Raw genomic sequence first — 288,358 nt, 5'->3', positions numbered from 1 at the left:
ACAGCCCGAGAATGGTCTGTATTAAACCAAGGGGGAATGTGACGTCCTAGCAAAACCAGGTAGTCACAAATAGGCCCCCGCATAACACCTCCCTTCACTAGGAAACACACAGCCAACCAGAAACCCTAGTCACCCCCCTTAGGGAAAGATAGACACACCAGTGGACGGGACCAGGCGGTTGGGATACACCCACCAAGGGGTCCAGACAGCCCAGGGCGGAAAAACATGCAGTGAAGTTTGTAGTTCAGTTTTGAGAGGAGTGTGGGCTGGAGCTAAGTGTAGCTTCAGCAGGAAAGTTCAAGTTGAATGGTACCAGGGTAGGAGCCCTGGTGTCACTGGCTAGGAGGCAGACGGTGGTCTCCGTCAGCAGAAGACGGGAAGACGGCTCAGCAGAACCGAGGTGGACCGGGACAGGGTTGTAGCCCACCGGTACCGACATGGGAAACCGACCCGTTAACCGTAGCACAAAGGGGGGTACTCGGACCCTGAAGCCAGAACCTGAAACAAGCGGACTGGTTAATTCACTGATTGAGGCCAGGACTAAGGGGTACTTTGCATGCTGCGACATTGCAGGCCGATGCTGCGATGCCTAGCGCGATAGTACCCGCCCCCGTCGCAGCAGCGATTTCCTTGTGATAGGTGCCGTAGCGAACATTATCACTACGGCAGCTTCACATGGACTCACCTGTCCTGCGACCGTCGCTCTGGCCGGCGACCCGCCTCCTTGTTAAGGGGGCGTGTCGTGCGGCATCATAGCGACGTCACACGCCAGGCGGCCAATCGGAGCGGAGAGGCGGAGATGAGTGGGATGTAAACATCCCGCCCATCTCCTTCCTTCCGCATATCCTACGGAAGCCGCAGTGACGCCGGTAGGAGATGTTCCTCGCTCCTGCGGCTTCACACACAGCGATGTGTGCTGCCGCAGGAGCGAGGAACAACATCGGACTGTCGCGTCAGCGTAATCATGGATTACGCAGACGCTGCACCGATGATACGATTACGACGCTTTTGCGCTCGTTAATTGTATCATCGAGCCTTTACACACTATGATGTCGCATGCGATGCCGGAAGTGCGTCATTTTCAATTTGACCCCACCGACATCGCACCTGCGATGTCGTAGTGTGCAAAGCCCGCCTAAAGGTTCTGTTCCACTCAAAGTCCCTCATAGAAGACAACAGCCCACCGATACGGATAAGAGGTCACCGCCAGGGCCTATAGATCCTACGGGCCAGCATCTGCAGGCACGGCTCCTTAGGCCACACCCAGCCAGACTCCTGTGTTACATGCTAGGAAGTCCTCCTTACACAAAACAGTGCAGCGAAAAGGATAGAGACTACCAGCCGGGTGGGGGACCCGAATGCAACCGGCTGCGGCACCGGCCACCATCACCTTGATTTACCAGAGACTTGTGGGGTTTATTAACTGTGACTACACCAACAATCCCTGCAGTCGCTATCCTCTGCACGGAGACATCGGGTCCCGGGGCCACCATCCCTACCCATGGAGGAGTTAACAACTGGCTGCACAACATCTCCCCTGGGTGCCCTGTAACAGCAGCGGTGGTGCTCCAGCTCACCACGCACCGTGGGTGGCGTCACGAACTTATTACGGCCTAGCCCGTACATTTACGTCCCCCCCATTTATTCGGCAGGTCCGGAGACCCTCGAGCCACCACCCTTGCAGGCCCGGACCCGAGCAGCGCCGGCTGCTGGCACGGGGGCGGCACACATGCCTATCTGGGTACTCACTAGCATATATTGCCTTGTCTCACACTACCAGGAGCACTTCGGGGCTTGGCTCTCCAGTCACAGTTGTTTAGTTTGCACTATCATGCATGTCCACCTCATAACACAGTCTACTCCTCAGGCTGTTTGCCCCTCACTGAAGGATATCTTCAGCCTTTTGTGTGGCAGTAATTAGGTAAACTCTCTCAGCTGAGCTGGCTGAGCAGATAAGCAGTTGCACCAATATCTTACCCAGGCTAACCTTCTGGGTGAGGGTACGTTCACATGAGCGTATGAATCGAACAAGTGCAATGCGAGAAAATCTCACATTGCACTCGGACCAATGTTAGTCAATGAGGCAGAGCAGTTTGTCAGCTTTTTTCTTATCCAGATTCTGGATGAGAGAAAAGTCGCAGCAACCTGCGATTGTCTGCAAGGGCCGTGTCACCCACACCCATACAAGTCTATGGGTGTGATTGAAACATTGGACTGCACTCTGATGATATCTGAATGCAATGCGATAATCACATCAGCTGACAATGGAGGAAATAAGGAGATTAATCCCGCCCTCTCCTCCACAGCTGCAGTATCGGGTCACAGTCGCATGAAACTCGGCTCACGCTTTATATAAGGTGAAAGCTGCACACCAAATTCAGAGAAATATGAATAAGCATAACTGCTCTATCATACATAAATAATGAAAAATACAATTAGCCATATGAAAAGTTTGAAAAATTAAAAATGTGACATTGCATGACTGCTAAGGAATATTTGAAAAAAAGAGATATTTTGCTAATGTATTGATCAATTCATTACTGCCCGATAACCACTTCACGGTAACCTCTTATTTATCGGGTCACTAACCAAAAGTTACCTCTATGTGCGGTTAAAACCAGCAGCACAGCGGGAACCGAGGGTCATTAGCATATCGCATCTGATGCACTTGTATCGGATGCTATACGTTTGTGTTAATCCAGCCTGACATATATACTCCATCCAGTATTACTCCTGTCAGCCGCTTACACAACAAATCTGAAGATTATATAAACTTTGTGTACTGTATGTAGTACAGTGTTTCCTCCACTATGTACATCACCCTTTCCTATATATTACATAACATCTTTTCTAGTTCTATACAGCCTCATCCCATATTATGTTGCCTCCTCTCTCCAGTTATGTATGATGCTGTTCCTTATTATGTTCTCTATTGTTATGTAAAGCACCATACGTCACATAGCATATTCGCTTGTTATTTTTATTCACAGCGCCCTTTCTTTATTTCATAGGATCTTTTTATTTTTTTTTTAGATATAAAATAAAATGATTGCTGATGAAATATGGGAAAGGCTATTTTTTTTAAATATGAGAATGATGTATTGGTAACACAGTAACTTGGCTAAATAGTCATGGTTCATTTTCATTTATGTTAGCTACCCTGCCCTCCTCCTCATGATTAATTTATATGGTAATATAATCCATATGGTCATATGGGACTAATATTTATACAGTGCCATGCAGTGGAGTGCTATGATTAGTATCGTGAGATTTAAAATCAGCAATAATTTCTCCTTGAGCTACTACTGTATTGTTATGTTATGCTAAAATGTTAAGATTTATATGTATTAGATATGTATAAATTATACATATGTCCCACATATAGTGATACACAGGCAAATAGTGATGGATAGTATATATAATTAAAAGGAAGCATTGCATTAGTAACATTAGCGTGTTGGACAGCAGAGGTCACTACAGTATAAAAATAAGGCTGCTGCAATTTCTCATTATTTATGACACAGCATTCTGCTGCTGAGCCTTCTGCTGCTGAACTATATTGTTAGAATTAATAGATTTTATTAACATGACATAAGATTTACAGATGAACATTAGAGAAGCTGCTTGCACTATTTTTATTTTACACAGTAAAATATCTATCTATCTATCTATCTATCTATCTGTATGGGGAAAAAAGGAGAAAAAAATGGAGCAGCACAAAATGCTAAATAATATAAAAAAAACCTCACTGTGCAAGCTTCTTGGACTAACAACAATCTCATAATCTATTAGATATATAAAAATATGAAGAGCTGGCAACACTCCATAAATAGGTAAAAGGTGTGGACTTTCTAAGAACCCTAGATAGGTTGTGCACCTGTGCGCTGAGCCGGATACCTGACCCTGGCTGACCCTGAATCAATCCCTAGGTAGGGAACAGATGAAATCAACCCCACTAAGCTCTAAAGAACACACAGGGAATACAAACAGAAAGAGTGAACGAATAACTTATTTTCAGAAGACTCAGGGAGAGGAACTGCAAAATCAATAAAATTTCTCCAGATGAATCCAAGCCAACTGCTTGCACTGAAAACTTGTTAAGGGTATTAGGCTATGTGCGCACGTTGCGTAGTCACTGCAGAATTTTCTACAGCGATCTGAAGAGCACACGTGCGCTTCAAATCGCTGCAGAAAATGTCCGTAGTGAAAAAAAAAAAAGCCGATTGCATGCGCTCTGCCTGCAGCTCCTCCCATAGACAGAGCAGTGCTGCCGGCAAAGCGCACGGAAGAAATAATATGTCACTTCTTAGAATGCGCGCTTTGGGCAGCAGCCGAAGCGCTGCGCTCTAAAACGCCACGTGCGCTTGGCCCCTGCACAATCTCCATAGATTATGCAGGGGACGCAGGACGCATGCAGTTACGCTGCGCTACAAAGCGCAGCGTAACTGCATGTGTCGCGGGCGGGGAGGAGGGTGTCAGCACACTACGCTCGCCCCTTCTGCTCGGGTCCGGCGGCTGCTGCTCAGTGGTGGCTCGAGCTGTGGGCCGGATCCCGGGGGTTCTCAAACGGCACTCCTCGCCCGTGAGTGAAAGGGGGGTTGTTGGGTGTGGGGATAGTTTATTGTCCGTGACACCACCCACGGTTGTGGTGATTTTACCACCGCTGCTCAATATTGGGATCCCGGGGATGGTGATGCGGAGCAGCCAGGTGTTGCGTTGCCCCTCCGTGGGTAGGGGTTGGTGATCCCGGGGCCCGGTGATGAGATGGGAGATGCAGGGCCTGGTGGGCGCAGGGACGCAGGGGCAGCGCTGTGCCTTGCGGCACTGTGGTACTCACTCAGCCTGAGACGTTGACACAGTTTTACGGTAAACCACACGGCTGGAAAGACGGTTCCCACGGACGGCTGCACTTGCTCTCCCAGTAGGTAACGGTGATGTCCCTCTGACCTGCACCTGATGTTTCTAAGTTGGTAGCGATGGGTCCCCACCGGTAACCCGCTCCCCGGCTTCAAGCTGGACCGGAGGAGCTCTACTTTGCCCGCAGACGCTGGCCCTGAGGAACTGGTGCCTTGGCGGTGGCGGTGTTCCTCCTTAATGGTTGGACTGTTGCCTTCAATCGGGACTTGGTTGTTGGGGGATCGACGTCCCCTTCACTGACAGATTCGGCAATTTATGGCGACTCCTAGCCTTGCCGGGGTCCGAGAGGCCCCTGCCCTGGTGCTGACTGTCCTTTGCACGCTGCTCCAGACCGCCGGGTCACTACCAGTCCGTGGTCCTTCCAGGAACTCCCGAACAGTCACCCCTCTGGACAGTCACCGTCGTTGCTGACCTTGTTGACCCGGTCCTGCACACAGCTGGACCAACTTCAGGCTTTTCACTCTCTTTCTTTCCTGTCACCACTCTTGCTTTTCTCCTTTACCACTTTACTTCCTTCCACTTCTTGTTTACTCCTCCACTTAGCTCCTCACTCTAGCTCCTCCCTGAGCTTTCTGCCTGGTTCTTCCCGCCTCCAGAGCTGTGAACTCCTCGGAAGGCGGAGCCAACTGCCTGGCCCACCCCCTGGTGTGAACATCAGCCTCTGGAGGAAGGCAACAAGGATTTTAGTTTAGCTTTGGTGTTCCTAACTGGGATGTAGGGTGTGTTGGTGCATGACCTGTGACCCCTGGCTTGCCCAGGGCATCACATTCCCCCTTAGCAAAATGCAGACTGTCCGCGGGCTGCCCGTCCAACACCGGTTTTATTTTTCTGCAAAATATAACATGGTAAACGGTAACATATATACATTTTAATAACTCTTCCCATAACGGGAGGCACATTTCTTAAACGTTGCAAACGGTTTACGGTTACAGTTTCCGCTCTCTCCCACCCAAGCAACCTGGCCCTGATGCTGCCCCTAAAGCCCAGGCAGCACCCCTTGACCCACAGTCCAGCACAAATTACCCGAGCGGGATCTGTCCTTCCCCTCCAGAGGGTAGCCACCGGTTCCTTTGGTGGCTGGGCCCCAGCCTGCTCTGCTGAGGGCCCTCCCTCCAACCTGCCTCTCCGGAAGCGGCATTGCGGAAAACGGTAACGGCAAACAACTTATTTACAAGCCACTAACGTTTGTGGTTGCCCTGCAAGTTCACGGGCTTGTCCATGGATAGTTCCCATGCAAACTTTTTAAATGGTCCCCACGGGGACAACGGTGCCGGCTCCGGCCGGTTGCAAATCACTTTTTGAAATCAGGTGAAGTACTCGGTAATCATCATTTTCTTATCATCAGCAGAACTTTCAAACAAACTTTCAGACAAAATGGTGGTCCCAACGGGGACTGGACAACGGTGCTCCGCTGCCCTACTCCAGGCCTTCAGCTTCATCCGAGGGAGGGGGTGCAGGACTCACTCTGCTCTCCTGGCTGCCCCGCAGTTTCACATCCAGGGCAAACCACCCCCTCTCTCCACAGTGCCGGGTGTACTGGACGATGTCTCCCGGCATTAGGTTGCGGCCGGGATGCTCCTCAGGCAGGTGGGCATTCACATCCCGCCGGGCTACAAACACTTCGGCCTCCAGGCCCGGTTCATAGATAAACCCGTAGCCCCGGCGGACATCAAACCGCCTCACCTGCCCCACGTACAGCGGTCCCCGGACACGGAACGTGGCCTGGCGGAGATTCTCCTTCTCCTTGATAGCTCGGGCCACCAGCTCGGCCTTCTTCCTCTCCCTCTCTCCGATCTCCAGGCCCAGCGGTACCGGCTCTCTATCCCAATATGGCGCTGCTGTGAGCTCCGGCGCACGGGTCGGGCCCCGCGGGACATTCTGGACGTTGCCCACTGTCAGGAATCTGGGCGGCGTGTCCCGCGGTGTCTTGGCCTTGGGCGCTGCCTTACAGCAACAACCCGGCGCTACCTCAGCCGAGGTGTGGGGGATGGGCATAGAGGCTTTCCGCTGCTGGGCCTTTGGCTCGGAGCGGGTCATCGGCTCCGGCTCGGGGGATTTTTCAGGGGATGCCTCCGGTTCAGCCTTCGGGACCTTCCACGGCAACACCTCCGGTCTACTACGGGCTCCGGCTACAGGTTGGTCCACCTGGGCGGGGACGCTGGGTATTGCTACCGGTTGCGGTGGTAGCAGGCCTAGTGGCGGGGTCACGGCCTCCGAAACGGGTGGCGAGGGAGGCAACGGAGGGAGAGGGCTTGGACCGGGCCCCGCAGCCGCGATGACCGGCCCTTCCAGGGCATCGGGACGTGGGTCACTCACCCTCCCTTTCTCCGCTTCCTCCTCGCGTCTCCGTACGGTGGCTATAACGTCCGCCATGTCGGTCTCCCACTCCTCCATGAGGAGCTGCATCCTGACCTGCAGCCGTTGGTAGAGCTGCGCGGTCCGGATTTCCACCCACGCCGCGGATCCAGGCGCGGGGGCTACGGTGTCGCGGGACGGCATCCACATGGTGACTTCTTCTTCTAGGAACGGTATGTCTGCAGAGTCCTGGCGTCCCTGCTTTTATAGCTGCAGCTACATGCAGCCAGCTGCCATCGCGTCCCCCCTTAGCTCTTTCCGGCCCCTCCTCTCTCGGGGCGGGGTTTTGGCCTTCGCACCTCTGCTACTCGAGAAGACGCTCGAGCGGGAACTTTTCGCGCCAAAGATGGCGACTTCTGAAATTTTTCAGCCGGATACCTCCGGCGGTAACAAGGCGCACCTCTACCAAATGGCAGAGCGGTAAGATCCTGTTTGTGACGCCAAGTTGTCGCGGGCGGGGAGGAGGGTGTCAGCACACTACGCTCGCCCCTTCTGCTCGGGTCCGGCGGCTGCTGCTCAGTGGTGGCTCGAGCTGTGGGCCGGATCCCGGGGGTTCTCGAGCGGCACTCCTCGCCCGTGAGTGAAAGGGGGGTTGTTGGGTGTGGGGATAGTTTATTGTCCGTGACGCCACCCACGGAGCTCTACTTTGCCCGCAGACGCTGGCCCTGAGGAACTGGTGCCTTGGCGGTGGCGGTGTTCCTCCTTAATGGTTGGACTGTTGCCTTCAATCGGGACTTGGTTGTTGGGGGATCGACGTCCCCTTCACTGACGGATTCGGCAATTTATGGCGACTCCTAGCCTTGCCGGGGTCCGAGAGGCCCGTGCCCTGGTGCTGACTGTCCTTTGCACGCTGCTCCAGACCGCCGGGTCACTACCCGTCCGTGGTCCTTCCAGGAACTCCCGAACAGTCACCCCTCTGGACAGTCACCGTCGTTGCTGACCTTGCTGACCTGGTCCTGCACACAGCTGGACCAACTTCAGGCTTTTCACTCTCTTTCTTTCCTGTCACCACTCTTGCTTTCCTCCTTTACCACTTTACTTCCTTCCACTTCTTGTTTACTCCTCCACTTAGCTCCTCACTCTAGCTCCTCCCTGAGCTTTCTGCCTGGTTCTTCCCGCCTCCAGAGCTGTGAACTCCTCGGTGGGCGGAGCCAACCGCCTTGCCCACCCCCTGGTGTGAACATCAGCCTCTGGAGGAAAGCAACAAGGATTTTAGTTTAGCTTTGGTGTTCCTAACTGGGATGTAGGGTGTGTTGGTGCATGACCTGTGACCCCTGGCTTGCCCAGGGCGTCACACATGTATTTACGCAACGTGCGCACATAGCCTTAGACCTATCACCATCACAGACCAGAAGGGAATGAGGGCTTTTAAGGGCACAAAGGGAAGTGCTGATGAAAACAGCTGACAAGGTGAAGAACTCCAACTGGTGCTAATGAGGGGCACTGCAGCCAAAATTTGAGATGCTGCCACCTGACTGCAGGCCCCCTATGCTAATGCTAGGTGGTTTCTCCCCCTGGAAAGACTCACCAGCTACCCCCGGCTCCTGTGGTATGACCTGATCGGATATAAGTCACTGCGCTGCCCAGCTTCCGGTCTCTTTGTTCCTGAACCCGGACCTGTTTGGGCGGCCGGTGGCGTGTACCCGCTTCGGAGGGCGGTAAGAGAGCTATCAGCAGGGAGGGAGAGTTTTGCCCATGGTGCTTTAGCTGTGAGCGGCTCCCTCCCTGCTGAGGAAAAAGTGACATGTGCTGGCGAGCGGTGTTTTCAGGGAAATACCCGCCCGCCGGTCCGCCTGTGCTCGCCGTCCATCGCAAATCCCCCATCAGCAGGGAGGAAGCGTCCTACTCACAGTGCTGTTAGTTGTGAGCGGCTTCCTCCCTGGTGAGGCTCCAGCTAGGTGTGCCGGCGAGCGGCGTTCTGAGTGAACTACCCGCCCGCCGGTCAGCTGGAGCCCGCCCCTCATTTTGAAAAGAGCGCGAAAGCGCTCTTTGCTTATGGTGCCGGCCGCCCTGCCTCTGCCAGAGGTGGGGGCGAGTGCAGGCTGTGAACTGGGCGGTCCCTGATGCAGCGCAGGTTGAAGCGCTGCAGCGGAGGAACCGCCGGTTTTGTGGAAATAACAAATCCCGTTCCCCTGCTCCCTCCACTGCCCTGTCAACGCTGCCCTGTCACAGCCAGTACAGGGGAGCGGGGAGAATGCGGGGGCAGGCTGCGGATGGGCACAGCCTCTGATGCAGCTCAGATTGGAGGTGCTGCATTGGTGTCTGTGCTGTCTGCAGAAGTCAGCAGGATCCACCCATCCCCCCCCAGACAAGTTAAAATAAATAAATAAATGATAAAAAAATAAATAAATTAGAAATAAAAAAAAAATAAATACATTAAGAAATTAAATTATAAATAAAATAAATAAATAAATAAATTGAATAAATAAATTATAAAAAAAAAAAAAAAAGAAAAGCTGTTAGTCATGAAGGAGCTAGGGGTCATATGGGTATCCCGGCCAGTGGGGTGAATTACGGGGTGTGGTCAGGCCTCACTTCAACTGTGCAGGGTGGGGGGGGAGGTAAGCTGTGACATGTGCATTGTACAACCCTCACTCACTTGTATAATCCCCTACCTCCCCTTCTGTGGGTAGCGGCTTGGATCGGACTCTGTCCCCCTCCCCCCACCGGGGATATGCACGGGCGTTGGGGCCCCGGGCATCATGAGTCACATGTAGATTTAGACCCCCCCCTTTTTCTTCAGACTAACCCCTGGCGGGGTCCCGCGGCGGGATGATGAGCATCAGGGTGTACATTGGCCTGGACAGCGGATTGCTGTTGGAATTGGGCAGGAACATCCGGAGTCCGGCCGCCCCCTTTTTTATTCTGCACATTATGGCAAGTACCGTTACGTGGGATTGCGGGGTGGAATAAGCGCCCGGGGGGGGGCACGTGAGGTCACCAGGCAACAGGTTTTCCTCCCTATTCAACATTATTTAATTAAGTTATGTTTGACCGACACTATAGGTGTACTGAGGAAATCATACACCCGCCTTAATATGCGCTATAGTAGCTGTCATTACTACCTCTTGTGGTCGGCATTCCGCAGTCTGATTGCTTTTACTGTAAAGAACCCTTCACATTTAGCTGCGGTAGGAGGAAGTAATGTCCCAGTCCTTTATAGTGACCACACACGATTTATAAAAAAAAAAAAAAAAAATGGAATCTCCTCCTCCATTCCTCGCAATAATCTAGGTGTCTTCTTGAACTGACTAATCTCAGAATGTCCCCCACCCCCCTTTTTTGATATAAAAAAAAAAAAAAATAAATAAAAATTTGAGCAGAACTGGATCCCAGATTTTAGATGTGGCCTGTCAAGTGATTTATAGGAGGGTTACATTATGTGGGCTCACAGGAGATCACCTCTCCTTGGTATACACTCTAAATTAGTTAACAAGGCGTAAGCTATGTTCGTCACTGATAACTTTATGGTAATAGCAAAGCGTATTTCGGTGCATTTTCGTGTTTGTTGGAGTTTCAGTTCAACAGACGAAAATGAACATGTGAGATGCAAAATTGTCATTTTATGTAAGTGCATAATTATGCCCGCTAATATTTCCTGAGCAATTAGGTCCACATAAATAGCCTCAAAAAAAAAAAAAAAAAAATACACAATTTTAGTTTAGGTCTCAGGTGTGCACAACTGACAAGTGCTTTCCCATGTGTTAGTAGACAACAATCATTCTAATACTAGACTATAGAGGGTGTCAAGTAGCTTCATTATTTGAAGCACCTATTATGAATTTTAAAAAAAAAAAAAAAAAAAGAAATTTATGGAAAAGCTTGTTTTGGAAGGTTTTGCCGCATGAAAATAGCGTTTATCGGCTTTTACCCATCGTATGGAGGTTTATCTTTCGGCCCCTGCGGTTCCATAGGTATGAACTTCAAATTTGCGGTTAAGGTCATTTCTATTGCTGTCTTTGTTTCCAAGGCGCCTTTCCTAGGCTTCCGGTGTAGGACTAAGCGGCAGGATCACGTTACCCGGTATCGGTACATTGGTCCAACCCTAGGTGCGGTAAGATTAAACTTTATTTTCCACTACATGGAATCAGGCACCTGAAAAGGAGGAACTGATTGGGTAGCTGAATTTTTCTTTAAGCTTCAACGGCTACATTCGCTTCAAGAGCAGTAACGGCTGAACCGATAGGGGGTGTATTTAACAGCAGCAGGTCTGGCTGTTTGGGTTTGTTTTCAACACAACGTTTTTTTAAAAAAAAAAAAAAAAAAAAGGTGGTATTATCAGTTGGTTACCAAGCCCGGGGGAAAAACCCGTCTAACCACCTGTTTACGACTTTCCTTATCAGTAGTGGGCTGTTAGGCTTTTCGGTTTTAGAATGCGCATAAGTTAACGAAAGGTTAAAGTCATACCAGGTATCCAGGTGCCGTGATAGTATTGTTTACTCCCTATTGATTTTCCAATTCCAGGTATCCTCCTTAACTCCGTCCGCTGGCAGGTCCAAAGAGTTTTGTTTCCTTAAATTAGTAATGGTACTCCCATCGAAAGGAGGCCGATGACCCGGCCTCTCGTTAAACCACAGACATGATGGGCCTATAGTAAGGTATGCAGCGAGTGGGGTTTACCAGGCGGGTGAAAAGCATGATGATTTTCAAGCGATCCCTTGCTAATGTATAACCGGCAGTATTTAGTGATTCTACTTCACCAACGGGTACCATTTTTTCCTGTTGTGAGCAAACTGGTACGGGGTTTTTTGCCCTACAATTCTTTAGTTGCGAAACTGGACCTGCGCGACCAAGGCCTAGTGGGACCCACGGTATGGAATGGGTAGTGGTTTAGCGGCAGGTGGGTGGATGTCAGGAGGCCTAATACTCCTGGCTGTTTGTCGATCTTATAAGGTGCCGGGTCGGGTGGTTACGCCCATTGTGGTTTTGATCTTAAAGCTTAGTCACACAGGCTGAAGAAAGGCCTAGGTCTGTCTAGCCAAGCCTGTCTTTCCTCATAGTTTTGGGATCTTTTTCCCCACCTCTGGTTGGTATGCCTAAGGTGTTAGTGATAGCCCTCAGACGAACAGGGATGACGGTGAGCATCTTTTAACCATGAAGATTTTTTCCCATATTTGGCGGACAATTTCATGGTGATAAATTGGTGATGGTTGTTATTGTGGGTGCGCTAGTCGCAGTACCTGGGATGTAAACACCCCTCCCTTCCCCCCCAGAACTGGGGTGCTGCTGAAGCTTTGGGGCAAGTGTGTATGAGCGTGGTTTCAATGGGATGGGTTGGGCAACGCAAATGCATTTTGAGGAACGTCCGTACCGAGTTTGTTTTATAAACAGTCACTAGTAGAAGGGCAAGAGGCTACTGACTGTCATATAGGCTAGCGTAACATTACATACGTTCCAGATTTGTGTATTATTAACCCCTTAACGACCCATGACGTACTGAATACGTCATGGATCGTGTGCCGGTAAGCCCCGCCCCCTGCCGCCCTGCGGCAAGACGCGCACATATCAGCTGTTATCAACAGCTGATATGTGTGCCTGCTAGCCGCGGGTGGAATCGCTTCCACCCGCGGCCATTAACCCCTTACATTTCGCTGCCAAAGTCTTGGCAGCGATATGTATATGGGCGCCGCCATGACAGTGACTTACCCCGCCCCCGCCGGAAGTCACGTGACATGATCACGTGACTTTCGGTGGTTGCCATGGTAGCACAGGGTCATGTGATGACGCCTGTGGCTAACATGAGTCACTTCCTCTCAATGCCGGAATACAGCCGGCATTGAAAGTGAAGCAGCAAATCTGCAGTTCTCAGCTCTGTAGCTGAGATCTGCAGATAGTGCAGAGCGATCGGATTGCTGATCGCAATAGCCCCCTAGGGGGACTAGTAAAATAAAAAAAAAAAGTAAAAAAAAAAGTTTTAAAAAATTAAAAAAAAAATAAAAAAACCTAAAAGTTCAAATCACCCCCCTTTCACCCCATTGAAAATTAAAGGGTTAAAAAAATAAAAAATACACACATATTTGGTATCGCCACGTTCAGAAATGCCCGATCTATCAAAATATAAGATCAATGAATCTGATCAGTAAACGGCGTAGCGGCAAAAAAATTCCAAACGCCAAAATTACGTTTTTTGGTCGCCGCAAATTTTGCGCAAAATGCAATAACAGGCGATCAAAACGTAGCATCTGTGCAAAAATGGTACCGTTAAGAACGTCAGGTCGAGACGCAAAAAATAAGCCATCACTGAGCCTCAGATCCTGAAAAATGAGAACGCTACGGGTTTTGGAAAATGGCGCAAAACGTGCGCCACGTTTTTCGGACAAGCTTGTGAATTTTTTTTAACCCCTTAGATACAAGTAAACCTATACATGTTTGGTGTCTATAAACTCGCACCGACCTGAGGCATCATACCCACACATCAGTTTTACCATATAGTGAACACGGTGAATAAAATATCCCAAAAACTATTGTACAATCCCACTTTTTTTGCAATTTTTCCACACTTGGAATTTTTTTGCTGTTCTCCAGTACACTATATGGTAAACCTTATGGTTTCATTTAAAAGTACAATTCGTCCCGCAAAAAACAAGCCCTCATATGGCAAGATTGATGGAAAAATAAAAAAGTTACACCTCTCGGAAGAAGGAGAGCAAAAAACAAAAACGCAAAAACGGAAAGTGCCCGGGGGCTGAAGGGGTTAAAAAAAAAAAAAAAAAAAAAAGTGAGTTTTTGCCAAATCACCCCAAGGGAAAGGGGGTCTGCTGGTTAAGAGAATTTTGATGGTTTCGAGAGCTTTTCCTTTCTGACAATGTTTTCCTTTTCAGATGTAAGTCGGCCTAGGTTTCAAGCTTAGGTCATGCCCATACTTTTCGGGCAGAGGGAAAAGGTGATCCTCGCCCTGGCGGTTGGTCCGTGGTTTCCATTGGCCTGGATGTGATTGGAGAAGTTGCCGGGAGCTGGTTGAGCTGAGTGTGCTAGCTGAGGTGTTCAGGATTGGTGAGCCGCCCTCCACAGTTGACTTGGCGACACAAGTAGATGTCACAGATTTGGTCTCCTGTAGCCTAGCTGCTCTTTGCCTCGTACCCTCATCCGGTCAGAGATGGTTCAACTTTTCCTGTTATTTTCCTAATTTAAGATGGGCAAGGCAGAGGTGATTTTCAGCTCATATTGGAACATATCCAAGGAGGGATGTGTTACGGGGCTGTCCTTGGTGTACGGGCAACCAGTGCCTACCTAAGTTGATTGTGTAAAATATATATATATATAATTAAAAAAAAAAAAAAAAAAAGGAGTGGTACCGCCAGCTAGAAGGTATTAGCTTTGCTGTCCTTATGAGGGAGCGGGTGCATCTTCAATGATGCGGTTTTCGGATGGGTTGATAGTGGGAATGTGCGAGGAGATGGCTCAGGTATTGTGGTTTTCGGGGGGGTCGCAGCTTGCTAGCGATGTGCTGCTCCTTGGCGGAAGGGGTAGGAAAAGTGGTGGTGAAATACCCGCACCGGACGGCCGGTAGCGGAAAATTTCCCAAAACCCCATGGTGTTGGCTGGTAATGCCTAATTTGAAAGCTGCGACCATAATTTACGCCAAAGTAAAAGATGAGAGTGTTTTTTCCCTATGCCTCTCCATAAGTGAAAATAAAAGTAATTTAACTTATAATGAACTGTGTGGTGTCTTTCTAGGGGGGAAAAGGTGGTGTTTGGGTCCTGGCAGTCAGGGAAAGGGATAAACCCCAAGTGGGAGATACATAAGATACCATACACAAAGTAGGAATAATAGAAGGTCAGGGAACAGTTTGCAAATTCAAACGCTGTGACCTTCTATAGCCGGAAACCACAGGACTGTCTGTCATCCGTGACACATCTGTGATAGGTAGGCCTTGCACAAGGCTTTTTCCTTTATTGTGCTGTTACTTTTCTTGTTTTTATCTGTCTGTCTGTCTAGCTAACCTTTATCCAGCTCCTTGCTGAAAGTTATTGCAATATATGTTTCTGATTTTATCTGTTCAGCTGTTTTTGACCTTTTGATATTCTATAGACCTTTTCTTATGATACTTCCCTTTTTTCCATGGCTTCGTTTAATTGCTTGATGTTCATTTCTATGTCATTCTTGATTGTATCCAGCCAACATGATTTTGGTCTCCTCAATATCCTTTGACCACTGACTCTTCTGAGTTTTGGGACGATCTGCAGGGCCTTTTGTCCTCCAAATGTGTGTATTATGACATCCAAAAAGTTTAATCTTGGTCTCATCTGACCAGACTATGTTCTCTCAGTATTTCACAGGCTTGTCTAAATGTTGTTGAGCAAACTTTATATGCACTTGAATGTGCTTTTTGTTCAGCAATGAAGTCTTGCATGGTGAGCGTGCCTACAGTCCATGGAGGTTGTATGCATTACTTATTGTTTTCTTTGGAACAATTCTACCTGCTGATTACAGGTCTTTCTGAAGCTCTGCACGGGTGATCCTTCTTGGACAACTCTTCTTATAATTATTGTCACTCTCTGTCTGGAATCTTGCAGGGAGAACCTGGTCATAGCGCTGGTTAATGGTCAAATAATGTTCTTTCCACTTGTTCACTATGGCCCCAACAGTGCTGACTGGAGCCTTTAGGACTTCAGAAATTCTTCTGTAACCAATGCCATAAGTATGTTTTGCAAAAATGTCTTGAGACTCACTGGTTTTACCCATCAAGGGATGTTTCTTGTGTCGCACCTTGGTAATGATACACCTTTTTCTAAGCCATCAGTTGAACAAGCTGTTATTATTTTACACTAAGTGACACGATTGCTTTTTCATTATTGTTAGATGTCAGCTGCTTTCATGACTTCCCATGGCTTTTTGCACCTCTCTCTCTTCATGTGTTCAATACTTTTTCCCTCTGTCACTTCTTATTATTATTAAACATCACTAAATGTATGGACATCTATGGTTTGATTGCCTTGTCTTTGTGGATTGAATGTTGTTACCGACATCTAGTAAGAAATTCATGTCAATAACATCTTTAGAAATATATTTACTTATATGTATCTTACAACAGTTGTCAAGTACTCTTTAAAGTGATTTCTTTGTTAATGTTAGAAGGGTTAAAAGTTTAGCAGCAATTTATTATTTTTTCAAGAAATTTACAAACCCTGTTTCTTTAGGGACCTTTTCAGATTTAAATGGACTTTTAAGGACCTATATATTGGGAACTCCACAAAAGTTATACCTTTTTAAAATCCACACCCCTCTGATACGTCAAAACTGATGTCAGGAAATTTGTTAACCCTTCAAGTGCTACACAGGAGTTAATGCAAAGTGGAATGACAAAAAAATAATTTCTCCTCTAAAATGTTCCTGGAGCCCCAATTTTACATGGAATAAAATAAAAATGAACCCCATGATTTGTTACCCAGTTTTGTTTGAAAACGCTGGTACCCCACTGTGGTCAGAAACCTCTGGTTGGGAAAAAGGCTCCGAAGGGAAGGAACAGCATTTGAATTTTGGAACACAAATTTGGCCGAAATAGATAGCAATACTATGTAGCATTTGGAAAGACCCTAAGGTGCCTAAACAGCAGACACCCCCCACATTTGGAAACTAGAATAATCAAGGAATTCAACTGCATTTTGAACCCACAGGTGGATCACAGAAGTTTTTAAAATGTGGATTTTTTTTCCTCTAAAATGTTTTTAGCCCCAAATTTGTAATTTTCAAAATAAATAATAGGAAAAAATTGACACCATAATTTGTTAGACAATTTCTCCTAAATGGGATAAAATGTTGTCAAAAACTGCTGTTTGGACATATAGAAGTAATGATAAAACTGACGGCACTAAGGTGCCTAAACAGCAGACACCCCCCACATTTGGAAACTAGAATAATCAAGGAATTCAACTACATTTTGAACCAACAGGTGGATCACAGAAGTTTTTAAAATGTGGATTCTTTTTTTCCTCTAAAATGTTGTTTTAGCCCCAAATTTGTAATTTTCAAAATAAATAATAGGAAAAAATTGACACCATAATTTGTTAGACAATTTCTCCTAAATGGGATAAAATGTTGTCAAAAACTGCTGTTTGGACATATAGAAGTAATGATAAAACTGACGGCACTTCCTATCAGACAGTTGTGAACAGGGGCAGTGTCAAAGTGTGGCTCTTTTGCTGGGTCCCTACTTAAATGCCACTACCCGGGCTGAAAAGCCTACAATTTTATGGGCGGTCCGGAACCTGTTAATAGAAAATTAAAAACTGTCTGAAGCTGCTGGGATAGAGTGCTCAGTCAGAAGGCAAGGCCCTGCAAACTAAAATGAAAAAACTGACGGCACTTCCTAACAGACAAATGTGAAGAGGTGCAAACTGAACATGAAAAATACTTTAACATATAAAATATACAGCTGCCCTCTGAGAGGCAACATTATGTTTTTGTTTAGTTTATTTTTTTACTCTCCTTCAAGAACCATAACTTTTTTATTTTTCAGTTTTTTGTGTGACAAATTATACTTTTAAATTAAATCATTAATTTTACTATATATTGAACTATAAATCACAAATTCCAAGTGCAATGAAATTGCAAAAAAATTACAATTCCACAATGTTTTTTTGGGGTTTTTCCTTAACAATGTTGACTACATGGAAAAACTACAAATATTTAAAAAAAAACTGACCCGCACATCCTACAAGTGTGTATAGGTGCCAGCTGAAAAAACATAGCGAATACAAAATGGATACAGCTGCACACTAAATGCCATCAATGTATAAGGGAACTCTGGTACTGCATTACTGCTATATGAAAAAATGAGATTTTTAGTTTATGAATTGGTTAATGCATGTAAGCCCGGAAATCAACAGCAAGAAAAATCTCAATATTCCGGGTCCCTAACTAAAATGCCACTATCTAGGTTAAAAACATCCATGTCTGGGCAGCTAGACTAAAAAATCTAACTTGAAATGCCACTATCTGGACTAACCTCAATGTCTGGGCAGCTAGAACTCCTGGTATAAGGATCATGAACACAGCCTGGTTTATAGGGCGGAGTGCTCAGTCAGAAAGAAACTCACTGCAAATATTTAAAAAAACTGACCCGCACATCCTACAAGTGTGTATAGGTGCCAGCTGAAAAAACATAGCAAATACAAAATGGATACAGATGCACACTAAATGCCATCAATGTATAAGGGAACTCTGGTACTGCATTACTGCTGTATGAAAAAATGAGATTTTTAGTTTATGAATTGGCCAATGCATGTAAGCCCGGAAACCAACGGCAAGGTAAATCTCAATATTCCGGGTACCTAACTAAAATGCCACTCACTTTTTATTCTATTTACTAATCCATTTAGGGGATTTGAAGCTATGATTATTCAATCACTTGTACTGTATAGAGCAGTGCATCAGGACTGCTCTGTGCAGCAGAAATTATGACTTCTCACAGCTGGCATTCAATCAGCTGACCCCTGACTTTTATAACAACCTATTGGCACCCCGAGCCCCCCTGCGGGGAATTGCTCACTCTCTGCTGTCACATGTTAAGTCCCGCTGTCAGAGATTTACGAGGGAATTTAATGGGTTAACAGCCATAAGTGTATCTCCAATCCACCAGCAACTGTTAGAGGTTTATATCAGCTGATCAGATCAGCCCACATATGCAGGGAAGGTTGTGGGGTCCGCAAGCAAGCCTGCATCAAAGGCAGAGACATGACCTTAAGCGTACCAGTTTGTCAAAGATCATGAAGAAGATACTTATACGAATATACTACATATACCCAGTGGGCAGTTAATGTTTTTTCCCGTGCTTAATGGTCCACGCATCTGTGGTTATGTGAACCTTGCCACTGATGGCGTTGCTCAATGTATAGCTGATGTGGTCCGCAACTTGTATGTGCAGGGCAGGGATGACCCACCTGGAAAAGTAGTGGCGGCTTGGAGCAACATACTGCAAGACAGCTATCACCGTACATTTTTTAAAGCTGGATATCTCCACCAGCCAGAATGGCAACATTTCAAAGGCCAGAAATTTTGAAATGCTGTCATTCAGGATCAGGGTTCAGGGGATGGTAGGGGGGGTGGTACTTCCTCTTTCTCTCCAGGGTTTAGAGGATGGACAGCTGAATGCTTCAATAGGACAGTGTGGAGATGCTCGTTGACACTGCTGGTGGTAGTGATGTTGTCTTATCCTCACCTGGCCCTATTGATCATGAGCTGGAGAAAGAGGCCAAGACTGCAGCAGAAGAGGGAGCAGGAGGAGCTTCAGATCTTTCCTGCTTTTTCAGGTGTGTGCAGCACTGCAGCTCATGCTTGAAATTCCAATACCTAGTCATACAAGTGGTGCTCAAGTTCAGAACATTTATGCCTCGCTTTAGACTCTTAATGTAAAATTATGAATCCGAGCACTCTCAATGGCATGAAAACAAATACTTTATTTTTTAGTGCAGCAGATGCAGTTATGGGTGAAAACATTTCGGTCATCATACATTGACCTTCTTCAGTTAACATGCTGCCGGCTGTTAAGCTGCCTGGAATGGTGGGGTACAGGGTGACAGCGTTGTCCATGTTTGGAACCTACTGTAGCACCCCTACCATCTCAGAAGTGCTGTGCTATACTCCATTAATGCATTTCTTTAGACTCGGTGTGCAAACTGCCTGTCTATCATCATCAGCACATTGCCTAACAAAATGCCATGCCCAGGAGCTCATTAGAGCTGGCTTTGGTCTGCTCATTTCCTTGATGCGGTGGGCAGTAGCAGCTGACGTACTGGTTAGGCGCCAGCCACTGTGCTTTTGCACCCTGCTCCCTCTTTTGCTGTGATGCTGGGTCAGCATTATCCCTCCTCTTCCTCTGAACTATGCACATCACTAAAATGGCCTTCTCTCTATGTAGGGTGTAGTAGCTCATCATCCTCCGCATCTTCTTTCACCCACTCCCCACTTTTGCTATCCTTGCAGGTCTGCACACTGCTAAAAGCTACTGCAGTTAAGACCTGTGTTCCCTCATCCTCAGATACATGCTGTGGTGGTTCGCTGACCATATGAACTAGCACCCCCACATACTCATTCTCCGCCACAACAAGTGGTTGGCCATCAGTGCACTCAGTCTCTTTCACTTCTGGGGTAGTGCCAGGTGGATGGGTTACAGAACCCCAGCCATCGGAGTTATCAAAAAGCAGAAGTGACGGCTGCATAACTTCAGGCTCACACCATTTTTGTAATTTGCAATCCAGTGAGGTGGAAGAAATATGCCCATGGTCCTCAGGTGCCAACTCTGTACCTTCAGCAGGGGACCAGGTGGAAGACAATGCTAGCCATTCAATCTAACTCTGCCTATACATGTTCTGGCCTCATTATTCATCCAGCACTACATGGGCCTACACAATAATGCAGAACGTCCTGTGGCCTGCATGCATTACAGGTGTTGGTATATGTAATGGATGAGGACTTCTTTGTATGCGTGAAGGAGGACTTTATGCTGATCTAACAGTAGATGGCGATGTTGTGTAAAGTTTCCTTACTGATTGTATTGTAAAAAGTTTTTTCTTTTTTCTTCCTGGTTTCGGTTTCTCTTCCTGATGCAATGCTGTATGACTGTGCACATCATTACCTCATGTGCTCTCAGAAGTAAAGAGCTTGTTATCCCATGTAGTCTGCTCTATGAACTTTCTTTTATACCTGGGAAGTTAGAAGCTGTGCAAAAGGTTATGGGCCTAGGCACCCCAAAATATTCCAGGCACCCAAGATTCCCAAGTACCAAGATCCCAGGCAACAAAGATACCAGGCATCGAGGATCCCAGACATCCAGGATACCAGAAAGCTCAGCAAGACCCTGGTGAATGCAGAATAATTCTTCAGTACAATTCTCTCCAAACAAGTAAGACAAGTTAAAGATAATGAATAGCACAGAGCTCAAACTCACAGTAGCTAAGCTGAATAATAAGAACTATCAATTATGGAAGTTCAAAGTGGAGATGTTATTGTCTAAAGATGATTTATGGGAAATAATCACTACATATAGACCCAATGATAATAATCAGACATGGGATAACAAAAATAGACAAGCAAGAGCTACTATCAGCCTATTAGTGGAAGATTCTCAATTAATCCACATAAGGAATGAGGATACAGCACAGGGAATGTGGGAAGTATTAAGAAAGCTACATGAAAGACCCATGTTAAATCACAAATTATTTCTGCTAAGAAAGCTTTACAGTATGAGACTGAGTGCAGACAATGACATGCAGAAGCATATATTCGCTATGATGGAAGTGATATCACAGCTGAGATCAATTGGTGAAGATATTAAGGATTGCCATATAGCAGCAATATTATTGTGCAGTATACCAGATTCATACACTGCTTTAATAAATGCACTAGAGACAAGACCTGAAACAGACATCACATTAGAGTTTATATAAACCTACAACTTCCCTTATAGGGAAGGTCTAAATCCAAATAACCAAACCAAAATCCCAGTGACCAATCCACAATTAAGCAAGATGGTAAAGAGGGCCACTGGTAAAGAAAAGACCAAAACAAGTTATTGGTGAAATACAAAATACAAAATAATTATAATGATTGTGAACAAGAACAGACAGTGATGGCGACCAAGAAGACAATATCGCCGGACACAGAGTTGCACAAACACCACCTGATAATGTTACAAGACTGCTAGTCACAAAAGGGTTAATTTGGATTCTCATTAGCCAAAGGGTGAAAGGGTTATATAATAAATAATTAACTGGTTACAGTCACCCAAGTGTTTTCTCCCTGTACGGGCCAAAGACATGTCAGCAATTCAACATGTGACAGAATATTACCTTGAGACATGTTGGAGGAGTACTAGCAGGCAAAGCAGGTGGCGGTGGGTGGAGCCTCAATGCGCGTTTCACCGGGCGTGGCTTTGTCAGGAGGCATGGCCAAAGTGCATCATGTGAGGGTTTATATATAAGTGTAAGGGATCCATCAGCAAATTTGCGCGCTCCACGTCATGATGCCACACCTCCCGGGGCAGGGTCCACAGAGCACCACGGGCACGAACGAGAGGAGGACGAACATTATCCCCCCATTCATCCCAGAAGTACTCCTAGGACCCACCACAGGAGACGCGAGCAGCGCATGCGCGTGGCGCATCTGTGCCGAGATGTAAGGTACAGCCCCCCGCCAGCTGTAACGTGAAAGGCAGGGAGCGTCAAAAGAGGAGGCAGAGTAGCAGACTCACAGACAAATGCTCGCTCTACCATACACGTCACAGCAGGGAAGCCAGTGTCCACACTAAAGAAGTTAATAGTATGACACCCCCATAAGCTGTGATGCGGAGGGTAGGGGCATCAATCATAAGGAGGAGGAACAGAGAGCTCACAGGTAGACGCCCACCCTGCCGATCACATCGCAGCAGGAAAGCCAGTGTCACGAGTAATGTCCCAACCCCTGCAGTATGCTGTAGTTACATTAGATGTAAACCAGGGGATAAGGTAGATTAACAGTGGAAAATAGAATAATGATATGTTTATAAAGAAAATGGGGCAAAGATATAAAATATAAGGTCAGCCCATGATGTAGCGTAAAACTACTTAAGACAAAATGGTATACAGCATCAAAAGACTTTTCCATACACACCTGAACAAAATAGGTATATAAATAGGAGAACGGGAGTCAAAAAGTGCCAAAAAAGTGAATATAATTTTATTATTTACAATCATGAATGTGCAACCAGCAAAAAAGAGGATAAAAACACAGAGGGGTGTGAAAAAGCATAATCAGGACCGCCAAAGTGGTTGGTATTAAGAAGTGGCCAGATACATGAACAGGGTATGCAGGGGAGATATCAAAGCGAATGTTTTAAGAGCAATACATATAAAGTGCGTGTGCATAAATGCATATAAATAACCCGCTCAGACACCCCCAAAGCATAAATAATCCAATTCAATCATGTAGTAAGATAGCATATACAAAGTAAAGTGGCCAGTGCATATTAAAGTGGCCAGTGCATGATCCTGAGTATGCAAAGAGGCTCCCCCATACCCCACCAACGTACGTTTCACCTATTTGAGCGCCGTGCTCAAGTTCAGCTTCCTCAGGGAGGGAGAAGGCAGCGCCATGCTCGTTGCAGCCTAGGGGTTTATATTCCAGAACGCACAGTTACTTCCGCACACGTCACATCCTCAAGTGACGCGCAAGCACGCCAGCAGCGTCCCAATGGGGGCGGGCCAGCCGTCGGGCAGCAACGCGCACGCGCGAGAGCGGGGAAGCGTCATCCCGCTCCCGTGAGAGCGCGGCAACCATGACGACGGCAAGCGCGCCCACAGCAGGAGGAAACAGGCGCGCCACGCGTACAGAGGTGTGTGACCATGTAAACATAGGATACAGAAAGGAGAAAGGGGGGGGGCAGCAGCCAAAGAAAACAGTAGGAATAGTAATAATATAACAAGCAAATCCGGTGTCTTCATATACTTGATTGTAGTCAGATGTAATATGATCAAAAGTATTAAAAGTCCAATCACAGAAGAAAGGGAAGGCAGCAATCCAAAACCAGAGAACTAAAAAAATATATACATAAGAAACATGAGAGTTACTAGGTGCAGAAGATGTGTACGTTAGCTAACAATGCAACAAGGCTGGGCATGGCATATAAGAGAGAGAGAGGGAAAGCACAACAAGAATAAAAAGATTAAAAACAATGAGAGGTAAAAACACACAACCCTGAGAGGTAAGAAATAAAATCAATCCGGTGAGGATAAGAAATCATGCATGTCAGAGAAACGGGGCAAAACTCATTGTTTCGTTGAGTCCCTTTGGGACCAGCGTGTCCAGGTGGTGGATCCAACATGCCTCACATTGGGCAAGTGTCTTTTTAAGGTTATCACCCCTGGACCCGCTGCTCACCATGTCAATGCCCCGTACCTCCAACAGTGCAGAATTACAGTTGTGATGGATCTTAAAGTGCCGAGGCAGCGTTTTAAGCAATGTAATATCCGTGACTGATTTGGCTGCCTCAATGTCACGGACATGCTCCCTGATCCTAATGCGGAGCTCACGGGAGGTGAGCCCCACATAGATCAGGGAGCATGGGCACACAGCAAAGTACACCACGTGTGTAGAACCACACGTGATGTATTTTCTGATTTGAAATGTCTGAGCCCCATCAGACGAAAAAAACGTCATGCTGCGAACCACGTTTCTACAGGCCATACAATGGCCGCACTTGTAACAACCCACAGTTGGGCCCCTGGAGCCGAATGGATTACGGACAGGGGGGACGTAGTGACTAGCCACCAGAATGTCCTGCAAGTTTTTGGCACGGCGTGCTGCAACCAACGGAGTCCGTGGAAGGAAATCCGAGAGCACGGGATCCGATAGGAGCACCGGCCAGTGCTTACTCAGGATCCCTCTCACAGTACTCCATTCATGGTTAAAAGTGCCAATAAAGCACAATTCGGGCTCTGAAGGACCTTTTGGAGACTTGTATGAGAGCAACTGAGGTCTAGGGGTATTCCTAGCACGAAGGTAACCCTTTTTTTATGGCTCGGTTGCTGTAGCCTCGGTCCCGGAAACGGCGCTGGAGATCGGCGGACTGTTGTTCAAAGGCATTTTCTGTCGAACAGATTCGCCTCATCCTGAGGAACTGGCCAGTCGGTACGGCCCGGATGGTGGAGGGGGTATGAGCAGAGGAAGCATGCAGCAGTGCATTGACTGACATTTCCTTCCTATGGACGTCGGTCTGAACAATCCATTCAGGACCGACTGAGATTTTAATGTCCAGGAAGTCAACGCAACTGCTGCTATGCTTATGCGTCAATTTGATGTTAAAAGTATTGTTGTTGAGTCCCCCCTTAAATGTCTCGAGCTGCTCCACAGTGCCCTGCCAAAAAATCAAAATATCATCGATATACCTTAGCCAGCACTGCACATGGGCGCCAGCCCCCGCACCTCCGTCACCGAAAACCACCCTCTCCCAGAAACCTAGGAAGAGGTTGGCGTACGAAGGCGCGCAGGCCGTGCCCATCATCGTGCTGCGCCCCTGAAAGTAATACCGATCATTGAAAACTAAAAAATTATGGGTGAGGGCAAAATGGAGCAGCTCAAGAATAAAGTCCCCCATCCTGCCGCAGCGACTGTCCATCCCCAGGAAAAAGCGAACCGTCGCCAGACCGTCCACATGTCGGATGCATGTATACAGACTCTACACATCGACAGTGACGATCAAAACATCGTCCTCCACAAAGATGCCGTAAATCCTGTTAAGGACGTCCGTCGTGTCCTTGACATACGAGGGGAGTGTCTCAACCAAAGGTTTCAGGTAGAAATCAATTAACTTACAAATGGGTTCACACAACCCCTCGATGCCGGACACGATAGGACGCCCCGGTGGATTGACGGGATCTTTGTGGATTTTGGGTAGAAAATACAGAGTCGGAATTTTAGGTGTCTTATTGGAGAGTCCGTCACACATCCTCTGGTCTATAATGCCTTTCTCCAGCGCCGCCTGTAGGATACGGGTAAGCTCTTTGGAATATGTAGCAAGAGGGCTACTGGGAAGCCTCGTATAGGTCTCCCTATCCCTCAGTTGTCTCATTGCCTCTTTTTCATATTTATCCACTGCCCAGATCACGACGTTGCCCCCCTTGTCCGCCGCCTTAATGACAATATCCCTATAGGAACGAAGTTCCTCTAAAGCGGCCCGTTGCTTATGCGTGAGGTTGTCTCTAGTCCTTCTTGTTGGAATTTTTTTGAAGTCACTAGTAACCAACCTCACAAATATTTCTAATGCAGGGCAGAGGGACAAGGGGGGGAACCTGGTGGATCTGGGCAGTAGCGAATCAGGAAACACACCTGTATGTGTAGATGTCTGTTCACGTAGAAGGTCCTCAAGAGCCCGAAGCGCCTCTCTCTCCACAGGGTCCATAGGACTGTCTGCCTCCGCACCTCTCTTTTGATGGAAACGCTTGAGAAGTACTTTTCGGGTGAAGAGGTTAATATCTTTTACCGCTGTAAAGAGATGAAAGCCATTAGTCGGTGAAAAAGATAATCCTTTAGAGAGGACCTCAGACTGGGCATCTGTGAGCACACGATCAGAAAGATTAACAATTTGGAGATGGTTGTCAACGTACTGGGGTTTTTTCCATGCAGAATGTTGTTTGCGACGGTCCTTAACCCTGGCGCTGACACTCTCATCCACATCGAGTGTGCCCCCAGATGCCTCAGACGAAGATCCTTCGCCAGAAACGGCGGAGCGTGCGGAGGGAGACCAGTCCCTGGGAGAGGCCCTGGGACACGAGCCACGACGTCCCCTGGAGAAGCCAGAGTGCCACCTGTAGGCAGTGTGCGAAACGTAGTCCGTAGTATCCCTGTTGAATTTCCGGAGTTTGTAGTCTTTAGTCTCCTTTTCAATTTTGGAGAGTTCCCTCTCAATATCCTCATTAATTTTAGATAGTTGCTCAGGAGTACATTTCTCCTTAAGAGATTTTTCCAGTGTCTCCAGATCAGTTTCCATGGTTGTCGGGGACCGACTGTTATGGTCTTTAAGTAATGTTAGAAAGACCTTAGAGCAAGTCTGGGCCAGATCCTCCCATCTATCCCTGAAATCATCCTCATCGATGGGAAAAGATGGGAAGATCTGGATCCTCAGACCCCGGGGGACCATATAAAAAAAAAGGGTTACCTTCGTCTAGGAATACCCCTAGACCTCAGTTGCTCTCATACAAGTCTCCAAAAGGTCCTTCAGAGCCCGAATTGTGCTTTATTGGCACTTTTAACCATGAATGGAGTACTGTGAGAGGGATCCTGAGTAAGCACTGGCCGGTACTCCTATCGGATCCCGTGCTCTCGGATTTCCTTCCACGGACTCCGTTGGTTGCAGCACGCCGTGCCAAAAACTTGCAGGACATTCTGGTGGCTAGTCATTACGTCCCCCCTGTCCGTAATCCATTCGGCTCCAGGGGCCCAACTGTGGGTTGTTACAAGTGCGGCCATTGTATGGCCTGTAGAAACGTGGTTCGCAGCATGATGTTTTTTTCGTCTGATGGGGCTCAGACATTTCAAATCAGAAAATACATCACGTGTGGTTCTACACACGTGGTGTACTTTGCTGTGTGCCCATGCTCCCTGATCTATGTGGGGCTCACCTCCCGTGAGCTCCGCATTAGGATCAGGGAGCATGTCCGTGACATTGAGGCAGCCAAATCGGTCACGGATATTACATTGCTTAAAACGCTGCCTCGGCACTTTAAGATCCATCACAACTGTAATTCTGCACTGTTGGAGGTACGGGGCATTGACATGGTGAGCAGTGGGTCCAGGGGTGGTAAGTAACCTTAAAAAGACACTTGCCCAATGTGAGGCACGTTGGATCCACCGTCTGGACACACTGGTCCCAAAGGGACTCAACGAAACAATGAGTTTTGCCCCGTTTCTCTGACATGCATGATTTCTTATCCTCACCGGATTGATTTTATTTCTTACCTCTCAGGGTTGTGTGTTTTTACCTCTCATTGTTTTTAATCTTTTTATTCTTGTTGTGCTTTCCCTCTCTCTCTCTTATATGCCATGCCCAGCCTTGTTGCATTGTTAGCTAACGTACACATCTTCTGCACCTAGTAACTCATGTTTCTTATGTATATATTTTTTTAGTTCTCTGTTTTTGGATTGCTGCCTTCCCTTTCTTCTGTGATTGGACTTTTAATACTTTTGATCATATTACATCTGACTACAATCAAGTATATGAAGACACCGGATTTGCTTGTTATATTATTACTATTCCTACTGTTTTCTTTGGCTGCTGCCCCCCCCCCTTTCTCCTTTCTGTATCCTATGTTTACATGGTCACACACCTCTGTACGCGTGGCGCGCCTGTTTCCTCCTGCTGTGGGCGCGCTCCCCATTGGGATGCTGCTGGCGTGCGTGCGCGTCACTTGAGGATGTGACGTGTGCGGAAGTAACTGTGCGTTCTGGAATATAAACCCCTAGGCTGCAACGAGCATGGCGCTGCCTTCTCCCTCCCTGAGGAAGCCGAACTTGAGCACAGCGCTCAAATAGGCGAAACGTACGTTGGTGGGGTATGGGGAAGCCTCTTTGCATACTCAGGATCATGCACTGGCCACTTTAATATGCACTGGCCACTTTACTTTGTATATGCTATCTTACTACATGATTGAATTGGATTATTTATGCTTTGGGGGTGTCTGAGCGGGTTATTTATATGCATTTATGCACATGCACTTTATATGTATTGCTCTTAAAACATTCGCTTTGATATCTCCCCTGCATACCCTGTTCATGTATCTGGCCACTTCTTAATACCAACCACTTTGGCGGTCCTGATTATGCTTTTTCACACCCCTCTGTGTTTTTATCCTCTTTTTTGCTGGTTTCACATTCATGATTGTAAATAATAAAATTATATTCACTTTTTTGGCACTTTTTGACTCCCGTTCTCCTATTTTTATATATATATATATATATATATGTCAATTTGAGTCTGTGCAATGGTCCCATTGACCAACCTGGGCTAGAATCTGCCCAGCATGACTTTTCATACTGCTGTATGGGGGTCCCTATATTTAATCTGAACAAAATGGGGTAGCAGAAAGAAAAAACAGAACTCTGACTGAAATGATAAGATGTATGCTAACAGATTCCAAACTACCAGAGAAATATTGGGGTAAAGCAGCAATGACAGCTACTTACCTACAAAACTGACTGTTTTCTAGAAAAACTGAAAAAAACCCATATGAACTGTGGCAGGTTAAGAAACCAAATGTGAATCATTTAAGAGTTTTTGGATGTAAAGTATTTATATTTATTTCAACATAAAAATGTTCCAAACTTCAAAACAGATCCATGGAAGGAATATTTGTTTGATACAGTAAAAATTGCAAAGGATATAGAATCCTAGATCCCAAAACAGACAGAGTTACAGTGAGTAACAGTGTGACATTCATTGAGGATCTAAATGAAGACACTATGATTTCACTAGAAACAAAAAATGGGAAAAGCAGCAGTGATATAACTGAAAGAACATCTGATGAAAAAGAAGTTGAAATTGATGAAAAATAGAATACTGAAAGTGAAGAGATACAGCTACAAACAGACACAGAACCAAGGCGTTCAATAAGGGAAAACAAAGGAAAACCACCAATACGTCTTTCATACAAGGCAAGTACAAGCAAAATTTATGAGCCTACCTCTTGGGAAGACATATCTCGACTTCCTGAAGAAGAAGCTAATAAATGGATAAAGGCAACAGAAACAGAAATAAAATCCATGCATGACTCAAAGACATGGACACTGACAGAATTACCAGAAGGAAGAAAAGCTATAGGATGTAAATGGGTTTTTAAATTAAAATACCAAACAGATGGCAAAGCTGAACGTTACCGAGCAAGACTCGTAGCTAAAGGTTATTCTCAAAAATATGGAGAAATCTATGATGAAACATTTGCTCCAGTTGTCAAACATACTACAATGAGAACTTTGTTTGCAGTTGCAGCAATGAAACAAATGGAGTTGAAGCATCTGGACGTAAAGACAGCATTTTTGAATGGAGATTTAACAGAAGATATTTAAATGGAACAACCTGCAGGATTCAAAGATAAAAGTAACACAAACATGGTTTGTAAACTACAGAAAAGTATACACGGTTTAAAACAAAGCTGCTAAAGCGTGGAATGATAAAATAACAGAAGTGCTCACAAATGAAAAATTTCAAAGAAGCAAAGCTGATCCTTGCCTATACACAAAAAGACTGATGGACAGCTTAATCTATGCACTCATATATGTTGATGATATTTTAGTTTGCTTTGAAAAAAAGGGACAAAGAGGGCATACTAAGAATTCTGAATCAACATTTCCAGATCAAAGACTTGGGAAATGTGAAGTATAATTTCTTGAGGTATCACCAGGAACAAGGAATCCTTAAATTAGATTATTGTCCAACTGAAGATATGACAACAGATATTTTCATGAAGGCATTGAATGCTGAAAGACATCAGAGACTAATGAAGAAATTAGGCTTAACTGAATAAGTCCTTACTGTTGAGAAAGGGTGTTGGTATATACAACAGATGAGGACTTCTTTGTATATGTGAAGGAGGACTTTATGCTGATCTAACAGTGGATGGCGATGTTGTGTAAAGTTTCCTTACTGTATTGTAAAAAGTCTTTTGTTTTTTCTTCCTGGTTTCGGTTTCTCTCCCTGATGCAATGCTATATGACTGTGCATATCTTTACAATATTCATTGCAATATTCTCTCAGAAGTAAAGAGTTTATTATCCGATTTAATCTGCTTTGGGAACTATCTTCTATACTGGGGAAGCTAAAAGCTGTACAACAAGAGGAAGGTGTTTCGTTTGGGCACATAGCAGGCACAGATCAACCACATCCTCTCCCTGCAGCAGCTATACCACAACACAAGCAGCACCACAGCCACGTTCACTTCCCCTATTTGATACTCTACTCATATTTATGCCACCTAAAAAAAATTACAAGTACACTGTATTAGGGCTGCATGCATCCCTCTGGATTACAGCAGCCTGCACCAGGATGGACTATGGCTATATGCACCAGGCTTTATTAAAGGCAGTCTGCACCAGTCATTAATATGGCTTTTTGACAGCCCCACCATCATGATAGTTATAACCAATTATATTAACCATTCCAACCAAGGGGAGGTGTATTATATGTAAAAATTACAGACAAATCGCACCAGGTAACCACACCAAATCAATATTAATATAGCTGTATGCACAAGGATGTTTTAGGCCTGTTTGGATCAGGCTGTATTTATGCTGCATGCACAAGACTGGATTAGAGCAGCATCGACCAGGCTGTATTAGGACTGGATGCACAAGGCTGGATTAAAGCAGTATGGACCAGGTTGTATTAAGGTTGGATGCACAAGTCTGGAATAGAGCAGTTTGGACCAGGATGTATTATGGCTGGATGCACAAAGCTGTATTAGGCCTGTATAGACCAGGTTGTATTAGGGCTGGATGCACGAGTCTGGAATAGAGCAGTGTGGACCAGGCTGTATTATGGTTGGATGCACAAGGCTGTATTAGGCCTGTATAGACCAAGCTGTAATAGGGCTGGATGCAAAAGGCTGGATTACAGCAGTATGGACCAAACTGTATTAGGGCTGGATGCACAAACTGTATTAGGCCTGAACTGACCAGTCTGCATGAGGGCTGTATTCATGAGTCTGTATTTGGCCTGTATGGACCAGGCTGTATTAGGGATGGATGCACAAGGCTAAATTAGACCTTTATGGACTAGACTGTATTTGGGCTGGATGCACAAGGCTGGATTGGGCCTGTATGCGCCATGCTGGAGTAGAGCTGTCTGCACCAGACGCAGAAGTTCTAAGAATGACTACACAGTCTGTGATCCGGCCTTTGCACAGGCCAGGTCATGTGATGTGCAGACCAATCACAGCCATGCCAGTACTCGGCATGGCGGTGATGGGAGCAGAAGTGCCCACAGCTAAAGAGCTAGTTGGTTGGCTGCACTGTAGCCTTTCAACAAGCTCTATTCAGCTGCCTAGCATGATCAGTAACACGGACCTCTGATAAAAATATCCATTTACTAGGTGTCTGGGACGAACCCTGACCTACTAATTCTCTCTTTTTATGTCTTTCAGAGGCAATATTATGGAACGTCGTGTGACCTCTATGTGGAATACATGGAATTTCAAGGCTTTTTATTTTTTATAGTAATTTGTCTAATGAGGCTAGTGTCTGGGGTGTTTTTATAAATAAATTTGTTTGTGTAATTTTTACTATTTACATCTACTGGATTAGTAATGGGGGGGTGTCTTCTAGATAACCACCCACTACTAATACCAGGGCTTCATGCCAGCTGTTAATTCACAGCTGACATCAACCCTATATATCACCCATATTTGCCACCGTACCAGGGAAAAATGGAAGAGCCAAGGCAAAGCCCCAGGATTGGCACATCTAATAATTGCACCACTTGTGGGGAGGCTGAGAACTGTTTTTTTTAGGCTGGGAATGGAACAATAACAATGGCCCTTCCCACTCTGAGAATACCAGACCCCAGCTGTCAGCTTCACCTTGGCTGGTGATCCAATTTCAGGGGGACCCCAGGTTTTATTATTATTATTATTATTATTTTTCTTTTTTTTTTTTTTTTTTTAAATATGATTTTAATATTATTGCTGGCGGACAAGTGGACCAAAATCATATCAGAGCAGTGTGAGAGACTAGTGATGTCCTGTGGCTGCAGATGTGCTGAAGTCATTCATAGCAAAGGCCTGTACACGTCCTACTGATTGGTGACTGTTGTTACCTTCAGACAATTTACTTATAATCTTTCTTTGTGCTACAGACATTGTTGTTCTCTAATGATGATCATCACGTTTTGGGCAAAATAAAGCTTTTATGTTGATAAACTTTAGATATTTTTTAAAACACTGTTCTAGTGGCATGGTGTACCCCTTACAAAAAAAAACTTCAAATGTTGATTAATGTAGATTACAGTACAGTGGAACCTTGGTTTAAGAGTAACTTGGTTTGAGAGCGTTTTGCAAGACAAGCAAAGCTTTTTACAAATTTGCAACTGAAATTAAGAGCAATGCTTTGCAAGAAGAGCAAATACTCACCGTGCACACGTCTGGTTCTATCCTTTCACCACGCTCTGACCCGCTCTGGAGGTACCTTTCTGTAAATATGTACTGTATACTTTACACACGATACCATTGTACTGTAGAAGAAAGAAAAATCCAGCTTCCGGAGTAGTAGTAAAACTGATGCAATTTTATTAGAGGACGTAAAAATTAATGCGATGACAAAACTGGGGAGCCCATATGCGGCGTAAGGCTACGCGTTTCGAACGCTGCCTGCGTTCTTTGTCAAGCCTGGCCTGACAAAGAATGCAAGCAGTGTTCGAAACGCGTAGCCTTACGCCGCATATGGGCTCCCCATTTTTGTCATCGCATTAATTTTTACGTCCTCTAATAAAATTGCATCAGTTTTACTACTACTCCGGAAGCTGGATTTTTCTTTCTTCTACTGGACCCTTGCACTGCCAGAGTGTTATCCCTGCATGCCGGACTTTGCCCCAGTTGAGCTGGATCACTTGTTTTCCTTCTCACCATTGTACTGTACAGTATATACTATACAGCATGTCTATCAATTTGCATTTGTGGATATAGTATTGTACTTTCTTTATGCTAACCAGTACAGCACATTGCTTATACTGTACCTCTCGCACACCACCAATTGCCAAAATCAAGACAGGTAGAATACAACCCAAATTGGGGTGCACGGGTTCAGCCACCGACTAATTCAATGAAAAAAACAAGATAGCCAGCACTAAATGTGCACTACTGCATTAAAAATTCCAAACTGTACTTATTATTAAAATTAGAGATTTTTGGCAAAAAATTGCAAAGCACTAGGTAAGTGCTGCTATAAACAGTTCTACTTTTTTCATACGTGAGGCCGAATGGCACATTTTATAAAAAAATATTTTAGAGTAGGACTTCTCCAATGAGATTTGCCGTGACGTGGCGGGGTAGCTCAAGAAATTGCAATTTTTTTGCTAAAAATCTCTAATTTTAATAATAAGTACAGTTTGGAATTTTTAGTTCAGTAGTGCTGGCTATCTTGTTTTTTATCTTGCAAGATGTATGACTTTGTACTCTGCAAGAAAAAAAAAAAGTGAAGAGCAGAAATAAAGAGCATTTTTTATTATGTGCAAAATTTGAGCCGCATGCGCCATTTGAAAGAACTTGCAACTAATGCCATAAGACAAAAGGAAGAGTGACTTAACAAAAATGAATCGGAGTCTCCACCCAGCAGGGATCTACCTTAAGATGTCCCACTGTGACCCAGCACAGCAGGGACCCACCTTAACCAACTATACCATTGCACCACCAGGGGTAATCCGTTCCTGCACTGGGTTCCCCCCCGCTTTTTGTGCAATCCAACAACTTCAAATACCCCGATCCTTTCCGCCGACTGCTGCGACAAAGTCAATCCCAATCCTCTTCGTCTCTCCATGTCGATCTCCAGAAGTCCTGAAAATAGGGCGGGTGGGCGGGATGATTCCGGACGTCTGCCAGGTACCGAATGACCACCCCACCACACACCCTGCCCTATATATACTACCCTACAAACTGACCTCCCCCTGACCAATTAACTGGTCCCATAATCCCTATAACTCCACCTCCCACTTTTCCCACACAAAATGCACTACACCTTAACCCCTTGCTAAGCCTCGGGCCTAGTATTCCACCTTAGTCATGTTGCCTTCCCTTGAGCCCCTTTGGGGCATGCAGTCCAGGCTGTCTTTTCTGGTGAATGCTGGTAAAAATGTGTTGAAATAACTGGACAATGCTGTAAAGTCTGAATAGTGGCCATACCAAGCACTTACAATGACACTTTAATTTCTGGACCGATCATTTTATACAAGCCATGCTCAGTAACTTAGAAATTTTTCTAATTTGAATGCAAATTCGACTGTTCTTTCCGAAGGAAACTATTAGCATTACACTGGTTATAAGTGCTTGAATCTCTTCAGGGTGCCATAAATTTTATTAAAATGAACCACCACTTAAAGTAATAATTTCATCAGTCACAGAAATATAAAGGTCATTTTTAATGGTGTGAAACGAAAGTGTCTCCTATAAATTGCCAGGGGATGAAAACTTTAGAATGAGAAATCTCTGCAATTCTCTCATTTTGCTAATGGCTAAAAAGAATACACGCACCTGAAATAAATGTAGTGAGAGAACAGTGGCTTTACCTAGAAAGTGTGGATATTACTGAACGTTTACTTCAATTATACATTGTTTGATTTAGTCTTTATTCCGCCTCAGTGAAACCAATTTGTACATTGTAGATGTAAGGCTGAGTTCACATGCCCAGTAATCATCCGTTAGAATGGATTCAGCAGCGATCCGTTGTCAAAAAAGTTCTACAAACACAACTTTTTTGTCCATTTTGAAAAAATTGATTTCTGCAGAGTTTCTTGTTTTGGGAGTCTATGGAAAATGGATCTGTTAACTGATTGCTATTTAATCATTCATTTTTCTCTCATTTTTAAAGGATCAGTTTTTTACTAGATCTGTTAAGTGGATAAAAAAGTTGTGTTTGCCCAAAGTTTTTGCCAATGGATTTCTGCTGGATGCGTTCTAACAGATGATTACTGGACATGTGACCATAGACTTAGGCGGGCTTTGCACACTACGACATCGCAGGTGCGATGTCGGTGGGGTCAAATTGAAAATGACGTACTTCCGGCATCGCATGCGACATCATAGTATGTAAAGGCTCGATGATACGATTAACGAGCGTAAAAGCGTCGTAATCGTATCATCGGTGCAGCGTTGGCATAATCCATGATTACGCTGACGCGACGGTCCGATGTTGTTCCTCGTTCCTGCGGCAGCACACATCGCTGTGTTTGAAGCCGCAGGAGCGAGGAACATCTCCTACCGGCGTCACTGCGGCTTCCGTAGAATATGGGGAAGGAAGGAGGTGGGCAGCATGTTTACATCCCTCGCATCTCCACCTCTCCGCTCCTATTGGCCGCCTGCCGTGTGACGTCGCAGTGACGCCATACGACCCGCCCCCTTAATAAGGAGGCGGGTCGCCAGCCAGAGCGATGTCACAGGACAGGTGAGTGCATGTAAAGCTGCCGTAGCGATAATGTTCGCTACGGCAGCTATCACAAGGATATCGCAGTTGCGACGGGGGCGGGAACTATCGCGCTCGGCATTGCAGCATCGGCTTGCGATGTCGTAGTGTGCAAAGTGCCCCTTAGCCTAGAGGACTATAGGTTGTATTTCATGTTGATAAATGTAGAGTAATGCATCTAGGACGGAGTAATCCTATAGCTGCGTATACATTAAATGGAAGTAAACTCGGAACTACAGAACAGGAGAAGGACTTGTGGATTCTGATTACAAATAAGGTGAGCAGCAACACAATGTCAAGCAGCAGCTGCAAAAGCAAACAAGATATTAGGGTGTATAAAAAGAGAATAGATCCCGTGATCCCAACGTATTGTTACCCCTCTATAAATCACTTGTAAGGCCACATCTGGAATATGGGATCCAGTTTTGGGCTCCACATTTTAAAAAGGACATTCAGAAGTTAGAGTCAGTTCAAAGGCGGGCAACTAGACTACTACAAGGAATGGAAGGCCTCACATATGATGAGAGGTTGAAAAAGTTAGATATGTTTAGCTTAGAAAAAAAGACCTCTCAGAGGACATCTCATTTATATGTATAAATATATGTGTGGTCAATACAAAGGACTGCACATGACTTATTCCTTCCAAAGACAATACTAAGGACCAGGGGGCATACACTGTGAGTGGGGAAAAAAGCGATTCCGGCAGCTACCGTGTTTTTCCAAAAATAAGACACTGTCTTATACTTTTTTGCCCCCCAAAAAAGCACTAGGGCTTATTTTTGGAGGAGGTCTTATTCTTGGAGAAACATGGTTGGGGGGTAAGTTTACCTCCCAAAAAAGCAGACCCCACCCACTTCCCAAGAGACTCATACTTACCAGACCCGGACGTCTGCGTGGCTCCTAGGTCCTCCCTGTGATCTACAGTGGGTGCTGCACGCCGTCCTCTCCTGTTTCTGGCCAACACACTCAAACACAGCAGATCACACACACATCAGATCACAGACAGACAGACTCACTGACTCACTCACTCACTCATCACATCCAGCGTTAAAGAATACTTGCGGCCGCAGGGAATGATGGGAGGAAGTCACAAGTGTCCGCAGGTCCTGTAAGCTAGCATTGCGGCAGGTCCTTGCGCTCCACTGCGCAACCTCTCAGGATTCTGCCGGCGAGAAGAAATCGGTGTCGCTGAATGTGGTGAGTGTGTGTATGTGTGTGTGTGATCCGATGTGTGTGTGTTTCGATGTTTGTGTGTGCGATCCGATGTTTTTGTGTGTGATCTGATGTTTGTGTGTCTGAGATCGGATGTGTGTGTGTGAGATCGGATGTGTGCAATCACTGCAGGTCCACAGGTCCACTGCTCAGCGTCTGGTGAGTGTGATTGCGGGCTGCCCGCTGTCTATAATGAAGTGTCCTGCAGTATCTGTAACTTTTTTTAGCTGCATAGACACTTCATTATTGAACCGTGACTAGGGCTTATTTTCGGGGGAGGGCTTATATTTAAACCTTGCTCCGAAAATGCTGAAAATCCCTGCTAGGGCTTATTTTTTACAATTAGAGCAGTCAGACTGTGGAATGCCCTACCACAAGAGGTAGTAATGGCAGATACGATAACAGCTTTTAAAAAAGGGCTGAATGATTTCCTCAGTACAACCAAGTGACTTAGTGACAAAATGTAGAATTGGTGGAGGAAGGTTGAACTAGATGGACCTAGGTCTTTTTTCAACCTATGTAATTATGTAACTAAATAGCTTGGTGTAAACTGTTTATGAACACATTATTGACTCATGCTGGTTTTTATTATTGCAGATGACCATATTTCCAGCGGGGATCGGAAGTAAGTGACAGCAGCGGCAGAGACATCAGTGCTGGAGAAGGTGAGTATAGAAATTCCTTTTAATTCACAGACACGTGTGTTTTCTCTGGTGCGTGTCACACGGATCACATCCGTGCGGTCCGTGTGTGGTCCGTGTGACACCTGTGATGCTGGAGAAAAACGGACATGTCTACATGTGGAGCACACGGGCACATGTATGCTCCAAACGGACACACGGTCCATGGCAAAACATGCACGTGCAGACCAATTCATTTTAATGGGTCTATGTGTGCCCGTGTCTCCGGCACGTGAGGAAACGGACCAAACACGTCCCGGAGACACGGACGTGTGAAGGAGGTCTAATACTCACATATTCATTCCGAATAGTGTTTGCAATGCAAGTCAATGGGGAAAACTTGCACTGTAACGAGTAACCCGAATTCCGCACTATTCGCTTCTCACACGAATAGTACGGCATCGGGTTACTCGTTATATTGCGAGTATTCCAGATTGGCTTTCATTCCACACGCTATTTGGAATGAATACGAGAGTATAGTGAGTACGAATAGTAGGTACTCACTTAACGCCTATGTTCTCAGATTGAGCTTTCAGGGATTTTTTTTTATGTTGCGGAACTTCTGCATCATTTCTGCTCCTATAATTTAAATTTAGGTTACTTGCATTTTTTTTTCATGGCATTTTTTGGTGCATTGCTGTAATTCCATTTTTGACACTGGTTTTAGGCCCCCTTCACACGTCAGTGATTCTGGTACGTATGTGCTTTATTTTATACGTACCAGAATTACTGACATACGCAGACACATTATAATCAATAGGTCTGCTCACACATCAGTGATTTTCCACTGAACGTGTCTCCGTGCAGCGTACACGGGTGTCCGTGATTCTGCACGGAGACAAGTCAGTTTTTTTCTGGCATCACTGATGACCCATGGACCACACTATGGTGTGATCCGTGTGTGATCCGTGAAACACATACCAGAAAAACACTGACATAAAATAATAAAGATTTTCCACTCACCTTTCCAGTGATGCGCTGTGCAGCCTCCGCTTTCTGCAGCTCCTGCCCGGCTCATGAATATTCATGAAAGCAGGAACAGCCGACCCGGGAGTAGCTGCAAAGAGCGGTGGGTGAACGCTGCAGAGCCGAGGAGTTCAGCACCATGGACAGCAGGAAGGAAGGCAGGTGAGTAATGTCCATATGCAATCACGGATCACGAATCATGGATTGCACATGCACAACTCACGTGTGCCGTGAATCACGGAACATGGAGGGACATGTGCGTGTTTTATACGTCAGTGAAGAACGTCACTGACGTTTTTCACTGACGTGTGAACCGGTCCTTAGTCTGTTTTTAGTATGTCATGCTTTAAATAAAGCTGCTTTGTTTTTAATACTTCCTGGTATTTGGTTTTGACAAAACTTTATTGTTATACTTAGGTGCAGATTCCATACGTTTTTGATTTGTTTCTGCTGTGGAAATGCAATAAAAAGTCGGGCACGTTTTTTATCTGTAAATTTTCTGCGTCTTATACAAGGCAATAGGGAAAATCTGCACATAAAACTAAGGGGCACTTTGCACACTACGACATCGCAGGTGCGATGTCGGTGGGGTCAAATTGAAAGTGACGCACTTTCGGCGTCACTGGACATCGTAGTGTGTAAAGCAAAAGTAAAAGCGTCGTAATCGTATCATCGGTGTAGCCCCGGTCATTTCCATGAATTGGGAAAGACTGATGTTACGATGTTGTTCCTTGTTCCTGCGGCAGCACACATCGCTGTGTGTGAAGCCGCAGGAGTGAGGAACATCTCTAACCTGCGTCCCGGCCGGCTATGCGGAAGGAAGGAGGTGGGCGGGATGTTTACGTCCCGCTCATCTCCGCCCCTCCGCTTCTATTGGCCGCCTGTCGTGTGACGTCGCTATGACGCCGCAAGACCCACCCCCTTAGGGAGGAGGCGGTTTGCCGGCCAGAGCGACGTCGCAGGGCAGGTGAGTGCATGTGAAGCTGCCGTAGCGATACTGTTTGCTGCGGCAGCTATCACCATGATATCGCAGCTGCGACGGGGACGGGGACTATCACGCTCGGCATCGCAGCATCGGCTTGCGATGTCGTAGTATGCAAAGTGCCCCTCAGTGTATTTGCAAGAGTAATTGACACATTGCAGATTTGAAACATGCACCGCATTCAGTTTACAATGAGTAAAAAAGAAGCACAGTGGGCAGGAGTCAATAAAAAGTAGAGATGAGCGAACCAGCCGCGGTTCGGCTCAAGCTCGGTTTGCCGAACCGAGGTCCCGTTCGAGTTCGGTTCGGCGAACGTTCGACGAACCGAACTCAAACCAATAGGAAATAATGGGAGGCAATCACAAACACATAAAAACGCATTATAAATGTACACATACATATAAACATTGCCATAACACTTACCGGTGCCCGCGATGCGTCCTGCACTCTGTCTCCTGTCACTATTCCTTCCGATGATCGCTGCGTCCTCCCGATAACCAGCACTGACAGGACCTTCCGTGACGTCGTCAAAATAGCCATGTGACCAGTCACGTGGCTATTATCTCATTGGCTACAGACTTGTCACATGGCTTTGACGTCATGTCCTGTCATTGCACTCTCCGTTACACAGTGCACATTTGTGTATCGCCGTGTACCGGCGACATGCTCTAGCACACGGTCGACTCCCCGTTCCATTAGGGACCGGCTGACACAGCCGGCCATTAACGGAGATCACCGTTGCCATAGCAACGCAGTTAGCGGTGACATCACCGCTAACCGCGGCTCCGGGAATCACATGATCGGAGCACCGTTGCTATTGTAATGTGTCTGTCAGCATTACCGCTGTTACCGATAACAGCCAGCAGCACTGATCTCTCACGTAGTGAAGGCTGCATGGGAAGCAGCGTCTTCCCCTATGCAGCAGTGATGGAGCAGAGCTGCATTTGTTGAACGAGAAAGACAGAAGACCATGGATCGTGGAGGGCTGACAGGGGGTAATAAAGATGGAGTCTCTAATGTGTTTGTGTATTTATTTCTATTAAAGTATTTTTTCTCTGTGTGGAGTCTTTTTTTTAACCCTTTATTGGAGATTCTTAATGGCCGGGTCAAACGTGCCTGACATTAAGAATCTCTGGCTTAATACTAGCTAGTAAAACAAAGCTAGTATTAACTCATTATTACCCAGCAAGCCACCCGGCTTCAGGGCTGTTGGAAGAGTTGGATACAGCGCCAGATGATGGCGCTTCTATGAAAGCGCCATTTTCTGGGGTGGCTGTGGACTGCATTTCGCAGCAGAGGCACCCAGAAACCTCGGGCTAACCTGTGCTGCGGATTCCAATCCCCAGCTGCCTAGTTGTACCTGGCTGGACACAAAATGGGGCGAAGCCCACGTCATTTGTTTTTTAATTATTTCATGAAATAAGTGAAATAATTAAAAAAAACGGGCTTCCCTATATTTTTGGTTCCCAGCCGGGTACAAATAGGCAACTGGGGGTTGGAGGCAGCCCGTGGCTGCCTGCTGTACCTGGTTAGCATACAAAAATATGGCGAAGCCCACATCATTTTTTTGGTGGGCAAAAAACTTCTGCATACAGTCCTGGATGGAGTATGCTGAGCCTTGTAGTTCTGCAGCTGCTGTCTGCTCTTTTCCATACAGACAGACAACAGCTGCAGAACTACAAGGCTCAGCATACTCCATCCAGGACTGCATGCAGAAGTTTTTTGCCCCCTGAAAAAATTATGTGGGCTTCGCCATATTTTTGTATGCTAGCCAGGTACAGCAGGCAGGTACGGCTGCCCCCAACCCCCAGTTGCCTATTTGTCCCCGGCTGGGATCCAAAAATAAAGGGAAGCCCTTTTTTTATTATTTCATGAATTTCATGAAATAATTAGAAAACAAATGATGTAGGCTTCGCCCCATTTTTGTGTCCAGCCTGGTACAACTAGGCAGCTGGGGATTGGAATCCGCATCACAGGTTGGCCTGAGCTTTCTTGGCCCCACTGCTGCGAATTGCAGTCTGCAGCCGCCTCAGAAAATGGCATTTTCATAGAAGCGCCATCTTCTGGCACTGTATCCAACTCTTCCAGCACCTGCCTGCTATACCTGGCTAGCATACAAAAATATGGCGAAGCTCACGTCCTTTTTTTGTAGTTTTTTGGCAAAAAAAATAAAAAATGCTTCCCTGGATTTTCCATTGCCAGTGAAGGTAACACCAAGCAGTGGGGGTTAGCAGCCAGTAGCTGCTTGGATTACCCTTAGCTAGCAATACAAAAAATGCAGCGGGAGCCCATATATATTTTTTTTAATTATTTATTTAAATAACTAAAAACTAAATGGGCTTCCCTGTATTTTGATTGCTGGACATCACAGTGCTGTAAAAATAAATCTTTAAAAAAAATGACTTAGCGCTCCGCGGTATTTTTGATTCTCAGCGCAGATAAAGCAGACAGCTATGGGTTGCCACCCCCATCTGCCTGCCATTACCTTGGTTGGCAATCAAAATACAGGGAAGCCCATTAATTTTTTCTATTTAAAAAAATAGTTAAAAAAAAATGACGGGTCCCCCCATTTTTGATAGCCAGCTAGGGTAAAGCAGACGGCTGTAGCCTGAAAACCACAGCTGGCAGCTTTACTGTGGTTGGGGATCCAATGTGGAGGTCCCCCAGGCTCTTTTGTATAATTTTTTTATAAATATTAATAATTACACAAAAAAAGTAGGGTCCCCCCCAAATTGGATCACTAGCCAAGGTAAAGCGGACAGCTGTGGTCTGGTATTCTCAGGGTTGGAAGGTCCATAGATATTGGGCCTTCACAGCCTAAAAATAGCAGGCCGCAGGCACCCCAGATGTGGCGCATCCACTAGATGCGCCAATCCTGGTGCTTCACCCCAGCTCATCCCGTGCCCTGGTGCAGTTGCAAATGGGGTAATAAATCGGGTTGATACTAGCTGTAAAGTCACCTGAGATCAAGCCCAGCAGTTTGTGATGTCATGGCGTCTATTAGATACCCAACATCATAAACTGTCAGTACTAACAAAAGAAATTTATTTGAAAAAACAGTCCCCAAAACATTCCCTCTTTCACCAATTTATTGTAAGAAAAAAAATAAAGGGGTCCCACGACGACTCTGGACCGTCTAGAATATGGAGGGAGACACTCAAGGAACGTATCCCCCATTTTCTAGGAGTGCAGACCCTTCATGTGAGGAGTGTGGGTGCAATGAATCTGCACTCACTCTCCCCGGGTCCACAGCAGCAGAGTCCATGTCGTAATGGTTGCTACCAAAGCTGCAATGCCCTGCTCATGAGGTAAGGGCATGCCTAATCAGGAGAACTATTCTACATTTCCAAATATTGGTATTTGCTGATATTATTGCTATTCCACCTACTATATATTGGGGATAGGATCTTGGAGATGGAATACCCCTTTAAGTCCAGTTATCCAGCTGAATGAATACTTAACAACAGAGCTCGCTATTTAGATGTGTTTTTTTGTGGCGTATAACGGACTCTCATGTTTGGTAGTCGTTCAGCAGGGAAACTATAAAAGCAAATCCCTCTATTTGGAAATGTAGTATATAGCTCTCCTGATCAATTATGTTCCTTACCTCATGAGCAGGGCATTGCAGTAATAATAATAATTTATATAGCGTTATTAATTCCATAGTGCTATATCTCTTTGGAGTGTGGGAGGAAACCGGAGTACCCGGAGGAAACCCACGCAAACTCCTTGCAGATGGTGTTCTTGGTGGGAATTGAACCCAGGACCTCAGCGCTGCAAGACTGCAGTGCTAACCACTGAGCCACTGTGCTGCCCATTTAGCTTACAGATGCATAACCACCACTCACTGTGTCTGAACAATGGAAGCTGAGCTGACAGCCGCTCTGTGCATGCGGCAGCGTCTATTGTAAAGGAGAGGGTCGTGGGGGGATCAACGCTGCACAGGTACCGTGGGACACCGGGGAACACCGGTGGGGTTATAGGGGGTGACCTGGCAGGGCCTGGGGAGGAGTTTTCTGTCGCATGTGTCATGGCACATGCGACAGAAATCAGAGGAGTAGGGTGAATGCGGCCGGAGCGCTGCTGTGCGCGTGGCCATCTTGGATTTCTGGGAAGGCATCAGGGGGGGCACTTTGGCCACACCGGGGGACCGGAGGGGACCGGGGAGGAGATTTATCATGTTTGTTCATGCCAGATTGGAGATAAAAAATTTTTTAGCGACACTGTCATTTACTGTAACGTGATCATCGGTATGCGGTGTATACATGTGATCACGTGAGCGGGGACCGGAAAAACCATCCTGAATCATGATCTCCAGGGTCTCAGCTAGCCCTGAAACCCCGCAGATTTTCTGACGCTGGGGGGCGTTATTCACTTATTTCTGCTTGCTGTTTATAAACGGCAGATCAGAATAAGGCTACATTAACACGACCGATCCATTTTTGTGGTCTGCAAAAAACAGTCCGTTTTTTTTCACGGGTGCATCCGTGTGGTTTCCGTTCCGTAGACGGTCCATATGTCATCTGTTTGTCATCCGTGTGCCTTCCGTTTTTTTTGTGTACTGCAAAAAAAATGAAGGAGGGAAAATACATAAATTTACCCAGGATCCATAGCTTCAACCTACATGAGTCGGTCACATGTTCACTCCAGTGCCATTTTCTACTGCTTTTCACAGCGTAGAGGTCTCTAGTGATTTTCCTGTGCTTGTACACTTCATATCAGTCTTTTCTGTCATTATAATGGCAGAAAGACACATAATGTCCCACTCTCCTGCATTTTGTAATTTTGCACCCTTTGGTGCCTTTTATGTGGCACTAAGGGGTGCTTAGCTTTGTATTTAGCCAAAAAAAATGAAAAAAAAAATGACGTGGGGTTTCCCCTATTTTTGTAGCCAGCTAGGGTAAAGCAGACGGCTGCAGCCTGCAGACCACAGCTGGCAGCCTCACCTTGGCTGGTAATCCAAAACTGAAGGCACCCCACGCTGTTATTTTAAATTAAATAAATAATTTAAAAAAAAAAACACGTAGGGGTCTCCCCAAAATTGCATCACCAGCTAAGGTAAAGCAGACAGCTGGGGTCTGATAATCTCAGACTAGGGAGGTCCATGGTTATTGGACTCTCCCCAGCCTAAAAACAGCAGGTCGCAGCCGCCCCAGAAGTGGCGCATCCATTAGATGCGCCAATCCTGGTGCTTCGCCCCAGCTCATCCCGTGCCCTGGTGCGGTGGCAAATGGGGTAATATATGGGGTTAATACCAGATGTGTAATGTCACCTGGCATCAAGCCCTGGGGTTGGTGAGGTCAGGCGTCTATCAGATACCCGACATCACCAACCCAGTCAGTAATAAAAAAAATAGATGGCAAACACATTTTTATTTGAAAAAACATTCCCCAATACATTCCCTCTTTAACCAATTTATTAGAAAGAAAAACAAATCCAGGTCTGGTGTAATCCAAGGGGTTGCCATGACGATCCACACTGTCCCAGTCAATGAAGAGCAGAATGTTCTCCATTGGCTGGGAGAGCAATGCAGTGACTTGAGCTAACATCAATGGGTCAGCCCAGGTCACTGCAGGGGATGACAAGTGCTGCTGTCAGCGAGGTACATTACCTGCGCTGATCTCCTGCACTGCTGACAGCACCTGTCACTGAGTTCAATGACCTTCACAGCCAAGTATCGCGAGAGGCCCATGACGTCACCGCTAGTCAGTCTCGGGTCGGAAGCGAGAGAAGGTGATGTGACAAGCGGCGGCCATGGAGGACAGTGACAGCGCTGAGGTCGGGACTTCATCACCGCAGGTAAGCCGAGTGGGACTATGTGTGCAGAGTGCCAGGTGGGCGGAGCCTAGCGGGGTAATGTGTGCAGAGTGCCAGGTGTGCAGAGTGCCAGGTGGGCTCAGCCTAGCGGGGTAATGTGTGCAGAGTGCCAGGTGGGCGGAGCCTAGCGGGGTAATGTGTGCAGAGTGCCAGGTGTGCAGAGTGCCAGGTGGGCGGAGCCTAGCGGGACCATGTGTGCAGAGTGCCAGGTGGGCGGAGCCTAGCGGGACCATGTGTGCAGAGTGCCAGGTGGGCGGAGCCTAACGGGACCATGTGTGCAGAGTGCCAGGTGGGCGGAGCCTAGCGGGACCATGTGTGCAGAGTGCCAGGTGGGCGGAGCCTAGCGGGGTAATGTTTGCAGAGTGCCAGGTGGGCGGAGCCTAGCGGGACCATGTGTGCAGAGTGTCAGGTGGGCGGAGCCTAGCGGGACCATGTGTGCAGAGTGCCAGGTGGGCGGAGCCATGTGTGCTGGCGGCGGAGTGCGAAGTGGGTGGAGCCTAGCGGGGTCATGTGGCACTGAGGACGTCAGTGTCGTGGACTGCATGGCTGGGGACAGGTGAGTGTGAGTGTGTGTGTGTGTGTGTATGTATGTGTACATGCCGCGTGCAGGAGGGGGCGGAGCAAGCTGAGCGGGGAAGTGTCGGCTTCCTGCACACGTAACTAGGATAAATATCGGGTTACTAACCAAAGCGCTTTGCTTGGATACCCGATGTTTATCTTGGTTACCAGCTTCTGGCAGGCTGCCAGCGATGGCTCCTGCACACTGTAGCTGTAAAAAGCCCTGCTTTTTGCTGCTAGAACCGTTCTCGAACGTAACTAGAACTATCGAACGTTAGCAAAAAGCTCGAGTTCTAGTTCGATCTAGAACAGCCCCCAAAATCACTCGAACCGCGAACTGGAGAACCGCGAATCGCGAACCGCGCTCAACTCTAATAAAGAGTATAAAAAAAATGTGCTGCAGTTTTTAATTATATTATAACTTTGCATTGTTTAATCTCATTGCCTGTGTTGTATTTACTCCATAAGTATTATTATTCATTTTTTTTATACCTGCTCTATTGACTTACTGCCACATTACTTTTAAGATGAGGCTCTACAGGTATTGTGTGTTTAGAGAATATACTATTTATCTGTCAACAGTGTCTTGTTTATACTGTATACGTGTGCATTCTATTATCTGTGCCCCGATACTTTATTAGGGATAAAGAGAAACCAAGGAAAAAAAAAATGTGAAAACATACCCTGCTGTAACTAAATAAAAGCATAGTGCATATAAACATAGGGTACTTAGTAAACACTGTTTTTGATCAAAAAAAGCATAAAGCTATCCCACCAAACGTCAAGGTGTACCCAGTTGGGATAGTACCTACACTCTCTAATATTAAAACCTTACCATGGGTCTAAAATAGGCCTCAATGTGGCTAAGGGCTGAGAGCGACCGGGTCCCAACAGGACACACACAGTCAGGGGGATTCACAGAATGAAATGTCCAGCTCGCTGAGAAGGGGGCCACTCCCTGTTTGTACTGAATACAAAAAAACTACATAAAAACAAAAAAGTGAGCCGGAGTATGAGATGGTATACATGGAACTTGTGAGACCATGTTCACACTGGCCATGAGACAAAGAGAAACCAAGGAAAAGTACATGATTATTATATCTATCTCCTTATTTCATCTGTACCTCCCAGCTCGCAGCAGCTGAGCTGCTCGGATCCGGATCTGCTGGTGGGTGTCTCGAGTGTCTCCGGACCCAGGGGTCTTGCGGTTGCCCTGATTGAAATAAGGGGTTTTTGTTTGTAGGGATATCTATGTATGTCCGTGTTGCCACCCGTGGCATGCGGTGAGGTAACGGAGCACCGCCGCTGCCAGTTAAAAGATCCCGGGGATGGTGGTGGGCAGCAAAGTGGTGATTTCCCTCCACGGGTAGGGTGTTGGTGTCCCGGGACCCTAGTGAGGTGGTGCAGGGAGGGGATGGCGACCGTCTGAGAGCTGCGCACCTGGTTGGACCGGGGGATGTTGTTACTAGAGTTGAGCGCGGTTCGTGGTTCGTGGTTCTCCAGTTCGCGGCTCGAGTGATTTTGGGGCATGTTCTAGATCGAACTAGAACTCGAGCTTTTTGCAAAAGCTCGGTAGTTCTAGAAACGTTCGAGAACGGTTCTAGCAGCCAAAAAACAGCTAAATCATAGCTTGGTTTCTGCTGTAATAGTGTAAGTCACTCTGTGAATCAAACTATTATCACATTTCAGTGTATAGTGTGCGTGAACAGCGCCTTCAGATCACTGCTGTTTCTATAATGGCGATCGCCATTTTTTTTTTTTTTTTTTCTTGTCTTCCTTCCCTAAGTGCGCGCGTCTTGTGGGGCGGGCCAGCATGTCAGCCAATCCCAGACACACACACAGCTAAGTGGACTTTGAGCCAGAGAAGCAACGGCATGTGTGATAGGATCTGCATGTCACATGTCCCTGCATTATAAAACCGGACATTTTCTTCACGGACGCCATTATCTGCCTTCTGCGTCTTTGGTGTCAGACATCACTGTCGCAGCTCCGTCTTCCTGAGTCCTATAGCCGATACAGCTGTATGCGCTGCATACACAGCGTTAGACAGCTTAGGGAGAGCACTTTATAGCAGTCCTTTTAAGGGCTCCAACCGGCAGGGTCAGAGAGCCATAGGTGACAGGTCCTGCAAACAGCAACAGCGTCTGTGTAGCCCAGGTCAGGGATTTCCTACCTGCATTTCACCATTAGGAGGGAATAGAAAGGCAGTCTTCCATTCCTCTACCCAGAGCACCACAATCCTGCCACTGTACCCTCTTGTCCTCTGCACACTCCAACTGATAACTAAGCCATTATACTAGCAAACACTCAGTGTACCTAGTGGCATCCTATACGTGGCTATTGGACTTTGCTATAGTCCCACTAGTGCAAAGACATTTGCAGAGCGCGTCTGCCTGCGTTGCACACTACAACTCATTCTAACCAAGCCATTATACTAGCAAACACTCAGTGTACCTAGTGGCATCCTATACGTGGCTATTGGACTTTGCTATAGTCCCACTAGTGCAAAGACATTTGCAGAGCGCGTCTGCCTGCGTTGCACACTACAACTCATTCTAACCAAGCCATTATACTAGCAAACACTCAGTGTACCTAGTGGCATCCTATACGTGGCTATTGGACTTTGCTATAGTCCCACTAGTGCAAAGACATTTGCAGAGCGCGTCTGCCTGCGTTGCACACTACAACTCATTCTAACCAAGCCATTATACTAGCAAACACTCAGTGTACCTAGTGGCATCCTATACGTGGCTATTGGACTTTGCTATAGTCCCACTAGTGCAAAGACATTTGCAGAGCGCGTCTGCCTGCGTTGCACACTACAACTCATTCTAACCAAGCCATTATACTAGCAAACACTCAGTGTACCTAGTGGCATCCTATACGTGGCTATTGGACTTTGCTATAGTCCCACTAGTGCAAAGACATTTGCAGAGCGCGTCTGCCTGCGTTGCACACTACAACTCATTCTAACCAAGCCATTATACTAGCAAACACTCAGTGTACCTAGTGGCATCCTATACGTGGCTATTGGACTTTGCTATAGTCCCACTAGTGCAAAGACATTTGCAGAGCGCGTCTGCCTGCGTTGCACACTACAACTCATTCTAACCAAGCCATTATACTAGCAAACACTCAGTGTACCTAGTGGCATCCTATACGTGGCTATTGGACTTTGCTATAGTCCCACTAGTGCAAAGACATTTGCAGAGCGCGTCTGCCTGCGTTGCACACTACAACTCATTCTAACCAAGCCATTATACTAGCAAACACTCAGTGTACCTAGTGGCATCCTATACGTGGCTATTGGACTTTGCTATAGTCCCACTAGTGCAAAGACATTTGCAGAGCGCGTCTGCCTGCGTTGCACACTACAACTCATTCTAACCAAGCCATTATACTAGCAAACACTCAGTGTACCTAGTGGCATCCTATACGTGGCTATTGGACTTTGCTATAGTCCCACTAGTGCAAAGACATTTGCAGAGCGCGTCTGCCTGCGTTGCACACTACAACTCATTCTAACCAAGCCATTATACTAGCAAACACTCAGTGTACCTAGTGGCATCCTATACGTGGCTATTGGACTTTGCTATAGTCCCACTAGTGCAAAGACATTTGCAGAGCGCGTCTGCCTGCGTTGCACACTACAACTCATTCTAACCAAGCCATTATACTAGCAAACACTCAGTGTACCTAGTGGCATCCTATACGTGGCTATTGGACTTTGCTATAGTCCCACTAGTGCAAAGACATTTGCAGAGCGCGTCTGCCTGCGTTGCACACTACAACTCATTCTAACCAAGCCATTATACTAGCAAACACTCAGTGTACCTAGTGGCATCCTATACGTGGCTATTGGACTTTGCTATAGTCCCACTAGTGCAAAGACATTTGCAGAGCGCGTCTGCCTGCGTTGCACACTACAACTCATTCTAACCAAGCCATTATACTAGCAAACACTCAGTGTACCTAGTGGCATCCTATACGTGGCTATTGGACTTTGCTATAGTCCCACTAGTGCAAAGACATTTGCAGAGCGCGTCTGCCTGCGTTGCACACTACAACTCATTCTAACCAAGCCATTATACTAGCAAACACTCAGTGTACCTAGTGGCATCCTATACGTGGCTATTGGACTTTGCTATAGTCCCACTAGTGCAAAGACATTTGCAGAGCGCGTCTGCCTGCGTTGCACACTACAACTCATTCTAACCAAGCCATTATACTAGCAAACACTCAGTGTACCTAGTGGCATCCTATACGTGGCTATTGGACTTTGCTATAGTCCCACTAGTGCAAAGACATTTGCAGAGCGCGTCTGCCTGCGTTGCACACTACAACTCATTCTAACCAAGCCATTATACTAGCAAACACTCAGTGTACCTAGTGGCATCCTATACGTGGCTATTGGACTTTGCTATAGTCCCACTAGTGCAAAGACATTTGCAGAGCGCGTCTGCCTGCGTTGCACACTACAACTCATTCTAACCAAGCCATTATACTAGCAAACACTCAGTGTACCTAGTGGCATCCTATACGTGGCTATTGGACTTTGCTATAGTCCCACTAGTGCAAAGACATTTGCAGAGCGCGTCTGCCTGCGTTGCACACTACAACTCATTCTAACCAAGCCATTATACTAGCAAACACTCAGTGTACCTAGTGGCATCCTATACGTGGCTATTGGACTTTGCTATAGTCCCACTAGTGCAAAGACATTTGCAGAGCGCGTCTGCCTGCGTTGCACACTACAACTCATTCTAACCAAGCCATTATACTAGCAAACACTCAGTGTACCTAGTGGCATCCTATACGTGGCTATTGGACTTTGCTATAGTCCCACTAGTGCAAAGACATTTGCAGCACGTCTGCCTGCGTTGCACACTCCAACTAATTATAACTAAGTTGCATTGTCAGGGATATTTATTCTTTATTATTCTGCTGTTAATAAAGCTAGACCACCACTGCAATCTTCACCACCTCTCAATTTTTACTACCACATTTTCAGTCCACAATCTTGTCGCAATCAACATGAGTGGCAAAATGACAGATGCTGGTGGAAAGGGGAAGAGGCGTGGTGTAAAAGGCAAAAAAGGTTTTGTCCGTGGGGAAGGTGGCAAAGCTCCATTATCATCTGCTGAAGATAGACCATCTACCAGCAAAAGTAAGATGTCTACTACTTACCGTGGACAATCCGATGTGCTCCCTTTGTTACGGACACGAACAACAGGAACAAAGGTAGATGATGGGCAAAAAAGGAAAATGCTTGAATGGATCTCAAGTGGTCCAACAAGTGCCCTCTCTGCCACTTCAAGTACCGCATCCAAAAAACACCAGTCCTCTGAGTTGTCATCCCAATCAAACTTGCTTTCTCCCAGCTCTGAAGTCTCCATCAGCCCTGCACAGTATGGTGGAACTGAGATGGCTGAGTCTGCAGAGCTGTTCAGTCACACTATAGCCTGGGAATCAGAGGTCTGCTCCCAAGCTACAGTGAGTACAGAACAGGAAATGGTCTGCAGTGATGCCCAGAACCTTTGTGACTCAGATTCAGGCCGTGAGGACCAAGTTTCTGAGCATAATGTTGACCCTTTGTCACAAACTGTAACACCTGTGGTTATAGACAATGAGGAACATACTGATGAAGATGAGACGCAGATACCCGATTGGGATGACAACTTAAATATTCGTTCAGGGCAAGAAGAGGCTCGGTCTGAGGGGGAGGGGAGTGCAAACACAACAATTGATGATGACGTTCTAGATCCCACCTACTGTCAACCCCCAGTCAGGCACTCGAGGAGGTCAACAGAGGCGGTGGAGGAGGATGCAACCGACGACGAAGTTACCTTGCGCCTTCCTGGACAGAGTCGGAGCACTGGTAGCACGTCTACAACTGCATCCTCAGCCACCACTCTGCCTATGAGCATTATTCGGGGTGGATCAACAGGTCGCATGGCCTCTAAGCCTTGCCTAGCCTGGTCCTTTTTTCACATCGAAAAAGATCGCCCAACTCATGTGATATGTAACATTTGTCATGATTCTGTTAGTAGAGGTCAAAACCTCAGCAGTTTGACAACTTCTTCCATGAATCGTCACATGACTAAATATCATAAGTCCCGGTGGGAAGCTCACCGTGCTGCAATGCGGCCTAGTGGAGCGAACCATCCACCGCCCGCCCCTTCCACTGCATCCGCGCGCTCTTCATCTTCTAGGACTGTGGGGACAGCTGCCACACCTGTTTTTCCACGCAAAACTTCCACCACTGTAACCGCAACAGGCAGTTTGCTTGTAAGGTCGTCAGTTGGTTTGGAAGGGGAAACAAGTGAGTGTGTACAGCTCTCTCAGACATCGATAGCACCAACGTTGGATGAAGGCAACATCATGTCTCCGCCTGCACTTTCCTCACAAACCTGCATTTTTCAAGGGACACCCTACTCAACACCGTCTACACACAGCAGCCAGATCTCTGTCCCTCAGATGTGGTCAAATAAAAGGCCACTTCCTCCGACCCATGACAAAGCTAAGAGGTTGACTCTATCCCTCTGTAAGCTGTTGGCTACCGAAATGCTGCCTTTCCGCCTAGTGGACACACAGGATTTTAGAGACCTTATGTCTGTCGCTGTGCCCCAGTACCAGATGCCTAGTCGCCACTACTTCTCTAAGAAAGGTGTGCCCGCGCTACACCAGCATGTCGCACACAACATCACCGCTTCCTTGAGAAACTCTGTGTGTGAACGGGTGCATTTCACCACCGATACTTGGACCAGTAAGCATGGACAGGGACGTTACATGTCGCTGACTGGGCACTGGGTAACTATGGTGATAGATGGTGAAGGGTCTGCTGCACAAGTCTTGCCGTCCCCACGACTTGTGTGTCAATCCTCTGTCTGTCCAAGTTCCGCCACTGCTTCTGCATCCTCCACCTCATCTGGGTCCTCCACCTCCGCCCCAAGCCTGCCTGGTCAGGCCACCAGCGTTCTCACTGCGCAGAAGGAATCACGCACCCCTCATTACTATGCTGGCAGCAGAGCGCAACGGCATCAGGCGGTCTTTAGCTTGACATGTCTTGGTAATAAGAGTCACACAGCTGAGGAGTTGTGGTCAGCTTTGCGGTCCGAGTTTAATAAATGGTTGTCTCCACTCAAACTGCAGCCTGGTAAGGCCGTGTGCGACAATGCTGCAAACCTGGGTGCGGCACTTCGCCTGGGCAAGGTGACACACGTACCTTGTATGGCTCACGTGTTGAACCTTGTCGTGCAGCAATTTTTAACACACTATCCCGGCCTAGATGGCCTTCTGAACAGGGCACGAAAACTGTCAGCTCACTTCCGCCGTTCAAGCGCCGCAGCAGAGCGACTTGCATCGCTCCAGAAGTCTTTCGGCCTGCCGGTTTATCGCCTGAAATGCGATGTGGCGACACGCTGGAATTCAACTCTCCACATGTTACAGCGACTGTGGCAGCACCGCAGAGCCCTGGTGCAATACGTCATGACGTATAGCCTGGGCCAACGAGATGCAGAGGTGGGGCAGATCACCCTGATGGAGTGGTCTCAGATCAAGGACCTATGCACCCTTCTGCACAGTTTCGACATGGCGACGAATATGTTTAGCTCTGACAATGCCATTATCAGCATGACGATTCCAGTCATTTACATGCTGGAGCACACGCTAAACACTATTCGGAGTCAGGGGGTGGGACAACATGAAGGGGAGGAACTACAGGAGGATTCATATGCGCAAGGGACAACAACATCACGAAGGTCCAGACGTTCATCATCACCAACGCAGCAGGCATGGGACCATGGGGGACAGGGATCGACAAGGGCGCATAGTAGCAGGCGAAATGTTGAGCAAGGTGCAGGAGAACATGAAGAAATGGAGGACGAACTGTCCATGGACATGGAAGACTCAGCGGATGAGGGAGACCTTGGTCAAATTTCAGTTGAAAGAGGTTGGGGTCAGATGTCAGAGGAAGAAAGAACGGGTAGCACCTCTATGCCACAAACACAGCATGGACTTGGTCCGCATGGCTGCGCAAGACACATGAGTGCCTTTTTGTTGCACTACCTCCAACATGACAGTCGTATTGTCAAAATTAGAAGTGATGATGACTACTGGATTGCCACACTATTAGATCCCCGGTACAAGTCCAAATTTTGTGACATAATTCCAGCCATAGAAAGGGACGCACGTATGCAGGAGTATCAGCAGAAGCTGTTACTAGATCTTAGCTCGGCTTTTCCACCAAACAACCGTGCAGGTGCAGGGAGTGAATCTCCCAGTTGTAACTTGACAAACATGGGACGGTCTCGTCATCTTCAACAGTCTACCCGTACCAGTAGGACCTTTTCTGGTGCCGGTAACAGCAATTTTATGGAATCTTTTCATAATTTTTTTAGACCCTCTTTTGCAAGGCCACCAGAGACAACAAGTCTGACACATACTCAACGGCTGGAGAGGATGATACAGGAGTATCTCCAAATGAACATCGATGCCATGACTGTGCAACTGGAGCCTTGCTCCTTTTGGGCTTCAAACATAGAAAAATGGCCAGAGCTCTCCAGTTACGCCTTGGAGATTTTGTCGTGTCCAGCTGCCAGCGTTGTCTCTGAACGTGTATTCAGTGCTGCTGGGTGTGTGCTGACAGATAAGCGCACGCGTCTGTCCAGTGACAATGTGGACAGACTGACGTTCATCAAAATGAACAAGTCATGGATCCAGAAGGAATTTACTACCCCTGTGTCATCCTGGGGAGAGTAAATGCTTGTGGATTTGGAATGTGCTTGATGCAAATCAAAACATCCTGTTTGCAACTAGGGCCCAAGTGCTGCCACTGATGTGGTGGGTGTCTGTGTGGCCCAATTTTTGGAAAAAAGGGAGACTCCGCTTGGAGTAACCCTTGCTTGCTGTGTTTTTAAAAGAAGCCAAGATGAACAGAGCTGGGATCAGGAAAGACTTTGCTACCTACCCCGGTGTCATCCTGGGGACGGCTAAGAATAGCGTATTTTTGAATGTGCTTGATGCAAATCAAAACATCCTGTTTGCAACTAGGGCCCAAGTGCTGCCACTGATGGGGTGGGTGTCTGTGTGGCCCAATTTTTGGAAAAAAGGGAGACTCCGCTTGGAGTAACCCTTGCTTGCTGTGTTTTTAAAAGAAGCCAAGATGAACAGAGCTGGGATCAGGAAAGACTTTGCTACCTACCCCGGTGTCATCCTGGGGACGGATAAGAATGGCGTATTTTTGAATGTGCTTGATGCAAATCTAGCTGTGAAGTGTACAACTGGGGCACAACTGCTGCCACTGAATGGGTGGGTGTGTGTGGGGCCCAATTTTTGGAAAAAAGGGGAGACTCCGCTTGGAGTAACCCTTGCTTACATTGTTTTTAAAAGAAGCCAAGATGAACAAGTCATGGGTCAGCAAAGACTTTGCTACCTACCCCAGTGTCATCCTGGGGACGGCTAAGAATAGCGTATTTTTGAATGTGCTTGATGCAAATCAAAACATCCTGTTTGCAACTAGGGCCCAAGTGCTGCCACTGATGGGGTGGGTGTCTGTGTGGCCCAATTTTTGGAAAAAAGGGAGACTCCGCTTGGAGTAACCCTTGCTTGCTGTGTTTTTAAAAGAAGCCAAGATGAACAGAGCTGGGATCAGGAAAGACTTTGCTACCTACCCCGGTGTCATCCTGGGGACGGCTAAGAATAGCGTATTTTTGAATGTGCTTGATGCAAATCAAAACATCCTGTTTGCAACTAGGGCCCAAGTGCTGCCACTGATGTGGTGGGTGTCTGTGTGGCCCAATTTTTGGAAAAAAGGGAGACTCCGCTTGGAGTAACCCTTGCTTGCTGTGTTTTTAAAAGAAGCCAAGATGAACAGAGCTGGGATCAGGAAAGACTTTGCTACCTACCCCGGTGTCATCCTGGGGACGGATAAGAATGGCGTATTTTTGAATGTGCTTGATGCAAATCTAGCTGTGAAGTGTACAACTGGGGCACAACTGCTGCCACTGAATGGGTGGGTGTGTGTGGGGCCCAATTTTTGGAAAAAAGGGGAGACTCCGCTTGGAGTAACCCTTGCTTACATTGTTTTTAAAAGAAGCCAAGATGAACAAGTCATGGGTCAGCAAAGACTTTGCTACCTACCCCAGTGTCATCCTGGGGACGGCTAAGAATAGCGTATTTTTGAATGTGCTTGATGCAAATCAAAACATCCTGTTTGCAACTAGGGCCCAAGTGCTGCCACTGATGGGGTGGGTGTCTGTGTGGCCCAATTTTTGGAAAAAAGGGAGACTCCGCTTGGAGTAACCCTTGCTTGCTGTGTTTTTAAAAGAAGCCAAGATGAACAGAGCTGGGATCAGGAAAGACTTTGCTACCTACCCCGGTGTCATCCTGGGGACGGATAAGAATAGCGTATTTTTGAATGTGCTTGATGCAAATCAAAACATCCTGTTTGCAACTAGGGCCCAAGTGCTGCCACTGATGGGGTGGGTGTCTGTGTGGCCCAATTTTTGGAAAAAAGGGAGACTCCGCTTGGAGTAACCCTTGCTTGCTGTGTTTTTAAAAGAAGCCAAGATGAACAGAGCTGGGATCAGGAAAGACTTTGCTACCTACCCCGGTGTCATCCTGGGGACGGCTAAGAATAGCGTATTTTTGAATGTGCTTGATGCAAATCAAAACATCCTGTTTGCAACTAGGGCCCAAGTGCTGCCACTGATGTGGTGGGTGTCTGTGTGGCCCAATTTTTGGAAAAAAGGGAGACTCCGCTTGGAGTAACCCTTGCTTGCTGTGTTTTTAAAAGAAGCCAAGATGAACAGAGCTGGGATCAGGAAAGACTTTGCTACCTACCCCGGTGTCATCCTGGGGACGGATAAGAATGGCGTATTTTTGAATGTGCTTGATGCAAATCTAGCTGTGAAGTGTACAACTGGGGCACAACTGCTGCCACTGAATGGGTGGGTGTGTGTGGGGCCCAATTTTTGGAAAAAAGGGGAGACTCCGCTTGGAGTAACCCTTGCTTACATTGTTTTTAAAAGAAGCCAAGATGAACAAGTCATGGGTCAGCAAAGACTTTGCTACCTACCCCAGTGTCATCCTGGGGACGGCTAAGAATAGCGTATTTTTGAATGTGCTTGATGCAAATCAAAACATCCTGTTTGCAACTAGGGCCCAAGTGCTGCCACTGATGGGGTGGGTGTCTGTGTGGCCCAATTTTTGGAAAAAAGGGAGACTCCGCTTGGAGTAACCCTTGCTTGCTGTGTTTTTAAAAGAAGCCAAGATGAACAGAGCTGGGATCAGGAAAGACTTTGCTACCTACCCCGGTGTCATCCTGGGGACGGATAAGAATGGCGTATTTTTGAATGTGCTTGATGCAAATCTAGCTGTGAAGTGTACAACTGGGGCACAACTGCTGCCACTGAAGGGGTGGGTGTGTGGGGCCCAATTTTTGGAAAAAAGGGAGACTCCGCTTGGAGTCACCTTGCGGTGTTTTACATGACTTTAGAAGGGCGTGCCATGCCTATATCTGTGTGTCCTCCTCTTTTTCCTTGTCCAGCTGTTTTGTTTTCGCATGAGTACATGTCCTTGTCACTTTCCCATGTGTTTGTGTTGTGTTGTGAGTTGTTTGTCACCTTTTGGACACCTTTGAGGGTGTTTTCTAGGTGTTTTACTGTGTTTGTGATTGCCTGCCATTGTTTCCTATGGGCTCGAGTTCGGTTCGTCGAACGTTCGACGAGCCGAACTCGAGCCAGACCCCCCGTTCGGCGAACCGCCTCGAGCCGAACCGGGACCGGTTCGCTCATCTCTAGTTGTTACTCACATTTCGCTTTGCAAGAAAACTCACACAGAGTCAGGAATTAACCAGAAATTGCCGGTGTCCGTAGCCTTTGGCACGGAGGGTGTTTGGATCCCACACCCGGTACAGCAGGGCGCTCTCTCTCTCTCTCTCTCTCTCTGTGCACTACTATAGGAAGCCTCCTCAACTCCTCATCTTGGAACGGGGAGTCCACTCCCCAGCGATAATCTCGAGCCCGATTACAATGCGGGTGGGCCACTACCCTGCCCCGGTCACCTCGGCTCCTTCCCACCACTCTACTCCTTCCAGCAATCCTGGAGCTCGCTTCCACTTCTCCACAGCAGCCGGGAGCTTCCACACCCCGGTCTGCTCTGTTCTCTCTCCTCTCACACTCTGCTCCAGCCCCTCCCCTGCTGCTCAGTTTAGCTCTTACACTGGGGAGAGTCATGTGTCTGCAGAACTGTACCAGTGTGGGATCAGATTACCAAGGAGGATTAGATGTATCTGTGACTTCCTGGTTTTGCCAGGGTGTCACACATCCATTCTTTTTCTCTTGGCAATCATGTTTTTAATTTGTTTTTGTCAGCCTTCTATGTTTTGTTTCAATAAAAGCAATATTTATATATAAATAGCTGGGCCTATACATTTTTTACTATGCAGCTTTTTTTCTCTCCTGTCACAATTCCTTTTTTTTGCATAGTCTTTGTTAGCACCCCTCCCTTTATTTATATTTATTACCCTGTGCTGCCCACTACTTCTTTCTTAACAAAGTGCTGCGAGGAGCAATGTTTGAGGCAAATATAATACAGAGGGGCAGTGTGTGGGGAAATATACAGAGAGGCAGTGTGGGAGATATAGCATACAGAGGGGCAATGTGTGGAAGAGATATTATACAGTGGGGCAATGTGTTGGAGGATATTATACAGAGGAGCAGTGTGTGTGTGGGGGGGAGATATTACATAGAGGGGCAGTGTGTGGGGGATATTATACAGAGGGGAAGTGTGTGTATGGAGGGATATTATACAGAGGGGAAGTGTGTGGGATGGGATATTATACAGAGGGGCAGTGTGTGGAGGGAGATTATACAGAGGGGAAGTGTGTGGGGGCATATATAAAGGGGTAGTGTGTGGGGACATATATAGAGGGACAGTTTGTGTAGAGATTTTATACAGAGGGGAAGTGTGTGGGGGCATCTTATACAGAGGGTCAAAGTGTGTGCAGGGATATTATACATAGAGGCTGTTTGGGAGACATATTATGGAGAGGGGCAGTGTAGAGGGTGTATTGTTATATTATGTATTTTATATATAAATATATATATAATATATATATATTAGGGTGCCAAGGAAATGCACGGCAGAAATTAAGTAGCAAGTATTTGAAGGTCTTACCCCCTAATTTTGTTCCTTTTTGGTGATAGATATTTTACAAATTTCTTTGTTTTATAAATGCAGCAATGCTACTTAGATTACGTCAGTAGACTATATGCGTCATCCCCACTACTGGCCTATCATTGCTATTGAATAATGAAGGATGTATTATACCTGTATTAAAGGTATTTTGAATATTCACTATGTAATCACATCTACTATATTTTGTTTCATGTAGATGATGACTACTGGTACTGCAACGTCACAAGTAAGCAAAGGCAAAGCTCATGGTATATGGCTAATTGGAGGGACAGTAAGTTCGATTACAGGATGCAAACTGCATTCAAACAGACAAGTATTATCCAGATTCTTTCAACTGCATGCACACTGTTGAACGTCAAACTATTCAAGACAGCGCTACGACAACAGCAAGAGAAATTATACAATTTTGGGCGAAAACACGAATTCCTACACGTCAGGAATACAACATAGTTGTGAAACTTAAAGACTTAGATGGTAAATGGCAAGGATTAAAGAAAAAGTCTGGAAAAAAAAAATCGACTCACAAAAACACAAAGAAGAAGACTTTACAGATATTGTAGACGATCTGTTTGACATAGCTCATGCTGACGCCATGAGCATGATAAACATTGAGGAGGATAGAATGTTTCTGGAGGCGCAAAGGGAGAAAGGAAGAAGAGGAAGTTTGGGTCCTGTCGATACAAAGCTGGCTAAAAAAGAGGAACGGCGCAGACAGAGAAACAAGCTGCAAGAGTTGAGAAAACTGAAAGAAAAGCACAGAAAGCAGGACCTATTGGTGACTGGAAAAACACAGATGTGAGTTTCCAGATTCGAACAAGTCAACACTGGTATGCAGTCCAGCTGCTGCAAGTTCCGCGAAAAACTTAACTGACTGCTGCACTGCTACTAAGTACTGATACATGTATAATGTACATAATTGTGTAATGCATATTTTACTGCAGTTTAGGCTGCAGAAAAGGTAAGGTTTTTGTTCATAAAGTTCATGCAGTCCTTCCCCAGCAAAGTCTATGAGAAATCCAAAATTCTGTGCACACTTTACTTCTTTTCTCCTTACAGGTTTTGCTGCAGAATTTCTGCAGCAAAAAGAAGCAGCTTGTCACTTCTTTTTCGCAGGTACCTGTGGTTTGCCATGAAATTATGGTTAAAAACCACAGGACACAACCGCGGAAAATCCACAGCAAAACCACACCAAAACAGCAACAAACCACGGTAAAAATCATATGCGGATTTTGGGGGCCTTTTTTTGCTGCAGGTGCGGAATTCTGCCAGAGGGTGCGTATTTTGCTTAAGAAACACATTTTCCCAGTGCGCACAGACCCTAAAAGTTACAAACTGCCTGTGAGAATAATTATCACATATACCAAAGAATCAAAAGGTGGGAGACGGGTCTTATCCAAGCAGAGCAATGGGGTGAGGACAGATCACAGAGCCTCACCTGTGGAGGTTGTGTAAGGGCCCAGGGACAGAGGACCTCAAATGTTCTATATGTCACAGTTGCTGTTCTGGCACAAGGGTGCAGGGGACGTGTTCCCTGGGTGGTCTACAAGGCCCTGATGTTCCCTGCTATCCACCACCACACAGTATCCACAGTTGATGGACAGTCCACAGACACGGTCTTGTGGATAACAGTTGCTTTAATACAGCAGGAACAAAGGAAAACAACACGGAATATACTGTATGTTTCACAGTCTTTTGTGCGTAGGCCACGGCAAATACAGCTTGGAGTTGAATGCTGAAGTGCAATTAGGGTTCTGGAGCTTTAAGAGCATGATTTGTTTCAGATTTAATACTGGTATGCTTTTAGAAGCAGGTTCAAAGTCTCTTGAGCTTAGAGGGTAGATATAATAAGATTGTACAGACCTGGAGTCCTGGGGTTAATTTCACTGCTAGTTTAGACACGTGCAGTACTTGTAAGCAAATGAAGACAGTTGCCCAGTGTGCTACGGGGACCGGACGGCTGGTGCGTGGACAATGGCATGCAAGCAATTAATATTGCAGTGGGGCGGGAGACCCTCAAACTTCCCCAATCTGCATGCAGTAGGGTCTTGTTTATAATCAGTATGCCCTACTGTCTGAAGAGATGCACAATGTATATCTGGTCAGTGAGGATTCAGGATAGGAAACCTTCAGCATATTGGCTGTAAAAGTCAGGAAATGATGAAATTCTAGGCCTCGGCCTAATAGGAGTCTTGTGGTGAAGAGAAACCCCACATAATGTCTGCCCTCAGAGGAGACTCAGCCAAAACCTGCACATCCAAGTTCTTTCTCGACAGAGCTGGAGAATAGCTCCACCTATTGAGCCATGTGACCAAGAACTAGCCAATAGGAGAACATCCAATGCACACTTCAGATTCTTACAGTTTTCACCAGTAGATGGTGCTAGAACACAACAAATGAAAAATGCTTTACTTATAACAAATAACATAATATTACATATAAGTGAATGTACTTAAAGAAACAGACACAATCTGGACCAGGCCACTACAGTTGTAATAGTCACAACAACTGTAAGTACATGTAGCGGCTTTTGCAGTAATCCAAATATGTAGTCAAAATAGGTCAGAGCTGGGAGCAATCGGCAGTAAGGATTGTGATGGTGTTAGGCCGTCTGTTTCTATGACGGCATCCGTACTTGCGTTCCATGTCCGGTCGACGCAGGTCACGTGATGCGGGGACTGGTCACATGATCGGCGTGCCGCTGCATCCGGCTTTTCTCGGGTGGGAAATTCAAAATTCTTACGTGATGGTCCTTGATACCTTTGCATATAAAAACCTCATGTCCTGACAACCCATAGTCTCACACCTAACACCCCTGAGGAAGTCCAGATTAGACGAAACACATGTCGGGAACGGAGGTCTACAAATCTAATAGCCCTCACAGCAGGTAATTTGAACACCACATTCACATGGTTCATTATAATTTTTGATTGCACACATACATCTTTGCCTATTAATTTTGGAAGAATACAGCACTAGACATCTTAATACTTTTAGGCACATAGCACTGGGCACTTTAATTTAATTCAACTTAATTTTATACAGTACTTGAATTGTGTAAATATGTAATTTATTATATTTAATACTTGAGTGACTATTTATAGTATATCCTTTTATATTTGCACTAGAAGGTGACCTGATTCTAACGCATCGGGTATTCTAGAATTTATTGTGTAGTTAATGTATTTTTTTTGTTATATATATCGATGTGGTTGTGTGTAGTTGCCAGTGTTTGTGTAGGGCGCTGTAAATGTTCTGGGTGTTGTCTGGGTGTGGGTGTGTGTGAGAGCGGTGTTGTTTGTGTGTTGCGTTGTGTGTGTTGCGTTGTTTGTGGAGCGCTGTGTGTCTGCAGCATTGTGTGTGTGTGGTGCTGTGTGTGTTGTGCGGTTTGTGTGGGTGTGGAGTGCGTGTGTGTGTTTTGGGGGAGGTATGTTTTGTGTAGTGTGTGTGTTGCGCGGTATGTGTGTATATTTGTGTATGCCGCGGTGTTTGTGTGTTGGGTGTTGTGTGTGTGCGGCGTTGTCTGTGTGTGGGTGTCTGTGTAGGGCGGTGTTTGTGGTTCCCAGTGTGTGTGTGGTGTGTTGTGCGGTGCGCGTGTGGCGGTGTGTGTGTGTGTTTTGGGGGGAGGTGTGCACCCCCATCATGCTCCATCCCCCATGCTGCGCAACCCCCATTGTGCTCCATCCCCCATGCTGCGCACCCCCCATGGTGCTCCATCCCCATTGCTACGCACCCCCCATCGTGCTCCATCCCCCATGCTGCGCACCCCCATCGTGCAACATCCCCCATGCTGCGCACTCCCCATCATGCTCCATCCCCCATGCTGCGCACCCCCATCGTGCTCCATCCCCCATGCTGCGCACCCCCCATCGTGCTCCATCCCCCATGCTGCGCACCTCCCATCGTGCTCCATCCCCCATGCTGCGCACCCCCCATCGTGCTCCATCCCCCATGCTGCGCACTCCCCATCGTGCTCCATCCCCCATGCTGCGAACTCCCCATCGTGCTCCATCCCCCATGCTGCGCACCCCCCATCGTGCTCCATCCCACATGCTGCGCACCCCCCATCGTGCTCCATCCCCCATGCTGCGCACCCCCCACCATGATCCATCCCCCATGCTGCGCACCCCCCCATCGTGCTCCATCCCCCATGCTGCGCACCCCCCATGCTGCGCACCTCCCATTGTGCTCCATTCCCCATGCTGCGCACCCCCCATCATGCTCCATTCCCCATGCTGCGCACTCCACATCGTGCTCCATCCTCCATGCTGTGCACCCCCCATCGTGCTCCATCCCCCATGCTGCGTACCCCCATCGTGCTCCATCCCCCATGCTGCGCACTCCCCATCATGCTCCACAGTCACACATCAGACAGTATACACGCACACATCTGATCGCATACACTCACACCCCACTTCTCCCTGTGCCCTCCGGTGGGCGATCCCAGCAGCTGTGCTGCACGCCGTGCTCCTCTGCCTTCTGCCGACACTCACAGATCCGATCGCATACACTCACACATCAGAACACACGCACACATCCGATCGCATACACGCACACATCCGATCGCATACACGCACACATCCGATCGCATACACGCACACTGACGATATCGCACATACGCGCTCACACACTCACAACATCCGGAGATACCACATGCTTCCAGCCATGTGATCCTCCGGCAGGTCCTGGAAGGTCACTGCACGCACAGTATCGCTGCCGAGAAGTAAGCGATATCACTGGATGTTGTGAGTGTGTGGATGCGATCTGATGTGTGTGTGAGGTGTGTGTGAGAGTGAGTGAGTGTGATCTGATGTGTGTGTCTGTTCTTATGTGTGTGCGTGTGTGTGTGTTCCACCGCTGCAGGACCTTGATGCGCCCACCTGCTCCCGGTCGGCGTCTGGTGAGTATGACTGCGGGGTCTTCTTTCTTCTGTCTTCTCTCTTTTGGGGGTGCCCGCTGCCTATAATGAAGTGTCTTGCAGTGTCTTTAACTCTTTCACTGCTGCATGACACTTCATTATTGACCGCAGCGTATGCCGGCTCCCTGCACATGTGTACCGGGAGCCGGTGTTCGCTGGTAACCATGATACACATCGGGTAACTAAGGGAAGTGCTTCCTATAGTTACCCTATGTTTATCATGGTTACCAGCGTACACTGGCTCCGTCACGATCCCAGCATCGCAAGGTTATGTCTGGGCTGGGGGAGTCGGGGCTTCGTTTGAATTCGGGGGAAGGGGCGTGGCCGAGCGGTCGATGCGTGCGAAGGGTCGAGGCGAGCGGCCAATCCATGTGGGGGGCAGGGCCAGGCCGAGGCGAGCGGCCAATCCGTGGGGGGGGGCAGGGCCAGGCCGAGCCCAGCGGCCAATCCAACAGTTGTCACTCTAACGACACTGTCACGGTGACACAATTTTGGAGCAAGACAGACAGACAGAATAAGGCAATTATATATATACTAGAAGGTGGCCCGATTCTACGCATCGGGTATTTTAGAATTTACGTATTGTGTAGTTCATGTATGATTTTTGTTATATATTTATATAGATGTTGTTGTGTGTAGTTACCAAGTGTTTGTGTAGGGCGCTGTACATGTTCTGGGTGTTGTCTGGGTGTGACGGGGGGTGAGAGCGGTGTTGTATGTGTGTTGCGTTGTTTGTGGAGCGCTGTGTGTCTGTAGCGTTGTGTAGCCTCTGGGCCCAGACCACCGTCTGCAACCCAATCGCAGCATACAGGGAGCCACTACTCCCTCAGCCCTTCACTTCTTGAGCGCTAACACCGAACTACTAACTTCCCTCCCACCAGCCTATCTGAGCCCTAGGCGGGCGGCCCTTTTCCAGCTAGGCAGCCCACTGGTGTGTCTGACAGGGTGTGGTTTGAGCTGTGGTTGGGATTTGCATGCGAATGGAGGCAGTATCATAGGTTGGGAACCCAGAACCAAGAGGGATTGAGTCCTGCACCACGAGAGAAAAAGGGTGCAGTACCCTGTGACACCATGACTAGTTCAGGGGCATCACAATTGCATCTTTCATCCAGTCACTGACGTTTCTGGATTGTGAACTTGCAACTTGTCAACTTGAAATATTGTATCCGCCACCTTCCAACATTAGATCTACCTTGTATGTTTTCCACTTGCTTGTATGTGTTTGGGTACGGTTCCACTTGCATAGAAATAATCACTCCGATACTTGTCCTGAAAGTGGGACGAGTGTCATGAGTATGGTCTTGTGTATGTCATGCGAGTGCACGTTTTATTCCTCACCTAGCATCCGTGTGTCATGCAAGTGCTGTGCAAGTCCTATGCGAGTGGGTAGGTTTTTCTCACCTAGTATCTGTGTGACATGCGCATGCCATGCATATGCCATCCATATGACATCCGTATGACAACCGTATGACATGCATATTTAATGTTGTGTGATATTTTTCTCGCATCCATAGACTTGCATTAACAAGTCTGGTGTGATCTATGCAGCCATAAGCAGCATACTGCGATTTGATCCTCAGCATGATTAGAGCTGAGGAAAAATAGTAGAAGGACACTGATAAACACTGGTACAAGTGCAGTCCGATGTTTTATTAGATTGCACTCGTTCATGAAAATCGCAAATGAAACCGTACCGTCACACTAATTTCCAATATAATAATAATTAATAAGTAAAATCTTCTAATAGAATTGACTAGTATATACAGTTAGGTCCAGAAATATTTGGACAGTGACACAATTTTCGCGAGTTGGGCTCTGCATGCCACCACATTGGATTTGAAATGAAACCTCTACAACAGAATTCAAGTGCAGATTGTAACGTTTAATTTGAAGGTTTGAACAAAAATATCTGATAGAAATTGTAGGAATTGTACACATTTCTTTACAAACACTCCACATTTTAGGAGGTCAAAAGTAATTGGACAAATAAACCAAACCCAAAAAAAATTTTTATTTTCAATATTTTGTTGCGAATCCTTTGGAGGCAATCACTGCCTTAAGTCTGGAACCCATGTACATCACCAAACGCTGGGTTTCCTCCTTCTTAATGCTTTGCCAGGCCTTTACAGCCGCAGCCTTCAGGTCTTGCTTGTTTGTGGGTCTTTCCGTATTAAGTCTGGATTTGAGCAAGTGAAATGCATGCTCAATTGGGTTAAGATCTGGTGATTGACTTGGCCATTGCAGAATGTTCAACTTTTTTGCACTCATGAACTCCTGGGTAGCTTTGGCTGTATGCTTGGGGTCATTGTCCATCTGTACTATGAAGCGCCGTCTGATCAACTTTGCGGCATTTGGCTGAATCTGGGCTGAAAGTATATCCCGGTACACTTCAGAATTCATCCGGCTACTCTTGTCTGCTGTTATGTCATCAATAAACACAAGTGACCCAGTGCCATTGAAAGCCATGCATGCCCATGCCATCACGTTGCCTCCACCATGTTTTACAGAGGATGGGGTGTGCCTTGGATCATGTGCCGTTCCCTTTTGTCTCCAAACTTTTTTCTTCCCATCATTCTGGTACAGGTTGATCTTGGTCTCATCTGTCCATAGAATACTTTTCCAGAACTGAGCTGGCTTCATGAGGTGTTTTTCAGCAAATTTAACTCTGGCCTGTCTATTTTTGGAATTGATGAATGGTTTGCATCTAGATGGGAACCCTTTGTATTTACTTTCATGGAGTCTTCTCTTTACTGTTGACTTAGAGACAGATACACCTACTTCACTGAGAGTGTTCTGGACTTCAGTTGATGTTGTGAACGGGTTCTTCTTCACCAAAGAAAGTATGCGGCGATCATCCACCACTCTTGTCATCCGTGGACGCCCAGGCCTTTTTGAGTTCCCAAGCTCACCAGTCAATTCCTTTTTTCTCAGAATGTACCCGACTGTTGATTTTGCTACTCCAAGCATGTCTGCTATCTCTCTGATGGATTTTTTCTTTTTTTCCAGCCTCAGGATGTTCTGCTTCACCTCAATTGAGAGTTCCTTAGACCGCATGTTGTCTGGTCACAGCAACAGCTTCCAAATGCAAAACCACACACCTGTAATCAACCCCAGACCTTTTAACTACTTCATTGATTACAGGTTACCGAGGGAGACGCCTTCAGAGTTAATTGCAGCCCTTAGAGTCCCTTGTCCAATTACTTTTGGTCCCTTGAAAAAGAGGAGGCTATGCATTACAGAGCTATGATTCCTAAACCCTTTCTCCGATTTGGATGTGAAAACTCTCATATTGCAGCTGGGAGTGTGCACTTTCAGCCCATATTATATATATAATTGTATTTCTGAACATGTTTTTGTAAACAGCTAAAATAACAAAACTTGTGTCACTGTCCAAATATTTCTGGCCCTGACTGTATGTAATGGTATGCATTCTAAAATAGCAAGGTTTGTATAATCTTAATTATATGTTTCTTATTTCACATTTATTTACTTGGGTGATAATAATTATCAGTTATTTTCTTTCATTTTCTTATTGTATTTACCAACTATATATAAGAATTTTATAATTTTGCAATTATTATAGCTAAGATAATGTTAATGATAAATAGGTGAAAACAGGCACAGACATTTTAGGTAATTTTTTATTAAATAGTGTGCAATAATTTCACCGTAGTATTGGATGATATTTCCTGTTTATACGAGAGGCTTCTGTTCTCCAAAGAAATGCGAAATTTAGTTTAAATATTTGCTCCACAATTTCCGATCAGCCAATGAGATATCAGGGGAGGGTCTGCTATTGCAAGCAAATCTTTTTTTCCTTTATTGCCTTGAAGACAAGCACTGCTGGGGAGGACTCTTTCACTGCCTCCTTCCAGCTCGTTCTCTGGCACGCAAGCCTTCTGGCAAACCCCACACCTGAAGACATTATTCCGGAAACTTGACTAAAGTAGACAGCTCATATTTCCTTCTCCAAGATGGACAGATTGCTTCTTTCCGCACGGATTTAATGCGTAACAGGTATGTGAAGATTATAGGATGTTGTGATTCTCTGTGGCTGCAGCATTTCAGCACTTAGGCGCATGGACAGCTCCCATCTGCAGTATCTCCGCTCAAGCTTTCCTTGTCCAACAATGCTCTGCAGATTACACACGACCCTTATGCTATTACACAGACAAAAGGCTCAAGAGTTCAGGACCAGGACATGCTGATGGTTCTGTTGAGTCAGCATAAAGGACCGGAGGCTAATATAGCACGGTCTGTGATTCAATCAATCTACAATATGATAAATTCCTATGGAGGCAATCTATGATATGTCATTTTATGTATTCTTTAATCGAGCAAAAAAAGGTTTTCTGCTGATGAATGAAAGACAAAGCCATGAAAAAAAACAGAAAACAGCCCTAAGCAATGAGCTGGCAAGAAGTGATGGGTTGCAATGGGTATGAGGCTGCTGGCGAGAAGATTAAATTATGTAGATGGATGTGTTGGAAGAGCAGATGCTGCTGGTAATCGTAGGCCTTTTGTAATGAATGGGTTAATGCAGATTGGAAGAAACAAAGATGATGGTACAAAAGATGAGGGCTTAGGTTAACAGAACATGCCTGTGAATATAAAGGGTTAATGCACGCTAAGGTGCCTAGTGCTGAAATAACCGGAAAATATATTAATTAACATTACGCTCTATTAACATATATTATGTAGCAATATGTATAGTCCTATACAACCCGTGTCTGTCTGCTAGGTAATAGCAGATTCTGCCCTTATTCTCTTCTTTATTTAGACTTTAACTGATTATTTTGAAGATGAATGTGTATATATATATATATATATATATAAAATTGTATGTGTCTCTGATTAGGATCAGTCATTTCTCAGTTTATACTTCTTAAGCTAATTTAATACATTTTGTGCACACAATTACTATACTAATTACTATTACTGTGAAATGAAAGCTGCAAAAGATAGATCATACGTGGTATATAAATATTATATACGGTAGATACATAGCTCTGTGCATTTTACGTCTGTAGTAAGGCCTTCTTAATCATCAAGGACCATGACAAGTGTAGTCCAAGGTGCCCTGTCTTCCGCTGTGACATGCTCACTAAGCCTTAAAATATTCATTATTTGCATCTAAATATTTCAATTCTTGATCTTAATACTGAATTAGATGACTGACTGCAAGTAAAAACCTTTCTAGGTTGGACTTGTTGTAACCCTGTATTTTGCTAAGAAATCCATTTTAATCCGCTGAAGATAAAATTGTCTACAATTGTGCAGAAGCTGAGAACCTGTTGGGTTGGTAGAGGCGCAGGTCGTCTTTCTAATTGTTGGTATTTGAAAGATGCTTTAGAAAGAGCTCACTATACTGTATACTTCAGAAATCTGTAGGGCGCATCAGATGCCATTCAGCTTTTTTTTCAATATTTTTTAAACAAAAAACAAACTGTCTTGTGGCTGCGTAGCCTCTGCCTCACCCCAAAAAATAAAGAAAATTGAAATTAGGCTGCATACATTCCAAAGTGGACAATACCCCAAATTCCATATTAATCCTTCAACCTTCTCTTGACTTTTGATACACGATGATGTTTCTTTTCCATGTCTATACCAACCACATGTAAAAACTCAAAACTTGACACTAAAAAATGTAGAGTGAAAAATTGTCAATGCTGATGGGTGAGGGACACATGTTAGAGTGATGAGATTCCAGTTCCAAAAGTAAAATTGTAAAAATTACATTATAAAAAAAAAATTCTACCCAGCAGATAAAACTAGTGATAAACAGGTCTCACTGAATATTATAAGAAAACATATACTCTTTAGTGCTCCATACCTAAATATGAATAGTAAACAGATTGACAGAAGTGATTCAAACATATATGCAGTTATGGGGAACTGAGTAGATACATATACAGTTCTATCAGTTAAGATTCAGTATAACCTGTGTTTTCATCTGTTCTGGGATTTTCTGTCCGGTGGGCGGTGCTATCTGTGACTGACACCTTTCTTAGAATACGTGTAAATACAGATAGAGTTGTCCATCACTGATAGGACCGCCCACTGGACCAAAAATCCAGAGTGGAGGATTAAATGATGAAAACACAGGTTATACTGAATCTTCACTCACAAAACTACATATCTATCTACTATCTAACGTGGTGCCTGGGGAATGGACTGGATTTTCATGAAGGTTCCCTTTAATACGGCCAATATATGTTATCTAATATATAAAGCTGAATGTGTGTGTATGTATGTAGGTATGTATGTATGTGTATGTATCTATGTGTGTATGTCCGGGATTGGCATCTGCACCGTCGCAGCTACAGCCGCAAAATTTTGCACACTCACATGTCTGGACCCCGAGAGCATCATAGGCTATATTGTGAGGTGAAATTTTAACCCCACGTGTTCCAATTTACCAATCAATTTTGCCCTTATCTACATAATGGGGAAAAAGTGAAACGAAAAGTGTTGGAGGCAAATTGACAGCTGCCAGATGTGAACAAGGGGGACTTAAAGAATGAGAGCGATGGTGCCAAAGAGTATATACCGTACAGTTGCTAAGGTGGGGCCCCAACAAGGGATACTCACCACACTCGGGTATATGAACACACACACAAAATGCGCCAAACACTACCACGTGCTTGAACAGATATACCACCCTCAGCACACATCTCACCACACATACACCAACCTCTCCACATTATCACCCTAAAACACACACAAGTCTGGTATTATCCTTCAAAAATAAAAATCTGATTAATAAGCAGCCAAACTACAAGAACAACAAATGTTCCATATAGAAAATACGGCAGCTGTCAGTCACATGACCTGTCTATATGTGTATGTGTGAGCTAATATATACTGTCAGGGGGGAGGGCTTTCTGTTGCCTGGGGATTTATCAGGCTGCCAATAGCAACCAATCACAGCTCAGCTTCTATTTTGCTACAGTTAATTAATCTGAACTCTGATTGGTTAGTATAGGCAACAAAGGACATTCTCAGTATAACAAAGTTTATGTGAGGTAATAGGATGTCAGTTAGGCCTCTTTCACAATTTCGTGAAAAACCACGCACGTTTTTCACTGACGTGTCAGAGGTGCGTTTTGCCCTCCGTGAGCCGTGTTTATGGCCTACGTGTGTTCTCCGTATGTTATCTGTGATAACACATGGAGAACGGGAACTTTCTGCTCACCTGTCCCTGGCGTCGCTGTCTGTGGTGCTGATCTTCGGTCTCCAGTCCTGCCGCCTACCTGCTGCTGCTGCTTCTGTCCGCAGTGAAGTGAATACTCAATGAGCATAATGAGCGGCGGTCGGAAGCAAGTGACAGCAGTGGCAGAGACAGGAGGGCTGGAGAAGGTGAGTACAGTTTTTTTTTTTTTTTTTATTTTCTCAAACGTGTGTTTTCTCCAGCGCATGTAACACGGAACACCTCCGTGTAGTCCGTTTGCATTCCGTGTGACACCAGTGATGCCGGAGAAAAATGGACATGTTGCCATGAGAAACACACAGACACACATATGTACGGAACGGACACACATTCCGTGCGTAAATACATACGTGTGTCCAACTCCATTTGAAAACATAGCTTTACGTGTGTACGTATCTCCGGTACGTGAGGAAACGCACCAGACACCTACCGGAGGCACGTACGTGTGAAAGAGGTCTTAAGGCTGCTTTATACCAGACAATCTATTGTGCGATAGATCGTCGGGGTCACGGCTTTTGTGACGCACATCTGGCATTGCTAGCGATGCCGGCCTGTGTGACACCTCCTAGCGATGCAGTATCGCTCACAAATCGTGAGTCGTGTACTGGTCTCTAGGTTCCATAATATCGTTTAATTTAGTTGTTCATCATTTCCGTGGTAGCACACGCCGCTCTGTGTGACACCCCGGGAACGATGAACAGCAGCTCACCTGTGTCATGCGGCCGCTGCCGGCTATGTGAAGGAAGGAGGTGGGCGGGATTTTTATGTCCCGCTCATCTCCGCCCCTCCGCTTCTATTGGCCGGCGGCCGTGTGACGTCTCTGTGATGCCGAACGTCCCTCCCACTCCAGGAAGTGGACGTTCGCCGCCCGCAGCGTGGTCGCACGAGAGGTAAGTACGTGTGACGGGGGTTACCGACTTTGTGCGACATGGGCAGCGATTTGCCCGTGACGCAAAAAGGACAGGGGTGGGTACGATCGATCGTACCGTGTAAAGCAGCCTTTAGAGTGTGTTGGTGGAAAGGCTGATGTCAGTCACATTACCTCTATGTGAGAGGATATAGAAACTGTCAGTTACAGACTATTTTTACCACGATAATGCCTCATAAGAAAAGAAATTCCTTGGCACGAATGTCAGCTGATGCAAAAAGAAAAGCTGCATTAAGGGCCAATGAAAAATGTGAAGCCCGAGAAACAAGGCTGACACACATGAGAACAGCAGCTGCTGTTCTCAAGAGCCAATGAACTTTCTGAGGAGAGGGAAGTTAGGCTTGCAGACAAGAGAACAAGAGCTGCTTCCTCAAGGGCCAATGAACTTTCTGAGGAGAGGGAAGTGAGGCTTGCAGACATGAAAACAAGAGCTGCTTCCTCAAGAGCCAATGAACTTTCTGAGGAGAGGGATGTGAGGCTTGCAGACATGAAAACAAGAACTGCTTCCTCAAAGGCCAATGAACTTCCTGAGGAGAGGGAAGCAAGGCTTGCAGACAAGAACTGCTTCCTCAAGAGCTAATGAACTTTCTAAGGATAAGGAAGCGAGGCTTGCAGATAAGTGTGCAGAATACATTTTTGTTAATACATTCTATTTCTTCGGCGCTCTATTGGGAGACCCAGACGATTGGGTGTATAGCACTGCCTCCGGAGGCCACACAAAGCAATTACACTAAAAAGTGTAAGGCCCCTCCCCTTCTGGCTATACACCCCCAGTGGGATCACTGGCTCACCAGTTTTCTGCTTTGTGCGAAGGAGGTCAGACATCCACGCATAGCTCCAATGTTTAGTCAGCAGTAGCTGCTGACTATATCGGATGGAAGAAAAGAGGGCCCATATGGGGCCCCCAGCATGCTCCCTTCTTACCCCACTTGTGGTTTGTAAGGTTGAGGTACCCATTGCGGGTACGGAGGCTGGAGCCCACATGCTGTTTTCCTTCCCCATCCCCCTGAGGGGCTCTGAGGAAGTGGGATCTTACCGGCCACCAAGCCCTGAGGCCGGGCTCCATCCACAGACCCATTGAACCTGCTGGATGTGGAGCGGGAGTGCCGTTCAGGGACAAGGCCCTGCAACTTTCAGGTACTCTGTGTCCCCGTATGGCAGGCCACGCACACCCCAGGCTTGCTGGGTGTGCTAGTGCGCCGGGGACTGTAGCGCTGTGCGCTGGGCTTATAGTCCCCGCAGATTACTGGGGGACTTTATGTGTGTGGATCGCCGCGCCGACCGCCCCTGGAGCGGCGGCGCAGCTGCGACTTGTAGTGCGCCGGGGACGCGCCGACCGCGCTTTTACGGCGGCGGCGCTTCTAACTTTAGTCCCCGGTTTTCTGCGGCCTAGCTCCGCTTCGTTAACGCCCCCCACCCTGTCAATCAGGGTAGGGGAGAGACGTTGTTCAATCGGCAGCGCCGAGGGCTGGAGCACGATTTACATGCTCCAGCCCTCTCACTGAGCACAGTAGGACACAGGCTTCGCGCTTTTTTCTCTGTGCACGCCCTAGGCCCGCCCCCAGGCTTGCAGCTCCCCAGGACGCCGGCAGCCATTATACACATGCAGTCTGGCTGGAAAACGGACGCAGGCTCTGAGGGACCCAGGCTAGGGGTTTCTGGCGACCACACACCCGCGCTAAGCGGGCGGTAAGCAGCACATACGTGCGGCCCCACTAGTGCCACAGTGTTATATTTGTGTACTGCACTGTAAGGTCGCTTCTTGGCTGTACACCCTATATTGCTTTGAGGAGACAACAGCATGTCATCCGCAAAACGCAAGGGTGCCAAGGCACGGGCTGTATACACTGCTTGTACAGCATGTGGGGCTAATCTACCAGCAGGCTCCAACGACTCTCATTGTGTGCAATGTTCAGTCCCAGTGGCACTTCGTCAGCCAGAGCCTATTGTGGTGGTAGCCCAGGCAGAGACGCCTGTGAACCCTACCCCGGTGACGGGGACAGAATTTGCAGTCTTTGCTGATAAAATGTCTGTGACTATGACAAAAATCCTGGAGACCTTGCAGTCCAGGCCAGTTGCTCAGACCATGGACACCGCTGTGTCTATGTTCCCCGGCCCCCCTCAGCTGGAATTAATCCGTAATTCAAGGGGGTCCCAGGCATCACAGGCTGAGGGCTCTGACTCCGATGACAGTCCCAGTCCGCCTAAGCGAGCTCGCTGGGAGAGACCCTCCACGTCATCACGCGGATCAGGGTCTCAGCGAGAAGGGTCTCTATATGATGGCTCAGAGGTGGGTGATCAGGAGTCTTGTCCTGACGCCGCACTCAATTTGGATACGCCAGATGGTGACGCCATGGTAAATGACCTTATAGCGGCCATCAATAGGCTGTTGGATATTTCTCCCCCAGCCCCTTCTGCAGAGGAGGCAGCTGCACAGCAGGAGAAATTCCATTTCCTGTATCCCAAGCGTAAATTGAGTACTTTTCTGGACCACTCTGACTTCAGAGAATCCATCCAGAAACACAATACTTATCCGGACAAGCGTTTTTCTAAACGCCTTAAGGATACACGTTATCCTTTTCCCCCTGACGTGGTCAAACGCTGGACCCAGTGTCCAAAAGTGGACCCTCCAATATCCAGGCTTGCAGCTAGATCCATAGTTGCAGTGGAGGATGGGGCTTCACTTAAACATGCCAATGACAAGACAGATGGACCTTTGGTTGAAATCTGTCTATGAAGCTATTGGCGCGTAGTTTGCTCCAGCATTCGCGGCCGTGTGGGCGCTCCAAGCTATTTCAGCTGGTCTGGCACAGGTGGACTCTCTCATACGTCCAGCAGTGCCGCAAGTGGCGTCCCTAACTACGCAAATATCTGCGTTTGCGACCTACGCTATCAATGCGGTACTGGACTCTACGAGCCGTACCTCAATGGCATCCGCCAACTCTGTAGTTTTGCGCAGAGCCTTGTGGTTAAAGGAATGGAAAGCAGATTCTGCTTCTAAAAAATGTTTAACCAGCTTGCCATTATCTGGAGACAGACTGTTTGGTGAGCAATTGGCGGAAATCATTAAACAGTCCAAAGGTAAGGACTCCTCCTTACCCCAGCCCAGATCAAGCAAACCTCCACAGAGGAAGTGGCAGTCAAAGTTTCGGTCCTTTCGAGGCTCGGGCAAGCCCCAATTCTCCTCGTCCAAAGGGACTCAGAAAGAGCAAAGGAGCTCTGATTCCTGGCGGGCTCACTCACGCCCCAAGAAAGCAACCGGAGGTACCGCTTCCCAGGCGGCTGCCTCATGACTTTCGGCCGCCTCCCTCCGCATCCTCGGTCGGTGGCAGGCTCTCCCGCTTTTGCGACATTTGGCTGCCACAGGTCAAAGACCGGTGGGTAACAGACATTTTGTCTCACGGGTACAGGATAGAGTTCAGTTCTCGTCCTCCGCCTCGGTTCTTCAGAACTTCCCCACATCCCGACCGAGCAGATGCCCTTCTGCAGGCGGTGAATTCTCTAAGAGCAGAAGGAGTGGTGGTCCCTGTTCCTCTTCAGGAACGAGGTCAAGGTTTTTACTCCAATCTCTTTGTGGTGCCAAAAAAGGACGGCTCATTCCGTCCTGTTCTGGACCTAAAACTGCTCAACAAGCATGTGAACGCCAGGCGGTTCCGGATGGAATCCCTCCGCTCAGTCATTGCCTCAATGTCTCAAGGAGATTTCCTAGCATCAATAGACATCAAGGATGCTTATCTCCACGTGCCGATTGCTACAGAGCACCAACGCTTTCTACGCTTCGTGATAGGAGACGACCATCTTCAGTTCGTAGCTCTGCCATTTGGTCTGGCGACAGCCCCACGGGTGTTCACCAAGATCATGGCGGCAGTGGTAGCAGTCTTGCACTCTCAGGGACACTCTGTGATCCCTTACTTGGACGATCTACTGGTCAAGGCACCCTCTCAAGAGGCATGCCAACTCAGCTTGACTGTTGCACTGGAGACTCTCCAGACGTTCGGGTGGATCATCAACTTCTCAAAGTCAAATCTGTCACCGACCCAATCACTAACATATCTTGGCATGGAGTTTCATACTCTCTCAGCGATAGTGAAGCTTCCGCTGGACAAGCAGCGGTCTCTACAGACTGGGGTGCAGGCTCTCCTTCAAAGTCAGTCGCACTCCTTAAGACGCCTCATGCACTTCCTCGGGAAGATGGTGGCGGCAATGGAGGCGGTTCCGTTTGCGCAGTTTCATCTGCGCCCACTTCAATGGGACATTCTCCGCCAATGGGACGGGAAGTCAAAATCCCTGGACAGGAAAGTCTCCCTTTCCCAGACGGCCAAGGACTCTCTGCAGTGGTGGCTTCTTCCCACCTCATTATCACAGGGAAGATCCTTCCTACCACCGTCTTGGGCGGTGGTCACGACAGACGCGAGTCTGTCAGGGTGGGGAGCAGTTTATCTCCACCACAGGGCTCAGGGTACGTGGACTTAGCAGGAGTCCACCCTTCAGATCAATGTTCTGGAAATCAGAGCAGTATATCTTGCCCTACTAGCCTTCCAGCAGTGGCTGGAAGGAAGGCAGATCCGAATTCAGTCGGACAACTCCACAGCGGTGGCATACATCAACCACCAAGGGGGGACACGCAGTCGGCAAGCCTTCCAGGAAGTCCGGCGGATTCTGATGTGGGTGGAAGCCACGGCCTCCACCATATCCGCAGTTCACATCCCCGGCGTAGAAAACTGGGAAGCAGACTTCCTCAGTCGCCAGGGCATGGACGCAGGGGAATGGTCCCTTCACCCAGACGTGTTTCAGGAAATCTGTCGCCGATGGGGAAGGCCGGACGTCGACCTCATGGCGTCCCGGCACAACAACAAGGTCCCAACCTTCATGGCACGGTCTCGCGATCAAAGAGCGCTGGCGGCAGACGCCCTAGTGCAAGATTGGTCGCAGTTCCGGCTCCCTTATGTGTTTCCACCTCTGGCACTCTTGCCCAGAGTGCTACGCAAGATCAGATCCGATTGCAGCCGCGTCATACTCGTCGCCCCAGACTGGCCGAGGAGGGCGTGGTATCCGGATCTGTGGCAGCTCACGGTTGGCCAACCGTGGGCACTACCAGACCGACCAGACTTACTGTCCCAAGGGCCGTTTTTCCATCGGAATTCTGCGGCCCTGAACCTGACTGTGTGGCCATTGAGTCCTGGATCCTAGCGTCTTCAGGATTATCCCAAGGGGTCGTTGCCACCATGAGACAGGCTAGGAAGCCCACGTCTGCTAAGATCTACCACAGAACGTGGAGGATATTCTTATCCTGGTGCTCTGCTCAGGGAGTGTCCCCCTGGCCATTTGCATTGCCTACCTTTCTTTTCTTTCCTGCAATCTGGGTTAGAAAAAGGTTTGTCGCTCGGCTCCCTTAAAGGTCAGGTCTCGGCGCTATCCGTCTTTTTTCAGAGGCGTTTGGCACGCCTTCCTAAGGTGCGCACGTTCCTACAGGGGGTTTGCCATATCGTACCCCCGTACAAGCGGCCGTTAGATCCATGGGATCTGAACAGGGTACTAGTTGCCCTTCAGAAGCCGCCCTTCGAGCCTCTGAGGGAGGTTTCACTTTCTAGACTATCACAGAAAGTGGCTTTTCTGGTGGCGATCACATCTCTTCGGAGAGTGTCTGAGCTGGCAGCGCTATCATCCAAGGCTCCCTTCCTGGTCTTCCACCAGGACAAGGTAGTGCTGCGCCCCATTCAGGAGTTTCTCCCGAAGGTGGTATCCTCTTTTCATCTTAATCAGGATATCTCTTTGCCTTCGTTTTGTCCTCATGCAGTTCATCGGTATGAGAAGGATTTACATTTGTTGGATCTGGTGAGAGCACTCAGAATCTACATTTCCCGCACGGCGCCCTTGCGCCGTTGGGATGCACTCTTTGTCCTTGTCGCTGGTAAGCGCAAAGGGTCGCAGGCTTCTAAGGCCACCCTGGCTCGATGGATCAAAGAACCAATTCTTGAAGCCTACCGTTCTGCTGGGCTTCCGGTTCCATCAGGGCTGAAGGCCCATTCTACCAGAGCCGTGGGTGCGTCCTGGGCATTGCGACACCAGGCTACGGCTCAACAGGTGTGCCAGGCAGCTACCTGGTCGAGTCTGCACACTTTCACCAAACATTATCAGGTGCATACCTATGCTTCGGCGGACGCCAGCCTAGGTAGAAGAGTCCTGCAGGCGGCAGTTGCCTCCCTATAGGGGAGGGCTGTCTTGCAGCTCTAACATGAGGTATTCTTTACCCACCCAGGGACAGCTTTTGGACGTCCCAATCGTCTGGGTCTCCCAATGGAGCGCCGAAGAAGAAGGGAATTTTGTTACTTACCGTAAATTCCTTTTCTTCTAGCTCCTATTGGGAGACCCAGCACCCGCCCTGTTGTCCTTCGGGATTTTTGGTTGTTTTTCGGGTACACATGTTGTTCATGTTGAACGGTTTTCAGTTCTCCGACGTTACTTCGGAGTGAATTTGTTTAAACCAGTTATTGGCTTTCCTCCTTCTTGCTTTTGCACTAAAACTGGTGAGCCAGTGATCCCACTGGGGGTGTATAGCCAGAAGGGGAGGGGCCTTACACTTTTTAGTGTAATTGCTTTGTGTGGCCTCCGGAGGCAGTGCTATACACCCAATCGTCTGGGTCTCCCAATAGGAGCTAGAAGAAAAGGAATTTACGGTAAGTAACAAAATTCCCTTCTTTGTTAACAGCAGTTATTAACCCGGGCGAAGCCGGGTAGTATAGCTAGTAGTTACTATAAAGCAAAATATGTTATTTATAATCATGGCTCATCTATTTTAGCAATTTTATGATTATGACAATTTTTAAGACATATTCACCCCAGTACAATGTGCTGTTCAAAAAGGATCATCTGGAGCAGTGCAAATAACTTACATATATTCAGTTTTAAAGATGTGTTTTTGCTTATAAGTATTGATACAACCATAATGATGTCATTGCTATTGCATGTAGCTCGGTGAGTTATCTACTAATATTAGGCATTTTAAATTTCCCAGGGTAGATCTTCAGCCCTGCATGGTATGATCTTAATACTCCCAACAGCTGCTTTATGGGAGCTTATAGTCTGCTAATGAATCTGCAGGGTGACCGCAATGAATCTGACAATCCCCTGGTAGCTTTACAGATTATTATTGAAGCATTCTATTACTCAGGGAGGTCTGTTTTATTATCACATAATATCAGAGAACTGCCATGTGCACAATTACCTGATATTTTGTAATTCTGCTCAAAAGTTGTATTCCTGATTTTAGGTTTATTAAGATAGTGTAAGGGCATATCCATTATATCTGGGTTATCCTGCTCCAAGGTATAATACTCAGATGAATATATCAAGATATAAATCAAAAGTATTATTTCATAAGCAAGAAAATATATTGCACAACACATGGTTAAAGGGGATGTCAGGTCTTCTGATGTCTCCAGCCCACTCTATGTAACTGCAGACTTACGATTCCTGATAGCGGACTGTGGATTGTTGTAACTTGCCCCAATATAACATTAAAAAATACAAACAACAAATAGGAGACTATACAGTATTGTAAATTATTTATGTATATTTATGCCAATTAGCATTGAAGAGTCAGGGAAATTTGAATACAAAAATATTTCTATTGCCAGAAATACTATCAAATTCTAGTAGTGGTGCCTCTGGTATTTCTGCCAAATTGCATAGTATAACTTTCTATACATTATTAACAATCAGAATCATGGCTATGAAAAATTTTCAGTCCTGATGTATTTCCCAAGGTGATTACATCAGATCAGGGATGCAAAATATTTTTTGGTCCAAGGGCCACATTGCCATACTGAACTAATCCGAAGGGCAGCAAAAAAAGGGGTACTTACATGAACACCTTACCAGAACCACCGTTAGATCATTAATACGTAATCAGAATGAAAGTTCAAAGAAAGTTTTGAGTAATTGAGAATAATTTGGAGAGTTTCTGCCCAAACTTACACTGAGGGGATTTTTTTTTATGAAAAATTGAGCAGTAACTCAACGAAATCATCCTCATAATCTCAAAACTAAGTTTTTCAGTTTTACCATGAACTATCTTATGGATTGCTACATGAACAGAACTACTGTTAGTACATGAATGCAGAGCCAAAATCACTGTCAGGGCATGAATACAGACCCAGAACCACAATCAGTACACAAATGCATCATCAGAAACTTTGTCAGAAAAGGAATGCATCACTACCGTGTTTTTCCAAAAATAAGACCTCCCCCAAAAATAAGCCCTAGCAGGGATTTTCAGCATTTTCGGAGCAAGGCTTAAATATAAGCCCTCCCCCGCAAATAAGCCCTAGTCACAAAATGCCCATGCAGCTAAAAAAGTTAAAGATACTGCAGGACACTTCATTATAGACAGCGGACACCCCGCAATCACACTCACCAGACGCCAAGCAGAGGACGGTGTGCAGCATAGTTGCTGGGAGCGCCTACTGGAGGTCACAGATGGACCTGGGAGCCACGCAGACGTCCGGGTCTGGTAAGTATGAGTCTCCTGGGAAGTAAGGGGGTCTGCTTTTTTGGGGGGTAAACTTACCCCAACAATGTTTCTCCAAGAATAAGACCACCTCCAAAAATAAGCCCTAGCACTTTTTTGGGGGGCAAAAAAGTATAAGACAGCGTCTTATTTTTGGAAAAACATGGTAGGACCACCGTCACTACAGGAACACATCACCAGAATCACCTTCAGTACAGGAATACATCAGCAAGCTTAGTACAGTGATCAATTGCAGTTTTACGTTAGCTCCATAGATGTTTGTATCATGTGAATCTGTAACTCCCAGTAAGACCTTGACAATGGTAAGGAGATACTGAGATTTGTTGTTCCCATCCCTCAGCAGACTGCGAACCATACAGAAATACACAGTACTGATGAAATGTAGGCAGGAACATAAATAAACATTTACATCCAGCTAACTTATAGGTGTATAGGTGAAATTTTCTCTGATTGAAGTTGTTCCCATCTCTTTTGTCTCCAACCCTTTTTTCATAGTTCATACTCCTGATGAAATTTCGCACCCAGAGCTCATCTCTCTAGAAGTCCCTCTTCTATGTCTTCTGTAACACTTACTGACATGTGTCCTTAAGAATAAAAGTATCATTGTGCTACCCCATAAATATAAATATCTCCCATGCTGCAAACCTGAATAAATAATTGTACCACACTGTGCTACCTACACAAAATATCCCCCACACTGCCCGTCTCCATAATATCTCCCACTACCTCTCTCCTTAATGTCGCCCCCACCAAACTCCCCACTCCTCTCAGTATTATATTGGATCCTTGGCTCCTCCATGGAACGCTTACTGTACTACAGCAGCATTGTGATGAGGTCAGCAGTATGGTGAGCCTATGACGCCGCTGTAAGACTGGGTGGAAGCTGACAAGCACTACTTTGCTCTTCCAGTGTCCTACTGATTTTATGTCTAAAAGATGTGAATGCAGTTGAGTATAGGAAGATGAGAACCGGAGTTTCTCCTTTCTCCGTGTACCGCAAAATATCCTTTGTTGGGATGCATGCTGCATGTGGGCCGTATATTGTGCAGATCAGCATTAGATAAATAAAAATTGTCCTCAGTAGAAATTAAATGAATACTCGACTACAAATACTTTAGTTACCTCTCCACACTAGCCATTTATTGATGGATACTAAAACTATAAAAGACACAAGCAGCATTATTTATTGAGCATCAATCTAAAAATAAATAGGAGAGATTTACTAAATAAAATGTCATGTATTGCACCAATTACCATATTTTTCGTTTTTTAAGGCGCACCGGATTATAAGATGCACCCCAAATTTGGAGAAAAAAAAAGCTGAAAAAAAATATGGGGTCCGTTTTATAATCTGGTGGTGTCTTACCAGGGAGAGGGGGTAACAGCGGAGCGGGGTGATGCAGCCCAGATACTCACTGCGGTCTCTGCTCTGTGCGGGGACGGTGACGCCGCCCTGTGCGGGGCCGGTGATGCCATTCTGTGCAGTTCGGTGATGCCGCTCTGCTCTGTGCAGTGGGCAGGGAGTCACCAGCCATTCTGAAGATGTCAGCGGTCTACGGTGAGGGCTTCAAATAATGGTGGTCATAGTCGGTGTGTGCGCAGATGACAGCTTGAGTTGAGAGCTCCATCTGCCAAGGCGCTGACTCTAGGCGCCATTATTTGAATCCCTGACCACCAACATCTTGAGAATGACCGCTCGCCGCACAGAGCAGCCGCGCGCCGAGCAGCACAAAGCAGCCATGCGCCGAGCAACACAAAGCAGCTGCGCGCCGAACAGAACAGACCAGCCGTGCACAGAGCAGAGCCGAGCAGAGTGGATCCGATGCACACAACAGCGCCGTACTGACAAGCGCCGTTGGGACTCGGTAAGCTACATTCGGATTTTAATACGCATCCCTCATTTTCCTCCCAAATTTTTGGGAGGAAAAATGCGTCTTATAATCCGAAAAATACGGTACTAATGTTTTTGGACACTTAAACCAACCTTGACAATTCTGAGACATTTATGAAAAGTCCTGATTCATCAAACTGTATACCAGAAATCTAGTATAAAATACTTTGAAAGGTCACAAAATGTTGCTGTAACACCTGTAATTATTCCCAAAACACCCATTTTGCTTTCCTTTTTTTTGCCCCTTTAGCACCTTGCAGCAATTGGGGTGGTCTGTTATTATTTACATCCTGAATGGCTTGCCAGCTTGCCATGTGTGCCTCTGGACTACATTTTCCAAGGCTTTATAATAGCTTACTAATCTCTATGTCCAGAAAATACTTTAACTAATTTCTATCATTAAATGTACCAGTAAAGGGTGCTTTACACTCTGCGACATCGCTAACGATATATCGTCAGGGTCATGGTGGTTGTGACGCACATCCGGCGCAGTTAGCGACATCGCAGCATGTGACAGCTAGGAGCGACATGCAACGATCGCAAAAACGGGATAAATGGACTGTGAGGACCTTTGCAAAAGATAGCATGAGAAAATGGACCCGAAAATTTGTTACCTAGATTCTTCAAGGCGCAGGGATACCCCACATGTTGCCTGAAACTTCTATTTGAACCAACAGCTTGAAACAGAAGAAGCACCACTTGAATTTTGGAACACAACTTTGGCTGAAATACTCGTAAATTGCGGCACCATGTCGCATTCACAGGGTCCCTAAGGTTCCCAAACAGCAGAAACCCCCACAAGTTGCCTAATTTTGAAAACTAAACCCCCCCGCAGGATGCATTCCTGTATCCATCACAGAGTGTGCAGGCTGGAGTTCAACTGAGTTCAGATCAGCAGACTCCAGTGCCGGCCAAACTCAGCTGACCTCACAGCCGGCACATGCTGCGATGGATGCAGGGGGACACAGAACAAGTAATCGGCCTGGAGTCACTGGAGTCAGTTGAACTTTTTACTTCTTTTTACTCTACTGCTGGCTCTGCTGGCTGTGTGGTCAGGAACAGGGATAAGTGAGCAGTAAAATACTCGGGTGCGCGATGAGGGAAGCCCATGTCGATTTTTTTTAAATTCATAAAAAACAAAACAAAAACCCCAAACACATAACTCTAACCCTAGGATTGGGGGTAAAAAAAATGCGTGGGATCCTGCTGCATTTTCTATTGCTAAGGGTAATCCAAGCATCTACTGGCTGCTAACCCCCCACTGCTTGGTGTTACCTTCACTGGCAATGGAAAATCCAGGGAAACCTTTTTTTTTATTTTTTTGCACAAAAACTAAAAAAAAAAATGATGCGGGCTTCGCCATATTTTTGTATGCTAACCAGGTACAGCAGGCAGGTACGGGTTGCCCCCAACCCCAAGCTGCCTATTTGTACCCGGGCTGGTGACCAAAAATATAGGGAAGCCCTTTTTTTAATTATTTCATGAATTTCATAAGATAATTAAAAAAAACTATGTGGGCTTCGCCCAATTTTTGTGTCCAGCCAGGTATAACTAGGCAGCTGGGTATTGAAATATTCAGCGCAGGGTGGCCCAAGCTTTCTGGGCTCCCCCCTGCTGCAAATTGCAGTCCGCAGCCACCTGAAAAAATGGTGCTTTCATGGAAGCGCCATCTTCTGGCACTGTATCCAACTTTTCCAGCAGCCTTGGTGCCGGGTGGCACGCTGGGTATTAAGGGGTTAATACCATCTTTGTTTTACCAGCTAGTATAAAGCCCTAGATTCTTAATGTCAGGCTACGTTTGACCCAGCCATTAAGAATCTCCACCAAAGGGTTAAAAAAAAGACACCACACAGAGAAAAAATACTTTATTAGAAATAAATTCACAGACACTTTATTAGAAATAAATATACAGATACAGTTAGGGACTCCATCTTTATTACTCCATCTCCTTTTCCTTACTCCTCCATCTACCCCTCCATGATCCTGGTCTTCTGTCTTCTTTCTTCTGTCTTCTTCAACCAATGCAGCTCTACTATATCAGAAAGCACAGAGGAGGAACTACTTTCTGGGCATGCTCAGTACAGACAACAGGATCCTGCCTATCAGAATGCAGTGATTTCCGGTAGAGCATGATCCGGTGCTCATTGAACTGCATTGCAGGTACCGGATCCAGTGAGATGCAGTATTTTATCTGAGGTCAAAAATGCTACAAGTACCATTTTTGAAAAAAGATAAAATACAGCAAAACACTGGATCCAGTGTATGCCGCACGCAACCGCAAGTGACTACATCTTGCCGCGATTCCATTGCAAATGCATGATCTGGCTTTGCGGCAAAAAATCCATTCTTGCCGCAGTTAAAAAACGCTGATGTGAAAGCAGCCTTAGCCCCAACTTTTTCATTTTTGCAAGAGGTAACATGAAAACATTTACATTGATATTCCACATGTAATTAAAAAGTTCTGTTTGAACAAACAGCAGGGCTCAGAATAGAAGAAGCAACATTTGGTATTTGGAGTATAAATTTTGCTAGAATGGATTGCTAACAACATGTCTCATTTGAAGAGCCCCTGAGGTACCAAAACATAAGAAACCCCCATAAGTGACTCCATATTCTAAACTAAACCCATCAAGGGATTCATCTAGGGGTGCATTGAGCATCTTTAACCCATAGGTGCTTCATAGAACTTTTTAAAATGTGGAAGTGAAAACAAAAATTACAATTTTCCTCTAAAATGCTGTTTACCCCCACACTTGTAATTTTCACAATAGAGAAAATGGACTCCATAATTTGTTACACAATTTCTCCCAAACGTGATGATACCCCATATTTGATAAAAACTGTTGTTTGGACACATGACAGGGCTTAAAAAAAAAAAGATCGCTATTTGATTTTTGGGTCTTATATTTGTCTGAAATACATTGTGAATGCTGTGTTCCATTTGCAGAGCCCCTGACATGCCAAAACAGCAGAAACCCCCCACAGGAGTGTACTGAGAATTTTTTACTTACAGCTGATTCACAAAACTTTATAACATTTAGTTTTGGAAACACAAAAATTATTCTTTTTCCACAAAAAATATTGTCTTAGCACCAAATTTATGATTAATCAGTTTTTATTGAAGTTTCTACATAATAACAACAAACAATTTACAAACATTTTATTTATACGCACACAAAAATATATTCCACAAGCTCCTCACAATATTAGAAACAAAAAATCCTTCAGGCACATGATTGAAATAAATGGCCATCAGGTAACAAGTGTTACCTTTAGGATAGCCACTGCATGATAACACTCTAAAGAAACATACCAGAACACAGAGAAAAGGAGTGCTTTTTAATAAAATATATATATTTTTTTATATTCAGAATCTAGTTAATAAAATACATATTACAAGTGAAACACATACAAAACAAAAATAGATCAAGGATGTGGCAGGAAAAAATGTGGAACTGCAACAAGTATGTACGCGCAAAATAAGATGCAATCAATCAAACAAATTAAAAAATAAAGTAAGAGAAGAAGGAATCCTGTTCCAAGGTGCTGTGAGGCAATACTGGGAAGTTAGTGGAACCAAGTGGTGCAGAGATTCCTAATAGAAATAAACAAAAAATGAAAGGCTAATACATACTTATTAAAGTGCCGTGTGCAGTCTCACAAAGGTGGGAGTCCAAGGGAAGACCCCCAACGATCGTTTTGCATGGAAATCTATGGCTCAATCATGGTGAAGTGTGTTTTCCTAGGCTTCTGACAATAGTTGTTAGGAATTTGGGCCCATTCCTCCTGACAGAACTGATATAACTGAGCCATGTTTGTAGGTCACCTTGCTCGCACCTGCCTTTCAGCTTTCCCATAAATAGTTAATAGGCTTGAGATCAGGGCCACTACATAACATTGACTTTGTTATCCTTCAGCCACTTCGTAATCAGTTTGGAAGTATGCTTTGGGTCATTGTCTATTTGGAAGAGCCATATCCACTCAAGTTTTAAGTTCCTGGCTGATGTGTTGAGATGTTGCTTCAGTATTGCCACATAATCTTCTTTTTTTTTTATCAACTTTTTATTTTTGAAAAAAAGATTTTAAACAAGTTTTACAATAAATCAAAAACAGATATACATGTAAAGAAAACATTTCCCAGGTATGCCGTTAGATACATTATGCAACACACAGATGAAATGTCAGATAGAAAAAAGGGGGGTAATCCCCCAGCACACTTCGGCCTTGGAAAGGGGAAAGAAATCTACACCACCTAATCAGGCTTCAAATCTGGAAGGTATTTCCCAAATCATCCCATAGAGACCATGTCTTTATAAATCCGTCCATTGTATTGTGGAGCTGGGCCGTCAACCTCTCCATATTTCTCACATCTTTTATCCTAGCGTAGAGATCCGAGATTGACGGCGGTGCTACCCTCTTCCAGAATAGTGATATTAGACATTTGGCAGCAGTTAGAATATGCAGGAGAAGCTTTAATTCAGATTTGCTTAAAGACGATGGGAGGGCGTTTAGCAAATACACCACCGGATCCCTACTCAGATTTCTACCTACTAGTCTACCCATCAGGGACTCCACCTCCTCCCAGAAACCACCGATAGCTGGGCATGTCCAGAATATATGGTATAAGGATGCTCCCCCAAGTCCACATCTCCAACATTCGTCTGGATAGGTGCGGTTGAACTTATGCAGAAGCTCTGGAGTGTGATACCATGTCATAAGGACCTTGACTTGGTTCTCCTTATAGAGAGTGCTGACTGAGGACCGAAATGTCCTAGCCCATATCACAGACCAGAGTGCTTCCGATATAGGTCGACCGATCCAGCCCTCCCATCTCTTCATATATGTGTGCTTCACTATCTCTGAAGAGTTCCCTCTTGACAATATGTTGTAAATGGCTGAAATCAGGCCCTTAGTTGAAGTGCGCCCCGAGCAGAGGGCCTCAAAAGTTGAGGGGCGACTTGACGCCATCTGCCCTCTGATGGTCGAGAAGAAATGCGCTATCTGTTGGTATGAGAAATGGAGGCAGAGAGGTAATTTGTACTGGTGTCGTAGGTCTGAGAATGGCTTTAATTTTAGGGTGACTGGGTTAACAATATCACGGAAACAATACAGGCCCGCCTTTGCCCAGTGCCCCACCACCCCCGGGCTCATGCCCTCTGTCAAGTGTGGAGTGAACAGGAAGGGAGTCAGTAGAGAAGACTGTGTTGCCAGTTGGAACTTTATCCTGCACTGCCGCCACAGCTCCCTTATAAACGCCATTGGGCCTAAAAGGTCTCTAGAATGAGTTTCACTAGGGCGGCCCCAGATTAGAGAGCTTGGGTGGAAAGGTGCCATCCAGAGCTTCTCAATCTCTGTCCATTTGTTATATGCTGGCAGGGTTGTCCAGGAGGCCAGAGTACGTAAGTGAGAGGCATAATAATAGAGTATAAGATTCGGGCACGACAGACCCCCTCTTGAACGTGGTGCGCACAGGACTGAGTCTGGGATGCGGTGCCTCCCCGAGTGCCAGATGAATTGCATAAGCATTGACTGGACTCTTTTCAACACCCCCATAGGGACTCGTACCGGAAGTGTTTCGAACAGGTACAGAAATTTCGGGATTATTGACATTTTAATTGTGGCTATTTTGCCTAAAAAGGAAATCTGCAGGGATGACCATTTCTTTAGGCTATTTTCAACTTCTCGAATCAAGGGTGGGAAATTTGTCTGATATATTGTTTTATAGCTGGGGGTTATGTTAACCCCTAAGTATCGCAGGGAGTCCGAGCGCCAGGAGTACTTAAAGTTTTGCTTTAGGGACCGCACTTTAACTTCTGGGATGTTAATGGGTAATGCCTCCGTTTTATCTGAGTTAAGTTTATATCCCGAGAACCTAGCATACTGGGCTAAGACTGCATGCAGGTTTGGCAGGGAGATAACAGGGTTAGTCAGGGACAACAAAACATCGTCCGCAAATAAAGCCACCTTAAAGGATTTTTCCCGAACCTTGACCTCCATAATATCTGGGTTAAGCCGAATTTGTGCTGCCAGCGGTTCAATGCTAAGGACATATAAAAGAGGGGACAGTGGGCATCCCTGCCTCGTTCCATTTCTGATGGGGAGGTGTGTCGCCCTGGGCAAGCCAGGGGTCACAGGTCACAACACCACCACACCCCACACTCCAGGTAGGCACACCAATGCTAACCAAAAATCCTTGTTGCCTTCCTCCAGAGTCTGATGATGCACACCAGGGGGTGGGCCAGGCGGTTGGCTCCGCCCACCAAGGAGGTCACAGCTCTGGAGGCGGGAGAAACCAGGAGATAGCTCAGGGAGGAGCAGGAGTGAGGAGCTAAGTGAGGGAGAAAACAACAGCTAAGTGAAAGTGAAGGAAGTAAAGTGGAAAAGGAGTGAAAGTAAGAAAGTGACAGAAGGAAAGAAAGCCTGAAGGGTCCAGCTCTGTGTAGGGCCAGAACAGCAAGGTCAGCGACGGCGGCGACTGTCTGGAGGGGGACCGTTTGGAAGTTCCTGGAAGGACCCCATTGGCTGTGTGCCCGGTGGTCTGGAGCAGTGTTCCGAAGGACAGTCAGCACCAGGGCAGGGGCCTCTCGGACCCCGGCAAGGCTAGGAGTCGCCAAATTTGCCGAATCCGTCAGTGAAGGGGACGTAGATCCCCCAACAACCAAGTCCCGATTGACGGCAACAGCCCAACCAGTACGGGGGAGACACCGCCACCGCCAGGGCACCAGTTTCCCCAGGGCCAGCGCCTGCGGGCAAAGTGTAGAGCTCCTCCGGCCCAGATTGCAGTCGGGGAGCGGGTAACCGGAGGGAATCCACCGCTACCATCAGTCAAACATAGGTGCAAGGAAGAGGGACATCACCGTCACCTACCGGGAGTGCAGGTGCAGCCGTCTGTGGGACCGTCCTACCAGCCGTTGGTTTACCGTACAAACTGTGTCCACGTCTCAGGCTGAGTGAGTACCACAGTGCCGCAAGGCACAGCGCTGCCCCCGCGTCCCTGCGCCCACCAGGCCCCGCACCTCCTTCTCCACCACCGGGCCCTGGGATCACCAACCCCTACCCACGGAGGGGCAACACAACACCTGGCTGCTCCGCATCACCATCCCCGGGATCCCCAAATTGAGCAGCGGTGGTGAAATCACCACAACCGTGGGTGGCGTCACGAACTATAACAAATCCCCTACACTCCACCACAAACAACCCCCCTTTCACTCACGGGCGAGGAGTGTCGCTCGAGAAAACCCCGGGATCCGGCCCACAGCTCGAGCCACCACTGAGCAGCTGCCGGACCCGAGCAGAAGGGGTGAGCGTAGTGTGCCGACACCCTCCTCCCCGCCCGCGACAACTTGGCGTCACGAACAGGATCTTACCGCTCTGCCGTCTGGTAGAGGTGCGCCTTGTTACCGCCGGAGGTATCCGGCAGAAAAACTTCAGAAGCCGCCATCTTTGGCGCGAAGAGTTCCCGCTCGAGCGTCTTCTCGAGCAGTAGAGGCGCGAAGGCCAAAACCCCGCCCCGAGAGAGGAGGGGCAGGAAAGAGCTAAGGGGGACGCGATGGCGGCTGGACGTATGTAACAGCAGCTATAAACGCAGAGACGCCAGGACTCTGCAGCCACACTGGGTTCCTGGAAGGCACGATTGCCAAGATGTACGACCCAGCTCCCAACGAGGAAGCCCCTGCGCCCGGCACAGCGACGTGGTTGAGGGACCGGACTGTCCCGCTGAGTAATCGTCTGCAGGCCCATATGCAACTCCTCCTGGAGGAGTGGGAGACCGACATGGCGGACGTGGTGGCTGCTATGTGGAGACGCGAGGCAGAAGAGGATTTGGAAGAGCGGGTAAGCGACCCACGCCCCTGCATTCCTGAGGGATCGGCCGTTGGAGCTGAGGGGCCCGGCCGGCTTCCGCTCACCCTACCTCTCTCCCTGCTACCCGCAATAGTTGCTGCCACCCCACCATTAGGCCCGCTACCTGCCCAACCGGTAGCGATACCCTGCTCAGCCGCTCCGGCGGACCAGCCGGCTGCAGACGTCCGGGACGTCCCTGAAGTACACCAGGGGGAACCGCTGGAACCGCGGCCCCTTCACAGCATGGTGCCAGAAGTCCCAGCAGTGACTGTGCCAGACCCTGAGCCTGGGACCGTGGCCTGGATGAAGGCCCGGGTGATGCAATTCCACCGGCGTCAGCAGGAGCAGATCTTCCGGATGATGGAGCAGTGGACCACCGAGGTGGAGATGCTGATTACGGCTGTCCCGATGTACGGAGAGGGAACTGATGTAGCAGAACCGACTGGTGACCCACGTCCCTATGTCCTCCCAGGACCGGCCGCTGCGGCTGAGGGGCCCGGCCTAGTCTCGGCCTATGCATCACCCTTGCCGCTACTTATGGGGCGCCTCAGTGTAGACTCGCCTGGTCTGCTATTCCGTGTTACTGCTGAGGGATCCGAAGCGTTGGATGTTGGGGAGCAGGAGGCTGCGGCAGCTGGCGGCAACCCGCCTGACGCAGGACCAAGAGATGACGACTCCTGCCCCAGCGTCGGGTCCGCTGTTGCACTTGAAGGAGCAAGTGAGCATTCCCGCTATGTGGGAGACCCCGTGGTCTACCATACCCCGCGTACCGGTGGAAATGGGTACCGGGTACCTCTGTCACAGCAGGCATGTCAGTGCATGTTTGATGTGTTGGTGGCAGAGGATGGGTCCGCCTTAGCAGAAGAACCGGAGTAGGGCAGTGGATGCCCGTTGCACCATCCCCGTTGGGACCACCATTTTGTTTAAAAGTTTGAAAGTTTGCAAAAGAATGATAAGTGAAATTACCGAAGAAGTCACCTGATTTGTTTTGTTGATTTGCAACCGGCTGGAGCCGGCGCCGTTGTCCCCGTGGGGACCGTTTAAAATGCATGGGAACTATCCATGGACAAGCCCGTGAACTTGCAGGGCACCACAAACATTAAGTGGCTTGTAAATATGTTGGTTACCGTTACCGTTTCCGCAATACCGTCTCCGGAGAGGCAGGTTGGAGGGAGGGCCCTGAGCAGAGCAGGCTGGGGCCCAGCCACCAAAGGAACCGGTGGCTACCCTCTGGAGGGGAAGGACAGATCCCGCTCGGGTAACTTGTGCTGGACTGTGGGTCAAGGGGTGCTGCCTGGGCTTTAGGGGCAGCATCAGGGCCAGGTTGCTTGGGTGGGAGAGAGCGGAAACCGTAACCGTAAACCGTTGCAACGTTTAAGTAAATGTGCCTCCCGTCTTGGGAAGAGTTTTGATTAAAAATGTATTTATGTTTTGCTTAACCCTGTTATCCCCTTTTTACAGAAAAATAAAACCGGTGTAGGACGGCAGCCCGCGGACGGTCTGCATTTTGCTAAGGGGGAATGTGTCGCCCTGGGCAAGCCAGGGGTCACAGGTCACAACACCACCACACTCCAGGTAGGCACACCTGCTAACCAAAAATCCTTGTTGCCTTCCTCCAGAGTCTGATGATGCACACCAGGGGGTGGGCCAGGCGGTTGGCTCCGCCCACCAAGGAGGTCACAGCTCTGGAGGCGGGAGAAACCAGGAGATAGCTCAGGGAGGAGCAGGAGTGAGGAGCTAAGTGAGGGAGAAAACAACAGCTAAGTGAAAGTGAAGGAAGTAAAGTGGAAAAGGAGTGAAAGTAAGAAAGTGACAGAAGGAAAGAAAGCCTGAAGGGTCCAGCTCTGTGTAGGGCCAGAACAGCAAGGTCAGCGACGGCGGCGACTGTCTGGAGGGGGACCGTTTGGAAGTTCCTGGAAGGACCCCGTTGGCTGTGTGCCCGGTGGTCTGGAGCAGTGTTCCGAAGGACAGTCAGCACCAGGGCAGGGGCCTCTCGGACCCCGGCAAGGCTAGGAGTCGCCAAATTTGCCGAATCCGTCAGTGAAGGGGACGTAGATCCCCCAACAACCAAGTCCCGATTGACGGCAACAGCCCAACCAGTACGGGGGAGACACCGCCACCGCCAGGGCACCAGTTTCCCCAGGGCCAGCGCCTGCGGGCAAAGTGTAGAGCTCCTCCGGCCCAGATTGCAGTCGGGGAGCGGGTAACCGGAGGGAATCCACCGCTACCATCAGTCAAACATAGGTGCAAGGAAGAGGGACATCACCGTCACCTACCGGGAGTGCAGGTGCAGCCGTCTGTGGGACCGTCCTACCAGCCGTTGGTGTACCGTACAAACTGTGTCCACGTCTCAGGCTGAGTGAGTACAACAGTGCCGCAAGGCACAGCGCTGCCCCCGCGTCCCTGCGCCCACCAGGCCCCGCACCTCCTTCTCCACCACCGGGCCCCGGGATCACCAACCCCTACCCACGGAGGGGCAACACAACACCTGGCTGCTCCGCATCACCATCCCCGGGATCCCCAAATTGAGCAGCGGTGGTGAAATCACCACAACCGTGGGTGGCGTCACGAACTATAACAAATCCCCTACACTCCACCACAAACAACCCCCTTTTCACTCACGGGCGAGGAGTGTCGCTCGAGAAAACCCCGGGATACGGCCCACAGCTCGAGCCACCACTGAGCAGCTGCCGGACCCGAGCAGAAGGGGTGAGCGTAGTGTGCCGACACCCTCCTCCCCGTCCGCGACAGAGGGATTCTGAGTGAGTGTGAGGGAGGCGAATTGTTGCCGCCGGACACGAGTATAAGCCTCTTAATGCCGAGACAAATGGCCCTGACAATCCGAAATGGCCCAACACAGAAAACATGAAGGACCAGTCCAGCCTGTCAAAGGCCTTTTCCGCGTCCAAGCTTAAGAGCAGAGCCTCCATTCCCTCCCTGTTCACCATCTCCACCAAGTCCAGGATCCTACGCGTGTTATCTCCCGCCTGACGGTAGCGAACGAACCCTACTTGGTCTTTATGGACCAAGTACGGTAGCCAATTATTTAGACGTTCAGCTAAAAGTTTAGTGAATATCTTGAGATCGGAATTTAAGAGGCTAATCGGGCGATAGCTTGCACATTCCATCGGGTCCTTACCGGCTTTGGGAATAATAGTTATATAAGAATGTAGGAATGTATTTGGAATGTCTACGCCCTCCATGAACAGGTTGAAGAGGTGTGTTAGGTGAGGAGACAGCTCCTCTACAAAAGTCTTATAGTATAGGTAAGTGAACCCATCGGGACCCGGGGCTTTATGACCTGGTAGGTCTTTGATCACTTGTTGTATCTCATCTGGGAATATTTTCCGATTGAGTTCTTCCACCGCCTCTTGGGATAACTTTGGGAGGTGACAAGTGGCCAAGTAATCATTCACTATTTTTGCTCTATCTGGTTGGGACATTGGAAATGGCGAGGGGATAGAGTATAATGATGTGTAATAAGCTTGAAACAATTGGGCCATTTTTGTGGGGTCATATTGAGGGATACCCGAAGTGTCTTTTATCGCACAAGGGGCAGTAGTTATCGTTTGGTCTCTAAGCTTTCTGGCTAACAACGTGTGTGGTTTGTTCCCATATTCGTAGTATTTCTGGCGAGAGTACCGGAGGAGTTTTTCTATGTGACCCTGCTTAATCTCTTTTAATTTAGCTCTCAAGTCTATCACTTTTTTCAGGCGAATCTTAGAAGGATGGGTACAGAGCTGTTCCTCTGCTGAACGTAAATCCTTTTCATATTGGCGATAGAGCTGTTGAGAATCCTTTTTAATCCTAGAGGAGAGGGCTATGCACTCCCCCCTAATAACTGCCTTGTGGGCTTCCCATATCAGCGGGAAGGATGGAGGTGACTGAGAGTTTTCCGTAAAGTAATTCTGAATGACCCGTCGGAGAGATTCTCGAGAGGAAATGTTAGTTAATAAAGATTCATTAAGTCTCCAGTGGGTTCTTTCTAGGGGTGCAGTCGCCAGGTTCAGAAATATCGATATGGGGGCGTGGTCCGACCAGGTGATGCTACCAATCCGTGCCTGCTGAAGTGTTCTAAGTGTGGGGATATTGCCAAAGAAGTAGTCTATTCGACTATGTGAATTATGTGGATGTGAAAAGAAGGTGTATTGTCTTGCTGTTGGGTTGTCTATTCTCCAGAGGTCATACAATTGGTGTTTGCGGATCAGCCTGCGGAAACCGACAGATAATTGTGATGATCTATGTAGAGTTACGGGGTGTGAGGGTGCATGCAATCTATCAGCATTCTCTGAAAACACCATGTTAAAATCCACTCCTATAATGTGCATGGCCCCACGATCTGATGAGAGACGTGCCAAGACGGATGAAACAAATTTAAGCTGATTGACATTAGGGGCATATATGTTAAAGAGGATTAGCCGCTTCCCATTCAAAGTTCCCTTAACAATCAGGTAGCGACCTAACGGATCTGCCTCACACCCGCTCACTTGAAATGGGCAAGTGTGGGAAATCAATATGGCCACCCCTGCTCTCTTTTTTGAGTTTGTGGCTGAAAAGGATTGAGGGAACCAATGGCGGGCAAAGTTAAAAGACCCTTTGTTTGTAAAGTGTGTTTCTTGTAGGAACACTACTGCCGCCCTTGACTTCCGCATCTCCTGGAGGACCAGCCTCCTCTTCACATCAGAATTCAACCCCTTAACATTAAGACTCATTATCTTCGCCATCCCATGACCTCTAGGTGTGCTCGTGTGAAGGCTAATATCTGAGACTTTCGTTTAGTGTGCGTGGCAGACAATCCCTCTGAACCCCTCTGTGATATAGCGGATATATTTTGATAAGTTGCACACCTGCGGATCTTACCAGGACCTAAAATAACAAACTCAAACATAACTATGTTCAACTATAAAGTAGGAATTTTTAGTTATGAGATAAGTATACGGCAGTCGAAACTAGCCGCCCACTATCCCAGTACCAGAGCCGACTTATATTTACTCAGAGTAGAGAGTATTACATTGGATATAACCTGCACTATAAACTAGAGTGCGAAAAGTTTAGTACGACTCTGCCAGTGGGTAGGTGGCAAAACTCCACAAATCTGACACACTGGCCCCAACCCCCCCCCGAGATTTTCTAAAATGGAGAAATCACAAAGATATGGAGAACTATATAGGTAGACCCCCTAGGACGAAATAACTTCTACAGGTAACCATAAGTTCACAGGAGAGCTTAGTCAAGTAGGTTCTTCTTCCCTCGAACTCTTGGAGCGTCGTTTGCGCGACGTAGTGGCCGGTTGCCAGGTCTGAGGAAGTGGCAGCATCTGCTGGGGCATAATCCAATCTGGTAAATCTGGAACAGGGAGGTCAAAGGCCCGGCAGAAAGGCTCGAGATCAGCGGGGGCCCGGAGGCTGGCCTGTGTCTCGCCTCGCCGTGCGGTGAGGCTAAACGGAAACCCCCATCTGTAAAAAATGTTGTTATCCTTCAAAGACGACAGTAGTGGGTGGAGGGCCTTCCTCTGCTGGAGTGTTATCCACGAGAGATCTTGGAATAACTGGATTTTGGTACCTCGGTACATCACTTGTTTTGGCGGTCGTGCTTTAAACATTATTTCTTCTTTAAGTTGAAAGTCAGTGATATGGCAGATAATATCCCTTGGATTCCCTTTCAGATTTTTAGGGCGCAAGGCCCTATGCGCTCTATCTATGGGAATTGGATGGTCAGGAGGTTGCTGCAGAAGTGAGTTGAATATAGTCTGCAAAATTGTTATGACGTCCTCCTTTGCCTGGGACTCGGGTACACCTCTGACCCTTATATTATGGCGTCTGCCTCTGTTGTCCAGATCCTCAATATGACGCTGCAGCTCCCTTATGACGTCAGCCTGAGAGGAGGTTTGGGACTGGAGGTGACGGATGGTTGTTCTAGCTTCCGTATGGTCGTCTTCCAGTTGGTTTATTCTTTTAGAGATGGAAATGACATCCTGCCGGACCGCCGCTATTTCAAATCTGCAGGCATTTTTAACCTCAGAAATGAGTGTTTGAAAATCCTTCTTGGTAGGGAGCTGTTGGACATGCTCCCACCACTCCGCAGGTAGGCACATAGGTTGTGTGGTAGAAAGGCTGGCCCCTGCCCTCTCCTGGGCCCCCTGCCTGGTGTTATCTACACCTGGTGGAACGGAGGGGGACCCGAGGGTCTGAAGTCCCGTGCCCTTTATTAATTTGTGGGGTCTTTGGGGCCTAGGGATGAGGGTCTCATTATGCAACATTGGTGGTTCCAGTGGAGAAGACAGGGAGTCACTGCCCAGCACTGTTTCACTGTCCCATGGGGGCCTGGGGACTCCAGCACTCTGCAGGGCCTCATGTGCGCCCCCAAAAACCTCCCTGCTGCCTCCTGTCATGTCCTCCATTCCCTCATAGCCTCCGCTCTCCAGTCCCAGCTCCCCTACACTCCACTCTATGCCACTCACTCCTCTCAGTGTGGCGTCCCCTTGGGCCTCAGGGCTCCAGCCGCCGCCGCGCTCCAGCACCTCCAGAGGGGGGAGGGGCGGCATCATCACCGCTGCCCTCACTTGGTTTCCAGGGCTCGCCTCTAGGGAGAACGGCAGTCGCTCACCTGGCCTGGGAGATCGGGGGTATTCCGGGTCCTCCAGCTCACCACCTCCACGTTCCTGCTGGGCCACAGGTGAGTCCCCGCGCGTCTTCCCCGCCGCCGCCATCTTGACCGCGAGGGAAGCCTCCATCCCGCCGGCGTTCACGGGACCCCGCTCCTCACTCCCTCTTCTCTCTGCAGCACGTACCGGCAGTCCCCGTGAGGTCTCCTCCGCGGCTGTTGTCAGGCGAGGGGAGAGGTGCTGAGTCACCTCCACAGCACGGGCCTCCTCCTGCTCTTGCTCGCCGGGCGGCTCCCTTGTTAAGTAAGAGTCCAGGGTGAGTGCTGCTGGGGTCCCAGGGTCTTTAGCCATCTTTGGGGGCTTCTTCTTCCCCATTTTGGATCCTCCGTGTGTCGCGGGCGGGCAGGAGGGTGTCAGCACACTACGCTCACCCCCTTCTGCTCGGGTCCGGCGGCCGCTGCTCAGTGGTGGCTCGAGCTGTAGGCCGGATCCCGGGGGTTCTCGAGCGGCACTCCTCGCCCGTGAGTGAAAGGGGTTGGTTGGGTGTGGGAATTGGTTATTGTCCGTGACACCACCCACGGTTGTGGTGATTTCACCACCGCTGCTCAATACGGGGGTCCCGGGGATGGTGATGCGGAGCAGCCAGGTGTTGTGTTGCCCCTCCGTGGGTAGGGGTTGGTGATCCCGGGGCCCGGTGATGGCTTGGGAGGTGCAGGGCCTGGTGGGCGCAGGGACGCGGGGGCAGCGCTGTGCCTTGCGGCACTGTGGTACTCACTCAGCCTGAGACGTTGACACAGTTTTTACGGTAAACCAAACGCTAAGTAAGACGGTCCCACGGACGGCTGCACTTGCTCTCCCGGTAGGTGACGGTGATGTCCCTTTTCCTAGCACCTTGGTGTACTTGTTGGTTGCGATGGGTCCCCACCGGTAACCCGCTCCCCGGCTTCAAGCTGGACCGGGGGAGCTCTACTCTTTGCCCGCAGGCGCTGGCCCTAAGAAACTGGTGCCTTGGCGGTGGCGGTGTCTCTTTTACACTGGCTGGGCTGTTGCCTTCAATCGGGACTTGGTTGTTGGGAGATCTACGTCCCCTTCACTGACAGATTCGGAAAATTATGGCGACTCCAAGCCTTGCCGGGGTCCGAGAGGCCCCTGCCCTGGTGCTGACTGTCCTTCGGAACACTGCTCCAGACCGCCGGGCACACAGCCTACGGGGTCCTTCCAGGAACTTCCAAACAGTCCCCCTCCAGACAGTCACCGCCGTTGCTGACCTTGCTGACCTGTCCTGCACACAGCTGGACTTCTTCAGGCTTTTACACGCTCTTTCTGTTCTGTCACCACTCTTGCTTTCCTCCTTTACCACTTTTCTTCCTTCACTTTCACTTAGCTGTTTACTTTAGCCCTCTCTGGGCTACTCCTCCACTCCTTCCACTTCCTCCTCCCTGACTATACTCTCTTGTTTACTCAAGCTCGTCCCTGAGCTGACTGCCTGGTTTCTCCCGCCTCCAGAACTGTGAACTCCTCGGTGGGCGGAGCCAACTGCCTGGCCCACCCCCTGGTGTGAATCATCAGTCTCTGGAGGAAGGCAACAAGGATTTTTGGTTAGCTTAGATGTTCCTACCTGGGATGTAGGGTGTGGTGGTGTGTGACCTGTGTCCCCTGGCTTGCCCAGGGCGACACACGTGCTTATGCAAAAGTGCTTTTTATAATCCCGGGTGGAGGAGCTCAGGACCTAGGCGTCTTGCCTCATGGAGTTCCGGACACGCCCCCGCCACATAATCTTCTTTCGTCATGATGCCATCTATTTTGTGAAGTGCACCAGTTCCTACTGCAGCAAAACAACCCCACAACATGATGCTGCCTCCCCCATGTTTCACAGTTGGGATGGTGTTCTTACACTTCAAAGCTTCTCCATTTTTCCTCCAAACTTAACAATGGCCATTATGGCCAAACAGTTCAATTTCAGTTTTGTCAGACCCAGGACATGTCTAGAAAAATGAAGGCGTTTGTTCCTGTGTGCATTTGCAAACATTAATCTGTCTTTTCTATGTTTCATTTGGAGTAATGGCTTCTTCCTGGTAGAGTGGCCTTTCAGCCCATGTTCATACAGTACTTGTTTCACTGTGGATAATGACACAATCTTACCAGCTTCCACCTGACCTGTGCAAGTCCTCAATTCTCTTCCTGAGATCTTGGCTGATTTCTTCTGACTTTCCCATGATGTTACACATAGAAGCAGTGTGTTTCACGTGTGCATTAAATAAATACACAGGTGTGTCTCTAATTAACGCAGATGTTGCCAATAAACCCATCAGAAGCTTTCAAAGACGGGTCATTCCATGATTTTTACCTCTATATTTTTAATTCTTTTGAGATTTTGTTAATTGGTAATAGTGTGTCAGTGAATGCAAAATGTGAAGAAAAAAATTCTAGATATTTTTTTTTTTTTAATTGATTTTCAACGTTTGGAAAAAGTGTGATTTCCGGTGCTGCCTGCCTTTACATTTCTCCTCATAACTCAGGCTAGAAAAAAGATAGAGTAGAATGGTGTTTATTTTGTTTCTCTAACGTTACAGGCTTTCACCAGATATGTCACAAGAGTATCTTTGTTAATATTTTACCTGTGGAAACGCAAACATAAAATTTTAAAACTAATTTCCGAAAAAAAAACGTTTAATTTAAAAATTTGAAAAAATGCACAAGTGCATGCTATGTTCCCAGCCACATGTGTACCAAATTTCAAGTTGGGATCGCAATGGGATCATATTTAAAAATATGGAAGAAAGACAGATCTTCACAACTTTCATGTAGACAACATGCCTGGACATGGTCACTTTTGAACAAACCGTTCTCTACACAGGCATCAAGGGAGTTGGTGTGCTACAATATTGGTGAGCATGTTTAAAGTTTGAGTAAATTTATATTAATAGTTTAATGCTTTTCTTATTAAGGGCTAATACACATACACACACACACAGCACTATTCTGAGTGATCATCGTTCAGAAAAACACCCCCCATTCATTTCAATGGGGTTAAACACATGCGTTGTTTTTTGAAACGCTCACAGAGTGAGTAAATCACTGCTTGCACAACTGTTAGATCACTGCAATAAATGCAGCATATATCACTGTTTATATGAAAAAAGCTGCCATTGTTTTCACTAGCGATTAAAAAAATTAATGCAGATATAGTGAAAATTGGGTAGAAAAATACTGCCAAAACCGCAGCGTTTATCCGCAGACAGAAAAAGCTGTGTGTGCGCTAGTCCTAATACTCACTTTATAGTAACACAGTTATATCTCAAGTGTACTGTTAGGGGTACTTTACACGCTGCAACATCGCTACTGCGATATCGTCGGGGTCAAATCGAAAGTGATGCACATAAGGCGCTGGTAACGACGTCGCAACGTGTAAAGCCTAGATGCGCCGATAAACGATCGCAAAAGCTTAGAAAATCGGTGATCTGTGTAGTGTCGGTCATTTTCATAATGTCACACCAATAGGAGATACGATGTTGTTCCTCGTTCCTGCGGCAGCACACATCGCTGTGTGTGAAGCCGCAGGAGCGAGGAACATTTCCTTACCTGCCTCCACCGGCTATGTGGAAGGAAGGAGGTGGGCGGGATGGTTACGTCCCGCTTATCTCCGTCCCTCCGCTTCTATTGGCTGCCTGCCGTGTGACGTCGCTGTGACGCCGCACAACCCGCCCCCTTAGGAAGGAGGCGGGTCACCGGCCAGAGCGACATCGCAGGGCAGGTAAGTGCATGTGAAGCTGCCGTAGCGATAATGTTCGCTACGGCAGCTATCACAAGATATCGCATGTGCGATGGGGTGGGTACTATGGCGCTCAGCATCGCTAGCCGATACTAGCCATGTCGCAACGTGCAAAGTACCCCTAAATCTTTATTTTTATTACCCATCTTCCTTAATATCTGTATTTTTCTCACACAGCAATGGTTGCTACTTCTCAAGGAACAGCATTTTATAATATATGCTGTTGTGATCCTTTTGAAAAAACTGGACACACAACCACAAAGAAATCTTAGGCCTGTACAAGATTGGATGTTTCATATAAATCCATCAATCAATGCATGAAAATTTGGGACAGTTGTAGAAAGCAACTTGCAAAAGAGAAATACTCTGCAGGCAGAAAATTTCGAAGAACCTGTTACTTCCAACACAGAGGATTTTATATATCCTGATTTAACAATAGAGTATTTGAATAAATCCCTTTCTAACATCGAAGAATCGCCCATTGCAAAAAAAGAATCCATTATCCAGGATATTGCGAACAAAAATTAGAAAAAGTTACAAAAAAAAGATCCTTAATCTGGTAGGACAAACAGTAGAAGGTGAAGGAAAAAATGACACTGATTCAGAGATCACTTCTGCTATGGGTGGATTTAAATTTAGCTTTAAGCTGCAGAATGAACAGTTCATGATACTAACTACACTACCGAAGAGTTGGATCCCAAGTTGAATCCCTGCACAAATATAACCAAGTACACAAGTAACACACATGCAATTTTTCACAATTTTAAAACATACGTTTTTTTCACAAAATGTTTAATTTAATTTCTTCAAAACAAAATATAAAGAAACATAGTCTTGTGACATATCAAATGAACGCCAGTACCGTTCTGAGAAAAATGATGCCTCTCCCACCTCTTTATCTTACTTCTCGCCTGAGATATGATAAAAAATGTAAAGCCATACCAGGCCACACTTTTTCAAAAGTTTAAAAGTCTGTAACAAATTAACCAATGAAGAAAAAAATTCTAAACTTTTAATTTTTAATTAACTAAAGTTGTACTTCATAAAGATAAAAAATAAAAAAAATCTAAAGACATCAGGTAAAAAAATATTCATATTTAGATCACTTGACATAGAATGACCCAGACATGACATCATCATATGAGCTGTCTCATATTGTTTAAAGGCATAATACTCTTTGTGTATATGTGACGCCCCTGGACTATCAGGTCATCACAGGTAATTGCACAATCTGCCCTCCCATGCAATATCCACCTCCTTCTTCGTTATGGGTCCCCAACTACATGGTGTTGCCTACATCAATCAGCTAATTAAATCCTAGGACACTCTGCACCACACCCACCAGACACACCAGTGGACGGCCTGAGTAGAATAGGGTCGCCCACTTGGGGAATTGTTTAGGGGAGGTCAGGAGTGTCAGAAGGAGAGAAAAAAGTGTGTTGGAAGCGAAGGAGAGAGGAGGTCAGGAGCTGGGCTCCTAGGAAGTTATCTAGGTGGCAGATGGTGGTCTAGGCCTAGAGGAGCTGGACCCCCGGTTGCAGGCGATCGTGGCAAGGGGCACGGAACTGTCGAGGAGGACAGCCGGCAGCCTTGCACCATCACCGGGCTGGGACCAGGGCACGACGGGGTACGTGGACCCTAGGTCAAGGAGTAGTTTCAGGCAACCTGACAATTGACCCGACGAGAACTGAGCCTTCAAGCTCCGCTCTCCACCCACTCCAGAATCGGGGTACTAGCGCAACCAAAAGGATAGGACTTTCCACCAAAACTGTCCAGAAAATCCCAAGCGTAAACCCTGAGAGGAAGTTCCCAAACGTAGCCATAGTGGGGAGCAGGACCCGGCAAGTTCCATACTACCGGGACCAACAGAGAAGAGAACTTAGTGCCAGGAGGCAGGTCACGGATCACCAGGCAGAACCATTGGGGACGGGAACCAAACTAGCTCCCCTCAGCGGCAGCGCTATCCAGAACTTTGGTTTATCCAGTTGTCGGTGTCAGCTTAATGGACTGAGTGCATGCGCAAGTGACCTCCTTCACTCCCCACGGCACTCCCCAAACACCATCACTGAGTCTCGGGATATTTCCCCCTACCCATGGAGGGTTCTAACACCTGGCTGCCCCATTCCATCACCCCCGGGTACTCCCAACTGCAGTGGTGGTACTCCAAATTACCACATACCATGGGTGGCGTCACGAACTCTAACACAATCCCCCTGTAAATACCCCCTTCATTTGAGTGGCCGTATGACCCCCGGGTCCAGACACCCCTCGAGCCACCGCAGATCCAGATCCGAGCAGCCCGGATGCTGACACGGGGCCGCACATATGTAAACTTTTGACTTTGAAGAAAGTGATACAAGTGCCTTAAAACATTCTCGCTCTCATTATTCTGGCATTGGCAAATATAAATAATTTTGGTTCCTAATTGACCTAAAATGGAAAAGGTTTATTCTAAGTTCATGTCAGATAGTGAGAAAAACCTGAAGATGTTTCTATTTAGATGTATGTAAACTTCTGGTTTTAACTACCACCTTCTGCTTGTCTGACAGCCTCTGTGTTGTGAGTTCATACAAAGGTGTATCCAGCCAAACAATAGGAGGTAGCACTAGTAGGGAATAAAGCTGAAGTGACAAGTAGTTATTCAGCCTAAAATGCCTCTGTGAATGATAAAAAAGAAAAATAATTTCTCTGAAATATTTAAATACTTTTTTTAATATATTTTAAAAAGCATTTTTAGTGTGTAAAACTAGGAAAACCTATAATTAATATGGTATCGTAGTAATCATCCTCCTAACCCCAAGAATAAAGCTAGAAAAAAAGATTTCCAGCAACCGATCTTCTAAAATTCCATTTTTTTATTTATAAATTTAATAAATTCATAGCATTGGTAGTACAAAATAACTATCAGACAGCCAAGGTGTCACAAAACAGACGCGTTTCGGTTTAATGGTGGTTAAACAATGATTAAGGACTAGAATCTTCCAAAACGCGTCTGTTTTGTGACACCTTGGCTGTCTGATAATTATTTTGAACTACCAATCCTATGAATTTTTTAAATTTCTAAATAAAAAATTAGAATTTTAGAAGATTGGTTACTGGAAATCTCCTTTTTTTCTATTATTCAATCCTCTGTCCGGCATTGCAGTCTCCGTGCAACGGATCTTTATGGGAGTAAGGTGAGCTGAACAAACCTTGTTTTTTTGCAAGAATAAAGCTGCCTTATTACTTATAGCCCATGTTAAAGGACCTAAAGAGTATATAAACGCAATTCTTAAAGGGAATCTGTTCACAGATATTTGCTACCTCAACTGAGAGCGGCACTTAAGGGTGCTTTACACACTGCGACATCGCTAGCGATCTCGTTAGCGATGTAACAGGCCAGATCGCACACACGATTTGCCGAGATCGCACATGTGACCGGCGCTATAAAAATGACCTATATGCTATCTCGGCAAATCTTATCTGCGATCTGGTGTGTTACATCGCTAACAAGATCGCTAGCGATGTCGCAGTGTGTAAAGCACCCTTTAGTTTACTGGGTGCAGCAATTGTGACACAATCAGAGCTCTTTGATGTAGCATGTAGCAGAGAGCTAACCCTGCCCACACAACATCTCTTTATGTATTGTCTATTGTCAATGAGCTGCTTATCAGAGGAGGGGGCATGGTCAGACAATTGCTCATATGCCCTGTAATTCTTGCAGTGATAATTTACTGGTGATAAAACTTTTTATTGCATAGAAACAACAGCACACAACCTTATAAGTGACACATCCCTGAATTCCGAGTTGTAACTGCTACATCATGTTGTCCTCAGATTACATAGCAAAAATCTGCTGACAGATTCCCTTTAAGTTGCTACTCATTTGTTCATTTTGCCTCCCAGAAATGAATTGTGTGCTCTTTACTGACAACTTTTGTTGGGGCATCTGTCTAAATATTTGAAAAACAGAATTTAGAGAAAAACCCCAATGGAATAAATCACTGTAATAAGGCATTGAGTATCAATTTGGACTCCATTTGGCCTCTGATCTGCAGTGTCCCATCTTTTTAGGTATGCTAAGATCAGTCGAAAATAAAGAGAAAGTAACAGCTCACCAGATAGCAGGAATATGGGTGCGGTGCTCGGAAACCTGAGCCGCCATTCAGGTGTTCACATAAAGAAAAATACCGGAAAAATCCAGAATCCGTCAAATATAATAAAATTTAATTTTCAATGAAGAAAATTAAAAACATGAAAATGTTTCATGGAAGCATGTGTAGACACGCAGGTCTACGTGTTTCAAGCTGATGGACTGCTCCTAATCATGACCATGCTAAGATCAGTACCAGGGGCAAATACACGGCTATTTTTGAACCCGCATGGATCCAGACTTTTAGGGGTACTTTGCACGTTGCGACATCGCTACTGCGATATCCTCGGGGTCAAATCGAAAGTGACGTACATCCGGCGCCGGTAACGACGTCGCAATGTGTAAAGCCTACGAGAGAAGATGAACGAGCGTGAAACAGTCAAAAATCGGTGATCTGTGTCACGTCGGTCATTTTCATAATGTCGGTGCATCCGCAGGTACGATGTTGTTTGTCGTTCCTGCAGCTCCACACATCGCTGTGTGTGAAGCCGCAGGAGCGACAAACATCTCCTTACCTGCATTTTCTTGCCCGTGTCGCACAATGTTGTAACCCCCGTCACACGTACTTACCTTCCAAACGACCTTGCTGTGGGCAGCGAACATCCACTTCCTGAAGGGGGAGGGACGTTCAGCGTCACAGCGACGTCACACAGCGGCCAGCCAATAGAAGCGGAGGGGCGGAGAAGAGCGTGATGTAAATATCCCACCCACCTCCTTCCTTCAGCATTGCCGGTGGCCGCAGGTAAGCTGCAGTTCATCGTTCCCGGGGTGTCACACAGAGCGATGTGTGCTACCTCGGGAACAATGAACAACAGGACGTTCGGTTTTTAGAAAATGAGCGACGTGTCAACAATGAACGAGAAGGTGAGTATTTCTGCTCGTTCATAGCTGTCACACGCTATGATATCACTAACGATGCTGGATGTGCGTCACTTACAACGTGACCCCGCCGACATCTCATTAGATATATTGTAGCGTGTAAAGCCCGCTTTAGAATATAAGCCAATCAAAGTAAATAAAACATAAACCAATCACATACTTTATAGTACACAAGCCGATCAAAATATTTAAACATGAACCAAAGTATATCGAATAAATCAATATCTATATTTAATAATTACATTATTTATCTTGAAAACAAGTGATTAATCGTTAAAGGGAAACTGACAAGTCCAATATGCACCCAGAATCACAAACAGTTCTGGGTGCATATTGCTAATCCCTGCCTAACCTTTCCTGTATACACTAGCATAGATAAAGACATCTTTAGAAAAAGTATTTCTAAAGATCTTTTATCTTATGCTAATGAGCACGGGGACTAGTCCCAAGGGTGTTATATATCCCCCGACTAGCCGCCCTCTTAGCATTGTAGCACGCCCAAAGGGGCGTACTAACATGTTATTCAATGTCGATTCTCCCGCGGTGACACGCATATCTGTTTGCTGTGACCGCGCTCTGAATGCCGGGCACTTCCAGTCATGGATAGTATCAAGCCGGATGTACGCATCCCGGCGTCAGAGAAGTCTACTGTGCATGACTGGAAGTGCCGGGCATTCAGAAGAGCGGACACAGGTACACGCACCACCACTGTTGACGCTGCATAGCATACTAGTACACCCCTATATTTTTTCTAAAGATCCCTCTATCTATGCTAGTGTATACAGGGACGAATAGGCAGGGATTAGCAATGTGCACCCAGAACTGCTCGTGGTTCTGGGTATATATTGCACTAGTCAGGTTCTTTTTAATGCTGCGAATCTTCCCTAGAATGTATTTTTGGATATGGTGTTTTGCTTAGGTTCTCCAATGCCAAGTTTAATTGTGCAGTGCTGCAGTTAATTGTTCCAAATAGCTAAATTAGAGCAAAAGTTAGGTATGATATTTAATTGCAGAAGTAAGAATTGAGAGAAATAAATCAAATGAACAGTTGAGTTAAGTTGAGATATATGTAGGAAGTAAAAATAATAGCAAGATGGAGATTGCATGACATATTATGTTCACATACATATATTTGATTTCATTTACAGTAGATTCCAAAATGGCGTCACTTGTGAGGGTTCTGCTGCTTCGGAACCTCGGGGACGCTGTAAATGTAACATGGCACCTACTGTCTATTCCAGCCAAATTTTCACTACAAAAATCAAATAGCACTTCTTCCCTTCGAGCCAAGCTGTGTACCGCAGAAACAGTTTCTAACCACATATGGGGTATAAAGGCCGCTTTACACGCTGCAATATCGGTACCGATATCGCTAGAGTGTAAAGCCCCCTTAAGTGTATTCAGGAGAAAAACAAATCGTGAGGTCTCATTTTACTCTTGGGAAAATTAAACAATTGGTGCTAAAGCAACACTTTAGTAAAACAAATACATAATTTTTCACTTTTTTCTTTCACTTTGCATTAACCCTCCCCTCTTTACTGACTAATATGAGTGCTGGAAGTGTTTTCAATGAAACATAACTCTGCTCTGCTGTATTTTTACATGGTAGCTGCAAAGATTAGTGAGGAGAGGATGGCATATCCGCCTCCCCCCCCCCGTTTGTTGCTGCTTGCTTATGATTGGCCAGTCTCATGGAGGGGAAGAAGTACACACCCTCAGAGACAAAACTGTAGTAGAAACCAGTTGGGCTAATCATAAATTATAAGCTAAAGTTTCTAAGCTAACATCTTCGAAATGGAGAATGAGAATTAATAAGAAAAAACTATGTTTTGTTCCGCTCTACACTCACTGTTGTATGACAAGGACAGTTTAATATCTTAAAACTGGTGAAAAGACCTCTTAAAGAGAACCTGTCAGCGGGATTTTATCATGTAAAGACATGGCAGTAATGGTGTTGTAATACTGAATAGATTGATACCTTTTGTGATGAAACCTGTCAGGCTTCTACCAGTGGGCGCGGAGGCTGAATGGAGATGGAACTCCAAAGGGCAGTTAGACAAAAACCCACAAGAGGAGAGGACGCAAACACCAGAAAGAGTAGTCAGCAAACCTAAGCCTAAACCGAGATGTCACGCCAATACAGGGGGAGCGAGCAAGCCGTAAACAGGTGGAAGCAAAATGGTCAGGAGCCGAGAAGTCACATCAAAAGCCAAACAGGGGAAGCAGAGCCGAGGTCAGGAAACGTTACTGAGGTCAGAGGCCAGGAGAGCAAGTAAGTACAGGGAGGGGGAGGAGACCAAGACACAGAGTGAGACCGGAGTCAGCTAGACTGGGTGGACAAATAGTAAAAGTGAATGGAGGTCAAGAAGAGGAAAGCTGAATAGCGGGACGGATCAGGGCTAATTCACAAGAACCATTTGTGCATGCTGCAGAGCAAGAACTAGTACTGGCGGCGTTTCGGAGAAATCCACACCATGATAAAGCAGTGTGAGCCCCGGAACGAAACACAACCAAGAATACCCCTCTCACCAGATTTAATCCCGTCAGCGTCCAGCTATAGCCATAACAAACCTGCTTTGTTGTTCTTCTTTAATTAGCATGTAAAGTTTTTTGCTAATTAGATTTTGATGTACAGGGGCTGCACTGTACACTAGGTGTTCTCCTCCCTGTCTGTGATTCCCTGGCTTCTCCAGTCTGTGAATGACAGATAAATGCTAAGATTTCATACAGAGGAGGTATGTCATTCACAGATCAGAGGCAGGTGTAGGTGCCGGGGAATCACAAACAGGGAGAAGACCCAGCGTACAGTCCGGCCACTGTGCACCAAAATCTAAATAGGAGGAAACTTCAAATGATTAAGGAAGAATAACAAACAAGATTTCCTCACCAAATGTAGCAATTCAATCAGTATTACAGCGCTATTACATCCATGTCTTTATGTTACAAAACTTCACTGATAGATTGTCTTTAAGTATCTAAGGCAAATTAAGTACAAGATAAAGTTTTTGTGATGATACAGTAATGCTATTATATTTACATACAAGTATGCTAGTCCTTCCACAATATTACCGTATCTCACCTGTGAAAATACGAGAATATAAGTATTTAGTGTAACAATTAGAGATTAATATCCAGACTTCTGATTGTGGTTCAGGCTCCTAATTAGAGAAGTCATGCTAAGAACAATTTAGAAGCACACTTACAGTGAGCAGCCGGCATTTGCTAGACTGCGACAGATGGAGTGCACATAATGCAAGAATCTTAAAGATGCAGGGTGTAAAAGAAATCGGTCAACATAACAATTAGTTAGCATTGATTCTGTCCCATTTCTTATTGAAAATTCAGTATAACAATTAAGGGCTTTACAGTGGTCCTATCAGCATCATAAATTATACCGCTATCGTTTAATGGTACCAGGTTATCCAGATAAATTAGGCTATATGCATTAATAGTAGAAGCCGATGAGAATACAGGACATGTATGAAACGGCACACAGAGAGAACGCTACACATATATACAAAATTAAACATCTTTGTTCATTGGTCATTTATTCGTCCATTGTCTATTGATTTTTTATCTATCCATCTGTGATTTATATTCAGTATATATCTAATATATAACGCTGTGTGTATGTATGTCCGCTAAAGGAATCCGCACCGTCGCATTTACAATCACGAAATTTTGCACAGACGCCTCATGTGACTCAGGGAACGTCATAGACTATGTTTTGACGGGAAAATTTAACCTTGCGTTTTACAGTAAATCCTGCCTCCATTAAACTGAATGGAGGTGGGAGCTACAGGCTATTAATGGCAACTGTCAGTGGTTGCTATAGGAACAAAATAAACTGTTAGAGTATAAGAAGTTTATGTGTGAGGTAATATGATGTCGGTGGGGAGACGGATAGAGAGACAGAAAAAGACAAGACAGACAGAGACACAGACAGAGACAGACGGGGAAAGAGACAGGGAGATAGAGACAGACAGAGACAGACGGACAAATAGGCAGATGGGTAAAGAGGCAGACGGGCAAAGAGGCAGACGTATAAAGAGACAGACGGGTAAAGAGACAGACCTGGAAAGAGACAGACCTGGAAAGAGACAGAGGGGCTAAGAGACAGTCGGGCTAAGAGACAGACAGGCAAAGAGACAGACCTGGAAAGAGACAGACCTGGAAAAAGACAGACGGGCAAAGAGACAGACGGGCAAAGAGACAGACAGGCAAAGAGACAGACGGGCAAAGAGACAGACGGGCAAAGAGACAGTCCTGGAAAGAGACAGACCTGGAAAGAGACAGACGGCCAAAGAGACAGACTGGCAAAGAGACAGATGGGCAAAGAGACAGACGGGCAAAGAGACAGACGGGCAAAGAGACAGAGGGGCTAAGAGACAGAAGGGCAAAGAGACAGACGGGCAAAGAGACAGACGGGCAAAGAGACAGACCTGGAAAGAGACAGACCTGGAAAAAGACAGACGGGCAAAGAGACAGACGGGCAAAGAGACAGACAGGCAAAGAGACAGACGGGCAAAGAGACAGTCCTGGAGAGAGACAGACCTGGAAAGAGACAGACGGCCAAAGAGACAGACTGGCAAAGAGACAGATGGGCAAAGAGACAGACGGGCAAAGAGACAGACGGGCAAAGAGACAGAGGGGCTAAGAGACAGAAGGGCAAAGAGACAGACTGGAAAGAAACAAATGGGGAAAGAGACAGACCTGGAAAGAGACAGACCTGGAAAGAGACAGGGGGCTAAGAGACAGTCGGGCTAAGAGACAGACGGGCAAAGAGACAGACCTGGAAAGAGACAGACCTGGAAAGAGACAGACCTGGAAAGAGACAGACCTGGAAAGAGACAGACGGGCAAAGAGACAGACGGGCAAAGAGACAGACAGGCAAAGAGACAGACGGGCAAAGAGACAGAGGGGCTAAGAGACAGACGGGAAAAGAGACAGACGGGCAAAGAGACAGACTGGAAAGAAACAAATGGGGAAAGAGACAGACCTGGAAAGAGACGGACCTGGAAAGAGACAGAGGGGCTAAGAGACAGTCGGGCTAAGAGACAGACGGGCAAAGAGACAGACTGGAAAGAAACAAATGGGGAAAGAGACAGACCTGGAAAGAGACAGAGGGGCTAAGAGACAGTCGGGCTAAGAGACAGACGGGCAAAGAGACAGATAGGTAAAGAGACAGACCTGGAAAGAGACAGACCTGGAAAGAGACAGATGGGCAAAGAGACAGACGGGCAAAGAGACAGACGGGCAAAGAGACAGACAGGCAAAGAGACAGACGGGCAAAGAGACAGTCCTGGAAAGAGACAGACGGGCAAAGAGACAGGTGGGCAAAGAGACAGAGGGGCAAAAAGACAGACCTGGAAAGAGACAGACGGGCAAAGAGACAGACTGGAAAGAGACAGATGGGGAAAGAGACAGACGGGGAAAGATAAAGACAGACAGACACAAAGGTAGAGAGAGACAGACACAGAGATGGAGACAGAATGATACAAATACAGACAGAGAGATAGAAACAGACAGACAGAGACAGAGACATAGACACAGACAGACAAGGAAAGAGACAGAGAGACAGACATACAGCGACACACAGACAGAGACTGGAAGAGAGACAGATAGACAGTTATTATCCCGGGTACTACAGCTAGTGTATATATATATATATATATATATATATATATATATATATATATATATATATACCGTATGTGTATCTGTTTATGTATGTATATATCTATCTTTTATGTATTTATCTATCTGGTGATCTATCTTAAGTGCAAAAACAGGTAGCACACACGTATAGATGTGATGAAAAAGACAGCAGGTATACAATTTGGTTTTGGACTGAGCCTTTCTCTGGGATATAGCGACGTGTACGGAAGGGTATCAATCACCAAATTTCATGTAGCTAATTAAAACAAGAATACAATTTGTAAATAATCTATACATGGTCATTTAGTAATAGCAATATACAATTAATCAAGCACCAATTTCTCAGAGCCAGAAACATATAAAAGGAGGTATAACACCAAATAGCTAAATGTTTTTGTTCCAAAAAATAAATCATGAAATCTACTCCCACAGATCATAGAAAAACATAGAAAAATTGTACTAACACATCCACTAAAAACAAATTCTTTATTAAAAATTACAAAAATATAGCAAACATAGACAGTATTACATAGTTCAGGTTTTTTACAGAGGGAGTATCAGAGAATCTTGGCTGTGTGACAAAATAAGAGGGATCTCATGCAGCTTTTTTTAAAACTATTTAAATAAATAATTTTAAAAAACGGCATGCAGTCCCCCAATTTTGATACCCAGCTATGATAAAGCCAACATATAGTGGCTGAAATTCTCAGGTTGTGTAGGCCCATGGTTATTGCCCCCCCCACCCCAGCCTATAAATATCAGCCTCCAGCTGCCCAGAATTGTTACATCCATTAGATGCGACAATCCTGGAACTTTATCCTGCTCATCCCATTTGCCCTGGTGCAGTGACAGTAGGAGTAAAAAGGGGTTAATGACAGCTCACAGATACAGAAATACCGAAAAAATCTTTTATTTGAAATAAAATACAAAAAAACACACTCTTTCACCCCTTTATTCATAAATCATGAAATCTACTCCCACAGATCATAGAAAAACATAGAAAAATTGTACTAACACATCCACTAAAAACAAATTCTTTATTAAAAATTACAAAAATATAGCAAACATAGACAGTATTACATAGTTCAGGTTTTTTACAGAGGGAGTATCAGACATAAATTCCACTAGTGTGCACATTCCCTTGAGAAAGCCACCAGGTGAAACATGCGTTGGGTTGCTCAGGTCTCTTGGGGGACTTTTCTCAACTACCATGATGTTATTTTAGCTGATGTTTTGATTTTTGCATGTACTTTGCTGAGTGGGACTTTTTTGGTGTCTTTTTACTTCACTATTCAGTGTATTAATATATTTCATTGATGTCATACCTCACTCAGTGATTGCATTATTCAGTCAAATATTTGCCCCATGTTTGAGATGGTATTTTTCCTCTTAAGGCTCCCCTCCCCCACTAGTGGGATTAATGTCTGATGCTTCCTCTGTAAAAAACCTGGTCTATATAATGCTGTCTATGTTTGCTATATTTTTGTAATTTTGAATAAAGAATTCATGTTTAGTGGATGTGTTACTCCAATTTTTCTATGTTTTGAATATGGTCATTTAGTAATGTATAATGTGAATTACATTCAGAAATAAAATCTGGAATAATCTATCATAAAAAGTGCAATTGTGCATTATACATGTATAAATTACAGTTCTAAATTCAATTTGGGTGAGTAATAAATGTATTCTCTATTAAATTAAAAAATAGCTCACCTCATCACAACAGTCATTCACAAACCTATGTGTGAATGGATCTCACTTCGTAAAGTGTGCATGTCTAGACATTAAAGAACTTCCAATATATTTTTATTAGCTTAATCTGTGTAATGTATTGTAGTCTTAATATGCTCTCTGTTCAGTGTCTTTCTCGGTTTTCAGTGCCGCTATGGTCTTCTCACACACTTGACTTCTATACCGACTTGCCGAATGACAATGGGGTCAGATGAGGCTTTTAGGGTTCGCTCACACTGGCGTTTATTCTCTCTTCTAAGGGAATCGGTCGTGATATGACTTCGGCTCAAACTGCTCTTAGCATGAGCCGAGTCATTCTACTGTGTTCTATTCTCTTGCATGTGGGAATCGGTGATTAATGTCTCATCTTGTCCATTGCCTGTGTCCTTGGTAATCAGATTGCACTCAGATGTCATCTGAGTGCAGTCCGATATGTCACAAGCACTCAGACTTTTATTGGAGAGCGAGATTCAAATATTGGAGCCACTTGCATCATGTAGCTATTGTTTTCTGGTATCAAATCCGCATGAGAAAAAAATCACAGCTCTGCCTCACTGACTAACATTGGTCTGAGTGCTATCTGATAAAACATCGGATTGCACTCTGCTGTGTTATATACTAGTGTGAGCGTACCCTTACAATGTAAGGGTACAGTATGTAGCCTCTGAACAAGGTTCCTTAGGCTTACACTGTAAAAGCTTCCGGTTAACCCCTTCACCTAAGGACATTTTCCATTTTTGCGCTGCCCCCCTTCTTCCAAGAGCCATAACTTTTTTTATTTTTTCTTCAATATAGCCATTTCAGGGCTTGTTTTTTTTTTGAGTTGCATGTTATCATATATACTGGAAAACTGGAACAAAATTCCAAGTGTGGTGAAACAGCAAAGGTAAAGAGGAATTCCACAATAGTTGTCTTTTTTTTTTACCATGTTCTCTATATGGTAAAAATGCCCTGGCAATATGATTCTCTAGGTCAGTACGAATACATAGACACTAAACATTTCTATTTTTTTTTTCTCACTATTTTAAGTAGTAAAAAAAAAAAATCAGAAAATTGTAAAATAAAAAAAAAATGTCTCCTTTGTCTTAATATTTAAGATCCGTAACATACTCATTTTTCGGGCTCTGGGGCTAAATGATGGGTTATTTTTTTGCGGCCTGAGCTGACGTTTTTACTGATACCATTTTGGGACAGATATAATATTGTGATTGCCTCTTATAGTATTTTATTGCAATGTTGCAGTGGCCAAAAAAATGCAATTCCAGCGTTTTAAATTTTTTTTTGAGTTACGCTGTTTACTGATCAGATTAATTTATTTTATAGTTTTATAAATCAGACATTTCCAAACGCAGCAATACCAAACATGAGTCTTATTTTATTTTTTATTCTTTTATTGAATTTACTAGTTCACTTAGGGAACTTGAAGATGCGATCATCCGATCGCTTGTGCTGTACAGAGCAGTGCACCAGCATCAGCATCATCACTGCTCTGTATAGCACAAGTCACGATCTCCTATGAACCGGCGATCTCCTCACAGCCGGTGTTTACAGGAGAACCGTCATGACAAACACAGGGGTCATTAGCTGCCCCCCGGCTGTCATCACAACCCATCGGCTCCCCACTATCAGATCATAGGTGTGCTGATAGGAGTGGGGAATCATGCTTTCCCTGCCAGTGCTAGTCAAATCACGCTGTCAGAGATTGACAGCAAGATTTAACTAGTTAACAGAAGTGGTGAATCTCCAATCCACCCACAGCTGTTAGAGACATGTCAGCTGACCAGATCAGCTGTTATGCAGGGAAAGATGCTGACTAATCCTACAAAAACAAGCCCTCCAATGGCTAAATTGACGGAAAAATAAAAAAGATATGGCTCTTGGAAGAAGGGGAAGAATCAACAAAAGCACAAGTACAGGAAATGGCCATGGCATGAAAGGGTTAAGGTGTTCAATAGGATTTAGATCTGGACTCATTGCTGCCACATCAGAATTCTCCAACACTTTGTTCCATCTATTCCTGGGAGCTTCTTGAAAAATGTTTGGGGTCATTGTTCTGCTGGAAGACCCGTGACCTAGGATGCAAACCCAGCTTTCTGATACTGAGCACTATATTGCCAAAGATAGCAAAACAATCCCAAAACATGTTTAAACCTCCACCATCTTTGACTGTAGGTACTGTGTTTTTTTTTTTGTAGGCTTCATTACAGTTTTGGTAAAGCTCTATCTTGGTCTCATCTGTCCATAAGACGCTCTCCCAGAAGTATTTTGGTTTACTCACATATATTTTAGAAAATTGCAGTCTATATTTTTTGTCTCTGTGTCACCAGTGGGGTCCTCCTAGGACTCCTACAATAGCATTTAACGTTATTCAAATGCCGACAGATAGTTCACGCTGACACTGATGCACCCTGAGCCTGCAGGAAAGCTTGAATTTCTTTGGCACTTGATTGGGGCTGCTTATCTACCACTTGGATTATCCTGCGTTGCAACCTTTCATTGATATTTCTCTGCCGTCCATGTCCAGGGAGATTAGCTACAGTGCCATCGGTTGTAAACTTATTGATTATATTGTGCATCTTGGACAAAGGAACATCAAGATCTCTGGAGATGAACTGGTTACCTTGAGATTGTTGATATTTCTTAACAATTTTGGTTCTTAATAAGTGATGGGAAAGCTGCAGATACCCAGGATCGGCAGGTACAACCGGATTTTTTTTAAAAACCCCGGGTCAGGCCCATAATTAATCCCGAATATCTGGCTGGATGATGATCCCCATATAAGTCTATGGGGATCCAAATCATGCGCTTCTAAAATGATGGTAGAAGGGATAGCGTGATTAGAGCAGGCATGTTATACTTAAAAGTCTATGTGCTACTACTTCCAGGGCCGCTCATTAACTTCATGCATATGCACTTCTTTCCCCATCCACCGGCAGTCCTGGTGTCTGTGATTTGTTGCAGTCAGACCAGACCTGCACCCTGTGTGACAGCGTGTCTGACTGCTTACAATCACAGACACTGTGTGCGTGTCCATATTGGAGTAAAAATAAATAAATAAATTATAAAAATGGCATAGGGTCCCCCCATATTGCGATTCCCAGTACAGATAAAGGATACGGCTATAGGCTGCAGCCCTTAGCTGTATGCTTATCTTGGCTGTGTATCAAAATAAGAGGGATCTCATGCAGCTTTTTTTAAAACTATTTAAATAAATAATTTTAAAAAACGGCATGCAGTCCCCCAATTTTGATACCGAGCAATGATACAGCCAACATCTAGTGGCTGAAATTATCAGGTTGTGTAGGCCCATGGTTATTGCCCCCCCCCCCAGCCTAGAAATATCAGCCTCCAGCTGCCCAGAATTGTTGCATCCATTAGATGCAACAATCCTGGAACTTTATCCTGCTCATCCCATTTTCCCTGGTTCAGTGACAATTGGAGTAAAAAGGGGTTAATGACAGCTCACAGATACACAAATACCGAAAAAATCTTTTATTTGAAATAAAATACAAAAAAAACACACTCTTTCACCCCTTTATTAACACCAAACACCCAGTTCCAACATAATCCACACTGGTCGCACAATGCGGACATGTACTGCTACATAAATACTGAAGTCACAGTGCTTGGGCACAGAACATGTCTACACAATGTGACTTCAGGCAGAGACTGACTGAGCTGCAGCGATGAGCGGTGACGTCACTTACTTTATTTGCGGTCACAGCTGGAGGTTCCCATGGTACCCCCCTGTAACCACAGGTAAACTGATCTCAGGTGACCTCAGTGAACTCAGTGACCTCACGTCAGGTGAGATCACTGAGTTCACAAACCTGCATCTCCTGGGAGAAAACTGCAATTGTGTTTACCATGAGATGCAGATTTGGTGCTGAACTTTATAAACCATAGTCCTGCACCCAATCTGCATCTCCTGGCAAAAAAATTGCATCAAAACTGCATGATAATACTTGCAGTTTTGATGCGATGTTTTGCCAGGAGATGTATATTTGGTGCAGAAATCTGGTGCAGACATTTCAGCACTACATTTGAATCTCCTGGCATCTGTACATCCATCGATGTGTGCATCATGTCCTCCATATATCTGAAATTGAATCTCTCCATAACTTAACTTCTCATGTTTCCCCCCTCTACTAACCTACTTATGTCCAATATTGAAATTCCCTTGGATGGTTTAACCATAACTCCAAAGCAGCATGCTCACTGTCTCTGGGTTATATTTGACACAGAACTTTCCTTTAGTCCCTTTATCCTATCACTCACTCGCTCATGTTACATGCATGTTAAAAACAGCTTCTGAATCTGACCTTTTTCCTCTCCAATCCGCCCTGAATGCTGCATCCAAGATCATATTTCTGTCCATGGATGCCTCCACTTTGTGTCAGTCATTGCACTGGTTATCCATTCTCAACAGTATACAATACCAACTTTTTTTTTCACCTACAAAGCTTTCCATAGTTCTGCACCACAATACATCTCCTCTATCATCTCTATCATCCTACCCATGTCCTCCATTCTGCAACTGATCTAAGATTAATATCTTCCATAACTCGAACCTTGCACCTCCGTCTTCAAGACTTCTCTTGTGCTGCACCAATTTTCTGGAATGCACTACCCAGTCAACCCGAGTTATACCGAGTTGCTACATCTTTAAATGTGCTTTAACAACACATTTCTTTAGACAAACATATCACATCATTTCAGTAATCTAACTCTTCCCATTTTCACTCTTTCTAAATTTTTCTCATAATATGCTCCCTCTTATTTATCTGTTTCCATAACCTCCATGCACCCGATAGCACTTAGTAACTGCACTTAGAGAGATACTGGCTGATAACCAGATCATGCAGCATTATTCCCCTATTTATTATACTAAGTAATGACTGGACCTTATATGGCCAGAACTTTGTATACATTATTTCCCCATAGATTGTAAGCTTGCGAGCAGGACCTTCACTCCTCCTTTAACTGATGAATGTTACCTTGTTTTGTCTTTATTGTCTGTACATGTCCCCGCTTATTTGTAAAGTGCTGCAGAATATGTTGGCGCTAAATAAATAAAATTATTATCTATTTATTCCTTGCATGTTACTCTGTCTGTCTGTCTGTCCGTCCGTCCGTCCGTCCATCCATCCATCCATCCATCCATCCATCCATCCATCCATCCATGCATCCATCCATCCATCCATCCATCCAATGCATTGATTGAATAGGTGTTATATATATAAATTTGTGCTGTTTTCCAGAAGCACTTACATGTTGTGTGTAATACCCTTTATGCATCATTATGCTTGTCTGCAGTTTTGCATCAAACTTTTATGGAATATTCTAGACACACGGGTGCAATATCTGTGGACTTTGTGTGTATTCTGACTACTATTAGCATATGTGCACACATTCTTTTTAATGAACATCTGCTCCTTTGTAGAGCACACACATCTTTCTCCGCTGCAGAGCTGATCTTGAGAAGCCTTTTGTGAAGCAGCGCATTAGTGGGATTGAAATCTGCCTTGAACGATTTCATTTACAAGGGTAGAAGAATAGGCCGACACAATCATGTGGTTGCATTCAGCCTTTTAACCAGTAGAATGGCTTATGCATCTGCAACATCAGGTATTTACTTGTATTTGTGTGTTTTAACTAAAACGGTGCAGCCCAGAAAGGCTTATTATTTGTCAAAATGATTGTTTAAGTGAAGATGTTTCCTATGATCTGAAGACAGGATTTCATTGTCTGATAAAGTAAATAATCTAAAATCCGGAAAACATTGTAGGTTAGGCTGCTTTTACATATCCGGTTTACGCCGTCAGGCACAATCCGGCGCTTTGCAGAAAAACTGGATCCGGTGTCTGCTGCAGCCGTATCTGTTTTTTTGCTCATAGACTTGCATTACCCCTTGATTCTGCAGCATGGCTCTGCGTTCTATCCAGTTACAAAATTTGCTTGTCCGGCGGCCGAAAAGAACGCAGAATGAACCGTTTTTTGTCCCCGGTAAAAAAACACATCGCGCCGGATTCGGCACCATTCGGCGAGTTTTACAATGAAAGCCTAAGGACGCTGGATCCGTCTTAATGCGGCATACAACGCATTACAGCGACTGATTCAGTTTTTTGCTACGGAGCTTGCTCAGTAGCACAACGGATCCATCTAAAAACTGAAGGAACTGATGGAAAAAAACTGATGCAACTGATCTGTTTTTTCGCCTGATCCATTGCATCAGTTTTTACATGGGATTGTTACTGATGCCAAAAACTGGATGTGGGAAAGTAGCCTTAGATGCTACCTTCAATATTAAAGGGAACCAGTCACCAGGATTTTCGTATATAACCTAAAGCCAGTGCTATACTGGCACTATCAGGCTGATTCTCTATATACCTTTAGCGGTCAGCTCGGAAGTATAAGTTTTGAAATCCAAGAAAGTAAAGTTTATAAAATTGGCAGCTTATTGAGTGACAGCAGCTGAGGAGCAGATAATATCTGGGGGGTATTCATGCTTATGCTAATTCTAACAGGGGATAAGTATTATACAATCGACCTAGCAGGACCTGTGGTGAGGTCATACCCATGTGACCAGAAGGGCAGGGCCTCAGCCAACAAAGCTGATACCAGAAAGCAACATTTTTCTGTTGGCCGAGGACCCGCCCCTTCTGGTCACATGGGTATGACCTCACCACAGGTCCTGCTAGGTCGATTGTATGATGCTTATGCTAATTCTAACAGAGGGAGGGGATAAGTATGAATATATTATCTGATCCTCAGATGCTGTCACTCAAGAAGCTTATGATTTTAGAAACTTAAATTTCTTGGATTTCAAAACCTATACAACCGAGCTGACCCCTACAGGTATGTAGAGAATCAGCCTGATAGTGCCAGTATAGCACTATCTTTAGGTTATATACAAAAATCCTGGTGATTGGTTCCCTTTAATTATGTTGTAAAAATATGAGAATGTGACGCTCCAAATTTGAATCCAACTGTATTCTCATCTTTCACCACTAGTTTGCCAGCACCTAGGTTCTCCTCCTCTAATGATCCCTACGGGTATGGTGGATAATGAGCATATTACAACGTTCTTTATTATACATTGATTATATAGTGCCATCATATTCCAAAGTGCTTTACAGAGACTATCATCGCTGTTCCCAGTGGGGCTCACAATCTATATTCACTATCAGTATGTCTAAAAAGTATAGGAGAATCCGGAGGAAATCGACGCAAAAATATACAAACTCCTTGTAGATGTTGTCGGTGCTGCAAACAAACAATGCTAACCACTGAGCCACCGTACTGCCCCAATGCTGTGCCATGCTGAATCCTCGAATGATTAGCTACAGTCTTGGAGGAAACCAGGCACCACAGGGAAAATTAAGCATTACCCCATGCCCATTTAAATCAATGGGTTGTCTGTGTAATTCAAGGCATGACATGTCTTTCAGAGAAAGAAACAGTCTTTGTAATCACTTTCCACTCTTGCAAAAAGCTTAAAGGGGTGATCCGAAGACAAAGTGATTTTACTCCCAACTCCCTATCTATTTGGTGCCATAATCTAAGCTATTTTCTAATATACTGTACTTGCTTTAAAAATTCCCTATCCTTCTCTCACTAGCCTCCCTAACTGCTTTTCTATTTTTTTTTTCACTTCCTCTCTGATGCTTTATTTGAGTATTCTATTGCATGCTAGGATACTCAAAGCGACATTGGGGGCAATCACTGTTGCATCCTCTGCCCCTTCCCTGAAACAAAACGTTGTCTGTGATGCTCATTTCAAGGACTTGTCCCGGCACATTGTGTGATGTGCACAGCCCACACTCTGTTGACGGCTGAGATGAAAAGAAATAAGCCGGCAACAGAGTGGTGCCAGTGTCAGAATACCCGGTATGCAGGAGATTAGCATCGCATCGCATTGCATTTGACACCAATCTATTGCCGGCTTATTACTATTCATCTAAGCCAACAACAGAGACTTGGCTTTGCACATCACACACTGTACAGCGTGCAGGGACGAGCCCCTGAAATAAGCGTCCCTGATGACGCTTCATTTCAGGGAGGTTGCATAGGATGAGCCCCTGAAATAAGCGTCACTAATGATATTTCATTTCAGGGAGGTGCATAGGATGCAACAGTGACTGCAGACTCTTTACTCTGATGACGCTTTGTTTGAGTATCCCAGCGAGCACTGGGAATTCTCAAACAAAGCTTCATCACACAGGAAGGTAAAAAAAATATATAGAAAAGCAGTTAGCTAGAGTAATGAGGGAAGGATATGGAATGTTTAAAGTAAGCATATTAGAAAATAGCTTAAATTGTGGCATCAAATAGACAGTGAGTTAAGAAGAATATGACTTTCCCTTCAGACCACCTCTTTAAGATCCTGAATATGGGACCCATCTGTAATAACTCAGAATTCCCTAAATGATTCTATCTGTTCAATCATGTCTGACCCTTGGATACTCTGTAGGCCATATCCCGCTGTGATTTCCTGTTTTCCTTGGCTGCTTTTAATTGCTTGATGTTTATTCCTGTGTTACCCTTGATGATATCATGCTAACCAGCCTTTGGTCCCCAGTTTACTTTTACCACTGACCATTCCAAGGCGAACCTCCCTCTCTAGAGAATTTACCTTCATCACATGCCTAAAATAGGTCCGTTTCTGTCTGGTGATGTTTCCTTCCAAGGACAATTCTAGGTTTTTATGATCAAGAACATCTTTGTTGTAGATGCTTGCAGTCCTTCAAATTCATTGACGTCTTCTCCAGCCCCACAGCCCAAAGGCATGAATTATTTTTCCTGCCTACTTTCGTGAGTGTCCATAGCCATATATCGCAACTGGTAGCACAATTGCAGTAACCAGACTTTGATAGTGACTGAAATATCTTTTCCCGTTCACATTTGTTCTATGCTTAGAATGGCTACATGTCTGAGTGCTAATCGATGCTTGATCTCTACTTTCTGTTGAACTGCCATTGTAAGTAATGTAAGTATATCTTAAAAGGGTATATAAAAATGTTTCTCTTTTTAAAGTTAAAGGCCTAATTTTGACCCATTTCTTAGATCTTTGTACATGAACTAAGCACTGCAGGCCCTTAATTTGCTGTTTGGTTGGGGGCCCATTAATGGTCTCCTATTAATTGCACATTAATTGCTATCAAAATTGTTCTTGAAATCACTCCGTTAAAATCCATTTGTAATACCCACAATCTTTTTAATGGTCTAGTAAATAAAATGCTTTCCGTACCTTGAATTACTCCTGACATTTCAGCCTGTACACTCTATACTGAATAAAAATATAAATACAGCACTTCTGTTTTTGCTCCCATTTTTCATAACCTGAACTCAAACATCTAAAACTTTTTCTATGTAGAGTAGAGGCTATTTTCTCTCAATTAGATTAGTCTAAATCTGTCTTAGTGAATACTTTTCCTTTGTCGAAATAATCCATCCACCTCACAGGTGTGGCATATTAAGATGATTTGACAGCAGAATTATTGCACAGGTGTGCCTTAGGCTGGCCACAATAAAAGGATACTTTTAAAATGTTTTTTCTTACAGTATTGAGGGGGGTCATAAAAACAGTCAGTATTTACTGTGAAAGCCCTTTTCCAGTCTGTCATAGGCCCTGTACTGGGATTCATCAGACACCACTGAATGTGAGCCTTTGACAACACAAGTCGGTTACAACGACGAACTGCAGAAGATTCGGATGAGGACGAGCTCTACAGATGAGTTTCACTGAGACGGTTTGTGCAGAAATGCTTTGGGTATGCAAAATAATTGTTGCAGCAGCTGTCCGGGTGACTGGCTTCATACGATCTTGAAGGTGAAGCTGCTGGATGTGGAGGTATTGGGCTGATGTGGTTACATGTGGTCTGGGGTTGTAAGGCCTTTTGGATGTACTACCAAATTCTGTGAAACGCCTTTGGAAACAGCTTATGGTAGATAAATATACATTCAATTCACGGGCAACAACTCTGGTGGACATTCCTGCCATCAGTAGGCCAATTGCACGTGCCCTCAAAACTTGTGATAGCTGTGGTATTGTGTTTATTGTGGATCGTCAAATGCACACCTGTGCAATAATCATGCTGTCTAACCAGCATCTTGATAGGCTTCACATGTGAGGTGGATGGATTTTCTCAGCAAAGTAGAAGTGCTCACTAATACAGATTTACACAAATTTGTGAACAATATTTGAGCATGAAAGGTCTTTTGTGTACATAGAAAAAGTCTTAGATCTTTGAGTTCAGTTTGTGAAAAATGGGAGCAAAAATAAAAGTGCTGTGTTTATATTTTTGTTCAGTATAAAATTTAAAGGATCCTAAACTCAATCCTTCCAGTATTCCTTGCTTAGTCCAGCATCTATGCACTGGAAGAATGCATTTTGGGAAATGTAGTCTAAGGTTTTATTTAACCCCTTCACGACCAACAACGTAACGGTATGTCCTAAATCATGAAGGGGTAATCACCGCTGACTGCTGCGGTGAGCCAGAGGTGATCCCCACACATGTCTGCTGATTTGTAGACATGTGTGCCTCGCAGGCGTAGGTGGATCCGCAATCCACCCGTACCTGTTAACCCCTTAGATTGCGCTGTCAAAATATGACAGCACGATTTAAATGCCCACAGCGGTTAACGCGCACTTACCCGTTGCCATTAGAGGCCGAAGATTGCCATGGTAGCACGGGGTCATGTGATGACTTCTGCTGCTATCATCACTCACTTCCTGTTATAGCCAGTAGAGCAGCAGCTGTAAGAGAAGACGAGCATTTCTGCTGATCTGAGCTGTGCAGCTCTGATCTACAGAAATGAATGAGCGGTCAGATTGCTGATCCTTATAGCCCCCTAGGGGGACTAGTAAAATAAAAAAAAGTTTTAAATTTTAAAAAAATAAAAAACCTAAGTCTAAATCAACCCCCCATTCGCCTCATTGAAAATTACAGGGTTAACAAAATAAAAAAAATAGACACATTTGGTATTGTCACGTTCAGAAATGCCCGATCTATCAAAATATAAAATCAATCAATCTAATCTGTAAATGGTGTAGAGGCAAAAAAAAATTAAAACGCTAAAATTACATTTTTTGGTTGTCGCAAATTTTGCACAAAATGCAATAAAGGCGGTCAAAACGTAGCATCTGCGCAAAAATGGTACCATTAAAAATGTCAGCTTGAGTTGCAAAAAATAAGTCATCACTGAGCCCCAGATGCCAAAAAAATAAAAAAGATATGGGACGTAGAAAATGGTGCAAAAAGTGAACCACTTTTTTTGGACAAACGTCTGGGGGTTTTTTATCCCCTTAATTCAAAGTAACGCAATATATGTTTGGTGTCTACGAACTTGTATCAACCTGAGGCATCACACTGACACATCCATTTTACTATATAGTGAACACAGTGAATAAAATATCCCAAAAACAATCATGCAATTGCACGTTTTTGCAATTTTCTGTACTTGGTATTTTTTTGCCATTTTCCGGTACACTGTATGGCACCACTTATGGTATCATTTAAAAGTACAACTCGTCCCACTAAAACCAAGCCCTCATATGGTAAGATTGATGGAAAAATAAAAAAAGTTATGGCTCTTGGAAGAAGGGGAGCAAAAAAACCAAAAAAACAAAAAAAAAACAAAAAACGAAAATCACCTGGGGGTGAAGGGGTTAAATGGTGAGGCCAAATTACATTATACAAAACAATGAACCTATAGAAAAGGGAAGGGTACTATCAGTGGCATAACTTGAAACTCATGGGCAAGTCTTTAATAGTATTATTTTATTTTCATATAGGACAAAGGGACTTTGGGGCCCCATAGGATCCAGGGCACGGGTGCAACCCCTGTAGCTATTACAATTACGCCCCTATGCCACATTAGTGATATTTCTGTATGACAGGCAGACAGATAGATGCCAGTGTGCCAGGCTGTTCTCTCCGTACTCAAGCATATGTTTATGTGCAGAACAATGTAAAAGTGGATGATAATGTGTTATTAAATGTACTATGAACACTTGACAGCTAATTCAGTAATCTCTCTAATGTATTACTTTTGCATAACATTATTAGATAATAGGCAACACTTTTTTTTCCACTCTAGCAATACTCATTAGTTACACTCCAGCAATATGCTTATATTCTCAGAATTTAATTTGTTAGCATTTTAAAATGTAAAATTACCCTGTCTTCAGGGCAGGTGACCAGAGTTGAACAATTTTTAACATTAGTCAGTCAGGTTAGGCAGCTTTCACACATCCGGTTTTAGCAGTGCGGCTAAATCTGGCTCTAAAACCTATGCAACAGATGCGGCGAAAAAAACGCATCCTTTGCATAAGTTTTTACATGTGGCCCATCCGATTTTTGCCGGTTGCGGCACGCTACTGAGCATGCGCAGTGCAAAAAAACGCATGCGGCGGTCCGATGCGGTTTTTGCCGCATTGTGGCACATCCGCCATCCGTAGGCATGCATTGGAAAAAGCGCTGCATCGGCCGGATGCGGCGCGATGCGTTTTTTTTTGCCGGACAAAAAAAACGTGCCAGGCAACGTTCCATCTGGATGCCGCATAGGCTAAATATGCCACATCCGGCAAAAAACGGACCGAACGCAAGGCCGTGCGGCACAATCCGGCACTAATGAAAGTCTATGCAGAAAAAACGCAACCGGCGGCAAAAAAAAACGGTTACGTTTTTTCTGCAAAGAGCCGGATTGTGCCGCACAGCAAAAACCGGATGTGTGAAAGCAGCCTAAGCGGGGTCCTTCAGGCTTCTTCATTTTTGATGATGATTTGGGGATATTTTCACTCACGTTAATTTTCGGTCTATAGGTATAGTTAGATTTTGTCTTTACAATGACTCACATCTGACCATGATGTTTTTCTTTTAGACCATAGGGATGTCTAGAGGTAATTAATCAGGTTTGCTCACATTAGGAATGTAATGAGTACGGTTTCTCATTGTAGAGAGGGACATTGCACAGCTTTAAAGTCTTCTCACAAGAGCTTGGCACGCTTCACAAGGAGAAACTTTACCCCTTACATCTCCTGTCAGACGCCTCTCACTCAGAAAACTACCGTAATTCTACTGCTTTGCACTGATGAGGGGAAAACACTCCGTAACACTTATTAAAGAAGTAGAAATGTCATCTAGGCATTTTAATAGGGCTTATGCTGCCAGCTGAAACGCAATGGTTTTCTATAGGAGAGAAATCATAAATCATAACTAATCCCAGCTACCTTAGACTTTTTTACTCATAATTATTTAACTTGCCAGGATTTTTTCACAACTTGTTAGTAATTTACTTTGCTAAACAATTGAGAACTAAAGCATTGTGACTTTTCTATTTGCAGATACAAAGCCTTTGCTACTGGATATACCACCATCATTTCACCCTTCCATTTTTTTCTCAATCCTGGATTTGTGAGACAAGGCGAAACATTTATTTTTGGAGGATTTCATGTCCAGACTTGGTGGAAGGGATGAATAAATTTGCTGATAATTAAGCAGAAGTTAAGGTTTAGCATATCTACAATTTATAAAGATGACCCACTTACAAGTTGGACTAAGTCCAGAGACAATAGAGAAAGCCCGCTTGGAACTGAATGAAAATCCAGACACTTTACATCAGGATATTCAACAAGTTAGAGACATGATCATCACTAGACCGGATATTGGCTTCCTAAGGACAGATGATGCCTTCATACTACGGTTTCTAAGAGCAAGAAAATTCAACCAGATGGAAGCTTTCCGACTTCTCGCCCAGTATTTCCACTATCGTCAACTTAATTTGGACATGTTTAAAAATCTTAAAGCAGATGACCCTGGGGTTAAGCGTGCTCTCATGGATGGATTTCCTGGTGTGCTGGACTTCCGTGATCACTATGGGAGGAAGATTCTTCTACTTTTTGCAGCCAACTGGGACCAGAGTAGGTAAATGTAGATAGCATTTAGTCCTTCTACTGATTGTTATGGTGAATTTAGATGGGATATTTAATTATCAAAACCAGTTTTTTTAGTGTTATCATGGTATAATGCATTGATGACTAAATCTATTTGTATTCTTGGGTTAAGGATAAAAACCAGGGAAATACAATGGCAAGCAACAGTTTAGGCACCCCTGGTCAAAATTACTGTTATTGTGAAGAGTTAAGCAAGTTGAAGATGAAATGATCTCTAAAGTTAAAGATAAAGGAGGAAATTTCCAGCTCCAAGGATGAAGTATAAAATCCTTTTTATTAAATAATGAAGTATAAAAATCCAGCAGGTACCATAGGCATGTCAGAAAGCTTTCAGAACAACGCGTTTCGATGCTTCAGGTCTTAATCATGAACATGATTAAGACCTGAAGCGTCGAAACGCGTTGTTCTGCAAGCTTTCTGACATGCCTATGGTACCTGCTGGATTTTTATACTTCATTATTTAATAAAAAGGATTTTATACTTCATCCTTGGCGCTGGAAATTTCCTCCTTTATTCTTACATTGGATGGTTGCCGAGCCATATTCCGTGCGCAGGATCCAAAATACTACCAGCAGGGCAGTCTTTGGTGAGCTGGACTTCCTCCTTTTCTCTAAAGTTAAAGATGACACATTTCCTTTGAATTTTGGCAAGAAAAATGTATTTCCATCTTCTAATTTTTTCCCTTAGCAAAAGAAGAAAATGGGCCAATGCAAACGTTTGCGCACCCTGCATGGTTAATACCTAGTATAAACAATTTTTGTTTACTGTTCACAATAATGGTAATTTTGACCAGGGGTGGCTAAACATTTGAAGCCACTGCATACAGCAGGCTATATGGGGCTCAGAATTGTATCTACCAGGCTATGTGTTGGTTCATGTGTGTCGCACAGGGAATGGGGTACTCGGTCCCGGGCAGTATAGACAATTGGGGATGTCACTGTGGTGGCCATTGCCCGGTCCCATGCCCTAGATCCTTTTAATAGAGGGAGTATTTACATGGGAGATAAGAGTTAATGTTCATGTGATGCCACCTGCGGGTTGCGGTTAATAGGATGGAACCACCGCTGCTTAGTGGAATTACCCCTGGGCTGATGATGATGGCAGCTATGGTGGTAGGCCCTCCGCAGGCAGGGCTGACCCAGGGGATTTGTGAGATGGGAGCTTTGCACTTTATAATGAAGGAGACCACACCGGGGTTGTAATGAACAGTCTCTACTCACTTTAACCTGTGGACGGCTGGTTCAGGTCCCTGTATTTCCAGTGCCAGTTTAATAACTCGGTTGCTCTGTCCCCAGCACTCTTTAGTGTAGTTTGGGTCCCCGTAGTTTGAAGCGGTTTGGGGGCCCCGACTGTCCCTATTAGATAGTAGTCTCCTCGTCCGTATGGCTGGCAGTGTGGACCCAGTGTGGAGGTATGTGTCCGAACCTCGATCCTTGCTTTACTCCTGATGCCCCCGGATCTGTAGATCAGTGAAGTCCATGCAGGTCCCTCCACTGTGCAGGAATTTGCCAGGCCGTCTGAAACTGTCGCCTGACCTAGGGCCTGTGCCCCGTGCGTGCTTTAGTCCCAGCAGTACTTGGACGCACCAGCCCTGGCGACCTCTCTCCTGTGCCCCTGGGTCACCATTACACGACCCAGCTCGAGGCACGTCCGTGCACTTCACTGTGCACCACTGTTCTGACTTGTCCACTCCCACCAGGCTGTCTAGTTCACTGGTCAGGCTGTGCCCACTGGGTGGCCCTCCCTGTTACTGGGGAACCGGCAGATTAGGACCAGGGGGTATATATCCCAATCGTCAGTCGGGGCCCACCGTGCTCCAGATGATAATGGAGCTGCTTGCACCCTGTGGGTTAGGCGGAGACTATAGAGCTGGATGGCTCTGAGATAACCCAGGGAGCCGGTCACGTGTGGAGGGACACGTCAGACCGGACGAAAGCCCAGTTAGCGTTGCGGTGGAATTGGCACAACCCCGACCATGTGTGCAGGGAACACGTCAGACCGGATGGTGACCAGGTAGTGTTGACCGAGAAGACCGTTGCGACAGCGCCCTGTCGGCCACGTGTGTCAGACACGACAGGCCGAGCGGTCCTTCGATTAGCGTTTCTGGTCACTACTCAAATGGCCACATCTGTAGAGGACACGTCAGGCCAAGGGATCACACCAGTAGCGTTGACTGGGAAGCCAAGGAGGATAATAGGTTCACACACCCAATCCTGGAACACCCGGTTAACTCCACTGGGGTCCTGGGGTATGCTGTCCGTGCGCGTCGGAGGCACAACCGGACAGGTGGCGCAACAGGTGCGTTGTCCGTGTGCGTAGAGGGCACTCTCGGACAGGTGACACAGCAGGTATGCTGTCCGTGTGCGTAGGAGGCACAACTGGACAGGTGACGCAACAGCTGCATCCCAGTTAACGGCACTGGACTGCTATAGCACAACAGGAACTGTAGCAAGGAAGCACGGTGCCTGACCCTCATGTGCTGAGCCACGAATCCTGGCGTGACAGGCACCATTTGCCTAGCCCTACCTACCGCTTCCAACAAGGCTTATGCCACCATGATTTCTAAGTGAATATGAGTGAAGACTGCGCATCTCCATGTTGTCTCCAGCCCCTTTTATAACCTAGATGCGCCTCAAACCCAGGGTGGAACCACCAAGGTCCAATAGCAGAGTTCCATATCATCAGCGACGTCACCAGTGGCCTATCTGGAACCGCCACGTCAATGATGACCTCATGGCAGCCACGCCCCAAACACTTCACCAGCCATCGTCTGACGACCAATGGTGAGGTGCCAGATCATAGGGGCGGGCCTCTGCGAGCCAGTCCGGAGTGGCCACGTCATCAAGACACCTGACACCCTCTGCCCTATCAGGACCTGCCACCTCACGGACATGCTCAGTGAGGTCCTTACCGGACCTATCCTCTGATGCACTAAGTGTCTGAGCATGCTCAGTAGCCTGAAGAACAGACTCAGAAATCAGACTATCTGCCTGAGCATGCTCAGTAGGCACATCCCGGAACTTAGACACAGCACGAAGTCCAAGTACCTGTGCAAAGAGGCTAAAAATGAAGTAAACTAATTCTGTAGTGGCCGCGCTCCCCGTAGTAATGATTTTAAAAACTCTTGTCCTCAAATGGAATTTATTACTCAAACATACGGAAATAAAAAACGAATACAACGCATTTCGGCGGGAACAACCGCCTTCCTCAGGTATCTAAATAAAAATGCATCTCACTCTACTTTATAGATAAAAAAATAAATACAATTTACCTGATATTCAAATAAGGGTGTGGATATAACCACAGCTGTATAATCAGTTTCTTACTTCACTTCAACTCTAGTGGTTCATTAAAAAGAAATCCACAAACGACAAATCACTTAAAAAATCATAAAACTAAAAACACTGTAAGCATTTATCAATAAAATTACTATCAATAAGATTTATGAAATAAAAGATAGTACAAAAAAGCAGCAGACCCGGATAAGGAGACTTTGGAAAAGCCATATATGCCTGAAGTTTTGCGGCAATAGGTGAGTGCATAAAACTTCAGTAAAAAAAGGGCACCAGAGAGCCGCTTTGATAATGCGCTGAAATTGGCGCCGCGTGTTTGTTTTTTATTATATACCCTGCAGGGAATCACCTTTCTGTGCAAATAGGTTGTTAGAATTAATTGTGGGAGCATGCTCAGTAGCCTGAACTGAGGACTTAAGCCTGCTTTACACCTTACAATCCAGCATATGATATCGTATGCGATCGTAACCGCCCCCATCGTATGTGCGGCACGTTCAATTTGTTGAATGTGCCGCACAAACGATTAACCCCCGTCACATGTACTTACCCGTCCATACGACCTCGATGTGGGCGGCGAACGTCCACTTCCTAGAGTGGTAGGGACGTTCGGGTCACATCGACGTCACGCGGCAGCCTGCCAATAGAAGCGGAGGGGCGGAGCTGAGCGGGATGTAAACATCCCACCCACCTCCTTCCTTCCGCATTCCTGGCCGGGAGCCGCAGGACGTAGGTAAGATCTGTTCATCGTTCCCGGGGTGTCACACACTGTGATGTGTGCTACCCCGAGTACGATGAACAATCTGACGTTCAATTCTAGAGAAATGAACAATGTGCGTGCGATGAACATTTTACTGTTCAATCGCAATCGCACGTAGATGTTACACACTGCAATGTACCTTACAATGCCGGATGTGCGTCACTTACGACGTGACCCATGCTGACACATTGTAAGATACATTGCAGCGTGTAAAGCGGGCTTTAGTCTCAGAAATGACACAATCAGGCTGAGCATGCTCACTAGGAAAAATACTGGGCTTAGACTCTGGCTGGGGTAAATCGGCGCGCGCATGCGCACTAGCTGCCTCTCCACACTTAGACGTGGTGGAAGGAGCAGCCAACTGGATGACCCGAGGCACGGCCAAGAACGTCAGCCAGTGCCTGGGCGCAACAGGAACCGCAGCAGGCTGCTTGCGGCTATGGTGGCGCCGGTTCATAACACTCCCCTTATTTGACTAGCAGTGCCCCCTAGTGTGGTGTGGGAACTAGGATTTTAGGTGTGTGTTGGTGTTACTGGCACTGGTGTTCCAGATCCCAGAGGGTAGGCCCTGCATCCTTGTGGGGATACAGTACCAAGTAGTGTCCTGAGTGGCTCAGGGGCACTACACATGCTGTATATAGGGGCTATGTGGCGCTCATAATGTATATAGTAGGTTATGTGGGGCTCATACTGTGTATATAGAACGTTATGTAGGGCTCATACTGTATTTAGGAGGCTATATGAGGGCCTATGCACTATTTAGGAAGCCATGTGGGGTTCATACTGTAAAAAGGGGGCTATGTGGGGCTCTTTAAATATGTAGGAGGTTATTTAAGGCTCATAAGGCTTTTCTAGGGGCTCATACTGTATGAAGGAGGCTATGTGTAGATTTACACTACATATTGAAGGGCTAAATGTGGGTTCACACTGTATATAGAAGGGTTATGTGGGGACTCACATTATATATAGATGGGCTACGTGGGGGCTCACATATATAGAGGGGCTATGTCAGGGCTCACATTGTATATAAGGGGCTATGTGAGGCACCATACTGTATGTAGGGGCTTTTGGGGTTTTCATACTGTATGTAGAGAGCATAAAAAGAGGTTTTCAGCACACCATAGTGTCGTCCTGGGAAGAAGGATCCTGAAACGGAGCTTGGAAACAAGGGAGGCTAGCAAGTAATAAAAGAGTGTCACTCTGGGGCAACAAACAGAAGCAATATTTGGACTCTCATGTGACCCCTCGGGAAAATTAATTGCCCACCCCTGTACTTAAGAGTATTATAAAGGATATTGAGACATCTGTAATGCTACCGATATGTTACCATGTGTCATAGTTGGTCTTAAAGAATTATGTTAGCTCTACTTACTTTCAAATGAGGTGTATGGGGCAGGTGACGTCAAGTCTGCTGCTACCTGCCACGTTGTATGTACAATCAGCAGGAATCTGTTGACGTGACACCACCAGTCTGCTCGCTCCCACATACTGAGTTAGGGGACCCAAAATACTGCGTAAACCAATCTATGTAAGCTACAGTTGGGATGTGATGGCTACAGTAGAGAAAGTCATACACATTAGATTTTTGTCGACTGAATGATGCTTCAAATGATTATTCAGCTTACAGCCATCTTAGATGACTCTCCCATACACAGGAGGGCATGCTCACCTGAGAGCTCCTGCATCCTCTATGAAAAAGGCCCCACTGCCTTTGGAGATCCTGAATTATAGGTTTCTGCCTTTTATCACAAGCACAATTTTCATTTGTTCACACATATTAAAAATTATAAAATAATGTGTTTGAAAAAAGTTATAATTTCAATGCAGAAAACTTGCTGTACATCTCTTCGGTCTTTTTAAGTGTTGTTCGTTCATGCTCTACACTGTGTGCAGAATTATTAGGCAAGTTGTATTTTAGAGGATTTTTTTTATTATTGATCAACAACTATATTTTCAATCACCCCAGAAGACTGATAAATATCAAAGCTTAATATTTTTGGAAGTTGGAGTCGGGTTTTTTTTAGATTTGGCTATCTTAGGAGGATATCTGTTTGTGCAGGTAACTATTACTGTACAGAATTATTAGGCAACTTAATAAAAAACAAATATATTCCCATCTCACTTGTTTATTTTCACGAGGTAAACCAATATAACTGCACAGAATTTAGAAATAAACATTTCTGACATGAAATAACAAAACCCCCAAAAATTAGTTACCAATATAGCCACCTTTCTTTATGATGACACTCAACAACCTACCATCCATAGATTCTATCAGTTGCTTGATCTGTTTACGATCAACATTGCATGCAGCAGCCACCACAGCCTCCCAGACACTGTTCCAAGAGGTGTACTGTTTTCCCTCGCTGTAGATCTCACATTTTATGAGGGACCACAGGTTTTCTATGGGGTTCAGATCAGGTGAACAATGGGGCCATGTCATTATTTTTTCATCTTTTATACCTTTACTGGCTAGCCACGCTGTGGAGTAGTTGGATGCATGTGATGGAGCATTGTCCTGCATGAAAATCATGTTTTTCTTGAACGATACCGACTTCTTCCTGTACCACTGCTTGAAGAAGTTGACTTCCAGAAACTGGCAGTAAGTCTGGGCATTGAGCTTTACTTCATCCTCAACCCAAAAAGGTCCCACAAGTTCATCTTTGATGATACCAGCCCATACCAGTACCCCACCTCCACCTTGCTGGCGTCTGAGTCAGAGTGGAGCTCTCGGCCCTTTGCTGATCCAGCCTCTGGCCCATCAAGAATCACTCTCATTTCATCAGTCCATAAAACCTTTGAAAAATCAGTCTTAAGATATTTCTTGGCCCAGTCTTGGCGTTTTATCTTATGTTTCTTGTTCAAAGGTGGTCGTTTTTTAACCTTCCATACCTTGGCCATGTCCCTGAGTATGGCACGCATTGTGCTTTTTGATACTCCAGTAACATTGCAGCCTGAATTATGGCCAAACTGGTGGCAACTGGCATCTTGGCAGCTTCACGCTTGATTTTTCTCAATTCATGGGCAGTTATTTTGCACATTTTTTGCCCAACACGCTTCTTGCGACCCTGTTGGCTATTTACCATGAAACGCTTGATTGTTCGCTGATCGCGCTTCAAAAGTTTGGCAATTTCAAGACTACTGCATCCCTCTGCAAGACATCTCACAATTATGGACTTTAAAGAGCACGTCAAATCTCTCTTCTGACCTATTTTGCCAAAGGAATGGAAGTTGCCTAATAATTAAGCACACATTATATAGGGTGTTGATGTCATTACACCACACCCCTCCTCATTACAGAGATGCACATCACCTGATTTACTTAATTAGTAGTTGGTGCTCAAGCCTATACAGCTTGGAGTAGGAAAACATGTATAAAAAGTATTATGTGATCAAAATACTCATTTGCCTAATAATTCTGCACACAGTGTAGGTTTCCATAGAGAGATTATGTAGGACTGCAGATTCCGGGTGACTCTTTCATGATTGCAGTCTCATAGACACAACTGCATTCATAATCACAGTTTGCCATATACATTTCAAGAAACAAAAGTCTGGTCTTTTCCTTTTGTTGTGCTGGCAATGGAAGTTTTGAAAATGAACTATTTTGTCATAATAGCCTCACTCCTAAACTCCAGTGTGATGCTTTCTTCACAGGGAAAGATCAACATCAGAGGATCTTCATAATTTAATTGTAAAGTTTTTAACATTTACTTTTCTTAATTTTTAAACATGAACTTTGTGAATTCACATAGCGGTAGCTATGATGGTGGTTACTTTGATGTTGTGGCCATCAACATTAGTAAAATTTGACTATTTTTAGGCTTTATAAACATGGCTTACTGGGGTGGCAGTGGTGGAGTGGCGTCACAGGAGGCAGGGTCAGCGATACTGAGGGCTCAGAGGAGGAGATGTCACTGCAGGGGAGCTGATCAGGAGGGTTATAGGACAGAGGGTCAGCGATACTTTGGGCTTGGGGGTATCGTGATGGCAGGCGCCATTGATCTGCTGGCGCTGCGGGCTCCATTAAACTGCCAGCGGTTGATGCAATGGACTTCAAGAAAATGGCTGCGGAGGCCAATCTGCGCACACACCGCCTCCACAGCCAGTTTCTTGAAGCCAATTGCGTCAACCGCCGGCAGTTTAACGGAGCCCACAGCACCGGCAGATCACTGGCGCCTGCTGCTATGATACCCCCAAGCCCGCAGTATCGCTGGCTCTCAGTCCACTGTCCCTCCTGAGCCTTGACACCCCCTCCATCGAGCCCGCAGCGTCGCCAACCATGCCTCCTGTGACCCTCCTGACCCGCACCACCACACCACTCCCCCCTTGTGAGCTACAATAAGACACACTAGGATTAGAAACCGAACCCTCATTTTAACATTAGAAATTATGTATTTCTATTTTCCTTCTCTAAATTTGGGGTGCATCTTATATTCCGGTGCGTTTTATAAAACTAAAAATACGATACATCGTTTTTCTTTCCATAGGGAGATTCAGGCATGGAATCTTGTTTCAAATGCAACATTACTTTACTTAAAATTTCACACCTTGTCTCTGGAACACCTCCACTCCTGGCACAATTCTTCAACGTTACAGTCTGGGCAAATTTTACTTCTATTAACAATTTACTGCACACTGCTCCCTTGTATCCAGGACCATTGTTAGTCTTAGGCCATGTCTGCACGTTGCATTTTTGTCTCGTTTTAAACTGTATTGTGTGAATGACAAACTGCATGCTGTTGCTTCCCCAGCAAGGTCAATGACAAAACAAAATTTCTATGTGCACGTTGTAGATTTTTTTTGTCAGCGTTTTATTTGTTAAATATTTGTCAAAATCTTTGACAAAGAAAAGCAGCATTTCACTTCTTTTTGTGTTTTTGTCACGTTTTGTCACCCATAAAACTCAATGAGAGGATGAAAAATGGATGGCAAAACGCATGGTAATAAATGGGTTGCGTTTTGTATGCGATGTACCTGCGTTCTTATCACAAAAAATTCTGGTCACCCACTTTGTTCCAATATAAAAAAAACATTACAGGAGTGAAAATCTCTTTCTCTCTCTCTCTCTTCACTTCATACTCACCTATCACCGTCATGGCTGTCACACTACTCCTGCAGCCTCTCATTTTTCTTCCTGACCCACTCATTAGCCTCATTACATATTCACTGCACCTACTCCTTAGGCTCATACATATTCCCTGCTTACCCTCTGTGATTGGTTGCCGTCAGACCCGCCCTCACACTGATTGACAGCTGTCTGACTGTAACCAATCACAGCCGCCAGTGGGCGGGTCTATATCGTACATGAAAATAAATAATTAAAAAAAAACTGGCGTGGCATGCCGTTCCCCCCTCCAATTTTGATACCCAGCCAAGATAAAGCCTCACAGCTGAGGGCTGATATTCTCAGGCTAGAGAGACCCATGTTATTATGAGCCTCCCAGCCTAAAAATATCAGCCAACAGCTGCCCATAATTGCAGCATCTATTAGATGAGACAGTCCCGGGACTTTACCTGGATCTTCCCGATTACAATGGTGCGGTGGCAATTGGGATAATAAGTGGTTAATGACAGCCCATAGCTGCCACTAAGCTCTAGGTTAGTGATGTCAGGTGTCTATTAGGCACCCCACATTACTAATCTATATGTGAAAGTAAATAGCCACAAACAGCCAAAAAATCCTTTATTTGAAATAAAATAAAAAGCCCTCTCTTTCACCACTTTATTAACCTCCAAACAGCCCTCCAGGTCCAAAGTAATCCACACGAGGTCCCATGGCGATTCAGCTCTGCTACATCTCTGTCCTGTCACAGCAAGCGTCATAGAGCATGACTGCCAGCTGTGAGTGCAGGGAGAGCCGCGCGATCAGAATGAATTCGAGTGAACCCCTGACATTGTGGCAGTGGTGTTAGGGGTTCACCGCTGTGAGGTTCAGACCGCGACTGAAGTGAGCAGCGCCATCAGCGGTGACGTCACTCAGGTGAGTCCTCCACCTGCGTCTCACTTCAGTCATGGTCTCATTTGCGGTCACAGGTCGAGAACTCACCTGTGACCGGAAATCACCGGAGTGACGGCACTGCTGATCGTGAAGCACACATCAGTCACTCGTGTAATTTACTGTCACAAGTGGAGGACTCTAGCTGTGGCTGCAGCTAACCTGATAGGGTTGACTCACTTCAGTTGCTGCGTGGAGCTCACAACAGGCAGTCTTGTCCTATGATGCTCACTGAGTATCAGATGTGGCTGGATGCAACGTGGGACCTCGTGTGGATAAAGTCGGACCTGGAGAGGTGTTTGGGGGGTTAATAAAGTGGTGAAAAAGGATGCTTTTTTGCCTTTTATTTCAAATAAAGGATTTTTTAGGAGTTTCTGTTTATTTACTTTCACTTACAGATTAGTAATAGGGGTGTCTCATAGACGCCTGCCATCACTAAGTCGAGCTTAGTAGCAGCTGTGGTCTGTAATTATTACACTGACTGCAACCGCACCAGGGAAACGGGAAGAGCCGGGCCCTGCGCCAGAATTGATGCAGCACTTCTGGGGCGGCTGTGGGCTGCTATTGTTAGGCTGGAAAGGGCCAAATAACAATGGCCCTTCCCAGCCTAATAATATCAGCCCCCAGTTGCCAGCTGTACCTTCGCTGGTTTTAGAAAAATGGAGGGGACATCATGTCATTTAAAAAAAAAAAAAAAGCGTGGGATACCCTCTATATTTTCTAACCAGCCAAAATTCAGCAAACAGATGAGGGTTGCAGCCTGCAGCTGTTGCTGTTCCTGTGCTGGATATGGAAACCAAACAATTAAAAAAAACAGCTGGCCAAGCTAGTTATCCCTCTATCAAGCTATTCTGTTATTTCTTTCTATCTGTTCTTTCTTATTATCTATTCTGTATGTTCTATCTATTCTATAAGTTATTTCTATCTTACATAGTTACATAGGTTGAAAAAAGACCTAGGTCCATCTAGTTCAACCTTCCTCCACCAATTCTACATTTTGTCCCTAAATCACTTATAACCAACAATGTTGTGTGTACTGAGAAAATCATCCAGCCCTTTTTTAAAAGCTGTGATAGTGTTAGAGAATACAGAAATTCTATTTCTGTATTCTCAGCCTTTAAGATTTTAAATGCCCTTTGTTTTATTATACTTTGTACAGTCTTATTTATCCATAGTGGTTTCTTTTTATTCCTGTACATTTTATTACCAGGATATGTTTTTTTTTTACGGAACTTTTTTTTTTACGAGAGCGAGAACGAGAGAGAGAACGAGAGACAGAGAGAGAGAGAACGAGAGAAAGAACGAGAGGGAGAGAGAGAGACAACGAGAGAGAACGAGAGAGAGAGAGAGAACGAGAGAGAGAGAGGGAGAGGGAGGGAGAGAGAGAGAGAGAACGAGAAACAAAGAACAAGAGAGAGAACGAGAGAGAGAATGAGAGAGAGAATGAGAGAGCGCACGAGAGGGAGAACGAGAGAGAGAGAAGGAGAGAGAGAACGAGAGGGAGAATGAGAGAGAGAGAAGGAAAGAACGAGAGAGAGAGAACGAGAGAGAGAATGAGAGAGAGAAAGAACGAGAGAGAGAGAACGAGAGAACGAGAGGACGAGAGAGAGAGAGAACGAGAGAGAAAGAGAGAATGAGCGAGGGAGAGAGAACGAATGAGAGAGAGAGAACGAGAGAGAACGAGAGAAAGAGAGAACGAGAGAGAGAAAGACAGAGAGAGAACGAGAGAGAGAACGAGAGAACGAGAGAGAACGAGAGAACGAGAGAGAGAGAGAACGAGAGAGAAAGAGAGAATGAGCGAGGGAGAGAGAACGAATGAGAGAAAGAGAACGAGAGAGAGAACGAGAGAGAACGAGAGAGAGAGAGAGAACGAGAGAGAACGAGAGAACGAGAGAGAGAGAGAAAGAGAGAATGAGAGAGGGAGAGAGAACGAGAGAGGGAGAGAGAGAATGAGAGAGAATGAGAGAGAACGAGTGAGAATGAGAGAACGAGACAACAAGAGAGAGAGAATGAGAGAGAGAACGAGAGATAGAGAGAATTAACAACTAACAAACTAAAATTAACTTTTGGGCATGTGTGGCGCCCCTGACCTGGTCAGGCACCACTGAGTACTGCACCCATGCTGGGTGAGTGCAAACAGGTAATCCCAAAGGCTGAGTAGGGTGTGTACGCACAGACACACTTTAACCAGGTCTCACACACACATTAGAGGGGACCCCTGGGCAGACCCAGGAGGGGGCGTGGCCTCCACATCTCAGCTAGTGGTGCGGTAGAGAAGCTGGAAAAGGGTTGTTGCAGTGGCAGTCAAGGAAACAGGAGCTGGAGGTAGCCGAGTCTGAAGTACAGATGCAGGAGAGCGAACACACTAGTCAGACCCTGCACGTGTAGTGGCTGCTGGCGGTGGAGTACATTGCCACACAGTCAGCCTGAAAGACTCCTGCAGAAGAGAAAGGACAGGCAGTTGAGTACGGGGACCCCTTATAATGAAGCACGCACGGGGAACAGGTCCCTAGAGCCAGACATCCATTTAGTGGTCTGTTAAATCCTGCAGGTGGTGGGACTAGAGGTTCCACACCAACCAACACAAAGTCCGAGCATCAGCAGCAACGAGGGGGCCAATAGGAGGATCGAGCCTGCAGCTATCCACTTTGGTTCACGCTGCAAGCAAATGGGCCAGAAAGGGGAGAAAAGGCAGTTGCGACTTTCCTGGATGAATCCCACGGTACTTTAAGTCAGCGGTTGTCCGAAACAAGAAGTGCTAGGAAGGCGAGTCAGCAGTAACCCCTATACCAGCCTGAAGGATACCTGGTTCTCTCTGGTCTATCTCAGTATCACCCGGGTTATCTCACAAAACCAGCTGAACGTGAGTAAACAAGTTGAAAGACATTTCTGGACTGAGACTGAGTTATTCTGCGACCTGTTGTTCCACACACATACACCCGAGCCCCTGGAGCCAGCCTCACTCTCGGGAGGCCACACCATCCAACTGCAAATACCATCAGCCCCAGACGCTCGTTAAACTGCAGTGGCGGTCACCCATCACCCTGACCGCAAACCGAGTGTGGCGTCACGACTCCTATGAAAGTGAACCTGACATACCTGTTGCCAGAAGGGTCCCTACAGAGAAGTCCCCGCAGTGTCCCGCAGGCGACCGCTGCAGTGCTGTGGTGGGCGACTCACATGCTCGGTTATAAAAAAACAGAGTCCATCGATGGATTCATCATTTGATGGATGACAACGGATCCGTCGCCCATAGGCTTCGCTGTCCATTTTTTCGACGCGCATAAAAATCGTTACTATGGACGTTGTCTCCATCACATTTCTCGACGGATTCATCGTACTATGGCTGTAACGTGAGGCTATCCGTCGCAATACATCGCTAATACAAGTCAATGAGAATAAAATTGATCCAGCTCTGGATCCGTTTTCTTCACATTTCGACGGATTGAGACTGATGGGAAAAAATGGATGTGTGAAAAGGCCCTAACACAGATTCCACTACTATCTTTCCCACATGAGCTGCATTTTGTATGAAACAAAGTATTTGGAGATATCTAGGATGAGTGCCGCCTTTCTCTTCTTACATTTTAGACACAGTTAGGCAGGTGCATTGGTGCAACTTGTATGGCCGCTTAGGGGCCAAAGGGAAAGGGCCACATTTCTACCTCCAAAGCATTGTGCATTTTGATGAGTTATTGGACTACAAAGGGCCCATATACTGCTCTTGCACAGAGGCCCTCTTCTATCTGTGTCCACAAGTGGAGTTAAGGACCTTGATCTTTCAGCCCAGAACAATCCCCACTTGCCCTCACAACTGATGGGTTGTCATGGCAGTTGTGATGTATTATTGGCTGCCATCTTGGTTCTCCTATTAGAAGCATTATGCAGACAGGCATTGCAGTGTATTAGATAAGCAATCAACCTCACTTGCTCAAGTCCCCCCAAAAAAGAAAAAGTAGCAAAAAAAAAAAAAAGTAAATTAGAAAGCACATAACTGGTATGCTGCATAAAAAACTAAGGGGTACTTTACACGCTGCGACATCGCTACTGATATATCATCGGGGTCAAACCGTTAGTGACGCACATCCGGCGCCGGTAGCGACATCGCAGCATGTAACACTAATGAGCGACGATCAACGATCGCAAAATCTTTCCAAAACGGTGATCGTTGACACGTCATTCATTTCCTTAATATCGCTGCTGCCACCGGTATGATGATGTTCCTCGTTCCTGCGGCAGCACACATCGCTATGTGTGACACCGCGGGAGTGACGAACATCTCCTTACCTGCGTCCACCGGCAATGCGGAAGGAAGGAGGTGGGCGGGATGTTACGTCCCGCTCATCTCCGCCCCTCCGCTTCTATTGGTCGGCCGCTTAGTGACGCCACAGTGACGTCGCTATGACGCCGAATGCACCTCCCCCTTGAGAGAGGGAATGTTCGGCGGTCACAGCGTCGTCGCTGCACAGGTATGTGCGTGTGACGCTGCCGTAGCGATAATGTTCGCTACAGCAGCAAGCACCAAATGTCGCACGAGCAACGGGAGCGGGAGCTATCGCGCTCGACATCGCTAGCAATCATTAGCGATGTCGCAGCATGTAAAGTACCCCTAAAACTTATAAACTATCTATAGTTATATGTACCCAATATGATAGCATTAAAAAATTCAACTTGTCCTGAAAAATTAAACAGCTATGGCTCTTGAAATGTACCTCACCTGTAGCAGCAGCCGAGCCGCTCGGATCCAGAGCCGCGGTGGCTCGAGGGGTCTCCGGACCCGGGGGTTCCATGCGGACACTCGAATTAAAAAGTAGTGGGGGAGTATATACACGGGATTAGGAAAGTTCGTGATGCCACCCACGGTGCGTGGTACGATAGAGTACCACCGCTGCTGTTGGGTATGGCAGGAAGGTGTTTTAACCCCTCAGTGGGTAGGGATTTTTTGCCCCTGGAGCCCGGTGATGGTGGTGTAGGGGTGCCACTAGGGGTAGGAGAAGGGTTTTTCACTGTACTCCCTCAGTCCAGAAATAACCACACCGACAGCTTGTAAACCAGAATTCTGAGCACCACTGCAGCTGGGAGGGAGCACGCTTGGGTCCGTGCCTGTGGTGTTGCAGTTAGTCTGTGACCCTTTCCTTGGCACCTGTGTTTTCTTCTTTGGACCCTCAAGTCTGAAACTTTTCGGGTCCCGCTCACCCGGATGGCTAACGGAGTGAGCTTGCTCTCAGGGTTTACGCGTAGGATTTCTTTGGACTGTATTGGGAAAGTCCTATCCCATCGGTGCGCTAGTACCCTGATTTTGGAGCGGGTTGGGGGTGATACTTGAAGTGTTCACCCCCGTCGGGTAAATTATCAGGACGCATGAAGCTACTTCCCGGCCTTGGGTCAACGTACCGCGTCGTGCCTGGCCCCTGCCCGGTGATAGCTCAAGGCCGTCGGCCGCCCTCCTTGGCAGTCCGTGCCCCCTGACACTATCCCCTGCGACCGGGATTACAGCTCCTACCAGGCCCAGACCAACATCTGCCACCTAGTACTCAGGAGCCCTGCTCCTCCTGTGACCTCTGCTCACGAGAGTCACTTCACCTCCTTCTCCTTCCACTACCACTTCACTTCTCCTCTCACTTTTCCACTCTCCCCTACCAACCCCACATGTGGGCTTCCCTATTCCCTTCAGGCCCCCCAATGGTGTGTCTGGTGGGTACAGTGTAAAGTGTTCCTAGGGTGTTGATTGGCTCAGCTGTTAGCAACACCAAAGGACCAGGACCCGTAACCAAGGAGGAGTGGATACTGTGCAGAAGGGCAGATTGCACAATACCCTGTGACGACCTGATAGGTCAGGGCATCACAGAAACACTAATACAAATACCAAAAGCATTGTTCTGTTCACAAGTTACATTAAAATTAAAAGTTATTTATGGAAAAGGACATCAATTCCAAACATGTCACAGAAAGGAAGAGGCCATACAAGCACCTGGTTACAATGGCCATATACTGCAGGCCCACTTATATACAGTTAAGGGAACACAGGTGCAAAACACGAATAAACAACCACCAACCAGCCATATGAGCCAAATTCTACCTACCATCATCCTTTGCTCCATTTTTAATCAGCTGGCCTGGTGTGACATCTTCGTTGTGGCATGATGCCAGCAGATTAAAAGAGGAGTCCAACAGTCACAGAATATTGGAGTGAGATTTCTGGCGTAGAGCACAGAAGTGTACGTCACTCGTCAGACAATGCAGATTCATGAAGAGGCGGGCACCTCTTCATGAATCAGGAGTGCCTACCTCCATCACATCCTCTCATCAATTTGAACAATGGGACCATTGTCTTGAACTTGAGCTACACTTTGTAGCCAGCTTTGTTGGTATAAATGAAGTGTTTAAGGCTATGTGCGCAATAGAAAGTGCCTTTTTCTTAAGAAAAAAACAGACCCACTAAAAGAATCCCGCACCCGCGGTAAAAACTTCGGTAAAACCGCACCTGCGTTTTTGCCGCGGTTTTGCCGCGGATTCTCCGCAAGTTGGTCCCTGTGGTTTTTACCATTATCTATGGCAAAAAACGCAGGTACCTGTGAAAAAAGAAGTGACATGCTCATTAATTCCGCAGTGGAAAATCCGCGGATAAATCCACGGGTATAAAAAATGCAGTGTGCGCACAGCATTTTTTCAAACCCATAGGATTTGCTGGAGAATGACTGCAGCAATGTTAGACACATTTTCTGCAGCAATTCTGCGGCAAATCCGTGGCAAAATCCACGGTAAATCCACAGCGTGGGCACAGGGCCTAAGGAGTATAGTAGACCTACATATAAAACATTTGTCCACAGATTTATTATCAATCATAATTAACTTTTTTTATCATCGTCCTAATTGCAACTGTTATTCCCTAATAGTAAATACCAGTTCATATCTTACATTTCATCTAGAGAAGTTGCATGAAATCTGCCAGTGGTTGATTCTGTTTTTTCTACAGTTACTATGAGTTCTTCGGGTGGTTATTTCTATGTAAATGTGCTTAGTGAGCCAAGACTGTAATTGCCAAGCAGCATGCCGTATGTTGTTGTCGAATTTGATTACATTTTTTATTTTCCTAAATGTGATGCTGGAGAGATTGGGATCTTATTGCATAACGTTTTCATATTAGTGAGAAATTCCTTAGGACCTCAAATGCCAAAAGAATCCATTTCAAATGTTTTTTAAGTTTAGCAAAGTTGTATTTTTCTGTTCTCTTATAAAACAATTTGGTTGAGCAGTCATTCGAGATTATCGATATGCAGAAGCTCGAATTTGAGTCGAACTTTCTGAAATTCATTGTTCTACATGAACTTTAACTCAATGGGCCTGTTTCATCATGACTGATATTGTTCACACAGGTGTTGATGAGGGGGTGTACTGTACTCAGACGCTTCTAATGCATGAAGAAGTGCACTCTTCTTCATGAATCTGGAGCATCTGACGAGTGGCGTACACCTCTTTGCTCTATGCATTTAATTAGTAATGAGTGAACCTATTTGATAAAGGCTTGCAAGTCTCAGGTATGAGCCTGAGCTTGTTTGTTCGGGCTCGGCAAACATGAGTGTGGCGCCCTGGACTAGCAAGGTCGTCACAGATAACACTCAAACACCCCCACCCCCAATAGACAGGGACACCAGCCAAACAAAAACCCTTGTTGCCTCCCTCCAGTGTCTGATGTCCACACCAGGTGGGGCTGAGCCAAGCGGTTGGCTCCACCCATCGAGGAGTTCACAGGCCTGGAGGTGGAAAAAGTGACAGATAGAAGTTGGAGTTTGAAGTGAGAGGAGTGAGCACTTGGGTGTCTGGGTTTGTGGCCCAGGCACTGATAGAAAGGTTGGCAGACGGTGGTGGCCGTCTGCAGGAGTGGTGGTGCAACGCGGAACCGTAGGACCGGGGTCGGGCGTTGGCCCGCCGGTACCGACCGGGGAACGAAGTGAAGCCAGCACACACAGGCAGGGCCATCGGACCCCGACCAGGCTTGGAGCCGCCGACAATAGTCAAATCCGAATGTGACCGGAACCCCAGGGGTTTCCTAACAGCAAAAGTCCCGATTGAAGGCAACCTTCCACACCGTGAGGGTATACAGCTACCGCCTAAGGCTAGAGACCCAAGGGCCAGCGCCTGCGGGCAAACGGGCTTCTCCGGTACCCATACACCGGGGAGCGGACTACTGTTGGGGATCCATAGTAGTCAAACGAGAACATCAAGTGCAGGGAAAGACAGCCGCCATCACCTGTCCGGGGAGAGACACAGCAGCCGGCTGCGGGACCCGTCCATCCAGCCGTTTGGTTTACCGAGGACTTTGTACATTTCTTACTGAGTGAGTATACCCGTGCCATCCGGCATCGTGCCGCGCTGTCCCTGCAACCCTGCACCTCACCAACCCAGCCTCCCCGTCACATCACCGGGCCCCGGGACCACCGACCCCTACCCACGGAGGGGGAAAACAACATCCCAGCAGCTCCCTACCATCGCTCCCGGAATCCCCGTCACCAGCAGCAGTGGTGCCCATCTTCACCACGACCCGTGGGTGGCGTCACGGACTAAATCCCCCAAACCAACCACCCCTTTCACTCACGGGCGAGGAGCGCCGCTCGAGTCCCCGGATCCAGCCCACCGCTCGAGCCACCGAGCAGCAGCAGCCGCAGCAGCGCCGGACCCGAGCGTTAGCGAGAGCGCAGCAGCGGCGGCGTCCTCCCCGCCCGCGACAACTTGGCGTTACGAACAGGATTGAACCTCTCTACTTACCAGTAGAAGTGCGCCTTGTGATCTCCGCCGGTGGTGTCTGGCCAAAAATCTTGAAGCATCGCTATCTTGGTGCGAAAATCTCCCGCTCGAGCGTCTTCTCCGAGCAGGGAAGGCGCGAAAGCGAAGCCCCGCCCCCAACAAACTGAAGTGCTGAAGAGAACCAAGGGGGGGCGGATGTGTGTCTGCCTAATGTAGCCGAGGCTATAAAAGCGGGGACGCCAGGACTCTGCAAACAATTGGTTCCTGGAACACGGCCAAGCAAGATGTCCCATCCGTCCGGCACCGCAGAAATCCCCGAGCCCACACCAGGAACAGCGGCGTGAGTGGAAGCCCGGACCGCACAGATGTGCTGCCGCCTTCAAGCCCAGGTCCGGTTCTTGATGGAGCGCTGGGTGGCTGAGATGGAGGAAGTGGTGGCGGCCGTGCGGAGACGCGAGGTGATGGCAGAGTTGGAGAAGCGGGTAAGCGACCCACGCCCTTGTGTCCGAGAAGGACCGGCCGCTGCGGCTGAGGGGCCCAGCCTGCGCCCGCTCACCCTCCTGCCTCCCCCGCCATCCATACCGGTTGCTGTCGCCCCTCTGCTCGGTCTGCTACCCCCAACACCGGTAGTGGAAGCCAACCCGTCCGCCCTAGAGGACCGGCCTGGGGGCGTTGTTCGGGAACGGCCTGTGTCCCTCCCGCTACCGTGGAAGATCCCGTGGGAAGTAGCCGTCTGCGATGAGAAGCCGTCGGCCCCAGAAGTGGCCGCACCCGAGACCGTCCCGGCTCCGGCAGTCTGCCCAGCCGTAAAAGAACCGGCCGCTACAGGCCCGATGGCCCAACCGGTGAGGCTAACTGACCCTTAATTACCCGCCTCGGCTGAGGCTGCGCCGGGCAGCCACTGCCAAGCAGCAGTACAGGCTACGACACCGCAGGACCCCCACGAAAGAGAACCGGTAGTGGCCGGTGTGGGCGTGGTCCAGCGGGGCCCGACCCGGGCGCAGGGGTCTGCCAACGCCCCTTATTGGGACAGGGAGCCAAACCCGTTGGGCCGGGAAATTGCCGCCAGGCAGCAGCAGAGGGCTGAAGTGATGGCGAGGGTGATCAGAGAGAAGGATGCACTCCGCCATGCCACCTTTCGGGTGCGGGGCCCGGTGTACGAGGGCCAAGTCCAGCAGTTTGACCAACGGAGGGGGTTCGTCTTCATCTATGAGCCAGGCCTGGAAGCCGAAGTATTTGTGGCCCGCCGCGATGTCAATTCGCACCTCCCCACGGGCCATCCAGGTCGTGATCTGTTGCCGGGACACTTGGTCACATACACCTGTCACCTGGGAGAGAGAGGCTGGTTTGCCCTGGATGTCCAGAGAAGGGTGAGCCATGATGACCACGAGCAGCCCCGGTCACCTCCTCCGCCATACAGTCCTAGGGCGGATCCGGAGGAAGCGAGTGGTGATGGTGATCTCCAGTAGTGTCAGCGGTCCGCCGTTGCAAGCAAGTTGTCCCCCATTGGGACCCTCAGCAGTTTAAATGAATGACATTAATTAACCGTGATCTTCATCTGATTATCTGTGTGATTATCTCGGCCATTGCCGGCAAGTTGTTCCCGGAGGGACTCTATATGTGTTTACAACCTGCATGAGAGACTACTCATGGACATAGCCGAGAACTGGCAGGCCACCCACGAACTGGTGGGCATGTAAATAGTTTTATGGGATGAAAACCGTTGCCGCCTCCGGAGAGGCAGATTGGAGGGAGGGCCCGTAGCAGAGCAGGCTGGGGCCCGGCCACCACCAGGACCGGTGGCCATCCTCCGGGAACCAGGGGTCCCCCAAGGACGTGGGGTCCCCTGGAATGACAGCCGGGTGCGAGTCACCATACCCGTTCCCGCTCGGGCAGCCTGAACCTGGACTGGGGTCAAGGGGTGCTGCCCACTTCTTAGGGGCAGCATCAGGACTAGGTTGCTTGGGTGGGAGAGCGGAAGAAATCCGTCCGTCCATCAGTATTAAAAATGTTTTTGTTTTACATGTGCAACATTTAAGTGTCCTCACAAAAATTGCTTACATGTTTGAAATGTTTATATGTTATTTATATTTTTACAGCTTTTGGGAAAAAAAAACGGTGAAGGACGGGCAGCCCACGGACGGTCTGCATTTCACCAAGGGGGAATGTGGCGCCCTGGACTAGCCAGGTCGTCACAGATAACACTCAAACACCCTCACCCCCAATAGACAGGGACACCAGCCAAACAAAAACCCTTGTTGCCTCCCTCCAGTGTCTGATGTCCACACCAGGTGGGATGGAGCCAAGCGGTTGGCTCCACCAACCAAGGAGTTCATAGGCCTGGAGGCGGGAAAAGTGAGGAGTTGAAGTTGGGAGGTTGAGGAGTGAGGAGTAAACACTTGGGTGTCTGGGTTCGTGGCCCAGGCACTGACAGCAAGGTTGGCAGACGGTGGTGGCTGTCTGCAGGAGTGGTGGAGCAACGCGGAACCATAGGACCGGGGTCGGGCAGTGGTACCGATCGGGGAGCGAAGTGAAGCCAGCACACACAGGCAGGGCCATCGGACCCCGACCAGGCTTGGAGCCGCCGACAATAGTCAAATCCAAATGTGACCGGAACCCAAGGGGTTTCCTAACAGCAAAAGTCCCGATTGAAGGCAACCTTCCACACCGTGAGGGTATTCAGCTACCGCCTAAGGCTAGAGACCCAAGGGCCAGCGCCTGCGGGCAAACGGGCTTCTCCGGTACCCATACACCGGGGAGCGGACTACTGTTGGGGATCCATAGTAGTCAAATGAGAACATCAAGGTGCAGGGAAATACAGCCGCCATCACCTGTCCAGGGAGAGACACAGCAGCCGGCTGCGGGACCCGTCTATCCAGCCGTTTGGTTTACCGAGGACTTTGTACATTTCTTACTGAGTGAGTACACCCGTGCCATCCGGCACCGCGCCGCGCTGTCCCTACAACCCTGCACCTCACCAACCCAGCCTCCCCGTCACATCACCAGGCCCCTGGACCACCGACCCCTACCCACGGAGGGGGAAAACAACATCCCAGCTGCTCCCTACCATCGCTCCCGGGATCCCCGTCACCAGCAGCGGTGGTGCCCATCTTCACCACGACCCGTGGGTGGCGTCACGGACTAAATCCCCCAAACCAACCACCCCTTTCACTCACGGGCGAGGAGCGCCGCTCGAGTTCCCGGATCCGGCCCACCGCTCGAGCCACCGAGCAGCAGCAGCAGTGCCGGACCCGAGCGTTAGCGAGAGCGCAGCAGCAGCGGCGTCCTGCGCGCCCGCGACATTAGCATTAGGCCGGGGCCACACGGGGCACTAGTGCGATGCTCGCATGACACTCGGCTCACACTGGCAGCACAGGAGGAGCCGAGTGTCATGCTAGTATCCCTGTGTCTGAGGTCCGACCGTGCAAGCGGACCTCAGCTGCGGGGGGTGGGCTGTCACTGAGGAGGGTAGGGAGGGATTTCTCCCCCTTGTGACACCCTGGACTAGCCAGGTAGTCACAGATAGGCCCCCTGCATAAACACCAGCCACTAAAAAGGTATCAGCAGCCAACCTAAAAAACCCTGAGTCACCCCTCTCAGGTCTGGACGTTCACACCCGGGGTCGGAGCCAGGCGGTTGGCCACGCCCACCGAGGAGTTCGGATAGCATGAGGCGGGAAAAACACACAGATCTGTTAGGGAAGTGAAAAGGAGAGGAGGTGAAGTGGAGTAGAGAGGAGTAACGTCTGTCAGGGATCTGGGTAGGAGCCCGTATACCCTGTGGCCAGGAGGCAGACGGTGGTGGGCGCCTGCAGGAGCCGGTACTGAACCGGGGAACCGAACGGAAACCGGAGCACCAGGAGGGGTACTCAGACCCAGTACGAGGCCCAGAAGCCACTGGACCGAGTCGAATTCACTGATTGGGGTCTGGACCTTAGGTTCTTTCCCACCCAAGTCCCGACTGAAGGCAACAGCCCAAAGAGGGGGATAGAAAGCCACCGCCCAGGCATAGAGATCCCACGGGCCAGCGTCTATGGGCAAACAGGTCCCCCGACATCCACTAGCCGGGGAGCGAACTCCCGTCGCTGAAGCGAAGGAAGTCAGCATTCTACCACAGAGGTGCAGGAGAAAGGCGGGGACCACCAACCTGAGTAAGGGGCATAGCGCAGCCGGCTGCGGGCACCGACCACCATCCTTTTTGTTTACCAGAGACTCCAGTGTATTTATAATATTGAGTACAACACTGCCCTCGGGCAGCGCATCGCACCGCACCATCCCTTTAAGAGCTTATGTGATGCCCTGGACTAGTCAGGTCGTCACAGGGTTCTGCACAATCTTTCTCTCCCCATGCAGGGCTCAACCCCCCATGGTTCTGGGTCCCCATCTTGCGGTATTGCCTCCACCAGCATTCACAAATCCTAGTTACACCTCGCACCACACCCTGTCAGGCACACCAGTGGGCTACTAAGCTGGAATAAGGCCGCCCACCTAGGGGTCAGGCAGGGAGGTGGGAGGTGACAAGTAAGTTGAGTGGTAGCCTTTGAGCTGTGAGGAGCTCGGAGGAAGCTGGGAGTTGGAGCTCCCAGGGGAAAATCAGACTAGGTCGCAGACGGTGGTCTGGACCAGGAGGAGTCGGAGACCCTGTCGCGGGAGATTGGGAATGGGTGCTTGGCTAGTCTTGGAGGATAGCCAGCAGCCGCAGTTCAATAGCCAGGCTGGGACCGAAGGCACGTCGGGGTACATGGATCCTAGGTCGGGGAGAAGCTTCAAGCAACCCGGCAATTAACCTGCGGGCCTATATGAACTGTTCCCACAAAGCTCAGAGATCGGGGCACTACCGCAACGAGGGGGATAGGGCTTTCCAAGCAAAGCAGCCCACTGAAATCCCAAGCGTGAGCTCCTGAGAGCAAGCTCCTCTGCTACTCTTGGCAGGGAGCGGGAACCGGAAAGCTCCAAGCTGACGAGCCAACTGAACACTCTAAAATACGGTGCCAGGAGGCAGGCCACAGACCACCAGGCAGTACTGCAGGGGACGGGACCCGGACGAGCTCCCCAGGGCAGCGGCACCCAGAGACTTGGTTTACTACGTTGTCAGCGTCTGCTTTCTTGCTGAGTGAGTACCTGATTCACCCCTGCAACCAGCGAGCCTGCGCACCCCCTGCACTCCACCCCCACCATTCGGGGTCCTGGGGCCTTACCCTACCCGTGGAGGGTAACGTCATCTAGCTGCCCCACGCCATCACCCCGGGTACTCCCAATGGCAGCGGTGGTTTTCCCTATTACCGCACACGAACGTATATATCTCCCCTGTAAAGACCCCCTTCTTCATTCGGGTGTGACCCTCAAGCCACCAGTAGCGATGTCCGGATCCAAGAGGTTCGACCGCTGCTGGGGCGTTACACTAAGGCTATGTGCACACAGTGCGTTTTTCGCTGCGTTTTTGGCCTCAAAACTGCATGACTTTGCTTCCCCAGCAAAGTCTATGAGTTTTCATTTTTGCTGTTCGCACACAACTTATTTTTTAAGCTGCCTTTTTTGAGCTTAAAAAAAAAATAGACATGTCAATACTTTCCTGCGTTTTTCTGCGTTTTTCCCCCCATGCAATGCGTAGGAAAAACACAGAAAAACACAAAGATCAAAAACGCAGCAAAACGCAGCCAAAAACGCACCAAATCGCGGTAAAAACGCATGCGTTTTTTTGCCGCGGGTGCGTTTTTGTGCGTTTTTAGCGGCCAAAAACGCACAAAAATGCAGCGTTAAAAAAACGCAGCGTGTGCACATAGCCTTAGGTTAAGTTCACACACTGCGTCTTTTTGACGCTGCGTTTTTGTGCGTTTTTGGCTGCTAAAAACGCACAAAAACGCACCCACGGCAAAAAAAATAAAACTTTCCTTAAGGCTATGTGCGCACGTTGCGTCGGAGTACCTGCAGTTTATTCTGCACGTTTTCCTTTCCTTGGTTTTTGACCAAATGGCTTTTTACCATTTTTTAGCGCTAAAAACGCATGCGTATTTACCGCGTTTTTAGTGCGTTTTCAGCGCTTTTTACCTGCGTTTCTGCAGATGCGTTTTGTAGATCAAGACACTGAGAAATAAAGTTGGAATAGTCAAAAAGAATGAAAAAAGAGAAAAAAAGGATAAAATTAACTTTTAATAAAAATAAATGGAAAATTATCAATTTTAATGAAATAATAGCGGTTGTGCACATTTTAACAGAAAAATAGGTAAAGTTTATTATTTTTTAGCATTTAAATTTTCGGTTATTGTGTGTGTGTGTGAAGCCCCACAGGTGTAGCGTCTGTGTCGGTGCATTACCTTCAGGGACTCCACGTTGCTGGATCTCCGTCACTGGTAGGAACTCTTCCGTTTTTGATCGTGACGCCACTCTCAGTATTGCGGCCAGTAGGGACCGCCACTGCAGGTTGAGGGTCGCCTGGGGCTGATGGTGTGTGCAGTTAGATGTAGGAGCCTCCTGAGAGTGAGGCAAGCCCCAGGGCCCTGTGTAGGTTTGTAGTACCACAAGTCGCAGAATGACCACACAGGCAGGATGTCTTTCAGGGTTTTTACTCACTTCAGGTGGCAGGGTGAGTAACCCGGGCGTAGCTGAGATGAACCAGGTAGGAACCAGGTATCCTTCAGGCTGACTTCATGAGGGTGACTACTGACTCGCCTTCCTTAGCCCTTGGTGGTTTGGGGTAACCCCGACTTTGAGTCCCTATGGGGGTCACCCAGGGAAGATGCTCCAAGCCTCTCTCCCCTTCTTGTTTGCCGTTTGCTTGTTCCCTGGACCAGGCCACTCCAGCCTCTTGCCTCCTATGACCTATGGGCCCTAACTTGCGGTTACGTGGCTGCGGCTTTTGTAGTGTTGTGGTGTGGGCTTTAAGAGCCCCACACCGGCAGGTTTAGCAGAAGAAAGTTGAATCTATCTCCGCTTCGGGATCTGCCGCCCGGTTGGGCCTGGTGCTCTCTAGCAGTCTCCTTACTTCCCACTCCGTTGCACTCTCTAGCTGAAGCTGGCTTTCAGGCAGCACTCCTAGTTGACCGTTCTCCCCCGTCTGTAGCCACTGCGCGGGCGCTGTTAGACAGCAACAGCCCCACAGGTCTGCTCCTCACTGAGCCCTATGGAGTTCTCTGCTCTAACTGACTCACTGCTCCTCCTCTCCTGTTCTTGCCTACGCCACCTAGCAACCAGACTCTCTTACCACACCCCTTGAGAGGAGATGGAGGCTCTACCCCCTCCACTATTCCAGTGAAGGTGAAGGCTTGCCCCCTCCTGGGTCCCCAGGGGTCCTCTCATGGGTACATGTGTGAGAGCTGATTACTATGCGCCTGTGTTCCACACCCCTGTCAGCCTTCTGGATTACCTGTATTGTACTGTTCCCAGCATGGGTGCAGCACTCAGTGGTGCCTGACCAGGTCAGGGGCGCCACATTCCCCCTTAGTTATCACCAGCACGTCCTCGGGCTGCAAGACAACATTTTAAAATGCATAAAACATTAAAACATGTAAAACATTTAAAAGCACCAGGTATCGTACATCACCACCCTCCACCCACAAGTCCGTTAACCCACCCAAAACCCTCTCAGGAGGCAGGTCACCGGTCCGGTTGGTAACCAGGTCTGGGCCATCCGTTTCCCCAGACCTTTCCTCCAATCTTCCTCTCCCGTTGGCCGCGACTTCAGCCACTTCTGGCAGGATGTAGAGGCGGCTTTCATGGGCTGGTGGTTTCAGGGTATACCTGGCCTGGTGGATCCGCGCCGTCAGCCTCTTCTGGCAGGATGCAGAGGCGGCCTCCACAGTTGGTGCTGGCCAGGTACCCTCTTTGTGGTGGTGAGCCAAGGCCCCATAAACAGGCGTGCTCTCTGGTCGCAGGTGAGCCAAGCCCCTAAACAGGCTGGACCTGGTGGTGGTGCCACTGGTGTAACTATTTACACTGCGAGAGTTTGTGGCTATAGCAAGTTCATAGCCTTAAAGTTTATTTCTCACAATAGTTTTTGTGGGCGCATTTCTTAAACGTTGCAAACAAAACTTGTCAAAACTTCAACTGGTAACTTGCTGTATTTCTTACTTTCTTTTACTTTACTCCTCTTTTTCACCAGGGCGTGGGCATGTAGGGCACCGGCACCTGTGACTTTCTTGCTCTCCGTCGTCGTCCGTGGTTGTTTCATCTGTAGGATCTTTGTCTGTGGTTGTTTCATCTGTAGGTTCTTTATCTTTCCTTTCTTGGTCTTCATCTGTTTCCTTTTCTGCATCTGTTTCTGTATCTCTGTCTTTTCTTTCTTGTCTTTCTTGTCTTTCTTGTCTTTCTTGTCTTTCTTGTCTTTCTTGTCTTTCTTGTCTGGGACATGGTGCTACGTCCAAGGCATAGTAGCCCCTTTCTCCTTGATGCAAGGTGAACTGTACTAAGTCCCCAATTTTCAAATTTCTGCCTGAATGTCCTCTGGGCAGGTGGGCTTGAACATCTCTCCGGTTTACGAATATGCCCTCTTTTATTCCTTTTACTACAATGAAGCCGTATCCGCTTTTCAAGTTGAAGTCCTCTACTATTCCTCTGTAAAGGGGTCCTCTAGCCTGGGCTTGGGACCTTCTTAGGCACCTTTTCTCCTCCAGGTCTCTGGCTGTGACCTCCCTCTGCTCTGGAGACTGTGGTGTTGGAGGATACTTTGCTCTGCTGCGCCTTGTCTTGCGGGCTGGGTTCATGCCTGCAGGCTCCCAGGTGAGGCCTTTGGGTTGATCTTCATCTGCTGACGGTGTCAAGTCTTCCTCCTCCCAGCGGGAATAGGGCAGCATCTCCGGCTCTGGGTAGGGGTCTGCTGCGGTTGGCGTCGGAGTCAGCCCTTCTGCTTCCTGATCTCCTCTCCCCCTTAGTTCTTCGCTGCACTCTGGTTGTGGCAGCGCTGGGGATGAGTGTTCTTCAGCTGGCCCAGGCGGTGGACTCTTCGGCGCAGCTGCAGGGGTTGCCTGTATTTCCTTGGGGGTATGCGGAGGGAGCAGATACCGATCCACCATCTCTTGCGGGAACTGGGCCTCTAGGTCAGCCTTCAGCTTCCAGTATTCGGGGTCCTCTCCTATCAGGGTCTTCCTAGCAGGGACCTCCTTGGACTGGGGAGCGGTGTCTGCTCTGGCCTTGCAGGCCGGGGAAAATGATGAGGTAGTCTTCTCTTCTTGGCGGGCCGCGCCCTGTATGGCGGCGGCCTGGTCTTGGCGGGCCGCGCCCTGTATGGCGGCGGCCTGGTCTTGGCGGGCCGCGCCTGGCATGGCGGCGGCCTGAATTGGCGTTTCTGTCGCGGCCGATTCCTGGCGGGCCGGACTGGACACTGCAGCCGCGGTCTCACTTGGCGTCGCAGCCTCGATGGGGTCCGTGCAGGCTGAGTCGGGCGTCGCTGCAGTGATCGGAGCTTGGCGGGCCGCACCGGGCGGGGCTGCGGCCTGGTTCAGCATATCACTTGCGGCGCGGACGAGCGTCGCTGCTGCGTTGGGGTCTTGGCGGACCGGGTTCAGCAGGGTGGCAGCCTGGGTCAGCGTCACACCTGCAGCACGGATGAGCACTGCCGTGGTGGTCGGGGCCCTGCGGGACAGGCGGGGCATCGCCGCAGCGGCCTGGGCTTGGCGGGCCGCACCTAGCGTGGCTGCGGCCTCACTCAGCATCGCCGCACCGGGCGCCTCCTCTGGGACCGCGGTCGTAGCAGCTAGGGTCGGGGCTCTTGTTCTAGCCGGGGCAACACCGGACTCACCCATCGGGGTCTGAATCGTCGTCGCCGCTCGATCCGGCAGGCTCCGCGCGGCACTCTCCTCATAGGTCCGCACCGCCGCAGCCATTTCCAGGAGCTCCGTGCGTTCTTCTCTGAGCCGTCGCACGATCCTGGCCTCCAGCTGGTCGCAGAAGATGGCAAGCTCCCGGCACCACCAGGCAGCAGTGCCTGGTTCTGGGTATCCGCGTCTGGATTCCATTTCTGCTCTCCACAGCAGCAGGTTTGTGGCTTCCCTTCTCTCTTGCCGTTTCTCGACGCTTCCGCTCTCACAGCCGGCAAGGTCAGAACTCTGCAGAGGATCTCTGGGTAGCCACACCTCTTCGTGGGCGGTAACTTCTTCCAGCGCGGGCTGCTGTTGTTTTTCAGCGCGCTTTTCATGGTGGCAATATGGCGGCGCTTCCAATTTTTCAAGCGGACCGCCCAGGCACATGGTCACCTGTCTGGACAGGTCTAGTCCTTATCCTGTTCGTGACGCCAGATGTGAAGCCCCGCCGGTGCTGCGTCTGTGTCGGTGCATTACCTTCAGGGACTCCACGTTGCTGGATCTCCGTCACTGGTAGGAACTCTTCCGTTTTTGATCGTGACGCCACTCTCAGTATTGCGGCCAGTAGGGACCGCCACTGCAGGTTGAGGGTCGCCTGGGGCTGATGGTGTGTGCAGTTAGATGTAGGAGCCTCCTGAGAGTGAGGCAAGCCCCAGGGCCCTGTGTAGGTTTGTAGTACCACAAGTCGCAGAATGACCACACAGGCAGGATGTCTTTCAGGGTTTTTACTCACTTCAGGTGGCAGGGTGAGTAACCCGGGCGTAGCTGAGATGAACCAGGTAGGAACCAGGTATCCTTCAGGCTGACTTCATGAGGGTGACTACTGACTCGCCTTCCTTAGCCCTTGGTGGTTTGGGGTAACCCCGACTTTGAGTCCCTATGGGGGTCACCCAGGGAAGATGCTCCAAGCCTCTCTCCCCTTCTTGTTTGCCGTTTGCTTGTTCCCTGGACCAGGCCACTCCAGCCTCTTGCCTCCTATGACCTATGGGCCCTAACTTGCGGTTACGTGGCTGCGGCTTTTGTAGTGTTGTGGTGTGGGCTTTAAGAGCCCCACACCGGCAGGTTTAGCAGAAGAAAGTTGAATCTATCTCCGCTTCGGGATCTGCCGCCCGGTTGGGCCTGGTGCTCTCTAGCAGTCTCCTTACTTCCCACTCCGTTGCACTCTCTAGCTGAAGCTGTCTTTCAGGCAGCACTCCTAGTTGACCGTTCTCCCCCGTCTGTAGCCACTGCGCGGGCGCTGTTAGACAGCAACAGCCCCACAGGTCTGCTCCTCACTGAGCCCTATGGAGTTCTCTGCTCTAACTGACTCACTGCTCCTCCTCTCCTGTTCTTGCCTACGCCACCTAGCAACCAGACTCTCTTACCACACCCCTTGAGAGGAGATGGAGGCTCTACCCCCTCCACTATTCCAGTGAAGGTGAAGGCTTGCCCCCTCCTGGGTCCCCAGGGGTCCTCTCATGGGTACATGTGTGAGAGCTGATTACTATGCGCCTGTGTTCCACACCCCTGTCAGCCTTCTGGATTACCTGTATTGTACTGTTCCCAGCATGGGTGCAGCACTCAGTGGTGCCTGACCAGGTCAGGGGCGCCACATGTGTAAAGGAACATTATAACCCTTTAATTTTATGCCAGAAAAGCATGCGTTTTTGAAGCCAAAAACGCTGTGGAAAAGCAGGTAAAAAGCATGAAAAACGCAGGAAAGTTGATTTTGGTTGCGTTTTGCCATTTCTCATTGACTCCAATGTTAAGGAAACGCTGCAGAAATGGCAAAAACAACTGACATGCTGCTTCTTTTTCAGCATGGTTTTTGACCACAAATATGCAAATTAAACGCTGCAGAAAAAAAAGCAAAGTGCAGACAGGATTTCATCTTTTCCCATAGACTTTGCTGGAAAAGAAAAACACATGCGTTTTAGCGCAAAAACGCTACAGCTAAAAACGCTGCGGAAACGCGGGTAAAAACGCAACGTGCGCACATAGCCTAAGGCTATGTGCGCACTAGAAATGTGAAGTTTCTCAAGAAAATTTCTTGAGAAACTTCTGCCAGTGAAAGATTTCCGGACCTGCAGAAAAATCCGTACCAAATCCGCATGCGGTTTTGCCGCGGATTTGCCGCGGATTTGCCGCGGATTTACCGCGGATTTACCGCAGGTTTGTCCCTGCAATAAATAATAAAGATAATCGATAGACAGATAATGGATAGAGGGAAAGATGGATAGATGAATAGATAGATAGATAGAGGGATAGATAGATAGATGAATAGATAGATAGAGGGATAGATAGATAGATAAAGGGATAGATAGATAGATAGATAGATAGATAGATAGAGGGATAGATAGATGGATAGATAGATAGATAGATAGATAGATAGATAGATAGATAGATAGATGGATAGAGGGATAGATGGATAGATGGATAGATAGATAGAGGGATAGATAGATAAAGGGATAGATAGATAAAGGGATAGATAGATAGATAGATGGATGAGAAAAACCTATATAATGTTCCACCTCCCTGCATTTTCTAAGCTGGCACCCTTTAGTGACTTTCATGTGGCACTAAAGGGTGCTTAACCTTGTATTTAGCCATAATAAATAATTAAAAAAAAACGACGTGAGGTCCCCCCATTTTTTGTAGCCAGCTAGGGTAAAGCAGACGGCTGCAGCCTGCAGACCACCGCTGGCAGCTTCACCTTGGCTGATAATCCAAAACAGTGGGCACCCCACGCTGTTATTTTAAATTATATAAATAATTTAAAACAAAAAACGTGGGGTCCCCCCCATATTGGATCACCAGCCAAGGTAAAGCGGACAGCTGGGGTCTGATATTCTCAGACTAGGGAGGTCCACTGTTATTGGACACTCCCCAGCCTAAAAATAGCAGGCCGCAGCCGCCCCAGAAGTGGCGCATCCATTAGATGCGCCAATCCTGGCGCTTTGCCCCAGCTCATCCCGCGCCCTGGTGCGTTGGCAAACGGGGTAATATATGGGGTTGATGCCAGATGTGTAATGTCACCTGGCATCAAGCCCTGGGGTTGGTGAGGTCAGGCGTCTATCAGATACCCGACATCACCAACCCAGTCAGTAATAATTAAAAAATAGACAACAAAAAAAGTTTTATTTGAAAAAACACTCCCCAAAACATTCCCTCTTTAACCAATTTATTGAAAAGAGCACAATCAATTCCACGTCCGGCGTAATCCAATAAGGGGGGGGGGGGGCACGGCGATCCATACCATAGTCGCTGTCCCAGTCAATGAAGAACAGAATGTTCCCCATTGGCTGGGAGAGCAATGCAGTGACCTGAGCTAACATAAATAGGTCAGCTCAGGTCACTGCAGGGGATGACGAGCGCTGCCATCAGGAGCATAGATGAGATCATTACCTTCTGTGATCATCTCCTGTACTGATGACGTCAGCGCTGTCACTGACTTCTATGCCCGCCGCGTTGGCAGAAGTCTCGCGAGAGCCCGTGACGTCACCGCTAGTGACAGTCTCGGGCCGCTCGCGAGACGGGCATAGACAGCAGTGACAGCGCTGACGTCAGGAGGCAGGAGATCGTCACAGCAGGTAATGATCTCACCTCCTGACAGCAGCGATCGTCATCCCCGCGGCTCCCAGCACTGCTGTGTGTCAGTGTCTGCCTGCGCTGCCGCGTGACAGGCTGCTGACACTGCGGGCAGACACTGACACCCTGCAGTGCAGGCAGCCGCGAGGCCGGAGCAGGACACAGACTGCACGGGCACCTGGAGGTCGCACGGAAGTGCTTCTGTGCGGCGTCCAGGGAGTGCGACGTCTGTGTTTACTCTGCTCCGCTTCCTCTTCCTGGCATAATGACATCGCTTCCTGCAAAACCGCAGGCAGCGATGAGCATTACCGCAGGTAAATCGCGGCTATTCCGGGGGTATACCGCACATCATTGCTACCTGCGGAATACCCCCGGAATACCGCAGGTACCTGCGGAAATTAATGGACATGCACATTTTCTCAAGAAAGTTTCTCGAGAAAATTTTCTCAAGAAATTTTCTTGAGAAAAATCCGCACAGTGCGCACAGCTATTTTTTTTTCTCATTGAATTTCATGGGAAATGTCTGCACAAAGATTGCAGACATTTCTCAAGAAATTTCCGGGGCAAATCCGCGGGTAAATCCGCGGGAAAAACGGTCTAGTGCGCACATAGCCTAAGAGCTCAGAGATTGGAGGCATCAGCACAATGCGGAGGATAGGGTTCTAAAAAATACACAACCCACTGAAATCCCAAGTGCCAGCCACCAAGAGCTGCCATACACACGGGTAGCGGGCCTTCAAACCAAGGGGCCACAACTGCAATTCAATTTGTGCATGGAGGCAGGGCTCCGGACTTAAGGCCCCGTCACACTAAGCAACATCGCTAGCAACATCGCTGCGAACGAACAACTTTTGTGACGTAGCAGCGATGTTGCTAGTGATGTCGCTGTGTGTGACATCCAGCAACAACCTAGCCCCTGCTGTGAGGTCGTTGGTTGTTGCTGAATGTCCTGGGCCATTATATAGTTCTTGCTGTCCCGCTGTGAAGCACAGATCGCTGTGTGTGACAGCGAGACAGCAACAACTAAATGTGCAGGCAGCAGGAGCCGGCTTCTGCGGAGGCTGGTAACCACAGTAAACATCGGGTAACCAAGAAGCCCTGTCCTTGGTTACCCGATATTTACCTTTGTTACCAGCCTCCGCCGCTCTCACTGTCAGTGCCGGCTCCTGTTCTGTGCACATGTAGCTGCAGGACACATCGGGTTAATTAACCTGATGTGTGCTGTAGCTAGGAGAGCAGGGAGCCAGCGCTAAGCATTGTGCGCTGCTACCTGCTCTGTGCACATTTAGCTGCAGCACACATCGGGTAATTAACCCGATGTGTGCTGTAACTAGGAGAGCAGGGAGCCAGCGCTCAGTGTGCGCTGCTCCCTGCTCTCTGCACGTGTAGCTGCGTGCGCTGGTAACCAAGGTAAATATCGGGTTGGTTACCCGATATTTACCTTAGTTACCAAGCGCAGCATCTTCCACGCGGCGCTGCTGGCTGGGGGCTGGTCACTGGTTGCTGGTGAGCTCACCAGCAACTCCTGTAGCGACGCTCCAGCGATCCCTGCCAGGTCAGGTTGCTGGTGGGATCGCTGGAGCGTCGCAGTGTGACATCTCACCAGCAACCTCCTAGCAACTTACCAGCGATCCCTATCGTTGTTGGGATCGCTGGTAAGTTGTTTAGTGTGACTGGACCTTTACAGTGCCTACAAGTAGTATTCAAGCCCCTGCAGATTTAGCAGGTTTGATAAGATGCAAATAAGTTAGAGCCTGCAAACTTCAAACAAGAGCAGGATTTATTAACAGATGCATAAATCTTACAAACCAACAAGTTATGTTGCTCAGTTAAATTTTAATAAATTTTCAACATAAAAGTGTGGGTCAATTATTATTCAACCCCTATGTTTAATATTTTGTGGAATAACCCTTGTTTGCAATTACAGCTAATAATCGTCTTTTATAAGACCTGATCAGGCCGGCACAGGTCTCTGGAGTTATCTTGGCCCAGTCCTCCATGCAGATCTTCTCCAAGTTATCTAGGTTCTTTGGGTGTCTCATGTGGACTTTAATCTTGAGCTCCTTCCACAAGTTTTCAATTGGGTTAAGGTCAGGAGACTGACTAGGCCACTGCAACACCTTGATTTTTTCCCTCTTGAACCAGGCCTTGGTTTTCTTGGCTGTGTGCTTTGGGTCGTTGTCTTGTTGGAAGATGAAATGACGACCCATCTTAAGATCCTTGCTGGAGAAGCGGAGGTTCTTGGCCAAAATCTCCAGGTAGGCCGTGCTATCCATCTTCCCATGGATGCGGACCAGATGGCCAGGCCCCTTGGCTGAGAAACAGCCCCACAGCATGATGCTGCCACCACCATGCTTGACTGTAGGGATGGGGGTCGTATGCAGTTCCATCCAGTCTCCAAACGTCACGTGTGTGGTTGGCACCAAAGATCTCGATCTTGGTCTCATCAGACCAGAGAACCTTGAACCAGTCTATCTCAGAGTCCTCCAAATGATCATGAGCAAACTGTAGACGAGCCTTGACATGACGCTTTGAAAGTAAAGGTACCTTATGGGCTCGTCTGGAACGGAGACCATTGCGGTGGAGTACGTTACTTATGGTATTGACTGAAACCAATGTCCCCACTGCCATGAGATCTTCCCGGAGCTCCTTCCTTGTTGTCCTTGGGTTAGCCTTGACTCTTCGGACAAGCCTCGCCTTGGCACGGGTGGAAACTTTCAAAGGCTGTCCAGGCCGTGGAAGGCTAACAGTAGTTCCATAAGCCTTCCACTTCCGGATGATGCTCCCAACAGTGGAGACAGGTAGGCCCAACTCCTTGGAAAGGGTTTTGTACCCCTTGCCAGTCTTGTGACCCTCCACGATCTTGTCTCTGATGGCCTTGGAATGCTCCTTTGTCTTTCCCATGTTGACCAAGTATGAGTGCTGTTCACAAGTTTGGGGAGGGTCTTAATTAGTCAGAAAAGGCTGGAAAAAGAGATAATTAATCCAAACATGTGAAGCTCAGTGTTCTTTGTGCCTGAAATACTTCTTAATACTTTAGGGGAACCAAACAGAATTCTGGTGGTTTGAGGGGTTGAATAATAAATGACCCTCTGAATAAACTTTTCACAATTTAAAAAAAAAAAAAAGAAAGAAATAACATTCTTTTTTGCTGCAGTGCATTTCACACTTCCAGGCTGATCTACAGTCCAAATGTCACAATGCCAAGTTAATTCCGAATGTGTAAACCTGCTAAATGTGCAGGGGGTTGAATATTACTTATAGGCACTGTACCAAGTGACACTGGTGGGAGCGGGACCTGGATGGGCTCCCCCCGTAGAGACTGCGGTGCCTAGAGATCTGTGTGAGTGTCTGTTATTCCACCTGATCCAGCACCACGACTACCGCAATGAGTAATCTGACCCCTGCACCCTGCTTTCCAAGGCCAAGCCACCCGTTCACCAACACACCACTATCCGGGGCCTTCCCTACTGCAGAGGGACTGACACCTGGCTGCCCCACATCATCTGCCCCGGTACTTCCTGCGGCAGCAGCGATACTCCCCCTTTACCGCAACCCGCAGGTGGCATCACGAACATTCATCCCCTGTAAATACCCCTTTACATTTGAAGTGGCTGCAAGCCCCCGGGTCCGGGGACCCCCGAGCCACAGCAACCCCAGATCCGAGCAGTTCGACTGTTGCTGGGGCGGTACATATGAAGAACCAAGCCTTTGTGGAATTACAGGTCCCATAGTAACATTTTCAGTTCAATGTCACAGAGGACCTTGTCCACTGCGACACATAGCGACCATCCACAACACCGGTGATCGCCACCTCACACTATATATTTTGTATTGCTATTCTTTAGAGAAATATTGTATTAATTTAAGAAGTACTGCAATTCTTATTAGCCATTGCAAAGACGACACATTTTAAGTAAAATAGATTTATTATTGTAGCAAATGTAATTTTCTACTTTTACACAAACAATGGTAAAGAAATCAGGAGAACAATTGTGGGATAAAAATGCTCACTCCCAGGGCCACAACGATGGTCGCTACATCTTGCCTACTCGAAAGATTGCTGAAAGCCTGCACAGACACCAGACACCTTAAACCGGCCGCAGGCATTCAGCTGGTCAATGACTTGAAGCATACATTGAGGTTGGTGAAGAATATAGTTCAATGACAATGACGTAGATGCTGGATTAGCCTAAGAAGGCCCCAGACCTCAACCCAATTGAACACTTGTGAGTAGAGTTTAAGAAAAAGCTGTATATATACCCAAGTGAGTCGACCAGTATACACGATGTGTAGAAGAGACCAGGGATCAGATTTTAGTTGAGACATGCTTCAATCTGATTGAAATGAGATATCGTAGCACTCCTGGTATAAGTCAGGGTGCACCAGAAGGGTCCAAATCCAGAAGATGCAAAAAATAAAGCGGGGCACGCCACGATGAATGCAAAAGGTAAATTTATTTATGCAGCAAATTCAGTGAAAATTAAACAAACAGATGTTTTGGTCCAGTATTAGACCTTCATAAGTTTCACGTGCTGCTGGAAGAAAGCTGCCTGCATTAGTGGCATAGGAATGAAAGCGGTGTCCACCACTGCTGAGGTGCGAGCTGCGGCGGACATGGAAAAAATGACAGTGCAACAAATGAGACCCACAATTGAGCATGTGGAAATCTATGGACAAAGAATGGCAAATATTTAACCATCAATTATATCAAACCATGTAAATACAATTTCATATGGGAAAATAGCAAAAATGCATCACATTAAAACAACTATACTTGTGCACAGTGGATAAATGGAGCATTAACTGGATAAATGCCATTTAAAATATATCTAAAGGCTTCCTTATTACCAATATATAGCATTAGATATCAGTGTGCATTAAGCACAGTGGCAATGCTTGAATAGTATTACATACCCATATAACAGGAAATAACATGCCCAATGGCGTCACAAAGATTCTCCAAACAGAGTGAATCCCCAATGTGTGCTTCATCAATGGGAGAAAGAATCTGGTGCACATATCCCCATAGAAGCAACTTAAAGGGAATTTGTCACCTGGTTTCTACTACTACATATAATAGCAGCATAATGTAGAGACAGAGACCCTGATTCCAGCGACGTATCACTTACTGAGCTGCTTAGTGTAGTTTGGGTAAAATCACTTTAATCAGCAGTAGATTATCATTAGAGAACTGCTGTGCCTGCTGCCAGGTAGTCAAGATGTATAACTGCTAGATCTGCAGCAGCGAAAACATTGATTTTGTCAAAATGACAGCCAACAGCCCAGTAAGTGACACATCACTGGAATCAGGGTCTCTGTCTCTACAATATGTTGCTCTCAGATGAGGTAGCAAAAACCTGGTAACATATTCCAATTAATTGTCTGTGGCACCAATCACATGGGCGCTTTCTTAGCTAATCGGCCCTATTCAGGTTATGGCCATTATCACACATGCCCATGAGTGGTTGGAGGTTCAGCAGCAAGAGCAACAGATCTGTCAGGTCTTTAAGGCCTTTCAACCACTCTTTGGCTGTGCTCTGTCACCTAAAGATATGAGTTTCAGCAGATCCTGTTGCAGCTTCACTGAGGCAGTGCTTCCAGCTTGCAACTAGGGATGAGCAAGCATGCTCGCCACTACTTGGTGCTCGCCCGAGCATCTCAGTGCTTGGTATACTCAGCGAGCTTTGAATACCGGTAAGATGCTCGAACAGATGCTCGGTTCCCCCTCCTTGCATGTGCGCGCTATTTCCAGAGTCAGCCCACATGCAGGGATTGGCTGTCACACACTGTAATGCCACAACCAACATGGCTGTGGCAGTACAGTGATAGGCTGGCCACACAGCATCATCAGCTCTATATGACACCTGACGACGCTGTGCTCGGCAGTGTGATCCACAGTCAGCTAGTGTAGGGGGAGGTGCTGCTGAGCCAGGGACAGATTTAGTGTGTAGGTAGTGTAGGTACTAGGAGACATAACGTCACCGTTGCCATCATTGCTATAGTAACCTACCGAGCGGGTTACTATAGCATCGGTGAACTCCGATCACCTGATTACCGGGGCCGCTATGCAGGAGCCGCTGAATAGCGCCGGCGGGAATCAGCTGATCGGAGATCACCGTTGCTACAGTAACCCTCTCAGTAGGTTACTATGGCAACGGTGGCAGCGGTGACGTCACTGCCTACCAACCCGCCGCAGCCTCTGCTCGATTACACAGCACACGGGGAGGAGCAGCGTTCTTCCTACCTGTGCTATGTGATATCGCAGAGCTGCATGGCTGGAGGAAAACAGAAGACCAGGATCGTGGAGGGGTAAGAGGGAGTAATAAAGATGGATTCCCTAAGTGTGTCTGTGTATTTATTTATAATAAAGTATTTTTTCTCTGTGTGATGTCTTTTTTCTAACCCTTTATTGGAGATTCGTAATGGTCAGGTCAAACTTGTCCTGACATTAAGAATCTCAGGCTTAATACCAGCTGGTAAAACAAAGCTGGTTTTAACCCCTTATTACCCAGCGTGCCACCCGGCACCAGGGCCGCTGGAGGAGTTGGACACAGCGCAAGAAGATGGCGCTTCGATGAAAGTGCCATTTTCTGGGGCGGCTGCGGACTGCAATTCACAGCGGGGGGGGGGGGGCAGAAACCTTGGGCCAACCTGCGCTTTGGATTCCATTCCCCAGCTGTTTAGTTGTACCTGAACGGACACAAAAATTGGGCGAAGCCCACATCATTTTTGTTAAATTATTTCATGAAATTCATGATATAATTAAAAAAAGAGCTTCCCTATATTTTTGGTTTCCAGCTGGGTACAAATAGGCAGCTGGGAGTTGGCGGCAGCCCATTCCTGCCTGCTGTACCTGGCTGGCATACAAAAATATGGCGAAGCCTACGTCATTTATTTTTTTTTGGTTTTCTGGAAAAAAAACTTAAAAAAAGGGCTTCCCTGGATTTTCCATTGCCAGTGAAGATAACACCAAGCAGTGGGGGTTAACAGCCTGAAGCTGCTTGGGTTACCCTTAGCTAGCAATAGAAAATGCAGCGGTAGCCCATGCATTTTTTTTTATTACCCATAGGTTGGGGTTATGTGTTTGGGTTTTTTCTATTATTTTTTAATGATTTAAAAAAAAAAAAATCGACATGGGCTTTGCCATATTTTTGTATGCCAGCCAGGTACAGCAGAGAGGTACGGGCTGCCCCCAACCCCCAGCTGCCTATTTGTACCCAGCTGGGAACCAAAAATATAAAGAAGCCCTTTTTTTAATTATGTCATGAATTTAATGAAATAATTAAAAAAAACGATGTGAGCTTTGCCCAATTTTGTGTCCAGCCAGGTACAACTAGGCAGCTGGGGATTGGAATCCGCAACGCAGGTTGGCCCAAGCTTTCTGGCCCCCCCCCCCTGCTGCAAATTGCAGTCCACAGCCGCCCCAGAAAATGGCACGTTTATAGAAGCACCATCTTCTGGCGCTGTATCCAACTTTTCCAGTGGCACTGGTGCCAGATGGCTTGCTGGGTAATAATGGGGATAGGGCTAGCTGCGTATTATCAGCTGGCCCTAAGCCCGAAATTCATGGTGTCACGCCAATATTAGACATGGCCACCATGAATTTCTAGTAAAGATAAAAAAAACACAGAAAAATATTTTTATTAGAAATAAAACACAACACGATTAGTGACTCCATCTTTATTGAACTAAAGAACCCCCCCTCCGCCATACTCCTGGGTCCCACAATGTCCAATCCGAACCCAATATCATCTGATCGGTTTACTGGAAGGCAAAGCGATGAGATGTATCGGGTTCAAGGACCTGAATCACATGACACAGCAGCTGATTGTATAAATGGCTTTTATACAATCAGCTGATGCATCAGTAGAAAAAAAAACAAAACAAAACTATACTCCTATGTGCAGACTCCCGTCCGATCGCTCCAGGACCCGCCAGTAATCAGCTGATGTGGTTACCTGATGGCATCAGCTGATAGTTTAAACCATCTGGGAGGTAAAAAGCTAGATTTCCACTGCTGGACTTATACAATCAGCTGATGCTATCAGGTAACTGCATCAGCTGATCACCAGCAGGCCCTGGAGAGATTGGACGTGTCTCGAGAGTCTGCAAACAGGTGAATATGCTTTTTTTTTTTCTACTGCTCACTTTTGGTTTCACTCAGCAGCGAATGTACAAGCAGAGAGAAGCTGCCGCACATATGCTACTAAGCGAAAGTGAATGTCACATGTGGGAGGAGGAACACAGGATTTTTCCTCCTCCTAATACAAAGACAACATTGCTCACAGCAGTGACCTGGGAGTCAGAAATGCTTACAGGGGTCTTCCCCATGCTGCTTCCATGTCATTTGAGCACTGTTCTTATACATTTGTGACATTTTTGAGCTTTCTTCAGACCGCCGGGGGTGCCACGGGAAAAATACTTGAGTCTCCCATAGGCTAACATTGGGCTCGGTGCTCGGGTCGAGCACCCGAGCATTTCAATATGCTCGACCCAAGCATCGAGCACCTGAGCATTTTACTGCTCGCTCATCTCTACTTGCAACTGATAGGGACAATTTTACGGAGATGAAGGATGAGGAGGAGAGGGTGCAGGAACTGGTGTAGGAGATGGAGGAAACCCTGATGGAACTAGGACCCACAACTCTAAGTGTCAGTAGCATGAGTGCCATCCCAGGATCCGACTCGGCTCCAGCCTCACCAAAGGCTCACCAGTGTACCAAGGAAATGTAGCATCCCTGGTCACAAGCACTTATCCACGTGTCGTGGCTAAGTCAGGGCACGGGTGATATTATCTGACACGTGCTCGTGTAAGGCAGAGACAGCATATCGGGAGAAATAGTGTTGGCTGGGGACAGAGTACCAAGGGATGGCTGCTGCCATGAAGTTGTGAAAAGCCTCAGTATCCACAAGCCGAAAAAAGACATCATTTCTAGAGCAAGCAGTCTGGAAAAGTACACGTTTAGTGTTTGGGCCTGTGGGTGGGTGGGTATTTCTGCTTGCATTCCAAGGCCTGGGGTAGAGACAGCTGAACGATCCACTAGGACAAGGAAGTGGACGTGGTTGCTGATGGTGTGTGGGAATGTGCAATGACAGGTGCAGGGCGGGAGGCATTTGTGCCTGCATCCTAGAAAGGGAAATTCCCAGCGTGTAACATAGCGGAAGAGACAGTGGGGTCACCCGAACACACTAAATGTGGACTCGTTAGGCATTAGGCCCACCTACTGCTTTGATGCCTGAGTATGCTGGTAGTGGTCAGGCTGGTAATAATCTGGCCCCTGCTGAGTTTGGCACGCACAGGTTTCAAATGACCATTTTTTTGTCTTCTAAACTTTCTGTAAGATGACTGACAGACACCTAACCCTTAGCCCAGGATCTCGTCACTTGTGTGTGCTCTGGGGAACAATTACCCACCTTCTCCCTTTATTCATTCCACTGCCGCTTCCTGTCTGTTGAGTTTTTGTGGATCACTCCCCCTCTGCGCTGCTGTTCTCACGCTGCATGCCACCTTGCCAATCTGGGTCATCACTCTTGTACCCCTCCTTACTTGTTGACTAAACGTGACTTGTTGCCAGTTGCATCATTATCTTGCACCTCTTGAGAAAGAAATTGCCATTTCACCATCAGCTTCTCCTGACCATGGCTGCTCAAATATTTGGACATCATGTGGCGCCCCTGACCTGGTCAGGCACCACTGAGTACTGCACCTATGCTGGGGACAGTACAATACAGGTAATCCAGAAGGCTGACCGAGGTGTGACTACACAGGCGCATAGTGATCAGGTCTCACACATGTACCTTTGAGAGGACCCCTGGGGATCCCAGGAGGGGGCAAAGCCTTCACCTCCACTGGAATAGTGGAGGGGGCCAAAAGCCTCCATCTCCACTCAAGGGGTGTGGTAAGAGAGCCTGGTTGCTAGGTGGCGTAGGCAAGAACAGGAGAGGAGGAGCAGTGAGCCGGTTCAGTGCAGAGTCCAGGGAGCTCAGAGAGGAGCAGACCCCTGGGGCTGTTGCAGTCTGACAGCGTCCGCGCAGTGGCTACCGACGGGGGAGAACGGTCACCTAGGAGTGCTACCCGAAACCCATCTCCAGCTAAAGAGAGAGCACGGAGTGGGAAGTAAGGAGACTGCTAGGGAGTACCAGGCCCAAACGGGCGGCAGATCCCGGAGCGGGGATAGATCCACCTTTCCTTGCTAAACCTGCCGGTGTGGGGCCCTCAAAGCCCACACCACAACACCCAAAAGCCGCAGCCACGTAGCCACAGTTAGGGCCCATAGTTCACAGGAGGCAAGCAGCTGGAGTGATCTGGTCCAGGCGACAAGCAAACGGCAACTGAAGGGGAGAGAGGCTTCAGCAACTTCCCTGGGTGACCCCCATAGGGACTAAAAGTCGGGGTTACCCCAAACCACTAAGGGCTAAGGAAGGCGAGTCGGTAGTCACCATCATAAGTCAGCCTGAAGGATACCTGGTTCCAGCCTGGTTCATCCCAGCTACGCCCGGGTTACTCACCCTGCCATCTGAAGTGAGTAAAACCCCTGAAAGACATCCTGCTTGTGTGGAGTTATTCTGCGCCTTGTGGTTCTACACACCTACACCGGGCCCTGGGGCTTGCCTCACTCTCAGGAGGCTATCCCAACTGACTGCACACACCATCAGCCCCAGGCGACCCTCAACCTGCAGTGGCGGTCCCCACTGACCGCAATTCTGAGAGTGGCGTCACGACAATCAAAACAGAAGATTTCCCTACCAGTGACAAGATCCAGCTGAGCGGAGTCCCTGAAGGTAATGCACCGATACAGCGTTCTCGGGGCCTCACAATCACAGCACACAATCTGCTCCTATCCTTCTTGAAAGATGCATGGCGAGAAGCCATAAAAAGCCATAAATGGAAAGCTAAAGAGCTCCTTGGAGTGTCCAAATGTGAGGTCACTTGTCTCCTATGACTCACCATGGTGGGAGCAAGGAAGATCAGGATGAGGATTATGTGTTCCAGACTCTTGGCTAGTGAAACTGGACCGAGTGGAAGACAGGGTGGTGCTGTGAAATAGACTGGAAGCATTATCTGCCATCCAACCCACAACCTGCTTGCACTGTTCTAGCTTCAACAGAGGGACGGGAAGCTAGGTCTAGATAATGCATGTGTTTGCCGTGGTCCCACAGAAGGCCAATTTTGCCCTGGCCCAAAACCACGGCGCTTCCCCATCCCTTCCCGTAACCCTTGAGCATTTTAAATTATGTACACAGCTAAGAAAGGTCGTTTTAAAGAATAAAATCTATTTAAATTGGATCTGAAAAGTCTTTTGGTTGTACATGGCCTCTGCAAGGACAGTAGGGCAATAATCCTAGACTAGATGCAGCTAACCCTACACTAATTGCAGTTAAGAGTGGTATTATTAGAGAATAGAATCTATTTCATTTATCCCTAAAAAGGACTGTTGGTTGAATGTAGCAGCACCAAGTACTATAACACAATGAACCCTGCCTAAATGCCTCTAATACACTATCCCTACTCTAGCAGCTAATTGTAGACTAAGGGGTACTTTACATGCTGCGACATCGCTACCGATATATCGTCAGGGTCACGTCGTTAGTGACGCACATCCGGCGCCGGTAGCGACATCACAGCATGTAACATTAATGAGCGACGATCAACAATCGCAAAATCGTTCCAAAACGGTGATCGTTGACACGTCGTTCATTTCCTTAATATCACTGCTGCCACCGGTACGATGTTGTTCGTCGTTCCTGCGGCATCACACATCGCTATGTGTGACACCGCGGGAGCAACAAACATCTCCTTACCTGCGTCCACCAGCAATGTGGAAGGAAGGAGGTGGGCGGGATTTTACGTCCCACTCATCTCCGCGCCTCCGCTTCTATTGGCCGGCTTCCTAGTGATGCCGCAGTGACGTCGCTATGACGCTGAACGCACCTCCCCCTTGAGGGAGGGATTGTTCGGCGGTCATAGCGACGTTGCTTACAAGGTATGTGCGTGTGACGCTGCCGTAGCGATAATGTTCGCTGCGGCAGCGATCACTAAATGTCGCACGAGCGACGGGGTCGGGTGCTATCGCGCTCGACATCGCTAGCAAACGCTAGCGATGTTGCAGCATGTAAAGTACCCCTAAGAATGGTATTAGTATACAGTGGAATTGAATCAATTTCAAATAGCACTGAAAATAACTGTTGGTTTAATGTTGCAAAGGCAGATACTGTAACACAATGAACTTTGCCTAAAGCTAACCGTACACTAATTGCAGACTTATGCCGGCGTCACACGGTACGATATATCTTTGCAATATGTCGGCGGGGTCACGGAATTCGTGACGCACATCCGGCATCGTTAGAGATGTCGTACCATGTGACACCTCCGAATGACTGTGAATGAGCAAAAATATTCACCTTATCGTTGCTCGTTGACACGTCGTTCATTTTCATAATGTCGTTCCTCCTTCTGCGCGCCGGTTGTTCGTTGTTCCCGTAGCAGCACACATCACTCCGTGTGACACCCCGGTAATGACGAACAACAACTTACCTGCGTCCCGCCGGCAATGCGGAAGGAAGGAGGTGGGCGGGATGTTACGTCCCGCTCATCTCCGCTTCTATTGGTTGGTGGCTGTGTGACGTCGCTGTGGCGCCGAACGTCCCTCCCCCTTCAGGAAGAGGATGTTCGCCGCCCACAGCGAGGTTGTCCGGGAGGTAAGTGCGTGTGACGGGGTTAACGAGTTTGTGCGCCACGGGCAACTAATTGCCCGTGACGCACAAACGACGGAGGCGGGTATGAACGCTTATGCAATCGCACGATAGATTGTCCCGTGTGACGCCGGCCTAAGAGTGTTTTTACTATAGAATAGAATCTATTTCAATTAGTCCTGAAAAGGACTGTTGGTTTAGTGTTGCATCAGCAGGTACAATAATGCAATGAACCATGCCTACATGCCTTTAATACACTATTCCTATTCTAGAAGCTAACCTTACACTAACTGCAGACTAAGAGAGGTATTAGTATAGAACAAAACCTATTTCAATTAGGCCTGAAAAGAACTCTTGGTTTAATGTTGTACCAGCAGGTACTGTAATGTAATGAACTCTGTCTCCATGTGCCTAGTACATTAGCCCTACTCTAGCAGCTAATTGCAGACTAAAGGCCACGTCTCACTAAGCGACATCGCTAGCAACATTGCTGCTGAGTCACTTTTTTTGTGACACAACATTGATCTTGCTAGCAATGTCGCTGTATGTGACATCCAACAACGACCCGGCCCCTGCTGTGAGGTCGCTGATCGTTACACACTGCTATGGTTAATTTTTTGTTCGTTCCTCTCCCGCTGTGAAGCACACATCGCTGTGTTTGACAGCGGGAGCCAACGATCTGAATGTGCAGGAAGTAGGGAGCCGGCTTCTGGCAGTCTGCGGTAAGCTGGTAACCAAGGTACATATCGGGTATCCAAGCAAGGTGCTTTGCTTAGAACCCGATGTGTACTATGGTTACGTGTGCAGGGAGCTGGCTTCTGGCAGCTGCGGACGCTGGTAACCAAGGTACATATCGGGTATCCAAGCAAAGTGATTTGCTTAGTAACCCGATGTGTACCAATGGTTACGAAGCACAGCATTGTTACACAGTTCGCTGGTGGCTGGTGGCTGATCTCTGATCGCTGTGGAGATCTGCCTGATTGACAGCTCACCAGTGACCATATAGCGACGCACCAACGATCCCTGCCAGGTCAGATTGCTGGTGGGATCGCTGGTTGCGTCGCTTAGTGTGACGGTACCCTAAGAGTGGTATTAGAATAGAATAGAATCTATTTCAATTAGCCCCCTGAAAAGGACTGTTGTTTTAATATTGCACCAGCAGGTTGTCACGGTGACTACAGGATAGCAGGGAATCAGGGCTCCTAGGCAGTCCCTCAAGCTCAGGGGCCCTATGATATCCCTAACCTCAGAGATACACCTGTTTGTGGAGAGGCCTTAGTCTCCCTCCTGGCCCTGCTCCTGACGAGTCCTGATCTGACTCCCCCTCCCGCCCCAGGGAGGGACAGTACAGGAGTGTGATCAAACCCACAGATAAAGACAGGCAGGGGAAAACTAAACCTCTGTCATACAGCACGCACACACAAAGGTAGAGACAATCAGAGGTTCAGGAGTAAAAACAAGAGCAGGAAGGAAGTTACAAAACAACAGGGGTAAACTCCACAAGTGCACCAAGCAATAAGCATAACTGTCACCAATAAGTCTGGGATTACTCACAACAAAGAACAAACTATAGCTGACATGGGTGGAAGGTTTCTACCTACATAAATAGGAGGGGAGCAGATGCTATAGGCCTCCTCAAAACCAAAGGAGCAAGCAGGCCAGCAGAGATTAACTTTTGCTAGCCTGCCTATGAATCAGCATGAATGGTATCCACAGCTATGCTACGTGCCACGTGGCACGCAGCATAGCGGTGGATACCATTGCCTTGACACTCCAATTTTGGCCAGTTTATGATACCAGTTGACTAATGAAGGCCACCTAGTGGCTGAAACATCACATGTTTAAAACTATTTTGGCATAAATTATATGAAAATTAACCCTTGAGAGTGCCTTGTACCTATTTGATTGACTTACGGTTTGGAAACTAACAAGTGCACCTCGATATAGCTCCACTATATTGGCTGTGCCTTATCCTTTTACAGGTTCTGAACCAAACTTTTAACTAAAGTCTGTCTGAACCCGGAGAACCCGAATTTCCACTGGTCAGCTCATCCCTAATCTCTGATAATTTGATTATTGATTCCTTTTAAAATATATTGCAGGATTTAACAGTAAAGAATAATGTATTTGTTGTCTGTGTGACTTAGTAAGGAGGGTCTGAAAATGATGGATATGAAACCTTTGACATATAAGGAGTCCTAAGAGGAGATAGCTAAAGGGATTGTCTCAGTTTCTAATATTGGTACAATTGTAAAGTGCTTGTATATGCAAGAAACTTTGTGATGTACAGTATGTCTGATTGAAAATTCACTACATTCTCATTAAGGAAGGATTTGTATTCTATAGTGTACAGCTTATTGTCTAGGTTACCATCCACCTTTGCAGTGTATCAGAGAAGACCAGTTTTCAAGGCAAGAAGTGAGAACTTACAAGTGTTCTGCTATACACCTTTCAAGCATGGCTCTGTATAGGACTCAAGAATCAGGGGGGGGCAGCATCTGCCCCCTCTCCGCCCGGCATCGCATTTTTAACTGTATCAGCATCATTGATAACGATACAGTTGAAAGCAACAAAGGAACAGAGAACCATCAGTTCCCTTCTCAGTCATTCCCCCTGCACAGAGCTGCAGACCACATGCTATGGAGACCAGAGCAGCCGAGAAATTGGGCGGGGTAAGTATTTTTGTTTTTTAAATCAATAGGGTCCATTATAAAATTGCAGGGCTATGAGAGGGCCATTGTACAGTTTGCAGGGCTATGTGGGGCCATTATACAGTATGCAGGGCTATATGAGAACCATTATGCTATTTGGACGGCTGTGTTGTAGTCATAATACTATTTGGAGGGCTGTGTGAGGCCCATTATGCAGTTTGCAGGGTTATGTGGGGACCATTATACAGTTTGTGGGGCTATGTGGGGGCTATTATACGGTTCACAAAGCTATGTGGGTGTGTGACGCCCTGGACTATTCAGGTCGTCACAGGGTTCTGCACAATCTGCCGTCCCTGTGTAGGGCTCAAACCCCCATGGTTCTGGGTCTCTATTCTGCAGTACTGCCTCCACCAGCATTCACAAATCCTAGATACACTTTGCACCACACCTGTCAGGCATACCAGTGGGCTGCTTAAGCAGGAATAGGGCCGCCCACTCAGGGGTCAGGCAGGGAGGTGGGAGGTGTCAGTTCAGTCGAGTAGTATCCCTTGAGTTGTACGGAGCTCTGAGGAGGCTGGGAGTTGTAGCTCCCAGGGGAGAAGCAGACTAGGTCGCAGACAGTGGTCTGGACCTAGAGGAGTCAGATCTCCGGTCACAGGGGATCGTGTCTAGGTGCCTGGAACCTGTCAAGGAGGACGGTAAGCAGCCTGGTCCTATCACCGGTCCGGGACCGAAGGCACGTCGGGGTACACGGACCCAAGGTTGGGGAGAAGCTTCAGGCGACCCGGCAATTAACCTGCGGAGGACAGGGCCTTTATGGACTGTTCCCACGAAGCTCATAGATCGGGTCATTAGCACAATGAGGGGGATAGGGCTTTCCTAGCAATCAGCCCACTGAAATTCTAAGCGTGAGCTCCTGAGATTAGGCTCCTTCACTTAGCCACAGTGGGGAGCGGGGCCTGGAAAGCTCCAAGCTACCGGGCCACAACGGAAAATCTAAATTTTGTGCCAGGAGGCAGGTTACGGACCACCAGGCAGTGCTGCAGGGGACGGGACCTGGTTGAGCTCCCCTCAGGAGACAGCGGCAGTCAGAGACTTGGTTTACCCTGTTGTCAGCGTCTGCTTCATTGCTGAGTGAGTACCCGACTGACCCCTGCACTGCACCCCCCGCATCACCATCCAGAGTCCCGAGGCCTACCCCTACCCATGGAGGGTAACATCATCTTGCTGCCCCACTCCATCACCCCGGGTACTCCCAACAGCAGTGGCGGTACTCCCAATTACCGTACACCATGGGTGGCATCATGAACTATATCTGTCCCCTGTAAATAGTCCCCCTTTTTCATTTGAGTGGGGCCCCTAGCCCCCGGGTTCGGAGACCCTCGAGCCACGAGCAATCACCACCCACGGATCCGAGCAGTTCGATCCGCTGCAGGGGCGGCACAGGTGCCATTATACAGTTTGCAGGGTTATATGACAGCCATTTGAAGGGCCATATAGGGGTCAGAATATTTGAAGGTCTAGCCGGGCCCACTATACTGCGTTTAGGGCTATTTTGGGGACCATTATATTATTTGGAGAGATATTTGGGGGCCATTATATAGTTTGCAGGCCTATGTGGGGGCCTTTATAAAGTTTGCTAGGCTATGTTGGGGACATAATAGTATTTGGAAGCATGTGGGGATCATTTTTCTCTTTGGAGGGCAATGTAGTGACCATTATACATTTTGCAAGGCTATGTGGGGGCCATTATGCAGTTTGCAGGGCTATCTGGGGGAGATTATACTATTTAAAGAGCTTTGTGGGGGTAATTATACTATTTGGAGGACTGTGTGGGGCCATTATACTGTTTGGAGGGCTATGTGTAGGCCATTATACTTCTTATAAGGCTATATGGAGTCCGTTATACTGTTCGGAGGCTAGTGGGGGCCATTATACTGTATTTCAGCCATTATTCAATTTGGATGGGCTATAATACTGTATGAAGGATTCTGCAAGGGCCATCATTCTTTGAGGGAGGAGTGTAAGGGCCATTATAGTATATGTAAGGTCATTATTTTGTATGCAGGCTATTACACTGTAGAGAGGGCTGTGTCGTAGCCGTAATAATGTGTTGGGTTCACTGTCGGGTATGATACTTTGTGGGGTGGGGGATAAAGTATGGTCATTAAACTTTGTGTGTATAAAGTACTGTGTAGGAATTCACTGTGGGAGTATCATACTGTGTTTAGGGGGCACTTTTGTTGCCATCATACTTTATGGGGGCCATAAAAGAGGTATCTTAACGTGTGGTAACACTAAAGGGGGCTTTACAAGCAGCGATATCGCTAGCGATATTGCTAGCGAGCGTACCTGCCCCCGTCGTTTGTGCGTCACGGGCAAATCGCTGCCCGTGGCACACAATATCGTTAGGAGCCGTCACACGGACTTACCTGCCTATCGATGTCACTGTGGCCAGCGAACTGCCTCCTTTATAAGGGGGCAGTTTCGTGCGGCGTCACAGCGGCGTCACTAAGCGGCTGCCCAATAGAAGCGGAGGGGGGAAGAAGAGCGGCCGTAACATCCCGCCTACCTCCTTCCTCATTGCCGGCAGCTGCAGGTAGGCTGTAGTTCATATTTCCCGAGGTGTCATACATAGCGATGTGTGCTGCCACGGGAACGACGAACAACCTGCGTCCACAACAATCAACGTTTTTTTTGAAAATGATCAACGTGTCAACGATGGACGATTTGGTGAGTATTTTCCACCGTTAACGGCCGCTCGTTGATGTCACACGCAATAACGTCACTAACAATGCCGGATGTGCGTCACGGAATCTGTGACCCCGGCGATATATCGTTAGATACGTCGTTGCATGTAACATGCATGGGACCTTAAAAGGCTTCAATAAGAGGAAAATTTCTTTGTAAGGGCTACAAAGATGTAATATATGCTCTTCTGTTACCCCACCAAATATTATTTTTTTATTGTTGTTGAAGGGCCAAATTAGGACTTCTGCTCTGGGACCCCATGATCTCTATGTATGCCTCTGGCTCTGTAGCAGTCTTAATAGTTGGATCTGGCAAGTTTCAGTGCTCCTGAGCACCTCTTATGATGCTGAGGCAAAGCTGCCTCTGCTGCAGCATCTGAGAGTGCACAGTTCTGAACAGCAGCACAGCCATTCCCCTGCTCTAAAACATCAGTCTTCAGGAGCACACTGCTCCCTGGCAGCCAGGAAGCCAAGAGGCAGGGGAGCGGTATGTTACTGAAGATTGAATAACCCTTTAAAATAGAGATATGATAAATGGAATGTACAACAAAAGTTAACTGTCGTCTTCTATTTTTTCCATTTAATTCATTATTTTCAGAAGTTTAATGTTTTTTAACCTTTTCGTCTCTTTTTGGAAAATCTATTTAGTAGCTTTAGAGACTTTGAGTTTAAAAGGCTGTCATGATCTTGTCTCCTGTACACTTTGTGCTGCCCATTGTAAGACTCCAATGTCTTCGTGAAATGCAGTGATTACTGAATCCTGCCACTCCTGCTCTCTATGAGCTCTATAGGGAGTAATCTGTCTATGACAGCTGGAGCGTGGTGTTAGGGAGGCATAATCAATGAAAACTATGAGCATATTGAACTACTTTTGATCGCCAGCGAGGCTCTGCAAATTAAATTAAAAATGATCTTTGCACTGTTACATGGCTCTGTTTATCAGAAAACATTTTTGTTTAATTTTGGGGGAAAATTAAACATTTCTACTGTCCTTTTCTTAGAAAATCTCTAATTTCATAGGTAGTTTTTTTCTCTAACATTTCATACATATTCCTCTAGGAAAATTTTTTAATTTGTATAAATCTTTGCGTTATCTTCATACAATTAGTGCCCCACAATGATTGTAGTATAAGGATTGTCCAAATAACTGTGCAGCTCTAGGTATTTCTATACAGGCTCCGTGCCCGTGTGTAGGATACCTAAGACTCATTTGAAATTTAATATTTCAGCAGATTACCAAAAATATTACAAAACATTAGTATATGTTTTTAATCTCCCAACAAAGAAGATATTATTAGGCCTCCTTCACACATCCGTGTAAGAAAAAGCATATGTTGCACATCCCATTTTGGATGTCCGTATAGCCATCCATGTGTCCGTGTGTGTCATCTGTGTGACATCCCTGTGCTGTCCATATGTCCATGTGTCAGCCATGTGACCAGTACCTGAAAAAAAAGCCTGATACTGCAATTAATGGTTTTTTATGTCTAAAAGATGTGCAAAGCCAGAAATATGATACATAAATGATAGATAGATAGATAGATAGATAGATAGATACATGATAGACAGACAGATAGATAGATAGATAGATAGATCGATAATAGATAGATACATGATAGACAGACAGATAGATAGATAGATAGATAGATAGATAGATAGATAGACAGCATGTACAGCTATTTAGCAGAGTCAATAAATAATTTTAGAAAAAAAAGTGGGGTTCTCCCTAATTTTTATAACCAGCACAGATACAGTAGCAGCTGCGAAATACAACCCTCAGATGCAAAACCTTGGCCGGTTTTGAAAAATAGAGGGGCTACCACTCTGATTTACTTAGTTATTTGAACAAATAATTTTAAAAAATGGTTTAGGCTCCCCCACCATTTTTTAAAACTAGTCAAGGGACAGCAGACAACTGGGAGATGATATTTTTATTAGGGTAGGAAGGGCCATGATTATTTGGCCCTTCCCAGTCTAAAAATAGATGCACCAAACCTAGCACTGTACTCGGTGCTTCCCCCCTTTGCCCTGGTGCGGTGGTAAATGGGTTAATATATGAAGTTGATGCCAGCTGTGAATTGCCAGCTGGCCTCCAGCCCTGGTATTAGATATGTTCAAGTAAATAATATTTGTTCAAATAATTAAAAAAAATCATAGTGGGATCCCCTCTATTTTTCAAAACCAGCCAAGGTACAGCTGACAGCCGAGGGTCGATCTATCTATCTATCATTTATATATCATTTTCAAGCTTTGCACATCTTTTACACATAAAATAACATTTATTTCAACAATATCTGCTTTTTTTCCTATACTTGTCACACAGATGTCACACGAATGCCATCCATGTGATGTCCGTTTTTCAACCGTGGTTCCAGAAAAAAATTGAGTTGTCTTCGTGTGAATCATCCGTTCTGCCGCTACATGTGAAAACGAACACCACATGGACCAGAGACAAGGAGGTGTGAAGGAGGCCTTAGATTGTATTGATTGTTACTTAGAAAATAGTGACAGATACACTTTAATGTATGCAAGCCCATGTTAATTTAAATGTGACAGCAAATTGCAAAGCCCTTTATCATGACATGCAGTAGATATACAGGTTCCTGGTGATATTTTATTGACCATGAAAGGAGTGGATGTGTATCGTCATTTCTATTATTTTCAACATTGTGTTCCTGATTGAAAAATCAATTATTAGACGTTTCTGTAAGGACTAGTTAGACAGAATCGGCTTCAGACAAAATCAATGTCTCTTGTTATAGCTAGGAACTTTCATACAAGTCGACCATCAGATACTTCAAAGTATAACAAGATGTCAAGAGAAAATGTTATGTCATTGCTAAACATTTAACCCCTTCTCCAGAACAAAAATGTTAAGTTTTGGAATTAGGGGGAATTAGGTGTTCTAAAGATTAATGTCTAAAGTATCACTCCAGCATTTTGGGGTTTTTATTATTTTACAGCTGGAATGGCGTTTGTAATCCAAGCTCCCTGAACTTAGCATTAACCGCCGCTGTCTTCATCTTCTATCGCCACTGTTCTTGTCGGCCTCCAGCAGTTTATGACCTGTTGGATCTCTCCAGTGTTTACTGGAGAACACTGGAGATCACTTTTCAATGCAAGTCTATGAGAGCCTCATTCTGGCTCTCATAGACTTACATTGAGCACTTGTGACCTTTACCTCTGACATCCGACAGTCAGAAGTTGCCATCACATGATGGCGCCAAGATGACTGGAGCAGCAGTGATAAATGTTGAAGACAATGAAAGGTGAATATAAGACTAGAGTCATGGACCTTAGAGTAGAAGCACCACTCCAGCACTGAAAACCAAACACTGCAATGGTGCTTTAAAAAAAATGATATACACTGTAGTTCAAACGTTTAGGGTCACTTAGATATTTCCTTATTTTTGAAAGAAAAGCACATTTTTTTTCAATGAAGCTAACATTAAATAACATAGAGATACACTCTACATTGTTAGCTGCAAACGTCTGGTTTTGAATGCAATATCTACATAGGTGTATAGAGGCCCATTTCCAACAACCACCACTCCAGTGTTCTAATGGTACATTGTGTTTGCTAACTATTTTAGAACACTAATGGATGTTTAGAAATCCCTTGAAAACCCTTGTGCAAGTATGTTAGCGCAGCTGAAAACAGTTTTCCTGATTAGAGAAGCTATAAAACTGACCTTCCTTTGAGCTAGTTGAGAATCTGGAGCATTAAATTTGTTGGTTCCATTAAACTCTCAAAATGGCCAGAAAAAGAGAACTTTCATGTAAAACTCGAAAGTATATTCTTGTTCTTAGAAATGAACGATATTTCATGCGAGAAATTGCTAAGAAACTGAAGATTTCCTACAACGGTCTGTACTACTTTCAGAGGAGTGCACAAACAGGTTCTAACCAAAGTAGAAAGAGAAGTGGGAGGCCCCGTTGCACAACTGAGCAACAAGACAAGTACATTAGAGTCTCTAGTTTGAGAAATCGTTGCCTCACAGGTCCCCAACCAGCAGCTTCATTAAATAATACCCGCAAAACGCTAGTGTCAACATCTACAGTTAAGAGGTGATTTCGGGATGCTGGCCTTCAGGGCAGAGTGGCAAAGAAAAATCCATATCTGAGACTGGCTAATAAAAGGAAAAGATTATTATGGGCAAAAGAACAAAGACATTGGACAGAGGAAGATTGGAAAAAAGAGTTATGGACAGACAAATCGAAGTTTGAGGTGTTTGGGTCACACAAAAGAACATTTGTGAGACGCAGAACAACTGAAAAGATGCTGGAAGAGTGCCTGACGCCATCTGTCAAGCATGGTGGAGGCAATGTGATGGTCTGGGGTTGCTTTGGTGCTGGTAAAGTGGGAGATTTAAAGTGGATGAAACACCACCCACAGCCCAGTCACTCACGGAGACTGGAGCCCACCTCAGTGATGTCAGGTCAACTGGAAGTTAATGTGACATTATTGGATATTAGAGGTCACGGAGCCCGTGGGTCTCTTAATGGGAATGAGCGAACCGCAATAGCGCCTCTCAGAGGCAGAATTGGCTGAACAAGGTATTTAGATAAAGCCTTCCCTATCAGTTGTACAGGGATGTGGCCACTATTGCAGAGTAGTGAACCACCCCTTTAAATAAATTAAGTAAAAAAAATGGAAAATACCAATACAAAAGATGCCCTAAAAACACTGGAGAAATATAAAAAAAAATCCCAGCAGTAAAAAACGTAAAAAAACCCCAAAAAGCACTAACAAAAGATTTTTTATAAAACTTCAGAGAAACAGAGCAATTCCTCGTGTGTCTTCCAATGAAAAAGTGAGGTCTAAGGCATAACACTTCTTTTTGTGGAGATTGCCAAGCGAGCATAGCGAAACTTGTAGGCCATGCAATACTCATGCTAAGTCATGGCTCACTAAAGTGATGATATTAAAATTTGGGAATACCACACAAGTCCTCTGTTCTCTGGAGATGGTTTTGGCTGCATAAAAGGAACGTCAATTGCACATAGTTCTAGGAGCTTCTTTCCAACAAAGTTTCCTTCATGGATAAAATTGGCTTACGGTAAATATCTCTTGTAACCATTGCATGCAATTTCAGTTTATATGATACATTTTCTCATGATAAGCCTTGTATGAGTCACTCCTTAATTAAATATTCTTTTTTTTTAAGGAACTCCTTTGTGGACATCTTGCGTGCCATTCTCCTTTCGCTAGAAGTTCTAATAGAAGACCAAGAGCTTCAAATCAACGGCTTCATTTTAATCATAGATTGGAGCAATTTTTCCTTCAAGCAAGCCTCCAAGCTTACCCCATCAATCCTCAGACTAGCCATCGAAGGGTTACAGGTGTGTGCACAAATAATGACTACAGTTGATTGTTGTGAGATGACTGAATTTGTGTACAATTTAGAGATTTTTAGTATAATTCGTTAGTATAGGTTTGGGAATTAAAATGATCATGTTTAGCTGCTAAAATGAAATGTAACTCAGTTTCCATGGAGCATACAATGCTCTGCAAAAATGAGTACACCCTCTTTGAAAAGTAAGATTTTAATATCCTACTGAATACATGAACAATTTCCAAAATGTTTACAAGACTGAGCTTCTTAGAACATTTTTTTAATCCATAACATGAAATTAACGTTATCAATATAATTTTCATTACAAAATCTTCAGCTTTACTCAAATTAATTGATGCAAAAATAAATACACCCCACATCACATTTGGTACAGAAACCTTTGTTTGCAATTACAGACGTTTCCTGTAGTTCTTGACCAAGTTTGCACACACTGCAGCAGGGGTTTTGATGCACTGCTCAATACAGATTTTTTGCAGATGTTTCAGGTTTTGGGACTGTAGCTGGGCTACATTGAGTTTCAGCTCCCTCCAAAGATTTTCTATTGAGTTCGGGTCTGGAGACTGGCTTGCTCACTCCATTACTTGAAATACTTCTTATGGAGTCACTCTTTAGTTGCACTGGCTGTGTGTTTTGAGTCATTGTCATGCTGGGAGGCTCTGCCATGACCCAGCTTCAGTGCTCTTACTGATGGAAGTAGGTTGTTGACCTAAATCTCACGATACATGACCCCATCCATTCTCCCTTCAATGTCGTGCAGTCATTCTGTCCCCTTTGTAGAAAAGCACCACCAAAGTATGATGATTCTACCCCCATGCTTCACAGATGTGGTGTTCTTGGGGTTATACTCATCCTGTTTCCTTCTCCAGTTTCGGTGAGTGGCGTTGATCCAAAAAGTTCTATTATGGTCTCATCTGACCACATATCCTCCCATGCCTACGCTGGATCATCCAGATGGTCACTAGCAAACTTCAAACAGACGTAGACATGTTCTGGCATGAGCAGGGCAACCTTGTGTGTCCTGCAGGATTTTAATCCATGATGGCATAGTGTGTTATTAACAGTAATCTTTGAGACTGTGGTCCCAGCTCTCTTCAGGTCATTGACCAGGTCGATCCCATGTAGTTCTCGGCTAATTTCTGGCCTTTCTCAGAATCATCCTTATCCTATGAGGCAAGATCTTGCATTCAGCCCCAGAACGACCACATAAGACTGACAGTCATCTTGTGTTTCTTCCATTTTCGAAAAATTGAGCTAACAGTTGTTGCTTTCTCACCAAGCTGTTTGCCTATTGTCTTGTAGCCCATCCCTGCCTTGTGCAGGTCTACAATTTTGTTACTGGTGTCCTTACACAGCTCTTTGGTCCATGGTGGAAAGGTTGGAGTATGATTGATTGATTGAGTGTGTGAACAGATATCTTTTATACAGATAAGGAGTTCAAACATTTGCAATTAATACAGGTAATGAGTGCAGAGCAGGATGGCTTCATAAACAAAAAATAACATGACTGTGAGTGCCAGAATTCTTGCTGTTTGGTAGGCGGTCAAATACTTATTTTATGCAATAAAAAAATTTTCTGGATTTTTGGGGGGATTCTGTCTGTCACAGTTGAAGTGTCCCTACAATAACAATTACAGACCTCTAAATAACTTTGTAGGTGGGAAAACTTGCAAATTTGACAGTGGATCAAATACTATTTTACCTACTGTATATTTTTCCATTATTCAAGACTATCCTCTTTTAGAGCCTGGATGCTGGTTAGAAAGTGATGACAACTTATCTCTCCAGAATTCTCTATAGGTATTTTATTTTGATCAGTTTAGGAGACATACTTGGCCACTGAATCACTTCCACCCTGTTCTTATTCAGAAATGGAACAGTGGTCTTAGATGTGTGTTTTGGATCATTGCCATTTTGGAAAAGTGCACATCTACAAAGGGCACGGAGTGATGTAGCATCTTCTCTTTCAATGTAGAAAAGTACATCTGGGAATTCATGATACCATCAATGAAATATGGCTTCTTAATGCCAGCAGCACTCATGTAACTTCACATAAGGACACTGCCACCACCATGTATCACTATAGGCACTATGCATTTTTCTTTGTATTCCTCACCATTACAAGGCCATACAGTTTTGACGCCATCAGTTCCAAAAACATTTATCTTGGTCTTATAACTTCAGAGTATAGATTTCCAATAGTGTTCATATTTTTCAGCATGGGCCCTGGCAAATTGTAGATGGACTTTTTTGTGCACGGGCTTTAGGAGATGCTTCCATTTCTGTTATGAACATAAATCACTCACAAACGAGTAATGGAAAAGGGGAAGACGTGGCCTCACCCAACTGGTCCCTGTACAGAATAAAAGACCCTAGTAGCACAACTAACAGCACCACCTCAGATTTGGCTCCCTAAAAGACTGTCGAGGAGTTTCTCATGTCTCCTGAAGGAATAGAGGTGAGACCGCCACACAATGCTTACAAGGAGAGAGGAAAGTGTGCAGGAATAAACAGGAACCCAGTGTGAAATAAACTGAAACAAGCTCAAATAATGTAAAAGGTTTAGGGGCTGAAAAGGAAAACTGTCACACAGTAACTACCGGGGTCCCGCGGGGAATAAGGGAACCCCCCTAGTGACCCAGTGCCACATTGTGATGTATTCATTCCACCCCATAATTCACTCTTGTAAGATTGAGGTTATTTTAAGTCTACAGCCTAGGAAATGCTGAAACCCCTGTGCAGATTGGAGGAATATGTGATTGCTAATGTCCATCATAATAACAGGAACCTGTAGTATGAGAAGATGTGTACTTTATAGGACCAAGGGCAGGGTGAGTTTTCTTTTGAAGCAATTGGGGCACTATTTCTTTTTGGAGCACTATGTAAGTCATTAATATTGTTTGAGGAGCGAAGCTGGGTACTATTATTTAGGGAATGTGCCCTAAATATAGTTGTACATGTTTCTGCATGAAGAACCTGTAACTTGGCAGGGAAAACGCTGCACAAAAAAAATCTTGCATTTTTGCCACGTATTTATTTGTGTGCGTCTTTGTTGCATTTTTTTATGCATGCCTCCGATTCATTATAGTGGGTGAAAAACACTGCAAAACGCTGAAATACAGTAATTGACATGCTGCATGTTTGATACTGCTTCAAATCTGCAAGGAAAAAATAAATAAGCAATCTGTGCATGAGATTTCTGAAGCTCATTCACTTTGCTGGGTTAGTAAAAGGCTGCATTTTTCTCAGCAAAAACATGTGGGGGGGGATGTGACGTGTGCACTAACGGACATATACAGAAGAGGGAACCTGTGCAAGGACAGTATATAGGCCTTTTGCAGTCCAACAGCTCATCAAAATAAACAATTTCACCTGTTTTGTAAGTAGAAATGGGCCCCCTAACCTCTTGGGCCCCTGGTTGCACCAATGATATGTCTGCTCCTACTTTAAGGCCTTTTTCACACGTCTGTGGAAAACACACATGTTTTTCATGGACGTGTTGAAGGTGCGTAAGGCCCTCCGTGTGCCGTGATTTTGGCACACATGTGTTCTCCGTGTGCTATCCAAGATAGCACACATAGATCAGGAACTTTTTACTCACCTGTCCCCGGCACTGCTGTCCGTGGTGTTGATGTCTCCGCTGCTGCTGCTTCCGCGTCTGCAGTGCTGTGAATATTCATGAGCATAATGAGCAGGCCCAGAAGCAAGTGACAGTAGTGCTGAAGACAGCAGGTCTGGAGACAGGTGAGTATAGAAATTAATTTTATTTCAAAGACACGTGTTTTCTTTGATATGTATCACACGGATCACATCAATGTGTGGTCCATGTAACAACAGTGCTGCCGGAGAAAAACGGACTTGTCTCCGTATGGAACACCCAGACACGCGTGTGCTCCATACAGACACACAGTCCTTGTGAAAACAGTGATGTGGGTGCAGACCCATTGATTTTAATGGGTCTGCAAAAGTCCGTGATTCCGGTGAATATGAAACCAACGTCATACGTAGCGGAATCACTGACATGTGAAGGGGGCCTTAGGTAGAGATGCTATTGCCATATGGTTGTTCTACTAAAATGTAGGGTTTAAAGGGAAACACTATTCTCATGCCCAACACCATCCATCCATCCATGCATGCATTCATTTCCAGACTTCTAGATGGAGCTCTTCTGTCTTTAGCAAAGAGAAGTTATCAGCAATTCTTTTACCAGTTATTTATCGGCTATAAAATACACATTACACGGCTACAGATTTTTCAGTCTGTTAATCAGATCTCTTCTCGCTAGAACATTGCTAACATTTCACACAAAGTGATTTTCTTTACTGCATTCAAGATTCTCTTTATTGCAGTAGTTTCACTCAATTGCTCCTCTATTTAGCCACACACATTATGATTTGGAACGCCGGCTTTGTCAGTTTATTATGGTAGATCTGAATTTTTCATTGCTGTCATGTCCAAAAATGGGAAATCATTTGGATCTAAAGGGTGCTTTACACGCTGCGACATCGCTAGCGATAGCTAGCGATGTCGTGCGTGATTGCACCCGCCCCCGTCGTTCGTGCGACATTTGTTGATCGCTGCCATAGCGAACATTATCGCTACGGCAGCGTCACATGCACATACCATTTCAGTGACGTCGCTGTAACCGCCGAACAATCCCTCCTTCAAGGGGGGAGGTGTGTTCGGCGTCATAGCGACGTCACTGCAGCGCTACTAAGCGGCCGCCCAATAGCAGAGGAGGGGTGGAGATGAGCGGCCGGAACATCCCGCCCACCTCCTTCCTTCATCGTTGCCGGTAGACGCAGGTAAGGAGATGTTCGTTGTTCCTGCGGTGTCACACATAGCGATGTGTGCTGCCGCAGGAACGATGAACCACCAGCGGCATGCACCACCAACGATATTATGAAAAGGAGCGACGTGTCAACGATCAACGATTTTTTATGCTTTTGCGATCCTTGATCGTCGCTCCTTGGTGTCTCACGCTGCGATGTCGCTAACTGAGCCGGATCTGCGTCACTAACGACGTGACCTCGACGATATATCGTTAGCGATGTCACAGCGTGTAAAGCACCCTTAAGTCTATGCTAGCAGTAATTGTAAGCAAATATGATAAAGTTATACTGTACTATAGCATATCCTAAATAATAAATATGTAGAGCCTAAAATAAAATTAATTATTTCAGTTTTGCAGGATTTTTCTTGACATTACCTTTACCAGGGATGTCTTTACATGTACAGATTTCTGTACAATAAGACCAAAATGAGTCTAAATTAATGGAAATGCCCCCCCCCCATGCAATAATTAAGGACTTGTGCTACTTAAATTCCAATGTTCTGATTTGTCAAGAACATATATATTCTTTGCTGCCACAATGGCTGACAGTGTAACAGTGGAGACGCCGCCCGTTGTCTTAGTTGCTTTAATATATGCAATTACCTTATTTATGCTGTTTTTATGTTGTGTGGCCCCCTACTGAGTATCCATAGCCAGACTCTGGTATTTTGCCTTCATAATTAATAATGGTCATTATTCCCCAGCCTATTAAATTTAGACACATAGGTAATATATATTGTACAATTATATATGCTCTGACAGTGTATATTATAATGTAGTTTCCCCCTAGTGAGGTGTGGGGCAATGACTGAACTGCAACAGATAGTGGAACATGTTGTGAATTAATTTATAAAAGCTGCATGAGTCAAGCAAGTGCATGAGTACTGTAATGGAAGGAATGCCCAAGGGCCGAAGTGCCACTCATTAGGATATAAAGTTGGGTAGTGTACTTGTTAGAGCTAATGCACTGAGTTGGAAGAGATGGATTATTTATGTCCATGCCGTTGGTAATGTTGCAAAGTCCTGGCTGAGGAGAACGGTACAACCCAGCTGAAAATTTCTATACTAGCTAGCAAGTAGGGGTGAGTAGAACTTGCCATATATGGTGTGGTAGACCAACACTATAGTAAGCAAAGGATAACAACCACAGAGGGGAGCATTAAACCTTATTCCTATAAGTTAAGAGTAGTGATGAGTGTGCACTACCATGCTCGGTTGCTCGATTCTCGAACAAGCAGTTGGATGTGTACATGAAGTCAATGGGAAACTTGAGCATTTTTTCCGGATGATGTTCCGGAAAAATGTAATGGGGATTAATCTGGAATGAAACATCAGATCACAGATATAAAGATACAATTTAGTTCAACTTTCTATGACCTGCATGTCCATCTAGATGGCTTAGAAGGGTTGATCCTACTGACAGATTTCTTTTAAGACTGTTGTGACAGTCTTAATGAAAGGTGTGTAAAAGTAAGGGGTACTTTACACACTGCGACTTCGCTAGCATCAGCTAGCGATGTCCAGCGCGATAGCACCTGCCCCCGTCGCACATGCGATATCTTGTGATTGCTGCCGTAGTGAACATTATCGCTACGGCAGCATCACACGCACATACCTGGTCGGCGACGTTGCGGTGACCACCAAACAATCCCTCCTTCAAGGGGGAGGTGCGTTCGGCGTCACCGCGACGTCACTAAACGGCCGGCCAATAGAAGTGGAGGGGCGGAGATGAGCGGGACGTAACATCCTGCCCACCTCCTCCCTTCCGCATTGCCATCGGGACGCTGGTAAGGAGATGTTTGACGTTCCAGCAGCTTCACACACAGCGATGTGTGACGCCGCTGGAGCGACAAACAACATCGTACCTGCAGCTGGAGCGACATTATGAAAATGAATGATGTGACACAGATCAGCGATTTTTGACTGTTTCATGCTCGCTCATCGTCGCTCCTAGGATTTACACATTGCGATGTCGCTACCGGCGCCGGACGTGCGTCACTAACAACGTGACCCCGACAATATATCAGTAGCGATGTCGCAACGTGTAAAGTACCCCTAAGATTTGCCCAATTCATTAGAGCGTGCGACTTAATCAATTAGGTGCCTTTTACAAGGGCCGAGGTGCTACTGCATGAAATGCCACTCAAGTCAGGAACTGGAGTACATTTCTCGTGAAATTTACACCATTAAAATTGCATACATTTTCATAAATTATATGGGCAGGCCACATTAAGCTCAAGCACCTTCTGTTTAGGCAAAACAGGCTGAGACTGGCATGAAAATGTCAAAAGTTGCAAACTTTTTTTTGCCTTTTCCTTTTCCTTTTTATTGCACACTCTGTTTCAAATTGTATTTCTGCCTGTTTCCTCTGTCTCATTGTTCTTTATTTTTTTGTGGTTAGCTATATCGAAACTGATAACACGTTGTGTATCAATGATACATCAATTATTTCTTTTTTGGCGCCTTTATTTGAATGTATTTCATATTTAAAGGGGTATTCCCGTCTCCAAGATCCTATCCCAATATGTAGTAGGTATAGTAATATAGTAGTAATAATAATAATAATACTATTAGCAAATACCTCCAATTAGAAATGTAGTATAGTTCTGCTGATTCACTATGTCACTTATCTCATGTGCACGGCATTGCAGGACCTTAGGTATCCATGGATATGACAAAGCATATAGTGACAGTTAGTTAGTTGCTAATGGTCATAACCATGGATACCTAAGGTCCTGCAATGTCCTGCACATAAGGTAAGCGACATAATGAATCAGAAGAACTATACTACATTTCTAATTGAAGGTATTTGCTAATATTATTGTTATCAAACTTACTACATATTGGGATAGGATCTTGGAGATGGGAATACCCCTTTATGTATGTGATAATTTAACTATGTTTTTACTGTGGTTGTATCCTGAGGAATAACTTGGACGGCATATTGGCTATAAAGACCGTATTAACGTCACATACTATCTCTCTTTATTTCCCTGTGGAATACAACCAGCAATGCAGAGGATCCACATTTGTTTCTCTTTTGGCCACAGCCAGAAATGTTACTAAAGTTAGGAATTGGAGTCATCACTAAAGTTGCATAAATTTTCATGAATTAGATGTGCAGCCTTAGCCGTGCCCCTTTCCCCCCATGCTCCAGGGACTGGTATAAAAATGACAAAAGCTGCGAAAGTTTGTGACTTTTTAAAGTGTTTTACTCCAGAATTCTGCCATCATAACCTGAAAGAGATTGTTGGCCTATCCCTAGGATAGGTCATCAATGTCTGACTCTCCACACTCCTTACAATTAACTGTTCTCGCTGCCGGCGTCGGCAGCAGGTGGACGGAAATGTTCAGTTCTGCCCCATCAACTGATAGTGGCCACAGCCAGGTACTGAACGTCCGCCTCCCTTTCAAATCAATAGGTCTCGGATGTGGATTAATCAGCTGCAGCCGCTATTAGAAGATGGGGCAGCTCCGGAACTGCACATTTCTGGCTGCCTGATGCCACCACCAGCACCAAAAACCAGCTAATTGGCAGGGGTGTGGGGTTTTGGACCCCAATCGATCAGACTTTGATAACCTATCCTGAGGATAGGCAAACAATGAAAAAGTAGTGGTCAACCACTTTAATGAATTGTGCCCATAATGTATTACTAGCAACCAGGGCTGTGATAATGATGAATAGTCCATTTACCATTAAGCACCAGATAATAAATATATTGGACAATACATTTATCACTGATCTTTAGGAATTGCACACTCAAGCCCCTCAAATCGCTATTATTGATTTAGTGAGAAGGTGGTTAAGGCTACATTTGATCTATATCAAAGATAGAGCATTCATTTATATTGTTAATGGGGAACTGAGCTTTCAAGTGACTTCTCAGAATAAGCGGTCTGCCTCAGTTTCCTTGCTTGCTGCGCTTTCCTGTCTCTCCCCCTAGAGAATAATGGACTGTTTCCTCCGAGAAAGACAAATTTGAGCTCTGTTCTTTGACAGTGGATGGTGAGATTATAGCGTGGTCGGAGACGGTAGTGGTGGCCGAGGTATTGTCTTTCATGCCCCACCATGCTACATGAAACTGTGGTTTTTGGCTAGGTGTACATGTCTCTGTAGTGCTCTTTACCTAAGCGATACACCTCCACAGACTGATCTTTGCCATTGGATATGGCAGACCAGGACCAGATGGTTGAATTGAAGAATTGATGAATTGAGAGAGACCAATGTTAAAAAAATATGATATTTACCGAACTTTAGCTTGGTGACAACTATGTACAGCAGATAGTTGGCCCAGTTCTTCTGGTACACTTATCTTGCTATCATTAGGCATAAACATTTCTCCCTTAGGTCACTCAACAGTTCCTTCCGAAAGCCTCCCACCCACTGTGTCCCACTACAGTCCTGTTAACACTTCTGGTGAATCTCGTCTTTCTCTGTGAGGCCTCCACTAGAGAGGTTGCGTTCTTCACCATCGCATACAAAGTCTGTTCTCCGAGATTCACAGACTCCAGGCTGTGATAGGCTCTCAATCCACCACAGTGGAATTCGTGTCCCAATATGACAACCATTATTCTCTTCAGTGGCCATAATTAGGATACCTCTCATTTTTCAATATAATAGAACTCACGTCCCCCTGATACAAGAATTTTGCTCTGTCCACCTCTCTTCACACAGGTCTCTCAGTCCACCTGGACTTGTCCCTGTGTTCTTTCAATCTTCTTCCCTGGCCTAGGTTTCGATTTGTCCTTTTCTCATTTACCAAACACTGTAACATTTACTCTCACAGTCTTCTCCTCTCTCTCGGACATTAAATCATACTATCAGGAGTGGTCTCTTCACACAACACACCTCAAACTCAACAGTCTGCTAACACTCGGACCTTATGTCCACTAACCACGAACTCTGATTTCTAGATCCCTATCTTCTGTGTAGCAACCCTCTTGTCTTCCAATTTAACTCCTACCCAGCCCGAATCAGCTTTACATATTAACCCTACCTGTGCCGGAATATACAAATAAGCACCCAATACACAGGTCAATTAAAAAACACTTTCAATCACATGAAAAACGATGAATTACTTTACAACACTTCACATTATCTTCGAGGGGGTGTGGATAGCACTTCCAACTCCGTAGAAGATCAGGATGCAGGAGTGAGGGGAAGAAGTATCTGATAAGTAGGGAAGGAAGCTGATTCCTTTAATAAGATACCATACAACGTTTCTATTGATTTATGTAAATTTTATTGGTCATGCAGTTCTTTTATAAAGAATAGTTGTGAAATTATGTTTTTTATATCTATTGACTGTTAGCATTGAATCTGTTAAAAAATAATGAAACAAGGAAGTACAAAGTATGTTTTCAGTATTTCATTTCTTTTTTTCAATCCATATAGACTTTAATGGCAGAGTCTGATGCTTCAAATGGATCTGAGTGTTAACAACTGAAAATACGGATGTTTTTAAAAAAACTGTTCTGTATATGGATCAATTAAATTCTATGGTTCTTTGTGCTGTCCAAGAAACAAACGGACTGCACATGATCAGTGATGAGCGTGCAGAACCATGTTTGGGTATTTGGTACTCATAAGGAGAAGTTGGATGCTGGTATGTGCATGACTCATGTACCTAGTATAATGGAAGTCAATGGGGAACGTGAGCATTTTTTTGGAAGATCTGAAAAAATGCTCAAGTCCCCCATTGACTTCTATTATACTCGATACTTGAGTCACGTCCATCCAAGCATCAAATTGCTTGTTAAGAGTACCAAGCACCCAAGACTGGTATTGCTTGCTCATAACGTATTACATGGATGTGTGAATGTAGCCTTGTACCCGTCCTGTGGACAGCTACAGTGGAGTTTATGGATTATAGTTATGGATATGATCCCTATTACATTGCTTACTGAATACTGATATGTAGTTGCTGTTCGATGTTTTAATTGTTGCTATTTTGCATGTTAGAGGATTCACTGGGAATTAGAGCTCTGAATTATGCGCAGGCATTGTTTATGTGTTGGATAGTTATATTCAGGTGGCTTCACTGAGGACCTAAGGGATTGCGTGGGTGAGGAAACAACACGAAGGCCATTGGATCGTCTGCTGCATTGTACTCAGACTGCATAACAAATACTCGATTAAAGCAATGAGTCTGACAAATTGGCAATTTTACTTCAAAACATTTTCTTTATACCAGTAATGTGAAAGCCACAGACTATGTACACAGCATCAACCATCTTAACATTTCTGTACAGCTCTAAAGAAGACCATTCACCAGTTTGAGCATGTTAAACTGGCCACATCATGGAATAGTGGCTGCAGAGCTTTATATAGTGTAGGTTTTATTTTTTTAGCTTCTTATCCCCTTTGCCAAGATTTTATCTTGTGTGCTAATTTGCCCTTCAACCAAGGGGGTGTTAGTAGAGATTGACTCTGAGGGCATTGATTTTTTTCATAATTGAGTTTTTGTTGTCCCCTCTGTCTGTGTTGTTTGTCGGTGGGGTTTTGTAATTACTGTCCCAGCCCGGCTCATGGGTGGTGGGTGTGAAGAATGTTACATCAGGGTCTTGGACAGGAAAAGGAGACACGCTGGGGGCCCAGACCTCACTACCATTGAGTGGACCTCTGAGTTGAGGGTCAGCCCAGGGTCCCTCTAGTCTGATAGCTAGCTTAGGGGTACCTATCCAGTCAGATCATAGTCACCAGCGTAACATAGAGATGTAGATACAGAGGTGAAACACGTCTCACTTAAAAAAAGCGGGGTCTGACATTGTCTGGCAGTGTTTTCTTTTTTTTTCTCCCTGGATGATGCCTTCTGTTTATGATTGGTCACCATCATGCAGGGGTAAAAGTGCAGGTAAAATAATAAAGACTATACTCACCCACCATACCGGCGCACTTCCAGTAGTGTCCAGGATCGTGTGACATCATGCGAGCATCCTATCAGCACCGATTCCTTTCTGCCCGCTTTGCACCGATCGAACATTCAACAAAAAGTGAACGCAGCCACTGCTCTCATTTCCAGTTAACTCTTTTGACCAAAGGTGGAGAGAAGGAAGACGGTGCTGATTGGACGCGAGGCTCACGTAACGTCACAAGCCCACGTCAGCCAACAGGGAGCCAACTGTCAAACAGCATGACTTTGGTAGAGACATCCCATCAATACAGCAGAGCAGAAAGAAGAAGCTGCTCTGTGGCCATGACATCATTAGAAGATGTAAAATCGTCAGCAGGAGTTAGCTATCAGCCTATAAGTTCTTAGCCCACTAGCAAAAAATAGGCAAAGTCTTGGATAAGCTTGTCTTGGGATGTGAAGGGATCACTAGGAACAGGGGAGCCTAAACTCGCCCTCAGGCTAGGAGAACTTTGGCTGATCCAGATCTCAAAGATACGCCTGAAGGTGACGATGTTTGGGCTGCCTACCTTACCCTCGCTCCTAAATAACCCTGGTCTGGTGGCCCTCCTCCCTTTACCCAGGAGAGGGCCGAGACAGGAGTGATTAATGCCACACAAATAATCAGACGGCGGAGAAACCAAAACTCAAACTCACAGCAATCACTCACAGAGGTATAGATAATACGTGATAAGGAAGAAACTAAAGGAAGGGAGGAAATAATCAGAGAACAAAAGTATTTCCAAAACACACAAAACAGCACACAGACGTTCACCAGCAACAGGATAACAAAGCACTAGGACCAGGATCACAAAATCTATCGGCATGGGAGACCAGGCTCCACTATCTTAAAAAGGGCAGCAGCAACTGTGATAGGTCTCCTGCAACTTGTGACTGAAGCAGTAATCCACAGGCTAGCAGAAATTAACTCCTTCAAGCCCGATTACTAACAAGAGGACAGCTGGTCAATACCCAAGCCTGCCTGTGCAATTCAAAAGCAGCATTGTGTGGAGTGTCTGCCTCTGTTGTGTGAAGAGTGTCAGAAGTAGTTCTGATACTTGGCAAATTTTGAGCTAGACACCGTGTGACAAAGCCCTTCCAGACTGGCATTGAGCCCACAAGTCTCAACGAAGGGGTGTGGTGGAGTTAATTTTCATTTTTATGCACCTCACCAGAAATGTTTCTTTTAGTATTTTCCATGACAAGGATCACAAAAGCACATAAAGAAAAAAAGATTGTCAGTGCTACTGGCCAATTCACAGGCATCAGTAATATCAGTGGTGCTCTAGATGTTAGGCTCTGCGACTGCAGTGGTGACACCATGACTATAATATTTGATCACTGCTGCCAGTCAATGATCAATGAGTTCAGCGGCTCTGACAATGTAGACTGCATGAGTCAATGAGGTCAGTGACTGGCTGCAGAATTGTTTCCTTTAGCAGCAATAGTGTTGGAGAATAAAAATGCAGGAATGTCCACACAGTCCTATGACTGCTCGGCTCTGGGAGATCATACCCGTCCTATACATATAATAGACTGTAAATGTAAGTGTTGCCCATTGTGTTGGATGGTGAACCATCACATTATGGGTGTCATGACCAAGCATTCCTTCATGAACAGTGTCCTGGAAAGTGGATTGGTCATTGTGGGCCAGTTCAGTGGCCACCAAGGTCTCCCAATCTGACCCCCCTAGACTTCTATCCTTGGGGTCATCTGAAGGCAATTATCTATGCTGTAAGATACAAGATGTTCAGCATCTGAAACAACGGATACTGGAAGCCTGTGCTAGCATTTCTTCTGCGATGTTGCTATCAGTGTGTCAAGAGTGGGAGAAGAGGGTTGCATTGACAATTCAACACAATGGGCAGCACCTTGAACACATTTTATAAGTGATCATAAAATTGTTAATAACTAATTAGCGAATAAAGTTACATTAAAACCAAGCATACCATTGTTTTTCTTATGAAATTCTCAACAAGTTTGATGTGTTATATGACCCTCTTCCCTTTGGAAAAAATAAAGTTGGATCCAAAATGGCTGACTTCAAAATGGCCGCAATGGTCACCACCCATCTTGAAAAGTTTTCCCCCCTCCCATATACTAATGAGCCACAAACAGGAAGTTGATATCAGCAATCATGCCCATTTTATTTAGATGTATCCATATAAATGACCCACCCTGTATATACAAAAATAAAAACTTTTAAATGAAATGTATTTTAACTCAGAATCATACTTTTTTACTTCTTACCTACCCCTATTTGTGGTCTTTAAAGGTAATCTATTAACAGGTTTTGCTACCTCATCTGAGAGCAGCATGATGCAGGCAAAGAGACCCTGAATCCAATGATGTACTATAAAACTTTACCAGGTGCAGGAGTTCTGACACAGTTTTTAGATTTAGCAATGCAGAAGAGCTGAGAGAGCTGCCCCCGCCCACACCAGGCTCTCTATAGACATTTTACATTGACAGTGAGATGCCAGTCAGAGGAGGGGAATTGCCAGACAACACGGCAAGAGCCAGCAAGTCAAAACAATAAGATACCGGTGCTAAAACAAATATTGCAAATAAGCAACATCACAGACCTTGACAAGAGAGGCATCCCTGAATTCTATGATTTAACCCTTACAGTATGCTGACTTCAGATTATATAGCAAAAACCTGCTGACAGATTCCCTTTAATAACACTGGCATACTGTAAATTCACCAAGGATTAGACTACACTAAGAGTTATGTCTCATAGGAGTCAGCACATGCTCCTTTTGCGATGACCAGCTTGTATGTTTTAGTTGATACACGCAGAAATATAATTAGGTTCAGTGATAAAACTGCTGTAAGCGCATGTCACTTTGTGTAACAGATTGCCTTTCTGTCCAGCTGGCCACCCTTTTATATCCAGTAATGAGTGTCCGCTTTCCTCTTGCTTCCAGGACAGTTTTCCAGCTCGCTTTGGAGGCGTCCACTTCGTCAATCAACCTTGGTACATCCACGCTTTGTATACTATCATTAAACCTTTCCTAAAAGACAAGACGCGAAAAAGGGTAAGGCATACAAACTCGTGCAAGGCTGCGTAATAGACTTTCTCCAAATCTCCAGAGACCTCTTTGACTCAGTTTTTCCCGGTGACCTCTGAGATACGGCATATGGTGTGTTGTGGTCACAGCTGAGAATTGCAGATTGCCTGCGTCCGATCAATAAAACTATAGCAATGGATTATATTCAGTCTGAGTCTTTGGGATGAGAGCATCTTTGATCTCTAGAAAGAACAGGAACTAACCAGTCAGAATCTCATTTGTGATATGAAGGAGGAACACATTAACACTACTGGGAGCACTAGGAGCTGTAATTACAGACAGTTGCATAAAGGTTCAGTTGCTGCACATAATTGAGCATTTTTATCTGCAACATAAGGTGCTCTGATTTATAATTACATTATATTCCTGCAGCCATATCTGTTCCCGAGCACGGTAATGCTGAAATGCAGTCTTTACATGGGACCAGAAGAATGGGTTGTGCTCTTCCTCGTCTTATGGGGAATAAATGAATCTGCATACTTCGTATAGCTGAGGATGTAATCTTACCCATTGATTTGAAAATTCATCATACATTTATGAGCAAAAGGGTAACAATATTTAGAACTTTTGACTTTCATGCTCCATATCTCACTACAGCTTTGAACGTGAGACTGCCATCATTTTATAGACAATCATCTTGACTATCTCATATAAATTTGACTTGCAACTACTTAACATATGATTAGTTATGCAGATTATTGTCATGTCACTGCATTGTTACTGTTTTGCTCTTAACAATCTACTTTTTAATTTGTATTACTTGTTAGTATTTCTAAATTCATCTCTACTTCATTGTCATTGAACCATTTCTTTGCCAATATCGATATATGCTTTGCGTCGTTGTCCTGCTAGAACACTATGTCGTCTTTTTCATACCTAGAGTACTCGAGTATACAAAGTAACTCATCTTGTAGATACGCACTTATAGCTCAGCATTGAGACCACCATGGATTCTGGTCAATTATCCAATACCTTTGGCTGTGAAACAATTCCATATTAACAGGCTTCCTCCATAGAACTTGACAGTTCCTTCAATTTCTTGATCTGTTAGCCCCTTTTTCTCTTGTTTCTTCCAGACCTATTTGTACCCATCAGAGCCTAGGCTATTGAATTTCATCTCATTGCTCCAAACAATCAGTTACCAATCTTCTACTGACCACTTTTTGTACTTTTTTGCAAACTTGAACCGACACTTCTTATAACGATATTGAAGTCGAGGCTTCTTCATTTTTTTGGGCCACCATTCCAGACTTGTGTAATTTGCATCATATGGTGCTTGCATGAAGATCTGTGCTCTCGCTATTATGAAGCATACGAGCCGCTTCCACTGTCATGTGTGTCGCACCAGAACTGATAGACCCTGTGATGAGCTGACTTGTTGACTGCGATATTTTGCATGAATGTCCAGCTCTTGGCTTTGAATGGATGGATGGGCTTCATTTTGTATGTTTCCAAATATCATGGTGCTTATATCATGCAGTTTGGCAATTTTCTTGGCCAAGATTCTGCTATCGATGGACTGGAGGATGATTTTTCTCTTTTCTTGGGAAATCTTCTTCATGGCTGCCCCTCGATTCAAAGTAGTATCCTTTCACTTGGGTATTAACCTAATAACACAATGAGCTGTTAGGGAATGTGAGAACAGGTTATAATTTGTAGTAAACATGAAAAAAATGTTTTTCCCCACCAGGAGCAAAACAGTAACAATGCAGTGATAAGAATCTGCATAACTACCGTATTTTTCGCTTTATAAGATGCACTTTTGTTCCCCCAAATTTTGGGCGAAAGTAGGGGGTGCGTCTTATAAGCCAAATATACGGGGGGGGGTGTATATATATATATATATATATATATATATATATATATATGTATGTATGTATATATATATATATACACATACTTACACTGCAGGGTCCAGGCAGGGGAGGTGGGGGCAGCTCTGGAGCGCAGGTAAACGCCGCGGCGGCAGTGCTAGATCTCCTGCTCCCGCTCATATAATATGCACAGCCGCTGTCCAGCAGTGTGGTGCTGAAACTGCACCGGAGTGACGGGCTGGGGGAGCAGTGCATATTATATGAGCCTGCGCCCCCCTGTGATGGTACACGCCCCCCCTGTGTTAGATATGGCCCCCATGCTGCTGCTCATTCTAAAATAAAAAAGCTTTACTTACCCCCTCCAGCGTTTCTCCTCGTTGTCCCTGCTTCCACTGTGATCAGGCACGCAGAGTTCTCACTCTGCTGTGCCGATCACATGACCGGCACCAAGAACCAGGAAGTGGAGGAAGAGAAGCACGGAGGGAGACAGGAGGGAGATCAGTGCTGGAGGAGGTAACGAAAGAGTATTTTATTTTACTATGGGCAGCAGCATGGGGGCGATATCTAACACAGGGGGACTTGTGAAATCTATATAGGGGCCATGGGCAGCACCATGGGGGCGATATTTAACACAGGGGGACTTGTGCAATCTATATAGGGGCCATGGGCAGCACCATGGGGGTGATATTTAACACAGGGGGACTTGTGCAATCTATATAGGGGCCATGGGCAGCACCATGGGGGCGATATCTAACACAGGGGGACTTGTGTGATCTATAGGGGCCATGGGCAGCACAGGGGAACGTGTGCAATCCATAGGGGGCCATAGGCAGCACAGGGGAACGTATGCAATCCATAGGGGGCCATAGGCAGCACAGGGGAACGTATGCAATTCATGGGGGGCCATAGGCAGCACAGAGGAACATATGCAATCCATAGGGGGCTATATGCAGTATAGGGGAATGTGTGCAATCCATAGGGGGCCATAGGCAGCACAGGGAACATATCCAATCCATAGGGGGCCATAGGCAGAACAGGGAACGTGTGAAATCCATAGGGGGCCATAGGCAGCACAGGGGAACGTGTGCCATCACAAGGGGGCTATATTCAATATAAGGGGGCCATATCCAGATTAAGGGGGCTAATTTTAGGATGGGGGGCTATGAGGGACATATACCCTATATGATTTGTTAGACTGACACTGGCATTATAAGATGGACCCCATTTAACATTAAAAAAAAATAATTCTCTTTTCCTTCACCAAATTTAGGGGTGCGTCTTATAATCAGGTGCGTCTTATAAAGCGAAAAATACGGTAATCATATGCTGAATAGTTGCAAGTCAAATGTATGTATAATAGAGCCAAGATGATTGTCTATAACATTAAGGTAGACTCATGTTCAAAGATGTAGTGGATGGTTAGATATTGAGCCTGAAATTCAAAAGTTTAAAACATTGATACCTTTTTGCTCGTCACTGTACATCAGATTCATGGGTCAGCAATAAATTATTATATATAGGTAGAGTTAGAAGTACATTATTTTAAATACACCCAGAAGACCCATATTAGAAAAAAAAACGAGGATAATTTATGTTAGACTTGATACATCTTTGATACTCATGAGAGTATAAAAAAATCATCCAATTTTAGCCAGAAAAAAGGTACTGTCATCTGTATGGCAACCATTTTTTATATATCAGGTATAATTAAAATATGCAAGACAAAATACAGGTTTCTATTTGAAAAGGAACCTGTCATGGGGAAAAATGTTATTAAGCTGTAGATATAGAGGTAATCTGCAAGTTAATAGCATCCTGAACCTGCCCGGCACCTTCACAACAAACCCTGTTGCCGGGAGGAAATTAACTTTAATCCTCCTGGCAGCGTTCTGGTTTCAGTCATGGAGACAGTGCCAGCGCAAGTTCAGTCACTGCTTTGGATAGATGTGGCTGCAGCCACTCCGTCTTCACTGACTGACAGCTGGCTGTAATGATGAGCACCTGTCGGTCATTGTAGGTGGTGCAGTTAGAGCTGCTGCTCTCCATACTCAGAGCGGTGACTAAACCTGCGCCGGCACTGCCTCCATTACAGAAAACGGAACACTGCCAAGAGGATTAAAGTTCTTTTCCTCCCGGCAGTATGTGGACTTCTGAGCAGCCCTATGGAATAACAGTGGTCCGAGTGCTGTCCGCTTTTTTAACAGACATTTGGGCCAGAAATATGGTCATGTGGATTTAATGAGAGCGGATATCTTGCAGAGTATAGTGGCAATATACTCAGCTGAAATGGGGATTTGGGAATATGGCACCAGCACAAGTGACTTCATCTGCCTTCCTCATGGGCTATGTTAAGCTATATAAGTATACCCAATCTCAGGCAGCACATCACATTCCACTCGGACCAATATTACTCTATGTGCCAGCACCCATGAGTGATTATTTTGTCAGCCCTAATTGGACCGAGAAAACAGTTGCAGCATGCTGCGGGTGCAATGCGATGCTCTTTATCTCGCACCCATTCAAGTCTATGGGTCGAGAGAAACATCACACTGCACTCGCATTACACCAGTGTAATGCGAGTGCAGAGTGAGAATGGCAATAGCCGGCAACGGAGGAGAGAGGGAGATGAATCCCTCCCCTCCAAAGCGCTGGCCTGCCCCTCCTCAGTGCCAGACCACCCCTCCTCAGTGCCGGCCCGCCCCTCCTCAATGCCGGCCCACCCCCCGCAGCTGTGGTCTGATCACATGATCGGACCTCCATCGCAATTACACTCACATGACACTCTGCTCCCGCTGTGCTGCCAGCATGAGCCCAGTGTCATGCAAGGATCGCAGTAGTCCCTGTGTGGCCCTGGCCTTAGGCTGAGTACACACGCAACATAGGATCACAGGTTTGTACTACACCGTAAACATAATGGGTGCTGCCATTGCAATTGTCATGGAGCCTTGGGGTTAGGGCATCTAAGAGATCCCTTTTAGCCGATATGAGAAGAGCAGTGCTATTTAAAGACCCATGATAATAGGGGTCTAGTTGGGTACTTTGCATTGGATTCACACACTATAAATTGTGCCACAGTACAACACCACAAATTACAGCATTGAGTGTAATCAAGCTGAGGCCTGAAGGTTTCAGTGACCGTTAGTCAACAGAAATGTAACTTTTAGGATTTCTAAGAAACCACATTCAATATCATTAGTTGATTTGGCTGAAAACACGACAGTTGTGATCCTAATGGGGGTTTATGGGACTAAACAATTAATGACCTATCCGTAGCTTGTGGGGGTCTGATATATGAAATCTGCACCTGCGTTTACCAGATATAAGCGTTGTAGTAAGGATAGCTCATCAATTCTGGAGTTCTGCATAGAAAGAAATATGATAAAATAAAGAAATACAGTGGAGTACATTAATTAGGAGGGATTAACTGGATAGCAAGTATAGCTCACAGTATGTGGCATAATTAAGGTTGACAGAGAACATTTGTTCAAGTAATTACAAGTTTCCTGTTATATTTACTTGTAATTTTTTTTTTTTGCAGATTTTCCTTCATGGTAATAATCTGAACAGCCTGCACCAGCTAATCCATCCAGAATGTCTGCCATCTGAATTTGGGGGTACACTTCCTCCTTATGACATGGGGACCTGGGCCAGGACTCTGCTTGGTCCTGATTACAATGATGAGAATGAGTATACTCACACGTCCTACAATGCTATCCATGTGAAGTACGCTCCCTCCAATGTAGACAGAGACTGCTCTCCGAAATACATGAAAAGGTAATTCTTTGTCCAAAAGGCTCTCAACATAAAACCAGTGTCAACATGTTAGTCCTTTATGCTAAGCAATACTTCACAATATAAAAAAATGAGAACATATATCAGTGTCCAACAGTTAGATAAAGCTGCAAGTCAGAGATCCCAAACTTTTTGCAATTTATGAGCCATATGTATTATAAAACTAATAGTAAGTAGCAACATTAATAAAAATGGATATTGAACACAGAGTTGCAAGAAAACATGAACTTGCAGACAATTGCAGATCCAGTTGAAACCAGAAGTTTACATACAGTATAAAAAAAGACACATCTGCAGGTTTTTCTCACTATCTGACATGAAATCAAAATAAACGTTAATTAAGAAACAAAATTATTTTTTTTGCCAAATGCCAGAATAATGAGAGACAGAGAAAATGTTTTAAGGCATTTTTATTATGTTCTGAAGTCAAAAGTTTACATTCACTAAGGCTATGTGCCCATGGGAGCTTGCTTCTGCGGATTTTGCCACATAAAACCTGCGGATTTATCTGGATTTTCCAAATAAAGCTGCAGGTTTCAGCATGTACAGACACTCCCCCTGTTACCCTACTGGACATGGGGAGTGCTGTGTCCACGTTGCGGAATGTGCGGTTGCGGAATATACTGCGGATATCCCGCAGCCACACATAACTGCATGTCAATTATTCCTGCGGATTTACCTGTGGAAACCTGCCTTGGTCCCATACTTACCTGCCTTGATAGCAGACACCCGGTCACTTTCCCTCGGTGGAGCCAGGAGCAGGAAGCAGGAGGTGGGCGGGGCCTGCACGAGCTCTGGTCATGTGACAGCCATAGCTAGTTCAGGCCCGCCCACCTTCTCCTTCACAGTGTAGACACGGCCGGAGACAGAGAGAAGTGCTGCGTGATGGAGGTATGAACGCCCCGATCACTCAGCACTTGTTCAGCATTGAGGATGCAGTGCTGAAGCCATGGTACTGATTCCTCAATGCAGAATACCGCAGCATATCCGCAGGACATTCCACAATACAACCGCAGCATGTAAACAGACAAAGTTGTGCTGCGGTTTTCTGGGAGCTCCTGCGGAATGTCCTGCACATATAACCGCAGGACACTTTCCCCCGTGGGCACATAGCCTAAGAGTACTATGCCTTTAAACAATATGGGACAGCCCATATGATGATGTCATGTCTTTGGAAGCTGCTGATAGGTTTACTGCCAACATCTGAGTTAATTAGAGACACACCTGTGGATGTATTTTAATGCACAAATGAAACACACTGCTTCTATGTGTAGCATCATGGTAAAGTCAAAACAAATCAGCCAAAATATCAGGAAGAGAATTGTGGACTGTACAAGTCTGGTTCATCCTTCAGGGCAATTTGTTTTATTGCACCATTCACATTCACACTGCAGAGGGTTAGGATAATGCGATCAGTAATGTCAATATGGACTTCACACTGTAGACAATGATGATCATAGCTCAGAGTTTACACCATGAGCTACAGAGACAGGGTGTATGTGCTACGTAAAGGTCACCGCACGCTGCTGACCACTGCAATAACCAGTTAACTTCTGTGAAAATGTTTTTTTTTTTTGGTTAGGATAAAAACTAAAATCATTGTAACTTCTATAAAATCTAATGTGGTCCCGGTTTTACTGGCCGCATTGTCAATCTGGTCAATAGTCATGATATGTAAAGGGGAAATGTTAATCTATTCAAGATCATACAAAATACTGTATATCATCACCTTTTTATGTTCTCACTACTGGAAGGTTTTGGTTTGTTTTATTTATTTTTTAATTTTATATGGGAAAGAGAAAGTTTGTAAAATAGCAAACAATATTCTATCAGACCTACGTATTTCACTACAGCTGTTGTTTGTGCATAATGTACATGGATGAAGAAATCCAGTGGACAGGTTCCCTTTAGCTGACCATTGTAAATAATGTTAGAAAATGAAAAAATAAAGGAAAAAAAAAAAAGCCAATTGTTTAAAACGGTGAGAAAAATATTTGTTCGTATGGGTATGTGTGAAAGACCCCTAATCATCCATTTTCTATGAGTGTCATCTAATTTGCCTTTCTACACTCTCCAGTATGATCATGTGTGTCTAATTTGTCATCCTGGCTTCTTTCTGTTTTTTTTTGAATGAAGTTGATTTCATTTCAAGAAAGATCATTGTAGAAACTTATTGAAAACCAGCATTTATAGCCCAGTCTTATAGCAGACAAGGAAGTTAGAGCAAGACATCAGGGCTGTATCATTGCATTCTCAAATGCTGCAAAACATACGCTTTAGGGTGGGGGAAAGGTGGGGCTTTGCTTTTGAGAATTGTTGTGTCGTGGGCGGAGGAGGGGACACTGCGCTCTCCCACTGCTCGGGTCCGGCTGCCGCTGCTGCTGCGGCTGCGGCTGCTCGGTGGTGGCTCGAGCGGTGGGCCGGATCCCGGGGACTCGAGCGGCGTTCCTCGCCCGTGAATGAAAAGGGGGATTTTTGATTGTGGGGGTTTTTGATTATTGTCCATGACGCCACCCACGGTTGTGGTGATTTTGGTGACACCACCGCTGCTCTGGACGGGGATCCCGGGAGCGGTGACAGGGAGCAGCTTTGTTGTTATTTCTCCCCTCCGTGGGTAGGGGGTTGGTTGCCCGGGGCCCGGTGATGGGGGTAGGGATGGATGACAGGCGGGTTACGGGGCCTGGAGAGGTGCAGGGTCGCAGGGGCAGCGCTGTGCCGCACGGCACGGTGGTACTCACTCAGCCAATGATGAAGACTCAGTTCTCGGTAAAACACATGGCTGGATGGACGGGTCCCACAGACGGCTGCGGTGTTGTTTCTCCCGGCAGGTTGATGGTGACTGCCTTTCCCTGCACCTATGTACGGTAGATGGTTCCAATGGGTTCCCACTGGTAACCCGCTCCCCGGCTTGGATATAGGCCAGAGGAGCCCCTTTTTCCCGCAGGCGCTGGCCCTGAGAAACAGTTGCCTTGGCGGTGGCGGTGTCTCCCTCACTTGGTTGGACTGTTGCCTTCTGTCGGGACTTGGCTGTTGGGAAACCCAGGAGGTTCCCTTCACTAACGAGTTTGGCAAATTCACGGTGACTCCTAGCCTTGCCAAGGTCCATAAGCCCCTGCAAGATGGTGCTGACTTCTCCTTGTGTACCGGTCCGGTACCGCCGGGCCACCGCCCGTCCACGGTCCTTACGGTAGACTCCAATCGGTCACTCCTGCAGACGGTCACCACCGTCTGCCAACCTTGCTGTACCGCCCGTGCCACACACCCGGACACTGTCAGTTAGTTGCTCCACTACTAGTTTCCACCCTTCCACTTTCACCTCCAAAACTGAACTCAACTGTCTGTTTTCCCGCCTCCAGGACTGTGAACTCGTCGGTGGGCGGGACCAACCGCCTGGCCCACCCCCTGGTGTGGACATCAGCCCCTGGAGGAAGGCAACAAGGGTTTTGTGTCTGACTTAGGTGTGCCTGACCGGGAGTGTGGGGTGTGTGGGTGTTGTTCTCTGTGGCCCCTGGCTTGTCCAGGGCGCCACAGTTGCTTGCTTACAATTGGTCAGCAGTGTTGTAACTAGAGTCAAATAAGGCCTCCAGTTCAAATGTGGACCTTGCCACCCCCCGTGCATGTTGGTCAGATGTATAAGCCCCTTTTAGTTTTTTAAATCCTATGTGCCCCCCATTCTGCAGTAATATCCCTCATTTTGGGCTCCTTCCAGGTATTTATGTACCCAATCTTGGGATAAATGTCCCCCATCCTGGTATATATGTCACCCGTCCTGGTATTTATTTCCCCCATCATTGTATATATGTCACCCGTTTTGGTGTATTTGTCGCCCATCCTGGTATATATGTCACCGATTCTGGTATAAATGTTCCCATCCTAGTATATATGTCCCCCATCTTGGGCCCATTCTAGTATATATTCCCCCTATTCTGGTATATGTTTACCCCATCCTGGTATGTATTCACAATCCTTATATATTTCCCCCATCATGGTATATATTTACTCCATCTTCATATATATTTCCCCCATCTTTGTATATTTGTCCCCCATCCTGGCATATATTTTTCTCACCCCAGTATATTATTCTCCCATCCTGGAATATATGTCATCGATCCTGGTATACATGTCCCCCATCCTGGGCCCATTCTAGTATAAATTCATATATTCCCCTATCCGGGCATATGTGTACCTCATCCCGGTATATGTGTCCACTGTCCTTATATATGTCCCCCATTCTGGTATATAGTTCCCCCATCCTTATATACAGTATATGTCCCCCATCCTGGTATATATGTTCCCGACATTGGCATATATGTCCCTCATCCTGGTATAAATGTCCCTGTTATATCACTGCTCTTTAATGCATTTTTATATATATATATATATATATATATATATATATAGATAGAGATATATATATATATATATATATTTATATATTTATATATTGCAAACTCCCCGAAAGTGATACCATTTTATACAATGCACCAGTGAAATACTTCAAAACTGGTGTCAGGAATTGTTTTAGCCCTTGAGGTGCTACACAGGAGTTAATGCAAAGTGGAATGAAAAACAGAAAAAGTTCTCCTCTAAAATGTCACTTTAGCCCCAATGTTTTCACTTTGCAAGGGAGACAACAAAAAATAGACCCCACAATTTGTAGCAAGTTTCTTCTGAGCATTCTGATATCACACATGTGGTCAGAAACCTGTGCTCAAACAAATGGCTCGGCAGGGAAGGAGTGCCATTTGGATTTAGGAACACAAATTTTGCTGAAATAGATGGAGGGCACCATGTTGCATTTGCAGGGCCCCTGAAATGCCTTAACAGCAAAAAAAAAAAAAACCCCACAAGTGACCTAATTTTAGAAACTAGACAAATCAAGAATTTTATCTAGGGGTGTATTCAACAATTTGAACCCATATTTGTTCACAGAAAAAAAAAATGTATTCCACTAAAATGTGGTTTTAAACCTAAATTAGTAATTTTCACAATGAAGAATAGGACAAAATGGACCCCATATTTGATCAAAAACTACTACATTTGTCGCACAGCAGGGCTCGGAAAGGAGCAATTTCTACCAAATGTAATTAATCTCTCAGTCAATTCATCAATGGCTGCGGTGACTATTTTGTAGCATCCATGCCACGCACTTTTTCTGGAAAATTGCACATATGCCAACATAGTGCCCATACATGGATACACACACCCTGTAAGTTATTAAGTGGGCTCTCCCTGCTACAATAATGCCACACACGTGACCATTTACTGCAGTTTAGGCACTGGGGGCTCAGAAAGAGAGGGGCATTCGGATTTGGGAGCACAGACATCACTGGATTTTAATTGAGGGGGAGGGAGCCGTTGCTTTTCTAGACCCTTTCGTCTACCAGTAATGTGGGAACGCCTATATTTCCAGTTACAAATGACGGATCTGAGTGGGGTTTTGGTTTGTGTGGGACACGTTAGGGGTTTTATTGGTAATATTTTGAGGTACAGAACATTTGTTTGATCGATTTCAGTATATGGCGTATGACTTGCTCGAGTGTAATGTGAGAAAATCTCACACTCGACCCCATGTTGGACAATGCTACAGCTCAGATCTGAGAGTTTCTCCTCAGCCTTAGGCCAGGGTCACACTTGCGTGTGACTCGTGTGCGTATCGGATCGCACTGCCCGAACCGGCCGCGGTTCTCCTGACAGGAGCGGGTCAGCATCATAGAAATACATACAGCGGAGCCGCTCCTGGCAGAAGAGAAGCCAGCCGGTCCGGGCAGTACTCGCACGAATCACACGCAAGTGTGACTCCAGCCTTAATCAGACTGAGGAAAAAAATTGCAGCATGCTCACTCACACCCATACAGGTCTAGGGATGCAAGTGAAACATTGGACTGCTCTTGGATAACATGAATAGTACAACATTCGGGTTACTCGTTACTTTGCGAGTTTTCCCCATTGACTTGCATTGCACACACTATTCGGAACGAATACGTGAGTATTAGACAGTACTCGTCATGAGTATAGCGAGTACGAATAGTTAGGTACTCGCTCAACGCTTGTCATAGATTTTTGCATCAATACTTCTTGTACAAAAATCTGCAACTTTTTACCTTTAGAAAGTTTGTAGGTCATTTTTAGATGTCGACCCTTCCTCCACCCCTCCCACACTGGCACACACCATATGTCTCTGCTGGGATAAGGTTTGTATAACCAAAGGCAAGGTTTTAGAATTGCTACAATGAAATGAAACATTGCTACACAGGTCACACACAAAACATCTTCACCCGTCTTCTACCAACCAATACACAAGATAAATCTATGCTCTTAAGCAATGCTGCGGCTCACACAAACATGGTGCATAATTTTCAAGGTTTATATATCTAAATAACATGACAGAAATGGAAAAAAGCAACCATATATCCATCCCCAGTGGTATTGCTGCCTGCCCTGCAGCGCCATGTGGATCTGCAGTCGCAGCTGTGACTTGCAATCAGATTAATGACATTGACCTCCACCAAGGACATGTCTGCAATTAAAATAGCAATCCAATTTAATATTCCTCCATGCAGTTTACACTCCGAATAGTACTGAGATCTGAGTTCTTGCTTGTTTCATATGTCGGTGTGGTGCTTCATGTGATTATTATGTATAGTTTTCATAAGTGTACAAAATATTTAGATTATTTACATAGATTAGACCAAAAATCTAAACACAGAGTACAGCAGGGAGACGTTATTGCCCCTTGGTAATGATTTCTGGCCCATGTTCAGCAGTAACATGACTGTTTTTTTCAATTGTAAAAAATTACAGATTTATATAAATTGTTTGAATGTCAGAATTTCTGCCTAAAGGTTGTGGGTTTAGCTAAATTGGGATCATAATCCACATATTCCAAAACCTGCAATATGAAAAACTTGGACGACATTGATCGTCAATAACTCTTCTGCCATGCATCTGGTAAAGGGAATCTGTCACCAGATTTTTGCTACCGAGTCTGAGAAACAGGATAATTTAGGGGCAATGACTCTGTGATTTGTGACGCCCTGGCAAAGCCAGGTTGTCACAGAAAGAGTTAATCCTCCTTGGTAACCTGATCCCACACAAGTGCAGCAGGACAAACCACATCCCCCAGTGTAGAACAAAACAGAGCAGGAGGGGAGGGGCTGGAGCAGAGTGTGTGGAGAGAGAGACAGGAGAGGAGTCCAGAGTTGTAGCTCCCAGGCTGCTACAGAAGCGTGCTCCGAAAGGGCCGGGACAGGCTGTTAGTGAGGAAGGGGCCAGAGGTAGCCGGGACAGGGTAGCGGCCCGCCGGTACCTAGGGTGACCCGGATCACTGCAGGGGAGTGGACTCCCCGTTCCCGGCTGAGGAGAAAGAGGAAGAGAGTGGAGAGAGAGGCACCTGGCTGCAGGGAAAGAACAGGAGCTGCTGCACCGTGTGTGGGACACTAACACCCTCCGTACCGAAGGCTGCAGACTCCGGCAGTTTCTGGTTAATTCCTGACTCTGTGTGAATTTTCTTGCAAAGCGAACTGTGAGTAACAACATCCCCCGGTCCAACTGGACGCACAGCTCTCAGACGGTCTACATCTCCTCCCCGTACCACCTCACCGGGGTCCCGGGACACCAACACCCTATCCGTGGAGGGAAATCACCAACTTGCTGCCCACCACCATCCCCGGGATCCATTAACCGGCAGCGGCGGTGCTCCGTTACCTCACCGCACACCACGGGTGGCGTCACGGACAATCTCCCTTACCTAATCCCCTTCTTACTGTGGAGCCTGGGATCACAGACCGGGTCACGCCACCGTGATACCCACAGAAGTGACCCCGTGGCTTGGATCTGAGTACCCCTTGTCCCTGGGCGACACAGATTCACCCGCCCTTCTGCCTGAGCTAAGTCATTCACAGAGTGGGGGCAGAGGAGGGGAATCACAGACAGGGAGGAGAAGAACAGTGTACAGTCCAGCCCCTGTGCAGCGACATCTAATTAGCAGAAAACTTCAAATTGTGATTATAGAGAAACAACAAAGCGGATGTCTTCCCCAAAGCTATCAATGTAATATGTGTTACAGCATCATTACAGCCATATCTTTACCTTACAATACAAATAGTGCTGACAGGTTCTTATTAAACAAGGTAGATATCTCATAGATTAAATCTATGGCATAACAATGAAGTCATTTACTCGGTATCACTAGCATAGCTACCAGGGGGCAAAGTGGGCGATCACCAGCGATCACAGGGCCCAACTCAGAGCTACCGCTATTGTAAACTGTATTGGCGTGCACCGCACAGTGCGCCGGTACTGTTTACTGCAGTAGAACAGAGAGAGAGTGAGAAAGAGAGATGATCTCCTATACTACCACTCTCCATTCTGTAGATCACAGGTCGATTTAGGCTTGCAGTCTACAGAACAGCAGGGAGACTGCCTTTAAGACTCTGCATGGCCAAGTGTGATGACATCACCGTGTTTGTCTTCCCACGCTTTGCTCCTGTCTTCAACTCCGTAAGAAAGAATGACAGCTGTAAGTCGCTATCTATAACTGTACTGTGATCTCTTACATGTTCTGCAGGACTGGTATCTACTGGTATCTACCACTATACAGTCACCGTATGGTGTTAATCTTTGTATAGTGATTTTTTAGTAACAGCCCAGTCTTCTACTGGGTTCCCCCAAATCTATGAATAGGCTACATCACCGTAGTTCTACACATGGTTACCTGGTTAGGGGCCCACTCAGATGTTTTGGCCCCTAACCTGAACTTCTAGCTATGGCTCTGCTCTGTATGGTTGGTGTTTGTTGACAGTTTTTGGAGATTTTCTGGTACCATCATATTCGGGTATGCTATGGTGGCACTGCATTACTACAAAGAAAAACTATAGCATTACCGGATAGCCATACAAATTAATGGCCTGATAGAAGACTTACAGTGAGGAAAATAAGTATTTGATACACTAACGATTTTACAAGTTTTCCCGCCTACAAAGAATGTAGAGGTCTGTAATTTTTATTTCAGGTACACTTCAACTGTGACAGACAGAATTAAAAAAATCCAGGAAATCACATAATATCATTTTTAAATAAATAATTTGTATTTTATTGCATAAATGTATTTGATACAATAGAAAAATAGAACTTAATATTTGGTACAGAAACCTTTGTTTGCAAGTACAAAGTCAGACGTTTCCTGTAGTTCTTGACCAAGTTTTCACACATTGCAGCAGGGATTTTAGCCCACCTCCATGCAGATCTCCAGATCTTTCAGGTTTCAGGACTGTCACTGTACAACATTGAATTTCAGCTCCCTCCAAAGATTTTCTATTGGGTTCAGGTCTGGAGACTGGCTAGGCCACTCCAGGACCTTGAAATGCTTCTTATGGCGCCACTCCTTAGTTGCCCTGGCTGTGTGTTTCTGGTCATTGTCATGCTGGAAGACCCAGCCAATAGCCATCTTCAATGTTCTTCCTGAGATATGGATGTTTTTGCCCCAAATCCCACGATACATGATCCCATCCCTCCTCCCTTCAATACAGTACAGTCGTCCTGTCTCCTTTGCAGAAAAGCACCCCCAAAGTATGATGATGCTCCCCAACATACCTCACGGTTGGGACAGCGTTCTTGAGGTTGTACTCATGCTTCTTCCTCCAAACATGGCGAGTGGAATTGATAGAACTTTTTACTATTTTGGTCTTTTCTGACTACATGCCTCGTCGAGATTGTCATTGGCGAACTTCAAACAGTCCTGGACATGTGCTGACATGAGCAGGGGTACTTTGCATGCCCTGCAGAATTTTAATCCATGACGGCCTAGTGTGCTACTAATGGTAATCTTTAGGACTGTGGTCCTAGCTCTCTTCAGATCATTCATCAGGTCTTCCCATGTAGTTCTGGGCTGTTTCCTGATCTTTCTCAGAATCACCCTTACCCCACAAGGTGAAATCTTGTATGAAGCCCCACACCAAATAAGATTGACAGTCATCTTGTGTTTCTTCCATTGTCTAATAATTGCACCAACAGTTGTTGCATTCTCGCCAAGCTGCTTGCCTATAGTTCTGTAGCCCATCCCAGATTGTGCAGGTCTACAATTTTGTCCCTGGTGTCCTTAGACAGCTCTTTGGTCTTGGCCATGGGACAGAGGATGGACTGTGATTAAATAAGGGTGTGAATAGGTTTCTTTTAAACAGATAACAGATTCAAACAGGTGCAATTTTAGCACCCCTAAAGCCATCAGGGAGATACAAGGTACTGCATCCCTCACAAGGATACAGGGCCTACCCCCTATGGACCTGGAAATTCAGTGCTGGTAACACACAAACACTCCAGATAATCCCTGTTTTTCCCCAACATCCCCCATAGATGGTACCAGGCTAGGGTTGGACCAATGGATGACCGCCTAGAGGTGGAGCCAATCCAGTCCACTAGACAACCAGGAGGGAGGGGCAGACAGTTGAAAATGACAGTCAGAGACAGTGAAAGTGAGCAGACTGACTGACAGGAATGAACAGGGACCTGAGGGTCCAGGTGGTTAGTTTCCGGTGGAGTATGGTGGAGTACTCCCGGAACTACGCACCAAAGGGGTACAGAATCCTAGGTCAGGCAAAAGCTCCAGGCAGACCTGATAAAATCTGCACAGTGAGGGGACCATTAAGGACCTCTTTGACCTTGAAGTTCGGGACGCAGTAGCAAAGGGAGACCTGGTGACAGGACCAGAGACTCCAACCCCACAGGGTTCATGCTACCGTCATACGGATTGCTGAAGAAGACAACCAGGAGGGGACCTCCAGCTGCTCTACGCCACTGGGACCCACCAACCAAAGACAGGTGCAGGGAAAAGAAGCCACCAGGTCACTAAACCGGCACTGGGACAAAGGGGACCTGTGGTTAAGTCTAGCCAGCCTCGGGTGACCAGTTACCAGCTTGCAGTGAGTAAAAGAACTAGTTACACTAAAACTCCTGTTGTGGCCTACCTGCTTTCAACGCCCGTTAAATCACCTATCCTCTGGGGCCTGGCCCTGCTTGCTGAGGGCCTAACATCCAGGCTGCCACTAACACAAGCCCCAGTAGCAAGAACTTGGCAGTGGCGGCTGCATCCACATAGCCGCAAAACCGCAAGTGGCGTCACGTGTGTAACATTATTCAAATCCCCTGTAAATATTCCACCTTTTAAAAAGCACCCAGGGCACGGGAGCGGACAACGGCCACCAAAGTGACATTCCCCACTTATATACCACCCGGGACCGAGTACCCCATAACCCTGGGTGACATACAATTAATACAGGTAATGAGTGCTGAGTAGGAGGGCTTCATAAAGAAAAAATTACCGGTCTGTGAGAGCCAGAATTCTTGCTGGTTGGTAGGTGTTCAAATATTTTTTTCATGCAATAAATTCTAAATTAATTATTTAAAAATCATACAATGTGATTTTCTGGATTTTTTTTAGGGGGATTCTGTTTGTCATAGGTGAAGTGTACCTATAATAAAATTACAGACTTCCCTATTCTTTGGAGGTGGGAAAATCTGCAAAATCATCAGTGTATCAAATACTTATTTTCTTCACTGTAATATTCTGTTACAATGGCCTGGGCTTGACTTCATTATACCATTAATAGCAAAAATACTTCTGCATGCTATACTATTCTCGCAATTAAAGTGAGAGAACTAATAATTAATTACCTTCTGAATGAAGGTGTGAAAAGGTGGAATCCTTGGAACAAGCACATCAGCAAATTGCAGACATGATTTTGCCAATATGCTACATGTATGCTTATTTACAATGCAGACACATTCGCAAGTTATTGAAAGTAGCACGTTTTAGTCCATAAAGTGGACAAGACTAATACAATACATGTGCTCATGTGGATTAAGCTATGGACTTACATCAATTACATTACGGAAAGTTGGGCACACGGACAACACACTGACCAAAATGAACAAACTGGCGCATTACATGATCTGTAACAGTGCCCTTTCACATACCTGGTACCATTTTTATTCATAGCTGTCAGGATAGGACAATCTACTTCATTAGGTACCAGAGTCCATATGTAAATGTTATCTCAGCACACCCTTTAGCTATGTCTCTGATTTTTGCTAGCGTGGTATAGAATTTATCACTTTAGTAAAAACTAGACTAAAGCGGGCTTTACACGCTGCGACATCGCTCAAGTAATCTCGTTGGGGTCACGGAATTTGTGACGCACATCCGGTCGCTTTAGCGATGCCGTTGCGTGTGGCACCTATGAGCGATTTTGCATCGTCGCAAAAACGTGCAAAATCGCTCATCCATGACATGGGGGTCCATTCTCAAATATCGTTACTGCAGCAGTAACGAAGTTGTTCCTCATTCCTGCGGCAGCACACATCGCTCCGTGTGACATCGCAGGAACGAGGAAGCTCTCCTTACCTGCCTCCCGGCCACAATGCAGAAGGAAGGAGGTGGGCGGGATGTTCATCCCGCTCATCTCCGCCCCTCCGCTTCTATTGGGCGGCGGTTCAGTGACGCTGCTGTGACATCGTTGTGACGCTGAACGAACCGTGAAAAAAACTAAAAATAAAGCATCCAAGCGAAGTCTATGAGAATCCAGACTGGCCATGCACACACTGCTTCTTTTTTCCTTGCAGATTTTTGTTGCTGAAAAAAGAAGCAGCATGTCAATTGTTTCTGCATTTTTTTTTCTATAATCCCCTGCAGTGATTTATCACTCCAGTATAGTGTGTAAGGTTCTCCGTAGCTCAGTAACCCGGGGTTGTCATGGTGAATACTGCGGAATTCGGGTTACTCGTTACATTGAGAGTTTTTGCCCATTGTCTTGCATTGCACACACTATTCGGAATGAATATGTGAGTATTAGCCAGTACTCGGTATGAGTATAGCGAGTACAAATAGTTAGGTACTCACTCAACTCTAGTAAGTGATTCCTCTCCCTGGATCGCAGCATTCAGGGGGTTAAACTGCCGGGAGCAGCGCGGGGACCGCTGCGGGCAGTGAGAGTAACATCAGCCAGAGACTTGGCGACGATCATGGGGGGTACAGCGCCTGAACCCCTGTGATCACCATGGCTAAAAATAGCACAAAATGTAGGTAAAAAACGCAAGTGAAAAAATGCGCAAACGCAAAAAAATACGGGCTTTTTCAACTGCTTTTTTCCTGCCAAAACATGTTTTTTTGGCAGGATATCTGGCAAACCTGATTATACAGTGTCATACATAATATATATACACAATGAATTCAATGTTTCTTTATTTTCTGCAGGTCTCAGTCAGTGGTAGAGCCCGGCACACTGATGCACGAAGACCACAGAGACAGTGAAAACACTCAACCGCTGCTTGCCCTGGACTGATCGCCCGGACACCACTGCAATCACCTTACAATTCACCGATGGGTCTTTTTTTTTTTCTTTCGTTCACTTTGCAAAATATTCACCAGCTACTCGGACAAAGTGCAAAGACTTGTTTAATTTCATTGCCATAGTGCCAATAACAGGAGCAACGTTATAACTGTGAATATTCTTTAACTGCCAAAAAGGACCCAACAAAGTGCATTAGAACCTTCCATATAGTAAGACATATACTGTACTGCCTAATGTATAGGAAAGAGGGTACATTTTCTGGGAAAAACTTATATGGCCAGTATTTTTATACCATGTCCAATGGATCCCAAGAGGTACCAGGTAAATCACCAGCAGAAAGTTGGCAAAATATAACAAAGTTAAGCATATAATGAATCTATTAAAGAGGTCAGGTTAGTTGTTATAGTATACGCATATACCCGGCACATTGTAAAATATTTTTCACTCTTTGCTCATAATTTTTTGGAAATAGTTCTTGCCTTGTGGAATTGAATACAGTATGTATTGAATTTTATTTGTACCAATGTACGCAAATCATGTACAGAGATCAGACTGAATGTATCCAGGTTTACCCGTTATTGCCTGAGGTCCTGTTTGGGTGCATTGCACTATACACTAAATGCTAAAGGAGATTGCATTAAAATTGAAGTTTTTAAGTAATTAGTTATGCAGAACATAAAAAATGAATAGACTGATGGTGCACTATCACCATATAGTTGACCTCAGCTCAATCCACACAGGACTCTACAGAATCCTATTCTCAGGATTGGTGGGTGTCCCAGCGGGTCAGACCCCAAGAGATCAGAAAGTTGTCCTCTGTCCTATCGATAAGGAATAATTTAAAAACTTGGTAATAAAAAAATAATAGGTCTAAAAATAAGCCAATTAATGGATGGTGCAGACAGTCTAATGATGTCCCAAATGTACCCAACATCAACAACTGTGATAGGGGCATGCATAGAAATCATGGGGCCTCATGAAAATATCCAATTTATAAACCATTCACAGCATTAGTACACATTACTATGATAATTTATGGTGTGACAGAATACAAGCCATTTTTTATTGTACAGAAGCCATCTTGTCTTATAACTGAATGATATTGTAAGGTTCAGCTAACGCTACAGGGCGGTGAAGTTTCTCATTACTACACACACCCCTGCAGCTCTTATTGGTGCATGATAATTTCTTTGTTTGAGATACTATATAAGCTGGTCACATGATATAATAAAGCAGAAATTCTCAGTACACCATACTAGGCTGTGCTGTATTGATTTCTCCAAGCGCTTGTAAAACAAATCTTATTAATTTGGAGTTCCAATGGCATAGACAGAATTAATTTCGCCCATAATGGGCACAGAGACATAATATTGTAACGTTCACTAATAGTTATGGAGGTCCCTCTCAGCTGCCCTCCATGCTTCCTCAGTGGTTCAAGAGCTCTGACTGGTGAATCTGCTTGGAGTGTTCTGCTCCTCCACCATTTTCAGCAGTGCTCATGAACATCCAGCCAGCAAGAAACTTGCTTCTTGCCCCCTACTTCTCCAGCCAATCAGAGCATCACTCAAATTTAATCCTGACCGCAACACCCAAAGCAGGGAGCAAATATTGGCCTGTGGGGGGTGGGGCATGGCTATTTAGCTTCGGGCCCCTCATTTCCCAACTCATAGGAATCATAACAGCCTCTATTGGAAAATGCCACTGCAATGCAGTATATTATAATTTGGTGCATTTTAAGACTGTCTGTAGTTTATACTATTACACTTGATTACTAGATCTCCCTACTGTATTCTTCACAAAGAGTAAAAAAAAATATATATGATTTGCTCGTAGAACGCCTTTACTGTCACAGAATTTAATATCACAGAATATACTGTATGCTTTTAGTCGCTACACACAGGACTATAATTTCATTTTTCTTTGCAAATGCTTTCTAAATTTGTATAAAAATCTAAGTAATGATAATGATGACCCATTTGGCTTTATTAGTTTTATGTTCGTTTTTAATATTTTTTTATGTTTCTACCTGCTGAGTGATTCTACTAACAGTTGTGTGTTGGCATACTCAGTCTTGACCATAAGAGACATGTTCTTTTCACGGTTTAGTATGTTTGCCTGTATTAGTCACAGTTCACTTACCATCTAGAAATGTTGACAATAATACATAATCCTGACTTTTATTTTGTACGTGGTATACAGTAGATATGAAAAGCTACACACCTATTTTAAAATGACAGGGTTTTGTCATGTATAAAAAAACAACATATCAAGAAGAATAAATAAGCTGAAATCTTTTCAAGTGGAAAAACAAAATTAATGAACCAAAATAGTGTTGATGTATAAACATGTACGCCCTTAACCTAATATTTTGTGGAAGTACCCTTTGAATTTATGACAGCATTCAGTCTTTTGGGAAGGAGTCAATAAGCATGGCACATCTGGAATTTGCAATCTTTGCCCACTCTTTCCATCAATAGAGCACCACATTTTTTTAGATTGCGAGGGCATCTCCTGTGTACAGCTGTCTTCTGGTCAACTCATAGATTTTCAAAAGATTCAGGTCTAGGCTCTGCCATAGCCATTCCAAAACTTTGATCTCTGTCTGACTAAGCCATTCTTTTGTTGATTTGCATGTATGGTTAGAGTTATTGTTGTACTTAAAGGTGAAATTCCTCTTCACCGTGGATGTTTTGATGAAAATTGACTGATAAAAGGAACTGTTCATAATTCCCTGCACCATAACTAAATCCTTAGTTCCAGCTGCTGAAATACAGCCATAAATCCTGCCTCCACCATGCTTCGCTGTGGGTATGGTTTTATTTTGGTGATGCTCAGTTTTGGCTTTGCACCAAATATACCTTTTGGAATTATAGCCAAAAAGTCCAAACTTGGTGTTCTCAGACCATAACAAGTTTTCCCACATGCTTTTGGCAGATTTGATGTAGGTTTTGTCAAAACATAGCCAGGCGTTGATGTCTTTGTAAGAATAGGCTTACACTTTGCCATCCTTCTGCCAATGCCAGAGATATGAAAAATACGAGATATTGATGTCACATATTAGTACACAACCAGTACTTGACAGAAATTACTTCAGATCCTTTAAAGGGGTTGTCCACTACTTAGACAACCACTTCTCATTCATCATGTTTGCCCCGCTGAAATAAAAACACTGATAATCACCTCCCATGCCAGCACTGTTCAAGCACTCTCGCATTCCCTCTCCTGGGGCTTTTGTGAGGCTGTTATGTCATGTGAATCCCTGCGACCAATCATTGCTGGCTTTAAGCAAAACCATCATTTTAATTGTTATTTCATAAACCAATAGTACACATGAAAATAAGCAACTTTGTAATCTATGTAATCCTTTTCTGACACAAAGTTGCTTCTCTCTCTTCCAGAATTGATGAGTCATTATCAAAATTCTCCACCCTTTCTGCTGCGAGCATGAGCCGAGTATCATTCACTGTGATTCGTTTCTCTCGCATTCGAGAATTGGAGCACAGATGCGTAAAAGATGGAGAACTTAATTTCTCCATCTTCTGCATTGCCTGTCTCGGCATATATTGGACTGCACTTGGATGTTATCCGAATGCAGTCCGATGAGTCACATGCACCAACAGACTTGCATGGGTGCGCGTGATTTAATTTCTGGATCAGCATGAGAAAAAAATCACAGATCTGCACTGCCCCATGGTATAACACTGGTCCAAGTGCTATCCTATAAAACATCAGCTAGCACTTGGGTGTCTTATTGTCACAAGTTTGTTGCATCCTCATATTCCTTTGGGGAATTGGGGATCAAGAGGTCTCAATGCTGAGTTGATCGCAAGTCCTCTGTGGAGCCTACTTGACTGTTATCTTGGAGAGGATTTACTTTGATTTGATGCTGAAGGGTTAAGGACTCTTTCCCTTCTGGCTGAGATTACTCATAGCCTTAATCACAGCTGCTACATTTTATCATCACTCCCTTCTGCTATATATACCCACTCCTGACTTCACTCAATCCCAGTTATAGTTCTTTTATACTGACCACTTTAAAGGAGGTGAGGTGTTTGTTGAAGCTATGAAGTTTCGTGCTGGGGAAGCCGAGAAGCTCTATTTGTTGTTTCTTTCCCTAGCCATTTGTCTTATCTTCCTTGTGTTGGGTTATTGCTTTAGTGAGACTAGTGTCTCACTGCCCTTCAGACTAGTCAGGGTGAGTTCTGGGCCAGCGAGGGCCTAGGCAGATGATGGCGCATGAGGGGAAAGTCCCGTTTAGGGACATGAGGGAGTGCGAAGTTCAGACTCAGTTGAGTGTTAGGTGGTGACCCTGCTTCCCTTTCCCTGTCGCCAAGCCTTCTGTTGTACTTCTTTCCTGGTTTTCCCATATAGGTTTTCTGTGGAACAGGATTAAGGGCACTTTGCACGCTGCGATATTGCTATTGATATCGATAGCGACCTTACCCGCCCCCGTCGGTTGTGCGTCACGGGCAAATCGCTGCCCGTGGCGCACATTGCTTACACCCGTCACACGGACTTACCTTCCCTGCGATGTCGCTGTGGCCGACGAACCGCCTCCTTTCTAAGGGGGCGGTTCATGCGGCATCACAGCGACGTCACATGGCAGCCGTCCAATAGAAGCGGAGGGGCGGAGATGAGGAATATCCCGCCCACCTCCTTCCTTCCTCATTGCCGGTGGACGCAGGTAAGGAGATGTTTGTCGTTCCTGCGGTGTCACACATAGCGATGTGTGATGCCGGAGGAACGATGAACAACCAGCGGCATGCACTACCAATGATATTATGAAAAGGAGCGACGTGTCAACGATTTTTGACGTTTTTGTGATCGTTGATCGTCGCTCCTAGGTGTCACACGCAGCAATGTCACTAACGATGCTGGATGTGCGTCAGTAACGACGTGACCCAGACGATATTTCGTTAGCGATGTTGCAGCGTGTAAAGCACCCTTAAGTCTGTAGTGTTTCACGAAGCTTGCAAGCTGTATTTTAAGCTCGGTCCCCATTTTTCTGGGAGTGAAGAAGAAGGAGTTGTCTCCCTCTTGCAAGGAGATCCTCAATCCTGGGCTTTCACTTCTGTCCAAGTCACAGTCGCTTCGGACGAGGGATGCTTTTATGCGGCTCTAGGCCTTGTTTATGATGATCCTAACCAGGTTTCCTTTGCTGAGTCTAAGCTATGTAAGCTACATCAGGGGGGCCGGCGGAGGGGTTTTGCTCAGAGTTCTGTAGATGGGCTACTGACACTAGGTGGAATGACCTTAGAAGCCTTTTTTTGTCAGGGTCTGTCTGAAGGACTTAAACACGCACTGGTATTATATGAAACTCATGAGTTATTGGAGGTCTCTATGGACCTAGCCATACAAATTGTTAGGCGCCTCAGGGATAGACCTGCAATGACTCTACCTCCAGTGGTTCTCCCAAGGGCTGAAGCTCTTCCAGAAAGCTTTGATGAAGCCATGCAATAAGGGGGGCCTCTCCTCAGAGTCTCTTACGGTTCGACATAAGACAGTGGTGGGGGTGTTTCTTCTCTGGTCAAAGGCGTCATTATTAGGGTCTTTCCTTCTGTACCAAAGCAAAAGATACCGTTGGAAAACTTCTGGCCACAAGTTGTGTGGAAGATTATAACATTTCAGTTTCTTACCTGCAGAAGGGTTTTTTGGTACAAAAACGGAGATCATTTCTGTCCTCTTGGGTGGTGGGACAGGAGCCAATATGGTGGCTTCTTGGTTTGTTTTGACCCCTAGTCTCTCTTGTAGTGTGCTGGCAAGGTCCATACCCATATTTACTATCGACTTTGCACCTCTTGGTCAAGGAAGTTTAATGCAAGTAGTGCATAATGTGAACCTTCGCATAGTGGATCTTCACAAGAAGCTTCCTTCCTGCTATGTCTTGGAAGGTCTTCCTACTCCCATTTTCCTGGACCTTCCCTTGCTGGTGATGCATAATCTTGTGGTTGACTGGCAGTCCAGGGAAACAGGTGTGACAGCTGGTGTGACAGTTATATGCTTGTGTGAGCCCTTAATGTACCGTATTTTTTGGATTATAAGACGCACTTTTCCTCCCAAAAATTTGGGAGGAAAATGAGATGTGCGTCTTAAAATCTGAATATAGCATACCGCGGTGGCTGTCTGTGCGGCTCTGTGTGTGGGCGGCCGGGTGCCTGTTGGTGCGTGCGGGCGGCTGGGTGCCTGGTGCCGGCTGCCTCTCTGTGCAGGTGGCTGCGCGGACTGTGCTGCAGGTGTCCCAGTCTATCCGCAGTCCTGGCTTCAAACAATGGCGCCGGGAGTCAGCGCATGCGCAGACGGAGCTCTTGGATGAGAGCTCCATCTGCACACATGCCGCTCCGGGCGCTATCATTTGAAACCGGGACAGAGGATAGACTGAGACACTCGCCGCATCGACCTACTCCACAACTGACCCACCGCCACCGCTACCACCACTGACCCGCTGCTGCCGCTGCCACCACTGACTCTTCACTGTCAACACTGACCCACTGCCAGCACAGCCTCTGCCTCCTGTGACCCCGCTCCACCACCGCTGCTGCCCCCCTCTGGTAAGACAACACCGGAGTATAAGACGGACCCCATTTTTTTTTCTTTACCCGTTTTTATCTCTAAATTTGGGGTGTGTCTTATAAACCGATGCATCTTATAAAGCGAGAAATACGGTAATTGGTTAATTCTTTTTTTTTTTTTTTTTAAATTCTTTATTTTAAAGCCAAACTCGTATCAAACAATACATCCCCTGCTCCCAACTGGGACGCAGGTATTATTACAGAAATGACGGTAATATATATACAAACAGTCAGCACACATATGCAATTCCCATCTCCACTACTACTCAAGTCTGGCCCAGTTTACATCTTTTATAAGCCGACCCAACTTTAGGGAAGTAGGGAGAAGAGCGAAGAAAAAGAAGTCAAAGCCTGAAAAAGATTGAAGGCCTGTAGAGAAAGAGAGAAATAGAGAAAGGGGTGGAAGAAGAAAGCAGGAAGGAAGATCGGGGAATAGTGTGGAAAAGGAAAGAAGAGAGGGGGAGAAAGAAAGAGAGAAGGAGAGAGAAAGAAAAAAAAAAAAAAAAAAAAAAAAAAAAGGGGGGGTAAATCACTACTCCTGAGGTTCCAAGAGCAAGTCCGCATATTCCGCCGAGTAGGTGAACTCCATCCATGGAAACCATGTCCGATAAAAGTCCTCCTGGCGATCGTTAATAGAGGATGTCAAATCCTCCATGTACATCAGGTCGTTAATCCGCGAGACCCACTGTGTCACCGTGGGGGGGGTAGTAGACTTCCAACCAAGCGGGATGCAAGACATGGCCGACATGACCAGAAATCTAAGCAAAGATCGCCTATATTTAGAGACCGGGAGTTCGGAAAGCTGTAGAATGAACAGCTCCGGACCCAATGTCTCAGTAGTACCGGTCACTCGTCTGATTACCTCCCCCACTTCTGACCAAAACCGCTGCAACGAAGGGCAGGACCAGAAAATGTGCATAAAATCACCCTCCCCCAGACCGCATCTCCAACAAACTGGGTCAACTGAGGGAAACATTCTATGGAGTCTGGTCGGGACCCTGTACCACCTAGCCAACAGTTTGTAGTTAGCTTCCAACAGTCTGGAACTGATCGAAGTTCTATGTGCCAGCTGGAGAATGTTGTTTCTTTGTGAGTCAGATAAACTAATCCCCAGGTCCCTCTCCCACTGCAGCAGGTAGGCCGGGGGGGGCAAATCCCCCGGATCTGATAGCATATTATATACCAGAGATAGTGAGTGCCGTAAGACTCCCTCTCCCAGGCACAACTTTTCAAACCCCGTAGGAGGTCCGACATATCGACTGAAGCGAGGGAGGGAGTGCATGTAGTGCCTCAACTGCATAGCCCTCCAATCCCCCAGGGGACCCGAAGGCAAGAAGCCGCGGATATCCGCTAGTGAAAGCCAATCCCCCTCTCTACCCAGATGACAAGCTCTGAATTTGCCCCCTTGAACCCACTTTCTGAAGACCGGGTCCGAAAGACCAGGACGGAATTCCGGGTCACCCAGAATGGGTGTCATAGGAGAAGGCACTGGCAAAAGGAGGCGTCTGACCTCCCCTATCGCACAGCATTCAAGAGTGGCGCCAATGGTAGGATGGGATCTCAGAGCCGGCAGGGAGAGGTTCAAAAGCCAGGGGATGGCCGGGAGATGTATTTCCGAGAAACTCTGTTCTAGGGCCACCCATGGCTTTGTGCCGGAATGACGGCACCAGTCCAATACCCTAACCATGTGCGTGGCCAAGTAATACTTTTTGAGGTCTGGGATACCCAAACCTCCCCTACTCTTAGGTCTGCACAAAAGAGACCGGGAAAGTCTCGCAGGCTTGTTGGCCCAGATAAATTTGATCTGTAGAGAGGCCAATTCCTTGAAGAAAGAGCTAGGGATTTTAATCGGCAAGGATTGGAAGAGGTATAAGAGACGTGGCAGGATATTCATCTTCAAAATTGCACATCTCCCGAACCATGTGAAGTAGCCCTTCCCCCAGTTAGCGCAATCTTTCCCAATTGACTGCAGAAGCGGGAGATAATTCAACTTGTAAATTTGACTAGGGTCCGCAGTCAACTGGACTCCCAAATACTTCAGGGACTGGCTAGCCCACCTAAACTCAAACGCAGATTGTAGCGATGTGACTTGCTCAAGGGGAAGAGATATATTTAGGGCCTCCGATTTTGACATATTAATTTTAAAGTTGGATAGAGAGGAGTATGTGTCCAACTCTCTCAGAAGGTTAGGGAGGGAAACCCGCGGGTTGGTAATAAAAAAAAGCAAATCGTCCGCATAAGCCGCTATTTTATAAGTAGAACCTGAGGCGTTAGGGCCCGAAATGTTAACGTTACTTCTGATCCGACTGAGCAGGGGTTCCAGAGTCAATATGAAAATCAGGGGCGAGAGAGGACAGCCCTGTCATGTTCCATTGCGAATGGGGAATCTCTCTGAAAGGAGACCGTTCACTCTGACTGCTGCCGAAGGGATGCTGTACAGGGAGCAAATCCAAGCAAGCATCATACTCCCCAACCCCACAGCCCGCAAGACCTCCTCCATAAAAATCCAGTTAACTCTGTCGAACGCTTTTTCTGCGTCGGTTGACAGAAGCATCAAAGGCAGCCCATCGGATTTAGCCTTGTGTATTATGTTCAAAGCCTTGGTCGTATTGTCCCTTGCTTCCCTACCCATCATGAACCCCGCCTGGTCTGGGTGAACAATCTCCCCCAGCAATGGGGAAAGTCTATCCGAAAGAATCCTAGTGAAGAGCTTCAGGTCTGTGTTGAGGAGAGAAATGGGTCGATAACTAGAGCACGAAGTAGGGTCTTTGCCCTCTTTGGGGATAACTACAATATTAGCAGCCAGGGTATCCCTTGGCAAGGGGACGGCTTCAGCATGTGGGCCATGGTTAAATGCTGAGAGAAACGGGGAAATCAAAATGGAATCCAACTTTTTGTAATAGAGCAGAGGAAAACCATCCGGGCCAGGGGCCTTGCCTGTGGGAGATTTTTTAAGTGCGGACCAGTATTCCTCCTCCGAGATGGGCCTTTCCAGATCAGCCGCAGCCTCCGGCTTGAGACAACCCAAGTCGGAGTCCGCGATGTACTTCCGTATACGGCTACGCAATTCCGTCCTGGCCTTCCCAGACCGCCCCTCATCAACTGCATAAAGGGTGGAATAAAAATCTTTAAAAGCGGAGGCAATGTCTTTCGGCAGAGTAGCCCACCTGTCTCCCGCGATGTGCACCTTCGAAACATATCCTCTCGCTCTCTGAGTCCTCAGAGCTCTAGCCAGGGCCCTGCCACTCTTATTGCCAAATTCATAGAAATGCCGTCTGCACCTAGCCAATGTTCCCCTAGCCTTATAATATAGCAGGGACCGCAACTCCTCCCTCTTCTTGACCAAAATGGCCCCCACGTCCCCTCCCAGAGACCCCTTGTGGATTGCCTCCAACTCTCTAATGTCTGTCAGAAGGGATGTAACCTTAGCCTCTCTTTCTCTCTTCAGACGTGCCCCATGTTTGATGAACAGTCCCCTCACCACACATTTGTGTGCCTCCCAGACAATGCCCGGGGACACCTCTCCCCCCCCGCTGCCGCTGAAATATTCCCTCAAGGCCTCCCTTATTTCCTGCATTGTCACCGGTTCGTCAAGTAGCGAAGTGTTCAGGGTCCATTGACTCTGCCTCCCGATGGGGTAGCCGAGGGATAGAGTTATTGTGATCAAGGCGTGATCAGAGAATGATATGCACTCGATTGAGGAAGCCACCAGAGAATGTAGATCCCCATGTTTGAGGAAAAAGAGGTCTAACCTGGAGTAGCAATCATGTACTGCCGAGTAAAATGAGAAATCTTTGTCTGATGGATGCAGCAATCGCCATGCGTCTATTAGTTGATGGTCATGTAAACCCCGTCGCAAGCGACGTAGTGCCGAATGTGGCACACTGGACACTCCTTTGGAGCTATCCCTCGGCGGCTCCAACACAACATTAAAGTCACCCCCGAGGACCAGAGTACCCTCAGAGAATTCCTCTATCTGCTCAAGGTAACGCAGCAATGTGGGGCATTGACCCGAATTTGGCAAGTAGACCGCCACAAAGGTGAAAGTCTGAGTAGCAATGCGTCCCTTGAGCATCAGAAGCCTTCCCTGATCATCCGAACGAGAGTCCAACAGTTCCCATGGGAGCGTACTGGACATTAAGATGCTTGTGCCCCTGGATCTAGAGTCAGGGGAGGGTGAATGATGCACAACAGGATACCTTCTATCGGCAAGTTTGTATGGTTTTGCCTCACAGTAGTGTGTTTCTTGGAGGAAAGCGACCTGAATTCGATTTTTCCATAGTAGGTTCAGGAGAATAGACCGTTTCTCCGGGCTGTGAAGACCCTTAACATTCAGTGAGCCCACCCGAAGCTCAGCTTGTCTCAGCTTCGTCATACTCCGTCACTGACCTCTGGAGGAACAAACAACAAGTTACACACACAAAAAAAAAAAAAAAAAAAAAAAAGAAAATAAGAGGGAGGGGGAAAGAGAGGGGGAAAACGGATGAGTGGAAGAGGGGGGGTGGAAAGAATATAGGCAAGCGAAAGCGAAGACCCTTTAGCAGGGGAGAGAGAAAGATGTAGAAGAGCAGAAAGTGAAAAGACAGAGAGTGGAAAAGCAGCTGATCTGCCGCACGCAGTACCAGGGACCAGCCCAGAAACTGCTTAGGTATAGATAGGGACAAGAACTGACATGTGGCCAGAGCTCCAACCCGCGCCTCACTTATTTAAGCCTGATGACCCAGACCCCAAACAACCGGGGAGGGTCTGTCAAATTAACCTCCCACGGACCCTCCCACCCAAGATGGAAATGCAAAAACCCCCCTCCCCCGCCCGCCCCACAAACGACCCAACGACAACAGATCAAAGTTGCAATGAACAATAGTCAGTATGCTGTGGACTGTTGGGCCAGTCGTATGGCCAGAACACTTGCCATCGGAGCCAGGAGGTCAGGGGGCACCCCCAGGTAACCCCCAACCATACTCCTCTCCCGACCACTCAGCCACCACTTTGGTCACTTCCCCGACCCCTCAGCAACCGAGAGATTTCACGACCCTCCAAAATCATCACAGGGGGAGGCCCGGACGCCGTCCCTCCTCCTTCGCCGCCCTGTTGGGGCCTGAGGTTCCCACTCCATCCAGTCCGGGATTGAGCAGTCTGGTATTCCAAGAAAGTCATACAATTTTGAAAGCTCAGAGTGCCTCCTCAATGGGAACACGGAGTCCCCCTTGCGGACAATCAGATGAAAGGGGTGGCCCCATCTGTACGAGGCGCTAGCCTCTTTGATTTTGAGCAGAAGAGGGTGAAGCAACCGTCTCATGTATAGTGTGCGGCTGGAGACGTCCGGAAATAGCTTCACCACAGCCCCATCTACTTCCACAGAGCCCTTCGACCAGGCTCCCTGAAGAATCCTCTCTCTGTCCCCATAATAATGCAAGCGACATAAAACGTCTCTGGGGAAGGAAGTAGATCTGGGGCCAGGCCTTGCGACCCTGTGAATTCTGTCAAAGAGATAGGAGGCCTCAGGTGGGCGATCAGTGACTTGATTGAATATGGATAAGACATTGGTGCGCAGCAGATCTTGGGGCCAGTCCTCCGGTATACCTTTCAGCCTTATATTATTTCTTCTGTTCCTGTTTTCTTGATCGTCCAATAGCAGAGCTAGCTCCCTAATGCGGGCATTAGAAGACTCACAGTCCCGTTCAATCCTTTCCATTCTACCCTCCAGGGACTCCTGTGCTTGCTCTGTTGCCTCTATTCTATCTTCCAGCACCACCATTTCCTCCCTCAGGGTGGTCAGCGCCATCTGCTGGGAGGATTCTATCCTGGCCACCACATCCTCCAGATCTTTTTTGCTGGGGAGGGCCAATATAAGCTCTCTCAAAGCCTGCAAGTCATCCCGGGGGGGGCCAGGGGGCTGGTCGCCTGTCATCAAGGGGTCTTCTGCTTGGGCCAGAGAAGGAGGTGTACCAGGGGTGCAGAGGAACGCAGGGAATCCCAGCACAGGTGATCCCCCAGATGCCGAGGCCTCCACTGCCCCCTCAGTGACATGCTGTGTGGCCGGGCCTGTGGGTCCCCCCCTCCTCCATGCTTCTGTACCTTGACCTGCCGCCGCCGGTCTCCCTGCTGTGACGTTCACCAACTTCTCCCCTTCACCCGACACCCGAGCTGCTGCAGAGGCTGTGGGCGGGCGCCGTGTCGCTCCAGGGGAATCCCCAGCCGGGGAACGCTGCTGAGACGCCGGCGCCATCTTGTCCAGGGCCGCCGGCGGGAGCTCCCGGCCCGACACCGCCAGGTATCTAGAGAGGCTCCCCTGGGGCTTCTGACTCACTCCGGGGGATGCGGAGGCGGGGGCACCGCCCGGTCTTTTCTTGGGGGCCATCTCGGGTGAGAAGGGACCGCAGGAGTCTGCAAAATAAAGCTGTGGGCGCAGGAGCTCTGGAGGTAAGCTTCCTCACGCCACCATGTCTAGGACACGCCCCCCGTAATTGGTTAATTCTGAACACAACCAGATCCCCAATTACAAGAGCCACATTATTTTAGCTTTGTCATTTTTATTTTCCCCTCAAAATGGTTTCAGTTTATTTCTCAATGAATTTTTACAGTTAGGTGACATTAAAAGTGGAAACATTTCTGATATTATTCCTCATGGAAAGTTTTTTGTATATGACAAAAATCTGGCAATTTAACAGGAGCTACAGCATTTTATATCTACTGTATATCACGGTAAAGGGTTATTTCTAATTCAAAGGATCATTGGGAGTCTGACAGCTGGGATTGTCAGCGATACTGACAACAGGGCTCTGAAACCCAGGAATCTGGCTCTGGAGAGCCCTGTCTTGAATGGAATAAAGGTACGCATGCTTGACCTCTGCTTCATTCATTGTCTATGGGATTGTTGGCGAAAGGCGTTCTGGGCTCTTGGCGGTTTCTGGCAGTCCATAAAAAAATGTACATATAGGAGCAGCTATGCCTTGTTCAGTCCCATATATTGAATGAAATGGAGCCGCAAAAAGCTACAATACCAGGCACAGCAAATAAAAAAAAAATACAGCTGTGTGCCTAATTAATAGGGAACCATCAGCTGATTGGTGGGATAAGCCATCAATAAGGAAAGCGCCTTAAAAGTCCGATTTATCCTATTTTTCATAGTTTTAAAGGGAAAACAATGTTATTTTTTGTATTCCGAACCTTGACAAACGGTAATATCAGGTGTTTACAGAACCGACTGGATTTTAGTTGTTACTATTATAGCCACCTGCAGTTAAATTGGATCATGGTCTTATAGGCTAAATTCAGGGGACATTTCCTTTGGCAGGAGTGCAAAATTGACCACAAAATTAAATATCAGATGTAAAACCCTAAATCCCTTTGAATAAAATCTTCTGAAAAATTAAAGGTAAAACAAATAACTGTACAACCCACTGGGCCATGTTATGTTCTAATTGACTAAACTATTGTAAGGAATAAGAAATGTACATTGACCTCCTATGATTAATTATATTAATTTATTTAATTGTCATTAATTTAAAAAAATGTATGTACTAATAATAGTTATTTAAATAATGTTATCGAATGTTATTGCCTACTGTTGCCGCCATAAGGGCTCAGTCAGTGCATTGTCACCGCTGCTTCCCTTTTAATTAGGAGAAAAGGGAAGATTCCAAAAAGTAAGAACATGAAAGAGAACAAAGTTGCATGAAGCTCCTATGAAAGTATGCGCGAACTCTCAGTCCGCACTATTCACATGCGACAGCCATCCAGAATTATCTACACTAAAATTTTGAAAACAACGGTCTAGAAGATGAATATAAGAATCAACAGTAAATCTCAAGTGCCAAAGATTTGATTTGCTTTCTTTTTATTTGCAATGTTCGTTCCTCACCATGTAATAAAATAATTGCTATATCACATTTGCCTTGCGGAATTTCTTTTTTTTTTTTTTTAATATGTACCAATTGTACTGTGTGACTCCTGGTTATGGATGGACCCACGGGTCATTTGGAGCAAGGTGAAAACTGCCCACAATCGTTTTTGAGACTTGGAATCTAATTTATATCAAGTCCATTCACATGAATGGGCTTATTTTGGTAATAAGCAAATGGATGCAAGTTCCATTCAGATGATTAAGAGACATCAGCAAAGACGCTGGTCTTCGTGATTGTCCGCAGCGCTGTTGACATGACGTCACCTATGCAGCCAAACAATAGAGACTGAGGCAGCTGCAGAGACATAGCACTGGATGCAAGGAGGCTAAGTAAAGTTCAGATTTGGGGTTTTTTTTAAACCTTTCTCGACATAGGTCGTACAGTTACATCATATGTCGGGTCCTTGGCTTTGATGCCGGCTTCCAAGCCAAGTCTGCTTCTTTCCCGGCAGATTATGGCTGTGTTTTTCAGCAATCATCTCACTCTAAAGGGTGCTTTACACGCTGCGACATCGCTAGCGATTACTAGCGATGTGGAGCGCGATAGCACTCTCCCCCGTCGTTCGTGCGACATTTGGTGCTCGCTGCTGTAGCGAACATTATCGCTACGGCAGCGTCACACGCACATACCTTGTCAGCGACGTCGCTGTGACCACCGAAAAATCCCTCCCTCAAGGGGGAGGTGCGTTCGACATCATAGCGATGTCACTGCGGCGTCACTAAGCGGCCGGCCAATAGAAGCGGAGGGGTGGAGATAAGCGGGACATAACATCCCGCCCACCTTCTTCCTTCCGCATTGCCGGTGGACGCAGGTAAGATGTTCGTCGCTCCTACAGTGTCCCACGTAGCGACGTGTGATGCCGCAGGTACGACAAACAACATCGTACCGGTGGCTGCAGCGATATTAAGGAAAGGAACGACGTGTCAACGATCACCGTTTTTGAATGATTTTGCGATCGTTGATCGTCGCTCATTAGTGTCACACGCTGCGATGTCGCTACCGGCGCCGGATGTGCATCACTAACGACGTGACCCCGACGATATATCGGTAGCGATGTCGCAGCGTGTGATGTACCCTTAACAGCTGTTAACTTGAAAGATGACTCTGTCAATCTCTAACAGGGGCACTTAATATGTGCTGTCATTCTATGTGCCTTTCGCCACCCGTGGCTTGATGGCAGGATGCTGATAAGGTGCCGTGACAACTGGGGCTGTGCTGAAGACCCCCAATGCCTGTCATTACAATACTCCAGTTTAAAGTCAGCATTTAGTTGGCATTTTAAGGAGACCGTGATTTTCGCTATACACAGCAGTGCTCTAGCAGTGTTTTGTATTGTACAAGTGATCGGATAATCATAGGTTCGAGTTCCCTAAGGAGACTATTAAATACAGTGAAAAGAAGAAAAAAAATGTTTTTAAAAATTAGAAAAAAGTAAAAAATATAAAAGTTCAAATCACCCCCTTTTTGTCCAGTTAAAAATATAGCAATTAAAAAATAGACATATTTGGTATCACTACTTTCATAACATTTCAGCTATCAATATATAAAATAAATTAATCTGATTGGTAAACAGTGAATGAGAAAAAGAAAATATAAATGTGAGAATCGTTTTTTGCGGCTGCAGCAACACTGCAATAAAATGCGATCAAAACGTATCAGTAAAAATGTCAGCTCAGGGAGCAAAAGACAAACTCTCACAGCCCCATATCCTGAAAATTTAAATCATGACAGGTCTTGGACAATGGTGACACAAGCAAAAAGTTTTTTCTTTTACAAATTTCTAATATTTTTTCACCCCTTAAATAAAAAAAACCCAACAACTATACAAGTCTGCATAATCGTCCTCAGCCGGAGAATCATATCGGAGGGTCAGTTTTACCGTATAATGAACATTGTGAATAAAAACAAAACAATTTGAAATTTCAATACACTTGCTTAGGCCTGTTTCAGACGTCAGTGATTCTGGTACGTTTGTGGTTTTTTTCATACGTACCAGAATCACTGACATGCACAGAGCAATTATAATCAACGGGTCTGCACACACATCAGTGATTTTTCACTGACCGTGTCTCCGTGTGGTGTACACGTGTGTCCGTGATTGCCGCACGGAGACATGTCAGTTTTTTTCTGGCATCACTGATGTCCCACAGACCACGCAGTGGTGTGATCCGTGAAACACGTACCAGAAAAACACGGACATTTAAAATTAATAAAGAGCGACGCTCTGTGCAGCCTCTGCTCTCTGCAGCTTCCTGGCCGGCTCATGAATATTCATGAATGCAGTCAGAGCCAACCCGGAAGTAGCTGCAGAGAGCGGTGGGCGGACACTACAGAGCTAGAGACTTCAGCACCATGGAGAGCAGGAACGGGACAGGTGGGCATACGTCCATGTGCAATAAGGGATCACGTATCATGGATTGCACATGGACAACCCACGTGTGCCGTGAATCACGGAACACGGAGGGACATATGCGTGTTTTACACATCAGTGAAGAACGTCTGTTTTTCACGGACGTGTGAAATGGGCCTATAATGAATGGTGTCATTAAAAAGTACAACTTGTCCTGCCAATAACAAGCCCTCATATGGCTATGTGGACAGAAAAATAAAAATGTTATGGCTTAGAAGAAGGGGAGGAAAAAAAACAAAAAATGGAAATTGGCTGCGGTTTTCCAATGTGTTAGTAAAAAGTGTTGTCTATCTTTAATTTTAGGATACGTTGTTCACAAAAAATATAAATTTAAGTTGTTTGTCAGTGGAGAGGGGAGTAGAAATTCTCATTCACTCAAGGAGCATCAAGGGCCTGTTCACGAGACTGATGCCGGCTCCATTGGAAGGACCCTTATCTCCTATAAATCTACATGTAAATATGCCATAAATTAGGAGATAGCCCCTTAAAGGCAGCTAACACAGAATGCTGGTGATATATGCAGTAATATAAAAGAATGGACGACAATCCAATTACCTTTATTTAATATCAGTATTTTATTTTAAAAATACCAGAAACAATAGCAAAAAAGCACAAATTACATGTTTAACATTTCATCAGAGAAAATATTCAAAATTCTGAAGAACAACAAGACATGGTACAAAATAGAACATTTTATCTTGAGGTCTGTATATTGTTTTGTTCATATTCATTTTTTACCAGGGTTTCCGCCTGCAGCTACACTACAACTGTTGGCACGATTCGGCAGCCAACGGCCGGAGGCCACAGATTAAAGCCCCCCGTTCTATACAGTGTAGTGATGGACAAGCTTCAACAGTTGTGGGATTCAGAGACCTCCAGTTTTCCTAACATGTTTGTTTTACGAAATACTTGTACACCACTTGAAAACACAGCGGAGAACGGTGTTCCTATGTTATTCTTCTTGGTAATGTATGAATCCATTTACAGGTAGGTGTTTTTATTCCCTTCTCAATGTGACATGTCTCTACAAATAAACAACTGACACTTTAGACCGGGGACAGACGAGTGTTTGAAAAACCATCTGAAAACTTGGACAATTTTCATCCGTGTATCCAATTTTTAAGTCTGTGCGAGATCCATTTTCATAGATCTACACTGAAGAATGTAAGGGATCAAATACAATTTCCTAGGATAATAATGGAAATGTACCAGTAAAAATCACACGGATGTTGTGTGAAGGATCTGATTTTATTTTTTTCTTATGTACCCATAAACTTAAATTGAGGAGTCTAATCTGAGACTCAGAAGAGAATAATGCATACTGTGATTTTTGGACAGTCGGTTCGAGAAAAAATGTGGTCATCTGAATAGTCCAAAAGAATCACATGGGTCAGTGTGCTGTCCGTGTGCCGTTTGATTGGTCAGCACGCCCGATTTCTACACTGTACAACTCTTCATTAACATTTAAAGATGCCCCACCGTTCTGATTTCTCATGGAATACTAGTATCGTAGAGCAGACATGCCAGTAGCGCTGTACGATCTGCTCTTCATCATGACATTTAATGTTTCAACATCACTTGAGCCTTCATTTATAAGACATACAAGAGGAATCAGTGCATATGGCAGCTTCAATATTAATCTTTTTGATATACAGTTTTTGGCTATAAACTGCTGATACGATACTACATAATGCCACAAGTCATTGGAATTCAGGAACTACAGAGAAAAAAAGTCTTAGGCCTCATTCACACATCAGCATTCTTTCTCATACACACAAATTGGTTCATTTTTCATTAGTGCTTTTGATAAGTTTTTCATCAGAGTTTCATCCTTATATCACTTTTTCTCATAATCAGTGATTTTCTTATATGATAAAATCAATAGCTAAATTGCAAAGCTTCTCCTACGCATTACAGTGTTAAAAACGGATAGCACAAGGATTGTATGGGTAGTTTTCATATGTGACTCAGATCAAAAAGAGACATGTCTCCGAGAGTTTTTGGAGCACACATGGTCCGCAAAATACCTGGCACGTGTGAACAGCCTCATAAATTACAGCAGGTGTGTGTTCTAAGGCCAGTGTCACACTTGCGATTGCCTCGCGTGTATCTCGCGGTGCATCACCCGGAACGGACTCACACTCCCCTCACAGGAGCAAGTCGGTTGCATGCATCGCTATGCAGTGGAGATGCTCCTGTCCAAAGAGTGTGAGCCTGGGCCGGGTGATGCACCACGAGACTCGCGTGAGATACATGTGAGGCAATCGTAAGTGTGACACTGGCCTTTCAATGATAAACACAGATAGAACATGTATATGTTTCATGGATGTCTGAATGAGGCCTTATTTATCAGCCCCCCCCCCTCACCCTCCTTGGTTTCACATGTTAGTGTCTGCCTGACGTTCTACAATGTATGTTACGCCCATGAGCCTAATTGGTGCTGATTCAGTTCACCGTTCAGTTACAGACCTAACACTTTCTCTTTTACACAATTCTTAGGTAAAGACTAAATGGCGCTGCCAATACTCTGCCCACCCACGCTGGCCAATTTTGCTTCCTAATCGTGCTGCCATTCTCCACAGTGTGTGTCTGCGGAGTCTTAGCTGCACTGGTTAACCCATAAGGCTCTTTCACACATAACCTTTTTCTATGTGTGCTACCTATATTTTTTGCAGAATGGAAACATTATACGTAATCGGTGTCTTTTCACATGTTCTTTTTATATTCGGACTGGAAAAAAAATGGAAACGTGTCCTACTTTAATTCGAGATGAGGATCAAACTTGGCAATGCAATTAAATGGCCCCGCGAAAGAAAAGCTAGCACATGGATGGATGTCATCTGGGTGCTGTTTGTATTTTACTGTTTAGTGGGTAGGAGAGGCTAAGAAACTGTCTATTTCTTCATATAACGGATGTAAAAAGTATTGTTAAAAACTAATGTATGGACCAAAAATAAATCCAACATACTGGAAAAAAAATGGACTGAGTTTTATATATGGCAACCCCCCCATGATGTGTGAAATCGGCCTCAGGGTATGTGCGCATATGATTTTTAGTCTCCGGCATATCCACCAAGCTTTTCTAGCAAACATCGTTTCAGGAAAATATAAGCTGCATTTTTTCGCCGTCGTTTTTTTCAGTTGTATATATAAGGTCGGAGTCACACTTGCGAGTGTCTCGAATCACATCACCCAGCGTGGCCGCACACTCTCCTGACAGGAGAGGGTCAGCTGCATAAAAAATACGTGCAGCCAACCCGCTACTGTCAGGAGAGTGTGCGGCCACGCTGGGTGATGCGGTGCGAGACTCGTGCGAGCCACTTACAAGTGTAACTCCGGCCTAATAGTGAGCGGCTTCTGAGCAGATACCACCTGCAGAATGATCAGGTTACGTCTTTTTTTTTTTAACTACTTTGGAGCTTTGGAGTCCAAAATCAGTTAAAAAAATCATGAAGACTAAACGTGAACAGCAAGTTATTTTCACATATGTGTATTCTTTTTGACAGTTATTTCAGTGCTTTTTCAGGTGGGTTCTTGTGCAGACCTGCTTAAAAGAGACATTGTGTGCATATACTTTTAGAGTGAATCCAGATCAAGGGCGGACATATCATTGAAGGGGCCGCACAGGGGCCCAAGAGGTTATTGGGCCCTTTTCAACCTCCAAATCGGGTGGAATTGTGAATGTTGATGAGTTATTGGACTTAAAAGGGCCCATATACTAATCTTGCACAGGGTCCCTCTTCTGTCTGTGTCTCCCAGTGGTCCAAATGTAGGGGCCACATTGGGGCTGAAAACTATTCTGGCTGTGCAATTTTAAAGCAAACTGGCATGGATTTGCAAGCAAAACTGTTGTGTAGTGATCCCTAAGACTGGCTTAGTAAAGATGAGCTGACCCGTGGATATTTGGGTTCGTCGGGTTCATTTTAGTAAAAAGGTCAATTCTGGGACTGGATTTGACCTGAACTTGTTCCCGGACCATGAACCCCATAAAAGTCAATGCAGATTCGAACCTTACGGGCTCAACTTGAGTAACAAGTATAATGGAAGTCGCTAATTGGGCAGTTTGACATTCAGCCACTTACAGCCCACCATGAACAGAGCACTTTCGGGGAGAGGGAGGATGGGATTTTTGTTTGTTTTTTGTTTTTTTTTCCACACCGCATCAGAAGATGTTGGTTTTACCCCCAGCGCGAGCCATTCAGAGACAGCAAGTGACACTCACTAGGCTGAGCACCGAGTGTACCCGAGCACCATGATGCTTGATTGAGTGGTTAGCATACATACAGCACACAAACTTTTTTTAAAGACAGTGTTTATGGTGTTCAGGTTCGAGCCCCGAACACCCAGTTTTCAGAACAAACCGCGAACTTTACAGGTTGGGTTCCCTCGACTCCATTACTTAGCCATTATCTTTCAGTGAGATGTCATATAAGATTTGTACAAAGTTTGAGTTGTACACTTAGCACCAATCTATGGCGTCCCTTGCTTCTTGACTGACAGGGAAGAACGGTGTTGACATTATGCTACAGAGACGCTGTCAACCAAAAAATAAAGGCGAAGAGAAGCGAAGAGAGGCCATAGACTGCAAGTGTAGCGATCCACCCACCAGTGCACTTGCAAAGCTAATTTGCATATCACGATAAGCAGCAGTGCTGGCACCATAATAGGAATCTTTCATAATGTTTTACTCTACCCTATCCCGCACAACCTCGTATTATTGGCAGGTTCCCTATAAGTGTACCATTACAGCCCCAAGACTCCATTTTCCTAACATCCCAAATGGTAAATCTGCCTTGTTATGCTGAGATACAAACTGAATTTACCAAGACAAGGCTTGTTCTCCGCTATGAAGTCTGGAATTAGGCACATTACCCCAAGTATATATCATGTGAATAAAACACAATTATGGTCTATTTCTATTGGTAAAGTGCATGAACAGAGGACACAGATAATGACATACATGGTTTTCTATAAGCCTTATTGTAGCTGCTATTTCAGACGATGGAGCAGCCCACACTTCTATTACTGGAAGATCAAATATAAATATATAAGATTACCATCAAATAGAACACAATTTCAGCAGCGAAGACAGTAAACTAAAAGCAAGCAGCGTATAATATATTTACCCAGCAGTCTAAATAGAAGCAATTTAGCTGTGTATGATAAATAGTTAATAGAGTAATCCTGAACCAAGTACTTGATCCATTAAATGTCACAGACAGAAGGAGAAAAGTCATTTATACAATGCAGAATATACAACTGACATATAGCAGCATAAACACATAATATCTCACTACTGCAATTTCTCTTCTAATGCCCCTTTCTTATCATAAATAGCGAATATAAAGTGCATTCACGATAGAAGGGATGGTGCACAGATGTAGCAGAGCGGGGTTTTTCACGTAAGTCAGAGCAGAACTCATTGTGAAGTTATACAGAATCTATGTGGTCAGACCAGAGTTGCCAACTGGCCAAGTGTGTAATGGACTATGTAGGAACATGTTTGGGACATATTATAGCTCCTAGAGGAAGCAAAATAGTATACAGACAGGACAGCATGGAATCAGGGCTGATTCTTTCTGTGAGGTAAAACATTTCCCTGCCTGTTTTACCCCATAGAACATGGTGTTCAGTGCTCAGAGACATGGGGAACGTAAGGGAGGCTGAAACCCATCCACCGCGGAACAAGACACAGAAGTTGAAATAGTAAGACTGGACCAAGAAATATCTGAAGACAGATTCTACAAAGGTTTCATGGACTGATGAGATGAGAGGAACTCTTGATGGACAAGGTGAATGGGCTAATGGCTTGATCAGTAACGGTACAGACCTCCATTTTGACTCAAACTCCAGCATAGTAGGGGTGAGGTGCTGCTATCGGCTAGTATTATTAGACTAAGGACACATGGGCATTTAGCATCTGATGCAAGAGCATTGGATGTGTTATGCTAATGACCCCCGGCTCCCGCTCTACTGTGAGTGCAAGTTGAGTGTCATTATACTGTGATGTGATCCTGCAATGAGAGCACAGCTGTGGAGGAGAAGGCCGGCACTGCGGAGGAGAGAGAGGAACTAATCTCCCCATCGCCTACATTGTCAGCTGATGCCTATATTGCACTGGTCTACGCTGTAATGCGAGTGTAGTGCGATGTTTCTCTCGCACCCAAAGAATTGTATTTGTGCGAGTGAAAACAAATCGGATTCCACCTGCAGGATGTGGAGATTGTCTTCTCGGTCCAATTAGGTCTGAGAAAAAAAATTGCACGTGGGAGCGGCCCCATAAAATAACATGGGTCCGAGTGGAATGCGCATTCCACTCGCTCCGTTTTACTCGCTGTGCGTGCTTAGCCTTAAAGATGAGCTAGTCAGACCTTTTTAGGTTGAAAATGAACTCAAAATCAACTTCTAAACCCCTTGCCAGTTTTTAGAAAACACTTTCTTTAAGGAGTGGTGCAAGAAAAAGTCTACATCTTTCAACAGTTGATACCTTTTAATGGCTAACTGAAAAGATGGTGATAATAGCAAGCTTTCCAGACTACTCAGGTCTCTTCATCAGGCATGGTATGACACAAAATCTGAATAGTCACATATTTATACACAACATGACATAGAATACTGCAGTAGTCTCGAAAGTTTGCTATTATTACCATCTTTTCAGTTAGCCATTAAAAGGTATCAACCACTGAGGACTCTCAGTTCTTTTAAACAAACTTTTTTTTATCTCCACTGGCTAACACGGTACAAAGATATATTTTACATCTTTCAAGAAATCCAAGATTTTTTATGCAGGACAATGCTCTATCACATGCATTGAAGTCTCCACTGCTTGGCTGCCAGTAAAGACCTTAAGTATGCAGGATAATGACCCAGCCCATTCCTGACCTGACCTAAACCCTATAAAGAACTTGTGGGCCCTTCTTGAAGGGGAGATTTACCATGAAGGAAAAAAGTCCCCTCTCTGAACAGTGTCTGGAGGCCGTCGTCGGTGCTGCCCAAAAAGTTAATCATCAACACATAGACAAAACCTCACTTTTACTTTTTTATTCAGGTTTATTAACCCGTTGGATTGACTGACAGCTCTGTAGTTATACAAATTGCCTAATAAATGTGCAAACGGTGCAGACAACGAGCAAAACATAATAGAATTAAAAATCCCTTTGTTCTTGAAATTCTTAAGAAGTAAATTGCTTGTTTGTAGTATGACAGTATTGTAAGTCGGTATTGATGAATATTGCTTCTTTTTTTTAAGTATTTGTGAGTTTTTACCTTAGGATTTGCAAGACAAAACCAGGAGTGGGTAAAAAATACAGAAGTGGAGCCCGTGATTCTATTATACTTTTTTTAATTGTTCCACTCCTGGTTTTGGCTTACAGACACTGATGTAAAATACTGACCAAATCCTCAGCATGTGCACAAGGCCTAAGAAAACTGACCTGACTTCTCAAACTTTACATCCTAAAATTAATCAAACTGAATTAATTGCCCTTTCGACAGAAATACCCTCTGCTGCTCCAGTGATGCCTCTCCGCTGCTTTTCCTGGTGATATTTACAGGCTGCAGCAGTGACATCACAACTACAGCGCACATCACTGCTGCAGCCAATCACTGGGCTTAGCATTTCTGCCTATGTAAATGGCATGAATTGTGATTGGCTGTCACATGAGCTCCAGTCATGACAATCATTGAAAGCAGCTGTAGTAGTGTTGGGTGACTACCGCTTTACTTATGTGTTGAAGTAAGCTGAAAATGGAAAATCCCTTTAAACTTAAAGTATTGTTTATTAACAATATTATTATAACAAGCTAGTGTAAAAAAATGATGAAGTCTGCCACCTTTTAGATGTTAGATTATCCAGGATTGAAAAAAGGAGTCGATGGCGCCCCTCTTATTCATGGTTTGTGTTTGGTATTGCACCTCTTCCCTATTCTGTAGAATGGAGTTCAGCTGAAAAACCAGACACAAACAATATACAACACATATATTGTGTTGGAATAAAGGACAGCCTTATTCGTAATCATGGAATACTCTTCTAATATATGGCAACAAGATCAAAAGATGAAGCCACAGCCATTTTAATGATAGGGATAGTGTTTGTCAAGGAAGGTTTAGGAGCCTAATGGAGAATTTTCAGAGAAGCAATGCCAAACATTGATAAAAATACGAGATTACTGCTCCTACTCTAGACCATAAGTGGTAAAGCTGCTGGGTACGTGAGAATTGGGATATCTTCCACTCACAACAATGAGGGTTGAGGTTTGTCGACAGAAAGATGAATGCTGATAATCGAAACACCTATTATCTATAGCAGGAGTCCCCAACCTGTGGCTCGCAGCCCATGATGTGTGGCTCACGGTTTTCTTCCAGCTTGGTGCATAAGCACCAGGTCTAGAAAACAGCTATGAAGAACAGGTCTCCAGATGGTGACTTTTTTGAGTCACCCCGCACAGAAGAGCAGATTTGAATTGGGGTAAGGTAGGACCTCCTCGATGTGATTTCTGTGGAAAAGCTTTGTCTGTCATTATACTGGTAATGGGGGCACCACTGTGATGAGTGGGAGCTGGATGTGGCTTGTCACCCCCTCTCAGAGCTGAATGTGGCTCTCATGGTCAGAAAGGTTGGAGACCTCTGATCTATAGCATGGGTTGTATGAAATATTGGAGACCTTAGTAGCCTATAGAACCAGGAGAAAACATGGCTTATTAAGTGGCCTGTTATTAAAGTGTTTTACAGGGTTATTTCCATTTCCTAGATTCTACCCAATATGTAGTAGGTGTAATAATAATACTAACAAATACCTCCTATTGGAGAATGTAGTATAGGTCTCCTGATAGCTATGTCTCTTACCTCATGTGCAGGGCATTGCACAACCTTAGGGATCCATGGTTACGACAACGCATATAGTCAGAGTTAGTTGCTCGTGGTCATAATCAAGGATACCTAGGGTCCTGCAATGCCCTACACATGAGGTTAAGGAATATTGTGAATCAGAAGAACAAAACTACGTTTCTAATTTGAAGTATTTGCTAATATTAATATTATTACACTTACTACATATTGGGATAGGATCTTGGAGATGGGAATAACACTTTAAGTTCTCTAATACAAAACATATAAAAGCACTTATAATATCGAGGACAACTGAAAATATAGTTCTACCTAGCCTTCTAAGGGTGGTTTCATACAATGCGTGTTTTTCCTGTGGGTTTTTGTTATTTTTTTCAGCCTAAAGCAAACTAATATGGCCAAAAGTTCTGGGTAAGTCAACAGGGAGTTGTTAAACGCACTAGTCTGTTTTTTCAGTTGGCATGATATTTCCATTTTTAGCATGTTTCTTTGCGTCTGGCCAGAAATACCTTCTCAACCAATCACTGGCTGCAGCGGTGACGCCTGCCTCAGCTAGTGACAGGGGAGGTTAGCGGGACCAGGTGAGCACTGGATGGATAGAAGACGGTATGGTTATTTATTTTCACTTTGGAGCACCCTGAGGAATTGAACAATAACAAAAAAAAAAAAAAAGATAAATCCCAGGAAGAACCCTTTAATATTAAATCCCCAAAAAATCAGTACAGTACAGTAGAAGAATATTTTGCATCTGCCAAATACAGAGGGCATTGTAGTGTCAGGTTCTGTAGTGTGGTACATTATTTTCAAAGCATCCAGAATAATTGCACTTGGTTTACACTGAGGTCACTTTCTAATTCCTGCTCACACAATGACTACATTCAATACATTTTTAACTGTTTGATAACATATACATATACAGTACAGACCAAATGTTTGGACACACCTTCTCATCTCTAGAACAACTATTAAGAGGAGACTTTGTGCAGCAGGCCTTCATGGTAAAATAGCTGCTAGGAAACCACTGCTAAGGACAGGCAACAAGCAGAAGAGACTTGTTTGGACTAAAGAACACAAGGAATTGACATTAGACCAGTGGAAATCTCTGCTTTGATCTGATGAGTCCAAATTTGAGATCTTTGGATCCAACCACCGTGTCTTTGTAGAAAAGGTGAACGGATGGACTCTACATGCCTGGTTCCCACCGTGAAGCATGGAGGAGGAGGTGTGACGGTGTGGGGGTGCTTTGCTGGTGACACTGTTGGGAATTTATTCAAAATTGAAGGCATACAGAACCAGCATGCCTACCACAGCATCTTGCAGCGGCGTGCTATTCCATCCGGTTTACGTTTAGTTGGATCATCATTTATTTTTAAACAGGACAATGACCCCAAACACACCTCCAGGCTGTGTTAGGGCTATTTGACTAAGAAGGAGAGTGATGTGGTGCTACGCCAGATGACCTGGTGTCCACAGTCACCAGCCTGAACCCAATTGAGATGGTATGGGGTGAGCTGGACCTCAGAGTGAAGGCAAAAGGGCCAACAAGTGCTAAGCATCTCTGGGAACTCCTTCAAGACTGTTGGAAAACCATTTCCGGTGACTACCTCTTGAAGCTCATCAAGAAAATGCCAAAAGTGTGCAAAGCAGTAATCAAAGCAAAAGGTGGCTACTTTGAAGAACCGAGAATATAAGACATATTTTCAGTTGTTTCACACTTTTTTAAGCATTTCATTCCATATGTTTTCATTAATAGTTTTGATGTCTTCAATGTGAATCTACAATTTTTAGAGTCATGAAAATAAAGAAAACTCTTTGAATGAGAAGATGTGTCCAAACTTTTGGTCTGTACTGTATATACTGTATCTTTCGGACAATAAGGATACTCTTATACTGGCGTATAAAAAATCAGTTCCATCCTCATCCAGAAAAGTGGGACGAGTGACATCCATTTTGGTATTCCATAAGTCATGCGAGTGTGTTTTTTTTTTTTTTTTGACCTTTGATCCGTATGACATGCATTTCTTTCCTCAGCAACCAATATTCTACAGGCATTTACATACAGGGGCATTTACAGTGTTCTGTGCTACAGAATGGTAATGTATCCATAAAACGACAGACGTCACACAGACGCCACAAGGACATGAGTGTGGGACTCGATTTTTGTCTCGCACCCATTGACTTGCATTGGCGAGTCATGTATGATATACACGGTCCATCACTGCATGCTGTGATTTTTTTGTCAGTGCAAATTCAGCTGAGGAAAAACTCATAGATCTGACCAGATTCATTGATTAACATTGGTTCAAGTGCAATGCGAATTTATTCTCACATTGCACTTTTCTGTTTTATACCCCAGTGTGAGAGAACCCTAAGACACACTTTTTTCCCTCAAAATTTGGGAGGATAGTGGTGGGAGCATCTATATGTGCCTGGCTCACTTTTGGGCATGGGGTGGGGGTGGGGGTGCAGTGGGTCATAGGAGCCAGAATCAGGGTCGCTGCTGCAAGAGGTGAACACGTGTGTCCGCTATTAAAGAAAATGAATATTCACTGATCCCCACACCCATAATCCCACCCAGTTGCCGCCATCAGAAGAGGACTCTGCGCATAGGGGAGCAGATGAAAGGTGAATAGAATGGGTTTTTTTTATGTGTGCGGCTAACGGGAAGCATATATACCAGGATGGGCCCATGACAGGGGACATATAGTATATACCAGGATGGGGAACATATATACAAGGATTAGTGACATATATATCAGGATGGGCCCAGGATGGAGGACATATATACCAGGATGGGAGATATAAAATAGCGAGCAAAAGGGTAACAATGTTTTGAACTTTTGATTTTCTGGCTCAATATCTCACCATCCACTACATCTTACAGCTTGAGACTACCTTATTTTATAGACAATCATCTTGGCTATCACATACCTAAATTTGACTTGCAACTATTTAGCATATGATTAGTTCTGCAGATTCTGGTCAGATCTCTGCATTGTTACGGTTTTGCTCCTGGTATTTAATTTTTTTTTTATTCAGGTATTCTACAAATTACAACCAGTTTTCACATTTCCTAAATGCTCATTGTTTTATTAGGTCGATTCCCAAGTGAAAGGTCACTGGTTTGACTCGAAGAGCAGCAATGAAGAAGATTTCCCAGGAAAAGAGAAACAACAGCATCCACTTCATCGATAGCGGTCTCTTGGCCCAAACAAGCCAAACTGGATCATATAAGTGCCATGACAGTAGGAAGAATACGAAATGACGTCCATCCAACCATTCAAAAGCTAAGAGATGGATGTCCAGGCACAAAAATCTGAGTCAACAAGTTGGTTCATAAAAAGGGCTATCAGTTCTGACGAGATAAACACTGCAGTGGAAGTGGCTCGTATGCTTCATAATAGTGAATATCACAGACATCCATGCAAGCACCGTACGATGTACATTGCACAAATCTGGAATGGTAGCCTGAAAAAAGGTGAAGAAGCCTGGATTTCAATATCATCATAAAAAGCATTGGCTCAAGTTTGAAAAGAAGTAGGAAAAGTGGACAGTAGAAGATTGTAAATGAGTGATTTGGAGTCAATAGACTAGGCTCTGATGGGTGCACATTGGTCTAGAAGAAACAAGGGAAAAAGGGGCTAATGTTGCAAGAAATTAAAGGAACTGTCAAGTTCGGTGGAGGAGGCCTGATGATATGGAGGTGTTTCACAGCCAAAGGCGTACTTGACCAGGATAGATGGTGGTCTCAATGCTGAGCTATATGGGAGTATCCTACAAGACAAGTAACTTCGTATACTTGAGTACTATGGTATGATAAGGAGGACATAGTGTTAGAGCAGGGCAACAACTAGAAGCATATGTTGAGATTGGCAAAGAAATAGTTCAATGACAATAAAGTAGAGGACCTGGATTGGCCCCCAAAGTACCCAGACCTCAACCTAATGGAAGAAAAAGCTGTCTAGATAACCATGTGAGTTAACCAATATGCACCAACATTGGGAATGTGTAAAAGGGACCTGGGATCAGATTTTGGTTGAGACATGCTTGAATCTGATCAAGAGCATGCCCAGGAGGATTCAAGCAAGGTTGAAGGCCAAAGCTTGATATATAAAATAATAAAAATTAAAATGTAAATGTTTAGAAACAAAACGGTAACAATGCGGTGACCTGACAATCTCCAGAACTATTCATATGCTAAATAGTTGCAAGTCAAATTTATGTATGAGATAGCCAATATGATTGTCTATAAAATAAATGTAATCTCACGCTCAAAGCTGTAGTGGATGGTGAGATATGGAGCCTGAAAGTCAAAAGTTCAAAACTGTGTTACCCTTTTGCTTGTCAGTGTATATACCAGGATTGAAAACATATTTACCTGGCAGGGGCCAAGGATGGGGGACATTATTACAGAATTGGGGGACATTACCCCCATAACAGTGTCAGCAGCAGATCCCCACCATAACAGTGCCTCATGCCCACATTTTTTGCTCCTTCCCCCCCCTATTTTCCGCCTCTAAAACTTAGGTGCATCTTATAGTCCGAAAAATACAGTATACATTTCATAGTGAACAAACCAAAGCTGTGCATTATTCACTATAAGAGCAGCTCAGTATTCATCCATGACATAATAATAGGCCACAGTAAATATCTGGGTAGTGTAAGTAATGGGGGATGCTATTTTCTTTAAAAAAAAATAAAAATAAAATAAAAGTTTAAATATAACATACAAATTTAGAAAACAATTATAGTGGTTTTTCTTTCACAGAAACAGAGTAATAGAGTGTGAAATATATGAGGCGCCTTCAATTAGTCTGTCTTCTAACACAAATCAGTTACATCTTGTATGAAAATAGTATTCAGTAAAAAAGCAACAGAAACACATAGGAATAGGCAGCAACAATGGAAATGTTGTAGGGCTTCGGAGGGTGAGCCCATTCTCCTTCACATATTGGACCCTGTAACCTCTTCTGCCGGTGGCTAGATAGCTGGCAGTGTCCGCCGTTGATGCTGTGACAGCTCTGGATGCCATACGTCCACGATAAATATCAGGCGGTAAGAGTTAGCGTCCTGCCATACCTCGTGTTCAAAGGAATCATCAAATATAAGCACTTTGCCTTCAACCCATGACCTGCAAAATAATAGCAGCAGGTTAACAAGTTTCTATGAGGTTTTTTATCCCTTGTGCTCCCTCCTAGGACCTTACAGTGGATCAGTCACCAGATTTCACAGTACAAACTGCACACATTATTTAATTATTTAATAGATCTCTTAAGGCCCCGTTACACGCAACGACGTATCTAACGATATATCGCCGGGGTCACGGATTCCGTGATGCACATCCGGCGTCATTAGCGACGTCATTGCGTGTAACAGCTCCGAGCGTCTGTTAACGATCAAAAATACTCACCTAATCGTTGACAAGTCGTTCATTTTCAAAAAATCATTGATTGTTGAAGACGCAGGTTGTTCGTCATTCCTGCGGCAGCACACATCGCTACGTGTGACACCTCGGAAACAACGAACTACCGCTTACCTGCGGCCGCCGGCAATGAGGAAGGAAGGAGGTGGGCGGGATGTTACGTCCGCTCATCTCCGCTCCTCCGCTTCTATTGGGCGGCCGCTTAGTGACGTCGCACGAACTGCCCCCTTAGCAAGGAGGCGGTTCGCCAGGCACAGCGACGTCGCTAGGCAGGTAAGTCCGTGTGACGGCTCTTAACAATATTGTGCGCCACGGGCAGCGATTTGCCCGTGATGCACAAACAACGGGGGCGGGTACGCTCGCTAGCGATACCGCTGCGTGTAAAGCCCCCTTTAGACCTGATGAGGCTGGTGTGCTCACAATCCAAATCAGAATGGCTGTATAATTATTGTTTAAAGTTTATATTATGCCCATACAGCCTGACTGACTGTTTGTCAGTGTCCCTTCTCCTTCCTGCAGAGATCTACAGAGATCTCATATTGCTCAGTTCAAGCTGAAGTTGTCCGTCAGGCTGGGTGTGCGGAGACTGGCTACACTTGGATTCATGAGCCCTCATTATTCAACCAGGCTTATTAAAATATCAGAATTATAAAGCTATTCTGATGTCCATTTGCAAAATAAGTATTTCTGTCTCATCAGGTCTAGGAGATCCATGTAATAATATATGGAGTTTGTATTGTCCAATCTGGTCACATATCTGTTTAAGGCGAACCTTCAGTATTCCTGCTTTTTATCTTGCCTAATATCCCAAATACATACCTAATATACTTCAATACCTCACTTTTTCTTACTTTTTTGTTTTATAAATGATGCAAGTGAGTATTGTATCCGTGACCGATACCGCACATTGTAACAGGGTTTACCCAGGTCATCCCTGTTCATATCAGTGGTATCAACATCACAGTAGGTGGATGGTAAACATAAAATTGTGACCCCTAGCTCATTTCTGGGACCCAGATCCCACCTGACCCCACGAGTAGATACAGTAGCATGTAAAGATTTGGGCACCCCTGGTCAAAGTTACTGTTATTAAGAAATAACGTTTGGAACACCATGCTAAGTCTGAACTGGGTGTTTTTTTGCACCCAGTTCAGACTTAGAATGGTGTTCCAAACCTTATTATGTTTGTAGTCTATCGTTTGTGAACCTGACCCCACCCACACCTATCGCCGGTCCACATTATACATATATAGCCTGGGTCTCAACTTCCCACACACGGTAGGTTTTTTTTAACTGCAAGAGAGGACACACATTAGCTAGGGACCCCAATGTAAGAGAATACCGTGACGAGGTGTTGGGGCTCTGTTGTATTGATCAATTCAATAGCTAAATTTATCTTTATTCTTAAAGTTCATGGCAGTTATGCAGATACCATTGTCATATTTTAATTTTTACATATAGCTATTGTATTTTTCATGTCAGTATTCACATAGCAGTTTCCATTTATTCCCCTTGCACTGTCGCTGGTGTGCAGCCCTTCACTTTATATAGTAAAATTACTGTTATTGTGAACAGTTAGGCAAGTTGAAGATGAACTGATCTCTGAAAGGTATAAAGTTAAAGATGACACATTTCCTTTGTATTTTAGGCAAAAAAAAATTACTTTCATTTTTTTTATTTTAAAATTTACAAAAAAGGAAAATGGGCCAATGCAAAAGTAGGAGCACCCTGCATGGTTAATACCTATGGATGCAGCACCCTCTTTGGCAAATATCATAGAAAGTGATGAGCGAATAGTAACTATGGATGTTCGGATTATTTGTAATGAATTCCAAAGGGCTATTCTGGTATTCTTCCGAAAAAACTAACCTAATGCAAGTCAATGGGGAATCCGAGCATTTTTCATGAAGATTTTCCAGAAAAAAACTCAGGTTCCTTATTGACTTGCATTAGGTTCGTTATTCGTGATTAATACTAGAATAATATTTTGGGATTAGTTATCAATTCTCAATTAAGGATTCTTACATGCAAAACCAAGTTTGTGAAGTATGCACCACATTGTCCACGTGTCTCCACTACTTTAATAGCAGCCAGGCATCCTGTCGGTCCATAGTGGGAATGTGGGGGTTTCTTTTTGCATATGTTACTGGTCTACAGACAGTTCTACATTCTATATAGAAGAAAATGGCACTTTCTTCATGTGGATTGAGAGGATATTGGGGTGCACTTCAGGTTTCAAGGCCAAGTAAACAAGAAGTAGCAAGGCACTCCCAAGGTACGATGAAAAGTATATTTATTTATTCATGTGCGTGACAAAACGTTTTCGGCCCAAATTGGACCTTCCTCAGTAGCACTATACATAAAAATAAGATACATACAAGTAAGTAAAAAATAAAAAAGGTGCATATAACACAGAGGACAAGCAAAATTCATAAAGAATACACATATGTAATGATTGTACACTGTTTACAATATTCAAATTCATATTGTTTGAGAATGATAAGGGTAAAAATCCTTGGAAAAAAGGATTTCATATATATAGCAATTACATGCCTGTAATAGTTGTACAATATTCAAAATATTAAAATTCATATTAGGTCAAGAATATGTGGAATAAACGGAAAGAAGGCCAGGGAAAGGAAAAGAAAAAGAAGAGGAAGAAGAGTTATATAGAAAAAACGTGAAGAAAGGGAGGGAGCTGATGATTAGTATGATTGTTTGTGTGAAAGAGAAAGAGGAAAAGATGTGAGGTGTGTGATGTCTTATATTAAAAAATGGCAAAAAGGATTGGAGATTGTCATATGTGTATAGACATCTAGGGTGTAGGATGTGACAGTGTGGTTTAAATGGAGTATTGCAAAGAGAGGTAGGAGTTATGTAACTGTAAGCATCAAAGTAGTAAGGTGGAATGTATAGAAATGTTATGGGGAATATATGTGTTGTGTAAATGAATGTGAAAAGGAAAATTGTATAGAGCTTTGAAAAGAAAAGGAGATTGGAAAAGGTGTAGTGAGAGGTCAATATGGAGTAAAAGGGGAGAAGGGTTGAAGAGGAGTAAAGAAGGCATAAGGGGAAGAGAGATCAATAATACAAGACATGATACAAACAGGTGAGGATACCAGTGCGCTTACTATGTGTGAGGAGAGACGCTGTATGGGCAATCATCCTTATCATTCTCAAACAATATGAATTTGAATATTGTAAACAGTGTACAATCATTACATATGTGTATTCTTTATGAATTTTGCTTGTCCTCTGTGTTATATGCACCTTTTTTATTTTTTACTTACTTGTATGTATCTTATTTTTATGTATAGTGCTACTGAGGAAGGTCCAATTTGGGCCGAAAACGTTTTGTCACGCACATGAATAAATAAATATACTTTTCATCGTACCCTGGGAGTGCCTTGCTACTTCTACCTTCTGTGGTCTACCAGATGTCCGTCATAACTTCCTTTTCTTAATTACATATCAGACAAGAAATGTACAAGTAAGAAACATTTGTATATATTTTTATGGCCTCCTGAAACTTTACGAGAGTCAATTATCTTTAATTTCCGAGCGTCAGCTGCTTAGAGGAGCTCACGGATGATGAGTGCAACATCCGAAAAGCTTGAGGGATCACAAAATATATTAGACTTCAGAATTCTCTACACAAATTAAAGACACAAAAGTTAATTAAGTTCCTAGACCTTACAATAATAAAGGAGAGATGAACAGAATTAGTAATGGGACAAGGGGAGCCCAAATCATGATAGCACTTTGTACGTAGAGAATGTAAGGAGTGAAAATAACAAGAAATACTTGTTATGTGTCACACCACATATTTATTTCTTTTTATTTTCTTATATAGTGCTATTAATTCCAAAGCGCTTTACAGATGGGCGCTATATAAGGGGGCTCCCAATCTAAGGTCCCTAGCTATATGTCTTTAAAGTGTGGGAGAACCCGGAGGAAACCCACAAAAACACAGGGAAAACATACAAACTCCTTGCAGATGTTGTCCTTGGTGTGATTTGAACCCAGGACCCCAGCACTGCAAGACTGCAGTGCTAACCATTGAGCCACCATGCTAACCACTGAGCCATGTTGCTCATGTATTGATACTCTTCTACAAGAAACACAAGATGTGGGGAAAAAAAAACAGATAAACCACCTGGAAAAATAGAAGATTAGCTAAGAGAGTGTGTTATCAACTGCAAGGATGAATACAGTAAAATGTCAGCTTCGTAGGAAGCCTTGAGGAGCGCGGCGATGCTGCCAGCAGTACTTACTTATTTATACCGTACATGCTTCACTTAAGACGGCTACAAGCGGAGTTCAGGAGGCAGACACAGCAATCTGCAACTGTTATCACATTTTACAATATATGTAGTTTTGTTTGCTGTTAATATGTTAGAGACAAAATGCTGCTAATATTTAACCAAAATATAAGATTTAACCCTTGGAATCCCTATCTGCCAACCATCATTTTATTCTCCAAGGACAATACATCACAAAGGCACGGATTCATCAAAGCTTTTATGCCATAAAATTGGCATGAAAAGCCTTTAAAACACACAAATTTGTGAGGCAAAAATGTCGTGACTTTTGGTGTAGTCTTGCTGTTTTTTGCCCAGTTGCAACGAAGTGAGCAAAACTGGGGCAGGAAAGGGCCATGGAAACCCCTGCTCATCAAACTCTGAATGAGTGATGCTGTTCCGTACACCACAATTATTACTCCAGTCTTTGACTAGACTAAGGGGTACTTTGCACACTACGACATCGCCGCTGTGATGTCGGTGGGGTCATATCGAAAGTGACGCACATCCGGCGTCGCTGTCGACATCGGAGTGTGTAAATCATTTTTGATACGATTAACAAGCGCAAAAGCGTCGAAATCGTATCATTGGTGTAGTGTTGGTCATCTCCATAATGTCGCGGCAGCGACAGGTACGATGTTGTTCCTCATTCCTGCAACAGCACACATCGCTATGTGAGAAACTGCAGGAGCGAGGAACATCTCCTTACCTGCGTCCCGCGGCTCACACGGGCTATGCGGAAGGACGGAGGTGGGTGGCATGTTTACGCCCCGCTCATCTCTGCCCCTCTGCTTCTATTGGCCACCTGCTGTGTGACCGTCGCTGTGACGCCGCACGACCCGCCCCCTTAGGAAAGGGGCGGTTTGCCGGCCAGAGTGACGTGTAGGGCAGGTAAGTGCATGAGAAGCTGCCGTAGCGATAATGTTCGCTACGGCAGCTATCACAAGATATCGCAGCTGTGACAGGGGCGGGGACTATCGCGCTCGGCATCGCTACCATCGGTTTGCGATGTCGTAGTGTGCAAAGTACCCCTAAGATTTGTGGTGAGACCCACAAGAAGGTGCATACCATTTTCAGCCTCGCCTGATTCATGGATCTTAAAGGGGTTTACCCACGAACAAAGTTAAATTTAAAGTTCACTTTAACCGACAGATCTTAGAAAAATTATAAGTTCCATAAATGGATGTGTTTAAAAAAAAAATGCCCCTGTGCTGAGATAATCTTATATATATATATAACCCTGCTATGTACTGTGTAATGGATGTGTCTGACTGTACAGGGTAATGGTCTGATCATACCACATCTCCTTGGCAAGGAAGGAAGTAAAAGAGTATAAAGAGATTACAGCACGGGATTGCAAATAATTCTTACTTTGAGGTAAGTAAAATATATCTTTGTACCGTGTTAGCCAGTAGGGATAAAAAAATTGTTTAAAAGAACAGAAAGTCCTCAGTGGTTGATACCTTTTAATGGCTAACTGAAAAGATGGTAATAATTGCAAGCTTTCGAGACTACTCAGGTCTCTTCATCAGGCATGGTATAGCACAAAATCTGAAGAGGTAAACATTTTTTTTAAAAACAGGCAAGGAAATGTTATACCTCACAAAAAGAATCAGCTGTGATCCCGTGCTGTAATGACTGTATAATCTTTTGGGTCCTCCGCTGCCCAGGGGATGTGGTATGATCAGACCATATTCCTGTACAGTCAGACACGGCCATTACACAGTACAGAGCAGGGACACATATATATGATTATCTCAGCATAGGGACATTATTTTAAAACACATCCAATTGTGGAAATTATTATTATTCCAAGATCTATTGCTTAAAATCAACTTTAAAATTATCTTTGTTTGTGGGAAAAACCCCTTTAATAAATCAGACGCCTCACACTCCCCCCTTCCCGCTCAACAAGACTGATGTATAAAATGCCAATTTTGATGAATCTGGGCCTAGGTTTCTTGGCTGACAAGAACTCTGCCTTTTGGCCATGTCTAACCTAACTATTGGTTGAACAATTCTTTTTTTACTTCACCACATATCTGTATGTTTTTCAATAGAAAGAAAGTAATAAACCCATTGAAATCCAACAAGCTTGATCATTCTTTTGCTTGCCATTGGACATCTTTTGAGAGTCAGGAGCCTCTGATCACATCACATAGTTCCACCCCACTCCACCATATGGGGCGTCATCAGCTTCAAGGCGGGCATCCTGCCAATGTCTGCATCACATATACAGGTACATGAGTATAAGGGTACACAGATAAATGAGTACAAGGGTACCAGCAGCGGCTGCTTCTGCCGTCCGATGGCCAAGAAAGATGGGAATATTGGCAATACTTTATTCAGCTCCTCTCCACCTCTTATCTGCGGTAGTAGTGAATCCACCTACAGCCAAAAGGACATTCTCCAATCTGAGCTAAGTGTGTGTTGTTTCTGTTGTAGCTGAGCTGAGCATGTGTTATGTCTGTTGTAGCGAGTGTGTGTTGTGTCTGTTGTAGCTGAGCTGAGCGTGTGTCGTGTCTGTTGTAGTGGAGTGTGTGTTGTGTCTGTTTTAGCTGTGCTGAGCGTGTGTTGTGTCTGTTTTAGCTGTGCTGAGTGTGTGTTGTGTCTGTTGTAGCTGAGTGTGTGTTGTGTCTGTTGTAGCTGAGTGTGTGTTGTGTCTGTTGTAGCTGAGTGTGTGTTGTGTCTGTTGTAGCTGAGTGTGTGTTGTGTCTGTTGTAGCTGAGTGTGTGTTGTGTCTGTTGTAGCTGAGTGTGTGTTGTGTCTGTTGTAGCTGAGTGTGTGTTGTGTCTGTTTTAGCTGAGCTGATTGTGTGTTGTGTCTACAGGGGGTGGGAGGATATTTAGAGCAGCCTGCTAAACTACTTACACGTCCCATCCCTGCTGCATCAGAATTTAAAGGGAATCTATCTCCAGGTTTTTTCTCCCCCATCTGAGAGCAGAATAATGTAGAGACAGAGACCCTGATTCCAGCGATGTGTCACGTATTGAGCTGTTTGCTGTCATTGTGATAAAATCAATGTTTTCTCTGCTGCAGACCTAGCAGTTATACAGAGCTCATGAATATGCTGGACTACATGGCAGCAGATCAAGTAGTCCTCTAAAGATAATCTCCTGCTGATTAAACAGTAATTTTATCAAAACTACACTAAGCAGCCCAGTAAGTGACACATCACTGGAATCAGGGTCTCTGCCCCTATGTTATGCTGCTCATAGATTAGGTGGCAAAAACCTGGTGACAGATTCCCTTTAAGCAAGCAAAGCTGCAGGTTCAAAGGAACTACATGGAAATAAAAAGAATCACAAGCAATATTAAGCAACATGGGTAAAAGATGGTTTGGTTTTTTTAGACATTTTTACAAAGACGAAGAACTCCTTTAATGCTTCAGCATCACATATTTTGGACAATATATGCTTCTAAATTAGTGTAAACAGTTTGGGGTAGGTCCATTTTCTGATTCCGCATGACTGCTCCAGTGCAAAAAGAAAGGTCCAAAGAGGCATGTTTGGGGGAGTTTGGTGTGGAAGAACATGACCAGCAGCACAGAGCCCGGACCTTAACCGCATGTAACAGCTTTGGAAAGAAGTAGAACAGAGAATGCGAGCTAACAAATGCTCTACTGCATGAATGAATGAATGAATGAATGAATGAATGAATGAATGAATGAGAAAATTTCCCACAGACATGCTCCAATACCTTCTAGTAAACCTTCCTGGAAGAGTGGAAGCTGTTTTAGCTTCAAATTAGAGACCAACTCCATATTAAAGGGGCAGCTCTATTTAGAAAATCATCGTCCCAAGCTACAGTTTGTTACACTTGCCTTCATTGAGTCTTGCGCTGAGTCTCTGGTGTGGTTCCCGTTGTTTGATATTAGCTGCAGCGCTGACATCATGTAATCAGTGAGCTTAGCGGATCTGCCCATGCAGATGGAGCGCCCTCCTTAGGACCACTGATTGACTGCTGCCCTGTTTGACTTGACGTCAGTGGCACAGCCAATACCGGACACCCGGAGACTCAGCACTGGACCCAGGAACAGTGAGTAACAAGCAGATTATTAACTTATAACAAACTGCAGCTGAGGACGATCGTCTGAGAGGGGACATCTCCTTTAAAGCCTCTGGATTTAAGATGGCGTGTCATACAATCTCCTGTAGGTATAATGCTGGTGTCCTAATACTTTTGTCCATAGAGTGAATGAGTACTGTATGTATAGTACTAAGGTTTAGTTCACATAGGCAATTTTATATTTTCGGAAAGGGATAAAGAATTTTAGTAACAAATTTTTGGCTGTTAGAATACCAGAACCTCAATGGAAACTTGTCCACAGCTTCTATACACCGCATGTATACCAACTTACGCTCCGGCTCATTTCTTTTGTTTATGTTTGTAAAACCACCCAGCACATAATGCATAAACACTTGATGAATTGGGTAGAAATATTACAGAATTTAATTTGCTAGGAAAATGTAAAGGTAATTTTAAGATCATCAGAAAAGATGTGATATATTAATGCGCAACTGGTACAACATACCTGGTATCATTGGCACATCTTATCTTGCAGCCTTGATTTGGTATAACCAAACCCAAGTGCATTCGTAGTCTACAATTTGTTGGTCCTGTGTGAGGCCACACATGAGTCCCCGGGTGCATTACAGAATATTTAATCTGTCAACGAAAATGAAAGACTTCATTAGGCAAAGAAACAAGGGGATAGAAGCATCTAGAGTTTGTGTGGACACAATGCTGTACAGTCGAGCCATGGCCTCAATGGATTTAAAGACAAATCGAGGTGTAAGCACAATGGATCGCTCACATATGTGTATAATATCCGAAGATTCTCACATGCAAGAGCACCGGATGCGATATCATGACACTCGGCTCAAACTCTGCTCTACACGTGAGTCGAGTGTCATCATTTGCGAGAATCAGAGCACAAGTGAGGAGAAGATGGATAAATTAATTTCTCCATCTTCTCCATTGTCTGGCTAGGTGTATATCGGTCCGCACTCGAATGTCATCAGTGCACTCCGATGTTTTGCACACATCCATTGACGTCAATAGGTGCACGTCGTCCAAGGTATGCAGCCAATCACAGCATGCAGCTATATTTTCTCATGTCAAATCAGCATGAAAAAAAAAACCTCTAGTCAACACTGCCCCTTAGTATAACATTGGAGAGAGTGCTATCATACAAAATATCAGATAGCACTCAACTGAGTTAGGGGTGCTTCACACACAGCGAGCTCGCTGCCGAGATCGCTGCTGAGTCACGCTTTTTGTGACGCAGCAGTGACCTCATTAGCGATCTCGCTGTGTGTGACACTGAGCAGCGATCTGGCCCCTGCTGCGAGATCGCTGCTCGTTACACACAGCCCTGGTTCGTTTTCTTCAAAGCCGCTCTCCCGCTGTGACACACAGATCGCTGTGTGTGACAGCGAGAGAGCGACAAATGAAGCGAGCAGGGAGCAGGAGCCGGCGTCTGACAGCTGAGGTAAGCTTGTAACCAAGATAAACATCGGGTAACCAAGGTGGTTACCCGATATTTACCTTAGTTACCAGCCTCCGCAGCTCTCACGCTGCCTGTGCTGCCGGCTCCGGCTCTCTGCACATGTAGCTGCTGTACACATCGGGTTAATTAACCCGATGTGTACAGCAGCTAGGAGAGCAAGGAGCCAGCGCTCAGTGTGCGCGGCTCCCTGCTCTCTGCACACAGCGCTGGTAACTAATGTAAACATCGGGTAACCATACCCGATGTTTACCTTAGTTACCAGTCTCCGCAGCTTCCAGTCGGCGGCTCCGTGCAAGCGCAGCGTCGCTTGCACGTCGCTGCTGGCTGGGGGCTGTTCAGTGGTCGCTGGTGAGATCTGCCTGTTTGACAGCTCACCAGCGACCATGTAGCGATGCAGCAGCGATCCTGACCAGGTCAGATCGCTGGTCGGATCGCTGCTGCATCGCTAAGTGTGAAGGTACCCTTAATGTGAGCGAGCACTCAGGGATATATTTGAGTCACACTTTAAACTGATCACAAGAAGTCAATAGGATTTACTGAGAGCAATACAGTTATATATTTAGGAGAAAGGAAGTTCTGGCTATGGTCTTCAAAGATAAAAAATCTGACTCCTTTATTTTAGAAGGTTGGGGTCTAAGGGGTAAAGTTTCTCCTTGTGGGCTGGCATGCCAATATGGGGAGACTTAATAACCTTTCAGAAGGTTAAAACTCAATATAATAAAAAAACATCCAAGTAGAAAAGAATAGATTTAGGAGCTCATATGACTATTCTTTTCTTCGTTTGTTTTTTATACCATGTAAGATTTTAATTTTATTAAATAAAGCATTCAGATTCTTTATCTCTAAAGACAATTGCTGGAACTTCCTTTTTTCCTAAATGTGTACTTATATTGGGGCATCCATTATCCGCCTGGGATCCATTGCCATGCATCGTCCACGTGGCATGAAGTATTTTCAGATATTTTGTTCTTGGAAGGTGAGCTGGAAAAAATGTTTTCTTTTTTCTTACATTTAATGAGAACACCCCCCCATATGTACAAAAAACATTAAAAAATACAACGCTACAATGGCTATACCTGATTGTAATGAGCTTTTTTTAACCAAGGGATTCAAAGCGCACCCTGACAAACTCTTGGTGATATGTGAAGTTGTGTAGCGGTGGATAGTGTTATTGTCGGTAAATATACAGCATAAACGCTACAAAAATTGAGGGCTTAAATTGGCATTTTGCAGCGGTCATTGCAGCAGAAAAGTGAGCATAAACCGTTGGGGGCACCAGAGTGGCGGGATGTCTACCCGTTGAGCTTGGATACCTTAATTATTTGAGACAATTTTCTTTAAATTTCAATTAACCATTTTATTTTTCCTGATACAACAAAGGGTTTATTTTCTTCAGCATCATCTCTTACCTGTCCTCTGCGGCATCCAGTGGACTCTGGGAATCGTTCTAGCAAAGCGCATGTCTTAGGCGCGGCTTTACAAGATTTCTCATTTTTTCGTCCTGTAAAACATTAATGAGTAAAGGCTAGAAAAATCGAATACCAACACTACTTCATGACTCTTTCCATAAATCATTTGGATTTTAAATCTTTATATGGGAGTTGGACAAATAGGAACTAAAAAATCAAAGTGAAGTGGATGGACAAAAATTAGAAAAAAAATGAGCACAGCTCAGGCCAATTATAATGAGTATACAGCAATACCAGACAAAGCCCACTAGGCAAGTGGTACTGTTTTTAGAAAAAATGTTTAATATTTTTTACGATGTTCAATTCTAGCACTATAACTGTTATAATCCTTCCAATTGTTTTATTTTTGTTTAATAAAAAATACTTTAGGAAACTTAATATATTTGCAATACCATCACCAGTGAGTTCAGAAGACGAAAAACAATTATTTTGGCTTCAACGTTATAAATATACAGTATACACTACATGTATACTGCACCAATAATGTCACAACATAGGATAATGGATGTGATTCCATTGGCATTCTACGATTATATTCCTAAGGCGAGCATTGCATGGCCTATAGGTCACCTTATACTGGATGGGTACAAGGAAAAATGTTCCCACAAAGATAAAATAATGCACACAGCAAAAGAACAACAAGTAACCACAAAACTCTCTAGATAAAATTGAGATGGGACTTTGAGAGGGTGTCCACTATTTTATCCTTAGGATAGGTCATCCATGTGTGATCGGCTGGGTCACACACCCCACACCCCTGCTGATCAGCTGTTCTCGGTGCCGGTAGCAGACAGACGGAATTGCTCAGTTCTGGAGCTGTCCTGTCTTCTGATAGTGGCCAAGGACGAATACTGCACATCCGCCTTCCAATCACATCAATAAGAGGTGGATGTGCAGCACCCGATCGCGGCCACTATCAGAAGACAGAGCAGCTCTAGAACTGAGCATTTCTCACGCCGCCACTGAGAACAGCTGATTGGCAGGGTTGACCGGTGTTGGACCCCAGCAGATGAGACATTGATGACCTATCCTAAGGATAGGCCCTCACTTTTAAAGTAGAGGACAACCTCCTTAATTTCATTGTTGATGCCACCTTTCAAACTCCACAGTCATAATCAACTGTACCTTACCCTTATGTTGGCCCTGCTATTCCTGCTGCCCTGGTACTTCTCCCCATGGGCATTTTTGTCAGGCTGACCTAAAAGGACTACAAGGTTATAATAAACCAGATAGAAGAAGACATTTAGTGGTGTCATTAATGAAGGAGAAGGTAGCTTCCTTTTGCATTTCATTGCATCCCAGCATAGCTGGTAGCTTGGGACACATGGAGCTATTTTATTTACCAACAACTGGGGGCTCCTCACCAATGGAGCCCATCTAAAAGTGGTAGAGGCACTACATTAAATGGTTACCTTGCTGCCATAATGTGTATTGGCTCCAGTCACCCTTTTCTCTAAGGTTTTCATCTTCAGGAAGAAAAAGACCTTTAGTTGGATCCATGACGGCAAGGCCCTCATCACGAATCGTCTTCCAGTTGGCTTCCATGGCCTTCATGAGAGAAAAAAAGAAGGTCAGACAGAACATCACCAGAACCGTAATAAGCAGACTGCTCTGTATATATCGTACATCTATTGTGTCCAGCCATTATACAAGAATCAGATCTTAATAAGGATCTGTTAGAGACAAAATAAAGCTTTAGTTATTTGGTTTCACATTGAAACAAAGTATTATTGTGGATGTGGAGCAAGTAACTGGCTGTGAATAATAACACAATAGATGTTTGCCTGGACGCCGTGGCTCCGGCTTGCTCATTGGTATGCAGAAGACACCGCACCAAGGGAGAAATCTTATCACTGCCTACAAATATTAAAATCGCTGTAGGAGAAAGTGAAAGACCATTTACATATCTTATTGAAAACAAGGACTGGAAATATATTTCAGATTCTGGACACTCTTTCCGTAATGGAGCAGTAATACACCAATCTTATGGTAGGTCGGCTTATAATAGAGATGCTAATATCGTTCATGACACATCGCTATGTGAGAGATCCTGGAGGTTGTCAGCAGAGGAGATGTGCGAGATAACAGACTGATCATGATGACAGTCATTTTTTGGGGGGGTGATTTTCAGTTATCCTTTTGAGTATTGCACTCAGTCTCTCTCGGGGCTGAAATGTCTGGTAAAGGTAGATAATATATGTATAGCTACAGCAGCTGTTTTCTGGGACGCACAATAATGAGTATTACAGACAATGAAGCACATACCACAGCACATATTTCAGACAAAAGCGCTGCTTGGTTACTTCTAAAATCCACTATTGCCATCATCTCAAAATTACATTGTTCTCTACATGTTAGAGGGAAAATAGTGCTCACAACTGACATACCAGGTGCCAACCTTCAGATATTTGGCCTGTACATGGCACTGTAGTGCCAAATAGTCCCATCAGTAAAGCAATATTCACATACGGACTTACCCACCGTACTGGCAGGGCCCATGAGTGCTATGATGCTGAAGACTGCCCATGACAATGTCCTGCAATTAACGCGATAGAGAACTCATTGAAATCAGATCTATCTTTATTCAACTGAGTTAATTTTCTGGCTGTTGAAATCTATATGCAAATAGCAAAGTTCCTTTATACAAAAATGTAACAGACCCCAGAAGAAGCACACTGGCGAAACGCGCATCGGGGTAGTGGGCCATTATACGAAGAAAAGTACATTGCGGTGAATGACTCTTTTCACCTTATAGATGGGGTGTCACATGATTACTATACATGTGTCACATGATTACTATATATCCTTGTTAGGCTCTTTAGTGCAGTCACAAATCACAGCTTTGTACACCACCTATAATACTGCATGTGGCAAAACATCAGCATGTCCTTATAATATGGAATATATTTTATCAATTGTTTGTTTTTTAATGATATTTATCAACAAAATTATTTTAAACGGTTTATAATGGTTTCTCTTTTGAGAGATACAGATGGTCTTTTGTCTCTCTCTAATATCTATTAAAAATGGAACAGCTCAGAATTTTGGATATATAAATATAATGAAGGACATTACACTTAAAAAGGCTGGGGCTACATGGACAAGAAACACACTGCACAGTCAAAGATCTCGCTATATAGCTGACACCATCGTAGCAATCTGCAAGTTAGCCGCAAAAAGTTTAAATCGTTTTGGGTTTTTGCAACTTGCTTGAAGTCTTTTTGCAGTCTTGACAAATTGACCCCATGCACTATCACAACGCTGTGATGTAGCAACTACATAGTTTGATCTTTAGTCAGCCTACGCGTTCCACGACCAAAGTCACTGTGTAGCACCAGGCTAATGATTGCAGAGCTTTCATTGGTAATTAGGATCCATTCTGATGTTTTGTACATGGGTCTTTGAATTGTTGTATGACTTTGCATCCACACAGAATTATCCACATACAGTTAGGTCCAGAAATATTTGGACAGTGACCAGATCTTCGTGATTTGGGGTCTGCACGGCACTATTTTTTATTTAAAATGAAACAACTGAGAAGTAATAAAGTGAAGACTTTCGGGTTTAATTAAAGGGGTTCAACAAAAAAATCCTGTGAAAAGTTTAAGAATTAAACCATTTTCCAGGGGCTCAAAAGTAATTGGACAAATTCATTTCACTATAAATAAAATGTTCATTTTTAATACATTGTGGAGATTCCTTTGCAGGCAATAACTGCCCGAAGTCTGGAAGCCATGGGAATCACAAATGCGGGGTTTCCTCCTGTGTGATACTTTGCCATGCATTTACTGCAGCTGACTTTGGTTGTTGCTTGTTTGTGGGACTTTCTGCTTTAAGGCTTTTCTTAAACATGTGAAATACACTGACAAACAAAAGGGTAACAATTAGAGATGATAACTGGGACCAGAGGGTCCCTGTTATATTTTTTAAAAAAAACTTGGTTCCAATCCAAAATCCGGTCCCAGTATAAGTTTATGGGGATCAGAAACCGGAGACTAAAGATGTTGGTAGAAGGGATAAGGAGATAGGAGCGTGCGCAATCTACTTACCGAAGATCTTTCATGACGGCAAGCTGCTTCCAGGTCGCGCATTCACTTTAGGAGCAGCTAATTAACCTTCAATGAATATACACTGCTGTCCCCGCTCACCGGTGCCTGTGATTGTTGCAGTCAGCTGCGCCCCCACACTGAGTGGCAGCATGTCTGCATGTCAGCTGACTGCTTTCATTCACAGGCGCTATTGCGTGCCTATATCGTAGGCTGGGGTCACACTGGCGTATGGCATCCAATGCAAAAGCATCGAAGGTGATATGCTAATGACCCTCGGCTCCGGGTCTGCTGTAAGCATAGTCCGAGTGTCATATGACTGTGACCCGATCCTGCGATTGGATGACAGCTGTGGAGGAGAGGGAAGGATTAATCCCCCCATCTCCTCCATTGTCAGTCTATGCATATATCACACTGCACTTGGATAACATTCAAGTCTGATGTTTCTCTTGCACTCATAGACTTGTATAGGTGCGAGCGATAAGAGACTTGCAGACAATCCCAGCATGCTGCAACTTTTTGCCCAGTCCAATTAGGGCTGAGGAAAAACTCGCAGATGTGAGTTGCAGCATAGTCTTACATGGGGCCGAGTGCAATGTGAGATTTTCTCACTCCTCACATGCAAGTTATACCAGTACGGTAAAAATAAATAAATAAAAAAAATTGGCATAGGGTCCCCCCGTATTATGATACCCAGCACAGATAAGGCCCATGGCCACAGTCTTCAGCCCCAGCCCTGCGTTTATCTTAGCTGTGTATCAAATTAAGAGGATGCTGCATTTTTTTTTTAGTTACATTTTTTTAAAAAAACTAGCATGCTGTCCCCCCAATTTTAATATCCAGCCAAGATAAAGGCAGACAGCTGGGGCTGGTATTCTCAGACTGGGGAGGGCCATGGTTATTGGCCACCACCCCAGCCTAAAAATAGCAACCTGCAGCTGCCCAGGATTGTTGCATCCATTAGATGTGACAAGCCTGGTGCTTTACCCAGCCCTTCCCGTTGGCCTGGTGCGGTGGCAATCGAAGTAATGAGGGGTTAATAACAGCCCACAGTTGCTACTAAGCCCTAGATTAGTGATGGCAAGTGTCTAAGAGAACCCCCATCACTAATCTATAAGTGAAAGTAAATAAACACAGACACCAAACAATCATTTATTTGGAATAAAATACAAAAACTACTCTTTCACCACTTTATTAACCCCCTAAACACACCTGCAGGTCCGACGTAATCCACACGAGGCCCCATGGTGATTGCAGCGCTTCTACATCTCAGTCACAGCGAGCAGCCATAGAGCATGACTGCCCGCTGTGAGCTCCAGGGAGAGAATGAATGAGCCACGATGAGCGATTGCATGCAGACACTGTCACACAGGCTGAGGGCGCATCTGACTGCAACCAATCACAGACCCCAGGCCGGCTGGTGGGTGGGGAAAGCAGTTAAAACAGTGCATATGAATCAGCAATGATAAGCGGTCCAGGGAGGCCGCAGGAGCAGCGTACAGCGGCGCGGGAGCAGTTTACAGCCGCAACGGAGCCTTGGTAAGTATGAAGCGCTCGCCTCATTATTATTTTCGTTATTTTTCCATTTTGTTTTTCATTTCTCAAGTGCCGGATCAGGATCAAACACCCGGAATCCTGGGCCTGGGCCTGGCACTCGGGCAACTTTGAAACCACGCGGATCCGGACGTTTACTGCCCATCACTAGTAACAATGTTTTGAACTTTAAAATTTCAGACTCCATATCTCACCATCCACTGCAGTTTTCAACGTGAGACTACCTTCATTTTATACACCGTGTGCAGAACTATTAGGCAAGTTGTATTTTAGAGGATTTTTTTTTATTATTGATCAAGAACTATGTTCTCAATCAACCCGAAAGACTCAAAAATATCAAAACTTAATATTTTTGGAAGTTGGAGTGGGTTTTTTTTAGATTTGGCTATCTTAGGAGGATATCTGTTTGTGCAGGTAACTATTACTGTGCAGAGTTATTAGGCAACTTGATATAAACCAAATATATTTCCATCTCACTTGTTTATTTCCACCAGGTAAACCAATATAACTGCACAAAATTTAGAAATAAACATTTCTGACATGCAAAATAAAACCCCAAAAAAATAGTGACCAATATAGCCACTTTTCTTTATGATGACACTCAACAGCCTACCATCCATAGATTCTGTCAGTTGCTTGATCTGTTTATGATCAACATTGCGTGTAGCAGCCACCACAGCCTCCCAGACACTGTTCCGAGAGGTGTACTGTTTTCCCTTCCTGTAGCTCTCACATTTTATGAGGGACCACAAGTTGTCTATGGGGTTCAGATCGGGTGAACAAGGGGGCCATGTCATTTTTTTTCATCTTTTAGACCTTTACTGGCCAGCCACGCTGTGGAGTAGTTGGATGCATGTGATGGAGCAGTGTCCTGCATGAAAATCATATTTTTCTTGAATGTTACCGACTTCTTCCTGTACCACTGCCTGAAGAAGTTGTCTTTCAGAAACTGGCAGTAGGTCTGGGAGTTGAGTTTCACTCCATCCTCAACCCGAAAAGGTCCAACAAGTTCATCTTGGATGATACCAGCCTATACCAGTACCCACCTCCACCTTGCTGGCGTCTGAGTCGAGTGGAGCTCTCTGCCCTTTACTGATCCAGCCTCTGGCCCTTCCATCTGGCCCATCAAGAGTCACTCTCATTTCATCAGTCCATAAAACCTTTAAAAAATCAGTCTTAAGATATTTCTTGGCCCAGGCTTGACGTTTTATCTTATGTTTCTTGTTCAAAGGTGGTCGTTTTTCAGCCTTCCTTACCTTGGCCATGTCCCTGAGTATGGCACACATTGTGCTTTTTGATACTCCAGTAACGTTGCAGCTCTGAAATATGGCCAAACTGGTGGCAAATGGCATCTTGGCAGCTTCACGCTTGATTTTCCTCAATTCATGGGCAGTTATTTTGTGCCTTTTTTGCCCAACACACTTCTTGCGACCCTGTTGGCTATTTGCTATGAAACGCTTGATTGTTCGGTGATCATGCTTCAACAGTTTGGCAATTTCAAGTCTGCTGCATCCCTCTGCAAGACATCTCACAATTTTGGACTTTTCAGAGCCCGTCAAATCTCTCTTCTGACTCATTTTGCCAAAGGAAAGGAAGTTGCCTAATAATTAAGCACACCTTATAAAGGGTGTTGATGTCAATACACCATAACCCTCCTCATTACAGAGATGCACATCACCTGATTTACTTAATTGGTAGTTGACTCTCAAGCCTTTACAGCTTGGAGAAGGACAACATGTACAAAAAGTATCATGTGATCAAAATACTTATTTGCCTAATAATTCTGCACACAGTGTAGACAATTATCTTGGCTATCTCATACATAAATTTGACTTGCAACTATTTAGCATATGATTAGTTATGCAGATTCTTGTCTTGTCACCACATTGTTACTGTTTTGCTCCTAGTAATCTAAATTAAAATTTGTATTATTTTGTTAGTATTTAATAAATCTGACTTTTGGCTCTCAATATTGCCTGAATCTTTCTGGGCATGCTCTCAATCAGATTCAAGCATGTCTCGACCGAAATCTGATCCCAGGTCTCTTCTAAACGTTCCCAATAATGGTGCATACTGGTCGAGTCACTTGGGTATATATACAGCTTTTTCTTCAACTTTACCCAAAAGTGTTCTCGGGACTCACGAGGTTGTTACGTTACATGAGTCCCACACCCATTTAGCACTGGCTTCTCTCTCCCCACCTTTAGATGAATAAGTTACTAAGAGGAAGTCAGCGTTGCAGCTGTTGATTACTTAGACGTCTGAAGGTGGGTAGAGAGAAGCTGGTGGTGATTGGGCAACAGACTCGCATGACGTAACAAACTCACAAGTCCCAAGAAAGAGCGAGTGCGACACTGCTGGATATGTGCCAGCACTGGAAGAGAGTATGTGTTTTTATGTTAATGGTCGAATAATGGGGGTTGTCCGAGCAGGGCTGCCACTAGGTATTTCAGGGCCACATACTGTAAAATTTTTCGGGCCCCCACCAGACTCTGCTTCTACCCCTCAAACCATTCACAGTCTCACTGCCGCTCTTGGAAATACTTGCGGATGTTATATATATATATATATATATATATATATATATATATATATATATATATATATATATATATATATATATATACTAGAAGGTGGCCCGATTCTACGCATCGGGTATTCTAGAATTTACGTATTGTGTAGTTCATGTATGAATTTTGTTATAGATATAGATATAGATATATATATATATATATATATATATACAAATAAGAAAGCCGCGGAGACACCATCACGTGTTTCTCAACGCTGGCAGGAAACTAGCCAGGTCTTTCACCGGGAAGGAACAACCACGGGAAGGGCAATCTCCAGTCAAGGAGACCACCTATACCAAACATGGTATCCATCCACAGACAGCCGTTTCGGGGTATTTGCCCCTCATCAGTGTGGAGTAGGAATCTGGCTAGTGGGGGCAATGCCTAGTATAAGACTACTTAAGCAAGCATTGTTGACCTTAGGGAGATCAACATATCCACTGCGGAGACACCATCACGTGTTTCTCAACGCAGTGATTCTAGAGCATTGCCCCCTGGGAAGTATGCAAATAAGAAAGCCGCGGAGACACCATCACGTGTTTCTCAACGCTGGCAGGAAACTAGCCAGGTCTTTCACCGGGAAGGAACAACCACGGGAAGGGCAATCTCCAGTCAAGGAGACCACCTATACCAAACATGGTATCCATCCACAGACAGCCGTTTCGGGGTATTTGCCCCTCATCAGTGTGGAGTAGGAATCTGGCTAGTGGGGGCAATGCCTAGTATAAGACTACTTAAGCAAGCATTGTTGACCTTAGGGAGATCAACATATCCACTGCGGAGACACCATCACGTGTTTCTCAACGCAGTGATTCTAGAGCATTGCCCCCTGGGAAGTATGCAAATAAGAAAGCCGCGGAGACACCATCACGTGTTTCTCAACGCTGGCAGGAAACTAGCCAGGTCTTTCACCGGGAAGGAACAACCACGGGAAGGGCAATCTCCAGTCAAGGAGACCACCTATACCAAACATGGTATCCATCCACAGACAGCCGTTTCGGGGTATTTGCCCCTCATCAGTGTGGAGTAGGAATCTGGCTAGTGGGGGCAATGCCTAGTATAAGACTACTTAAGCAAGCATTTTTGACCTTAGGGAGATCAACATATCCACTGCGGAGACACCATCACGTGTTTCTCAACGCAGTGATTCTAGAGCATTGCCCCCTGGGAAGTATGCAAATAAGAAAGCCGCGGAGACACCATCACGTGTTTCTCAACGCTGGCAGGAAACTAGCCAGGTCTTTCACCGGGAAGGAACAACCACGGGAAGGGCAATCTCCAGTCAAGGAGACCACCTATACCAAACATGGTATCCATCCACAGACAGCCGTTTCGGGGTATTTGCCCCTCATCAGTGTGGAGTAGGAATCTGGCTAGTGGGGGCAATGCCTAGTATAAGACTACTTAAGCAAGCATTGTTGACCTTAGGGAGATCAACATATCCACTGCGGAGACACCATCACGTGTTTCTCAACGCAGTGATTCTAGAGCATTGCCCCCTGGGAAGTATGCAAATAAGAAAGCCGCGGAGACACCATCACGTGTTTCTCAACGCTGGCAGGAAACTAGCCAGGTCTTTCACCGGGAAGGAACAACCACGGGAAGGGCAATCTCCAGTCAAGGAGACCACCTATACCAAACATGGTATCCATCCACAGACAGCCGTTTCGGGGTATTTGCCCCTCATCAGTGTGAAGTAGGAATCTGGCTAGTGGGGGCAATGCCTAGTATAAGACTACTTAAGCAAGCATTGTTGACCTTAGGGAGATACTAGTCTTATACTAGGCATTGCCCCCACTAGCCAGATTCCTACTCCACACTGATGAGGGGCAAATACCCCGAAACGGCTGTCTGTGGATGGATACCATGTTTGGTATAGGTGGTCTCCTTGACTGGAGATTGCCCTTCCCGTGGTTGTTCCTTCCCGGTGAAAGACCTGGCTAGTTTCCTGCCAGCGTTGAGAAACACGTGATGGTGTCTCCGCGGCTTTCTTATTTGCATACTTCCCAGGGGGCAATGCTCTAGAATCACTGCGTTGAGAAACACGTGATGGTGTCTCCGCAGTGGATATGTTGATCTCCCTAAGGTCAACAATGCTTGCTTAAGTAGTCTTATACTAGGCATTGCCCCCACTAGCCAGATTCCTACTCCACACTGATGAGGGGCAAATACCCCGAAACGGCTGTCTGTGGATGGATACCATGTTTGGTATAGGTGGTCTCCTTGACTGGAGATTGCCCTTCCCGTGGTTGTTCCTTCCCGGTGAAAGACCTGGCTAGTTTCCTGCCAGCGTTGAGAAACACGTGATGGTGTCTCCGCGGCTTTCTTATTTGCATACTTCCCAGGGGGCAATGCTCTAGAATCACTGCGTTGAGAAACACGTGATGGTGTCTCCGCAGTGGATATGTTGATCTCCCTAAGGTCAACAATGCTTGCTTAAGTAGTCTTATACTAGGCATTGCCCCCACTAGCCAGATTCCTACTCCACACTGATGAGGGGCAAATACCCCGAAACGGCTGTCTGTGGATGGATACCATGTTTGGTATAGGTGGTCTCCTTGACTGGAGATTGCCCTTCCCGTGGTTGTTCCTTCCCGGTGAAAGACCTGGCTAGTTTCCTGCCAGCGTTGAGAAACACGTGATGGTGTCTCTGCGGCTTTCTTATTTGCATACTTCCCAGGGGGCAATGCTCTAGAATCACTGCGTTGAGAAACACGTGATGGTGTCTCCGCAGTGGATATGTTGATCTCCCTAAGGTCAACAATGCTTGCTTATATATATATATATATATATATAGATGTTGTTGTGTGTAGTTACCAAGTGTTTGTGTAGGGCGCTGTACATGTTCTGGGTGTTGTCTGGGTGTGGCGGGGGGGTGAGAGCGGTGTTGTATGTGTGTTGCGTTGTTTGTGGAGCGCTGTGTGTCTGTCGCGTTGTGTGTGTGTGTGTTGCGCGGTTTGTGTGGGTGTGGTGTGTTTTGGGGGGAGGTATGTTTTGTGCAATGTGTGTGTTGTACGGTATGTGCGTATATTTATGTATGCCGCGGTGTTTGTGTGTTGGGTGTTGTGTGTGTGCAGCGTTGTCTGTGTGTGTGGGTGTCTGTGTATGGCGGTGTTTGTGGTTCCGTGTGTGTGTGTGTGTGTGTGTTGGGGGGAGGTCTGCACCTCCCATCGTGCTCCATCCCCCATGCTGCGCACCCCCCATCATGCCCCATCCCCTATGCTGCGCATTCCCCATCGTGCTCCATCCCCCATGCTGCGCACCCCCCATCGTGCTCCATCCCCCATGCTGCGCACTCCCCATCGTGCTCCATCCTCCATGCTGCGCACTCCCCATCGTGCTCCATCCTCCATGCTGCGCACTCCCCATCATGCTCCATCCCCCATGCTGCGCACCCCCCATCGTGCTACATCCCCCATGCTGCGCACCCCCCATCGTGCTACATCCCCCATGCTGCGCACTCCCCATCGTGCTACATCCCCCATGCTGCGCACTCCCCATCGTGCTACATCCCCCATGCTGTGCACCCCCCATCGTGCTACATCCCCCATCGTGCTACATCCCCCATCGTGCTACATCCCCCATGCTGCGCACTCCCCATCGTGCTACATCCCCCATGCTGCGCACCCGCCATCGTGCTCCATCCGCCATGCTGCGCACTCCCCATCGTGCTACATCCGCCATGCTGCGCACTCCCCATCGTGCTACATCCCCCATGCTGCGCACTCCCCATCGTGCTACATCCCCCATGCTGCGCACTCCCCATCGTGCTACATCCCCCATGCTGCGCACTCCCCATCGTGCTACATCCCCCATGCTGCGCACTCCCCATCGTGCTACATCCCCCATGCTGCGCACCCCCCATCGTGCTACATCCCCCATCATGCTACATCCCCCATCGTGCTACATCCCCCATGCTGCGCACTCCCCATCGTGCTACATCCCCCATGCTGCGCACTCCCCATCGTGCTACATCCCCCATGCTGCGCACCTCCCCATCGTGCTACATCCCCCATGCTGCGCACTCCCCATCGTGCTACATCCCCCATGCTGCGCACTCCCCATCGTGCTACATCCCCCATGCTGCGCACTCCCCATCGTGCTACATCCCCCATGCTGCGCACTCCCCATCGTGCTACATCCCCCATGCTGCGCACTCCCCATCGTGCTACATCCCCCATGCTGCGCACCCCCCATCGTGCTCCATCCCCCATGCTGCGCACCCCCCATCGTGCTACATCCCCCATGCTGCGCACTCCCCATCGTGCTACATCCCCCATGCTGCGCACTCCCCATCGTGCTACATCCCCCATGCTGCGCACCCCATCGTGCTACATCCCCCATGCTGCGCACCCCCCATCGTGCTACATCCCCCATGCTATAATAGTTCTCCTATTATACTCAGAGAGGAGTATAATAGGAGGACTATAATAGGAGGAGTAGTCCTGGGGGGAGAGGAGTATAATGCCGGCTCCCTGCACATGTGTACCGGGAGCCGGTGTACACTGGTAACTATGATACACATCGGGTAACCAAGGGACCTTAGTTACCCGATGTGTATAATGGTTACCAGCGTTCACGGGCTCCGTCAAGATCCCAGCATCGCAAGGTTATGTCTGGCGCTGCTGGGATCGTGACGGAGCCGGTGTACACTGGTAACTATGATACACATCGGGTAACCAAGGGACCTTAGTTACCCGATGTGTATAATGGCTACCAGCGTTCACGGGCTCCGTCAAGATCCCAGCATCGCAAGGTTATGTCTGGCGCTGCTGGGATCGTGACGGAGCCGGTGTAGAAGCAAGCGATATCCCAGGATGTTGTGAGTGTGTGGATGTGATGTGTGAGGTGTGTGTGAGAGTGAGTGTGATCTGATGTGTGTGTGTGAGAGTGAGTGTGATCTGATGTGTGTGTGTGTACTCACCTGGGAGTCGGAGCTCCGTGTCAGTTGGGCCAGAGCGAGCGTGCATTGCGTGAGGGGGCGGGGCCTGCAGAGAGCCGGGACGAGAGGCCAATCCGCGTGGGGGGGCGGGGCCATGGCGAGCCCAGCGGCCAATCAGCTTTGTGTCACCGTAAGGACACAATTTTGGAGCATGACAGACAGACAGACAGAATAAGGCAATTATATAGATACTAGAAGGTGGCCCGATTCTACGCATCGGGTATTCTAGAATTTACGTATTGTGTAGTTCATGTATGATTTTTGTTATATATATATATAGATGTTGTTGTGTGTAGTTACCAAGTGTTTGTGTAGGGCGCTGTACATGTTCTGAGTGTCGCGGGGGGTGAGAGCGGTGTTGTATGTGTGTTGCGTGTGTTGCGTTGTTTGTGGAGCGCTGTGTGTCTGTAGCGTTGTGTGTGTGTGTGTGTGTTGTGCGGTTTGTGTGGGTGTGGTGTGTTTTGGGGGGAGGTATGTTTTGAGCAATGTGTGTGTTGTGCAGTATGTGCGTATATTTGTGTGTGCAGCGTTGTCTGTGTGGGTGTCTGTGTAGGGCGTTGTTTGTGATTCCTAGTGTGTGTGTGTTGTGCAGTGCGCGTGTGTGTGTGTGTTGGGGGGAGGTGTGCACCTCCCATCGTGCTCCACCCGCCATGCTGCGCACTTGCAAACGTGCTCCATCCGCCATGCTGCGCACTCCTAAACGTGCTCCATCCGCCATGCTGCGCACTCCCAAACGTGGTCCATCCGCCATGCTGCGCACTTCTAAACGTGCTCCATCCGCCATGCTGCGCACTCCCAAACGTGCTCCATCCGCCATACTGCGCACTCCCGATCGTGCACCATCCGGCATGCTGCGCACTCCCAAACGTGCTCCATCCGCCATGCTGCGCACTCCCAAACGTGCTCCATCCGCCATGCTGCGCATTCTCAAACGTGCTCCATCCGCCATGCTGCGCACTCCCAAACGTGCTCCAGTGCGCAGTATGGCGGATGGAGCACGTTTGGGAGTGCGCAGCATGGCGGATGGAGCACGTTTGGGAGTGCGCAGCATGGCGGATGGACCACGTTTGGGAGTGCGCAGCATGGCGGATGGACCACGTTTGGGAGTGCGCAGCATGGGGGATGCAGCACGATGGGGAGTGCGCAGTATGGCGGATGGAGCACGTTTGCTCAGCCTCTCTCCTTCCAGCCTCCCTCAGCATCAGCCTCCCCTCCTCAGCCTTCCTGAGGATCAGCCTCTCTCGTCCCAGCCTCCTTCCTCCCAGCCTTCCCATCCCAGCCTCCTTCAGCATCAGCATTCCCCTCTTCCCCATGATCAGCCTCTCTGTTCCCAGCCTCCTCCAGCACGGCCTGGTCCTCTGCCGACACTCACACACCCGATCGCATCCACTCACACACACACCCGATCGCATCCACTCACACACACACCCGATCGCATCCACTCACACACACACCCGATCGCATCCACTCACACACACACCCGATCGCATCAACTCACACACACACCCGATCGCATCCACTCACACACACACCCGATCGCATCCACTCACACACACCCGATCGCATACACTCACACACACCCGATCGCATACACTCACACACACCCGATCGCATACACTCACACACACAGACACTGACGATATCGCACTTACGCGCTCATACTCACAACATCCGGGGATATCACATGCTTCTGGCCATGTGATCCTCCGTCAGGTCCTGGAAGATCACAACAGCACATTTTCGCCGCCGAGAAGCAAGCGATATCCCAGGATGTTGTGAGTATGTGGATGCGATGTGAGGTGTGTGTGAGGTGTGTGTGAGGTGTGTGTAAGAGTGAGTGTGAGTGTGATCTGATGTGTGTGTATGTTTGTGTGTGTGCGTGTGGATCTTCTGGCGCAGCAGGACCTTGATGGGCTTGATACCAACGTATCCACACCACTCCCACCACTGCCGTGCGAGCGGGGGCCGGGGGGGGGGAGGGGGGGGGGGGAGGGAGTACAGTACTCACCTCCGTGACAGCGCTTGTAACCATGCGAGCATGGTTAGCAACGTATCCACACCAGTCCTGTGCGAGCGGGGGCGGGGGCGGGGGCGGGGGGGGAGGGGGGGGGGGGTGGGCAGGGAGTACCGTACTCACCTCCGTGACAGCCGTGTCAGTTCGAGAAATGCGCGGGAGGAGGGAGGGGGTGGGGCCAGAGCTAACGTGCATTGCGTGAGGGGGGCGGGGCGTGGCGTGGCCGAATTGCCAATGCCTGCAGGGTGCCGGGGCGAGAGGCCAATCTGTGGGGGGGGCGGAGCCTGGGCGAGCGGCTGGCCAATCCGTGTGGGGGCGCAGCCTGGGCGAGCGGCCAATCCGTGTGGGGGGGCGGGGCCATGGCGAGCCCAGCGGCCAATCAGCTTTGTGTCACCGTAAGGACACAATTTCGGAGCATGACAGACAGACAGACAGACAGACAGACAGACAGACAGACAGAATAAGGCAATTATATATATAGATATATATATATATATATATATATATATATATATATATATATATATATACACATATACACAGTACAGACCAAACGTTTGGACACACCACCTCATTCAAAGAGTTTTCTCTATTTTCATGACTCTGAAAATTGTAGATTCACATTGAAAACATCAAAACTATGAATTTGGAATGAAATACTTAAACGTGTGAAACAACTGAAAATATGTCTTATATTCTAGGTTCTTCAAAGTAGCCACCTTTTGCTTTGATTACTGCTTTGCACACTCTTGGCATTCTCTTGATGAGCTTCATGAGGAAGTAACCGGAAATGGTTTTCACTTCACAGGTGTGCCCTGTCAGGTTTAATAAGTGGGATTTCTGGCCTTATAAATGGGGTTGGGGCCATCAGTTGTGTTGTGCAGAAGTCTGGTGGATACACATCTGATAGTCCTACTGAATAGACTGTTAGAATTTGTATTATGGCAAGAAAATAGCAGCTAAGTAAAGAAAAATGAGTGGCCATCATTACTTTAAGAAAGGCAGGTCAGTCAGACCGAAAAATTGGGAAAACTTTGAAAGTGTCCCCAAGTGCAGTGGCAAAAACCATCAAACGCTACAAAGAAACTGGCTGCCATGAGGACCGCCCCAGGAAAGGAAGACCAAGAGTCACCTCTGCTGCGGAGGATAAGTTTATCCGAGTCACCAGCCTCAGAAAGCACAGGTTAAAAGCAGCTCAGATTAGAGACCAGGTCAATGCCACACAGAGTTCTACCAGCAGACACATCTCTAGAACAACTGTTAAGAGGAGACTTTGTGCAGCAGGCCTTCATGGTAAAATAGCTGCTAGGTAACCACTGCTAAGGACAGGCAACAAGCAGAAGAGACTTGTTTGGGCTAAAGAACACAAGGAATGGACATTAGACCAGTGGAAATCTGTGCTTTGGTTTGATGAATCCAAATTTGAGATATTTGGATCCAGCCACCGTGTCTTTGTGCGACACAGAACAGGTGAACGGATGGACTCTACATGGCTGGTTCCCACCGTGAAGCATGGAGGAGGAGGTGTGATGGTGTGGGGGTGCTTTGCTGGTGACACTGCTGGGGATTTATTCAAAATTGAAGGCATACTGAACCAGCATAGCTACCACAGCATTTTGCAGCGACATGCTATTCCATCCGGTTTGCGTTTAGTTGGACCATTATTTATTTTTCAACAGGACAATGACCCCAAACACACCTCCAGGCTGTGTAAGGGCTATTTGACTAAGAAGGAGAATGATGGGGTGCGACACTAGATGACCTGGCCTCCACAGTCACCAGACCTGAACTCAATCGAGATGGTTTGGGGTGTGTTGGACCGAAGAGTGAAGGCAAAAGGGCCAACAAGTGCTAAGCATCTCTGGGAACTCCTCCAAGACTGTTGGAAGACCATTTCCGCTGACTACCTCTTGAAGCTCATCAAGAGAATGCCAAGAGTGTGCAAAGCAAAAGGTGGCTACTTTGAAGAACCTAGAATATAAGACATATTTTTAGTTGTTTCACACTTTTTTGTTAAGTATTTCATTCCACATGTGTTAATTCATAGTTTTGATGTTTTCAATGTGAATCTACAATTTTCAGAGTCATGAAAATAAAGAAAACTCTTTGAATGAGAAGGTTTGTCCAAACCTTTGGTCTGTACCGTCTCTCTCCATAATATCTCTCCCACACTGTCCCTATGCATGATATCCCCTACACACACTGGCCGTCTGTATAATATACCCCCACGCAATGCCCCTCTGTATATCTCTCCCACACACACTATCTCTCTGTAGAATAGCAAGGGGCTTAATAAAGCTAAGTTATTACCCCGGGCCCCCCTCTTCACCGGGCCACATACAAAAGTCATGGTTGTCATGCCCTTATGCCAGCCCACAGTCCGAGTAGTTGACAAACCCTTTAGGGTACTTTCACACTTGCGTTATTTTCCTTCCGTTACAATCCGCCCTTTTGGGAAACAGCGGAATCCGTTAACGGATTCCGCTGTTTCCCATAGACTTGTATGGTTGACGGATTGTACCAAAAGGAGCTGCGTTGCTTCCGCTGGGCGACGCTCCGTTGCTTCCGCCCAGCGGGAGGAACGCAGCATGTAACGTTATTTTGAGCAGCGGAATCCTCTGGATTTCACTGCGCATGCTCTTTTTTTTTTTTTTTTTTTTTTTAAATCAAACTTTATTTTGGCTCGCGGTGGCCGAACGTTCAGCTGAGCGCCCGGCCGTCGGCAAGCGACAGCGCTCAGCTGAATGACCGGCCACCAGCATGCCCGGCCGCCGGCAAGTCACAGCGCTCAGCTGAGCGCCCGCCCGCCGGCATGCCCGGGCGCCGGCAAGTGACAGCGATCAGCTGATCACCCGGCGGCCGGCTGCAGGGAGCGATCAGCTGATCACCCGGCGGCCGGGAGCGATCAGCTGATCACCCGGCAGCCGGCTGCAGGGAGCGATCAGCTGATCACCCGGCAGCCGGGAGCGATCAGCTGATCACCCGGCGGGCGGGAGCGATCAGCTGATCACCCGGCGGCCGGCTACTGGGAGCAATCAGCTGATCACCCAGCGGCCGGCTGCAGGGAGCGATCAGCTGATCACCCGGCGGCCGGGAGCGATCAGCTGATCACCCGGCAGCCGGCTGCAGGGAGCGATCAGCTGATCACCCGGCAGCCGGGAGCGATCAGCTGATCACCCGGCGGGCGGGAGCGATCAGCTGATCACCCGGCGGCCGGCTACTGGGAGCAATCAGCTGATCACCCAGCGGCCGGCTGCAGGGAACGATCAGCTGATCGTTCACTATAGTCTGCCGCTGGTAAAACCGGGAAAAAAAAAAAAAAAAAATCAAAACGAATTGCGTTGTTTTGCAGCATCCGTTGCATCCCTATATGCAACACATCCGTTGCATCCGTTACACAACGCAATGCAACGGATACTGTTCAACGCAAGTGTGAAAGTAGCCTTATGTAGACTTGTTCTAAGCAATGAACTGATCTTTTATCACTTAAGTCCATGTCATTTGGATTTTGTCTTGTTTGTCAGATCTGAGAACCTCATCTTATACTTCTCAATATAAAACGACTGATTTTCTGTCATGTAAATATAGAAAGGGGAGTACACTGTATAGCGTACCACAAGTAAATATCGACCCGTTCCTTTTGTGGCAGCACAGGCTCTTGTTCACAGTTTACATACTCATAAATATCAGCTCGGCACATGGTTGCCTCCATTGTATGCAGGTGACAGATTCAGTTAAACACAGTAATTGTCATGCTTTGACTGTAGATGAAAAAGCTCGGATTGTCATTTGTGAAGTGATAGCATGACAGAGGCATTGTCTCCAAGGAACTAATGAGCCTTCTGTTTTGACAGTAACGTGCATCCCCAAAGCAGTTTTACACCTACGCTGAACTTGGGCTAACATTCATTACTGCAGAGACGCTCAAAGAAAATGAAGTATTGTAAAGAGTTCTCCGATATATTACGTAAAATGTCCTTCTCCAGTCACTGCTGAGGAACATGATAATAATTCAGGCTACACTTACACGTTCCCCTCCTGCTGTGGAATGCCTGATATTTTACAGTAAGTCCTGGGATAAAAGGCAATCGGAGTGTAAACATTCATTTCTATCGATTCTTAAACACTATTTTTACAATTATTTATACTTCAAAGGATCCCTCCACCACATTGACTAGCGTCTGATTATTTTCTGGTGGAACGGTTATACTCTCAGCCTTTTCTGGACTCGTTATTCACACTTGTAACTTGCCTTATCACAGTTTTATATTATTAAATTGCATGTAATACCAAGACTACAACTAAAGGGGGAGCTAATATTGCACTTGCATCCAGGCCCCGGAGTTTGAAGCCCCCTATAAATGTAGATAGCTGGCGAATGATGGGCTTGGACGATTGTTCAGCTGGCAGCTATCTTGCCAAACTCTCCCATAACAAGTGTTCCTGTGTTATCTCTTAATGGGAATTTGGCACTAGATTTTGCTATGTAATCTGAGAAGAGCATGATGTAGGGGCACAGACACTTGTTACGGTGATGTATCTCTTACTTTCCTGCTTGCTGTCGTTTGGATAAAATCACAGTTCTTCTGCAGATCTACCAGTATTCTGAATGCTGAGTTTTGCATAACCCTGCCCCTACCACTGATTGGCAGCTTTCTGTGTGCACTGTGCATAGGCAGAAAGCTGCTAATCAGTGGTGGGGACAGGATTACAAAGAGCAGGAGGCCTACATGTCAGGAGACAATTAGTCAACTAGTGATAATCTCCTACTGATAAAACTCTGATTTTATTAAACCTACAGCACGCAGCCCAGTAAGTGATACATCACTGTAATCAGGGTCTCTGTCAGTACATTATGCTGCTCTCAGACTGAATAACAAAAATCTAGTGACAGATTCACTTAAAAAATAAAAAGATCAGCAGGTCACTAAATCAAACATTCCAGATCCTTATCTCCCTTGACATGTGTCAGGACAGAGTTGGGGCCCCCATATATATTAGACTGTTAGCCGAACCTGTTGACATTGGTGGTTTTGCCGACGAAACTCTATTGTGTACAGAGGCTATAAGGGGGCTAAAAACCTTGCCCCTATGTGATTAGACCAATGCTTATTGAAAACACGTGTGCAATAGTTACAGGCTTTGCTTTGCATTTTGCCTCTTGGTCTCACTGGGCACAGTTTGCATTATGGAATTTTCATATAATGCATTTGTAAATATTTTTGGGGTTTTTCCTATTTAAATTAAGCTTTCTTTTTTTCTTACTTGTGTGCTCAAAGCATCATGAATATAGAAGACGATATGGGATTCACACAGCACGGTCACTCGGAGTTAAGTAAAATCCAATCATTTATTGAAACAAGATAAGAAACATCAACGATAATGCATGAAAAACTGACGCATTTCTGGCATGTATAGCACCCTTAATCATCCCCTATACTATGATTTAAACTGCTGGATGAGGCAGAAATGCGTCAGTTTTTCATGCATTATCGTGGATGTTTCTAATCTTGTTTCAATAAACGATTGGATTTTACTTACCTCCGAGTGACTGTGCTGTGCAAATCCCATATCATAATCTCATTTGACTGCATTGCACCAGTGGGAAGGAGAACCACCGGAGGCTATACATGGCACGGATATAGATTTCACAAGCATAGTGAGCTTAACAGTTTGGAAGCCTTGACTAAGTGGCAGCAGTAATGCCACTGATATCTAAATTCTGCTACCTAACAATACTCATGACTAGTAATGAGCGGACTCGCAGATAACCGGATCAGCGGGTCTGTTATCTGGTTTTTAAAATCAGATTCTGGCTCCGGTTTTTAAATATTTAAAAAAAAAAAGTTGCATACGGTTCCTCTTTTTTTTGATACACAGCCAAGGCCAAGATAAGCGCACCGCTGGGGGCTGCAGCCTGTAGCCGCATGCTTTATCTGTGCTGGATACCATTATATGTGGGGGCCCTATGCCAAATATTTTATTTTTTTTACTTAGTTTTATTGTACGCTATAGACACACAGACCGGGTCAGTGATTGGAAGTGTCAGACACGCTGTCACACAGGCTGGGGACGCGTCTGACTGCAACCAATCAGAGACACTGATGGGTGGGAAAAGTAGAGCCTAATGCGCGACCCCAGAAGTGAATGGGCAGCTGCGGGAGCAGTGTACAGCTGTGACGGAGCCTCGGTAATTATGAAGTGCTTGCTTCATTCTTATTTTCTTTATTTTTCCTTTATTTTTTTTTCTTTATCTTCCGAGTTGCCAGATCCTGGTCAACACCCTCACTCGGGTAAGTTTGAAACTGTGTGGATCCGGACCTTTACAGTCCAGGTCCGCCCAACACTACTCATGGCAAATGTCTATTGACTTAAAAAATAATTTTCAGGATATTTAAATTGATGGGTTTTGATAGTGGATGGGATGTTGTGGGATGGACTCTCAGCTCTCTTATTATGAGCTCCAAAATTCCTATTTAGCATGCACACGTCCACATATGTAGTGGACGTGTGCATGATTGATTTACCATTCAGATCTATTCACTCCACTACCAAGCACAGCCAATACTAAAGGTACTGGTAAACGATAAAGAGATGCATCCCAAATCTATCAGTCAGCTGATCTTGGGGGCGCGGGTAGTCAGAATCCCACCAATTAGATACTGATGGCCTATTCTAAGCAATCTGAGTCTCAGAATGCACCTTAAGATGCTAAACTAATGAGAAAAAGATTGATTGACACACTGAATAGGAAGAAGCATCTGTCTTACCACCAATATGTGTACATGTGCGCAGCAGACTATACTTGAGTTGGTTGATGGCTGACAAAACCTGTGCTATGTACACAGCTACTGTTATATGAAAGTGATGCACTAAACAGATGATTACATACGGCCTCCTACCGGAAATTAATCATCAGTGAAGACAGCGCTCTACTGAAACGTTACTTTTCACTCCTCTCTACTTTGTTATTTCCCAGTGGAAACGCTTTGATGAAATGTTTGCTAAATGGCAACTAAAGCATAATAATGTTCATGTTCATTAGACAATCTGAGAATTGTTGAGCTCCATCTATCATATCTCAACTTACAACTTTTCTAAATTCCTTACAAAGTAATAGCAGGGATATGTGTATTATTTCTTACCTATTGGAAACCTGTTAGCAACTCTTTTCCCGGTAAACCGCTCACACCCTATATGTGACCTGAAAAGATTTTTCTGAAGTTCATTTGTACCACAAAGTACTTGGAGAAGGTCCCTCACGAAAGACTCAAATGTCTTCTATGTGCCTGAGGACCATCTAAGTATCCAAGTCATTCTTTGCTAAAATCAACCTCTGGTCCATGAAATGATGTGGAAGCTGCCTACAAAGTCATCACAGGCTGTACAAAATACGGTGCTTGCATGGTTGAACTGAAAACTTGTCCATTAATTACTCCTGTGTGGGCAGAGGAATCATTGTTGGTCTGGACAAATACTGGTACTGATGACCAAGCAGAGGGTATAGGACCAGCGCATGCGCAGACTATTATTGAATGACCTGCCAAAGACAGACACTGCTCATTTACCATTTTATGATATCAATCAACGGACCAGGGTAGACATGCTGAAATTAAGACTGGAGAACTTCACATATTACCTTCTCTCCAATTACATGGAAAGAATGACTACAAAGAAATACAATGGATGGCCTGGGTAAAAAGGCAGGAGTCGCTTTTACTTAGTGACTCTACTTATTGACGCTACTTAGTATGACAATGGCAAAATAGTGATCTTGCAATATTGAAATTCGCCACTTGGGCTTTTTAGACTCATGCTTTATGTCCTTTCAGGAACAGTTTTCAGCAGCCTCTTTATCACCAGAGACAGGATTACAATAACAAGTAACACCTCCACACACAGTTAATGAAACAGGATCTATCAATCACAATAGGTGATGTCACAGCTGACCTGCTCCCCCTCCCTTCACAATGATCTTTGCACATGCTCATCAGATGTTTCAATACAAAAGATAGGGTGAGCATCTGTTTATTGCAACTAATGTGCATAAAGGTGGCTTTACACACTACGAGATTGCTAAAGCAATGTCGTTGGGGTCACGGAATTTGTGACGCACATCCGGCCGCTTTAGCGATGTCGTTGTGTGTGACACCTATGAGCGATTTTGAATCGTCGCAAAACGTTCAAAATCGCTCATTGGTGACATGCCCCCCTATTCCCAATTATCGTTGCTGCTGCAGTAACGATGTTGTTTGTCGTTCCTGCAGCAGCACACATTGCTATGTGTGACGGCGCTGCAACGCCAAACATCTCCTTACCTGCGTCCACCGGAAAAGGAGGAAGGAAGGAAATGGGCGGAATGTTCCGGCCGCTCATCTCCTCCCCTCCTTTTCTATTGGGCGGCAGTTCAGTGACGCTGCTGTGACGTCGCTGTGACGCTGAACAAACCGCCCCCTTATAAAGGAGGCAGTTCACTGGTCACAGCGACGTCGCTGCACAGGTATGTGCGTGTGACACTGCCGTAGCGATAATGTTCGCTACGGCAGCGATCACCACATCTCGTTACAACGACAGGGCGGGTGCTATCGCGCTAAACATCGCTAGCGATGTCGTAGCGTGTAAAACAGCCCTAAGGATTTAGTGAAACAAGAGGACGTTAGGAACTACAAAAAGCCCTAGTGGCGAGTGTGAAAATTGCTAAATTTCTATTTTTCATTATTAATACAAGTCATGATTTCGCAAATAAAAATAAAAATGGCAAAAAATAAAAAAAAAATACATGTAACATAAAGATCTGATTTAAACAATAGGTCGTTTTCTGATGAAAGTTTCCCTTTAAGGAATTGATATTCAGAGAATTTTGTATGTCTGATCTGAGTCAGTTCAATCACTTTTAGAAGACATAAGGGATAACACAAAGTCGTATGAAGGATGCTGCTTGATGCCACAAAATGGCTGCGGTGTGAAGAGGAAAAGTCCACTTTAAAAGTAAGAACTCCTGGGGATCTTAAGGATTTATTTCACACACAGAAAAAAAGCAGTGAGAGTCCTTTGCACAATCTCATTATTACGACAAGCCAGGTATAAAATATATTGAAACTCAATGTGGTGTATTAAATGCGCGGTCCCACTAGCCGAACGCAGGAGAAGCCCGCTGTGAATAATTGAACTCCTGCTAATCAATCTGGTGAATAATAAGATGCTCATTATTCATGGGCAATGTTTCCGAGTGATAAATGTCTATTTTACTGGAATTTTAAAGGTCTACTGAGAATGTGCTAATAAGTATGGCTTACTACATTATTCTCCAGCTGCTTTACTATTGAGGCACAAAACAATAGCGTTCTGATTACAAAAGTCTCAATTTCTTGTATGAAAGAATCACACTGGGAATCAATATATGCTTAATAGTCCAATTCTTCTTAAAAACAAGTAAACAAACTTATAGGAGGCAAATAAAGAGGGCAAAAAGCATTTTATGAGACTACAGAAAGGAAGAGGTCGGTGATATTTGCGTCCATAGTTCATGTCCGTACTGCAGCCCGGTCTCGGTTATGTGCACATGGACGATGAAGTACCGGCTGAGTTTTTCCAGAGGAAGTCACTTCAGGACACATTGGCATCTTCTGTTCTGAAGCGTATTTTTCTGTTGTCTGTTCGTTTTGTTGTTTCCGCCAGCATGTTTTTTACATTTTGATATAAGCTAGTGAGAAGCTTCCAAGTGGCCTGAAGAATGGTCGGGTCACTTCTTTTAGCCGCTTCACGGCTTTCAAAGCCTGAAGCAGTTAAAAGAAGGTATTGTTTCTTATTAGCATTTTCAAAACACTTTTCAGGCAGAATCCGTCTAAAAAAATATGCTCTAGTTGTGTAGAATTAGAAAAACATGGCTTCTTTCTTCCAAAAATGTTGGCACACCTGTCCACCAATAGTGTGTGGTATTACAGCTCAGCTGACCTGTGATAGCAGCCCAGAGACAAGGGAGGTGCTGTTTTGGTGACAAAGCAAAATATTGCCCCTCATACACATTAGACTAACTTCGGTGCTGAAGTGGTGCTTTAAATGTAATCCACCTGTCCCCCCGTCTTATACTCACCTGCCGCCGTCTTCTTTTTTTCCAGCATCACTCCCATGGGTCTCCAATGATTTGTGACTTGCTGGCAGATTCAGTATTTCATGCAGCGCACCGGAGGTCACAAATCAATACAACGCTATGAGAGCCTCATTCTTCTGCCCCTCGTAGAGATGTAATAAGTGCTTGTGACGTAACATCTAACTTCCGGCCAGTCAGAAGTTATGGGCACAAGATGGCACAAGTGGACTAGAGCAATGTTAAAGTATAAAGCCGCAGGGGGGTGAGTATAATAATAGGGGCAGGAGACATATTTAAATCACCACTTTATTACTTAAAAAAAAACTAATTCTGGATTGGTGCTTTAAGGATTTGGTATGTTCAATTTTGAACTGACGATCCTTTTGATTTCCCTGAAATAAGCCACTGCCATAGATGTCTGCAGCAAATCGCTCATAAAGAACACAGGAGTGAGCATTCCTGTATATGGTGAAGACGGCCGAGATAGCTGCTAGCCGAACACTTGGCTGACAGCTATCTATTATGTAAATGACTAAGTCTAATCAGACTCCAAATTAATTTGACTTGCTATGAGCTGCAATAAATTAAATTGAGGTTTGGCCAAACTATAGCAAATCCATAATATCAGACATAATGTTGAAATTGGCATGCGAGTCACTACTATGTGCTGCCCCATGGGTTCACCATAACTTACATCTCCTTGATAAAAAAAGTAATATAAGAATCCAGCTGCCAAATCTTGGGGGTAATATAATAACGAGGCTGCATCACCTCCTACTTATAGTCCACTACTTAATTACTGGAGCGCCTTCAGGTGTGAAGGCCTAACATCTAATTACAAAAGTTATAACCAAAAGTAACCAAATTAAGTCAACATGAGGCACATCTTGGAGGTGTACAGCAAGCCATCCTCTGGTCTATTGGCCACATTACAAACTCCCTAATTCATAACCTACCTCCATCTCACAAACAACTTCCCAACCTTCCAACATCATCTATACGCTGATGACACTCGGATCTACGTTTGTAGCCTACACGTTACTCTCTGCTCTACTCTCCATCAGCCATATCCTCCTTCTCATCACACTTCCTAAAATTTAATGTGGACAAAACCAAACTCATCATCTTTCCTCCAACTCACTTAACTCCCCTACCAGACATATCTATCACAAAAAAACTACATCTTACCTTCCCCTGTGCTACAGTCAGCTGCCTCAGAGTTACCCTTGATTCTGCCCTGTTGTTTCAAACCACATATCCAAGCCCTCATTACCTCTTGCTGCCTACAAATCAAAAATATTTCCAGAACTCGTCTACTGAAATATTAGTATAAGCCCTCATTATCGCTAGACTCTAGCCTCAACTACTGAATATCCTCCTGTATGGCCTCCCAATTAAAACTCTCGCACCTCTTCAGTCCAACCTTAGTTCTGTTGCATGACTAATCCACTACTCCCCTCATTATTCTTCCACCTCTCCACTTTGCAAATCTCTTCTATGGCTCCCAATTTTCCAATGGATGCAGTTTAAACTATAACATAAACCTACAAAGCCATCCATCACCTGTCTCTTGCATATATCTCCGAACTAATCTGCCGATATCTTCCCACATGTGATCTCTGATTCTCTCAAGACCTCCTTCTCTCCTACACTCTAGTTTTGTTCCTCACCCAACTGCCTTCAAAGACTTCTCCCATGCATCCCCATCTTCTGGAATTCTGTGCCCCAACACGTCCAATTGTCTCCAAGATAGAGCTTGAAAACCAATCTCTTCAAGAAAGCTTAGAGCCTGAGCCTGCAATCGTTTCGCTATGATCTCACTACCATTACCCTGTAGACTATAAGCAAGAGAAGGCAGGTTCCTTTCACCCTATACCAGTCTGTCACTGTTATTTTGTTCTTTTATATATGTATTCTGTATGTAAACCTTCTTCCATTGAACAACACCATAGAGTCAATGGTGCTCTAAAAATAAAGAAATAAAATAACCTGAGATTTCTTCTTTCTTTTATATTTCCTTATAAAAATTTTAAATGCGTTATTCAGTTTTTACAAAAGGAATATCTAAATTGCTTTACACTTGATCAGAAACGGTGCTGAAAGGGAACAAGTGGCCCAACTTGGTCCCTATTAGGCCATGTCCACAAAGTTGGGTTTTTTTATGCATTTTGTATGTGTTTTTTTGGTGTAGTTTTGTCACAAGACAGCATGCCTAATCTTATGCCAGCAAAATCAATGAGAATCCTGAAGTCTTATTTTTTCCTTGCAGAAAATAATCAGCAGCATGTCAATTCTTGGTACCATTTTCCCTCCATTTTTCAGCCCTTCCTTGCATTGACTTCATAATGAAAAACACATGCAAAAAAACACCAAAACGTGGCAAAAACACACTGTGTCTTCCTGCCAGAAGATGCAGATTTGGTGTAGAAAATATCTACACCAAATACTCAGAGTCTACACACAGGCTTAGAATACACATGTAGACATGGGAGAACAGGCCCTCAAAGAAACATGACAACTGATTCTAAGCATGTGTGATTATTTCACTAAACTATCCATTTAAGACTTACCCTCACTAAATCCGTGTAACCAGTCTCTCGTGTAGTCCACCATGCCTGGGCTTTGAGTCCATCCACATTGTAAAGAGACCTTTGCCAGACAGAGGCAAAGTGGCCCCTCTTGTGTCCAAGCTCGTACCAAGTGTATGCCTGATCAAAAAAAAAAAAAAATCAACATTTCAGATTCATGAAATCATAAATTCAGGGAACAACAGAAAACAAGTTGGAATATGTCAGCCTTCAAGTACTTGCCAGATCAGATTTTCAGTTACTAAATTCAGGCTTATAATGCAAAGTACAGAAAACATTTATTGTGGAAATGCAGAATAGTGCATTAAAATAAAGCCAGAAGAAAACGCTACACATTGACCCTAGCAGTCTTCTTCATTTTATTGCAGGCAAGAGGCTAATGGCACATTGGTGGTACTGGCTTCAGTCTTACAGGACTGTAGGCCCAAAACTCAAGCTTCCTTTTGAAATGTCAGTCCTAAATATGGCTTGGATGCTTAAATACATGACCCGCTCCCTAAACTTCCACTCCGAATCGTCACATGTAGACGTCCTTATAGCGCTCGCATTTTTTTCTATACAATTAACTAGCGGTAATTGAATTTTTTGAAATACAAATTACCCATCCTCAGAAAATTTTTCATAAGATTTTGATTTACAGTGAATACATTTCCTGCGAATCACAGGTACTCCAATTTCCCAGGGTACGACATGTATAATGCTCTGAGGTCTCCTAGGACTGTATACAACCCCTGTAAATCCCTTTAATGGAAAAACAGCCGAAGTTACATCAAAGTGATCTCTACATATATGGCTATGGGTAAACGGATGGTAACCGTTCTTCTCTGCAATTTTGTCACACTCACTTTCTGTATCATATATTGAGTTTTTCAGCTTTTCTCGCCTATTTCTGTTGCTAAGCGTTGGCCTCCTCTCACTAAACATATTCACCTTTGTTGCGCTACATTTCCTGCCTCAGCTTTTATACAGGCTTTGAGAGGTTGTGCGATACTATGTGACTTTGGGATCTGCTTTACTATATGATGTCAAGGCATTATTGGGAGGGAAATCCCATTGCGCCTGAGGTCACCTGCTCTCTCTCTGATGCAATCTTTTGCATTATATAAAATAGCAGTGCATACTTTTAGTTACTCGAGCAAATTAAATCACAAATTGTTCAAATTAGCCAATCCAGTGAATTTCCAAAATCCAACACAGAACTTATTTGTATTGAACCGATTCACTTATTTCCAATTGTCATCCATCTACAAGAGTGTGATGGCTGCTCGGTGTGGACAGGGCTGCCACCAGGAATTTCAGGGCCCAATACTGCCAAAATGTTCGCGCCCCCTTAAGGCTCCACCTCCACCACAGCTCCGCCTCTATCCCTCAAACCTTCGGCAACAGAAAAAAGTTGTT

The 288,358-nt window shown here is 45.7% G+C and overlaps 2 protein-coding genes across 5 annotated transcripts in view; one reads left to right on the top strand and one right to left on the bottom strand.

The window, feature by feature from the left end:
• Positions 1-68,064: 68,064 nt before the first annotated feature.
• Positions 68,065-222,976, top strand: CLVS1 (clavesin 1). Of its 2 annotated transcripts, none has more exons than XM_075353245.1 (6): positions 68,065-68,249; positions 126,758-127,337; positions 182,784-182,958; positions 197,624-197,734; positions 203,120-203,355; positions 216,623-222,976. In XM_075353245.1, exons 2-6 carry the CDS (start codon positions 126,949-126,951, stop codon positions 216,708-216,710), a joined length of 999 nt encoding a protein of 332 aa, XP_075209360.1. In that variant the 5' UTR covers positions 68,065-68,249; positions 126,758-126,948; the 3' UTR covers positions 216,711-222,976. The 2 variants fall into 2 exon arrangements, with proteins under 2 accessions (XP_075209360.1, XP_075209361.1); XM_075353246.1 differs by lacking the exon at positions 68,065-68,249 and adding an exon at positions 118,968-119,037.
• Positions 222,977-246,716: 23,740 nt separating this feature from the next.
• Positions 246,717-288,358, bottom strand: part of ASPH (aspartate beta-hydroxylase) — a 303,114-nt gene continuing 261,472 nt past the window's right edge. For 2 of the 3 annotated variants that reach the window (XM_075353243.1, XM_075353242.1), the window contains 5 exons: positions 286,943-287,080; positions 260,566-260,701; positions 259,094-259,185; positions 256,707-256,840; positions 246,724-247,580 (listed from right to left, as the gene is read on the bottom strand). In XM_075353243.1, coding sequence (XP_075209358.1) covers positions 247,430-247,580; positions 256,707-256,840; positions 259,094-259,185; positions 260,566-260,701; positions 286,943-287,080 — 651 coding nt within the window. In that variant the 3' untranslated portion in view covers positions 246,724-247,429. Of the gene's footprint in view, positions 247,581-256,706; positions 256,841-259,093; positions 259,186-260,565; positions 260,702-286,942; positions 287,081-288,358 lie in introns of all 3 variants that reach the window. The other variant, XM_075353241.1, reaches the window with a different exon arrangement.

The sequence above is a fragment of the Anomaloglossus baeobatrachus genome, chromosome 6 (genome assembly GCF_048569485.1).
Source record: "Anomaloglossus baeobatrachus isolate aAnoBae1 chromosome 6, aAnoBae1.hap1, whole genome shotgun sequence".
Lineage (NCBI taxonomy): Eukaryota > Metazoa > Chordata > Amphibia > Anura > Aromobatidae > Anomaloglossus > Anomaloglossus baeobatrachus.
This window is presented reverse-complemented; position numbering and strand designations above follow the sequence as displayed.

What these genes read in the sequence shown, in the direction of transcription:
- CLVS1 (XM_075353245.1), top strand. Translation starts at nt 126,949, where the DNA reads ATGACCCACTTACAAGTTGGACTAAGTCCAGAGACAATAGAGAAAGCC. An exon ending in GCCAACTGGGACCAGAGTAG is followed by an intron (nt 127,338 to 182,783) that starts GTAAATGTAGAT and finishes TTTTTTTTTAAG; the next exon opens with GAACTCCTTTGTGGACATCT. An exon ending in TCTCCGAAATACATGAAAAG is followed by an intron (nt 203,356 to 216,622) that starts GTAATTCTTTGT and finishes TATTTTCTGCAG; the next exon opens with GTCTCAGTCAGTGGTAGAGC.